At 38.8% G+C, this 288358-nt stretch overlaps 2 protein-coding genes across 4 annotated transcripts; both read left to right on the top strand.

Annotated features, from left to right (window-relative positions):
* The first annotated feature begins 68531 nt into the window (after nucleotides 1–68531).
* On the top strand, nucleotides 68532–277344 carry EXOC6 (exocyst complex component 6). 3 transcript variants are annotated; one of them, XM_065894606.1, is made up of 22 exons: nucleotides 68532–68617; nucleotides 117068–117239; nucleotides 118512–118559; nucleotides 118650–118740; nucleotides 121414–121459; nucleotides 125935–126139; nucleotides 138404–138556; nucleotides 140619–140687; nucleotides 146091–146174; nucleotides 156773–156819; nucleotides 156943–157063; nucleotides 158457–158528; nucleotides 163743–163840; nucleotides 168184–168289; nucleotides 173771–173880; nucleotides 177656–177767; nucleotides 178303–178437; nucleotides 201274–201453; nucleotides 224351–224492; nucleotides 241661–241734; nucleotides 274881–274993; nucleotides 276063–276195. In XM_065894606.1, exons 1-22 carry the CDS (start codon nucleotides 68532–68534, stop codon nucleotides 276193–276195), a joined length of 2397 nt encoding a protein of 798 aa, XP_065750678.1. The 3 variants fall into 3 exon arrangements, with proteins under 3 accessions (XP_065750678.1, XP_065750677.1, XP_065750679.1); XM_065894605.1 differs by lacking the exon at nucleotides 68532–68617 and adding an exon at nucleotides 80966–81077 and having other exon boundaries at nucleotides 276063–277344; XM_065894607.1 differs by lacking the exons at nucleotides 68532–68617; nucleotides 140619–140687; nucleotides 156773–156819; nucleotides 156943–157063; nucleotides 158457–158528 and adding an exon at nucleotides 80977–81077.
* A 1692-nt stretch (nucleotides 277345–279036) lies between these two features.
* CYP26C1 (cytochrome P450 family 26 subfamily C member 1) lies at nucleotides 279037–286801 on the top strand. The gene is made up of 6 exons (XM_065894860.1): nucleotides 279037–279240; nucleotides 279753–279977; nucleotides 280464–280739; nucleotides 282094–282252; nucleotides 284164–284493; nucleotides 286424–286801. The coding sequence occupies exons 1-6, from the start codon at nucleotides 279037–279039 to the stop codon at nucleotides 286799–286801; spliced, it is 1572 nt and encodes a 523-aa protein (XP_065750932.1).
* The last annotated feature ends 1557 nt before the right edge of the window (nucleotides 286802–288358 follow it).

The raw sequence follows: 288358 nt of genomic DNA, 5'->3' as shown, positions 1-288358 counted from the left end.
ACCGCACCAGCCCAGCCATCAGAATGGCTTCTCTGTTGTCCTCAAGATCTTTTCTCCTTTCCCCCGTCTCCTTCTCTCTTCCCTTTCTACTTGTCCTTCTCCCTTGCCTCCCCCACTTTTTCTCTTCCTCCTCTTACTTCTTCTCTGTCTCTCTCTCATGTTTATCTCCAACTCCATCATCTCTATCTCTCCATCCCCTTTCCTTTTCCTCCTCCCCCTCCCCTCCCCCTCCTTCTTCCCTCTTCTTCTCTCTCATTTTCTCTCTCTCTCTCTCTCTCTCATCTCTCTCACCTCTATCTCTATTTCTCCTTCTATTTCTTCCCTCTCTACTGGCTCATTGTCCTTGTCAAATAGCTGTACCAAATCTATTTAAAAAAATGTGACCCAATGATCTCTCTTTAACTTCCTTTCTGTCTTCTTCTTTCCTTCCCCAGACTTTGAACAAGTCTGTATTTCTTCCTCACTTCTTCACTCCGCTACAATCTGGCTTCCATCTCTTTTACTTCACTGGAACTTCTCTTTCCAAGGTTGCCAATGACCTCTGTGTTATCTTGCCAGGGGCCACCTTTTCTGTCCCCCTGCTTGACTTCTTGGGAACATGTGATTTTGTTGACCATGACATCCCTTTGAAATTCTTTCCTGTTCTTGGCTTGGTGATGCCATACTTTCCTGGATTTCCTCCTTCCTTGGACTTCACTATCTTGGTATCCTTTGTAGGCTTTTCATTCTCTGTTTACCTCTGTATTTATTCTCTAGGGCTGTCGAACAAAGTATCACAAACTAGGTGGCTTAAGCCAGCGGTCCCCGACCTTTCTGGCACCAGGGACTGGTTTCCTGGTAGACAATTTTTCCACGGACTCTGGGGTATGGCTCAGGTGGTAATGTGAGCAATGGGGATGGGCAGATGAAGCTTCACTCACTTCCCTGCTGCTCACTTCCTGCTGTGTGGCCCGGTTCCTAACAGGCGGCGGACCGCTATTGGTCTGTGGCCTGGGGGTTGGGGACCCCTGGCTTAAACAACAGAAAATTATCGTCTCAGGGTTCCGGTGGCTTGCAGTCAGAGATCAATATGTTGGCAAGGTTGGTTCCTTGGTTTGTGAAAACATCACCCTGATCTCTGCCTTCATTGTCTCGTGGCATTCTCCCTATGTGCATGCCATTGTTTTCAAATCTCTCCTTTTTATAAGGACACCAGTCATATTGGGTTAGCCTTCTCCTCCCCAATGACCTCATCTTAACTAATTACATTTATAATGATCCTAGTTCCAAATAAAGTCATATTCTGAGGTACTGGGGGTTAGGACTTCAATATATGAATTTGGGGGTGGTGGACACAGTTCAACCCATAACACCTTCTAAGCATTGTTTTCCCTTGGTCTCATCCTTAGCTCCTCCTTGAAAAGCTTCATCCAAACCCACGGCTTTAACTACTGCACTACCTTTACAGTGAGGATAGATACCCAAAAGCGTTTCTCTTAAATAATCCTCTGCCACTGAGTTCTGGAGGGACAGTGGACATGTTTGGAGGTATACGAGTCTCTTTAAATTTATAATGTCCCAAACTGAATTTATCTTTTTCTCAAAGCTGCTCCTTCTCCTGAGTTTCCTGTCTCAGAGATGGGTTCCATCATCCATCTGACTCCTCCAGCCCACCCTAGGAATTATCCTGTAGGCTAGCTCAAGCTTACAGACTTTCAGTCTCCAAGTCCTGCCAATTCTACTTCTTCAGTAGCTCATTGCATGGCTCATTTTCTCTTTTTTCCCCCTGCTATCACTTCCTTGGTTCAGTGTGCATCTCTTCTAACTTGAATTATTATGATTAATGATGACAATAACAAGCATTTATTGTGCGCTTACTATGTGCCAGGCCCTTTCATAAGATGCCTTCTAGTCTTACCCCTCTTCAGTCTATCCTGATTCCAGAGAGACTGCTATAAACACACATGTAGCAGGTATAAGTGCTTAGTCCCCCAAATTCAGATGATCAAGAAAAATATAACTTTTTTTCCTATAATTCAACTTAATGATTATTTTAAACTTTCATTTTGTCTGATGGCTGAAAACATAATCTCAGATAATTCTACGTAAATAAGTAATTCCTGCACTGTGCTTTTTCATTTACAATTTCTTAATATTATAATTTTTACTATGACTACAACTGCTACTACTACTACTGAGACTGACATCATTTTTTTGGCCACATAGTATTCCAATATACGAATGTACTAAAACTTTTAGCCAGTTCCCTATTTATGAACCTTTAGATCATTTGCAGTCTTTCGCTATTACAAAATCTTTGTGATACATCTTTGCATAAATGTGCCAATATAAGTGCAGGGTAAATTCCTTGAGATGGAAATCCTTGATTGAAGGTTATGTACATGTAAATTTTGATAGCTGTTGCTAGGTTGCCCTCCAAAGAGCTTGTGCCAGTTTATACTTCCACAAATAGCATATGAAAATGCCCCTTTCCCCTCCTCAGCCCCAGTAATGGGTATTACAAAATTTTAAAATATTTGCTGTATCTGTCATAATATATTTCTTTAATTATTTATTTTTTCATTGTAATATAATTTTTCATTAAAATTTTCATTAATTATGATTAATTTTTAAATTATATACTATTTTTAACCTTTCCCCCCCTACTTAATTTAACATGAATATATTTTCATTTAAATAAATATTCATCACTCCAGATGTACTTTTGGGCACTTAGCTTTTAGTTTCAAACCCCTAAGATCACACTAGACAGAATCTTTCTTGGAATAAGAATAAAATGTTGATGACTAAGAATTCTTAGGTGGGCTTCCCTGGTGGCGCAGTGGTTGAGAGTCCACCTGCCGATGCAGGGGATGCGGGTTCGTGCCCCGGTCTGGGAGGATCCCACATGCCGCGGAGCAGCTGGGCCCGTGAGCCATGGCCGCTGGGCCTGCGCGTCCGAAGCCTGTGCTCCGCGGGGGGAGGGGCCACAGCGGTGAGAGGCCCGCGTACCTCAAAAAAAAAAAAAAAAATTCTTAGGTGGACTCTAAGCTTTGGAATAAACAACAAGCCAAGAGTCTAAGCCAGCAGCACTCCAAAGAAATAAAATGTAACCCAAAAATGCATACTCTATACATAACTTTAGATTTTTCTAATAGGCATATTAAAAAGTAAAAAGAAACAGATGAAACTAATTCAATAATCTTTTTCACCCAATGTATGCAAAATAGTATTATTTCAATATGTAATCAATATAAGATTATTGAGATATTTTATATTCTTTTTTTTTGTTTAAGTCTTTTAAATCCAGTGTGTATTTTACACTTACAGCACATCTCAATTGACTAGTCGCATTTTAAGTGTTCACTAGCCACATATGGCTAGTGACTACTGTATCAGACAGTACAGGTAAGTGCTGTAAAGACACTTCCCAGCGTGCGGCATCTACAACTAACACTCAAATAACTTAAAATTGCACGTGACCAACCTGCCTAGTTTTGGGGGGCCAAGTTCAGTGCCTTTTAGAGAGGAGGTACTCAAAGTTTATTTTTCTAATTGAGTTATTTTTATTTTTTCAATTGAATGTTTGCACTTATCTTATGTAGAGATGGTTGAAATACCTCATTGTAGCAGTGAATCATTTTGTTAGTCATGAAACAAAAAAAAATTCATATGTTTTACTTTGTTTCTCAGAAATGAGAGATGTTTTAACAATGTGTTTTCATAATATTTGCCAAAATTTTTCGTCACACAATAGGTTTTTTTTTTCCTTCTTCCTTTTGGACAATTGTTGAGTTGATGAAGCTTTTAAGATAGTTAAGAACAGATGTGTTGACTCAAGGTGGGAAGGCAAAAACAATTTTACTTGAAGAGAAGCCCTCTGGGAAATGACAGTCTCCCAGAGGTGTTGGAATCCAGTTTTAGGAAGTACGAAGTCTTTAGTGAACATTGTGATTGGGTTAAGAGCCAGTAGAGCTTGGGCAAACTGACAGTCCTCCAAATATCACAGTGCAGTATTAGGACCAGTCTCCCTAACTTGACATTTCTTAAGAGGATTTACATTTTAATTATTTGCTCAAAATTTGCTCCCGAAATTGGTCCCTTAGGCAAATGTTAATCCCATTTACTTCTCGAATTTTATTATTTTTTTAATTTATTTTTGGCTGCGTTGGGTCTTTGTTGCTGCGCTTGGGCTTTCTCTAGTTGAGGCGAGCGGGGGCAACTCATCGTTGCAGTGCGTGGGCTTCTCACTGCGGTGGCCTCTCCCATTGCGAAGCGTAGGCCCCAGGCACGCAGGCTTCAGTAGTTGTGGCATGCGGGCTCAGTAGTTGTGGTTTGCGGGTTCTAGAGCACAGGCTCAGTAGTTGTGGCACATGGGCCCAGCCGCTCCGCGGCATGTGGGATCCTCCCGGACCAGGGCTCGAACCCACGTCCCCTGCATTGGCAGGCAGACTCCCAACCACTGCGCCACCAGGGAAGCCCCAACTTCTCGAATTTTAATGCTCCAAAATACCAACTTAAGGAAGGAGAGAGAAGTGTTCTGTGATGTAAGTGCTCTATAATATGATGTGAGAAAGAAGTTCTTTTCATTAAAATGTTATCAATGCTCAGTTCAGACATGGAGGCATTAGAAATGGAATTGGAGAATATCAGGTGCAGAAGCCCGACATACCACTGAATTCAGTCCTATCCATTTGTCTCACAAATTAGAAAACAGACTCGGAGAGGTAGACACACTTCCTTGGACTTTCTGATGTCTGGACCGGTAGTTCTCTTTGGTATGAATTATAGCCAACATTTACTGAGCACTTGCTGTGTGCTAGGCTCTGGGCTAAGTGCTTCTCATAAATGACAACAATTCACAGAATCCTTGCAGGGTAAAGTATTACAAATTTAAAAGAAAAAAATCATCATTCTTCTCTAATGATATTTTTTCTTGAAACTTCATTTCTTTCTTAAACAAAAGTAGTTGATGCACAAACCATTCTCCACTTCTAAAGTCAAAGTCTGCCAGAGACTCCCAGGTATATGCCACTGGGCTATGTTTTGACAGCTATTCACAACTCAAGCCCAATATATTTCTACTAAGGATGCAGAGAGATTTGGAAAGCACAGCTTTTTTTATTTTTTTAAAATTTTAATTTTATTTGAGTATAGTTGATTTCCAATAGTTTCAGGTGTACAGCAAAGTGATTCAGTTATACATATATGTATATTCATTCCTTTTTAGATTCTTTTCTCATATAGGTTATCACAGAAAATTGAGGGGAAAGCACAACTTTTTTCCTCTTTTCCTTCCTTACTTTGTTCACTAATGATTTCTTCCCTCTGATCCTTCCTTTTTTCCTCCTCCCCCTCCCTTCCCTCCCTCTCTTCTCTCCCTCCTCCCCCTCCCTTCCTTCCTTCTTTTCTTCCTTCCATCCTATTATAGAAAGTGAAGTGTTAAGGACATTTTCTGTCAAGATTCCAAACTCTTTTTGATTTATCTTGGACATGCAGAATATTCAAAATACAAGGGCCTTAGGGGTCATCTGAAGGGAAGTAGAGGCCCAGAGAGGTAAAGGATTTTATCTGAGGTCAACTAAGTGAAATTCTACCAAGGTCAGAAAACTACTACATAGCAGGAGTCCAGTCACCCCCAACTTGGAAGGCTGTCAGAAGAGCAAAGGCAATGTCTGCCTGGCTCTGGAGGTGTCATCCTTTTTTAATAACTTAATTCAATCTTAAAATCAGCAAGTTCTTCAGCTTCCTCTGAAGGAGGCTAGGATCCCTCACTAGGAGGCTCAGAATGAAAAGAAAATCTCTAATCATACCCAGCACTTCAAAAGCCCTGGTGCTGAGGGCCAGGTAGCCAGTAGGGCTTAGAGACACAAGGAGTTAGGGCTTGGAAATACAGGAGGAGGAAACAGGAATTTTATTAATCTGTGACTTAAAACTCTTGAAGTAACTTGATTGTGGAATGAAACCAACACATTAAGAAGACTTCAAGAGGGAAAACTTGAAACTGGTTTTACACTTTGGAAGCCCAGGATTCCAGATCCGCCATCCTTAGTGACAGACTGGCGAGGTTCTCAACACGGGACATTCACATTCCCATCCCAATGACTTCAGCAAAGGAATCTCCAAAGTCAGTTTCTAGGCTTTAGCTTCTTCCCTTGTTAAAACAAGAGAATTGGTCCACACGACTGCCAAAGTCCTGTCTGTATGTAAGAGCCATGTGACTCTACAATCATATTAAAATCATAAAAAAATAACACGTGATTCAATAGCTTGTTAATTTTTTTATCGTCCTGATTTTTTTCCCATCCCAGTTCGTTGGCTTGGTGAGCAGCATGAACTTAGGAGAATACCTCTGATGCCCCAGATTACTTGTAAGAATTTTATCTCACAATTTTTTCCCAAAGGATGTTAGGGCTGCTGCATTCTCTTTGACATCCTTGCCTATAAAACAATCTAGAGGGCTTCCCTGGTGGCGCAGTGGTTGAGAGTCCGCCTGCCGATGCAGGGGACACGGGTTCGTGCCCCGGTCCGGGAAGATCCCACATGCCGCGGAGCGGCTGCGCCGCTGAGCCTGCGCGTCCGGAGCCTGTGCTCCGCAACGGGAGAGGCCCGCGTACCGCAAAAAAAAAAAAAAAAAAAAAAAAAAAAAAAAACAATCTAGAAGTGGGTCACTATTAGAGGTCAGCAGTGTTACTGGAATGTTCCCCAATGGGCTCAGAATAAAGCCAAACTTCTTCATGTGACCTACAATGCCCTACCTTATCTGGCTCCTCTTTACTTTCCAACCTTGTTTCACACTCTCTCTCTCCTCATTTGATTTATTCTGGACACACAGGCCTTTCCCTTGTTCCCTGAAGGCACCAACCGCTTTCCCAGCTCAGGAACACCATATAGGCTGTTTTCTCTACCGAGCTCTCTACCTTCACTCTTGGTCTGCTTGGATGATTCAGGACTAAATATCCCATCATCAGGGAAGTCTTTGCTGACCACCTCATCTAAACTAAAATCAGGCTGCCCTATCCTTTTGTCTTTAGAGCATTCAGTATAATTTGTGACTTGTATATATGGCTGTGTGTTTTCTTCATTATCTGCCTCCCTAACTAGACTGGAAAGTCCTTGAGGGCAGGGACTATCTTTTTTTTGTTGTTCACTATTGTATTCCCTAGCACCTAGTAGGCACTCAATAAATATTTGCTAAATTAGTGAATGAATGAATGCATTCACAGAAAATTCCCAGCACCGTCAGCTCTTTATGGTTGTTTATATATCAGACAACACTGTGAGAACACTTCGTGAAGCTGTCACTTTGACCCTGTTTTGGCATTGTGGAACTAGCTATTGGCCTTTCTAAGTTGGCAGCTGTTCCAATGTGTGTCTATTCAAGCTGGATTGGCCTCTTTAATGACCCAGTGGGAGCACCATCAAGCCAGTTAATGCATCCTCAGTTCTCTCAATCTGAGTTCTCGCTAAACTGCATGGAAGTTCTCCTGGCCAAGAAGATACCTGAGATTTCAAGTTTGAACTAATGTATCCTTAAGAGAGAAAATCAAGTGAATCTCAAGTGATTGATTTTTGCCTATGAATAAAAGTCAGAATTAAGTCATATGTGGAATTACTACACAGTCACCTGACTGCAATCAGTTTTGCTTAGATGTTGCTGGGACCACATGAAAAAGGGGTTATTTATTAAGAACGGACTAGTTCCTTTAAAATTCTGTAGCAATCATGTGTCTCTCTCTCTCTCTCTCTCTCTCTCTCTCTTTTTTCTTCTAGTCCATGGAAAGTGTTATCTCAGGCAGCTTTGTGCAGGAAGTTGGGTTTATCACTTCCTCACAGTTGCAGTTTGTCTAGGACTTAACTACATGCTATCAGATTACATCAAAACGTAGGCCTTTGTGTGTTTAACTCATCAAAGGAGTGGACCCTCAGGACTTGATATCACTTCACTGCATATGCAGCCATGTAGCAAAACAAAGCCTATCTAACAGGACAGAACTATTTCTGTTGTGTGGCAGCTCCGCTAGCTCGAGCTTGCAGAAATGGTCGGGTTTCAGGTGTCTGCAGTGTTTCACTTCTTGTTTTTATATTTATCTCTTTTTAGAATTGCAGTCATTTGCCTGGTTGTATGCAAGGAAGGAAAACCCAAAATATTACCTACCAGGGAGGACAAGATTGCTCCAATTTAGTTGGAGGCAGCACTAACCTTATCATCTTGATTTTCACTTAAGTTGCGGCCGCCATAGTCTGGGCTTTGGAGCGGACCACATGGGGAATTTGAATCCTGTGTCCTCCGTTTCCTGGTTGCGCATCTTTGGGCAAGTTATTCGACCTCTCTGAGCCTTGGTTTCCCCATCTGAAAATTGGAGATAATAATAGCACCTGCCTCATAGCCTTCTGGTATGGAATAAATGACGTGGTTTAAATAATATGTGAAAAGTGCTTGTGGAATGTGTCACCATAGGAAGGATGTGCATATTTTAAAGCTGGAGGGGTACGCCATGCCCTGCAGAGTGGCCAGGGCTGGCAGAGCAGTCCCAGGCTGACTGAAGTTTCTCAGGCTGCACTTCCACCTCTGGGGCCTCGTTGCTATTTTCTTATCCGTGGAGTTGCCTCTTCTCTGCGGCGGGCTGGCTGCCAGATGCTGCCTCTATTGGCGGCCACAGGAAGCCAATGCAACAGTGAAGTAATACTTCTGCCCTAGGGCTGGCTCCGCCCTGTTGACCAAGGTTTTTTCGATCTGCTCAGCTGACTCCTTTTAATGCCTTGCCTAAAAAGGACTTCTCACCCAGCTCTGCTGCGCTGGGAAATGGCTTCGGACAAACAGCTTTCGGGGGATAGAAATGGTGACGTGAACTTCTTTTCCCAGTTCAACGCTTTAGAAGTTTAAGGGTACCATTTTGCAGCCACTCTCCAATAAGATGCTCATTTACCACAATCATTTGTCAAAGGAGGAGAGACAGGGCTTGATTCTGTAAAATCTCTCTAAGCCAGTGGAATAGAATGAGGCACTCTTAAAAAAATTATTTGCATCAAGACAGTATGCAAAATTTTAAGGTCAATGACTGGAAAGAAATTAAGTTACACCTAAAAAACTGTATACTTTAAGAAAGTGAGTGTTCTTCTTTTTCTTTTAACAAACCTGAAACCATTTTAAATAGGAAATTGAAACAAGCCTAATGCCTTATTGCTTCTTTACAATCTGTTCTTCACAGATGGCTCCCGATCCTCATAGCTTCTTCCCTTCTGGCTCCTGAGGCATCAAGATGCCCTGTGAGCCACATTTTGCCTCAGTTGTTCAGAGGATCACTTCAGAGCCACCAACCGCCATTCACCTCCACTTAGGGTAGGTGTCAGAGGTTCCCATCCAGTGGATTTTGCCTTTGGGTCTGGCCCCTTGGTGTGAGCTGTTTGGCTGTCTCTTTAGCTCTTGTCCCTGGATGCTGCCTCTCAGAGCTCCCCGTAATGGTCACAGGGCCAGTTCCACTTCATCTTCAAGCCCTATACAGGAGACAGGTTCCCAGGCTGGATCCAGCATCTTGGGCTCCCCTTTATCTGGGAAGAGAGTTGGGACATTTGGCTACAACCCTCTTAGGATGGTTGTGAACGCCAAGTGAAGACCAGCCTCTTCTGTAGATTGATGAGATTAAAAATAAATTTTTTCTAATTGCAAAAGCAATGAATGCACACACACAAACACACACACACCCTAAACACAGAAATGTTTAAAGTTTAAAACTAAAGGGCCTCATATCAACCTCCTAGTAATAATTCTTTGTTACATACTGTTCCATATTTATTTCAGTGCATATCAAAAGTATTTTACTTAAGAAAAGAGAGAATGGAATGCTACCTGCTCTTCAGAAACTTGCATGTTTTCCTTAACAGTATATCTTGGATAGATAGATTCAAATGTCAATATACACAGACTTACCCCCCTATTTTATATGCTCGAGGCTATCCCACAGTAGCGTGTACAATAATTTCTTTACTCAGTTTCTTACTAAGGGACTTTGGACTATTTTGGATTTTTTTGGCGTAACTGCAGTTCAGAACATCTTTGTGCAAACATCTATGTGTTCATGTATATTTCTGTAGAATTGCTGGGTTAAAGGGCATGCACATTTTACATTTTAATAAACATTGCTAAATTGTGTACCAGTGTACTAGTTTGCAATCCACTCAAAACTCCAAGAAGTCTTGTTTCCTCAAACACTTATCAACTCTAGTATTACCAAATTTCATAAATCTGATGGGCAAGAAAAATCTTGTTTTCATTTGTGTTTCCTTTATTAGTAGTAAAGTTGAACATCTTTTAAGATGTTTCTTAGCTACCTTTATTTCCTCTTCTGTGAATTTTCTGTTTGTATTCTTTTTCAAATGTCCTGTTGAGATGTCTTTTTCTTATTAACCTGTGCATCAGTAAGGATATTTTGGGATATAATTACAGAACGCTTACTAAAATGTGGCTGATGTTTATTGTTTACTGTATTCCATCACACAATGTCTGGAGGCAGGGTGTTTCAGGGTTGGACAGTGGCTTAGCAATCTTGGGCACTGATTTTTCCTGCTGTGTTGTACTGAACTTGTCCTTATGTGATTTCAAGATGGCTGCCATAGTTCCAATCATCACGTTCTAGACAGCTATCTCCAAAGCACCAGAAGAGCTCCCTGCCCCAAATTCTCAAGATTCTTTGATCATGGAGGAAAACTCTTCTTAGCAGCTTGCCTGCAGACATCTCCCCGACCCTGCACCTTTGGGCCAGGATGGGGTCACATGTCCCTTTCTGGGATGAGATGCCCATGTGCCTGCCTTTTTTTGTGTGTGTGTGTGTGTGCGGTACGCAGGCCTCTCACTGTTGTGGCCTCTCCCGTTGCGGAGCACAGGCTCTGGACGCGCAGGCTCAGCGGCCATGGCTCATGGGCCCAGCCGCTCCACGGCACGTGGGATCCTCCCGGACCGGGGCACAAACCCGTGTCCCCTGCATCGGCAGGCGGACTCTCAGCCACTGTGCCACCAGGGAAGCCCCGTGCTTGCCATTTTTAATGAGGCTTTTCCCCGTTATTCACCATGTTGTCTCCTGAATTATTTGAAGCAGGCAAATGCAACTTGATTATAATGCAACAATTCAAATTAGGGCAAATATTATACCTGAAATATAAGGTTGTCCTTGACTTTGAAGGATGTATCTTTAAAGGCTAAATGTGTTACTTGAGCACAGGCAGTCTAGCCCCTTAATATCTGGCTACTCTCAGTAGGTCATAATGTCACCAGCTCAGCCCGCGATAATCCCATGACTTTTTCGTCTGGGCAGCCAGAGGTAGTAGGACCGTACCTGGTCTGTGTAGCCACTGTTAGTCCAGTTGGGATCTGCTGGCAGAATTTCTGGACCTCCTCAGATGAGATGAAGGAGGTTGGTTTCTTTGGGTGGCTATAGTAATACCTACCCTTTAATTTTAATTTTTTAATTTTTAAAATTTTCATCGAAATATAGTTGATTTACAATGTTAGTTTCAGGTGTTCCGCAAAGTGATTCAGATATACATATATATGTATTCTTTTTCAGATTCTTTTCCACTACAGGTTATTACAAGATATTGAGTATAGTTCACTGTGCTATATAGTAGGTCCTTGTTGGTTATCTATTTTACAATATATGTAGTAATGTATATATAGTATATGTATATACAATATATTTAGTAATGTGTATATTTTAATCCCAGACTCCTAATTTATCACTCCCCCCCTTTCCCCTTTGGTAATACTAAGTTTGTTTTTTATGTCTGTGAGTCTTTCTGTTTTGTAAATAAGTTCGTGTCATTTTTTTAGATTCCACATATCTGTGACAGTGATATCACATGATATTTGTCTTTCTCTGTCTGACGTACTTCACTTAATATGATAATCTCTAGGTCCATCCATGTTGCTGCAAATGGCGTTATTTCATTCTTTTTTACAGCTAAGTAATATTCCATTGTGTATATATACACTACATCTTCTTTATCCATTCATCTGTCAATGGACATTTAGGTTGAGTCCATGTCTTGGCTATTGTGAATAGTGCTGGGATGCATGCATGCATCTTTTCAAATTATAGGTTTTTCCAGATATGTGCCCAGGATTGGGATTGCTGGATCTTATAATACCTACGCTTTTAAATGGATGTTGATTCCTGGCTGGAGTGATCAGAGAATATAAACGTTTCCCACCCATTTCGGGATGGGAATCTCCCCTCTTCCTACTGGGCATTGAGAGAATAGGAGCTAGCAGTTACAGTTTATTTTTGCTTTACTTATTTGAGTCAGCAATCTCAGAGGAAATAGAAACCTGATCTTTTTTTTTTTTTTAGGGACTGCCCTGGTGGTGCAGTGGTAAAGGATCCACCTGCCAATGCAGGGTACATGGGTTCAAGCCCTGGTCCAGGAAGATCCCACATGCCGCAGAGCAACTAAGCCCATGCGTCACAACTACTGAGCCTGCACTCTAGAACCGGTGAGCCACAACTACTGAGTCCAAGTGCCACAACTACTGAGCCCCTGTGCCACAACTACTGACGCCCGTGAGCCTAGAGCCCGTGCTCCACAACAAGAGAAGCCACTGCAATGGGAAGCCTGCTCACTGCAACGAAGGGTTGCCCTCGCTCGCCACAGCTAGGGAAAGCCTGCACAGCAACGAAGACGCAACGCAGCCAAAAATAAATAAGTAAATATTGCGGTGGAGTGGCCTCTAGGCACAGGCTCAGTAGCTCCACGGCATGTAGGATCTTTCTGGACCAGGGCTCAAACCCGTGTCCCCTGCATTGGCAGTTGGATTCTTAACCACTGAGCCACCAGGGAAGTCCAGAGAGGACTGATCTTAGTTACACCTTTGTAACTAGACAATTATCTTTTTCAGACTAAGAGACCTCCTCAGTTTCACCTTCTCTACTCCCAGAGTCCCAATGGCATCTTCTGGGTACCAAGGCTCTGGATTTTTATAAAACTAAGGCTATGGACATAGAAGGTTGAGTTGCAGAATCATTTAGCTGATCTTCAACCTTTTCCCTTGATCTATTCTAATTTTCTCTAACTTAGCAATCCCCAAATGAAAGTGCAAACAAATGTCCCCCTCTTCTTCCCTCCTTCCCCTATTCCTTACCTCATGACTAACACAGTTACAGTGATATCTAAGTCAAGTGGTTTTTTTGGCTACAGAAAGTACTCAATTTGGTTTTTAACCATAGGGAATCCTGGACAACTATTATGTAAATTTATCCCTAATTACTTTGTTTTTGGATGCTCACACATGGACTTAAACTTTTTCATTTCCAATTTTTTGTTGCTAGTATATAGAAATACTATTGATTTTTTTTTTTTTTTTTTTTGCGATACGCAGGCCTCTCACTGTTGTAGCCTCTCCTGTCGCGGAGCACAGGCTCTGGACGTGCAGGCTCAGCGGCCATGGCTCACAGGGCCCAGCCGCTCCGCGGCATGTGGAATCCTCTTGGACCGGGGCACGAACCCGTGTCCCCTGCATCGGCAGGCGGACTCTCAACCACTGCGCCACCAGGGAAGCCCAATACTATTGATTTTTATATGTTGACTTTGTATCCTGAGACCTTGCATTAGTTTTACTAGCTTTTTTTCTTTTTTGGTAGACTCCTTAGGCTTCCCTACATATATAGTCATGCTCTCTGTGAATAGATAGTTTTGCTTCTTCCGTGGAAAGGCTCCAGGAGGATGTAGTCCCACTGGCAACCAGTTTGATGAGCGGATGCAGATGAGCAGATGGTTTAAATTTTGGATCTGCTCAACCCTTGACTGGGGTTGTGTCAAGCAATGGAAAACCTGTCTGATCACATACAGTGGTCTGATCACATACAGTGGTCTGATCACATACAGTGGTCTGATCACATACAGTGGTCTTTTCTGGCTCTTTGGTTCTATGCATGCTGTTTGATCTTTCTATTCCCCCTATTTGAGCCTGTCTTTCCTTACTTGATGAGTTGGATTTGAAAACTAGTTCATTTAGAGAGAGTTTTTAATGTTTACCTTATTTTTAAAGCATTTTTTTTTCCTGGCTAACAGACAAATCTGCCATTCCTAGGGCATTAATCACTTTCCCTTTTCCATTTCTTTCTTTGGTTTCCTATGAAGCTGTTACAATTATTCCCTCCATACTTACCAGCCAGTTTGTCCACTGGCTCTTCCCTGATTTTTGCCAAGTGACTGTTCACCAGCAAGTGGTCTTGCGTCCCTTCCAAATGAGGGTCTGCGACTTTCTCTGCTCCCACTTCCCAAAGCTTTAAATTCCTTTTATCAAGCAACTTCTTGTGATGGGAAAACCACAGTTGGTTTCTACTGCTTCCTCACAGTCCCAACTTCTTCCAATTACTTGATAGTACCTTTGATTCTTTATCTTAATGACTTATACACTTGCTTTGTCTAAATATTTTATCCTCCAAATCTCACTTGTTTTTTCAACTGATTTTAATGTTTTTCTTTTTTCTTATAAATTTATTTATTTATTTTTGGCTGCATTGGGTCTTTGTTGCTGCGTGCAGGCTTTCTCTAGTTGCCGTGAGCGGGGGCTACTCTTCGTTGCGGTGCACAGGCTTCTCTCACTGCAGTGGCTTCTCTTGTTGAGGAACACGGGCTCTAGGCACGCGGGCTTCGGTAGTTGTGGCTCACGAGCTTAGTTGCTCTGCGGCATGTGAGATCTTCCCGGACTAGGGCTCAAACCCATATCCCCTGCGTTGGCAGGTGGATTCTTAACCACTGCACCACCAGGGAAGTCCTTAATGTTTTTTCTTTATCTCTCCTTTATCTATTTGGAGCTTACTTCTTTTTCTAATTACCTCCTTTCTTTGTTAAAGTATGAAATAATATCCAGTGCAATAATTTTTTAGACTTCCTTCATGGATATATAGGTATAAGATCCTTTAAACTCAGAGGAACTTTATCTTTAGCAAATTACAGTGAAAGAATACAGTTTGGGGCTTCCCTGGTGGCGCAGTGGTTGAGAGTCCGCCTGCCGATGCAGGGGACACGGGTTCGTGCCCCGGTCCGGGAAGATCCCACATGCCGCGGAGCGGCTGGGCCCGTGAGCCATGGTCGCTAGCCTTCGCGTCTGGAGCCTGTGCTCCGCAACGGGAGAGGCCACAACAGTGAGAGGCCCGCGTACCGCAAAAAAAAAAAAAAAAAAAAAAAAAGAATACAGTTTGTCATAGCTATACAGAAGACATACCAGAGGATCGGGATGGAACTTGGCCCAAGGAAGGGTCACTCTTAAGCACAGGGATAATCCTGGATTTTTACTGATTGTTCCCTTTTCCCTTTTCTTTCCAGTCTGCTTTCGCATTTCCTTGCCTCCAGCACCAGGTCATTTTCCTTGCGTCCTTTTTCTTTTGGGAAAACAGCATGAGTAAGTGGAAGGAAAACAGACTTTGGAATATAAATAGACCCGAGTTTCAATACCACACTGCCCGATACTAGTTGTGGGTCTTTGGGCGTGTTATTTACCCTTTCTAGGCTTCAATTTTTTATTTCTAAGGATTGCCTTTGAAAACATAAACAGTATTCATAAGGCATCTCGCATAGTGTCTGACTCATGGAAGATACTCAACACATGTTATCTATGATTATTACCTTTACACCTCTGGCTTTCTTCCTCGCACACTCCTCCTGTAATCCCTTGCTAGCCATGATCAGGCTCGGGTGATCTCTACATTTATGATCTTTGAAAGTAGTGGTTAACCTCTTCATATTAGGTCAACAGTGTGATGTATCTGCCAGAAAAAATAGCTTGTGCAGTCTTAGCCCGAAATACAAGGGAATGCGTATGAGTTGAATGTGTTCAGAATCATAATGTTAGAGCCTAAGTGGATTTTAGAGACCAGCTGTTTCAACTCTTCTTATTTCACAGATAACTAACTGGCATAGCATAAATAAGCTACTTGCCTAAAGTCCATAGTAGAGCATGTGGGAATACTGAGATGTCCTCACTTCAGGAAAAATTTTTTTTTTAAATTGAGGCAAAATTCACGTACCATAAATTAACCATTTAAAAGCTTACAATTCAGTGACAGTTAGTACATTCACAGTGTGCAAAAACGACCATTATCTTGTTCCAAAGCGTTTTCATCACCCCGTATTCATTAAGCAGTTACTCCCCATCCCCCCTCACCCTAGCCTCTGGAAACCACTAATCTGCTCTCTGTCTCTATGGATTTGTCTATTCTGCATATTTCATATAAATGGAATAATACACTACATGGCGGTTTGTGTCTGACTTCTTTTACTTGGCATAATGCTTTCAGTTCACGCTCATTGTTCAAAAATTCAAACACTATAGGAAATTATAATGAAGAAAATAAAAAATATTCTGGAATCCCACCATCATTGATGAGACTGTTAACAGTATGGTGACAGTGGCTGTTCCCAGTTTCCTGCATAAACAGGTTTCCACTATTCACACGTTTTACTTGAATTTGGTTTTCCACTTTACGCTGTATATGAAACAGCTTCCTGCATTGACGCATACAGATCTCTTTGTTCTCTTTTATGGATTGTATGGTGTTTCATTATATGATTTTAGCCCAGGTTGTTTAACAAACCTGCTGATGAACATCCTCTCTTGTCCCCCCTCCCACGTAATTCTTTGTTAAGTAAAACAGTTTATATCCTAACCCGCTGAGTGTGAATTATTTTGAAATCCCAGTATTGGAGAAAAATAAACAGGAAAGGCTTTTGTTTCTCTGGGATCTGCTTGGATACATTGGAAAATGTGTGCATCAGTAAGAGCTTGATAAACTTTGAGGTTGCTTCTAATTTCAGATCCTTTGATTCTTGGGATTAATACCAAAATCATGGTAGTGCTAGAGACATAGAGACTAATGCCTAGAACTGGGAGTTAGGAGGCCTGGGTTTAGCCCTCATTTTACTAAGGCCTAGCTCTGGGACTTTGGAAAGTTCCTTAGCTTTTTGGACTCCAGTTTCCTCATCTGTGAAATGAGGTGAGTGAACTACTTAGTCACTAGTTAGTTCTACTCAGTCACTAGAACTAGTTAATGTGGTGGACTTTAATTGACGTCACTGCCCAGTTTACAGTAATTCCCCTTCTGCAGGAACAGCTCTGCTCCGTGAGGGTGGGCCGCCAGCAGCGAGGTTGTGTTATGAGACCCTCCTCTCTCAGCCATGTCTGTTAGTGGAAGCCATTTGTCATAAGTCAATCCAATCAAAATCTTTCTTTAGGATTTTTGAATCTGAACCACAGAAAATGTGGGCAGTTCCTGTCTTGCGGTGGGGGAATGTGAGAAGTGAAACTTGGTAGCCATTGGTAACCATATATTTTCAGTGTATCAAGGTTCTAATGTGGAGAGTAAAGGAGTGGGACTCCTGTGCTATGAGTCAGTGGGGGAATAATCACATAGAAAAGGAGCTACCTTTAAATGCAATGTGGTTTCTTGGGTTGTAACCTAGAACAGGAAGAGGGCAGTGGAAAAACTGATAATCCAAGTAAATAGCAGTTAACAGTATTGTACCGATGTTAAATTTTTGTTTTTAACAAAGATGTCCTGGCTATGTAAAATGTTAACATTAAGGGGAGCTGGTGAACACTCTAAACTCTCCAACTATTTTTGCATTATCAACATCATATGCTTCCTGATATGATGTGATGAGAAGGGCATGACATCACTTCTGTGTTGTTCTTTTAAAAAATGCATACAGTCATCCCTCGGTATCTGTGTGAGATTGGTTCCAGGATCCCCCATAGTTATAAAAATCCTTGTATGCTTAAGTCCCTTATATAAAATGATTTAATATTTACATATTACCTACACACATCCTCCTCTATTCTTTAAATCATCCCAAGATTATTTATAATACCTAATATAATGTAAATGCTATGTAAATAGTTGCTAGTGTGTGGCAAAGTTGCTTTTCGGAACTTTTTGGAATTTTTTTCGAATATTTTTGATCCATAGTTGGTAGAATCCATGGATGCAGAACCTGAGGATAAGGAGGGCTGACTGCACCTGCATTTAACCAGGGGGAAACATCATTGAGAGATATTCTAAGGATGACTGGAACGCGCCCTTCAAAAATATCAAGGTCATGAAAGACAAAGAAAGACTGAGGAACTCTCCCAGACTGGGGAAACTTAGGAGACATGAAAACTAAATGTAATGCATGATCCTGGAGTCAATCCTGGTCCTGGAAGAGATCCTTAGTGAGGTTATTGGCAACATTTGAATAAGGTCTGTAGATTTGCTAGTGTTGTATCAACATTGATTTCTTGGTTTTGATAATTGCTCTGTGGTCATGAAAGATGTTAACATTTGGGGAAGCTGTGGGAATACTATACAGGAATTCTTTATATTATTTTTGCAACTTTTTTAAAGTCCAAAATTATTTCAAAATTTAAAAGCTTGCTAAAAGATGACAACATCAAAATGGTGTAGACAGCTCTAAACACCCATCCCTCCATAGAAACAAAAAAATTTAGAAACCCTAAAAACTAACTTTCTCAGAACTCTGGAAAATAGTAAATAAAATACAAAAAAACCCCAAAGAGCAACCAAGTAAATGCTGAATCAAGAGAAAGGCAACTTAAAATTGGTAGAAAATCTTTGTGACATTTTTACTTGCCCTTGCCCCACCCCCTCCGTGCTGGGGTGGCAGTCTTGAAGATAGCAACCTGAGTTCCCAGCAGGAACACTGGCCCTGGTTCCAAAGGAAGCAGAGCAGACCTTGCTCACAAATCATTATGTTTGTCTGTTCTAACATGTCTGGAAACTACCTGAAGGACTGACACAAGGTATGTCTCTGTTTCACCTAACTTAGAACTTAGGGCAGAAAAGTGCTAGACATTGCTTGTAACACTGTAAGGTGAACAAAAACCCTGCAGCTGCCCAGGACAAAAGATTATGATTGAGACATACAATAGATTGCCTAAAGCCTGGGAGAAAAAGCTGGGGAGAGACTTCTTGTGGGAAATTAGGACATTCAAAAGAGCCCATATGTACTGAGAAATTTAGAAAGCCACACACATGTACAAGGCAGGACACATCCTCAGAAAAGACCTAGGGAAACCTTAAGCTTTCACCTCTGGATGATCTTTAGGCTCAGTGCAAGTAGCAAGTGAAAGCTAAGGCAAAGTTGTAAGAAGCCTGGCTAAGTGTTAAAATAGTTCCCCAACACAGGCAATCTACAAAGAAGGGGAGAGGTGTTTATTTTTCGTTTATTTAATTTAATTTAATTTTTTAGCTCCTAGAATCAAGGAAATCTCTTTCAAAGCACTAGCTGAACATGGCTAAAGGAACAGAGACTTCAGTAACCATACACAACAAGGAATATGGTCTCTACAACAGTAGTTGGAAAAGTCACTAAAAAAATGGACAACTGCAGCCTTCAACAATCAAGAACAACAAACCCTGGAGAAGAAGGAGAATCTGATTTCCAGATTTATAAAATTTAAATGTACAATTATCAACAAAAATCACAAATCCTACAAAGATACAAGAAAGTATGGCCCATTCAAAGGATAAAAATAAATTGACAGAAACTATCCATGAAGAAGACTAGGCATTGGAGTTCCTAGACAATGACTTTAAATTGACAGCCTTAAGCATGCTCAGAGCTAAAGGAAATCATACACAAAGAACTAAAGGAAACCATGAAAATGATGTACAAACACAATGAAAATATCAATAAAGAGATAGAAATTATAAAAAGGAGCTAACTAGAAATTCTGGAGCTGAAGAGTACAATAACTGAAATGAAAAATTCACTAGAGGGTTCAACAGAAGATTTGAGCAGATAGAAGAAATAATCATGAACTTAAAGACAAGACAGTTAAAATTATCCATACCAAGGATCAGAAAGAAAAAAAGAGAAAAGTGAACAGAGCCTAAGGTATTTGTGGGTACAATCAAGCCAACCAACATATGCATTTTGGGAGTCCCAGAAGGAGAAGAGGGAGAGAAAGGGGCAGAGATATTACTTAAAGGAATAATGACCACAAACTTTCCAAATTTGATGACTCTACACATCCAAGAAGCTCAACAAAGTCCAAGTATGTTAAATTCAGAGAAATCCATACCAAGATACATTATAATGAGACTGTCAAAAGACAAAGGCAGAGAATCTTGGAAGCAATAAGAGAAAATAAACATTATATTCAAGGGATTCTCAATAAGATTAACAGCCAATTTCTCAGACAGAGGCAATGGAAGGAAATATTTAAAGTGCTGGGGGAAAAACTGGTCAACCAAGAATTCTATATCTGGCAAAACTATCCTTCAAGATTGAAGGAGAAATTAAGACATTCCAGAAGACAAAAGCTGAGGGAGGTTGTTAACAGTAGACCTGCCTTACAAGAAATGTTAAAGGGAGTCCTCAGGTCCAACTTGAAGCTCTTCCAAGAAATAAAGATCTTCAGTAAAGGTGACTACACAGGTAGTCAAAATTCAATACTGTTATTTTTTGACTTCTAACTCTACTTTTAATTTCATACTTGATTTTAAAGATAAATGCAAAAAATTATTTATAAATCTATGTTGTTGGCACACAGAGTGAAAAATTCAAGGTATATAATGGTGTGATTGAAAACTATCATTTGGGGGAAAAAAGGTGTGTGTGTGTGTACACATGTGTGTATATACACAGATCATACACACTTACACATGCACGTGCCTGTATGGGCATAGAACATCTCTGAAAGGATATACAAGGAAGCTATTGTTTCCTTTATAATTTTGAGAGCTGGATGGTCATGCTTCCAGCAGCTAATTCTTGTTCTTTGTTTCTAATCTGCTACTTTTTTCAGTTCTCCATTTCCAGAGAAGTACTACCGCTTATCCAGTTGATTATGTCAGAAAGGTAAAAATTAGGTTTGTTTTTTCTCTCTTCCTCACCCCCCCACATTAAATCTACCTTTGAATCCTGCTAATTTTACCTCTAAAACATATCTCAACTTTGTCTACTTTTTTTTTTTTTTTTTTTTTTTGCGGTACGCGGGCCTCTCACTGTTGTGGCCTTTCTCGTTGCGGAGCACAGGCTCCGGACGCGCAGGCTCAGCGGCCATGGCTCACTGGCCCAGCCGCTCCGCGGCATGTGGGATCTTCCCGGACCGGGGCGCGAACCCACGTCCCATGCATCGGCAGGCAGGCTCTCAACCACTGCGCCACCAGGGAAGCCCCTACTTTGTCTACTTTTATTGCAGAAGATGTTGACTGTCCCCCAGTGTTTGTTTTCCCTTTCATCCTTGGTGATAGAACTCTTGATTTTCAGATGGGCTGTAGTCTCTAAAATAACAATTTTATTTTCAGTGCTCCCTGCAACCAGATGGGGCCCCGTGACTAAGTTCTAGATGAGTTGTAACTAAAAGTGTCATGTGTCATTTTTAGGAATGATCTTAAAGGGTAGGGACATACCATTTTTCCTCCCTTTCTCATTTATGTTGGCTGGAATGAAAACAGTTAGCTGCAATTAGAGCAGCCATCTTGGACTAGGAGGTGAAAATCACATGCTGAGAAGCAAGGTAGAAGGAATCTGGTTCTTGGTGATTGTGGAGCCACCAGTCTAATTCTAGGCTAACTATGTGCAGACTTCAATTATGTGAGGGAGAAATATCTATCTGTCCATGCCACTGTAATTTGGAGTTTTCTGTCACAGCTATTCCTAATCCCACTTGATAAAATGTCTCTATTTCAAGCATCAACCCCTTGGTCCAAGCCCAGCCTATCTTACCTGAACTACTACAACATCATCCTAATTGTCCCCACCACATCCAATCTTGACCTCTCTCTCCATTCAATTCTACACACTCCAACCAGAGTATCCTTTTAACCATACATACAAGATCAAATCATTCCCTTGTTTCTAACCCTTTAGTGAAATTCCATTAGTTTTATTTTTTAATTTTTTTAAATTAAAAAAATTTTTCTTTGGAGTATAGTTGATTTACAATGTTGTGTTAGTTTCAGGTGTACAGCAAAGAGAATCAGTTATACATATACATATATCCACTATTTTTTTTTTTTTAGATTCTTTTCCCAAATAGGCCATTACAGAGTGTGGAGTAGAGTTCCCTGTGCTATACAGCAGGTTCTTATTAGATACCTATTTTATATATAGTGGTGTGTATATGTCAATCTCAATCTTCCAATTTATCCCTCCCTCTCCTTATCCCCTGGAAACCATACGTTTGTTTTCTACGTCCCTGACTCTACTTCTGTTTTATAAATAAGTTCATTTGTACCCTTTTGTTTTTAGATTCCACATATAAGCGATCCATTATTTTTAGAATAAGTTCAAAATTCTCAACACAGCCTTTTCAATCTTTCATTATCTGGCCCCTGAAACTTCAGCTCATCTCTTGCTACTTTCCCCCCCTCATTCTCTGGCCTTCAATCACATTGAAGCCTCAAATATCCTATGCCCTCTACTATTGTTCCATTTATCTTAAATCTTTCCCCAGTACTTACTGCTTAACTAACTCCTACCAAACTTTCAGGTCTCTGAGGAACTGTAATTTCCTCAGGAATTGTAGTCAGGGGCCATTACTATGCTTCCTCATGGTATTGTAGATGTTTTTTTAAAATAGTCCACTTCTTAATTATTTGTGTAATTACTTATCTAATGTTTCAAATACTCTATAGACCTAATGTACCTACAGATGCATTCAATGGTCCATGTAGATTTTATTGGCTTTGTTTTTTTTTTTTAATTAAACTTAAAGAACTTTAGTCAGTACACCCTCTTTTTGGTTTGTCACATGTCCTACCAATTCATGCCCTTTCACAAACTTTTGTCCCTTTCCTGTGCTCTCTAAACCTTTGTATCTTTGATCTGTCTCCTCTACTAAACAAGAATCTCCATTGTGGTGAGGACAATGCTTGTCTTCCACATCACTCTATGCTTTCCATCTTAATATGCTTGGGACATATCAAGATGCTCTGGAAACCCTTGTCAAATGAAAGGAGGTGATGAATGAACTGCCCTTGTCATAATTATTAATATTTTTTTTCTTCCTTTGGCTTTATTTTTAACATAAGATACTACATAGAGATAAAAGTGGGGAAGTACCCACTTGATAAATATTTCAAAATAAGTTTTGAACAAACTTAGCACAAGATTCTGAACTTTCAAGCTGACTTTCACCCTGTTTTTACTAATGGACTAATTAGAAAGTAAAATCATATGCTTATATTTTCATAAGTTTCAGAAAGTTTACAAAAGCATTTCATCTGGGTCTTCTATTTCTTGGGGAGGCAACTCTCTACCTTGCAATTTTCTTTTAAATCTAAAATTATCCCCAAAGAAAAAGTTTATTTTAAAAAGAGGGGATATACACTACCAAATGTAAAATAGATAACTGGTGGGAAGCAGCCGCGTAGCACAGGGACATCAGCTCGGTGCTTTGTGGCCAACTAGAGGGGTGGGATAAGGAGGGTGAGAGGGAGATGCAAGAGGGAGGAGATATGGGGATAGATGTATACATATAGCTGATTCACTTTGTTATACAACAGAAACGAACACAACATTGTAAAGCAATTAGACTCCAATAAAGATGTTAAAAAAATAATTAAAAAATAAACAGAGAGGAAGGAGAGGGGAGCCTCCTTCTCTTGGATTTCCAAGTTTAATTATGAATGGTTTCAACTTTATTTTGAACCAAACTGATCCTTGCTTCCCTATTGTTTTTTCATCACATTCTTAACACCATTACATCAACATCTTAGCTAAAGCTTATTGAAAGGCACCACTTTTGGAGAATTGCTCATATGGGTCCATTGTGTACAGCTGTGTAGATTGCACACTGTACACAGGCACCCAGATGGGGGCCAACGAGGACTGAAAAGCAGCCTGTGTTCCCAACTAAGCTACTGTGTACCCTGGTGCAGGGCTTCCTCAGCCCAGAGGAAGAAGGTGCCCTATGTGTCAGCAGCTGTCCTGTGCCCTTGGGGAGCGAGTGCTTCTCTTTGCCACCCCTAGCCTTGATCCTTGCCCCAGAGGAGAAGCTTTAAGAGAGAATGAAACTAACACCAAGAGAGAGAGAGGCCAAAGCTAGTGATGGAGAGAGAGGGATTATGTGTGGAATACAATCCTATGTTTCCTCTTGTCTTAATCAGGAGACTGTATCCTTGCTTCCCTAAGATTTGGTAGTTCCACCCTTTTTTAAAAAATTAAATTCCCCCCTTTTAGCTTTAGCTAGTTTGATTGAGTTTTCCTTTCTTGCAGACTATCTTAGATCTCTTCCAGTTCTGATATACAGTAAAATAACCATAGGATCAGCTGGCACTGATCAGGTAGCTACAGTGGTATTCTATTTCACAACCAGCTATGATGGGGGGACAGTTTTATCTGTCTTCTATTTCTTTTGTTTGTTTGTTTTTTTGTTCACATCGTTGTTTGTTTTAATTTTTTAACTGTTACTAGGACATATTTATTTATTTGTTTGTTAATTTATTTATTTTTGGCTGCATTGGGTCTCTGTTGCTTTGCACAGGCTTTCTCTAGTTGCAGCAAGCAGGGGCTGCTCTTTGTTGTAGTGCGCGGGCTTCTCATTGCAGTGGCTTCTCTTGTTGTGGAGCACAGGCTCTAGGCATGCGGGCTTCAGTAGTTGAGCATGGCCTCAGTAGTTGCAATGTGCAGGCTCTAGGGTGCGCAGGCTTCAGTAGTTGCAGCACGTGGGCTCAGTAGTTGTGGCACACGGGCTTAGTTGCTGCACGGCATGTGAGATCTTCCCGGACCAGGGATCGAACCTGTGTCTTCTGCATTGGCAGGCGATTCTGAACCACTGCACCACCAGGGAAGTCCCTGTCTTCCATTTCTATTATCTTCTCTCTATTTACTTTAATATCTTTGAATTATTACCCACAGTTGTTAAGAAGCAAAACTGAAGCCTATTTATTGCATTAATAATTCAATTTTCAGCAAATGCCTATTATTTTCCCTATGGTTTATATTTACTTAATAGTTCTTCAATAGTATTACTTGGACCCTTGATTTGTTTCCTTAACCTCTATCTCCCTTTTCATCTCATTCTCTTGTTTTATTATTTTGTCACTGAGCTTTTTTCCTCTTTCTTTGTTGCAACATATTTGCATAGCTGCCACACTGTTCTTGAAAATCTTGCTCATACTTAATATGTGGAGCTATTTCTAGATCTTCTGTTTGCTTGAATATAGTTGGGTGAATTCTTCTTTCTGCTTTAATCTATTTTTCTTTTCTAGGTTTTGTGATCTATCTGCTTTTAACTAGCTTGAGGGTGTGAGGGGAAGGGGATGGACTGCTCATCTGAGCTGTGCCGAGGGAAGATCCATCTCTGGGAAAAGCTTCTAGATTTAGAGTCAGACAATCTCATCCAGTAGTACCAACCATGGGTAACCACACCAGCAAGCCCATCAGATGTCACAGGAGTCCCTCACAGTCATGGAATAACTGTAGGGTAAACAATACTTTACTGAGCATTTACTCTGTGCCAGACATTGAAAGAAAAAAATAACTTCCTTTATTATGTATTTATGAGGCCATGTCTGTGCCAAGTGCATTGTATATTATTTGCTCAATACAACATTATGAAATATCTTTATCAGCCCCCATTTTCTGAATGAGGGAGCAGAAGCTTATAGAGAAGTTATATATTGGGTTGGCCAAAAAGTTCGTTTCAGGGTTTTCCAAACTTTTTGGCCAACCCAATAATTTGCCAAAAGTCACATAGCTAATATGAGAGAGTTGAACTTTGAAACTGTGTCTAAATTATAAATGTTTAGTATGGAAAGATTTTTTTATCAGGACATTTGTTGTAATATTGGGGAATACTTGTGCAACTTTAGTCTGCCGTGGTTTGCACATAATTTATTAAAAGCTTAGCAGTTTTTCTCTTCCAGAAATAATTCTGGTTTATAAATGAAATATAATCTAGACTTGCTTCAAAAATAATCTGGGAGAAACTGGGTGAGGGAATAGGTGAAAAAAGATTGGCCATGGGTTGATAATTGAACCTGGGTGACTTGAAGCAGACTTCTAAAACAACTGCCCAGTTAATGATTTTTCACTGTAGTAGCTCTTGAAAAGTTAAGCCACTTTTTGGGCAATGACTCTCTTTCTTTTGGTATAATCACTTGTCATTCTAACATACTCTAAATAAATGTACCATAAGAAGTGCTGTTTCAACATTATGGTTTTAGGCAAAGACACAGTCATCAATTTACTCAGTGACATTTTCTAGTAAAAGAATATCATGTGAAACAAATTTTAATTGCCTGCCATGTTTGGATGAACCAAATCCAAGTAGAATATTATTGATTTCCAATGAACTACTATGATATTATGTGAATAAAAGCTATTCGCAAGAGTGGTATTTAAAATAAGTAACAGCAGGTCAGTGGGGAAGGTCTGTCCCTTTTCTGGGTGGAGGACTGATACCAATGGTGTTGGATGTCTATGAATGATGATCTGAGCTTTGGGTCTTGTCCATCTCCTACACATGCGTCAAGATTACGCCGAGTTTAGAAGATTTGGTTGGTTATGTACCTCATGGCCCATCTGTACAGGTCTACTTCCTATTCAGTGGCTTTGACTTTCAGATAAGGTAATGTGGCAAAATGGTTCAGAGCATTTTTCTGGGAGTTGGACAGACCTGAGTTTGAATGCTGGCTCCATTACTTACTATCTGGGTGATGGATCTTAGATAAAGCACCTTCTCTAAATCCCAGTTTCTTCATCTGTAGATTGGAGTAATGACACCTGTGTTTTAGGATTGTTGGAGGAGTAAATGAGATCATATTCATAATGCATTTAGCATGGTGGCTGGCCATTATTATCATGCTATCTTAAAAAGATGTGACAATTCAGAATGACTAAACCTTTGGCTTATGTCCATTTGATATGACCTAGGCAGAACTGTCATTTGTGTCACTTTCAGTGTGTTACCACTTCTGTTAAGGTGACTAGAGTCAACAGGCAACCTTCCCTTTATTCCACAATTTTTTTTTTTTTTTTTTTTTTTTTTAATGCGTTACGCGGGCCTCTCACTGTTGTGGCCTCTCCCGTTGCGGAGGACAGGCTCCGGACGCGCAGGCTCAGCGGCCATGGCTCACGGGCCCAGCCGCTCCGCGGCATGTGGGATCTTCCCAGACCGGGGCACGAACCCGTGTCCCCTGCATCGGCAGGCGGACTCTCAACCACTGCGCCACCAGGGAAGCCCTATTCCACAATTTTAAGCCTCATGTGAACCTCAGAAAATGAACAGATTTCAACACACTAAGGGAAATAGGAAGGTCAAATAGGGGGAAAGTCTACTTATCATAGAAGCCTATGAGATAAGAGATTCATTCGACTATTCAACAAATATTTATTGAGTGCCCAATATATACCAAGAATTATTCTGCATGCTGGGGATAAAATGGTAGACAAAACTGACAAAAATCTCAACCTGGGAATGAAAGGTATATCATGTGGGGAGTTGATCCTTTGCATCTGGTAGGTGTTATTTATTGAGTGTACATAGTGGTTAGGAAATATGGTAAGTTTCCTGCTGTTAATCAATGATGAAGGGTGTGGTTTCTAGGTGTGAAAGTTCAGGATGCACTGATTCATGGGTACGTGAACCATCTCTTTAACCAGTGCTATATATTTTGCTTTAATACAACTTTTTTCTTTTGAAAAGCAAGTATGGGAGTGAGAAAAACCCCAGTCCTACAAGGTAGAAGCCATTATCCCCATTTTTCATAGGAGGAAACTGAGACCCAGTTAACTATGATTTGCTATAGGTCTCAAAGCTAATAAGTGGCAGCGATAAAATTTGAATGGCAAAGTCCATTCTCTTCTGACTGTTTTGGGTGTAAGCCTCCTGGAAGCATGGTGTTAACATTTTAAAAGAACTTGTTTACTCATATTCGTCTTTATTTGGTAGAATGGATGTTCATCACGCTATCTGTTCTCAGTGAAGAAGGGAAGAAGATTAAATCAGTCTGAGATATCCTTCCATATTCCTTTCTGCATCCTCTTTCTACCTCTTCATGCTCTTTCTATTATTTAGGAAGTGGTATCCTGGTACCTGTTTGAAGCAAGAGTAAAGTCCAGCCTTGGGTTGTCAGTGTCTTAGTATCTCTGACGAAAATTTATTGGTTTTGCCTGTCCAGCATCCATTCCTTATTTTTCTGGTCATAGCACCTGCAGCAGTTAGAACTGTGTTTGGCTACGAGTAACTGGAAACACAACTAACAGTAGCTTAAACAAACAAGGGTTTCTTGTGTCACATAATAAGTCTGGAGGTTGACAGTTAGGGCTAGTGCATGGGCTCACTGGAGCTATCAAGTACCCAGGAAATTTCTACTTTTCTAGTCTACCAGCTTCGGGGGGTGTTTGTATGCATCCTCATATTGTTGCCTCACAGTCACAAGATGGCTGCTGCCCCCCTGGCATCATGTCCTTATTCCAAGTAGCAAGAAGGGTAAAGGGCAAAGGAGCAAAAGAGTCATGCCATATTTTTTTCCAGAAAAGCAAATCTTTCCAAAATGCTCCACCCAGCATACTTCTGCTTATCTCTCATTGGTTAGAACTGGATCACGTGGCCAGTCCTAGACCAATAATAAGGCTAAAGGAATGAGATTTCTAGTCCTAATTAATCCCAGAAGTCAGGATAAGAGCAAACTCTTCCTAAGATCAAAGGATCTCTGTCCTATCTGAATAATTTGAATTCTGTGTGGGCAATGGGGGAAATGTATGTTGAGTGGCAATGGATAGTATCTGCTATGGAACTTCCGTTTTCCTTTGGGAAATCCACTCTCTCCCATATTCAGCCCATGTGGATCAGATAGAGCATCCCCAGTCACAAGCCATGCGTAGGGAGGATGGACAGGACACGCCTAATTCCTGCAAGGACTTCTGCTGCAGTTATTGAGGAAGTGAAGCCTTGTCTGGTAGTACTGGCTGTAAGGAAATGTAAGCCTTGATCTATCTGGAGCCCCCACATGCATGGGGCTTGTCTGAGATGCAGTGGTCAGATGGAGAGAGGGCCTGATAGTATGGGCCGCTGGTCCAGCTGGGTTGACTCCTAGACATTCTAGTTGCTTGGGCTTATGAATTCTCTCTCTGTGCCTAGTCCAGCTGAAGGTGGACGTGGCTTTTGCTGTCAAGAGTCGTAACAAATAGTGTATTCAGAAAGTCACTTCTCTTAGGAGGATCAAACTCCAAATATTGTCAAATTCTCTTTGAAGAGTCAGCCAGGCAACCTGAGGGAGCCAGTGACCGTCCATTATACGGCCCGTGTAGTAAATGGCCTGACAGTGTGCAGGTATAAAAATGGATCATTTCCTCAAGTTGCAATTGATGTGCAGCAGTTTTTGATAAGTTTGTAAATGTCACTATACTATTCTGTATGTTCAAAATCTTGCCCATAATTGTGAAGCTTTCAGTTACATAGGCTCAAATTGCCTAGTTTCATTTCATTTTTTTTTTAAGGATTGTATTACTCATACAATTGGGTTTCAGCTGTACTAACAAATGATAAATAAGAAAATTGCATTGAAAAATGGAAATACCGACTATATAGGTAAGAAGGAATATGACAAAGCAACACTGACTTTGAAACACAGAATCAGAAAATCAAACCAAGAAGGTGTAGCTTTTAAGAAATCTCAGAGTGAATAAGAACTCACATTCCAGCTCTAACAAGTAAAAAGGAGAATGAAAGAGAATGTTATCACCAATAGATAATGTTTTTAAATTAACAAGACAGTAAGGAGAAAGAGAGACCTTTAAATATTTTTGTTCATTTTAAAAACTTCTTTTCTGGGCTTCCCTGGTGGCGCAGTGGTTGGGAATCTGCCTGCCAATGCAGGGGATGCGGGTTCGAGCCCTGGTCTGGGAAGATCCCACATGCCGCGGAGCAACTGGGCCCGTGAGCCACAATTACTGAGCCTGCGCGTCTGGAGCCTGTGCTCCGCAACAAGAGAGGCTGCGATAGTGAGAGGTCCGCGCACCGCGATGAAGAGTGGCCCCCGCTTGCCACAACTAGAGAAAGCCCTCGCACAGAAACAAAAGACCCAACACAGCCATAAATAAATTAATTAATTAAAAAAAAAAAAAAAAAAAACTTCTTTTCTGAAAAGAAAGATACTCTGTAGTCAGAAAACTAGAATAACCTGAAATGGAAAGCTGGCAAACAACAAAGACAGGGAAATGATGGTTTGGCAAATACCTGGGGTCATTGTCCACTGTGAGAATGTAATGAAAGCCAGGTACACTCTTTTCAGCAAAATACACTTATATCCCCCAAATTTTACACACAGTTTTAGGGATTCACAGACAACTTAAGAACCAAATCATGGACACTCTTACCCCTGACGTAGAGATCCATGAATCCTAGATAAAAACCCTTCTTCTCTTTTAGGCATGTCAATCTTTGTTCTAAAATTATTTTGAGCAAGAAAATGAAACTAATCAATTTGTAACATGTGGTCAATAATAATAGCTATCATTTTAGAAACTTTTACAATATGACAAGGCATTGGTCTTAATAGTCTTATATGTATCATCTCATTGAATTCTTATAATTCTTATAATAACCCAGTAAAGCTGACACTTTAGTTGGTCCTTGTTTTGCAGGTTATCGTAAAGGTCACCCAGCAGGGTAGGGATTCAAACCCATGTTTGTCTGATACCAAAACTCACCATCTTCTTCTGCTTGTCATTTCCTGGCCTTCCTTCCCCCAAGTTTTGTTTTCAGTTGGGTACCACATTTTCACTTTTTCAGTGCAATAATATTTGCAGATATAGAACCACAAGAAACATTTCACCATGTTCCTCTTGATGGTATGGCTCAATCTATTGCTATTTCTTTGAGAACACCTTCAGTAAGTCTCTGCCCAAGCTTCACCCCCTCAGAGAAACCTTCCCTCATCTAAAATAGCACCCCAATACCTTATCACTCTCTATGCATTTACCTACCTTATTTTCCTTCATAGCAGCTCTCATATCCTGACATGATATTACATTTCTATTTATTACATAATTACACTTCTAATATTATATAATATTATTGTTTGCCTCTCCTTCCATGAAAGCAAGGACTTTATTTATTGCTGCATTCGCAGCACCTAGCACATAGCCTAGCTCATGGGAGCCACTCTATAAACATAAATTGATGAAGAAAAGATAGAATGAAAGAATACTCAGGGAGGCAAGAGGAAAAGTACATATCCGGTCTTTGTTTCTGCTTCTCCTGACTCTTACTTCCACAAGGTCAGAACACTCAGACCAACGTTTCTCCAGCTAGGTTAAGGTCTCCCAAGGGGAGTTCCCAGGGAGTGGGGATAAGACCTTCAAGGTGCTGGGGTGAGGAGTTATTAGTAAAACCTCTTCCCTCTGACCTCTCCACAGCCTTGGTAGTGCCCTTCTTTCTTCCTGTGTCAAAAACTTCTCCCCAGTGGACCCTTTGAATACCACTGGCCTCGGGACTGACCTCTCAAAGCTCTCCTCAGTTCCTTAATCTAATGAGAATCTTTGCCTTTCCAACCAAGAATAATGTCACTGAACTCCTATTTCCTGACTTTTTAGAAAACTCAAGGATGTGGGACAAAAGTCTCACTATAATTCGTCAGATCGATTCTGCTCTGCTGCTGCTGCTCTGTATCGTCTGTTTCCTTAGCCTGACCAGAGTTTTCTCAATAAAGTCAGTAACATGTACTCTACTCTCTTGTGGGGTTTCAAAGTTGGTTGTATTCGTTTTTTCCTCACAATTTCTTCGAACACTAAAGTTCAGATTATTGGTCTTTTTAGTTTTCCTTTTATAACATGTCATGGGGCGGTGGGGAGGGATAAATTGGAAGATTGGGACTGACACATACACACTACTATATATAAAATAGGTAACTAATTAGGAGCTACTGTATAGCACAGGGAACTCTACTCAATACTCTGTAATGACCTGTATGGGAAAAGAATTTTAAAAAGAGTAGATATATGTATGTTTATAACAGATTCACTTTGTTGTACACCTGAAACTAACACAACATTGTAAATCAATTATACCCCAATTAAAAAAAAATGGTCACCATATGGATCTTTTAAAATCTTCAGTAGGAATTTGAAAGCATTTTAGTAGACCAAGTGCTATGTAATAATTATGACATTTTGTTTATCTAATGTTATTATTATTTTTTAAATAGACTAATTTTTAGAGCAATTTTAGGTTCATAGCAACAGTGAGGGGAAGGTATAGAGATTCCCATATACCCCCTGCCCCCATACAGGCATAGCCTCCCCAGTTGTTCATCTCTTTTTAGGGCTGAATACTATTTCATCATCTACATGTACCACAGTTTATCCATTCACCTAGTGAAGGAAATCCAGTTGCTTCCCTTTTGGCAATTATGAATAAAACTGCTATAAACATTCATGGGCAGGTTTTTGTGTAGACATAAATGTTCCGCTCATTTGGGTAAATACCAAAGAGCACAATTGCTTGATCATATGGTAAAAATATATTTAGTTTTGTTAAGAAACTGCCGACTGTCCTCCAAAGTGGCTGTACCATTTTGCATTCCCACAGGCAAGAATGAGAGTTCTTTTTGCTCCACATCCTCACTAGCATTTGGTGTTGTTACAGTTTTGGATTTTGACCATTCAAATAGGTGTGCAGTAGTATCTCGTTGTTTTATTTATTTTTAAAATTTTATTATTTATTTATTTTGGGCTGCATTGAGTCTTTGTTGCTGCACGTGGGATTTCTCTAGTTGCGAGCGGGGCTACTTCTCATTGCGGTGTGCGGGCTTCTCACTGCGGTAGCTTCTCTTGCTGCAGAGCATGGGCTCTAGGCACGCAGGCTTCAGTAGTTGTGGCTTGTGGGCTTTAGAGTGCAGGCTCAGTAGTTGTGGCACACAGGCTTAGTTGCTCTGTGGCATGTGGGATCTTCCCAGACCAGAGCTCAAACCCGTGTCCCCTGCATTGGCAGGCAGATTCTTAACCACTGCACCACCAGGGAAGCCCTCATTGTTTTAATTTGCAATTCCCAAATGAGATATGATTTTGAGCATCTTTTCATATGCTTATTTACCATCTGTATATCTTCTTTAGTGAGGTATCCAGATCTTTTTGCCCATTTTAAAATCAGGTTCTTCATTTTTTATTGTTGAGTTTTAAGAGGTCTATGTATATTTTGGACAACAGTTCTTTATCACATATTTTTTTCTTAATAAATATTTTCTCCCAGTCTGTGGCTTGTCTTCTCAGTCTCTTGGCATTGTCTTTCACAGAGCAGAATTTTTAATTTAATGAAGTCCAGCTTATAAATTCTCTCTTCCATGGGTTATACCTTTGGTGTTGTATCTAAAAAGTCATCACCATACCCCAGGTCATATAGGTTTTCTCCTACGTTATTTTCTAGAGTTTTATAGTTTTGTGTTTTACATTTAGGTCCATGATCCATTTTGAGTTAATTTGAATAATATAATTACTTGTGTCTAGATTCATTATTTTGCATGTTGATGTCCAGTTGTTCCAGTACCATTTGTTGAAAAGACTATCTTTGCTCCATTGTATTGTCTGGCTCCTTTGTCAAAGATAAATAGTATATTTGTGTAGGTCTATTTATAAGCTCTCTATTCTGCTCCATTGATCTATTTGTCTATTCTTTTGCCAATACCACACAGTCTTGCTTTATAGTAAGACTTAGTTGGGTATTGTCAGTCTTCCAACTTCGTTCTTCTCCTTCAATATTGTGTTAGCTATTCTGGGTCTTTTGCCTCTCCACATAAACTTAAGAATCAGTTTGTCAAAATCCACATAATAACATGCTGGAATTTGATGAGGAATGCCTTGAATCTACAGATCAAGTTGAGAAGAACTGACATCTTGACAATACTAGGTCTTCCTAATCATGAATGAACAAAGAATATCTCTCCATTTATATAGTTCTTTGATTTCTTTCATCAGAGTTTTATAGAGTTCCTCATATAGACCTTGTACATATTTTGTTAGATTTATACCTAGGTATTCCATCTTTTGGGTGATAAAGTAAATGGTACTGTGTTAAAAATTTCAAATCCCATTGTTCATTGCTGGTATATAGGAAAGTAATTTACTACTGTATATTAAACTTGAATCCTGTAACCTTGCTATAATCAGTTATTAATTTCAGGAGGTTTTTTTTGGTCAATCCTTTCAGATTTTCTGTGCAGATGATTGTGTCATCTCTGAACAAAGAAAGTTTTATTTCTTCCTTCCCAATCAGTATCTCTTTCATTTCCTTTTCTTGTCTTATTGCATTATCTAGGACTTCCAGTACAATGTTGAAAACAAGTTGTGAGAGGGGACATTCTTTCTTTGTTCCTGATTAGTGGGAGAGCTTCAAGTTTCTCACCATTAAGTATGATGTTAGCTGTACATTTTTTGTAGATATTCTTTATCAAGTTGAGGAAGTTATCCTCCCCCTACTATCCACTTCCCCTCCCCACTACAGTAGGACATGGTTGGTCAGTCCACAGTTTTGGTTTGATAGTGGATGCCCAGGTAGCCAAGTCCTCCCTCTGACCTCACCACACCTGCACCTCTGTAGTGCTGGAGCCCTCTCTGGGAGAACTCAGGGCAATTGTTCCTTGCACTTTCATACTTCTTATTCCTGTCTTTTCTTGTTTCAACTCATGAGAAAGCTTTCACTTGCTCATCTGCTCTCATTCAATGCGGGAGCAAGCCGAACTTCTTTGCTGCAGGAAGCCACACACACCTGCAGATCTGCCCCTGCAGTCTGCCCTTACTTCTCTAAGCGTGGTCAGAATCCCTGGGAAGCTCATTTAAATGCACATTTCCTGGTCTCACTCTCAGGGATTTTGATTCATAAGAATAGGTAGAACAAGGAATCTGTTTTATTAAGCCCTTCCTTACCCCAGAGTTATAGCTCAAGAACTATTCATGATTGCCCTTGGTTCCTTCTTTGGAGTTCTCACCTCTCTCTACACCAGCTTCATGGGTCTTTGCATAACTGGCTGCTACCACCATGCCTGGCTTTGGGTCTTCCTCAGCCCCTTGGCTTGACCATGGAGAAATACATGTTCCTTTCATCCCAGTGCAGCTGTGATGCTTACCGATTTTTTTTTTCTAGCCATTGGTCTGTTGCTAATAACTAGCTCACACCAAGTTCCGATCCCACTGACTGAGAAAGATCCCAATAACGCACAGTGATTATGTTCTTGTCCACGCAAGCTGGGGGGACCTGAGTTTACTTAAGTCTCAGCTCCACTCAGTGACATGGCTATGTGATTTAGATCAGACAGTGGATCCCTTTGGGGTTCCACTTTCTTATCTGTGAAATGGAATGAGGATATTTGCTGCACCTATGTCAAAGAATTGATGAGTAGGAAGACTGGGCTAATGATGTACGACTGTATCCTAAAGGTAACGTTGTGACAATACTGTTGTGCTATATAGGAAAATATCCAAATTCGTTGGAAAGATCTCTCAGGACACTCTTTTATGTTGAGAGAAACCCCCCGGCGTTCTATAAGTGGTAGGGAGCATGGAGAAGTTTGCCTTTATACGAACATTTTAAAGTGTTGAAACTACAGTGCTCCAATGAAGCTGACCACCTACCATGAAACCATGATCAAAGCTGTTCTCTTTTAAAAGGAAAAGAAACAGTGAGCTTGTTCTGTTTGTCTTTCTTCACATGGGGTGCCTTCCCAGGGCTTGCTACTTTGAGAGTGTGAGCCCAGACAAATGCTTTTAAGGTAAACCCATACCCTGGTAGAAAGGACACTGGTAGGGTGCTTCCCCGAAATTATTTGTTAGTTCGCATCCACTCATTGCCAGGGAGAAAACTGCTCTTGGAGAGCTGGAGGCCTTTGCACCTTCCAGCTCGGGCACTTGAGGCTGCGCTGGCTGCTTCTGAGGAGGCCCTATTTCTCATGCTTGAGCAACTTAGCATCTGGGCGGCTGGGAACCAGAGAGCAGTGCCTAGCAGGGCTCTGTCAGGCCCGGAATCCCCTCCTCGCGGACTGAACTGCTGAGGGTGCCCTCTGGAGGTTTATTCACTTTTGGTGTTGAAGTATCTGGCCGCCTGCTTTTAACAGAATTGAGAGTCATACACAGTTGGAGTTTATTGCATGTGGTGGGTGCAAACCTGAGCCTATAATTCCATGCTTTAATTGTACAAGCGGATTTTGAAGCAGGCCTTTCCCAAGCTGGTGGTGTGCATGGGAAATGCCTTGTAGATATCGCTCACAATAGGGAAATCCTGTCCTGTATACTGTGATTGGGGTAGAAAGCCTCAATAAAGGGCCAAGCTCTGAGGTATTTTAAAAGAGAGATTAACACTTATTGTAGAAGTGCTAATCACTGATTGAATTAATCAGGGGCCAAACTACAAGGTGTTAACAAGAAAGATTAGTGACTTTGGGTGTGAATATTCAAAACCAGGGATTGTGAAACCTGGGACAGAGTTTTTCCTGGGTACACAACAGAAAGAAGAACAAATAGAAGACAAGATAATGAACTAGTACTTTTGCTCAGCAATTTCCTCTTGAGCAGGCTGGGGAATCATTGTTAAAAATATTAAATGTCAAGTGTGTGGAACAGTGCTTGGCTTATAATAAGGACTCAATAAATGTTAGCTATTGTTATTTTGTTAAGGTCTCCTATTGGAAATATCAACTGAGGACTACGGAGAAACTTTTGTTTACTTTAGAGAAAAAAATGTCTGGCTCAATTACTTCAAAAAAAACAATGAAGCTTAATTTGCCTGAAGGGAATTAAACAGATCTTGAGTGTACAGTTTAAGCTCAACTACTTGTATAATAAAGGACTGGGAGAAATACTTCAGTGCTACAACATATGCTAAAATTACTTTCACCACCTTTCTGGAAAAAGTGATCTGTAATTTGAGAACCAAGTAACCAAGGAAATAGAACTGGAAAGGGAAATTAGAACATATAAGGAAATGGTTGATTCAGATAAAAACAGTTATGTCCAAATCACTAAGGCTGGATAAAATGGTTTTCTAGGAAGCCTGTATTTGCAGCGAACACCATGGGTGGGCAGAGGGGAGGAGAAAGGCACCTGGGGGAGGTTTCTTGGAGAATGAGGAGCTTTGAGAAGCTTAAACAAATCCAGAAGGAAAAGTAAAACCTGAAATAGATAATGTATTAAGTGGAGTTAACTTGAAAAAAATCATTTAAAAAATCTGCATGGAGCAATTGATAGTTGAATGGGTGTCTTTTTAGTACTGAATTGAGGAAGGGGGAGAAGGGCACTCACATTTATTAGGCCTTACAAGGGTCATTGAAGAGCTGGGAGGAGTAAAAGGATAATTTGGTTTAGGCCTCCTCCCAAAGATGACTTCACATTTAGACAATTCCAGATGAAGGATCTTAAATAAGGAATCCCTTCTAATTCTCACTATAATCCTACAAAGTGGATTATATTACAGATGGAGAAACAGAAACTCAGTATGAAATCCTGGAGATACCTCCTCAGTGTACTTTTTGAATGTAAACCACTCAAAATGGGTCCAAAGTTCTTGAAGTGTTCATCTAAATTTTCTTTGAAAGGAAAAAAACTTGTTTATGTATAAATTTGTTCATGTAATTGGCAAATTTAAAATTTTCATCACCTAGACCAGCACTGTCCAGTAGAAATGTAACGTTAAGCCATATAATGTAATTTAAAATTTTCTAGTAGTCACATTTTTTAAAGTAAAAGAAACAAAGGAACTTAATTTAAATTATATATTTATTAATATATAATTTCAACAAGTAATCAACATACAAAATTATTAATGAGCTATTTTACTTTTTTTTTCTGTACTAAGTCTGAATTCTGGTGTGTATTTTTAGACTTACAGCCTATTTCAATTTGGACTAGCCACATTTCAAGTGCTCAATAGCTACTATATTGGGCAACAAAGACTTAGGCTCCGTAAAGTGCAAACATGCTGGTTCTAGCCTTTGGAGATAATGACCCAGTAGGCCAAGAATATGAGAGGCCCACCAGAATGTAAATGAGTGACTGGTGAATACTTCCTCTTTTGTTTTTCCAGAGGAAAGGGCATAATTTGATTTTTTTCTTTTGTACCCAGCAACTATACAGATAAGGCCAAAGTCACCTTTGATCCATTTGCCTCTGACTGGTCCTCATCCTCTCTCCAGGAGCAGCTACTGTTAGCAGTGTGTTGCTTCTAGGTCTATCTGTGTGATTTTACAAATATGCATACATCCAGAAATATATTATTCACATATGTGTTTTTTTAAAAATTGGTGAAATAGCATATTTTTTTCCAATTTGCCTTTCTCATTTAACAATATGGCTTTGAGAACTCTTCATGTTGGTAGATTTATCAACCTCATTCTTTTAAACTGTTGCATAGTAGTCTATAATTTATTTAACCATTTCCCCATCAATGGACAGGCTCTTTCTAATTTACTGCAGTTATTATTAGAACAACAATAAATGCAATGGCCTCTTTTTTTTTTTTTTTTTTTGGCTACACCTCGCAGCATGCAGGATCTTAGTTTCCCGACCAGGGATTTAACCCATCCCCCCCTACAGTGGAAGCGAGGAGTCCTAACCACTGGACCGCCAGGGAAGTCCCACAATGGCCTCTTTTTTTTTTTTTTTTTAAAGATGTTGGGGGTAGGAGTTAATTAATTAATTTATTTCTGCTGTGTTGGGTCTTCGTTTCTGTGCGAGGGCTTTCTCTAGTTGTGGCAAGCGGGGGCCACTCTGCATCGTGGTGCACGGGCCTCTCACTATCGCGGTCTCTCTTGTTGCGGAGCACAAGCTCCAGACGCGCAGGCTCAGTAGTTGTGGCTCACGGCCCAGTTGCTCCGCGGCATGTGGGATCCTCCCAGATCAGGGCTCGATCCCGTGTCCCCTGCATTAGCAGGCAGATTCTAAACCACTGCGCCACCAGGGAAGCCCACGGCCTCTTTTTTGATGGTGAAAATAGCATCATTTTCAGAGAGGAAGATGGCAATTCTATCAGAGATTGGGAAATCAAGTAAGTTGTTCATATTGTATGGCTGAGGGCCACTGCTGATGCCTGTGTTTCCCTAGCCCTCTCTTAGAGCTATGCCATCCACCTCCCAGCCTCCACCCCCTACCCCACACCCACCCACTAATATGCTCAAAATAAGTCGTGACAAGCATTTCTTTGCTAGAGGATACCTCGACTTTTCAGGGTCTTGAAACTGAAGTGGAGGATGAACAGAAAGAAAATTATTTCCCTAAAGTTCAAGAGAGATAAAGCCTCCAGCCAGAACAGTGGTGTGATCCCAGTTTGGAAAATTCACTGGGATTCTTCACATCCTCACCCCCATCCTCCAGGTGCACAAAATCCTCACATTGCTTCTGACTACACTTTGATGTGCTGAGCCAGGCCTGCTTTCTCCTCTCTTCTCTGCTCAAATTCTTTGTCACTTTAATTCCACCCAAGGAATTTCATTAATTACACATTAATGACATTAATGACAGTGATCAGTAGTCCTCTAACTTTCATAAGGAGATCTGTACTTTAAAAGATGTGTTAAATCGATGATTCTCTATTCTCTCCATCCATCCATCCATTCATTCAACAAATATTTAATGAATATTGACCATGTGCCAGGCACTGGGTTAAGGCTTGGAGCTGCAAAGATGAAATAAAGGCTTTCAGGTACCGTGGAGGGGGGGGCAGTAATCTTTGGGGTGGTGGGGAGGAGTGTGTTGTAAAGGGAGCCGTTTCAGGGTTCTACCCAACACAGTATTTAAAGATAGCCCTGAGCAGAAACTTAGTAGAAAGGTGTCCATTTAAAGGTGTTCTAAAATGGAACATACACTCTTCCACCCTTGTCCCTGGGGTTTTTTCCTCTCTCCTCCTTTTTGTCCCCTTGTCCTGTCCTAGCTGTGGAAGTTTCCTTTACGTCCTCTCTCTCCACAACACCGTTGCCTCTCATTTCAGGTAAGGAACAAATCTGGGACATCAGAGGCAGACAGTCCAGAGCCCATGGTGTAAAGCATCATGTGATGAAATATTAAATTTCATTTTCGAGACAGATTTACGTGCAAAGCAGATACAGTTTAAGTATGTGATTAGTAATCTCTTCCCTACTGAAGTACTTAGTAAATCATTTGCATAATATGTTTAATGATAAATTATGCATTGGAGAATTACACTAACCTAAAATTTTGTTTTGTCTTTTAAAAAAATTTTTAAAAATATTTTTAATTAAATTAATTTTTATTGAAGTATAGTTAATTTGCAATGTTGTATTAGTTTCAGGTGTACAGCCAAGTGATTCAGATATATATATATATATAAATTCTTCTTCAGATTCTTTTCCCTTATAGGTTATTACAAAATACTGAGTATAGTTCCCAACCTAAGATATTTTTGAAAAAGGTTTCTGCTTTCTTCCCTCCCCATGTTGACCAGACCAGCCTGGCATCTATCCAGAAAGGATTTTAAATTAGTGAGTCATTAGGCTGTGTAAAAAGAGCTTACCTTGTGTAAAGGTACCCTCTTCCACAAAACAAAAAGGCTTCAATGACCACAACTCATTTAAAGTGAAGATTAAACATTTTAACCAGAACAGTGCCCTAATTCAGCAAATTTTATTTATGTCCAAATGCAGCGCTATTGGCAATGAAGAGCAATTCGAGAAGTCATAACCCAAGACAGTTATTATGAGGGCCTTTAGAGTTCCCTATAAATTTCCTCTGTTGACCTCAGAGCCAACGCTCAACCACAGAGTCAAATATTTGTATTAGGTGTTCCTGTGTTTAACAGACTAATTAAAAAGGTAGAATTCTTTGATTCTGTCTCAAATCATTTTACTTCTAATCTCTTTTCTGGAAAAGCCTGCTAGATAAATGGAACTAAGAGTATGTTTTCTAAAAAGAGGCTTTATCATGTTGTAATAAATCCAGGGACAGGGGACATTAATGTACCTGAAGTGCTCTTAATGAGTCTATGGTGGGGATCATCCTCTGGGTCTTGTTTCAGGGACCTTTACCTTGAAGGTTATAAATCCTCTGAGAAATGACTGTAATGGGGGAAAGCTTTACCAAAGGAAACACTGAGTTCAAACATAGCTAAATACACTGGCCAGAGAGGCAGGTTTAAGGACAGGTGAGGAAGCCATGACACATTAAGGCATTAACTCGAAAAACTTGTCTTTGGAGAGGAGACATGACTGGCCTTGAAGTCTACTCAGAGGAAAATAAAATACCATTTGGAAATCTCTCCATTGACCCTGTATTAATGTATTTCTCTTCCCTTCTTTCCTATTTATAGTTTGGGGTATGGGAGACTATAGAGAGCTCCCATCCAAAGTGTAGTCTGAGGACCACATGCATCAGAATCACTCTGAGGGAATTATCAAGAATGAACACTCTTAGGCCCAGACTCATTCCTGCTGAACCAGAAATATTCTTGGTGGTGGTGATGGTGGTAGTAATGGTGGGGTGGGAGGTTTGGAAGGCTTGGATTCTGAATTTTTTTTGTTGTTTTAAAATTTAAAATATTTATTAATCTATTTAAAATAACAATAATAAAGCCATTATACGTTAACATACATATCTCATGAAAAATAAATGTATTTTCCAAAACTACAAATAATTTAGTAAGAAGAGTGGTATTACTTTATAGTTTTGCAATATCTGGCTTTAATTAAGGACAGATGGATTCTCTTTTCTGCTTCTGCATTGAATCTGTTGTGATTTGTTGTTTTGGTTGAAGTCTGGCATTATATAGGTATGGAAAAAAGAAGGATATATTAATAGCATTCTCAGGTAATTGTGAATATATATATTTTTTGATATTTCACCAAAGCTGGACAAGTAACAGTTTCTTAAAGGGTAATTACAATGTGGAATCTGAAATCATATCAGTGAAGTTTTTCATACCGTTACATTAAAATTTATTCATCTGTCTGGAATCTTCCTTTTTTAAACCAGCTGTTTAGTATGACGCTTATACAAACCATAGTTTAGAACCACTTCATTACACAGAGATAAACTGAGGCCCCATAAATGCATCCTCAAGTCACAGGGCCCCAAAGGCTTTCCTTTTGTCATTCTTCTCTGTGACTAATACAGCGCTGGAAGCATAATGGGAGACCTGTACATTCCTTTAAATTCCTCTGTAAATTTCTTTGGGCCTATTCCAAAGGGGAAAATGAGGAGAAATCCTGCTTATCCAAGTGGGCAACTTGTTCAGGGCAGGATTTTTATGGAACCAAACAGGAGGCAGAAACCAAACCAGAAAGCCATTGCCTTCCCTTTTATAAAGAGGCAACTCTAGGTCTTCACAACTGGGTAATAACTTTAGTTTTCAGATTCCTGACACATTAGACCAGAGTGAGACATTGGCATCTTGTGATCAAATGGTGGCCCCTCTTTCAGTGTGTGGAAACATTCATATTTATGTCATATTTGTTCATGTGGTTTTACTGGAGTCTTCTTTCCTCTAGCAAGACCAGGGGAACCAAAGACTTTTAATATTGACTCTCAACTGAAATAAAGGTGCATTCCTCAGAAGGGGAAGGGAGAAGCGTGCTGATGTTATATCCTACTGGGACAGAGACCGTTAGTTGACCCTCAGTATCCATTCTCACGTTCCATCATAACAGAATTTGCAGCTATGCACATAGCCCCCAGAATTAAAATGACATTTTCCAGCATCCCTTGCTACTAAGAAATACTTAGTTCTGGCCAATGAGATATGAGTGGAAGTTCTGGGAGGAAGGTCTGGGAACCTACGTGAAGCGCTAACTGGTGTATGCCCTTTGCCCTTGCATATTTCTTTTCTCCCAGAGAGAGATGACTGGAGCTCCATCATGGGCCATGAGAACAAGCCTTAGGATAGGGTCTTACGTGAGCAGGGAATGGTGAGCAGAAAGCTAGTAAGAGCCTAAGACTCTGAGGACTTCATGGAACAGAATTACCATCTCAGTCTGGGCTTATGAGGTTACCACTTATAAGAGCTTTTACAGTGTGGAGCAGCAATGAGGCAGTAGTGCTTTCTTGGAGAGTCCTTGGGGGCCAGACCTCTTCCAGCTGCTGGAAGGGGCATTCCAAGGGCATGGCATTGTGTTACTATCAAGATGGAGGAGAAAGACCCTGTTCTCTTATTCTGTTGGTTCTGCCCTCACCCTTCAACAGGAACCAGGGAGGGGTGGCTTCATTTAACCCAGAGGATCCCATTAGGATTGAACACTATTTGAAAATTTCCCCCTGTAGATGTGTGTCATTCTTATTAGACATTTATTTTTAACACTTTAGCCTTAAAAATATTTGTATTTTTGTGTTACAATGTGGGTTTTTTTGCTCTGATTTATATTTCTCTTTACTTAATTTTCACTAATTTTACCTATTTTAGCTTTGATATGATTTTATTCTTTTGTGTCTGTTTTTGGTTCTTAATCTGGTCTCTTCTTTGCTATTTTAATTTATTTACACTCATTTTCTATTTTTATTCTTATCGTTTTATTTTCGTTTTTGATTAGATTTTTAGAAATCTATTTCTGTTGTCTTTTTTTTTGTCTTAATGTTACTAACATTTTCTTATCATCCAGTTTTAAGTTGTAGTGTTACTTTAGCTTGTCAGTGATTAATCTTTTTGATTCTTGTGGTATTGGTTAGTTCCATTTTTTAAAATTTAAGTTCTTCCTTAAAATTTTTAATTTAACTCTTTCAGTATTAACTTGTTTTACTCTTTAATAATAAATGTGTCACGATTTTCTGCTTTTGATTTTTGGGCTTCTGGTATTATTTCTTAAGTATTTCCATTTCTATTATGCTTGTTTTTTGTTTCCTATCTGTAACTTCTGAATTGATTTTTTTTTCTGAATTGATTTTTATCCACTGTTCTTAATTTGTTTTTTTTTAACTTATTTATTTATTTTTGGCTGTGTTGGGTCTTTGTTGCTGCAAGCGAGCTTTCTCTAGTTGCAGTGAGTGAGGGCTACTCTTCGCTGAGGTGTGCAGGCTTCTCATTGCAGTGACTTCTCTTGTTGCAGAGCATAGGCTCTAGGTGCGTGGGCTTCAGTAGTTGTGGCTCGTAGGCTCTAGAGCGCAGGCTCAGTAGTTGTGGCGCACAGGCTTAGTTGCTCTGCAGCATGTGAGATCTTCCTGGACCAGGGCTCGAACCAGTGTCCCCTGCATTGGGAGGCAGATTCTTAACCACTGCGCCACCCGGGAAGCCCTCTTTATTTGTTTTAATGGTAAATAAGGTGTATGGGGGCTTCTCTGGTGGCGTAGTGGTTGAGATTCCGCCTGCCGATGCAGGGGACGCAGGTTCGTGCCCCGGTCCGGGAAGATCCCACACGCCGCGGAGCGGCTGGGCCCGTGAGCCATGGCCGCTGAGCCTGCGCGTCCGGAGCCTGTGCTCCACAACGGGAGAGGCCACAACAGTGAGAGGCCTGTGTACCGCAAAAAACAAAAAAAAAGAAGTATGGCCACAGATGAGGGTACACTGACTGGGTGCTGGAGGATGGGGAGAGGGGAGGAGTCTGTGGTTTCTGTAGTGGATCAAAAGGTCCTGGAACTGAAAGAAAAACATGGTGCATTTTCTTGAAGGATCCATTTTACTCAAAGTTCTGAGACGAAAAAAATCCTGGATCCTTAAAGATCTTTGGAGAAAAATTATTAACATATGCACTTGAAATGTGATGTCAACTTTAAAAAATTCACTCCAAGTTTCAAAAATTGATAGACTCAGTGTAGCAAAATCTCAATTGTAAACCAATGAGAGAAGGAGAAGCCTCCCGATAACATTTTTGTCAATTATGTAAACCCAAAGCCTCTGCCTTCTCTTTTCACCTTGAATTCCCCTTTTAAAATTAAAAAGCCCCTCCCTCATTCAGCCTGCCTTTGACATGCCCTTCACTTTCCTCCTGGTTTGCTAATTCTCTATGCATCCATCACCTTTGTCCCCTGAAGACAGAGTTTCTCCTGCTGGGCCCAACTCATAGACAAAAGGGGTCACAGAACATTGAACATCTATTTATGTCATGCTCAATGCAGCAAGGATTGTGTTATATCCATGTGTTTCCTAAAGGTGTAGCGCAGTGCCTAGTGAATTAGAGGTGTTCAACGAATGCTGAATGAAGAAATGAATGGATGAATGAGTGAACAGATTGATAGATGCTCAGCGTTTAAGGTCATCATTGACTTCCTGACTGCCAAACCTCATTATTGCAAATTTTTCTACAACACAACCTTCTCAATTTTCTCCCCTCTACCTCTTATGCCTTCCTCAAATATATTTTCTCCTTTGGCTCTCAAAACTAAATGCTATTCTGGTGTAGCCACAACGCTTCCAAATACTTAGTTCTATACCCTATACTGCTTCTTCTTCCTTTTCCTGGTGATAATTGTGGACATCTCAAGGGTCAGACACTAGACTCATTTCTTTATTTTCTGCCTGGTTCTACCTGAGTAGTTGTCACAGCTTCAAAACTCACCACCATACTGATAACCCCCAAATCTGTAGCCCTGACCTCTCACCTGAGGTCCTTTCCTTTATCTTTGTCTGCCTACCACTGGAGACTCCTGCCTAGATTTCTCACTACTAAATATCCCAAACCAACCTCCTCAGATTCCTCTCTATGAAGGAAGTGTGTTTGTGTGTGTGTGTGTGTGTGTGTGTGTGTGTGTGTGTGGTGTGTATTTTACTTGCTTTTGGCATCATTGCAAAGAGTAATGATAATGATAATAGCTACCATATTTTGATTACCTACTATATGTCAGGCACTTTATATTTGTCAGCTCATCTAATCCTCACAACAACCCTGCAAGGTAGGAATTTTCTGCATTTTTAGAGGTAAGGAAACTGAGGCTCAGAGAATTTAAACAATCTGCCCCAGATCACAAAGCTGGTATGTGGGATTCAAAATCAAGGTTTCTAGCTCCCAAACTCATGTTCTTTCTGCTATTTCACCCAACGATCACATTTTATTTTATTTTATTTTTTATTTTAATTTTTTATTTTTGGCCGTGCCATGTGGCTTGTGGGATCTTAGTACCCTGACCAGGGATTGAACCTGGGTCCTCAGCAGTGAGAACGTGGAGTCCTAACCACTGGACTGCCAGGGAATTTCCTTTTTTTTTTTTCACATTTTAAAATTTATAGCTAGATTCCTTGAAAGAGGGGGAACATTAATGATCTCTATGAGTCTCTGGAATTTGGTGTGGTTTGCATGCCTCCATTGACGATGTCTGCCACATAACAGGTGGTGATTGAGCATAGAGGCTTTGGACTCAGGCAGACCCAGTTCAATCTCAGTGCCTTTATTTACATGAAGGGGCAAAGTAGTTGATCTCTCTGAGCCTCAGTTTACTCATCTGTGAAATGAGGACATTAATACCTACCTCCCAGGAGTACTGGGAAGAATAAATGAAAGAAAGTGTGTTAAGAATCAACCGAAATACCCATCAACTGATGAATAGATAAACAAAATGTCATAAATCCACACAATGGATTACTATTCGGCAATTAAAAGCAATGAAGTTCTGATATACTCTACAACATGGATGAACCTTGAAAACATTAGGCTAGTGAAAGAAGTCAGTCATAAAAGACCATATGTAGGGCTTGCCTGGTGGCGCAGTGGTTGAGAGTCCGTCTGCCAATGCAGGGGACACAGGTTCGTGCCCCGGTCTGGGAGGATCCCACGTGCCGCGGAGCGGCTGGGCCCGTGAGCCATGGCCGCTGAGCCTGCGCGTCCGGAGCCTGTGCTCCGCAACAGGAGAGGCCACAACAGTGAGACGCTCACGTACCGCAAAATAAATAAATAAAAATGAATAAAAGACCATGTGTAGTATGATCCATATACATGCAATGTCCAGAATAGGCAAATCTATAGAAATAGAATGTAGATTAGTGGTTGCTGAGGGCTGGAGGTGGGCTGGGAGGGTGACAGTATAAGGGAAATGGGGAGTGACCGCTAATAGGAACAGCGTTTCCTTTTGGGGTGATGAGAATTTTCTAAAATTGATTTTGCTGTTTGTTGCACAACTCTGTGGATATACTAAAACCCATTTAAAGTGTGAATTGTACACTTTAAATGGGTGGGTTATATGCTATGCGAAGTATATATCAATAAAGATTTTTTTAAAAAAAAGAACGTATGTCAGATGCTTAGCACATAATTGGTGCTCAACGAGTTCTCACTGTTCTGACGTTCCCCTCCTTGCCGGGTTTGTCTCCAGCAACTGATGATGAGCATTTGTTCCTACTTGCAGTGCCCTGGCTTTTGCATTAGCTTCAGTGCATACCTGCCCTCCTGTAGTAACTGCCCTGCCCCTTGTTAAGGACTCGGTAGATTTTCTTTGTCTCCTTTTGAGGTGCTGCTCCTTATGCTTGACCTCTGTCTTGGCCTGGGTTGTCCTGTATACGCCCCTCCTTCACTGCACCTCTGAACATAACCTTCCTGGGCTACCTTTCAGACCTTCCCTGTCTCCTCCTTATTCAACACTAAGTAGGAAGCAACTCTAAGCAGAGTACCACTAGGCACTGTGGATAACGCAAAGCGGTTAAAGACTTGTGAAGAGCTCTTTTGATTGTGGTTGGGGAAATGGCACATAGATATAAAAACACAACTAAGCTGAGGACACAAGTCTGTTAAGTGTCAATTGTGTAATTCTCACCTAGGTGCTTTGAGAGTTTAAAGAAGTGGGAGATCATTGGTCGGGGGACTCTTCAAAAAGCACTTGGTTTTTGACTGATGGGTGAGCTTCATACTGGAGAAGAGAATGGGGCGGGTGCATAAGCAAAGACCTAGATATGTGTCTTCTTTCTTCCTTCCTTACATGTCTATTAAGCACATATTATATGCTAAACTCTGGGGTTGTAAAAAGAAAGAGTAAGATTGAATCCTGCCCTCTCAGAGCTTACAGATGTGGGAAAGCTGGGCACACAAAGAAATGACGAGAAATCCGTGAATACAGTGGAGCAAGTGAGGTATGTGTCCGAGGGAGTTTGTAAAGGCGTCGCAGGAGAGCTGACATTTGGATGTTCAGAGTGAAGAGGTGAGGAAGGAAAGGCTGGGGGGCATGAAGGCTGGGATCAAAGGCCGGGAGCTGAGGCTGCTGAGATGTGTTGCAGTTTCATTATGGGGGTTTTGTGTCCTGCGTTCAGTAATTGATGTTTCATTCTGAGGCAATCAAAAGCGGTGATGGGGACTCCACTTCTCTCAGGCAAACCTGTCTAATCCCAATTGTCTTTCTGCTTTCTTTTTGAACTTTAGCCCCCTGCCAATGCTTCCTGAAGCCGGGCTCCTTCTCGCTTTCATTAAACTCCAAATGTTGTAGAAGTCATCTTTTCTTGAAGTCTTGCCATAGAGGTCCCCAGGGAGGCCCTACTTCCCTTACCCTCTCCCATCTTTCACGTACCTTACTGGAGGGCAGGGAGGGAAGCTTGAATAGCAACTCCACCCTCCCCCATCAGAGATCACCAGATTCAGAATCAAAATAATGTTGATTCCATGGATTTTTACCTGTGGTCAAATGCAACATATGCCTGACTTTTCGAATTTTATTTTGATTAAAGCATTTTAAAAAGCAGGTCCAAACCATCCCAACAAATAAGTCCTTATAATGTTCCCGAACTAAATTAGTACACCATCCGTGGAATTCTTCTACGTACTGGATGATTTGAGGCATCTTTCTAAAAAACATAAATCCCTTTGTTGATCATTGAAGGATTAGTGGAAATGCATATAATACATTCAAATGTACTTAAGTAGTTTTAAACAGAGCACTGTACAGATAATTATTTCTATAATCTACAAGTAAAATGAGATTTTAGTTTCCAAATAAAATAAAAGGGCAAATTTGTTGACTGAATTCATACTCATTTATCACACTCTTCTGTACTGTATTAATATCTTTAACTGGCCAGTAAATCATAAAAAAATTAAATCCTCAGTAAATCTTATCGGGACCACAAAAATAATGGGATTTCTGTTTACAAGGTGTCGATTGTGTTCAGAGTCTTTGATAATGACTGCAGACAGTCAATAAACACTGAGACATTTACATGGTCAGTAGGAGCCTAACTAAACTATCTAATCTTTCAAAAGACAGTCAACACAATGAACTCTAAACCTAATCCCCTCAAATACTGGAGAGACTTGTTTAGTGCTTTAAATACTACTCAACCCCAAACCCCACACTAAAAAGAACCATTAAGGCTTTTTCTTAGACTCTCAGAAGCAGGACATGCTGATTTTAGTCCCATTCTCTGATGGCAAATCTTTACCTTATAATCTAAGTTCAACCTTTTATAGGATCTGGGATTTGTGAAGGGTGGCAAATATTGTAAGTATTGTAGGACTTGACTTAAAAGGGAAAAAGGAGTAACATTTGATGTTTATTTTAAACTTTTTCAATGACTAAAAAAAAGTTTCAAGAAAGAAAAGCACATTACTTTCTGGGTTTTTTTGTTAAAATCAAGTAAACTCACATTTACTTAGAACTCCTGTATCGTTGATCCTATGTTTATTGCAGGGAGATTTTTTAAAAGAAGCTGAAAGAAAAAAAAGAAAAGGCTATTAATTGAGCATTGCCTCTCTTCCAGGCCTGTGTCACTCAATGAAGATAAAGGTTTAAAAATTCTAAAATCCTCACAAGAGACTTGTATAAGGGAAATTGAAGATGCCTGACTATGGAGTCATCAATTTAGATACTAAAAGAAGCCTTGGATTTTCAGTGGCCAGCAAGGAAAGAGCACGAGGAATTTCAGCAGGACTTGTGTAAATGCTCTTTTGATTCTCTGATGTTTTTGTGAAGTTAGTCAATGGTATGAGGATGTTTGGGGGTGCATTTGTCAAATACTGGCTGGGAAAAGTGGACCCTGGTACCCCACTCGGAAATAATGGTTTTCTTGAGATGTTTGATTTGGGGCTTTTTTTTTTTTTTTCATTTCTTGTACCGTCCAAAATACTAGGTTCTTCATTGTTCTTGTTTAAAGAGCCTGGCCAGAGAGGTTCTGACAGATCATTCCATTCCACCCGAGGTAAGAGTGGGACTCAAGAAAGAGCAGCCTTGCTGCTTGTGGGACAGCTTTAATGAGACGTTTTCCAAAAACACATGGCTTAGCCTTGAAAACTGATGAACGCAAGAGACTGCCTGAGAGCTGATGTTCAGTTCTCTCCAGGCTATAGAAAGGAGACATTCTTTGGTTGACCTGGCATTCTGCCATGTCGGAGAGCCCACTAGAGTCTCTACTTTGCCATTTGCAGGAAACAGCTGGAAGTGTATGGAAGTCTGGAATCTAGGACCAGGATTTAATCACGCCACATTATGAGGTCACTCTCTGTATCAGGTCAGTGATAGATAGGGAAGAAGGCTGGTTGGTTTATTTGGGGTGGGTGAATGGGGAAGCTCACTGGCAAGCCCCTAAGTTCTAGCATCTTTGGACATCAATGAGGCTTAGATTTGAGGATTTCAGGCTTTTTCTGTTAGCAGACATACAAACACTCTGTGAAACTCCAACAATCCTTCAACTCCAATGGAACCTAAAATCCATTGATTCAACTATATTTTCATGGCCCCTCATTCCTTTCATGTCCTCACTTTCCCCCTTACTCAGCTTAAATTTGTGGTCAGATGTTTTAATCAGTCCCTTGAATATACTCTCAACTCCCTTGTCCTTCTCTTTGTTGAACTAACTTGGCTAATCTACAACCTTTGTTAAATTTAACCTTCCCTACTCCATTCGCACAGTTGAATGAAGCCAGAGAAAAACACACAACCAAGCTGACTGGTCTCATTTTAAATTTCTGATCACTTATCTCTTGTGGACCCTTCAAGCTGCCCAGCAATCATACTATATTTCCCGAGGCCATTCATTCGGTCACTCTACTGGAAGGGGATTGTTTTATACCTTTTCTTCTTTTCTCAACTCTTCAACCACTCATTTCACATCCTGACTGTCATGGTAACCTGCTCCCTATATACTGTGAAAATGGAAGCCACCAGAAGAGAACTTTCACAAGCTCCCACAACCACATGTACCCACCTACCAGCATCTGGGCTCATAGACTCTGCCTTCCCTCCTGTTCTTGTTGATGAACTCTCCACACTCTTTGCAAAGGAAACATCTCTACTTACAAACTAGATTCCACACCCCTTGCCTAGTCAGTCACAGTGCTTGCTGCAAGACATCCTCCCCTCTCCTGCATCATCAATTTCCCGCTCTCTGTTCCAGTATCATATAAGCATTCTCTCATCAAAGACTAAACCAAACCAAAAACACCCTCTCTTGATCCCCTTTCTCCTTCCCTTTACAGCAAAATTCCTCAAAAAAGTTGTACTTGTTGTCTCTAATTCTTCTCCTCCTTTCTTCTTCTCTTATACCCACTAGCCACTGAAACTACTCTTATAAGGCAACCCCAGCAAATGAAGTGGTTGATTTTCAGTCCTCATCTTACTTGACCTATCCGCAGCATCTAAAACAGTCACTCCCTTCTCAAATAAATATTACCTTCACACGGTTTCCACCACACTCCTGGTTTCCCATTTACCACATTGCTTCTAATTCTTTTTGTCTGGTTCTTTTCATTTCCTAGATATCTTTATCTTGGAGATCTCTCGATCTCCAGCGTTGATCTTTCTATGTTGGAGTGCCCCAGGACTCTGTCCTAGAATCTCTTCTGTTTTCCATCTACACTTACTACTTTGATGATCTCACCCAATCTCGGGGCTTTAAATATTATCTATATGTTGATTACTTCTAAATTTATATCTCCAGTCTGTACTACTTCCCTGTGCTCCAGACCATATGTCCAACCTGCAACTTAACATCTCTACTAGGATGTCCAATAAACATCTGAGCATCTGATCTCCTTCCACTGCCTTCCTGAACCTGCTCCTCCCACAGTGTTCCCCTTCTCGGTAAGTGCCAACTCCATTCTCCCAGCTGCTTAAACAAAAATCATCTTGGCGTCACCCTTAACTCCTCTTTATCTAATACCTCTCATTTTAATCCGTTAACAAATCCTGCGTGTTCTACCTTCAAATATATTCAAAATCTGACCACTTCTTATTATCTCCATTCTACCACCCTGGTCCAAAGCACCTTTTAGCTGATACCACTGCTTCTGGTAAGTAGCAGAGCTGAGATTTAATCCCAATTGTTCTTTCACTTTGAAGACCTTGATCTTTTTGTCTGGGCTCGACTGTCCTTCTGTTTCTTCACCTTTGGAGGTTGCAAATGTAGGTACCTTCTCTCTATCCATTTCCATTCTTTCCATCCTTTCTAATGGAATCCTAACTACATTCAAAATGGCACTGTGACCAAATATCTTTTGGTCTGTCTTTCCCAGCCTTATGCAGATAAGTGCACACACCAGCCCTGGACCAGTCCTAGTCCGATCTGGACTCTTTTTTTTTTTTTTTTTTTATGCGTTACGCGGGCCTCTCACCGCTGTGGCCTCTCCCGTTGCGGAGGACAGGCTCCGGACGCGCAGGCTCAGCGGCCATGGCTCACGGGCCCAGCCGCTCCGCGGCATGTGGGATCCTCCCAGACCGGGGCACGAACCCGCGTCCCCTGCATCGGCAGGCGGACTCTCAACCACTGCGCCACCAGGGAAGCCCCCCGATCTGGACTCTTTTAAACAAGAGAACAAAGGCCACTTGTAGTCTCTTCTCTGTGACTTGAAGCTTAGCATAATTTCTACCAATTCACCTTATCATAAAAGGCAACCACATATTTCTTCTGGATCTTTTACAGAACCTAGCATAGAGCTAAGCACGTAACTGGTCCTTAGTAAATGTCAGTGGTTGGTTGCTTATGATAAAGCAAATGAATCTGAATGAGTCTGACACATTCATTTCTACCACTATCAGTAATGACATGACTAAAGCTTTGGAATAGAGTTTGTATATAACTCTGGCACTTCTAAGGGAATTTCTTTATTTTTATTTATTTTTGGCTGTGTTGCTTCTTCATTGCTGCCCACAGGCTTCCTCTAGCTGCGGTGAGCAGGGGCTACTCTTCGTTGAGGTGCATGGGCTTCTCACTGCGGTGGCGCCTCTTGTTGCAGAGCACGGGCTCTAGGCGTGCGGGCTTCAGTAGTTGTGGCGCGTGGCCTCGGTAGTTGTGGCTCGCGGGCTTAGTTGCTCCACCGCATGTGGGATCTTCCCGGACCAGGGCTCGAACCCATGTCCCCTACAGTGGCAGGCAGATTCTTAACCACTGCGCCAGGTACGGCTTATAAAGTAATGAGACTGTGTCCATAAGTTTTCCCTAACATAAGCTCCATTACTTTAAGATTCTAAATAAAGATTAAAATACTGTTACCATTCTCAATGCCTTCTTCTGAAACATCATTACAAGACAAATTTCTGTATAACACAAACGGTGGATCTTTACAAAGATTTTGACCTAACAACATCTACTATAAGAAGAAAACAGTAGAATTGTCCATTGTGTCAGAATGTTACTGATGAGATGTTGATGGCTTATAAATGACTTAAAAGAAACAATTTATGGTCTTGCTCTTTCCTGTTAGTGAGAGGTCTTAAACCTCCAAATCACAATCCACCTCCAAGGCTATGAATTGCAGATCGAGTTAAGCAGAGAAAGAAACAGTTGAATATTACTTCCAAGTGTGGAAAGTTGATTGGGAGGCGGTTTATTTTGTGCTGAGTCCCTCTTAGGATTCAGGCCATGGGATGTGGGCAGCATTCATCTCTAAGATGAATTCTGATTGGTCATCTCTAAGATGAATTCTGATTGGCGGAAAGAGCATTCTTCTTCAAGTGCTGTCTCTCACTTACTTGTCTCTGGGCAAGACATTCAACCTCTCAGAGTCTACTTTTTTTTTTCTTTTTTTTAATCTGCAGATGGAAATAATACCCAAAATAGGGCTGTTGAGATGATAAAATGAGGGAATGTTGTGAAAGGGCCTAGTTCATAGTAATCACTCAATAAATATTTGTACATTTTTCTTGATAATATATTACACTTCATAAATTCTTTAGAATTTTTGAAATGATTTCACATACTGTACAGGTTATTGTCAAAATACCAAGTATAAAATGGATAACTAATGAGAACCTACTGTATAGCATAGGGAACTCTACTCAGTGCTCTGTGGTGACCTAAATGGGTAGGAAATCCAAAAAAGAGGGGACATATGTATACGTATAGCTGATTCACTTTGCTGTACAGTAGAAACTAACACAACATTGTAAACCAACTATACTCCAGTAGAAAAAAAATACCAAGAACCGATTAACACTTCCTCTAAGAGCATTTGGGTGGTTGTACTTTAATTATTTTAGGATGTGACCAACTTTTGTGGAGTTGAGTTAGTTGCCTTCATTATTCCCCTGCAACATTTCCTCTGCAGTCGTTGATTTCCATGGCTACATGATGATTACTTCCTGAGAAACAAAGGAACACATGTGTTTGGAAGTAAAAAGGAAGCATACAGATCACCTATTGAACCACAACCCTGCAAAACCTGGTATAAATGGAAACTTTTCTTTTTATCATAGTGTGTTTGAAGTGAAGGAATTCACATTAGTCATTCACTCGGTTTTTACTGTACAATAGGTGTCCTTGTAAGGGGCCAGATTGTGTCAGGTCTTATAAACCAAATATGCTCCAAAATGTTCTGTGAGTTAGACTGTTTACAACATTAAAAATTTCTGAGTGGTGACCAGTCCAGAAAAGTGAGAGTAAGTAATGGGAAATTTGAAGACAAAGAATGAGTGGAGAAGGAAGTAAGTCACCACTCTAAAATACAATGATTCCTTTTCACTGCATTAAAAAAATTTATTTTATTTTATTTATTTTTGGCTGTGTTGGGTCTTCGTTGCTGCGCCCGGGCTTTCTCTAGTTGCAGCGAGCGGGGGCTACTCTGCGTTGCAGTGTGCAGGCTTCCCATTATCGTAGCTTCTCTTGTTTCGGAGCACAGGCTCTACGCACGCAGAGTCAGTAGTTGTGACTTGTGGGCTCTAGAGCGCGGGCTCAGTAGTTGTGGCGCACGGGCTTAGTTGTTCCGCGGCATGTGGGATCTTCCCGGACTGGGGCACGAACCCATGTCCCCTGCATTGACAGGCGGATTCTTAACCACTGCGCCAACAGCGAAGTCCCTTTACTGCATTAATTGATTGATTATTCTACCACACATTTGTTGAGGATTCTATGTGTGAGGTCCTGTAACTAAGTGCTCTGAGAACCACAGACGTGAATAGGGCCAAGGCCCAGAAGTGGTCTTCAAAGAATTTTAGTTGAATTTATAGTTTATATTGGAAATAAAATATATATGTCCCCTGTCCAAATTATGTCTCACGTGGAGTACAATCCAAGACCCAGGGTGGCTTTGAGGAGGGGGCTGTCTATGTTGAGTCTTTTTTATAAATTTATTTATTTTTGGCTGCACTGGGTCTTTGTTGCGCGCAGGCTGTCTCTAGTTGCGGTGAGCGGGGGCTACTCTTCATTGCGGTGCGCAGGCTTCTCATTGCAGTGGCTTCTCTTGTTGCAGGGAACAGGCTCTAGGCCTGCAGGCTTCAGTAGTTTTGGCATGCGGGCTCGGTAGTTATGGCTTGCAGGCTGTAGAGCACAGTCTCAGTAGTTGTGGCACAGGGGCTTAGTTGCTCTGCGGCATGTGGGATCTTTCCAGACCAGGGCTCGAACCTGTGTCCCCTGCATTGGCAGGTGGATTCTTAACCACTGTGCAACCAGGGAAGTCCCCTATGTTGAGTCTTGAAGAATACATAGAAATTTTTTCACCAGGTAAACAGATGGAAAGGCCTTCCAGACAGAAGAAACAGCATCTACAAAGGCACTGAGGTGACCAGGCTCAGAGCTAATGGATCAGAGATAGGCAGAGATTGATTTGGAGAGCAAGGGCGGGTTGAGAATATCTGTGTTGGGAATATCATCCTTATTAGTAGATGGGTGTTTGGCGTATGGAAATTGGCTTACAGTGGGAGGAGAGTGCTGTAGACTAAATGTTTGTGTTCCCTCAGAATTCATATGTTGAAACCTAATTCCCAGTGTGATGGTTTGGGGAGGTGATGAGGTCATGAAAGCAGAGCCCACGTGAATGGGATTAGTATCCTTATAAAAGAGACTCCAGAGAGCTCTATTGCCCCTTCCACCGTGTGAGGACACAGTGAGAAGATGGCCATAATGGACCAGGAAATAGGCTCTCACCAGACACGAAATATGCTGGTGCCTTCATTTTGGACTTCTCAGCCTTTTAGAACCATGAGAAATAAATGTTTGTTGTTTAAACCACCCCACTCTATGATATCCTGTTATAACAGCCCAAACAGACTAAGATGGAGAAGAAATTTAATGTGTTCAGCTTGGGACATGCTGAATGTCAGGTGCTGATGAGACAGGATATTCTGGTGGAGATGTTATGTAGGTTGTTAGAAATGAAGTCTGGAGCTTAGGAGAGACGTGCAATTGAAGATCTGGATTTAGGACTCATCAATATACAAGTGGAAGACGAACTCATAGAGTCTAGTGTAAAAAGAAAAGGTAGTTGAGGACAGATTCCTGGGAAACAGCTACATTTAAAGGACAGACTGGGACTTCTCTGGTAGTGCAGTGGTTAAGAATCCGCCTGCCACTGCAGGGGACACAGGTTCGAGCCCTGGCCCAGGAAGATCCCACATGCCACGGAGCATCTAGGCCCGTGAGCCACAACTACTGAGCCTGCGCTCTAGAGCCTGCGTGCCACAAATACTGAAGCCCACACACATAGAGCGTGTGGTCTGCAACAAGAGAAGCCACTGCAATGAGAAGCCCACTCGCCGCAACCAGAGAAAGCCTGCACGCAACAACGAAGACCCAATGCAACCATAAATAAATAAATAAATAAAGTTATATATATATAAAATAATAGTAAAGGACAGACTGATGAAAAGAAGCCTAAGAAGAAGGCTGGGAAGGAGAAGCCAGGGAGATGTGAAGGAAAACCACAAGAAAACGGCAGCTTTCCCCTTTCTCTGCAGTACAGTCCTTTAGTTATCATTGGGGAATGTCAAAGCAGAAAATGAAACACTAAAATTGCATTTAGTCAGATCCTTTTATTTTTGAGGCTCCTTCCTGGGATTTGGGGTTCTTTTTCTAATCTTTTTTTTGACTGCACCCTGCGGCTTGCAGGATCTTAGTTTCCCGACCGGGGATTGAACCCGGGCCTTTGGCAGTGAAAGCTCAGAGTCCTAACCACTGGACTGCCAGGGAATTCCCTCTTTAGATTAGAATCTTGATTCATCTCTTTACCCCTATAAAATAAACTCCAGGAGCCTAGGGTAGAGCAAATAGGTGATTAATGCTGGGGTTGCACATGGAATGGAAGGTTCTAGGATTCAGGTAAAAGGGACTGTCCTGGGTTGTGAAGCTTCAGTGAGCCAGGGTGACATAGTGGTTATCAGCTCTGGAAGTAGACAGATCTGCATTCAAAGCCTGACACTGAGGCCCAGAGGGTAATTCTCTCAGCAGGTGTGCATGCCATCCTGGGTGTAGACTGTAGGTGTCTCACTCCCAGACCCCTACTCTCAGGCTGGCTGGAATAAAGGAGAAATTTCTCCACTGACCTGTGGATTTCTCAAGGGTTTAGTACATAGAAGGTACTTAAATGTGTAGCTTCTTTTCTCAACGATGAGTAAACGAACAGAAGTTAAAGATTGGTACATAGGAAATAACTTTATAATAAGCCTGTGAGTATTGTAGTCTCCTAACATTTTTATGGGTCACTGACATTTTCAAAACATTTCAAAACATTGAGCATCAGAGAAACATCTGCCTATGTCCATTTTAAAGGATATAGGAGAACAATACTACTTAATATAACAAAATTATAAAGCAGTTGATTTAAAAAAAACAAAAAATTATCCTCAATGGTTCATAATGTGGCTCCTTATTAAGCAATGATGTCATCCTAACCCTTCCACAGTGCTTTTTTTTTACTTTCCCGGCACTGTTCTGAAGAACTTCTTTGCATTAATTAATTTAATTTCCCCAACAAATCTATGAGTAGGAGCTTGCCTATTATGTACATAAGGAAACTCCAGACACAGAAGTGTTCCCAAGGTCACATAGCTAATAATTAGCAGAGATAGGATTTGAACCCAGGAAGTCCAATTCTGGAGTCTATGCATGTAACTGCTACACAGAACCTACTTTGATTCTGCTACTTGCCTGCATAGCTGGACCACTTTGTTTATCACCTAGCATGGAAGGAAAGCTACACTGTGCATGGGAAATGAGGATTTCTCAGCAGGGCTTCTGTAGGGACAGGTGGAGCAGGGGCACTTTGTGGGAGATATATTTGTGTTAAATCAGGACCACAGGCATGATAATTACCTATACTAACAGAAATCATAATCACACAATAATCTTATTTTGCAATTGACTATCCCCAATTCCATAGGCAGATGGTCTCAGTCCCTTGTCACAGACGAAGAGAGAAAGAGGCTCAGTGCTTGTGGACAGGACCAAAAAGTGTGTCTACTTGGGAGTCTCTGGGGAACTCACTGACCCTGTCTGTCCTCTACGCTCTTACTGGAGAGTTTTCTGAGGGTACTTTGTATGAATGGCCTAATCTTTTAGTTGGTGTCCAGGAGCCTACACTGATTGTCACTTATCTGAGGAGGGTAACTGAGAGAAATCTCAGAAAGAGTTGGGCAGAAGAGGCTCCAAACCAAGTGGAAACATTGCCGCTGCCTTGAAATGAATTTGAATCCAAAATGATTACTTGGAATCACTCTAAGAAACATGTCCAGTATATACTATAGCACATATTTTAAAAAAAAGATTCAGAGCAAACTATTTCCTGATATTATGCTCAGGAATGAGGATGTTTTATAACTCTTACTTAAATATATTTAGTATCACTTACAGAAGAAAAGAACCTCAAACATATAAAAATAAATCAGATTAGGCTTTGTCTTTTGATTAATTTTTTTTTCACTGAACAGGAAAGTACTCATTAACAAAAGTTTTGAGAACAATAAAGTAACTGGAGGTTATTAATACGAAAATGTTGTCAATTGTTCCTCCTGTAGAAATCTCCCTGGACAGCCCACTTCCTGAAAAATGACTCAGCAAAAGCTCCCAAGAAGAGTTGTTCGTGCTTAACACAATTGTTCAGGCCAGCACCGATTTCTTATCTATAAAGTCCCCTTGTGATTGATGATTCATGTTTCTTTTCAATTATGGGCTTTGAATGCAAACTGTTTCTTAATGTAAACAAATGGCTTCAGTATTTAAAGCAAAACATTTCCGTTTGTTTAGTACTATTTCCTATTTTATGCCTGAAACCATATTTTTGAAGGAATTGTTTGGTTTCAAAAGAGGGAAAAGAGATGATTGTTTAGAAGAATGTGTGCAAAGAAGGATGTACTTGCCAAGGGCTGCCTGCCAGACGTACGTAGACTCAGATGGGGCACAAGGTAACCTATCCTCTCATGTCGTGGCCCAAAGAAGTTAGTGTCCTGAATTCTGACAGTAAAGATCCAGGTTTTCCTGTGGGAGAAAAGGGTAGTTTGGTTTTTTTTTTTTGGCAGCTTGGTAATAGGCTTTGCATAATGTCTTCTCAGTTCTGCTGAAGAGATCTGAACTAGATGAATGGAGGATAAAAGACACATAGAACAGTTGCCAGAAATACTAGAAAAAAGAGAGCAAGATATTTAGTGATTTCTGATGACGTTTTACAATTGCCAATGTAAAAAATAAAATTAAAACCTAGAAGGGCCTGAGCCAGTTTCAATGAACCCCGTGACCAAAGTTGACCACTAGGTAGCGCCATAATCTAGCTCTGTGACAATAGGACTGACGCTGTTGATTATCGCCAGGATGAACATGTTTAAGATTTATACTTGGAAAAAGATCAACAAGGGCGCCCTAAAAATTTTCCATCAGAACACCCTAGCATAGCAAACGTAAGAGGTATAAGTTTCAAGTATTTACTTGGGGAAGCTATTTCTACCAGAGCAATTATGTTTATTGAGAACTCAGAAAAACAGTGAGTGGAAGAGATTTTACCTTCCCCTTCTCTTAATGAAACCCCAGATTTGCACGAAGATAAGGAAAAGCAATAATCACAATTAATTAAAACAATTAATTCAGAATTTCCTCGGCAAAATAGAAAAATGTCAATTTAATTAAGCAGTAAACACTACTCACGGTTGTTTTGGAGTCGTATTGTCTTCATCATTCCCACTGAAGTCTTCCATTCATTCAGAACATGCCCACCATGCATCACGCTAGATGCTTGCGATATAAAGAAGCATAAGGCACATTCCTTGCTTTTGTGTAGCTCACAGTCCAGTAAGGTAGATGAATATCTAAACAGAAAAACAGTAATACAAAGGGGTAAGAGCTTTGATAGACATGTTTGAGAGGTAGGGGGGATAGTAGCAAATCATTCTACACAGCCAGGCATTTGAACAAGGCCTTGAAAAATAAGTAAGAGTAACAGTCGACACTGATGTCCATGTGCCAAACACTGTCCAGAGTGCTCTACCTAATAAATGTTCAAAAGTCATGTAATCTTCACAGTGACCATATGAGGTAGGTGATACTGTTATTATCTCCATGTTCCATACAAGAAAACAAGTTTTGGGAGGGTACTCTAGATAAAGGAAGTAGCATGTATAAAGTTTCCAAGGTGTACAGAACCATGGCATGTTCCTGGGAGCAGAAGCTCAGATAACAGTAATGATATTCAGGGAAACACCATGTCCTCTATGAGTTTATAAACAGAAAAATGTGGTGAGTTGTATCAGAAGTTAGAACAGGGGCTTCTCTGGTGGTCCAGTGGTTAAGACGCTGCGCTTCCACTGCAGGGGGGCAGATTCAATCCCTGGTGGGGGAACCAAGATCCCACATGCTGTGCAGTGTGGCCAATAAAAAAGAAGGAAAGAAATTTAGAACAGATTTAAAAAAAATTTTTTTTAATTACCTAAAAATTTTATTCTTAGGAATTCTCTGGTGGTCTAGTGGTTAGGACTCCACGCTCTCACTGCTGAGGGCTCAGGTTCAATCCCTGGTCAGGGAACTAAAATCCCACAAGCCCCGCAGCACAGCCAGAAAAAAAAAAAAAAGTATTCTTTAAAGAACAGTAGGAAAAAACAAAAAAAAAGAACGGTAGGAATATAGTTTATTGAGAAAACACTGATTCATTAAAAGACCAAAATGCTTTCTGTAATGAAATTTTACATCCTGAATTTTGAAGATGATAGGAAAAATATATAGAATGGCCCTCTGGAAGCACAATTTTGGATACCAGAGATTCTTTTGAAAAAACTAACTTTCAAATAACTAACCATATTACTGAGAGTCTCCTGAAAATAAAAATGCTAAAGTTTTAAAATTAATTGAGTGTCTTGAAAGATTTCCTAATGTTGAAATAATAATGCTAATATAACTAAAACAACTTTTAACTATTTTATTTTAGATAGCCTTTGTAAGACAAACTGTGATATCACAATTAAATATTTATTGGTTGCCTATTACTTACAAAGCACTGTGCTGCTGCCTCAAGGTTATTTATTGAAAAAATATTTATTGAACACCTCACTAGTGCCAGCCATCCTGTTAGTTGCTGTGGGTATAGTAACAGTAGCAGCAAACAACAACAAGGGAACAATCTTTGTTTACTTCTCCATCTCCACACCTGTCTCCAGCAAGCAACCCTTGTTTACCACCCTGGCCTCACTCAATTCCCTGGCCATGCCCTCTCTCTACATCAGAAGTCCGTGTTCCCACCAACTGCTTTGCATATGAATGGGCTGTGAGTCCCCTCACCGCCCTAGAATATCCAAATAGTACCCATTCTTCAATTTTCAGTACCAATGTCCCTCCTACATGGCTATTTTTGTTCTCTCCTGAGCTTTCCCTTTCTTTTTTTTAAAAACCATCTTAACCATTTTAAAGTGTTCGGTTCAGTAGTGTTAAGTATATTCCCATTGTTGTGTATCAAGATCTCCAGAAATCTTTCATCTTGCAAAATTGAAATTCTATACCCACTAAACAACAACTCCCCGTTTCCCACTCCTCCCATCGCCTGGCAACCACCATTCTATTTTCTGTTGCTATGAATTTTGACTATTTTAGACACCTCATATAAGTGGAATCATATAGTATTTGTCTTTTTGTGATTGGCTTATTTCACTTAGTATAATGTCCTCCAGATTCACCCATGTTGGAGCATGTGACAGGATATCCTTCCTTTTTAAGACTGAATAATATTCCACTGTATGTTTGTGCTATATTTTGTTTATCCATTCATCTTTCAGTGGACACTTGGGTTGCCCTTCCTGGCATTTTTATTCCTTCTTCTTTTCTAGTACTCATCTCTTGCCTTCATATAATATAATTATTCAGGTATTTGTTTTTCTCCTTTCTCATCTGTACGTTTTCTCATTTATTCATTCATCATTCATTCAACAAACACTACTGAGTTTTCCCTCTTTGCCAGGCACAGTTCTAGGCTCTGGAGATACCTCAGTGAACAAAACAGAAAAAAATTCCCTGTCTTCATTAATCTTCCTTTTTAAGAGGAGGGACAGGTAATAAAACAGGTGAAGTGTATGGTATGTTCAAAGATGATAAATATTGAGAGATAAAAATAAAGCAGAGGGGGACTTCCTTGGTGGTCCAGTGGTTAAGACTCCGTGCTTCCACTGCAGGGGGCACGGGTTGGATCCCTGAGTTGGGGAACTAAGATCCCACATACCATGGGGCGTGGCCAGAAAATAACAACAACAACAAAAATAAATAAATAAATACATTGGAGGAAGTAGTGGGGATAGAGAGTTCTGGATCAAAGTTAAAATGTTGGATTTTGTTTCCAGTGAAGGCCTCACTGGGGTGGTGACTTTTGAATAAAGGTCTGAAGGAAGTGAAGGAGTGAGCCAAGTGAATATCAGAAGGAGAGCACAGAATACAATTGAATTTTAGCCTTCTTTGCACTGAACTCTGTACTGTTATTAGCACAGCCTAAAATTGCACTAGACTTTTAGCAGTTGGATTACATGATTGACTTATACGTTTATGAAGATAATAATAATCAGCCTCATAGGAAGTTGTGTGGATTAAATGAATTAATATTTGTAAAATGCTTAGAACAATGTCTGGCATATGTTAATTGCTATGTAGATGTTTGTTAAAAAATATGTTTATTATTTCTGATTGAGATAAATTTCTTTGCTTACCAAAGATGCTAGTCATGGTGGGGTAGAGTTAGAGGAAAAAAAAGTCAGAATAGCACAGCGGAGGAACACTGGACTATATGTCAGGAGGTTTACAGTCTTTTCTGTGTTCTGTTACCAACACATAAAAATCTTAGGCAATTAAAAAAAAAATCTCCTTGACCTTCAATTTTAGAGCTTGAAGGTGATCCTTCCATTTAAAAATACTATGGTTTTAGAGAAGTTGTGTGTGTATGTACATGCTTGAATGTGTGTGCATGTGTAACAAAGTGATTTTTTGGGTGAGAATGACAAGGGGGTTAGGAACGACAAGTACCTGATGTCTCTGAAGATTAAAACAGAAGACAGAGAGGAAGAAAGGAAGAGGTGGAGAGATGCTGAAAAAGATGGTTCCCTGTGCCAGCTACCAGAGACAAGTCTGGCCTAGGAGAGCTCAGTTGCTGGCCAGAGAAGATACCAGGTAGGGGAAGGTAGGCCAGAGAAACACAAGTCACCATTGTGGGGGTTAGAAGCTCACACGTTGAGTCCTATGGGGGAGGAAGTGGAAAACTCCTGTGCACATATATTATACCTGGGCAGTGTTATACTGGGTTTGTAATCTTCATTCTGCCTTTCTGAAATCTTGGACCTTGTCATTCCTTAACGTTTTAAAATTTTGTTAGCACTTTCAGTTGTGGCCCAATAGACCCTCAAGTACTAGTTAGTCAGCACGTCAACTTCCTAGATACTTATTATATTTATTTAATACAATCATGTATTCTGCAAATGTCAGTTTTTCTTCCTTCTTACCAACCTTTATATCTTTTATTTCTTTATCTTGCCTCATTGCATTGGCTAGGACTTCCAGGTCAATTTCAAATAGAGTTAAGGTTTGTTTTTTCCCTGAACTGAGGAGGCCAACGTTTAACATTTTGTCACCAAGTAAGATGTTAACGAGGTTTCTTTTGTGTTGTTTTGTTTTATTTGTTTGTTTGGATAGACTCCTTTTATTATACTAAGAAATTCTCTTTTATTCCTAGGTAACAGTTTTTTAAATTTCCTGGACCCATCAAAAGATATATAGGTGTGAGAATTACCTATAAAGTTGAGGAAACTACCTCTACAGGAAGGTATGCTGTAGGTGTGGAAGGGTGGAACCAAGCCTCTTAACAGAACTAAACACCAGGTGAGAATTGTCAGGCTAGTCCACCTCTTTTGGTATCCTTCTACCTTCTAGCCACCCCTGCCTTGCCCCCAGGCTCCCAGTTGTTTCCTAGAGACTGCAAATTGCAGAAGGGGCACCTGTGCCAATGAAACCCATGAGCATAATGTTTCCCATTGGTGGTTCCAGTATAGAGTAAGGAGGCTGGGATTCCAGTTTTGGTGAGGGAGGAATGCAAAAACCCAACCAGGTTTTATTTGAATAATAAACTTACTTTTTCTAAAGGGTCAGTTTCTAGTTCTAGAGGGTTCCTAGCAGATTAATAGAACAAAGGCTTAGTTACAGAGCAGGAAAATAATGCCTAGAAAGGGACCCAGGACCAGGGCCATAACAACACCACACATAGCCTGATGATGTGTCCCAGAGATCTGCTTAGGGCAGGATTTCCCAATCTCAGCACCACTGGCATTTGGGGCTAGTTAATTCTTTGTTGTGGGGGATTGTGCTGTGCATTCTGCATCATTTAGCAGCACCTCTGGCCTCTGCCCACTGGATGTCAGTAGCACCCACCTCCAGCTGAGACAATCAAAAATGTCTCCAGGCATTGCCCTAGGGGTGGGAGGAGACAAGATCACCCATTGGGAACCACTGGCCTAGAGCTGCTTAATCATCCCCTGTCAGTGGTCAGGCTTGATCCCAGAAAGTAGTACACTATAAAAGAGTTTGAGCTGCAGCTGGGAGGCGAGGTTAAGGGTTGAGACTGGGAACATTCCAGTCTTACTCCCCATTCTCTTTTATGGGCATCTTGGAATATGGCTGTTTAAAATTTTTCCATTACCTCCTTTTCTTTTCCTTATTTGGTGAATTTGTTGTCAGCGCTATGGGATAGGGGAGGTTGTTTTTCTGTTACTTTTGGGAGGAGAGCCTCTCCTGTTCATTCAATCTGTGCTGACTTCCGGCAGGAAATGGCACTCAAGGAAAGTTTTTTTTTTTTTTTTCTTTTTTTGCGGTACGCGGGCCTCTCACTGTTGTGGCCTCTGCCGTTGCGGAGCACAGGCTCTGGACGCGCAGGCTCAGCGGCCATGGCTCACGGGCCCAGCCGCTCCGCGGCATGTGGGATCTTCCCGGACCGGGGCACGAACCCGTGTCCCTTGCATCGGCAGGCGGACTCTCAACCACTGCACCACCAGGGAAACCCTCAAGGAAAGTTTTGCATAAAAGGAAGATGCTGGTTTAGTCAGTGGAAACAGGAAGTTGTAGCCTGTCTTACACGGCTTAGAAGAAAGTAAGAAGCAGAGAGAAAATTCACTTAACAGAAGTGGGAGGAGACGGGGTGGGAGTAGAGGAGGTATGGGGAGAGCTAAGGGGTGGAGGGAGGCAATCAAGCAACAGGATGGAAAACTTTGAGTCTCCTGGTGGAGCTGGCTGTACAGGAAGAGGATAACAGCGCTGTGTAGTAGGAACAGGTTAGGGCAGAACTATGAGTCAAAGCTATTGTGGTTCATTAATTATACTACTTTATAGCATTATACTGTTCTAAAAATACTCTATTTAAATGAACACAGTTTTATCACTCTATGTATTAAAAGCATATGCCTACATTATAAAATCCCCTTGAATAAAGAGAGAAAGAGAAAGCAAATGTAACAAAATGTTAACAATTGATGAATCAGATGAAGGTTATGTGACTGTTCTTGTAATTCTTCTGTAAGTATGAAATTTTTTTTTTTTTTTTTTTTTTTTTTGGCGGTACGCGGGCCTCTCACTGTTGTGGCCTCTCCCGTTGCAGAGCACAGGCTCCGGACGCGCAGGCTCAGCGGCCATGGCTCAAGGGCCCAGCCGCTCCACGACATGTGGGATCTCCCCCGACCGGGGCACGAACCCGTGATCCCTGCATCAGCAGGCGGACTCTCAACCACTGTGCCACCAGGGAAGCCCAGTATGAAAATTTTAAAAATAAAAATTTGGGGTATGTGGGGAGAAAAATCAATTTTTAAACTATGTTATATTTAAGGCTCGGTGGGTCATCACAGATATATGTTCATGTGTATGTGGCATTACCTATGAAGTTGTTCTCTACTATATAATAAAGTGATGACCAATACTCTCTTATGACCAGACTGATTTCCCATCATGAATTTATGTATTCTCATAGTCTGATAAATTCAATCTGGAAGTCTCATATTTTTGCATCATTTGGACCAACACTTGGGCATAAGGCAGAAGTAACTCTTAGCTTGTAGCTTTGCTGTCAATCATTTATTCATTCAATAAGCATTTCTTGAGCACCTACTGTTACACAGGACCGTGTGTTGTGTTACAGGGAATACAAATACAAATCAAATAGACATTCTGCTCTTAAATAATCTGATAATTTGGTATAAATTTAAAACCCTGCACATAAATGACTTTAATACAAGATAGAAAATTACTGTTTTGTGTCAGGTCTTGGAGAAGGGGAAATGGTGTTAGACATATTCCTAATGCATTTCTTCCATTCTGCCATGGAGGAAAACTAGGGCTAAGAGTTGAGCCTATTGGTGGAATTGATGTGAAGAATGCTGCATTGGTTTGCTATTGCTGCGTATAATCCATTACTCAGTGGCTGCGAAGCACCATCATTCATTATTGCTCCTGTGTCTGTGGGTATTTGGGGCATGGCTGATCTGGCTGGGGCTAGGGTGAGCAGCTCTGCATCAGAATGCTGCAGCTGGTTGGGAAAATAAGCTTCTCCCTGCAGTTTTGTGGATCAGTCGGGATGACTCTGCTTCATACATCTCTCATCCTCCTTGGACCAGCAAGCTAGCCAGGGCATGTTTTTCTCAGGTGATGGCAGAGGTGCAGGAGGGCAAAGAGAAGTATGTGAGGCCTTACAAAGCCCAGGCTTGGAGCTCACATACTGTCACTTCAGCTCACATATCATTGGCCAGCAGAACTCATGGGCTAAGCCCAAAGTCCTGGGGCATGGAGGGACAATCGGTGAGGTACTGGCAAGGGTATGGATGCAGGGAAAAGTGAAAAGTGGATGCAATTTATGACATATGCCTTGTGGTTACATGAATAGTACATTTTGAGGAGAAAGAACTTCAACTTCTTTTTGGAGCATTATTAACAAATCTGATAAAAACTTTAAAAAAGTAGATTCATATGGAAGAATGTCACTGCTCATCCCTTTATTTTTTATTTTCTTTGGCTGCGAGGCATGTGAGATGCGGGATCTTAGTTCCCCGACCAGGGATGGATCCCATGCCCCCTGCAGTGGAAGCATGGAGTCCTAACCACTAGATCACCAGGGAAGTCCCTACTTATCCCTTAAATAACCACTTTCTTGTACTGGGCAAGAAAGCATGAGAATTGAGGAAGATCTAGTACAAATGGTAATGGGAAATATGTACCCATTTAATTTTTTAGGCCTGCTTGGGGCTGGCTGTCGGCCACCTTTTTCCTTGATATTTTAGGCCTCTAGTTCTTGCACACTTTCTTCCTCTCAGTGGCAACCAGGCCCCTTAACGTCCTGGCACCTTCATGCTTTCGCCCTCCCCATCAAAATCTATCCTGCAGAAAGGGTCTAGCAAACTCACTCACAGTAAGGCATAAATGACTGATAAGGATTGAAATTTACTTCCAGGAGCATTTGTATTTGAACAGGAGACAAAAAAAGGAATGGCTCTATAATGGTGGAACTTCAGACAGCAGTGAGTAGTGTGGAGAAGTGAAACAGATGGGGAACCAAGGTGCTCGCCCAGTGACCTCAAAATTATATCCTATAGGATTGTTATGTTTTTCTCTGATTGTTATATATTTTAGGGCTGTGGGCAAGGGTATAGTTGCAGGAATAACTAGGAGCATAGCTTCAATGGTGTAATTAGCATAAATAACATTATAATATGTGCCCTAACAAGTCGATTGTACTTAATAACTTTTTATAGTATAATTCTTCTAATTCCTACCAAAGTTTGCAGCTTACTGTCTTTGAGAAACAAGTAAATAAATACAGCAGGCATCAGGCAGGAACTTTCTGAACTGTGTCAAGGTTAATAATAAATAAAATGTTATAAGTAGAGACAGGACAGCAACAGCTGTGCAACATTCTTGGAAGCAAGGATTTTGATAGCATGAAGTCAGACAGTGAGCTCAGTTTTTGCTGCTACTCTGGGTGAACACAGAATCCTTGTCATAATTATAAGGAAAACTGCATTTCTCTTATAAATTACAACTGTTTGGCACTTAAAATCTGATGTCTGCGGCTGGAAAATCAGGAGCAATGTTGGTGGAAGACCCAGATCAAACCTATGAGAATGTCCTGGCTGAGATTCAATCTTTTGAGCTGCCCATTGAAGCTACTTTAAGGTAGGGCTCCTTTATATTTTGTTGTTTCTTCTTTAGTGGTCATAAGGTAGTCTTATTCACTTCTTTTTATCCTTTTCTCTAAAACAGAATAAAAACTAAATTTTGAAAAATGGTTACAACTCTGTACATACCTAATCTCAAAATTTTATCCTTAGAGGAATGACAGTAAATAAATAATCCACTTTTTTTTGCATTGTATTTGTTTCATGATTCATCACCACAAGGTTAAAAAATAGAACTGACTTTCAAGTGATCAAAAAGGACCTCATGCCAACTCCAAATAGATTGAGACTCATTTATATGTGAGTGGATGTGAGTTGTAGGAAAAAAACGTAGAATGCTTACTTGTATTGTTGCTGCCCTTGGGTATATAGTGACCTTTCGGATATGTATTTTTTATTTCTATATAAGATTTAAAAATAGCTTCTTTGCTAAGATGGGGATTAATTTGCATATTTCAAGGACAGGATTAAAATGAAAGACCATGTATCTCTGTGTTAAACAGGCAGTTTTAAAATTTTAAGTCTTTTTGACTGTCTGCCTGTACCTGACACTTATCAGTGTGGGAACAGGATGGCAATCACTGAATGTGACAGTGATAGACAATAAATATTTGTTGACTAATATTTGTAGATTCAGTGAAAGGATTTTTTTTTTTTTGCTCTTGTCTTTTCAGTCTCAGAAAGATCCAGGACAAAATGCTTTGAAATCCTACAGTTTAAATCTGAATAAATTTCTCCCAGATGTTTAAATTTGATTTTGCATTAAATAAATTCTGAATCTTTTCAAACGGCCCGGGTAGTGTTGGGGGTATGGGAAGATACTGATATTTATTGGTTGATTCTTGGGCTGTCAATATGTAGGTGCAGTTGAAAAATAATTACAGCTCCATTATAACTGTTCCTCACACCTTCATTTTATCTGAGCATCAAGAACATCCTTGAAGGAGGGCAGGTGACTTTTACCCTATTCAATAGGTAGAAGAAACTAGAGCTTTTCACTGATAGGAAACTTGGTAATTTTTTCCAAATGGAACATACTTTATACCGTACTAGCACCTTCTCAAACTTGTGCATCTCCCTGGTGGCTAGGTCAGAAGTCTAAAGGGAAACATGAGAGGGGGATAAAGGGAGCCTGGATGTGTGTTAAATACTGTGGCCTCTGCTGCTACTGCTGCTTTAGAGCCCTTGGTCTTCACCCCTGGCCCCCTCTACTTCTCTCCTGGTCTCACAACCCTGGCCAACATCTACAGGTTTCACCCATCCTTGGAACTATCAGCTAGTCTTGCTCTGGTACCGGACCTGACTTCCTGCTTTGGTTCTTGTCCTACTCTCCGTTCTGAGGGCAAATATCCCCAGTCTTCCTAAAGAAAAGAATTGGTTTAGATCTGACAGTCAGATCTAAACCAATTTGGTCTTCCTAAAGAAAAGAATTGGTTTAGATCTGACAGTCACAGCACTCTCCCAGCATCACGAGAGTAGACACAGCACAAATATTTTCTCTAGGTGCTGCCTGTCATCACCACCAGTGGACCTGGAATAACCACCGTTAGCTTTGTATTTAGGTTATTTTTTTTTTTGCGGTACACGGGCCTCTCACTATTGTGGCCTCTCCTGTTGCGGAGCACAGGCTCCGGACGTGCAGGCTCAGCGGCCGTGGCTCACGGGCCTAGCTGCTCCGCGGCATGTGGGATCCTCCCGGACTGGGGCACGAACCCGTGTCCCCTGCATCGGCAGGCGGACTCTCAACCACTGTGCCCCCAGGGAAGCCCTGTATTTAGGTTATTGAATGAGGAGTAAGAGCAGTCTTTTCCAGAGGCTACTGTTAAAACACCTCGATGTTATTTTGGAAGATAGACACAGAGCTCCTAACAAGCCTTTAATTGGGACAATATTCACCAAAATTAGTTTTCCTAAACTGTTGCTGTAATCATTGATTAGATGAAGACCTCTTAGGCTAGCATTCGACGCCTTTCTACACATCCCTGTGCATGTCATTGATATTCCAATGTAACCTATTCTGGTTCACTGCTCTTATGGAACCTAATCAGCTCATGTGGCCAAATATGAGGGTTGGAAAATAAAGACAGGACTTCCATTTTGGCCAGACTGGAGTGTTTACTATTTGATAATATGCCCTGAGATTTTCTTCCTTCTCGTGCTCATGGTTCCTTTCCTTTATTATCCTTCACTCTTATTTCTGCCTGCCCAAATCCAGCCCATCTTGCAAGGCACAGCTCAAATGTTCTGATCCATCAACCACAGGTGAGCGTTTCGTCCTTTGAAGCCCCAAAGAATCCAGGGCATTTATTCCGACTCACTTGGATGTGTGTGTGTGTGTGTGTGTGTGTGTGTGTGTGTGTATTTTATACTATAACCATTCTCAGGCTAAAGACTCCTGAGGGCACAACCTGTGTCTTACTTATATCTTAGCGTCCTCTGCAGAAGCTTCTACCATGCCTGGCACACAGTAGCTAGATAAGTATTCGTTGAACTGACTTGTATGAGCTTCTGAACTAATGATGACCTTGCGAGGCAAAAGAAAGAAGGTAGTCCAGAGAGAAAGTCATCATTTCAGGGAAGAAGAGAAGGCTAAAGTATTTGAATAGTTACAAGTTCTAAAGGCAGAGAGGGTGGAAAAGAAGTTTGGCTGGAGGGAGATTGGCCCAAGGGCTGGAATGGACAGTGAGGGGAGGGTCAGGACATTGAGAGGATGGGGCTGGGAATACAGCGGAGAAACATTCTCAGGGAAAGCCCTGCACCTGGGAATTGAGGTAGAGAAAATATCCAAGAATTCTCCTAGTTGTCCTTCCCTGTCACAGAAGAAAGGCATTACTCCTACAGACGTTTTCTGTTGTAAAATCCTAAACTGTTAGCTTCCTCTCCCCGCCCACCTTGTTTTTGAGGTGCCCTGCTCAAGGTCAGTGTTCAGATCAGGGTCAGGTGGGGTTTGTTTCTCTAGCAAGGTGAGCTCAGAGAGCTCAGGAACTCAAAACCCAGAGATGATTTCTGCTAGTGTCCTTTAAGGATGGCTCAACGGCCCTTCTTTAACAGGGTGTGCAAGGCTTCCTGGCACACTTAGCCCCACCATCATCTGAGAGAATGGGTCTCCTCCACCTAGGAGTCATGAGGAGGTTGCTGGGACCGGGACTCATGTTGTCGATGGCCATAGTCTCATTCACCTGCCCGGGCTGCCTTCCGCCTACCTCCTGACTTCATACAAGGCTGCTCCCATCCTGTCTCCTGCCTGACTCTCCCAGTGGGCCCCTTGAGTCAACTCCTTTGGTCTTCTTTCTGTTTTGCTGGAAAAGTGGACAAGAATCAGATGATTCTGAGGTCCTGTGTTTGTTGTCATCTATGTGTGAAATGGGACCACTGCCCAAAGTATTAATTTTAAAGGAGAGATAGTTTTAGGGGAGAGTTGAGACATTATGGTTTTTCCATGGTTTATTTGTGTTGCCAATGAAATACCCAATAAAGACATCTCAGGCAGCTCTAACAATTGAATTGGGGAATAAATTTCCAGGGTGGCAAATTGGAATTTGATGTTAGCCATGCAGACAGTGACTGAATTTCAAAGAAAAGGGAGAAATGTGAAGAAAGGCCTACCGCTAGTGCCTGTGTTGTCCTAGCATGGCTTTGCTTTGGGCGTTCAAAATCACCTGGCTGGCAGATGCTTGGTAGGCTAAAACTCATGAGCAGGTGGGGTCTGGAATTAGTTTTGCTACCCTAATCCTTTTGCCCTGGGCATCACTGTTTTTTTTTTTTTTTTTTTTAATTTATTTTTATTATTTTTTTTTTTTGCGGTACGTGGGCCTCTCACTGTTGTGGCCTCTCCCGTTGCGGAGCACAGGCTCCAGACGCGCAGGCTCAGCGGCCATGGCTCACGGGCCCAGCCGCTCCGCGGCATGTGGGATCTTCCCGGACCGGGGCACGATCCTGTGTCCCCTGCATCGGCAGGTGGACTCTCAACCACTGCGCCACCAGGGAAGCCCGGCATCACTGTTTTTATCATGTCACCACCATATGGTAATTTCCAGTAGATTTTCTCATCCTTACTAGGTTTTCTTATTTTTACTCCAGTTCCTCCAGTTGGCCTAGATATGCCCGACTCCTTGCCAGCTGCTGCCTCTAGGGGGCGTGCCTCTCCCTGGTAGGCTTACCGGCTGTCTGGAGCCATGCTTAAAGAAACTACAGGGACTTCCCTGGCGGTCCAGTGGTGAAGATTCCATGCTTCCACTGCAGGGGGCACGGGTTTGATCCCTGGTCAGGGAACTATGGTCCCACATGCCCCATGGTGCAGCCAAAAAAAGAAAAGAAAAGAAAAGAAACTACAACACTCGTTCCTTATTCAGCCTTATTCAGCATTACCAACTTCCTTGAACAAGGATAGTTAATAGCTTTCAACTAGTAGTATATCAATCCCAGTGCATTGGTAGTGGGTTTCTGAATCCTCATGTTGGGAGTGGTTCTGATAAAATAGCAATGGTAGCTATGGTCTTAGGATTACACAGTAGAGCAGCATCCTTACATTGGTCATACGCACACGAGAACGTCCTGCTGCCGGGCCTCGCTCGTTAGACCTGGGCCCCAATGGATACCCTCTCAGACCTGGATATAGCCTGGGCTCATTACGCCTCTTAGGTTCCTGCAGGTGTGTTGTTAGCCTCTTAGAACAGGTCTTGAAATCATAACATGTCTGAACCAATTTGAATTCAGAAATTACAGTGTGTCTTATTGCTAGAGCTGAGACTGAGATAAAGAGATTGAAGGGCAGTGCAGTGTTAGTGGGAGGAAGAAAAAGAGGACATATCCAAAGAAAGCCCTGCCGAGGGCTGGGAAAAATAGGAGGAAAAGGGAATTGTACGTGATGACGTACCAGAAGAAATTTTTGTAATTGTTTTATGATAACATAATTGTTTTACACTTGTACTCACAGACTCTCTCGGGCTCTTTTCCAAAAGCTGACCATGAAGTTTTAACAGTTTAAGAGCAAACAGGATATTATTATTTCTTTGACTTTAATGTTTTTAAGAATGAAGATAACGTGCTTTTAGGAAAGAACAGAAAACATTAAAACAACAACAACAAAAAACAACCACCTGAACTGTAAACACAGTAAAATCTTAGAACGACATGCTAAGAGATATAACTAGTTAAATTCCGCTGCAGACATTCTAGGACGCTCTTGCTCAGAAATGTAAGGTTTCTATTAAATCTTACTGCATTAAGTATGTTAAGATCAAAGCTCTAGCATTTATTATTTGATTTTGGCCATACTTTCTGAAACTATAAAATGGGAATTATAATAAAACCTACCTCAAATGTATGTGAAGTGTTTAGCACAATGCTGGCCTAGCACATGGTAGATGTTCACTATGTTAGCTAGTTATTATGATGTCTGATTTACATCCAGGATATATCTTCCAGCATAATACAATATACACTTTAGAGTGTTGAAGTAAACAAGCACTCACAACATCTTGAAATTCTGAGCAGGGGGAAAATATTGAGTAATGTAAATTTTATTTTGGTTGCCTAATATTCAGGGGAGAGAGGTATCCCTTTTCCAAATCCTATTTACTAATTCTTATATTTGATGCTAATGTAATATCGTGACCTCATTTAATCTCCAATGGGAGTGGTGTAGTGCGCAGCATGCTGTGGATATAAAATAGAATCCAGGAATAACTGTGGGCCTAATTAGGACTGAGGCCTGCCACGTCTGCAGCACCTCAGGAAAGCCTGGGGTCCCTGATGACAGTGGGCTGTGTAGTTGCCACGTTTGCACTGAACACTTAAATAATACCATTAGCTGCTCGATCTTCAGTGGAACACTAGAGAGAAGTTAAAAAAAACATTTTTTTTTTATGTTGGGAACTAAGTATTCCAAGCAGGGAGACAGTTCTATTTATTTAGTGGTTAAATGAATGGGCTCTGGAGCCAGAAGGACATGTGTTCAAATTTTGCCCCTATACAACTTACTGAAAGAACTACTGAAAGGTTTATATGAATTAGGCATTATGTGTATTTAATGTAGTGGCTCATACATAGCAAATGCTCATTCATTCATTAAGTAAATATTTATGGAGCATCTCCAATGTGGCAGGCAGTGGTGGAGGATGGGCAATGGTCTTGTTGATACAGCAAGATCAAGAGACCTGGAAACTCCCTGCTCACAGGCAGCTGGCATTTTAGTGAAGAGCTAAAAATAAATTAAAAAGTGGTAATAAGTGCTATGAAGGATAACAAATCAGGGTGAAGGATAGGGAGGTCCAGGGACCCTATCTTACAAAAGGGAGGGCCAGGGAGTAAATGTCAGCTATTATTATCCTTATTAACATTTCATTACATTACATTAGTTACATTTCTAAATCCTTTTTTGCTGAGAGAAGAAAAAAAAATAGGACGAGTGAGAAGAGAGGGAGAGAGGGTGAAAGGCAATAAAGAAAAGCTAAGTGGGGAAAGAGTGAGGAATGAAAAGCCAACAATGAGGAGGAAAGAAAGAGGAAAGAGAAGAGAAAATGGTGTCATAAGCTGGCGCTGGGGTGCCATGGGGAGAGGAAGGAGAGAATGGAATTCAGAGAAAATACTGTTGCTCTTTAATTGCTCAGTGGACTTTAAAATGTTTAGCTTTGGGATGAGCAATGTGATGGTGCTTTCAGGACATCGTTCTGAGGGCAGGACTAGTGATACAATTTACAGGACCAATGCAAAATGAAAATGCAGGCCTCCTTGTTCAAAAAATTATTAAGAATTACAAGATGGTGATGGCAGAGCATTAAGCCAAGAGCAGCTTCTTAGGCCCCACATGGATGAGCCAGCTCTGAGAGCTTAGCACAGAACCTGGCACACAGCAGGCGTTCAATAAAAGCAGTTGTTGAATGAAGAGAACCTGGGGCTAATTACTTTTGAACTTCTTTGAGGACTGGCCCATATTTCAGAAAAACTGATTTTATTTGGCTTCAATTTCAGATTTCCTTCTATTGTTCTCCCCTGTGGGATATGGAACAGATTCCTGGACACAGTTTTGCAGCAGGAATCCTCCCAGGCCTGGCTGGGCTTTGTTCACATTCTCTTGCACTTACAGACTATGGCCACCTGGGGTCACTGCACCAACAAGGTAGAAGCTGGAGGAAAGCCGCTGACAAGACAGCCCCAAAGAGTGGCTAAAAGGCACAGGGAAGGGTTAGTTGATAAGAGCCAATATATAAAGGCTGCCTGTACTCTACATTTTGATAAAGTTCTGCAATTATATAACAAAGGCTCTTAAACTCTTTAAGAAACATCTGAATGATATTAGCAAAGTCTTGAGAGGATAAAGATCCGGAAGTCTGCTATAGGGTTCCTAGGAGTAAGAAAGGGAATCTTTCTGTAGAGCTGTACCCTACCTCATGAAACATGCTTTTACAACATTAAGCTTAACATGAGAAGTATTTGCATGTGGATTATTTATTAAACAAATAGTAACTGGGCTGGTAGTAAACCATACAGACATTGTCCCATGCCTAGAAATGGAGACAGACTCGCTGATTGTTTGGCACCATGCTGTGTGTGCCTCCAAGGACAATGAAGAGACCCTTGACTTAAAGCAAGATCCGGAGGGCTCACTAAAGTGGATCCAGAACCAAGGGTCTAACCCAAAGACAGGGCCCTGGTTCCCCAGCCACAACAGGAACAACTTTCAGGCAGTTTCCTTCCATCGAGCATTCAGAAAAAAAAAATGAGGTTCAGGTTCAGAGAACTCTGATACAGAATTAGGCTATTTTGTTAATGGTTAGAAAAAAAGAACAATATTGTGTCCGGTTTTTATTTTTATTTTGCCAAAGAGGAAGCTAAATTCTGGGCTTCCTGATTTAATAACAAATGTTGGATAATCCTCGTCTCCAATGCTCATGCAACATTATACATATATTATCTCCTTTAATCTCCACACCACTTGGTGAGCTAGGGACTATTATTGCTCCCAATTCACACTTGAAGAAACTGAGGCTTAGACAAGTTAAGTCACTCTACCGAGGCCCCACATCTAGTAAGAGATGAATTGGAATTTGAACCCAAACATTTAAATGCCAGACCTGGGCAGCTGCATTCTACAGCCTCCTTCTGACGGAGGGGCTTTCCCAAGATTGTTTATTAGTCTGTAGACAAGCGGCTCAAGGTATAAGTCGTTAATGATTAAGATTTTATCTACAGGTTAAACCCTTACTTTTCTGGTTAGTTTCCTGCCAGACACAGAGCGCGTCTCTTGCTCTGCCAGTCTCCTGCTCTGTCAGTCTTCCTGATATATCTTTTCCCTCCCCGGAGTCCTGATGAGAGATTTTGGGTGGATCTCTGGAAGTCAATATCCACTGCCCCCAAAAGAACTCAACATGCATGTGTAGTCTTCCAGTGTCCTCTACTGCCCCCAACCTCTTCAGACCAGATTGAGTCATTTATTCCTTGGGTCAAATAACATCGGAATAGTCTTCTTATCTGATTTTTTTTATTAACAGGAAAAACAGGAACGGCTTACTAGCTCCATCTTCTCCAACTCACTAGCTGTGTGGCTTTGGACAAGTGACCTAATCTCTCTAAGTCTCAGTTTCTTCAAATTAAATTGGAGATAGCAAAAGTACCCTAGAGGGTGAAATAAGATTTTAGTAAAATTAGTATTAATTTAATTACCAAAAAAAAATGAATTAAATTATTAAAGATTAAATTAGATAATATAAAGGGCTTAGCAAATAGTGCTCAGTAAATAGCTATTATGGTTTTTATTTCGGCCTATAGCTGAAATTCTTCGTTTTGGAGCCTTTTAGAAATGTAGCACTTTAGGCCTTTTTTCACATAAATGTGTTTGTTATAGCTACGTCCGTAATTAAAATTTACATAGTTAGCTATTGAGGACATTTAGCTTTAAATTCTTAGCCAAAACTTCAGGTACTAACGGAACTGTCAGAAGCCACAGAGGGAACCAGCAACAGCTGTTTCAGAAGGAGAAGTGGTATATGGACTTCCTTCCATCTTGACTTGAGGGGAAGATACTGCCACTTAGCGTTGAGGTAATCTCTATGGGCAGGTGTTGAAACAGGCCAGGAGTGAGGAGTATGTAAGCAGGGCTGGCTTCCCAGGGCACGGGTATTTGGAGCTGGGTTTAGATAGATGGCACCAGGGTTGGAGAAGAGAAGGGGAAAGGTCTGGGTAATGAACACTCCAGAAAGGAATGCCCCCCAAGTATGGGGCATTGCCAAATAAGAAGCTGGCTTGTGCCATATGTCTCCTCACCTTGCTTTACTCTTCAGAACAGTGAATTCTGGTCCTGCTCATCGTCTGAGCTAAGATAGCCTGCCATTTCCTGCAGAGAGAACTGGCTTTCTGTTCACTTTGTAGGACAGGAAAAATTTGTTCTCGGATCTTATGCTTTGGTTTCAGGTTCAGTTTTCAAAAGACTTATTTTCCCCTCTCAAGAGCTGAACCTGCATTTCAGATGTGCTAACACCAGGTGGTGGTGCCTCAGCCATTGAGGACACAGTCTGCTAAGAAAAAAATTCAGTTTTTTACTACTCAGTGAAAAACAGTGGTATGAAGGGCCAAAACACTAGGGTCTAGGTACAGGTATTTGGCTCCATCCAAGGATAAAATTTTAAATAACCAGAGGAATGGATGAAGTTTATATCCTCTGACAAAAGTCCATAAATATCATTTCTTGCATTGAAGCTCCTGATAAAAGTGAACATCAGGGAGTTTGAGGTAACGTTTTATTTGTGCTGCAGATTTCTATTAAGGCAACTGAATACACAATATTATAAGATGTTATATTTAATGTCAACATATAAAGAGCAAGTTTGAAGAAACTTTTTACAATTTGATATTGTTTTAATTCCTAATTGTTACCAATAATGGATTAATTAAACTCCTACCTACTCAGACCTGTTTGGAATGCTCCTTTCTAACTCATCCTGAACTCTTTCCAATGGCTTCAGAACTTCAGCATTGTCTGGTTTGAAGACCTTCCAACTTTCTCTCAGCCATGTGGAGGACTCTATGAGGAACTATAAAAAATTGCAAAAAAAAAAAGTCATCTCTGAACTTAAGGACCTTAACATGGTATGAAAATGCTGGTGGACTTGGGAAGGGATTTCTTTTTTTTTTTCTGTATATTTTCACAGCTTGTGGAAGTGAGATTACCCAGAGAAGATCTGGATTCTCTTGTACCATCAAGACAGTGGAAACAAGCTTGTGATAGGGTTTCTTGGTAGAATAAATATTTGGATGTAGCAGAGCTTCCTTAGTCTTCCAAGCCAGTGTGCACTGAGGTCAGCTGTGTTTCGGTTCCCTGGGGGTCAACTGTACAGAACAAACAAAATTCAAATTATAAAAAGGAACTAATCAAAACAAGTGCAAACTCTTAAAACAGTTGTTGGTGGAATGGATATATGTGCTACACTGAATCTAGTGTCAGTGGAGAATGTTGTGATTCATTAGGGAAATCTTTATGAAGGAGGTAAATCTGAGTTGAAGTTTCCAAGGAGGGCAGAAATTTCACATTAATAGGAAGGAGGACATTTATATATGTTAGTAATGTTTATCGGGCCCTTACTAAGTGTGGCAGACAGAATAATGGTTCCCCCACAATGTTCATGTCCTAATCCCTGGGATCTGCAAATATATTACCTCACATGACAAAGGGGATATTGCAGATGTGATTAACGTTAAGACCTTGAGATAGAAGATTATCCAGAATTACGGGGTTGCGTCAAACCTAATGTCATGGGTCCTTAAAAGCAGAGAATCTTTTCTGGCCTAGGTCAGAGTCAAAGGGAGATGTGACTACAGAAGAATGGTCAGTCAGAGAGATGCAATATTGCTGGCTTGAAAGACTGAGGAAGGGGGCCATGGGCCAAGGAATGTGGAAGGCCTCTAGAAGCTGAAATAGGTAAGGAAATGAATTCTACCCTAGAGCCTCTGGAAAGGGCACAGTTGTGCTGACACCTTGATTTTAGCCCAGTGAGACCCGTATTAGACATCTAGCCTACAGAACTATAACATAATAAATTTGAGTTGTTTTAAGCTAAGTTTGTGATAATTTGTTCCAGCAATAATAGAAAGCTAACACAACATGGGACAGCAAAATGAAGTAGACAGTACTATTATGGTCATTTACAGATGGGGAAACTGAATTATAAAGGGACTAGGTTCTTGCACAATGTCACCCAGCTGTGGAGTGAAGGACCAGGGAATTAACTTGAAGACACCAGTCTTCAGAGCTCATGCTCTTAATTATTATGCAGTATCATCTCCCAGGATTTTTGTGTGAGGAGGATGGAAGTAGTAAAAGCTTCTAGAAAAAGCTCACTGAAGGAGTGAGTTACACAGCTGTATAGTAAAGAGCTTGGTTGACTCAAAGGGACATTCAGAGCCCTGGATTAATGGAGACCAGAAAATATTTGTCCCTCAGGGGTAGGTATGTACGCTCTTCCTGATTAACCTTCTCAGTTGGTGCTTTGACCATGACAAACTGCTTTACTCAGCGTCCCACAAACACTTCACTAAACAGAACTCTTCTACACTAGTACCTTTGCCCAAGCCACCTGCCTTTCTTTCTCATCTCGCTGATGCCCACTGCTCTCAAGAGCTTCCACGCCTTATCCCAGCCACAGCAACTTGGGGGCACTTGGGTTCTAGGACTTTGGCATGAAATCACACATTGCACTTTTATCTTTGCCATAAGGTGTCAAAGTTTTACGTCATTTACTTTTTCTGGCGCTTATAATTTATTTCCAAGTTGACTGGCCTCTGTGGACTTCCCGCGGGCAGGGACAGGAATCCATTCTGAGCAGTCGCCAGCTGGGATCTTCCTGGCTCATTCCTAAAATAAATCTTACTCCCACACACCATTTTGCTTTTCTTGAGTACACGGTTTCCTTTCTCTGACTCTCCACCACCCAGAGTAGTACATCAGGCCTCCCTGTTAAACGTTCCCGTAGCTTTTATTACAGATTGTCGACCTCCCTCATTACTAAAGTATCCCCAGCGCGTAGCAGAGGGTCGGGCACACAGAATACAGGGATCTATGTTAAAACCCAGCCAGTTAATAGACAGCAACTAGGGACAAGTGCCGAGCGAGAGCCGGAGGTGATGCGTCTCCACTCCCCGCCGCCCCCGGCAGTACCTTGGCCTCCCCCCAGGTGTGGAGACCCGACACCTGGTCGCGGGCCCGCGCGCTGCCTCCCACGCCACCCGCGCGCCCCTGTGCTGCCCGCCCCACCCCGCCCGCCCCCGCCCCTTTCCCCGCCCCCTCGCGCTCGCGCCACAGTCTGCTCGCCCCCGCGGTTCTCGCGGCGCCGCGCCTCGCTGGCTTCTCAGCTTCCAGCCAAGATGGCGGAGAGCGGCGAAGGTCTGGGCACCGTTCCGGAGCACGAGCGGATCTTGCAGGAGATCCAGAGCACCGACACCGCCTGCGTGGGGCCCACCCTCCGGTAAAGCTCTCATCCTCCCGGGGTGTCGGGCTGCCCCCTCCGGCCGCTCGTCGGGAGCCGGGCGGGTCGTCCGCCGCCGGTGGCGCGCGGAGCGGCCAGACAGGTGGTGCGCGAGGGGGCGGGCGGGCAGGTGGGGGCGCTTCAGGGTGGCTGGCCGGGACCTGAGCCGGGACCGGGGCGGGACGGCACGGGAGGCTACACCTGTCGGCGCGGCCCGCCTCAGCCGCGGGAGCTGTCACAGCGCAGCTGGAGGGTGTGGCTGCCAAGGCGCCTCTGACCCCGGGAGCCGCGGCGCCGCCCCGCCTTCGCAGTCCAGTCCCGGCCCTGGCCTGGGGTCTCGAGGACGCGCCTGGGGCTTCCTGGCTCTCGGATCGTGCAGGGGCCGAGGGCGGCTTGGCTGCGGACGTGGCGGAGGCGCAGGTTAAGTGCCGACAGCCGGCGTGACCGAGGTACCGACGGTCGCGCAGGTGGAAACCCTGGCGAGCTGGGCTGCCGAGGGCGTGGGAGAATTGAAATTGAGCGGGAGACGCCGGCACCATTATCGCCCCTCCCGCGCGGCCAGAGTGGGCGAGGAGGGAGCGTGGGCTGGAGGGGAGGAGCTGACGCTCGGGAACGCGCTGATGTGACCGTGCGCTCGCTCGGCAAGCCTGGGGAGCTTTTACTTATTTACGAACGTTTCATTAATTTTGCATGCATTTCGCAGTTTATTTTAAAAAGAATCTCCACCCTTTAAAAATAGTACAAGAACAATGAATATTCCAGACTGAATACCTGCTGCCCTAATAGAATGTTAGCCGGGTACTGTAGTGATCCATTAGAGCGTTAGGCACTTTCTTCAAGGATGAGTGCCTTTTAAACATAAGGTTTCATTTTTCGCTGTGATGATAATGAAATTATTATTCACTTAGGGAACTTGGGACTCATTGGCCTTTAATCATTATTATTTCTTCAGGATACATTCCTAGAAATGGAGCGCTGGATATTTTGTGGACTGAGGATGTAGTATAAAGTGAAGCCAGTTCAAGTTATGATGTGAATCCACCTTGCTCTGATAATCCGGAGACCTGGGTTCTTGGTTTACCCTAGTCTAACCACTGATGAAGTGTGAGGTCATGGGCAACAATCGTTTAACTTCTCTGGACCTTGATTCTTTATTTGTAGACAGGGGAGGGGTAGGTGTTTAGATGCCCAGGAAGCTCAGGACCTTAGGGACCTTGCCTATTCGTTTACTGCTGTATGCCTAACACGGAGCATGTGGTAGGCATCTGATATATTTTTGTCAAATGAAGTTCCATTTATGATATAAGAATAATTAGTGCATTTTCTTAATTTTTCAATGTAATTCTTTTCATAAAACTCTGCATTTGGTAATGAAAGTAGAAATCATAGACTAAAAGGAAGCTTTGTTTTCCTCACTGCGTGGTGAAACTGAAAGAGTACAGTATGTGGTATAGTTATCAGAACAGTCCATTTTTGAAAATAGTATCGGTTATGAAGGAGATGCTTCTTCTTGAGAAAATGTGCTAGGCAGTATCCTTGATAGCAGATGAAATTGACTTAGAAGAAAAATTTGAAATACAGTTGGCTCTTGAACAATATGGATTTAAACTGTCGATCCACTTATACCTGGAATTTTTTAAATAGCAAATACCGTGGTACTACACGATCCACAGTTGGTTGAATCCGAGGATGTGGAACCTGGGATATGGAGGAAACCAGTGTATGGACAGCTGACTATAGGTTATATGTGGATTTTTCACTGCATGAAGGGTCCGAGGCCCTAACCCCTCATTGTTCAACAGTCAACTGTATATTGAGAGATTCTCGTGACACAAATAGAATATATGTATTCATGGTGTTATCATTCTGTTCTGTTTTGCTGGACATTTTTGTAACCTGCTCACTTTGTTGAAACCCACAGTCTTCTTTTTAGCGAACTACGTTGACTCATACTTATCCTATATATACACTTGTCATCTCTCATTTATAAGCAGACTCTTTGCACACACATGTAGAAGGCACTATTAGTAGTCTTTTCACTTGAACAATTTAAGCTACTGTTATCTTTTCCCAAGGTTTCACTGAGTGACATGCTAATACTAAATTAAAAAAAAACTTTCATTATGGGAAAATTTAAGTGTTTTAAAAAGTAGAAAAGTCTAATGGACCACATGAATTTATCGTCTAGCTTCATTTCAACCCCTGGCCAGTCTCATTTGATCTCTTCCCATTTCCACTCTTCCTCACCCTGGGTTATTTTGAAGCTAATCCCAGACAGCAGTTCATCCATAAATATTTCAGCATTAAGATTAATTTTTGTTGTTATTTCTCAATTAAGTTTTAGCTGGCATGTAGGCTTATGTTGTTATAGTTATTATTAATATTATTTTTCTTAGTGGCAGACTTTTTTTCAGCCTGACCTTTTCCTGACTCCCTTTTTTTTTTTTAATTTTTAAAATTTATTATTTATTTTATTTATTTATTTTTGGCTGCATTGCGGGCTTAGTTGCTCTGTGGCATGTGGGATCTTCCCGGACCAGGGCTTGAACCCGTGTCCCCTGCATTGGCAGGCGGATTCCCAACCACTGCGCCACCAGGGAAGCCCCCTGACTCACTTTTTATCAGATCAGTCTTCTTGGCGGAAGCCAGATGATTAAATGAGAAGCATATTATACACTTTTCACAGGGCCTGGCGTATGATGTGGTTCTTTGGCCACAATGGAATTAAATTAGAAGTCAGTAGAAAAGTATCTGGAAAATTCCCAAATATTTGAACACTGAAAAACGCACATCTAGATAACCCATGGATGAAAGAAGAAATGGAAAGAGAAATTAGAAAGTATTTTGAACGAATAAAATGAAAACACAACATATCAAAATTTGTGGGCTACAGCTAAATCTATAATTAGAGAGAAATACACTAAACACCTCTACTGGAAAAGAATGGTTTAAAATAATGGCCTCATCTTCTAAGTTAAGAAACTAGAAAAAAAAGAGCAAATGAAATCCAAAAGAGCCAAAGAAAGATGATAATGATCAGAGTGGACATCAGTGAAATAGGAAATAGAAAAACAGTTGAGAAAATCAGTGAAACTGAAACCTGGTTCTTTGAGATCACTAAAATTGATAAACTTCAATTTTTGAGGTCAACATTAACCTGATACCAAAACTAAACAAAGACATTTCTAGAAAAGGAAACTATACACCAGTATTATTAATACACACACTAAAACACTTTAAACAGAATTTTAGCAAATTAAATCCACAATATATAAAAATAATAAATGGGATTTATTTCAAGAATGCATGCTGGTTAACACTTGAAAAACCAACTGACGTAATTCATATTAAACTAAAAAAAATTATATGATCATCTTAATAGATGCAGAGAAAGCATTGACAAATCTAACATTCATTCCTGATAAAAACCCTCAGAAACTAGGAATGGAAATTCCTCAGCCTGAAAAAAGGCATCTATGAAAAACCTGTAGCTAACATTAAACTTAATGGTGAAAGACTGAATGCTTTTCTCCTAAAATGAGGAATAAAGCAAGGATGTTCATTCTCACAACTTCTATTCAACACTGTACTAGAGGTCCTAGCCAGTATAATAAGATAAGGAAAAAAAATCTTGATTGGAAAATCATCTTTATTTACAGACAATGTAATTATCTATAGAGAAAATCCTATGGAATGCATAGAAAAGCTACTAGAACTGTTAAGTGGGTTTAGCAAGGGTATAGGACACCAAATCAGTATGCAAAAATCAATTGTATATCTATGTGCTAGCAATGAACAATCAAAAATTGAAATAAAAAATTAATAGCATCAAAAAATATGAAATTCATAGGGATAAATATGGCAAACAATGTGAAAGATTTTTACCTGAAAACTATAAAACATTGCTAATAGAAATTAAAGAGGACCTAAATAAATGTACACATATGCTGTGTCCATGAACCAGAAGATTCAATAATGTTAAGATGTCATTTCCCCCAAACTGGTCTTTAGATTTAAGGCAATCCCAATAAAAATCCAGCAATTTTTTTGGTAGAAATTGACAAACTGATTCTAAAGTTCATATGGAAATGCAAAAGACCTAGAATAGCCAAACTAACTAAGAAAAACATGAAAAGTTGGAGAATTTACATTACCTGGTTTTAAGATTTATTATAAAGCTACAGTAATCAAGACAGTGTGGTACTAGCATCAAGCTAGACAAATAGATCAGTGAAACTGAGAAGACTCCATAAATAGGTTTACACACACGGTCAGTTAATTTTTGGCAAAGATGTAAAGAATTCATTGGAAAAGATAGTCTTTTTAAATAACAGTAGTGGAACGTCAGATATCTATATGGAAAATAATGAACTTTTAAATGTATTTTGCATCATATTTAAAAGTTAACTCAAAATGGATCGTAAACCTAAACGTTAAATGCGAAACTATAAAACTCCTAAAAACCACAGGGGAAAATTTTTGTGACTTTGGGTTAGGCAAAGATTTCTTAGATACTATTACAAAAGCATAATACATAAAAGAAAAAATTGATAAATTGGACTTTATCAAAATTGAGAACATCTGGTCTTCAAGCACACTGTTAATGAAAAGACAGGCCACAGACATGGAGAAAATATTTGCAAGTCACATCTCTGATAAAAAAAAAAAAATTGCATCCAGAATGTATAAAAGAAGTCTTTGAGACTGACTGATAAGAAAGCAAACAACTCATTTAAAAAATGGGTAAATCCAAATGTAAAATAGATAGCTAGTGGGAAGCAGCCGCATAGCACAGGGAGATCAGCTCAGTGCTTTGTGACCACCTAGAGTGGTGAGATAGGGAGGGTGGGAGGGAGATGCAAGAGGGAGGAGATATGGGGATATATGTATATGTTTAGCTGATTCACTTTGTTATAAAGCAGAAACTAACACCATTGTAAAGTAATTATAGTCCAATAAATATGTTAAAAAAATGGGTAAATGATTTGAATGGATACCTCACAAAAGGAGGTATGTAGAGAGCAAATAAGCACATGGAAAGAGTAACATCATTAGTTGTTAGAAAAATGCAAATGAAAACTATGGGGTAAACCACCACACTATTGGCATGTCTAAATAAAAGACTGACCATACCATGTATTGGTGAAGTTGTAGAACAACTGGCACTCTCATATATTGCTATGGGAATTTCATAGATGCTGTTTTTCAGGTTGAGGAAGTTCCCTTCTAGTCCTAGTTTGTTGAGTGTTTTTATTATGAAGGAACATTGAATTTTTCGGTTGCTTTTTCTGCCTCTGTTGAGATGATCATGTAGATTTTGTCCCTTATTGTATCAAAGTGGTGTTTTACATTAATTAATTTTCAGATGTAAACCAACCTTGGGTTTGCAGAATAAATCCCACTTGGTCATAGTGTATAATCATTTTTATATGTTGCTGGATTCCATCTGTTAGTATTTTGTATAGGATTTTTGCATGTATGTTCACGAGATATTGGTCTTTTATTTTCTGGTGATGTCTTTGGTGATGTCATTCTACCTCATAGAATGAGTTGGTTAGTGTTCCTCAATTGAGATGAATGTGTTTTTATTTCTCCCTTTGTTTTATTTTTGTGGTGTATCACATTTATTTTTTTAATGTTGAATAACTCTTAGATTCCTGGGATAAATTCCATTTGGCCTTTTAACACGTTGGATTCAGTTTGCTAATATTTTACTGAGCATTTTTACATATATATTCATAGGGGATATTGGTGTGTAGTTTTCTTTTTTATGATGTCTTTATCTGGATTTGGTATCAGTAATGCTGGCCTCATAGAATGAATTAGGAAGTGTCCCTCCTCTTCCACTTTTTGGAAGAGTTTGTGAAGGAATCGTGTTAATTTTTCTTTAAATAGATGGTAGAATTTGTCACCAAAGCTTTTCTTTCTTGGAAGGTTTTTGATTATTGATTCAATCTCTTGTTATAGGTCTGTTCTGATTTTCTATTCTTATTGTACCAGTTTTGGTAGTTTGTGTTGTTCTAGAAATTTGTCCATTTCTTCTAGGTTACCAGGTTGTTGGTATAAAATTGTTCATAGCATTCCATTGTAACCTTGTTTATTCCCGTATGATTGGTAATACTGACTTTTCTTTTATTCTTGACTTTTAGTAATTTGAGTTTTTTTCTTGGTCAATTTAGCTAAATGTCAATTTTATTGATCTTTTCAAAGAACCATCTTTTCGCTTCATTGATATTTCTATTGTTTTTCTATCATCTATTTCCTTTGTAGCTAATCTTTATTTCTTTTCTTTGCTTGTTTTAGGTTAATTTGCTCTCCTTTTTATTAGTGTTTTGGGATGGAAGGGTAGGCTATTGATTTGAGATCTTTCTTATTTTTAAATATAGGTTTTTGCAGCTATAAATAATCCTCTAAGCACTGCTTTAGCATCATCCCGTAAGTTTTGGTATTGTGTTTTTTCATTTTCATTCATCTCAAAGTATTTTTAAAATTTCCTTTGTGAGGGCTTCCCTGGTGGCGCAGTGGTTGAGAGTCCACCTGCCGATGCAGGGGACACGGGTTTGTGCCCTGGTCCGGGAAGATCCCACGTGCCGCGGAGCGGCTGGGCCCGTGAGCCATGGCGGCTGAGCCTGCGCGTCTGGAGCCTGTGCTCCGCAACGGGAGAGGCCACAACAGTGAGAGGCCCCCATACCGCAAAAAAAAAAAAATTCCTTTGTGATTTCTTCTTTGAGTCATTGGTTATTTAGACGTATGTTGTTTAATTTCTGTGTATTTGTGAATTTCTCAAACGGCCTTCCATGGTTAATTTCTAATTTCATTGCATTTGGTCAGAGATCGTACTTTGTATGACTTCAGTCCTTTTAATTCATTGAGGCTTGTTTTATGGCCTCACATGTGGTCTATCCTGGAGAATGTTCCATGTGCAATTGAGAAGAATATGTATCCTGATGTTGGGTGGAAGATTCTATAGATGTCTGTTAGATCTCATTAGTTAATAGTTGTTCAAAGTCTTCTACTTCCTTTTTGATATAATGCTTAGTTCTATCCATTATTGGGTATTGAATAGTTTTTGCTTCATGTGTTTTGGGCTCTGTTGTTAGGTGTATAAATGTGTATACTTGTTACATATTCTTGATTGATTGACTCTTTTTCTATCCTTTTATTTTCAACCCTTTTTTTTTTTTTTTTTTTTTTTTGTGGTACGTGGGCCTCTCACTGTTGTGGCCTCTCCTGCTGCGGAGCACAGGCTCCGGACGCACAGGCCCAGCGGCCATGGCCCACGGGCCCAGCTGCTCCGCGGCACGTGGGATCCTCCTGGACCGGGGCACGAACCCGTGTCCCCTGCATCGGCAAGCGGACCCTAAACCACTGCACCACCAGGGAAGCCCCAACCTATTTTTATCCTTGAATCTAAAGTGTGATGTATCTGTTTTTTATCCAGTTTGATAATCTCTGACTTTTGACTGGACTGTTTAATCCATTCATATTGAATGTTAATATTTATATAGTTGGATTTATAGCTGTCATTTTACTTTTTGTTTTCTGTATGTCTCATTTCTTTTTGCTCCTCTGTCCCCCCAGACTTTTTTTTTTTTTTACTATTTTTTGTTAAGTGAATATTTTCTAGTGTAACATTTTAATTACTTTAATGATTTTTTCCCAGTGTTTAAAAGAAATTTATTTCTTAGTGGTTGCTCTCAGAATCAGCTTCAGATTAATTCTAAATTAATTCCAGTGAAGTACCGAAACATTACTTCTATCTAACTCTGTTTCCTCTTTCCCTTTTTTGTGCTGTTATTGTAATATCTTACATCTGTATATGTTACAAACACAACAATATGGTGTTACATTTGTTGCTATATATAACTTTTTATTTTTCAAAGAAGCTGAGAGAAAGAGAGCAAGTATTTATAGAGTTTGTTACATTAGCCTTATTTACCATTTCTAATTCTCTTTATTTGTTGCTGAGTTTTTAGTTGTGTCATTTTCTTATTCCATTACAGCTTTGTTCCCACATACTTAATTTGTGCTGTTATTTTCAAATATGTTTCTATATGTTGTCAATACAGTTATGTACATATTGTCCTATGCAATTGCTTTTTAAATTAGTTAAGAGAAGAAAGATGCATTTATACTGTCTTTTAGAATTACATAGTTACCTTTGCTGGTGTTCTTGTGTGTGTGTGTGTGTGTGCATGTGTTCATATTGCCATCTGGGTTCACTCTTTTAATTATGAAGAACTTCTCTTAGTATTTCTTGTAAGGCTGGTCTGCTGGTAACTAATTCCCTCAGTCTTTGTTTATCTGCAAGTGTCTTTATTTTGCCTTCATTATTTGAAAGATAGTTTTGTTGATTATAAGATTCTTAGTTGACAGTTTTTTCCTTTAACACTTTGAATATATTATCCCACTGCCTTTTGGCCTCCATTTCTTCTGATGATAAGTCAGCTGTTAATCTCAGTGGGATTCCCTTATATGTGTTTTTTTCCCCCTTATTTTCAAGATTTTTCCTTTGTCTTTCGTTATTTTTACTGTGATGTGTCTGGGTATGGAGTTCTTTGTATTTATTCTTCTTGTAGTTTGTCGATCATCTTAGATGTTTAGTTTAATGTTTTTCATCAAATTTGGGAAATTTCAGCCATTATTTCTTCAGATACTCTTTTTGCTCCATTTTCTTCCTTACTTTGGTACTCCCATCATGTGTATGTTGGTGTGCTTAACGCTGTTCACATTTCTCTGAAGCTCTGCATTTTCTTCATTCTTTTTTCTCTGTTTGGATTACATGTTCTGTATTAGTCTGTGTTTAAGTAGTCTTTCTTCTGCTAATTTATGTCTACTGTTGAGATCTTCTAATGAGTGTTTCCTTTCTGTTTTTTACTTTTCAACTACAGGATTTTAACTTGGTTCTTTTTTATGATTTCTCTTTCTTTGTCAATAGTCTCTTATTTTATTAGACATTGTCATCATACCTTCTTTCACTTCTTTAAGCATGTTTTGTTTTTAGTACTATGAACCTAGTACTTTGAAGTCTTTGTTAACTCCACCATCAAGGCCTTTTAACAGGGCCTGTTTCTTTTCCTGTGTGTGGGTCATAGTCTCCTATTTCTTTGCCTATCTCATAATTCGTTGTTGTGGTTGAAAACTAAAATGTTTAGACAGTATATTTTATCAACTCTTGATACTGATTCCCACCCCCACCCCCCCAACCACCTTCTGGGGCTTTTTTTTCCCCCCTAATATTTAATTAATTAATTAATTTATTTATTTTGGCTGTGCCAGGTCTTAGCTGTGGCATGCGGGATCTTTGTTGTGGCATGCAGACTTCTTACTTGCAGCATGCATGTGGGATCTAGTTCCCTGACCAGGGATTGACCCTGGGCCCCCTGTATTGGGAGCACTGAGTCTTAGCCACTGGACCACCAGGGAAGTCCCTGGAGCTTGTTTTTGTTTGTGTTTGTTTGTTTAGTGGCTAGGCTGGACTATTTCAGTCAAGTGTATTTCCCTCACAGTGTGAAGCCTCTGCTGCGGCTCCTCAGAGGGCACAATCTTGGCATGTACACAGTCACTCTGGAATGACAGTGGTTTTAGCAGAATTCTCTTTATGTCTTTCCCTGATCTCTCTGTTAAGCTGTCTGCTTATCTTTTGTTTTTTTAAATCTTTTGGTCACGCCCCATGGCATGTGGGATCTTAGTTCCCTGACCAGGGATCGAACCCATGCCCTCTGCATTGACAGCATGGAGCCTTAACCACTGGACCACCAGGGAAGTCCCTGCCTGCTTATCTTGATATCACACTGAGATGTTAGAGTCCAGTAATTGCTGGCTGGTTGCTTTATTGTTTTCAACAGTATTCAGGGGCGTAAGTTGTTTCACAGTCTAATCCAATTAAATCTGGTCCCCTTTGCAGTGGTAGTTTTTTTTCCGCCCTTATGCAAGTAATTTGTTGAGGCAGTACTTTCAGATGAAACCTGTAGGAGTGAGGGAAATAGGATAGGGTAGAGGAGATCTAAAACTGTGGGTTCATCTTAAGTCTAGCCTCAGCCTGATTCCAGGAGGAGCTCTGGAGTTAGAGTGTTATCACAGGGACTTCTCTGGTGGCACAGTGGTTGAGATTCCCGCCTGCCAATGCAGGGGACACAGGTTCAATCCCTGGTCTGGGAAGATCCCACGTGCTGCAGAGCAACTAAGCCCGTGTGCCACAACTACTGAGCCTGTGCCCCTAGAGCCCATGCTCTGCAACAAGAGAAGCCACCACAATGAGAAGCCTGTGCACTGCAACAAAGAGTAGCCCCCGTTCGCCGCAACTAGAGAAAGCCCGTGTGTAGCAATGAAGACCCAGTGCAGCCAAAAATTAAAAAAAATAAAAGAATGATATCACAGAGTTGTTCCACTTTGAGGCAATGGGGCTGAACTTTTTCTCCCACCTCCAACAACCTCTCCTTGGCTATAGGCTACCCCCCAGAGTGTGTGACTGTTGGGGGGGTGCATACCTTCCCAGGCATTACTGGGCAGAGTGCCTCCTACTCGCTGGTCTCCAGAGAAGGGTGCAGCTCTGGGTCCTTAGTAGCTGGGAGGAGAATGCACCACCAGGTAACAAGGATCTACTACACACCCCAGCAGCTAGAACACATCCAACTAGATCACGCTTAGTAAGTTTGAAGGAATAAATGATAGACTTTTTCATTTATTTCTCTACTTTATATTTATTCCTGGCTTAATGATTTTTCTAGTGGATTAAGTCCCCTAATCTTCCCAATCTTGATTTTTAAATATTACTTAGAGAATTGTGATAAAATACATGTAACATAAAGCTTACCATTTTAAATGTGCAGTTCGTTTCATTAAGTACATTAACATTGCTCTGCAGCCATAACCACCATCCATCTCCAGAACTTTTTCATCTTTCCAAACTGAAACTGTACTCATTAAATGGTAACTCCCCATTGTCCCAGCAGCCCCCGGTAACTACTATCATACTTTCTGTTTCTATGAATATGATTACTTTAGAGACCTCATATAAGTGGAATCATATACTTGTTCTTTTGTGACTGGCTTATCTCACTTAACATTATGTCACCAAGGTTTATCCTGTTGTAGCACGTGTCAGAATTTCCTTCCTTTTTGAGGCTGGATAATATACTGTTGTACGTATATACTACTTTCTGTTTATCCATTATTTGTTGATGGACGCTCAGATTGCTTCCATCTTTTGGCTGTTGTGAATGCTGCTGTGAACATGATGTACAAATACATGTTTGAGTGCAGGATTAGTTTTTCAGGCCAATCTCTGAGGTTTGTTCTGATCATAGGAGGGCTCTTCACATTTTCTTTCTCTGGTTCTTTTTGGTAAACTGGCTGACCTGTGATTTAACTTGTTGATCACATGGAGGTACCAGCCTCCTCTCAATTGCTTACTACCAAAATCTCCATTGTTTTCAAGAGTACCATAATGTTTGGACTTCCTTACATTCTGTTTTTTGGGGGAGAACTTTGCAATTTTCTCCTGCTTCTTCCAGTGGGGATAATCTCTGCGCCACTGCACCAGAGCTTGGGGCAGGAACAGTGGCCTGTTTCAAGTGATACTATTCTTAAAGAGCAGCAGTCTGGATGGGGCAGAGGAGTAGGACTCTGTGTGGGGCAGTAATCTCTGTTCTTCTTGGCCTGCCCTTTAAAGTGTACAGCCTCTGTCCTATGAGCTTGTTACAGACCAGGGTTCTTGGCCTTCCTTAATCAATAGAAATTGATGAGACCAGACAAGAAATTCAGGCAAGGCTTTATTGGGGCCCCTGCTACAGCAGGGCGGGGAGCGAAAACAGGTAACAGTTTCCTTTGCTCGCTCCTCAAGGTGGGGGCCAGCTGGTTCCTTAAATGGGGTGAAGGTAGGGGTGTGTCCAGGGGTCAGGCTGGAGGGGTGGCTTAGGTGGTTTGCCCACCCCTTTGGTGGTGTTGAGTGCAGGGGGCATGCACAGTACCCTGCTTTTGCTCTTGACACCCTATTTTTGCTCCTGGCTCTTCAGAAGTGGCAGTTGGGGTTTTTTTTTGGTCTTTTTGTGTCTTGTCCATAATTTGCCCCATCTGCACATGCAGGCAATTATTTTTAGTTCCTTATAGTTTCTTTGTATTTTGTTGCTGGAGGAGACACTTGGGCAGGTTCAGACACTGCAGCAAAGGGTCCCAGGTCCCAGGTCCCAGCCTGTCTCAAGCTGAGGTGGGGCAGTTGGGATCCCAGTATTCCTGGCTACTCCATCTTTGGGAAAGCCTCTGTCCTATGGCATCCTTCATGGGGCTGGATGGAGGAAGGAGGGCTGGGTGGAAGAAGGAGGCCCCCAACCTTTCAGCCACACTCACCTGGAATTTAGCTTCTGTAACACAGAACTGTGGGGGAGGGAGGATGAGAAATGCTGTATACCTGCCCTTTTTCTGACCCTTAACTGAAACCTGGGGGGAGAGGAAGCCCTGACTACTTAGTCACACCCAGCCAGGATGGAGCTTCTATCATGCTAAGCTGGAGGAAGAGTGTTAGTTGTGGTTCAGGGGCCATAAGCTCTTACTGTTCTTAGTAGATTTTCTTGAATAAATGTCTCTTCATTTGCTGTATGCTCTTGGGACAATTTTCAGAGATTTCAAATGGTGTTTTTTGTTTTTAAGTAATTTTCATTGGTTATGGTTGTTTCACTAGGAAGTAGTTTCATGAATTCTGGGAAGCTTCATCTTGTTTTTCATTTAAATAGAAGTAGAATTCACAAAACATAAAATATGCCATTTTAAAGGTACAATTCAGTGACATTTAGTACATTCACAATGTTGTATAACCATTACCTCTATCTAGCTGCAAAACATTTTCATCATTACGAAAGGAAACCCTGTACTCGTTAGTAGCTACTCTCCATTCCCCCTCTTCTCCCAGCTGCTGGCAACTACTACTCTGTTTTCTGTCTCTATGGATTTACCTTTTTTTGATTTTTCATTAAAATATTGATAGAAGCATACAGTATATGACTTTTTGTGTCTTTTTTCATTTCAGCATAATGTTTTTTTTTTTTTTTGCGGTACGCAGGCCTCTCACTGTTGTGGCCTCTCCCGTTGCGGAGCACAGTCTCCGGACGCGCAGGCTCAGCGGCCATGGCTCACGGGCCCAGCCGCTGTGCCGCATGTGGGATCTTCCCGGACTGGGGCACGAACCCGTGTCCCCTGCATCGGCAGGCAGACCCTCAATCACTGAGCCACCAGGGAAGCCCAGCATAATGTTTTGAGATTCATCTATATTGTAGCAATGTATCAGTACTTCTTTCTTTTTTATGGCTGAATAATATTCCACTGTGTGGATATTCCACGTTTTATTCATCCATCGGTGAACATTTGGGTTGTTTCTACCTTTTGGTTGTTGTGAATGTGCTGCTATGAACATTCATGTATTAGCTTTTGTTTGAATGTCTATTTTCAGTTTTTTTAGGTATATATCTAAGAGTGGAATTGCTGAGTCATATGGCTATTCTATGTTTAACTTTAAAAAGAGTCTATTTTGTGAAGTGTCAATAGTTTGAAGTGCCGCAGGGCTCTGAAACTGTCCATTGTTGAAGCCATAAACTCAGACTTACAGCTTATAGCAGAGCTTTCGGGCAAGCGTAAGAGTGAAACAAAGACTATCTGTAGATGACAGAGGCTTAACGGCTATGGTTAATTTATTCCTGTAACTAATATTAGAATGGAGAAGAGTAAAATTTTCTGTCAGGTACAATACATTACTACTTAAAAGTTTTGATTAGTGAAAACATAGTTATAGCTAGCAATTTTTGTCCCAGAAATTGACATTCAAGGGCTTCCCATGAAGAGTACAGTTTCAAAAATGTTTGTATTATAACATTTTTTACTTACACATTTAACCTAGGAAGGGTGAGCATCTCTCTAATTTGACAGCTCTTCCCGTGCAACATTTACTATAGTAATATATCAAACAAACCTAATTATTTATAGTCTTTCTATAAGATGAAAATAAATAACTGTGCTCTTTCTGGGTTCTTCTGGGAAATCTCCAAGACAGTTTTGGTGTGAAAGATATCTTGAAAGTTTTATTTTATTTTTTCTATAGTTAGGATCCAAATTTGGAAAGGCAAAATCAAAACAGTTGTCAGAGGTTGCCTGAGAAGCAAAACTTGGTTAATTAAAGTGAAAGTAAAGCATTTAAAAAATAAACATAGATAACTTGATTGTAAAGAAACTTAGTTCTTTCATAAGTGAGAGGAAACCTTTTCTGTTTTTTATTGAATAATCAAGAATATAATAAAGTCCACATGAAGTACAGACATTATTCTGGCAAAACAGTCATCTAGGCAGATTACATAGAAGGTAAAGAGTAACCTTTCATATTTTAGGCAGGTCATTAACCAGTAAACCAAGGAAGCAAGCCCAACAAAACTGAACAAATGTTGCTGAATTTTAAACATATATCATAGCGTATTTTCAGTCTTATATTGTAAATGAAGGCAAATAAAATTCATTTTCCATGTTTTGTCCTTCATTGTGCTCTTTCATGTTCTTAAACAGTTTGCTTTAGAGCACTTGTTCTTTTTTTGGCATCTGTGAGGTCAAAACTATTTTCAAATAATGCTAAGAGGTTATTTACATTAAAATGCAGTGCATTCATCATTGCTACTTTCAAATGAATCAGTCAATTTAAAAAAAAATTCTCAGTTTTGGGAATTCCCTGGCAATCCAGTTGATAGGACTTGGCGCTTCCACTGCTGGGGGCCTGGGTTCCATCCCTGGTCAGGGTACTAAGATCCTGCAAGCCGTGCAATGCAGCACCCCCCATACACACACACACAAAATCTGAGTTTTAGTTTTTAATGCGGTAAATATCAATAGTTAGAATCCACATAAACAAAAGCTTTTTCGATTTCTCAGTAAGTTTTGAGAGTTATGTAAAAGAGACCCCCAAATTTGAAAACTACTGCTGTAGGAGAAAGCTGCTCTTTTTCCTTGATAAAACAGAAGTACATACACAGTTGTATTTCTCTGTCACTGTTCCTAGTATCTTAACTACTGCTAATGGTTCTAACTTTTAACCAAAGTAACTAATTTATATTTCACATTGAAACACGGAAGTGGAACATTGAGAATTGTCTGAATAAGAGCAAATCTCTGAATACAACTTCTTACAGATACAAACGTCACTTTTATACCTTAAAGTGGCAGAAATGAACACTTTCATGGACGCATCCGGAAACGATAGCTTTTCAATAGCCTATAAAAATAAGAAGCAAAAGTATATAAACTTAGTTATGCTTAGTAATCAGTCTGCTAGGATTCCATTATACTTAAAAATTAACTGCTCTACAGTGATTGTCTCTTAATTAACTTAATATTAAGGTTTTAAGTTACCTAAAGATCTTAGAAATTAATCTTTAATATGTGTTGAAATAAAAAGTTTGTCAGAGTAATGATTCTGCTTAGTTGAGCACAAATTTACATTTTTAATCATCTTGAATATTTTTGTAGGGTAATGTTAGCTTGTTTGATTAGTAAACCTGTGTGCATTCAGGGAAAAACAAACCCAAGTGGAATAAAATGATTAATCATAAAAAATAAATAGCTATTTTTATAAACCAAAATGATCCAACTAGGCTTGTTTGCTGAAGTTGTACAGTTAACTCTTGAACAACAGGGGTTTGAACTGCGCAGTTATACACAGATTTTTTTTCAGTAGTAAATACAGCAGTACTACAGGGTCCGAGGTTTGTTGAATCGGCGGATGCAGAATGCCAATACAGAGGAACCTTGGTTATGGAGGACTAACTATAAAGTTATATGTGGATTTTCAACAGTGTGGAGGGTGGGTGCCCCTAACTCTTGAGGTGTTCAAGGGTCAACTGTACGTGAATTATGTGAACTTAGATTTTTTTTTTTTTTTTTTTTTGCGGTACGCGGGCCTCTCACTGTTGTGGCCTCTCCCGTTGTGGAGCACAGGCTCCGGACGCGCAGGCTCAGCGGCCATGGCTCACGGGCCCAGCTGCTCCGCGGCATATGGGATCCTCCCGGACCGGGGCCCGAACCCGTGTCCCCTGCATCAGCAGGCGGACTCTCAACCACTGCGCCCCCAGGGAAGCCCTGAACTTGGATTTTTTAAATGTTTCTAAGTTAATTCATGTAGGAAGAAATTTTTAAAGAAGTCTAGCACATTTAAAGTGTTAGAAATTCAATTTCTTTTGTTTTCTGGGAATTTTACAAATATTCCATTTGTATAAGTCCTTGTTTTTTTTTTTGTTTTGTTTTGTTTTTATTAATAAGCCAGTCAAAACAGAGTTCCTTTAACTTAAGAGACTTTAAAATCTAAATACTGAATAACCTCTGGAGATAAATTGTTTGATTTATCACACACAATGAGAGGTAAAAACCTTTCTGAATTACAGATACAGAGCTTTATAGCTTTGATTCTATAATTTCACCCCCAGGTCAAGAGACATGAGTTGTAGAGAGAAAACCTCCCTGGTCTAGTTATCAAGGAACTGAAAATGAAATTCTTAAAAAATTTGAGCTCAAAATAGACAAATAGACAAACCAGAGTGTCTTTCATCTTGTACCCAAGAGATTTGTCATCCTTGTATAGGGATCACCAAATAAATGTCAAACTATGAAACCAAATTCTCAGTCATTGCTACCACTTAGGGGTAATAACTTATTGGCCATGTAGTAACTGGAAACCAGATGAAAATATACAATCTGTAGAGAGGGAAAAGAAACAAAACAAAATTTACAGAAACAGAGAGTCAGCAAAGTTAAATGTATGTTGCCACTTGAGTTTTCCTCCTAGAAGCCCTTGAAAAGCTAAAGCAGCCCATGAGGTGCAGTTCTCTGGTAATGCAGTTTCCTGGTTCTGCTGGGTGAATCCACTGGGCATCCTGGTGAAACCTCCAAAACTATTAAAAGATAATTTTCAAAAATGATAAAATTATACAGATATAAAATTAGGGAATCCCCGGCCGTCCAGCGGTTAGGACTCCGTGCTTTTACTGCCAAGGGCGGGGTGGGGGATGTTCAATCCCTGGTCAGGGAACTAAGATCCCACAAGCTGAGCGGAATGGCGGGAAAAAAAAAACCAACCAAGAACCGCCCCCCCCAAAAAAAAACCCTAAAAACAGAGCTGTGATGACTGAGTGAGAAAGTCACAGCTATCATTAAATAAAAATTAATGCGTGCCAGGGAATTTTATTTAACTTAATAATTAATGAGAGAACCAGTGAGATGTTACAATTGTTTTAAAGGCAATGGCAAAAAAAATGATATAGGCATTTGGGAATGCTGAAATAGATTTTTCGGTAGACAAATAACTGGTCAGTATCTGCAGGGCAATAATCAGTTGCATTCCACTGGTAAAAGTGTTTTGCATTTCTATGGGCAAGAGTAACTTGCATTACTATCAGCTTTCAGCAATTTACAGAAATGTAAAATAGCCCAAGACAGTGAAAGCCACAGATAATCTAGAAGGGTGAGCTAGATGGGACATTCAGTAATTGTTTTTGTCCATTTCAAAATCTTTCACAATTTTTCTTGCCATTAGTTGGAAACATTTTTTTTTTCATTTTGTCTTTTACTATGCTTATCCCTTTTTTGCCATGCAGAAGTTTTTATGAAAATAAAATTCAGGGAATTCCCTGGCAGTCCAGTGATTAGGACTCCACGCTGTCACTGCCAAGGGCCCAGGTTTGATCCCTTGTCGGGGAACTAAGGTCCCACAAGCCGTGCAGCATGGACAAAAAAAAAAAGAAAAGGAAATTCTTCAATCTTTGGCCTTTTTGCTTGATTTTTGAATTATAGGAAAGTGTTCCATGCTACTAGGTTATAGGGAAATCGACTCATGTTTTCTTTTGGTACTTGTATGGTTTTATTTTTTACGTTCACATTTCTGATCCTCTTGAATTTGCCTGGGGTATGATGTGATTTTATCTTTGTTTTTGGCTGGCCCCCTGCCCCTGCAGTGGAAGCACGGAGTCATAACCACTGGATCACCAGGGAATTCCCTGATTTTATCTTTTTTTATATGGCAAGCCAGCTATCTTAACACTTCTTATTAAAAAGTATATCTTTTTCACATTGATTTGAGATGCTGCCATTATCATTTACTGAATTTTCTTATGTGGTGGGTCTATCTCTGGTTTTTATCCTGTTCATTGTCTACATGTCTGTTCATGTGCTATATACCATCATACAATTATAGAGACTCTATTGTTATAATATCTGGTAGGGCTTCCCTCACCTTATTGCTCATCTTTTTCAGGGGTTTCCTAGTGACTCTTCCTTGTTTATTCTTCCAAATGAACTTAATAATAAACTTGTCTCATTCTAGAAAAATCCTCAAAGTATTGTATTGAGAATGAGTTAAACTTATAAATTAAATAGTGAGAACAGACATCTTGATGATGTTTAGTCTTCATATCTACGAACATGTTATGTCTTTCAGGAGAGTTAGAAGTTTTGCACAAATAAATTTTAGAATTCTTTAAGGTTACATGTAGTTATTTTAGTTGGGTCTTTTCTTACATTCTCATTTTTGTTTATATATGTGAATGCTGGTAATCTTTGTATGTTAATTTTTAACCTCTTAACTTTATTAAATTTTCTTACTGTTTGTAGTAATTTTTTCCCCATTGATTCCTTCTGGGTTTTCTAGGAATGTAATTATATAATTTGTATATAGAAATAATCTTACTTCTTCCATTCCAGGTCTTAAACCTTAGATTGCTATGTAGTCAAACTTCAGAGCCTAATAATTGCAACACAGTAGAGATAGTGGGCATCTTTATCTTGACTTTAGCAGGGAAGCCTTCAGTATTTCCTCATTAAGGAGAACTCTGGCTTTTGAGCCGAGGTATTTATATTTTATTATGCTGAGGAAAAATACCCATTTTATTTAGTGCTTTTAACATGAAACACTGCTGAATTTTGTCTTTCCTGTGTCTATGGAGATGGTCATATGATGTTTTCCTTTTGCTCCATTAATATGATTGAATTTATTAATGTATTTCCTATTTTGAAATAGTCCTGTCTTCATAGAATAAATCCCATTTGTGTCATGATGAATTGCTCTTTTAGTGTGCCATTGGATTCTGTTTGTGCATATGCTTTTCGAAATTCTTTTGCATTGATACTCATAAATGAGATGGTCTGTAGTTTTCTTCTTCCGTGCAGTCTTTCTCAGGTCTTTGAATCAATGTTGTGCTTATTTCATTAAATAAAATTGGAAGTTTTCTTTGGAATAATATAATTAGCATTGATTATTATCTAATCTTTAAAGTTTTGTTAGAATTACCGATGAGATCAGCTGGGTCTGGTGCCTTTCTTTTTTTCTTGTAGGAGAGTCTTGATTCCTTTCTTTATCTCTTCTGTGACAGTTGGTCTGTGTTACACTTTCTGTCTATACAGGGTCAGTAAGTTTTATTCTTTTGAAAAATTATCCATTTCTTCAAATTTATTTGAGTAGGGTTGTGCAAATGTAGTCTTATGCTAAAATTTCTTCAGTTTTGATGGCTTGTTTTATCCCCCTTGTCAGTTCTAATGTAGATATTTGTGATTTCACTCACTTTTTCCTTGATTAGGTTTGCTGGTGGTTGGTCTGTTTTGTTGATTTTTTTTAAAAATCTGTCTTGGAATTTATTCATTCTAGTAATTTCTGTTTTCTAACTCATTCCTTTCTGCTTTTATATTTAACAATTTATTTCTTCTGTTTCTTTTGATTTATTTTTTATAGCTTTTTGTATTTTGCATTTGCTTTATTTTATTTTATTGAGGTAATTATTTAATGCTATTAATTTTTCTCTGATGACTGATCTAGCTGTATCTCACATATTCTGATGTTTTCCTTATTGCTATCTTTTTTTTTTTTTTTGCGGTACGCGGGCCTCTCACTGTTGTGGCCTCTCCCGTTGCGGAGCACAGGCTCCGGACGCGCAGGCTCAGCGGCCATGGCTCATGGGCCCAGCCGCTCTGCGGCATGTGGGATCTTCCCACACCGGGGCACGAACCCGCGTCGCCTGCATCGGCAGGCAGACTCTCAACCACTGTGCCACCAGGGAAGCCCTCCTTATTGCTATCTTAAAGAAATTCTTTTGTTTTATTTTTGTATTTTCCCTTTGATCCAACAGTTTTTTAAATAGTTATGTCTTAAAACTTTTTCTAGATGTGTAAGTTTTTTATTTTTAAAAATTTGCTTTTAATCTTTAGTTTTATTACACTACAGTTAGATAAATCTGTTTGCACTAATTCTATTCTTTGGAATTCACTGAGGTTTTTATTTGTGGTTTAATATATGGTTAGTTTTCATGAGTGTTTCATGTACTCTTGAAAAGAAAGCATATTTTTTACTTGGGTTCTCAATTTTACACACAGACTCCTTATTAAATAAGTTGGTTATATCTTCTAAGGTCTCATATTGTTTTTCATCTGATCTTTCTTGAACTGAGAGAGGTGTGTTACTGTTCCATTTTATTAATTTGTTACTGTCTCTTCTCACATCTCTTATAGTTTCTGTTTTATGAAAGTTTGTTGCTAAAGTTTTGGGTATGTAAATATTAATGTTATATTTATATTTTGAACTGTATTTTTTAGCATAAAGTGCACAGATTATAAGTGTAAAGCTCAAATAATTTTCTCTTTTCCATGGTGAATGGTGGTTTTTGTTGTTGTTGTTTTTGGTTGTTTTGCTGAGAAGTCAATCTTAAGAGAATTTCTCCTTAATTATAGATTAATACTCCTGTAAAGGACTTTGGTAGCATATATAGATCATCTCTTAAGTTATTAGGCAAACTGCACATTAGATCTGCTGTAGACAATTTGATATTTTTGTTGAATTTTCTAAATTCTTCTAGGGAAGCAGTCTATGTCTGCATTCATTAATTTGCTTAATTGTTTAAGGTTTTTGAATTAAAATTTATTTAGCAATTCAATTTGTTATCCTAGAGGAGAAATTAAATTTCTGTGTATTAGGTGTTTCCATTCCTCATCTTTAGCTTTTTACCAAGTAGCACAAAAGTCAACAGGAAGAGACATCTCCTTGGTCAGGAGTGTAAAAACAGGAAGGAGGAAGTCTATTGCAAATCTGTTAGCTGATTATCAATTCACATTTCACCATAGAGGATGTCCATTAACGGTCATCTTTGTGCTGTGTTGTTAACCAGAATTTCAGTGAGTGTTAATGTTGGTATTACAGAATGTCAATCCTAGTTATAGGAAGTAATGTTAACTAACAGACTGCACTAGGCTCTTTCCTATGCATGGAAATAGGATACTATTCTTGAGAACAAGGCTGAGAAATTGTACATAGAGGAAAACAAGGCAAGTAAAATATAACATCAGAAATGTGGAGAAAATCATCCTTTGCTTTTTTGCCTTTGCTTGATCTTGATGCTTTGATAGGTTGTATGATCCTTTAAGATATGATCATATCCACTTTTTAAAAAATTAGGGCATGTCAACTCTATCATTGAAATATTGTTTGACAGAATATCTTCAATTGAATTAGAGGAAACACCTGGGCATTATTTACTAAAGCATTCTAAGAATGCATGTGGCAAACTAGATGAAATATTTCATGGGAAAAGAGTGACTATTTTGTTAACAAGAAATGTTTTTCAGCGTTTTGTAATGAAAGAAATTAAATGTTGTGTTTATACATTTCTGTGTTTATACATTCCTAGAGTTGCTAGAAACTCTCAGTTACTCTGCAGCTACAAGATACCTACTTGGTTTAGATACCCAACGCTGGTATTTTAGGACACTTAACTTATCCTGAGTTCTTTACTTGGCTGTACAATATTGTGGATGTTTTGAAGAAGTTAAAAGTGTTGTGTAAAAGCTAGATGGCATTATATTATTACTGTTTATTATTAGTATTCTAGAGACCTGTTTTACATTTTCTTTTCCTCAAGCATCTGTTTAAACTATGCCTTTATTTCTGGATTATTTTGTGGTAATTCTTCCCAGCATTTTTTATATCATGGCACAAACAGAAAGTTAGAATGAGGGTTGAGCTGATCATTATTGTGGTATGCCTATAACTTATTCATTTGGGAAGACGTACTCTAATGTATTGATCAGATAAGGGAGTTTGTCAACTCCTTATAATTGTAAAATTGTGTGTGTGTGTGTTGTGTGCGTGCGTGCATGTATGTCGTAGTTAAGAATTTTTTGTTCGTTTGTTTTAGTTGTAAGTACCAAACCAACTTGAATTAACTTAAAGAAAAAAATGAAAGTTACTGGGTATCTCACAAAAATCATATTTCTCAAAAGACTGGAACAAAGAAGTAGAAGACCATATTTCTTTCTGTTTCTTCATGCTCCATTCTGTCTTCATTTTCTGAGGTCTGGCTTTCTCTGCTTCTCTCTGCACTTGAGGATGACTACCTACAGCATCTATATGTCAGTTAGGCACATAGAGCTGGCTATTTCTGAATTCCACTTCAAAATTCCTGAAAGCATGTGTCTAATTGAACCAGCTCGGATCAGTTGTACACCTCTGGTGCAACGTACTGTGATTGGAAGGGGCTGTACTACTCGTTCAGCCTTGTGAACAGTTTTCAGAGACAAAGAATATATTACCGTTGTGTTTGTGCACTTTTCTGGGGAGAAGATCTATAACTTTTATTAAAATCGCAGAGAAGAGTCTTGCCGCTCCCTGGCCACTGCCCAGATAAAGGTTAAGAATAACTACTCTAAGAGTTATGATAGAATTCTCTCTACTTACAACAGGTATCCTTCATGTCAGTTAGACAGTTTAATTGTCTTTTTCACAATACTATGTTCCTTCCTGGCTGTGTTTACCATGATTGAATTCCCTCCTCCTTATTTCTCCACCTACTCAAGTATTACCTGTCACTGAATTCCTTTCTTAGGTCCTATTTCCTCTATGAAATCTTGGTATCTTAGAAGACTGCATTCTATGTGGATAAATAAACAAATAAATAAATATATGCACACATATACATATATGTGTATTTTCTGTGTCTGAAATCTTATAGCATGGATTTTAAAAAATGCTACACAGTGTTATTTAGTTGTATGACTTAGGATATATATTTTCTTTTCTTTTCTTTCTTTTTTTTTTTTTTTTGGTTGTACTGTGTGGCTTGCAGGATCTTAGTTCTTCAACCAGGGATTGAACCTGGGCCATGCAGTGAAAGTGCTGAGTCCTAACCACTGGAGCACCAGGGAATTCCCTGTATATTTTAAATAAATATCTTAAATGCAGGCCTAATGTAATAGTCCATGAAGCTTATTATTGTCATGCATCTCTGATTAGTTCCAACTGTGTTACGTAGCATAATGCCATGGGTACAACAGACTCATATTAAATACTTTTTGAACTGAATTAATGAAAAACAAGAACCTTCATTATAGAAAACTTGAAGAATATATAGAATAGAGAGGAGGGAAAAAATCACTTTTTTCCCTACTGCTTACGGATAATCAAAATTCTAGTCATTTTTTATGTTAGAAACAACAAATATTTATTTATTGAAGTTATGATATTCAGCATTTTAAATGTTGAACTTTGTTAAATATTTGTTAAATGAAGTTAAATTACATTATATATGATTTTCAACCTATTTTCTCTATTTGATTATTTCCTGTTGTTGCACATTTAGGTGGTTCTTATTTTTTGTGAAATTCTGTGAATGGTGATATTAACTCTAAAATAATTTCTTAGAATCTTGGTTCCTGGAAGTGAAAATAATCATGTAGGAAATAATAGGTAATAGCTAACATCTGTTGAATATTTACTATATGCCACTGTTTTAAACACTTATATGTGTTATTTTATTTAATCTTCATAAGAAGCAAATGAGGTACTCATTTTGCAGATGAAGAAACTGAGGTAGAGATAGATTAGGTCATTTGCCCTAGGCAGTCAGTAAGTGGTGAGCTAGATATGAACATAGGCCATTTGGCTTCTGAGCCTGTACTCTTAGTCATGATGCTTTGCCTTCTGATTTAGAGTATCAGATAATGAAAGCTGCAATATAAAAACATTATTAAATTTTAACTTAAAAAGGTGGGAAGGTTTACATTAAGATTGGAAACAGTGAGGAATGTGACCAGAATTATACTCAGGGAGGGAGGGTCCTGTATCTTGAACTTGTACTAGGTCAGATATAGGTCCCTTATTCCTCTGCAGCTCTGCAGTTACAAGATACAGGCCTCCAGTAGTTTTAGTAAGGCCAGTCTCTGGTTTATTCTCTCCAGGACTGGGGGTTGCTTGATGCAAGAAAAATCACTGACCTTTGTACCCTCTTCAGGCCCTTTTTCTATTCTAAATGATGGAAAAAACAAGATACCATCTTTCCCTGCCTTCTCTTTTTCATCATTCCTATCCTCATTCATTCATTCCTGTGTTAAAAAGAACATAAATCAGATTTGCTTTTAGCCTTTCTTACTAGAAGGGCTAGTTCTTTTCAATTTGGTAGACCGGGCCTAATAGAATCCATGTACAGTGGTTTGTTTGTTGTCTTGTTTTCTGTTTTTGTCATGCCTGAATGTGAAGGCAGGCAACTATTCTTTGTGTGGTTTGTGAGAGAGTGTGTGTGTGTTGTTGATGTTTGAGTATTGCCAACTTCATTTTAAAGGAGCTTAATTTTGAGAGAATTCATTAATGGAGGCATTGCCATAATAATAAGAAAGATGCTCTGGAATTGAGTAATGAACATGTTACTGATATATTTAAGGTAAAGAATTTCAACAACTGAGTGGTGATTTTTTGCAGTGAGCTCCTTTTACCTTTTTTCATGCAATATTCTCTAACACTCCATGTGAATTCAAGACTTGGATTGTAGACCTGGCTCTGGCCTTTTGTAGACACGTGCTGTTGAGCGAATCCTTTAACTTCTCTGAGCCTCATTTCCTTCATCTGTGAGGCAGAGATAAAACCAGTTGCCCTGTCCACTTCCCTAGGGTTCTTGGTATCAGATGCAATGGTGTATGCAGAATTGCTTTGTGGATTGCAAAGCACCAATACAAATGTAAAAGATTAGTTTTATTTTTTATTTTGTTAATTATATTCTGTTTTTGAATGGACACAGAATTGCTCTTCTCAACTTCTTGTTTTTTGTCCGTTTTTTCTGCTGAGCTGTGAAATGACCAGCAGAAGTGGACTGTGTGGTCAGGATGAATAGTGGGAGTTAGGATCAGCCTTGTATCAGGGTAACCATCTTTCGTTTTTCTTCCACACTGTTTCTGAATTACACTTATTTGGCAAAGTGTCTTTTGAAAAACACATTATAAAAATTAAATTAATATGTATTAATGTATATTTATTTTAAAAATGAATAATTTTGGAATCCTTTCTTTCAGAGTTAGAATGAAATGCATTTACAGCTGACTTTCATTTTTTTTTTTTTTTTTGCGGTACACGGGCCTCTCACTGTTGTGGCCTCTCCCGTTGCGGAGCACAGCCTCCAGACGCGCAGGCTCAGCGGCCATGGCTCACGGGCCCAGCCGCTCCACGGCATGTGGGATCTTCCTGGACCGGGGCACGAACCCGTGTCCCCTGCATCAACCACTGCGCCGCCAGGGAAGCCCTGTCTTTTCATTTTGTTAATGGTTTCCTTGGCTGTGCAGAAGCTTTTAAGTTTGATTAGGTCCCACTTGTTTATATTTACTCTTATTTCTTTTGACTTGAGAGATGGATCCAAGAAAGTATTGCTGCGTTTTAAGTCTGAGAATGTTTTGCCTATGTTCTCTTCTAGGAGATTTATGATATCATGTCTTATAGTTAGATCTTTAAACCATTTGGAGTTTATTTTTATATATGGTGTGAGGGAGTGTTTTAATTTCATTGATTTACATGCAGCTGTCCAGCTTTCCCAACACTACTTGCTTGTCTTTTCTCCATTGTATATTCTTGCCTCCTTTATCGTAGATTAATTGACTGTAGGTGTGTGGGTTTATTTTTTGCCTCTCTATTTTGTTCTATTGATTTGTATGTCTGTTTTTGTTGTTCTGCTGTTTTTAACCATTATATTAAAGCAGTAGATAACAGCATAAAGCAGATTTTAAAAAGGAGCAAATATTTTGATTTTGATTTCACAGTACTTAGTTGTTAATTAGGTTGAGTATGAGATAGATGCACACCGTATTTTGATACAATCGTAAAAGAAAAATATTTGGATTTCTAGAGATTACTTTTTGGTGAAGAGTGCCCTCTAGTGAACCTTTTCTCTTTATTAAGATTTACAGTTCTTTGCATCCTCACAGCATTTGTGGACTGAAGACACCTTCAGTTCTCAAGGAATTTAGAAGATAAAACATACACTAAGTAATTGGAGAATAAATTTGATGTGTTATACAAATAAATAAAAGATAGTGTATTATTGGGCTTCCCTGGTGGCGCAGTGGTTGAGAGTCCTCCTGCCGATGCAGGGGACACGGGTTCGTGCCCTGGTCCAGGAAGATCCCACATGCTGCGGAGCGGCTAGGCCCATGAGCCATGGCCGTTGAGCCTGTGCGTCCGGAGCCTGTGCTCCACAACGGGAGAGGCCACAACAGTGAGAGGCCCACATACCGCAAAAAAAAAAAAAAAAAAAAGATAGTGTATTATAGACTGTATGTAAAAGAGCTGGGAAAATTCTAGGTAATGGGGAATTCATTATTCAATATAGCTATTCATGAAAGTATCCCAAAGGAACTATCTTGAGGTGAATTCTGAAGGAAGTTTAAGATTGAGGCATATTGTGGGGAAGAGCATCCTGGGGTCAAAAAAGAAGTTAAGGACAGTGCCAAAAAGGATTAGTGCCAAAAGGGAAAAAGAAATAGTGAAAAAATGAATTATTCTGGAAAAGATTTAAATTTAATTCGATTTAAAATATTTTAAGCAAATGTCCAAACAATTTGTTCATGTACTTAGAAACCTTTTTCAGAGGTTTGGGAAGGATTCTGCTGGACAGTTGTGGCTTGGGGTCTTTCATGCGGCTGCAGTCAGATATTGGTTGCTGCTTGGGCTAAACTCAGCTGAGGCTCAACTGGACTAGACAGCCACGGTGGCTCACTCACATTGCTGGCAGATGATGTGCTGTCATTTGGGAGTGCCCACATGTGGCCTCTTCAGCATGTCATTTTTAGGATTGTTAGATTTCTTACGTGATGGATGGTTTTCCCCAGAATGAGTATCTAAAGACCTCTGTGTGGAAGCTGCATGGCTTTTTTTTCTAGCTTCTGAAGTCACATACTATTACTTAAGTTATATTCCATTGGTTGAAACAGTCATAAGCCTGTCCAAATTCAAAGGAAAGGGAAGGTGTGTCAGAGAATTTTGAACCTGTGTTATAAAACTTCATTTACTTTTCTGCCTCCTTGAAGAGTTAGGCTCAGCACAGATAAATTTTAATGATTTAGGGAGCAGCCATCCTCTGTATTAAAGTTACCTGTGCATATGCCTGTCTTTTGTGCTTAATTTTCAGTTTCTGTTGTACATGGTTGGTACTTAATGAATATTGTTGGAAAGAATTCTCCTTTCTCTTTATCCTGCTGTTAATGCTTTGGAGCTATTTCACTTCTTATTTGCACCTGGATTACAGAGAATCAGGGAAAGTTATGGGAATTTGTTATTCATGTTTGATGTATTTGATGAAATGGAAAATGTTAGGAATACTAACATTTAACATGACACCTTATATTGACTATTTTCTTTCTTGCTGTTCTAAATGACTGTAATATAAATTAATTTTTTTCCCCAAGATGGAGTGGTACTTTGAGCAGTCCTTTTGTGTATTTAAGGAAGGGAAATGGTGTCTTTGCTATTCATTGTTTAAAAAAAAAAAAAGAATTCCAAATCATGTGACCTTATGTAAAAGGGGCTTTTCTCCCCAATGAGAACTCATTTGCTGTCTTTGAATATTTTAGCTTATTGTTTCTCATATGGATGTTACTGGAATTTGGGGCACCTTAAATGTATCTAAAGGCTGCTGAAGAGAGTTGCAACGTTTCAAGTCCCATTTCTGACTCTAGCTGCAGGTTTTCAAGTGGGTTATAAACTGGTATTAAAGACACTGCTCCACTGAAAAATTAGATTACATTTCCAAGTTACATAGCCTAGGATACAAAAACCAAGTGGTCACTTAGGATAGGAGCAGTTAGAGTATCTCAGTGTAGCTTCTCCTAGTTTCCAGGATCCATACAGTAGGCACAGAGAACTGCTGATGAGACAAAGTAGCGTCTCACTGGTGTGTAACTGCCCTTTTATACTTGGGGCTTACATATATCCTGTTCTGAAAGAACTTAAACTAGCAATTCATGTGCTTCTATTTAAGGAAATATTTTCAAATCTTGGCCTTAAATTACTTGCCTAATGACTGGTTTGTTGCATGACCAGTTTGCTGAATTTACCAAATTTATTGATATAACGAAAACCTGTTTTAAAAACTATTTTTGAGATTGATAGCAAGTAATTTGTATTGGTTTGTATTGCACATGGTTTATTTATGAAATAAATAAACATTGCACATACAATGTATTGCACATACAAGTAACATTGCACATACTTGTATTGCACATACAAGTAATTTGTATAAGATGGTTTTCATAGCTTTTCATAGCTTTTTGAAAACTTCTGATCACTTTTTCTGTGTTACGTTTAACATTGTTTTCATAGCAGCATTTTTAGGAATGTTAAATTTGTCAAAAGCTGATAATCCTAGGGTGGTTAATTGTCATAAATATGTTTAATATTAGAAAAGTATATTTTTATAGTTAGTAACCAAAATTTCAGTACTAATCAGTATGATTGTACTTAGAACATGAAAAGCATTCAATACAAATATGAAATTGCTGAAAAAGTATCATAAATAATCTCATTAATATGAAATACCAAATCTTGAATACTAATTATTGGAAATATAAAATTAATATTTTAGAAATTAAGTTTGATAAGCCATTTGAAACTTTGGTGAGAGAATAGAAAAATGCCTATGGACTGGAAGAATATAGAATGCTCAAATGGATGCAAACACAATTTTTTATTACTAGAAGTACAGAATTAAGGCAAATGTGTCATTTGAGGAACTGGTGAAAAAAATGTGGTTAATGTTTGAAAAAGTAGAAAATGACATTAAAAAGCATACAGTGGAAGTCAGAAGTAGCTGATACAATTATTTTAGTAAAAGAAAATTTAAAAAATAATTTCTCAGGAAACAGATTTTATTTTCTTTAGAGTTATTATGATGGAATTTTCTTTTACAATGAAGATACAATGAAAGAAAAAGGTACTGAAAATAGTGTACGGGTATTATATGCTTTTTGACAAAAAAATCCTAATGTTGCCAGTAATAAGAAGAGAGTTCTTTTTCACATAGTATCTTGTGAATGTTTGTTTTCTTCAGAAAGATGTTTTCCTAAAAAAAATTGGAATATGATTAGTAAATTATTAATATTATTACCAGAACGTAGCATCTGTCTAAAATATCGAAGTAGCCTGAGTGCCTCCATTAAGACATTTGGTTTGATGATAAAAGCATTAATTTTCAAAGAACCAATTTTAACATTTAAATGACATCTTAGTTTTCTTATATTTACTTTATTACCACTAGGTGGAGCCCTGTGCATACAATTCAAGAGGCATTTCAGAAAGCACATTTACTTGTTTACATCCTATAAGCCTGATATATCAGATGATCATATACTGTGAGATAACTCATATTTCTGTACTTTGCATTGCTGTGGAAGATTAGATATAATGAAGATAGAAAGTGTGTACCTAAAATTTTTTTTCTATGCTTTTAAGACATAAACATTTTTTAAGACAAGTACAGGAATGCTTTTATGCATTCCTAGTTGCTAAAGTTAAAATATGTAAATAAAATCATAGTGTAGCGTAGTCCATCTTTGTTTTTCTTCACGAAGTTTTAAAGTCATCTCTTCTTTTAAAATTGATTTGCATCTGAGTTTTGTCTGATTAGCATTAAATTTTGCCGGAAGTAAGGTTTTATTGTGCTAAGCTTTTGGAAGTGCTGACTGGACTCTTATATTGAAGTCATTATCTATATATGGAGCACTAAGTTGCACCCATAGTGGATGTGGGTAGTGGAAAATTTACCGACTTTCTAATGTTCACTCTTTCTGGTTTTGTCGTATCCGTGTGTATTTATTTATAGAAACTTGATTAGGCTTGCCAATAGACATTATAAAATCCTGGGGACATTTTGAAAGAAGAAAAAATTATTTTCATTAACATTGTATATTGCTTGAACATTTAGAACAGCAGTATATCTGGCACACTAATTAGATGAATACAACTGTTAACCAACTTAGGATTCAAGGAATGAATAGTGCTGAATGGTATTTCCTTTCTTGCCCTGCAAGTCAGAATTTCAAAGAATAATGATTATCATTCAAAGACATAAAAAGGAAAAAGAAAAATAGATTTTTCAGAGTCCCTTCAGCTGAGGGTAGCTGAGTACCGGGCCCTCAGTTTTCTCTGCTTCATACTTTGTTCCTCCTTATTTTCTTGCGTTTGTAATTTAATACTGCCTAACAATTAGCTATGCCTCAGTTCTCATCCCCTTTTTCTGTTCGTTGGATGATTTCACCTGATGGGTGCAACAGTGCACATCAGGGATTCCCTACTGAGTCATTCTCAATTGTTGATCTTCAAAGGTGATCTGGTTAGTTGCTATGCTGGTAACTAACTTCTCTGCATTCTCATGCTGCTTATCACCGTTTCTGATTGGAGAGGCTGTCTAAAATAATGGTTAAGAGCACTGGCTTTGGAGCTAGGTAGACCTTGTGTTAAATCTTGGTCCCACTACTCTGTGACTTTGGACTTAAAGTCTTAATCTTCCCAAACTACATTTGTAAATTGGGATGCTAACAGTATCTACATCATTAAGCTGTAGTGAATACGAATGAGATAATGCATGTAAATCACCTAATAGTGAGTACTTGGTCGTGTGTTACTGTTTTTTTTTGTAGTCTTTATTACATTAAGCCAGAAGCAGCAGAATATGACTCCTCTTTAGTCCACTAAGTCTCTGGGGAATTGTTGACAGGGAGTGCACATCTTCTCTGCTTCTCTCCATAAACGTCTCCCTCCACCTTGTCACCAGATCATCTCTATAATTAAGCATAGATCCCTTCAGAGAGAAGATTGATAATTCTTGCTATGCAAAAATTCTTGGTATAAGAATTGCTCTTCTTTTCTTCCTTTTTCCAGTGTTCTATACATACCCACCTTTTCTCCCTTCCTGCCTCTCTCTATTCACTTAACTATTTGTTATTGGCTTTATTGGCAAATTTTTAGAGTAATTATTTTTTACTTTACTTTTCATAAGAGTGGGTAGAGGGTTAAATCAACTACATGTCGTGATTAATGCCTTTTTTGAGTACTTGGATTTGGCTTTTAGATTTGTGTTGCATCTATTAAATTAAGAAAGGCAGAACTATGTACTTTCTAGGGTTCTTTTCAGGACCCTAGAATATTCTATCATTTGGTGAATTTTGGATTCTGGCACTTGCCAGGTCATCCTTCAATACTTTGTTTAAATGTAATTCATTTCTGTGATTTAGAACATTTCTTTATCTCAACTTCATTTCTGTGTACTCTGCTCAGAATGATCTCATTGATATGGATTGTGGTTGACAAGTGGTTGTATCAGCTTGGAGTGCAACTTGTACTCGGGACTGGAATGGCAGATGGTTACCAAGGGTCAGGAGAGACTTATCAGTAGGCAGATCAAGACCTACTCTTCCTTCTCATTCACAGTACTAATTCTTTAATGTTATTTTTATTTCCTATATTGGGACTTACCTTTCTATTTTAATAGCAGAAGGCATGGAATGTAAGTAGTTCACCCATTTCAGGCTTTGGTTTTCTGTTAATGGATGGTGGGAAATACGTATATCATGATATTGTTTTTCTCCATACTAATAACATCAATAGGAAAAAAGGTGTTCACCTGCTATAATAGTTACACTGCTATTATATGTTTTAATATATATGCTGTAAATATGTATTATATCCCTATATATGTGTGTATATATATAAATAGATGCTATGATAGCTGCACTGGCAGTGTTCTGAAGCGCTATAAAGCAGGAGTAGTTTTTAAAGCTCTAGAGAATAAATTGGAAAGGCACACTAAGGTTTGGACTTTAAGAACTTTCTAAAATAAAATAGACTTCTGGGAAATAACTATTGTTTCTCTTCTTTCTTTTTATTTATATGTCAGTGTTATTTTTTAAAGAGATAACAGTATTGCCTTTGCACTCACAAAAGGAGTCAAACTTTCCTTTGGAGTGACACTGTAGTAGGGCAGTCCTGAAATACCTCTTGCTAGTTTTTTGCTACAATGCTACAAGAGTAATAGAAAAAAAAAAAAAAGAGCCGGTTCTTTTGGTATTTTCTGTTTACTACCTGGTATTTTAAGAGCCAGATAAATATCAAACTTCTATTAAAATATGTAAAAAATGATCTTAGAAATGCATATATATACATTACTTAAAGAAATATAACACTTGTTCACAATTATTAAATAAAAATTTGTTTATAGCACACCAGGGTCAGTTAAATAAATTTCCTCTTGCACACAAATTTTCCTTTGGTATAATGTTTGTTTAACTAAGAGTTCTTGTTAGCTATATGTTTTAATTATAGGAAAAGCATGAGATGGGAATTCTGGTACTGCCTCAGTCACTCACTAACTAGGCGACACTGGGCAACTCATTTACCATTTCTATGCCTGTTTCCTCATTTGTAAAAAGGAGGCAATGATATTTTCTCTGGTGTGGTATAAGAAATAAATGAAACATCAGATGTAAAAATTATAAAAGTCCCTATACAATTGTCAGGTATTAGGGGTAGTCAACTCCTACAGCATGGGTAATTGAGTGTTAGCTACTTGATATTTGCAGCCAGTACTTAATTATTCAGCAGATGGTTCACTTATTTAACAAGGATTTGGATGTCTCTTATGTACATACTATGATAGTAGCCAGTGTATATTGAGCACTTACTATGTGTCAGTTACTGTGCTAAGAGTTTTTCATATGTTTACTAACTTAATCCTTATAACACTCTGATGTAGATACTTTTTTAAATCCCTATTTTATTGTTGAGAGAATTTGGTTTTAGAGAAGTTGGATGGCTTATCTGAGGTTGAACAGCTAGTAAGTGTCCTTTTTGATTCCATCCATCCATCTGTCCATCTATCAATTATTTATTGACCACCTGCTACATGGTAGGCTGTATTCTAGGGCTGGGTGTACAACAGGGAACAAAACTGACAAAAACTCTCTGCCCTCCTGCAACTTACATTCCAGTGAGCAAAGACAGAAAATAAAAGTGTGAAATAGAGTATATTCAATAGTGGTACGAGTGATGCAGTGACAAAGTAAATTCCTTTATTTTAGAAAAAAAGCAGGAAAGGGAAGTGTGTGTGTGTGTGTGTGTGTGTGTGTGTGTGTGTGTGTTTATAATGTGGATATTGTGGCCAGAAAGGGCTTCATCAAGAAGGAGACCCAAAAACCTGAAGGAGGAGAGGGAGACAGCCATGTGTGAGAAATGTGATCCAGCTAGAGGAAACAGCATGTGCAAAGCGTAGGACAGGAATGTGCTTGGTGGGTTTCAGGAACCACAAGGAGTCCAGTGTTGCTGGCGTGGAATAAGTAAAGTATTAGGAAGTGAGGTAATTGTGATAATATGGGGCAGAATTATGTAGGGCTTTATAGGCTACTGAAAGAAAAATAGGGTTTTGAGCAGAAGAGAGACATGGGGTCTGACTTATATTTTAGTGGGATTATTTTGTCTACTTTGTTGAGAACAGACTGAAGGGAAACAAGGGTGGAATCAAGGAGACTGGTTAGGGAGCTGTTGGCAATAATCTAGGCAAGACACGTTGTTGGCTTAGTGCAGGGTGATACCAGTGGAGGTAGTGAGATGTGGCTGGATTGTTTAGGTGGGGAGGTGAGAGAAGAGAATAGTCAGGGATGATTTCAAGGTTTTTTTGCCTGAACAACTAGAATAATGGAGTTTACTAAGATGAGGGAAGGCTGTGGGAGGACCAGGGTTTGGGGAAGAAGATAGGAATTCATTTTGGACATATTTGAGATGCTTATCAGATATCCAGTTGGAGTGATGCATGAGTTCGAAGTTCAAGGGAGAGGTCAGGCCTAGAAATATAAATTTGGGAGGTGTCACAGTGTCTATGGAATTTAAAACTCCAAGTCTAGGTGAGATCTAGAGACAGTATAGGTAGAAAAGAGAAGATATCCAAGATCAGAGCCTAGTTCTAGCTTAGCTCTTGAAGGCCCAAGTTCTTAATGATCGCAACCTTATATTGCTGTGTCTAGTGTTATAACAGGTGCTCACTAAAAATCTGCCCCATGGAGGCTGCCCTCAAGAAGCTTATGGTCTTTGTGGAGAAACACAATATATGACATATACTTGAAACATTTAAGTTACAATGTAAAGAAATATTTGTATATAACGTGTCAGAGTGAGCAGACTGACTTTTTGTCTGTCCTACAGATGAAAAGATTACTTGGCATGGAAATGATTGAAAAAGGCCTGCTGGAGGAAATGGGACTTGAACTGAACCTCAAACCATGGGCAACAGATGGGGGCACACACTTTTGGGAGGTCCCCAAGACTGCTTTCAGGTTCAGTATGGTCCAGTGGTTCACACTCCGTGCTCCCAACTCAGGGGGCCCAGGGTTTGATCCCTGGTTGGGGAGCTAAGATCCCACATACTGCAACTAAGCCTGTGTGCCACAACTAGAGAAGCCCGCGCGCTGCAACAAAAGCCCAGTGCAGCCTAAATAAATAAATAAAATACTAATTTTTAAAAAGATACAGTTTAAAATTAACAACAGGAGAAGGCAGGATCTAGGAGAGTTCCAGCAGGGAGCTTCCAATTGTCCTTTCCTACTGGAGTCATGTGGACAGCACTTATTTCCCCCAGCAATGATGCATGGTAACAGTCATGGAGTATTACTAACCAGGGAAGCTCTCCCAAGCCATGGTGTCTTTTACTGGGGGTTGGTCCCATAGGCACAGCTGACTGCCTGAGTTGCTGACCTTAATCTTCAGCCCCTCTAGAGCTCATACCATGTGGTCCCATGCCCCCATCAACTGTAAATCACATTGTAAGTCACATTGTTAGCTTAGACTATTTGGCATTGCCCAAGGCGCCCAAGTAAACAAAGGCATCTATCAGGCATGACATTCCAAAGGCTAACCGCCCAGGAGTTGGGAGCAAGGGCCAAACCTTTTTTTGGTTAATCCTGTATATATACAGACCTGTATAGGAAAGGTTAATCCTTTCCTTCATGGTGGATGGGGAAGTCCCTCAATGTGGAGACAGCAGGAGCTAAGATACAGTAGGAGTGCAAACGTCATGTTCAGAGAACATTGGGGTGATTGCAGTATGGCCTTGTACTTGGGAATATGAACTCTGGAGCCAGATTACCAGGATTCATATCCCATATACATGTTCATTCCACAACTAGCAACTAGCTGTCACTTGCTAGTTGTGGAATTTATGACAGTTACATAATCTGTAACTTATCTGTAAATTAGCAAGGGTAATAACAATAGTACGTTACAGGCTTGTTATGAGGATTAAAGAGTTAATATATAAAGCACTCAGAATATGTCCTGACACATAGTAAATGCTGTAGAAATCAGGAGTTTGTTCATTCATTCCTTCATCATTCACTTAGTGATTGTTTTTTGAGCACTAGTATGTTTGAAGACTCATCTCCTGAATCTCAGACTTTTATTTCCAGATGCCTAGTGATATATCTAGAGGGCTGTGTGGCTCTTTAAATATTAACATGTTTAAAAAGAAATTAAGTATTTTCCACCCAAATTATTTCTATTAATGTCAGTACTATCAACCTAGTTTCTTCAGAGATTTTATTTTAAGATATCAGCTCTTGCAGAGATTGGGCTTAATAAAGAGTAAATTTTGGTGAACTGGGAAGTTAATGTTAGCTTTCTTTTTGTATATATACAGGTCTGTGTATGATGACCAACCGAATGCACACAAGAAGTTTATGGAAAAGTTAGATGCTTGTATCCGTAATCATGACAAGGAAATTGAAAAGATGTGTAATTTTCATCATCAGGGTTTTGTAGATGCTATTACAGAACTCCTTAAAGTAAGGACTGATGCAGAAAAACTGAAGGTAAGAAATAGTTAAAATTCTATTTACCTTTGCTCTCAAATTACTCAAGTATTAGTTTATAGTGCATATTTACAAATCATTATTAAATGCACTATTTTTAAGAAGTGGATTAGTGTACATATTTGGGAATGCTCTATTAATACAGTTGTCATGCTAATGACAGGAGTAATCTCTCTTTTCTTTTTTTTTTGTAAACCAAGTAATGCATTGACTTAACAGGATATCTTTCCATGCAGGGAATTGAACTCAAAAAATTCACACAATGAAAGTCCTCATTTGGAGTTTTAGAGTTCTAAAGTGACGATTAGTACAATATTGATAAAAAGCTATCTTCTGAAAACTTCTAAAAACTTACTATAAATGATTGTGTTCTCAAAGTTATTTAATAATAGTGAAACTGTTTTTTCTTAGTTTAATAGCAATGTGTAGTTTTCTTAAGGAAAGTTGGTCTACATTTTCTGCCACACAGCAAAAACATTATTTATTAAATGAGACCTGGATTTGTTCTGTCAGAATACAAAATATTTAGTTATAAGAATTGTCCTATTTATCTTTCTTTACATTTGGAGAGCTTAGCAGACAGAATGACCCTGGTTCACCAGAGGTTATGATTAGAAAACCATTATATAAAGGATATTCAGATAACAAGAGACCAAATACAGCATCAATGAGGTCACTGAGCATCTTTGTTCAGAAATTAATGAGATTTTTAATAAACCAGAATGTGCTTCCTTACTATGATGACCTAATGAGTCACTTAATATGTGGGAAAATTTGAGGTTGAGCTTTGCCTGCACCTGCAGCATTAAAATGTTGCTGTGGATTGAGATTTCCGTGTTTGATGTTAATCAACCACCCAGTGTTTGCATTCAGCAAAGTATGAATGTTTAATTACCATAAAATGCAATCACCATTTCCTACAGACAATGAATGGCACATAGACCTCATTGAAGTTATCAAAAAGGGACCAGTGGTCAACTGGGTCAGTGATTTGAATTGTTTTACAGACTTAGAGAAGCAAGTAAAGTTCAAAAATCTGGATTAAATTTGAGAAGTTTGCCACAGAATCTGTTAAAAAGAACTGTCATAAGTAATTGAAGTTAACAAAAGCCCTTTTCAATCAAAAGTTCAAGTTCAAGCTGTAGAGTTAATTTGAATTTGCATTTCTTTGTTCTAAGTTTCTCATGAAGCATGATCTGATTACAAGGGTGAGCAGTTACATCAGGGCAGTTTTATGCGTATTTGTCTAACTAAGGTGAAATTATTTTTAAGGTGCAAGTTACTGATACCAACCGAAGATTTCAAGATGCTGGAAAGGAGGTGAGAAAATGATACATTTTTTGTGTGTATTCAATATGTGGATGCAATTTAACTGTTCATTTTAAAATATGGACATTTCTTCTTTTTAAGGTGATAGTCCAAACAGAAGATATTATTCGATGTAGAATTCAGCAGAGGAATATTACAACTGTAATAGAAAAATTGCAGTTATGCCTTCCAGGTAAGTTAAACTTGTCTATAATGTAATGTTCAACTTGGTGAAATTGTAATTTAATGGTAGTGTATAGTCATTATTCATTATAGGTATTACAGATTACTTGGTGATTGTCCCCCCCCCAAGAGCCCATGGTATTCTTTCTTATCTACTTTATTCCCTGAATTTTCATGGTTTTCCTTATTATAAGGCCCCTATTTGATGATCTGTCACATCAGTCTCCTAGAACAACCTCTACCTTTCCATTTCCTTTCAAACTAGTTTGCCCTTTGTCCCTCCCCAACCCACCCCCTGCCTTTTTTCCCCTCAGAATACTTTCCCATGGAGAGAGTGTCTTTTGATTACATTTTCTTTCATTTTCCTAATTTGCCTAATTTTTTTACCTTTAGTTTTCCATTGTTTTCTTTTTGTCACTTAAGTAGGTTTGCCTTTGGTCACAATTTCATTTTGCTAATAAGAAAACATCCAAAAGTGCTAGATCTTTTCCCTTTTTCGGTCTTGCCTTTCCTCTTATATTTTGGGAAGACTGACTTTTTAGGTTTCTGAGTTTCTGGTGTCTCTGTTAGGGCTCACATATTCCTGGGACATCAAATAAATTCTGAAGAAACTAACCAATACTTTCTTTACCTGGATATACCCTGTTCAAACAAAAGGAAACAGGTATATGACATCCTTTTTTAATATAGTAAGCTAAATCTCAGTGTCCCATTTCTAACTTATTTTTTTTTTGGAAGGAACCTGAACCTCCATATCCAGGGCAATAGAATAAGGTGCTTTGTATAATATTTATATAATGTAAATTTAGCTTAGACTACAAATTACATAAACTGTTAGCATATTTTATTAGCTAAAAAAATTGTTTTCTGACTTGTGAGAATAAAGCTTTTCTTTTTTGTTTTAGAATCACTGAAATTCTGCTCATCTTAATTTCTAATGGACCAGGGATATGTGCACATTAACTTTGAGTAAATAAAATGTCTGCTTATTATGTTAGGTTTTAGGGTTGAGAAACCTATTTCCTTTATAGTAATGCTTAATAATACTTCTTTGTCACCATCAGATACACTGAAATAGTCATGAACACACTCTAGGTTTGAATGCTTTGTCCCTGAATGGTAATAAGCCTAAAAAATTGGGTACTGATGGAATAAGAAAGAGTAAATTCAGCTTATTCAACCCTAGTGGGCTATTTGAAATAGAGAAATAAAGGGAAGTAGAAGCTAGATTTTTTTTTTTACTGCTACTGTCAAGGCTGGACAGGAAATCTGAGTTCATGTCAACATTGTGTTCTTAACAGCTACATCCAGAACCACTACCTCCTTTCCTCCATGTATCCTTCTATCTAATTATACACTCATACCTACTTTTTTGTGTCAGGCATTATGGTAGATATTGGAAATATAAAGTTGAAAATGATATAGTCCCAGCTCTGAAGGGTCCCACCATCTAATGTGAATAAAGACAAGAAAGCCATTACTGTACAACTGCCTAACTCCTCCTTAGGTTAAGAGGAGTATGAGAGGATATAAGAAGTCACAGGGTAAACAATGCATTTTCCTGGTGTATTAGTTAATTATTTTTGAGGAAAGCATTATTTTTATATGAAAACAATATGGAAATAATATAAGGCAGTTGTGAAATTTACACGAATTGTTGAGATAAAACAGGAGACTTCAAAGAAAGTTTATACTTGTAGCAGCAGTTTTTTAGGCTCTTTCCTAGGTTATGTGTTCACTGTAATGCTTTGATTGGAAAATGTGAGATATATTGCATTGCAATAAAGGGACTTTGATAGAGATATATATAGAGTCTGCAGAGTTAGGACTGGTTCATTATAGCCACCATTGCAGTTTTTATGGTTTTTCAGGCAGTTAAACAATATCTTTTGTGAACCTGAAGACCCCTAGGGAGTAGCCATAAGACTGTAAAAAATCTGAAAAAAAAATGTGTCTATCTCTCTTGTCTAGGAAAATGTGAGCTGACTTGATGATCTAACAGTAATTTACCTACTTTATACTTTGAAATTTTACTAAGGATGAGTGGTATTCTACATTGTTGCATTAAAACCTTTTTGGTGGCAGTGTGTCTTCTTGCTGAAGCTTATAACAATTTTATTGAATAATTGTATTTCTGAGCCTTCGAGGGAAATGATAAAACAAGTATAGATACTTTGTTATGTTTATTTATGCCTTTATTATAATTTACTCTCCGCTGTAAACTTTTGAGTTTTTTGTTTCTCTGTGCGTTTGGTGTAAAATTTTGTTTAATGAGCTGTAACACAGTTGCATTATTTTATTTGGTATATTGACTCAAAATCAATTAATCTCACTGTTGCTCAACTTTCTCTCTCAAATAACTAAAATCCAAACTTCCACTGCAGGAAGAGATAGTAAGTTTCTGATTAGGATAATTGTTACTAGGTTGATGTCTCAGTTATAGGTGTCAGCATGTACAAGTGTTCCCAGTTCAATATAATGTATTAATTTATATAATGTTCAATATATGTAGAAATTAAAATGTTTTAATTTAATTGAAGTATAAAATTTTATTTGAAAATATAAGCCTAAATCAAGGTATGGAGAAAATTACTGAATTTATATGTTCTTCCCTGCTTTATTTTCATCTCTCAAAAATTTTTTTTATTTTGAAAGCTAAAATAAGTTATATTTTTTAATGCAGTGCTGGAAATGTACAGTAAGCTGAAAGAACAGATGAGTGCAAAAAGGTGAGTTGTTTTCTTTCCTAATTATTTTTAATAAGAGTTTTTTTTCCTATTACTGAGAGCATAGATAAAATTACTGTAAATTATAGTGACTCATCTGAAGTTTTGCTTTTCTGTGTTTAACTATTCTTTGTTAATGCAATTTGCCCATCAGGATCATTCAGTAAAGCAGTCCTTAGCCATTTATTTGTGGATCCTTGTCCTTTGTAATTGATATCAGAGATTGATAATATTGATGAAGAACAAATAGACAACTGAACAGGAATGAAAAAATATTGATTAACTTAACAACACGTTAACGTTGCACACAATCAAAGGCTAAGTGTGTACTTTGTGAAAGCAAAGCGTGGGTAGTTACATTTTGACAATCTGGACTAGTGTAGTTCATGTTCTCTTTTATAATACATATGAATACATGACAGATGAAAGATAAAGTGATTTAAAGTAGTTTATGAATTGCTGTAGGAGCATTAGATGTAATTATGTTTAAAATGTTTTAAAGATGAACAATTTTAAATTACATAGAAAAATCAGAACGAGATGTGTTTGAAATAGGGAAATAATCATTTCTTCTCGTTTATTAATAACTGCTTAATTATCACATCGCAGTATATGCAAATTTATACTCAGATTTGTGTATGTCCTGCTTCATAGTGCTTTACATTGAATTTTATTGGTCTTTACCAATTGGTACTAATTAGTAGAATGATTTTGTTCCTAACTAATACATGAGCCATAATCTATTCTGAAGGCGTCTTTTATTTTATGTGTATATTATTAATTTATTGTATTTTATCTATCAAAGTTGTACATCCTCATATTTTAAGTACAATAATAGTTAATAGTTCTGTGTGTTTGTTGCAAAAAAAAAAACAGACATCACCTTCCCTTTTTGCCATTCACCATTCCTCCTTCCTAGGGGCAAAAACCTTTACCTCTTTTAAGAAATTATTTTGGTATTTACATTTATGTCATTAAATAACTAACTTTTACTATTACTTCTCTATTTTTAAGCTTGGAGCATTATATATTTCTTCAGATATTTCATAATCTAATATTTATATCTAAATTTACCCAGTTGTCCCCCAAATGTCTTATATCTTCTTTTCCTTCCTGAAATATTGGTTAGTATGTATTTTTTTGTCCCTGTAATCTAGAATAGTCTTCCCACTTTTCTTTGTTTTTCATGAAAAACAAAGAAAAGGTTAGTTGTCTTGTACACCAGGGCATTTTGGATTTGTTTGATCATTCTCTCATGATTAGATGCAGATTACATGTTTTTGGCATGAGTACAACATAAGTGGTATTGTGTATGACATCAGAAGGTATATGCTATCAGATTATCTCTAGGTTATCCTAAATTTGATCATTTGCTTAAGGGGATGGCTATCAGATCTCTTAAGAAAAGGTATATTTTTCTCTTTGCAATTAATATGTAATCTGTGGGGGGTGATATTTTTTTTTTGTTTTTTTTTTTTTTTTTTGCGGTACACAGGCCTCTCACTGTTGTGGCCTCTCCCACTTACGGAGCACAGGCTCCGGACGCGCAGGCTCAGCGGCCATGGCTCACGGGCCCAGCCGCTCCGCGGCACGTGGGATCCTCCCAGACCGGGGCACGAACCCGAGTCCCCTGCATCGGCAGGCGGACTCTCAACCACTGCGCCACCAGGGAAGCCCGGGGGTGATATTTTGAGTCCTGTTTCTTGACAATCTTTCACCCAGTGGTTTTAGGGTTTTTATTTTAGTCACTTATCACATTGGGGTTACAAAATGGTGATTTTTATACTTCTATCATTCCTTTAACATTTATTAGCTGACTTCTTTTATGTAAAGAACTTTTCCTCTTTTTAGCTCTTTGTTTTTCTGATTATCACTATGGACTCACAGATTTTTAAAAAATAAATGAGTTATAATCTGTAATTCTCTTTATTCTTTTTGATGCACAAATTGTCCCCAGCTTGGCTAGGGGAACCCCTTAAGCCAGTTCCTGTGTCCTCATTTGTCTTTGAGTGCTTTCTTGCTTATCATACAATGAGTGAGATGTTCCAGACTCATGTTGTACTTTTCTTGCCCTAGATCTGGAGCCGTCCTCCAAAGTACAGCTCCTTTTAGTGAGTAATGGTATTTAGAAACTAAGATCTGCATCTGCATGCTAGGTAGGCTTATTATATAACACACACACACACACACACACACACACCCTATCTTTCATGCCCTCCACCTTCCACGTTTGCCATTGACAAGTTTGAAGTCATTCTGATTTCTCATCCATAGTTTGTGACCCACATTTTCTCTCTTTTAGCATCTTCTCTTTGTCATCTGTGGTCTGTAATTTACTGGTGTGAGCTTTGATGTGGGTGGGTCTGTTTACTTCCATTGTGCTGGGTACTACGTGAACCTACTTTTGTTTTTTAGTGAGTTTATTTTTAAAACTTTTTTTTAGTTTTATAAATTTATTTATTTTTGGCTGCATTGGGTCTTCGTTGCTGTGCGCGGTCTTTCTCTAGTTGCAGCGAGCGGGGGCTACCCTTTGTTGCGGTGCACGGGCTTCTCATTGTGGTGGCTTCTCTTGTGGAGCACGGGCTCTAGGCACTCGGGCTTCAGCAGTTGTGGCATGTGGGCTCTACAGCGCAGGCTCAGTAGTCGTGGCACATGGGCTCAGTTACTCCCTGGCATGTGGGATCTTCCTGGATCAGGGATCGAACCCGTGTCCCCTGCATTGGCAGGCGGACTCTTAACCACTGCACCACCAGGGAAGTCCCTCTTTTTCTTCTTTAAAAAAATTATTTTTTTCACACAGATATCAGTGTTTTAAGTCAGGTTGGATGTACCAAGGTCTCTGTTAGTCCAGTGGTTGGGACTCGGAGCTCCCACTGCAGGAGCTTCTTCCCAACCCTGGGCTCGTGAACCAAGATCCTGCAAGCCCCGTGGGGTGACAAAAAAAAAAGAACAATAACAAAGTAAAAAATAAAATAAGACTAGGAAACTAACAGATATGTTAGAAAGAATGTAAAAATAAAAATATAGATGAATCAACAACCGGAAGGTACATCAGTACCACAATAGTAAAAAAGAGGAGGGAAAAGGAAAAAAAAAAGGGGGGGAGTGAGGCCTGGGATGTGGAGGGTGGGGCCTAAGCAAGGGCGATGGGCGGTGGGTGGGGCCAATGCTCTGGACCCACAGGTCTGGAAAAGGCCCTGGGGACTGTGGGGGGTGGGGCTTAGGCTCAAGGAACAGAAGGTTACCAGGCGTGCCCCCCACCCCTGGTCTCAGAGGGCAGGGGACCTCACCTGGGAGCCCAGCAGGCTTCCTGGGCTCCAGTGGTCGGCGCAAACACCCTCCTCTCCTCTCCTGCTCCTCCGTCTTGGAGGGCCCCTCCCAGCTGCCTCTCCTGATCTCCCCAGCCTCCCTCCTATGCCCCCAGGACCGGCGTGGCCTGGATGGGGTTTTGGAGGTGGGGGGACAGGCTTGGGAGCTCAGCAGGCTCCCCGGGCCCAGTGGGCAGGCGATCGCCCTCTGCCCCTCTCCCACTCCTTCCGGAGAGTCCCTCCCACCTGCCTCTCCAGATCTCCCTGGCCTCAGGGGCACCGATCCTGTCTGGCCTCCACTTCTCCTCCCCGCTCAGTCCCCCTACCTCCAACTGGTTCACTCCCATGTCCTTGGGCGTCACAGCCCCGCACCAGTGGCTGGCAGGCACCCTAGTTGTGGGGAGATGCTAACTCCACGTCTTCTCACACCGCCATCTTAACCAATGCTTTTTTTTTTTTTTTTTTTTTTTTGCGGTACGCGGGCCTCTCACCGCTGTGGCCTCTCCCGCTGCGGAGCACAGGCTCCGGACGCGCAGACTCAACGGCCATGGCCCACGGGCCCAGCCGCTCCGCGGCATGTGGGATCCTCCCGGACCGGGGGACGAACCTGTGTACCCTGCAGGTGGACTCTCAACCACTGCGCCACCAGGGAAGCCCTATTAATGGCTTTTTAAATGGTTTTTGTGACACAATATTATTTCTAATTGCCTTAAAGAGTGTAACATTTTCCAAAATATTTTTCTTAAAATATATTTTACTTTGATTTGATTTAAACCTGTGCTGTGTACTTTTTTGAAGGTAGGGGATGTGGATGGGAGAGATATCATGAAATCATATATCAAATAACTAAATATTCTGATTAAAAATTTCGGAACTATTATACATATATACATTTAAGGTATTGTGATGACTGTGATAATGCTTGTGATGTTATAGATTTCGATGAAATGAAGTAAAGAAGTTGTTTGTTAGTGAATTTTCATCCTGCAACTTTTTCATATGGTTTATAGTTTGTGCTTAGTAAATAGAAATAAATGTTAATTTTATTTATTTTATTTTTACTATAACAATATCCTTTTTGTTGGGAGTGTTGGACTGATTATTTGGACTTACTTGTAAAATAAATGTAATAAGAACTTTTTATAGAGTGTTCTTTTTAACTTCTCACAGGTATTATTCTGCTCTAAAAACTATGGAACAATTAGAGAATGTGTATTTTCCCCGGGTTAGTCAATACCGGTTTTGTCAGCTAATGATAGAAAATCTTCCTAAGCTCCGTGAAGATATTAAAGAAATCTCCATGTCTGATCTCAAAGACTTTTTGGAAAGCATTCGCAAACATTCTGACAAAATAGGTGAAACAGCAATGAAACAGGTGAGACTAAAAAGTAGAATTTTATTTATTTATTGAAGTATAATTGATTTACAGTGTTGTGCCAATCTCTGCTGTACAGCAGAGTGACTCAGTTTTACACATACATTCTTAAAAAGGAGACTTATAATTTAATGTTAGTTAATAATCTAGGTTATAGAATATACCCAAAGTTTACTTTTTCTACTTACATAAAATACTTGTTTTTGTTTAGTTTTAGCCTTTTCTTAGCTTTCCTTATTCTTGTTTAGAATGGATTTCATCAGCATTTCTTCTTTTGTTTGCAGTTTTTCCTTATTTAATTAATTATTTAATTAAGTAAAGTTGGTCTAACTTGATTCACCAACTGATCTCTCAGCAATCTTCCCCATGTATGTAGTATCACCTTAACTTTTCAGCAAATTTGGTATAAAATTAGCTAAAAAGAGGCAGCCACAGAGGCAAGTGGGAGCCCTTTTATGCTAAGGTTATAAATTGTTCTCTTTTTGAAGCAACTTGAAAGTATTATCTTTGAATTAACTCCTACAGCTCAGTAACAAAAAGGCAAACAATGGGAGAATATTTGGCAGTTATAAAATTAATGTACCTACCTTTTGAGTCGGCAGTTACTCTCCTAGGTATTTACCAGTGAGAAATGAAAGCGCATCCTCACGATGCTCCATGCTCAGCAGCTTTGTTCACAACTAGCCAGAAACTGGAAACAAACCAAATGGACATCAAAAGGAGAATGGATACACAAATTGTGCTATACTCATGCAATAGACTATTACTTAGCAATAAGAAGGAATGAATTTCTCCCAGACATTATGCTGAGCTACAGAAGCTGGACACAGAAAAGCACACACTTATATCTATTTGCATGCAATTCTAAAGCAGGCAAAACTAATTTAAGGATAAAAAAAAAAATCAACAGAGTAGCTGCCTCTGGGTGGGGAGATTGCCTGGGAAGGGACACAAGGGAACTTTCTGGGGAGATGGAAGTGTTCTATACCGTGACAAAGTATATCTGCTTGTCAAAATTGTATAGTTAAGATCTGTATATTTTAATGTATGTAAGTCTTATCTGAAAACAAATTGTAAACAATGCATGGGGTGTTTGTGGAGTGAGTAGGTAAAGACATAGATGAAACAAGGATGTATAAACATTAACTGTTGAAGACAGGTGATGTGAACTTGAGTTCATTATCTGTTTACTTTGTATTTGAAATTTTCAGTAATAAAAAGTTGTTTGTTTGTTTGTTTTTGCGGTACGCGGGCCTCTCACTGCCGTGGCCTCTCCCGCTGCGGAGCACAAACTCCGGACGCGCAGGCTCAGCGGCTATGGCTCATGGGCCCAGCCGCTCCGTGGCATGTGGGATCCTCCCAGACTGGGACACGAACCTGCGTCCCCTGCACCGGCAGGTGGACTCCCAACCACTGTGCCACCAGGAAAGCCCAATAGAAAGTTTTAAAATTATTTAAATGAATTAAAACTTATAAGAGTTTGCTTTTAAAACCCCCCAGTAATCACAATGTCATAGAAATAAAGCTGTGTTCATCATGCTTTCTAACTCCTGATTTTTTCTCAAGTATTACAGACTACTTTAGAGAAGCTTTTATTTTCTTTTTAAAAAAAATTTAAATTAATTATTTATTTATTTGGTTGTGCCGGGTCTTAGTTGTGGTAGGTGGGCTCCTTAGCTGCGGCTCCAGGGCTCCTTAGTTGCGGCAGGTGGGCTCCTTAGTTGTGGCATGCGAACTCTGAGTTGCGGCATGCATGTGGGATCTAGTTCCCTGACTAGGGATTGAACCTGGGCCCCCTGCATTGGGAGAGTGGAGTCTTATGCACTGTGCCACCTGGGAAGTCCCTCTGTTTTCTTTTTTTTAAATTGAAGCGTCGTTGGTTTACAGTGTTGTGTTTCTGGGAAGTCCCTCTGTTTTCTTTTTTTTTAAATTGCCACCTGGGAAGTCCCTCTGTTTTCTTTTTTTTAAATTGAAGTGTCGTTGGTTTACAGTGTTGTGTTTCTGGTTTACAGCAAAGTGATTTAGTTACACGTATATATATTCTTTTTCGTGTTTTTTTTCCATTATGGTTTATTACAGGATATTGAATACAGTTCCCTGTGCTAAACAGTAGGACCTTGTTGTTTATCTATGTTATATATAGTAGTTTGTATCTGCTAATTCCAAGCTCCTAATTTATCTCTCCCCCACCCCCTTTCCCCTTTGGTAACTCTAAGTTTGTTTTCTGTGTTTATGGGTCTGTTTCTGTTTTGTAAATAAATTCATTTGTATCATATTTTATATTCCACTTATAAGTGATGTTGTATGGTATTTGTCTCTTTCTTACTTTCTTCACTTAGTATGATAATCTCTAGGTCCATCCATGTTGCTGCAAATAGAATTAATTCATTCTTTTTATGGCTGAGTAGTATTCCATTATATATATACACCACATGTTCTTTATCCCTTCATCTGTTGATGTAAATTTAGATTGCTTCCATGTCTTTGCTATCATAAACAGTGCTGCTGTGAACATTGGGGTGCATGTATCTTTTCGAATTAAGAGTTTTCTGTGGATATGGCCCAGGTATGGGATTGCTGGATGTTATGGCAACTCTATTTTTAGTTTTTTAAGGAACCTCCATACTTTTTTTTCCATAGTGGCTGTATCAATTTATGTTCCCACCAACGGTGTAGGAGGGTTCCCTTTTCTCTACACCCTCTCCAGCATTTATCATTTGTAGACTTTTTAATGATGGCCATTCTGACTGGCGTGAGGTGATACCTCATTGTAGTTTTGATTTGCATTTCTCTAATAATTAGCAGTGTTGAGCATCTTTTCATGTGCCTATTGGCCATCTGTATGTCTTCTTTGGAGAAATGTCTGTTTAGGTCTTCTGGCCATTTTTTGATTAGGTTGTCTGTTCATTTTTCTAATTAAAGAAATATGTCTGTATCAGATTATTGCCACAGCAGAGGAAATTAAAATTCAGTATATGAAGTTTCTTCCTATTTTAACTTTTAAAGGATTGCCTATAAATCAGATAATCTCCATTATATTTCTATTAATTGTTTCAGCTTTACACAGTATTATATTCTATGTTAATTTGCCTTGTTAATAGATTGTTTTACTTTGAAGATGCATTGAGTTTGAAAATTCTTTACCAGGATGAATTTACTTTAAAAAATGAAAACAATGTACAATAATGTAGGACTTGTGAGGATATACGATAATGTTTTTTAAAAGTCGTCTCATTTTTTAAAAAATTTGTAGTTAAGTGTTTCTTACCTGTAGATGGACTATAGCAGATTTTCTTTTCTTTCTTTTCTTTTTTTTACTTTTCTCATTGTTTTATTATTATTTTTTAAATTTTAAGTTTTTTATTGAAGTATAGTTGATGTACAATGTTATATAAGTTACAGGTTTACAATATAGTGATTCACAATTTTTAAAGGTTATACTTCATTTATAGTTACTTTAAAGTATTGGCTCTATTCCACATGTTGTACAATATGTCCTTGTAGCTTATTTTATACCTAATAGTTTGTACCTCTTAATCCCATACCCCTATATTGCCCCTCCCTCTTCCCTCTCCCCACTGGTAACCACTAGTTTGTTCTCTGTATCTGTGAATCTGCTTCTTTTTTGTTATATTCATTAGTTAGTTGTATTTTTTAGATCCTATGTGTAAGTGGTATCATACAGGATTTGTCTTTCTCTGAATTCTTTCACTTAGCATAATGCCCTCCAAGTCCATTCATGTTGCTGCAAATGGCAAAATTTCATTCTTTTTTATGGTTGAGTAGTATTGCATTGTGTGTGTGTGTGTGTGTGTGTGTGTGTGCATCTATATCTCACATCTTCTTTATCCATTCATCTGTGTATTGGACACTTAGGTTACTTTCATATCTTGGGAATTGTAAATAATGCTGCTATGAACATTGGGGTTTATGTATCATTTCTAATTAGTGTTTTTGTTTTTGCTTTTGGATGTATACCCAGGAGTGGAATTGCTGGGTCATAGGGTAGCTCTATTTTTTAGTTTTTTGGGAAACCTCCATACTATTTTCCACAGCGGATGCATCCGTTTACATTCCCATCAACAGTTAATGAGGGTTTCCTTTTCTCCATATAGCAGATTTGATTTTCAAATTATTTTGATAGTTATCTCTTGTTAAGATTAGTTAAATACTTGGTTGACAAAAATTCTTTTTGTTGTTGTTGTTTTTTGTTTTTTGGCCACGCTGAGTAGCTTGTGGGATCTTAGTTCCCTGACCAGGGATCAAACCCAGGCCCTGGTAGTGAGAGTACTGAGTATTAACCACTGGACCTCCAGGAAATTCCCCAAAATATCTTTATTTGCTGTAAATAAGAAGCAGCTACTAAGCAGAATTTAAACCACACTTTTTGCCTCTCTTTTCTATGAAAGCTAGGCCTGGGGCTATTTTCCCTACCATTGGGATGGGGGGAGTATGGTTAGTTGTGGGTGGTGTTATAGGAACAGAAATAGTAGAAATGTACAGCGAGTTAGAGTTTGAACATCACATTAGTAGCCTGGAAAAAATAAATATTAAGAAAGTGTAAGAGGGTAATATTTGAAGCCAAGTTCAGGAAAAGAATCCAGAGATTTTGAATCTAGGTAATATGATTATTCCAGAGAACTATATAGGTTAAGAAAGCCCCGGTAGAACCAAAAGATTGGATATTAACTCACTGTTAAGGTAGAATAAAGTGTGGGATTTCATAGTTTTCCTCTGAAGAGATCATCCTTCTCCTCCACTGCTGACACTTCAACAATTCAAGATGCTCACAGGACTGCTGGTACAATTTATGCTAAAATGGGAGTCAGAGAAGCAATTGATTCTTCCATAGCACCTCCCATTATTCTCAGGATCTTAAGTCTTCCTGAGTGATTGCCTCTGATCAGTGAATGTTCTTCGCCACTGGTGAGCTCTTCAACTTTATGTTCTTGCCTTCAGTATCTTGCCTTCTTGTTTTCAGTACTTTTTTTCCTACATCTGGACAAGGAATTATGTGTATGCCATGGGGATAAAAAACATAATCACATGGAAGATTTTTCAGTGTGAACAGTAGTTTAAAGTTCATGTTCCATTATACATTTTAATTAAGAGTTTCATTATTAAATTTATTCTCTCTGACCTGTTTTTTGTAGACTGGTTTTGGACTTTTTCTACCTAGGCAGTCCACCAAATCATGGGCTCTAGGACTTAAGGTTTATGATAATTTCTTGCTGGGCAGGAATAGACTCTTCCTGGTTCACCACTATTTTTTTTTTTTGTATAAACAATCACACTCCCTACCTCTGCAACCAAAAGACAGATGTTTTATACAGAAACCTTTCTTAATCATCTGTCTATAGGGATTTTTTCCTTACAATATTTCCTTTAGAAGGTGTCTCCCACAAAACTGAGAGGTTAGAGAGTTTTCTTCTGGTGGAACAACTAGAGTCCTTAAGATCTGATAAGAAAATTTGTGCTTTGTTCAATTTTGGTTTCCCTTCTTGCACCCATTTAATATCTTGTGGGTTTTTTTGAGCATTGGAAGCCTTCTGGAGTTTCTCATAAAGTGTCATCACTTTGTCAGAATCACAGTTTGGTTCTGGAATCTCCTTAGGTGACATAAATGGAAACCTTGTACTTTGCTAAGTAGCTCCCTCCCTTGGAGGTTCTCTGTATCTTGTGTTTAATTCTATGATCTCATGTCCCATTTATGGATTTGCTTGTTATATATTCACTCGAATGTCCTATAGGAACTTCAAACTTAGCATTTCTGAAAGTAACCTCATTATCTTCTCACTAAATCTGTGTTTTCTGTATTTCCTATCTCAGATAGCAGTATCTCCTATTTTCACAAGCCAGAAACTGGGGAGTACTTTAGACTTTTCACGAGTATTTATACTCTATGTAGTTTGTTACAAAGTCCTACTTAGTAACTATCTGTAGATTCTGTATCCTCTGCTGTACATACCCGGACTGTTGTTATATCAAATTAATTATTCTTCTTATCTCTAGTATTTTCTCCTTTTGCTTATTATCCTAAAATTCAACTTTAACCACATCAGTCACTCTTCAGTGATTCCCAGTTACTCTTTACCTAAGCTCAGATTCCTCAGCATGAAACAAAAGCGTCATCTCTGGATACTCCCTCTTCCTGTGTGCTACAGAAGTACACATCTCATAAACTTTTGACTACACTGGTTGTTTCCTCTACCTAGAATGCCTTCCATTCTTCTAAATTTTCCAGTCTGATGAATTACTGCTTTTTTCCCCCCGCAAAAGCTGACTTAAGTATCACTTCATCTGTAAAATCTACCTTCCTCTGTCTCACTACTACTAGCAAGAGATGGTCTCTTCCTCCTCAGTGCATATGTCTGTTGTACTTTTCACACTACATTATAATTGCATATTTTGTGTTTTTAACTGGACAGTGAGTTTTTAAAGTGAGGGGATATATCCTATTTATTTTTACCTTCCTGAGATCTAGCACTGTGCCTAGCATGAGATGTACAAAAAGTTTTTTTTTTGAAGGAATTTAGAGCTGAGCTTTAGCTTCTCTAGGGAGAATTTTTTAAAGTAAAAGGCAGACTTGCATTTGTATTGGGTTTTTTTTTCCTCATTCTAATGTGATAGATGAATCCACTATGAGTAGTGTGATGCTTAATTAGTCATTAAATACCTAAAGTTCATAGTCTCAGTTAACATTTTCATATTATATCCCCTGGCACACATTTTAATAGTGTTCTTTAGGGGAAAATGGGACTAAATGGTCAAATAAGTTTTGGAAACCTGGGTTAAATAAAGTTAAGCATATTTCTTATGAATTGTAAATCCCCTGGAAGGGAGGTAAAGTATGTAATATTTATCTTACTTATTTAAGCATAGAACCCTTTTTTCAAGGAGTATCTATTGATAATGTGTGAAATGTTAGTTTTGTACATAACACTGTTTGGAAGCAGTGTTCTAAATAAATAATTTTTTACTCTGAAAACCAAAAATCATAGACAAAATAAGTTTGGGCACAGAGGGAGAAAGGGAATTCTGATTTTTTTTTCAGTGAGTAGGTTAATAATGGTAATGGAGGAGAAGGGATAATGATTTTCTTAAGCACAAGCCTCTGGAGCCAGCCTTTAGGTCTAGGTGAGGGCAGAGCTAGATTTCTGTGGTTTGCGTTGTCTGATTACTTGGGATTAGAAAGGTCTGATTAGCAGTAGTGTATTCTTCAGAGAAAATTCACCCTAAAGAGGCAGTGGGTAAACTTTCTACATGCTAACAGAACAGAGTAGCTACAATCTGACCTATCACAACAGAGGGAATGTTCCACTAGTATGCATTATGTAAGGACATTAAAATCCTGGAATTAAGCCTATGTTTTTTTCAATCTCTGATAATGAAGTTCTGATAGTGAAGTATCACTAAAATGCGTAAAAAAAAATATAAGGCTTCTCAACTTATTAATCTGTATAAATGTTCATTTTTGTCAATAATTAAGTCAGTTGTGGGATAACAGCTTCTGCATTCCTAGTCTTCACAAGCTGTGGTCATTTTCTGTGGAAAGTAAAATAAGCTTGCAACTTGATACCATAGTTCCTTCTGTGAGGTTAGTAGACATTTTTCTCTACAAATAATCCATTGGAGTTAAGGCAGCATATTTTATGTATGTTCCTGTATGTATCATATCTTTTAAATTTTTCTAGTGTTTTTAAATTAATGTATTTGGTTTTCCTCTTAAAAAACAACTAGTGGTAACTGTTTTGTAAAACCTTGACAGTGCTCCAAACCAAAGGTCATTAAAATAATTGAATCATTATTTGACCTGAATCACTCAAAGGAAGAGGAGTATACTCATTGGTAATTGATATAAAGCTTAACTCTAGGATGCAAAACAAAGTCTAAATAATGGAACTATTAGACATAGACTTTAATATTAATTAATTAATATTGGCGTGGCCAGAAAGTTCATTCGGGTTTTTCCATAAGATGTTATGGAAAAACCCAAATGAACTTTTTGACCAACCCAGTGTATTCAAGGAATTATAAGGCAAGATTGAGAATTTGGAGATCATTGGAAACCATAAAACGAATCATCTGGAGATTCTAAAACTGAAAATATATTAACAAATTAAGAACTCATCGTATAGGAGGCAGAACATATTAGACACAGCTGAAGAAAGAATTAATGAACCAGAAGATGGGTCAGAGGAAAATATCCAAATTGAAGCTCAGAAAGACAAAAGAATGGAAAGTACAGGAAAGAGTTTAGACACATGGGGTAAGGTGAAAAGGTTTAATGTATATGTAATTATAGTCCCAGAAGGAGAAAAGAGAGAATAGGGCATAAAAAATATGGACAGACCTTGAAGCCACAAAAGTGCTATGAATTCTAAGCAGAAGAAATACAAACCCATATTTAGGCATATAATAGTAAAATACTGAAAACTAACAAAGAAAAAATTTAAAACAGCCAGAGGAAAAAATGTATTATCTTCAAAAGGACAATAATAACATCAGTCAATAGCTGACTTCTCAGCAGAATCATTGGAAGCCAAAACACAGTGAAAAGTATATCTGAAGTGCTGATAAGCCTTATGTGTCAACCTAGAATTCTGTACCTAGCTAAAATCTTTTAGAAATGAAGGTGAAAGGAAGGTATTTTTCAGATAAATAAAAACCTAGAGAATTTTTTTTAGCAGACCTGCACTAAAGGAAATATTAGTGTTTTCAGACATAAAATCATCCCAGTTAGAAGGCCAGAGATGCAGAAGTAAATAGAAAGGGCAACTATTTGGGATAAAACTACATATCTATTGGCTGTATGAAACAAAATCATCTTATAAGGTTTATGTATGTATAGAATTAACAGTGTGAAACAACAACCATACTTAAGTTGGGAGGGGAATTGATATGAGTTTTAAAAACTGTTAAATTATGCTGCTTTCAGAAGACATATCTTACATATAAACATATAGAGAGGTTGAAAGCAAAAGGATGGAAGAGTTGTATCATGAAAAGATTAACCAAGAGAAAGCTGATGTATGTACATTAATATTAAAGTAGGCTTTAAGACAAAAAACTTAAGAGTAACATTTCATAGTGATAAAAGGTTCAGTTCATCAGGAAAATAAACAATTCTAAATTTATTTCTATCTAATAACATAGTCTCAAAATATATAAAGGCAAAAATTGTCAGAATTAAAAGGAGAAATAGACATCTTGACAATCATAATAGATTTCAACACTCCTCTCAGTAACTACTAGAGCCAATAGATATAGTAAGGATTTAGTCCTTTAAAATAATGATTAGCAACCTTGACCTAATTGACACATGTAACACTGTATCTCTTGATTTCAGAATATACATTTTTTTTTTTTTCGGTACGCGGGCCTCTCACTGTTGTGGCCTCTCCCGTTGCGGAGCACAGGCTCCAGATGTGCAGGCTCAGCGGCCATGGCTCACGGGCCCAGCCGCCCTGCAGCATGTGGGATCTTCCCGGACTGGGGCACGAACCCGTGTCCCCTGCATTGGCAGGCAGACTCTCAACCACTGCACCACCAGGGAAGCCCCAGAATATACATTTTTAAAGAACATTTATCAAAATTGATTATGTTTTGGTCCATAGAGGAAATGTCAATACATTTCAAAGGATTGAAATAATACAGAACATATTATCTGGCCACATTGGAATTATTCCTGAAACTGGTAATAAATAGATAAGTAGAAAATCCCTATATATTTGGAAATTAAGAAATAAAATTCTAAATAACCCATGGGTCAAAGAAGAAACTCATTTGAAACCAGAAAATATTTTGAATTATAATGAAAATGTGATATATGAAAAACTTGTAGGATATGATAAAAGTCAAATTTAAGGGAAATTTGTAGGCTTAAATTTATAAATTAGGAAAGAAAGGCAGAAATCAATGATCCTAAGTATCCATTTCAAGAAATTAGAGAAACAGTAGCAAGTTAAACTCAATGAAAGTAGAAGTATTGATGTGACACAAAAAGCACAGGCAACATAAACAAAAATAAGTGGAATTACATCTAACTCAAAAGCTTCTGCATAGCAAAGGAAACAGAGTGAAAAGACAACCTATGGAATGGAAGAAAATACTTGCAAACTGTATATCTGATTAGGGGTTAGTCTCCCAAATATGTAAGGAAATCATACAACTTAATAGCAAAAAACAAAACAAAACTAATCACCTGATTAAAAAGTGAGCTAGGGATTTGAAAAGACATTTCTCCAAAGGAGACATAAAAGTGGCCAACATATATATGAAAAGATGCTAAACTTTATTAACCATTAGGGAAATGCAAATCAAAATCACAATGGGATGTCACTTTACACCTATCAAGATGGCTATTATCAAAAAAACAAAAGATAGCAAGTGTTGGTAAGGATGTAGAGAAATTAGAACTCTTGCAAAATGTTGGCGGGAATGCATTATGGTGTAGCTGCTATGGAAAACAGTATGGAGGTTCCTCAAAAAGTTAACAATGGGGACTTCCCTGGTGGCGCAGTGGTTAAGAATCTGCCTGCCAATGCAGGGGACATGGGTTTGAGCCCTGGTCCAGGAAGATCCCACATGCCACAAAGCAACTAAGCCCGTGTGCCACAACTGCTAATCCTGCGCTCTAGAGCTCACGAACCACAACTACTGAGCCTGCATGCCACAACTACTGAAGCCCACGTGCCTAGAGCCTGCGCTCCGCAACAAGAGAGGCCACCACAGTGAGAAGCCCGAGCACCGCATCCAAGAGCACTGCTCACCACAACTAGAGCAAGTCCACGCGCAGCAATGAAGACCCAACGCAACCAAAAAAAATTAAAAATAAATCAACTAATTAAAAAAAAAGTTAACAATGGAGCTATCATATGTTCTACTATGGGTATTTATCCAAAAAACCTGAAATCGGGGTCTTGACGAATATTAGCACTCCCGTGCTCTTTGCAGCATTATTCACAATATCTAAGATGTGGAAACAATGTAAATATCCATTGACAAATGAATGGATTAAGAAAATGTGGTATGTACCTGTAATGGAATACTATCCAGTCTTTAAAAAGGAAATTATCAGCTATCTAAGTTAGTCAAATTCATAGAATCAAAGAGTGGGATGGTGGTTACCAGGGGGAAGTGAGGAGTTACTAATCAACAGACATAAAGTTTCAGTATAGATGAACAAGCTCTAGGGAATTCCTTGGCAGTCCAGTGGTTAGTGATACCTACCAGGGTTCTTGGCCTTCCCTAATCAGTAGAAATTGACTAGAGGCCAGACAAGAAATTCAGCCAAGGCTTTATTGGGGCCCCTGCTGCAGCAGGGGGGGAGTGAGAACAGACAACAGGTTCCCTTGCTTGCTTACTCCCTGAGGAGGGGTGAGCTTGTTCCTTATATGGGGTGAGGGTAGGGGTGTGTCCATGGGTCAGGCTGGAGGGGTGACTTAGGTGTTTTGCCCACCCTTTAGGTGGCCTAATGTGTAGAGGGCATGCACAGTACCCTGCTTTTGCTCTGGGCTCTTAAAAAGTGGCAGTGGGGTTTTTAGGTCCCTTTGTATCTTTTGTCCACAGTTTGCCCCAACTGTGCATGCATGCAGTTATTTTTAGTCCCTTACAGTTTCTTTGTATTTTGTTGCTGGAGGAGAGGTTCATCCAGGTGCAAGTTTTGCAGCATTGAAGCAAAGGGTCCCAGGTCCTAGGGCTGTCTCAGTTAGAACTCTGAGCTTTCACTGCCGTGGGCCCAGTTCTGTCCCTGGTCGGGGAACTAAGATCACACAAGCTGCACAGTGCGGCCAAAAAAAAAAAATGATGAACAAACTCTAGAGGTCTTCTATAAATATCAGTATTATACCTATCAACAATAATGTATTAAATTATTGATATACATATTAATAATGTAATATGTATGTACACTTAAAAATTTGAGGGTAGATCTCATGTTAGTGCTTACCACAATAAAATAAAATTGAAAAAAAGAAACTGGAAGCAGATAATCAAGAGTAGAAATCAATATACTAGAAAACAAAATACAAAAGGGAGTATCAACAAAGACAAAAGTTGGTTCTTAGTCTTTTCAGATAAAATTGATAACCCCTGCAAGACTGTTGAAAAAAGGAGGGTGCAAATCATGAACAAAAATGGGACATCATTCCAGATCCTATACCTACAGACATTAAAAAGATGAGAAAATATGAATAATTTCTTGAACCAATTTTGACTACAATAATTTTTCAAATAAACTTAATTTTTCTTTTTCCCAAATAGGCACAGCAGCAGAAACTCTTCAGTGTTATTCTGCAGAAGCAAAATAATGTAAAATTTGGGAAGACTATATATATAAATGATAGAATTCCAGAAGAAAGGAATGAAATTGTATTGAAACCTGTATTTGAGGAAGAGGATGAGAATGAAGAGGAGGTGATGGGAATTTGTTTCTTTCTCTTTCTTTGTATCTTTTTTTGTTTCTATCTTTGTTTCTTCCTTCCTTCCTTTCTTTTCTTCCTTTTTTCCTTTCTTTCCTTCCTCCCTCCCTCATCTATTATTGGATATCTTTTATCTCTTGAGTTGTAATGTTGTCTGTGTGACACTCAGTCTTGCCATGTGGAAACTGAATTTACGTAGATCAGTTTGTAATGAGCTATTAGGGCAAAGGAGTTGTCTGAAATGTTAGACTGAATAATTGACAGATAAGCAAGATATATTGTAGATTATATTTGTAAGCTGCAGATAGTTGAACCTAGGTTTTCTGCCATAATTAGCAGTAAAAGTGTAAATTTAATGCTATTTTTGTAGTGATCACTGATAATTTAATTACCTGTGGCAGACATTTAATTGCATGATGGCTTAACCTTGCCATTTAGACTAATTCTGGATAGCCTACCTTTTTTTCCTTCGGCTGGTGCTGAGATACTACAAAATAATTTTAATATGATTAAAGTTAAGTTTTCAATTTCTTAAAAAAGTTTTACTAGTCTAGAAACCTTGAAATTGTCCTAAATATTTGCTTTCTTTTATCCTCTTCATTCAAATTCATTCCTAGTCCTAGTGCTTCTTTTGTTCCCTCCACGAAGTCTTCTGTTGAGCCTACTTTTTATCTTTTCCGTTGAATTCCTTTTGAATTTAGTTAATACCATAAGGAGTCTAGTATTCCCAATTGTTTATAAGTTTTGCCTTGTCAGTGAGAGGTTAAATTCTTTTTCTAAGGACACTGTTGGGGTGTAGTAAGAACTTTTAATTGATTGATTAAAAAGGAACCATATAAATATGTGTCCATGGCTTCTCTGTGTTTGGGGGAACCACTGAGTGTTCAGTATGTACATTTGCATTATATGCCTGAGGATGAGTGAGTCTGTATGTATTTGTGAGTGTGTGTGTGTATATATATGTGTGTGTACGTATATGTATGTTAATATGTATATATGTATGTATACACATTTATGTTTGCATATATAGTAGATGTCTGATATACAGATAAATAAACAGCCTTAAATAGTTTAATGTCTTTCTAATGTGGAATTAATGTGGCCTGATTAGTCCCTTGAAATGAAATTAATGTTTTTGAAATCTACTTTTTTGCTCTTTCTTAATCAATATTCAGAGAATCTCTGAAAGTCTTTTCTCCCTTGAGATTCAGAATGGTAAAAATGGACCATCTAGTCTTCGTGTCTCAATTTTCCGTAGTCTGTTTTGTATATCTTTAATTGCTGGGAACATTGCCGTAAGGCCCGACACCCAAATCCATACTCTAAGAGAAACTTGGTTGTTTCCCTGTTCTTTACGATCTATTTAATTATTACTACATTTTGTTTCTATCATTTTCCCAAATAAGTAACTCTATAATAAAAATAATTTAAGTTCACTCAGAGGATTCATGAGAATAGAAATGTGTTCCTTTAAAAAGAGTTTATTTCTCAAGTTTGGGGAACTTTATATTACTGTTTCTTTAATTGTAAGGTGTACTTTAAAAAAATATTATTAACATCTCAGAATCAGGAAACATCTTAAAATTGATGATGCTACAGTTTCAAGTGGTAGTGTTTTTTTTCTTTGTTAGTGTTCCATAAAATAATAATGATGATTTCTTCAATTTGATGAAATAATTATAAGTCATGCATAAGAGAAGGAACTTCATCTATAGGTAAATCATACATTTGTGCACCATCTTTACCAGAAGCAATAATGATGTATCTAGTTATCCATAGCAATTTTCTGGTAATCTATCAAGCATGATAAAGATATACAGTCTCTCCCCTTTATTACCTTATAATCTAAAATAGTCAACAATGATGATAAATATATGCAGAATGAATTACTAAACAAATGCCAAAACAAAATAGGCATTGTGTTTATAGTGTGTGCTTTTTATAGTTGATAAATGTTATAATATGAAGTCCATGAATCTCCTTGTCTAACTTTATATTATTCAACAGTAGACTAGTAGTTTGACCTATAATTTTTAAAAAATGGTTTTATTTTTCAGGTCTTAACTGTTCAGGATCTTGTTGATTTTTCCCCTGTTTACCGATGTTTGCACATTTATTCTGTTCTGGTAAGTATCTTTTGTATATGTGCATGTATATATATATATATATATATGTCTGTGTGTGTATACATATGTGTGTATACACATTTGTGTGTGTATATTTGTATTATTAAAAAGACAGGTATGCATTTTAGGCCTGCTTTTCTAAAGGCTGACCACAAACTCATTGAGCTCTAAACCTTCATGCAATATTTACTTGTGAAATATCCACTGTGTGTAAGGCATTTATTTTTTTCTTTAACTTAATCGCGGTACACTTTCAAGTATACTTTTCATGTATGTTAAAAGAACCTTACATTTCTCCCTTCTTGCCTTTATACTGTTGTATCACAGTTACTTTTAAGTATGTTTCTTCTACATTTGTTTACCCCACACTACATTGTTTTTAGTTTTGGTTAAACAATTATCTTTTTAAAAAACATAATCGCACTATTCTGATATAATTCATATACCCAAAATTTTACCCTTTTAAAGTATACAGTTCAGTGGTTTTAGTATAATTCACAAGGATGTGCAACCATTACAACTAATTCCAGAACATTTTATTGCTATAAAAAGAAACCTCTTACCTGTTAGCAGTCACTCCTTATTCTCCCCTCCCACCAGTCCCTGACAACCATTAATTTACTTTCTGTCTCTATGGATTTGCCTATTCCGGATATTTCATATAAACGGAATCATACTATATGTGGCCTTTTGTGTCCAACTTCTTTCATATAGGTAGAAGTTTAAGTTATTGATTGAGATCTGTCTTCTTTTTTATTTATTTTATTTTTAGCAATGTTGAATCTTTGTTGCTGCTCACGAGCTTTCTCTAGTTGTGACAGGTGGGGGCTACTCTTTGTTGTGGTGTGTGGGCTTCTCATTGCGGTGGCTTCTCTTGTTGTGGAGCACGGGCTCTAGGTGTGTGGGCTTTGGTATTTGTGGCACGCAGGCTCAGTAGTTGCAGCACACGGGTTTAGTTGCTCTGTGGCATGTGGGGTCTTCCTGGATCAGGGATTTAACCCATGTCCCCTGCATTACCAGGTGGAGTCTTTTTTTTTTTTTTTTTAAATTTTATTTATTTATTTATTTTTGGCTGCATTGGGTCTTCATTGCTGCACGCGGGCTTTCTCTAGTTGCGGCGAGCGGGGGCTACTCTTCGTTGCGGTGTGCGGGCTTCTTGCAGTGGCTTCTCTTGTTGCGGAGCACGGGCTCTAGGTGCACGGGCTCAGTAGTTGTGGCTCATGGGCTCTAAAGTGCAGGCTCAGTTGTGGCACATGGGCTTAGTTGCTCCGTGTCATGTGGGATCTTCCTGGACCAGGGCTCGAACCCATGTCCCCTGCATTGGCAGGCAGATTCTTAATCACTGAGCCACCAGGGAAGTCCTGGCAGATATATTCTTAACCACTATGCCACCAGGCAAGTCCCTTTCTTCTTTTTCTTTTTGTGGTACGCGGGCCTCTCACTGTTGTGGCCTCTGCTCCGGACGCGCAGGCTCAGCGGCTATAGCTCACGGGCCCAGCCGCTCCATGGCATGTGGGATCTTCCCAGACCGGGGCACGAACCTGTGTCCCCTGCATCGGTAGGTGGACTCCCAACCACTGGGCCACCAGGGAAGCCCCCTTTCTTCTTTTTTAATACAGACATTTAAAGCTATAAATTTCCTTCTAACCACTGCTTTAGCTGCATTCCATGAGTTTTGGTGTGTTGTGTTTTTGTTTCCATTTATCTCAAAGTATTTTCTAATTTCCTGTGATTTCTTCTTTAACCCATTAGTTATTTAGAAATGTGTTTAATCTCCATGTTTGTGAATTTCTGTTCACAAACAAAAGTTCTTCTGTCATTGATTCCTAATTTAATCCCACTGTAGTCACAGATCATACTTTGTATGATTCCAGTCCTTTTAACTTTATTGAGGCTTGTTTTATGGCATAACATATGCTTTATCCTGGAGAATGTTTCATGTATACTTGAGAATAATGTGTATCTGGCTGTTGTTGGGTGGTGTTTTCTATAGCCATCAGTTAGGTTTAGTTGATTATAGTGTTCAAATCTTCTTTATCCTTGTTGATCTTTTGCTTGTTTTGTCTGTTATTAAAAATGGGATTATTGAAGCCTCCAGCTATAACTGTTGAATTGTCTGTTCTTCCTTAGTTCTGCCATGTTTTGCTTCATATATTTTTGAGGCTTTGTTGTTATGTGTGTATATGTTTATAATTGTTATGTCTCTGTAGTAAGACCTTTTTTCACTATAAAATGTCTTTCTTTGTAATATTTTTTGTCTTAAATTCTATTTTGGCTGATATTAGTATAGGCACTCAGGCTCTTTTGGTTACTCTTGGCATGGTATATATATAATTTTTTTTTTTGGTATTTTTTTTATTATGTTATTTTTGACCTTTTTGTGTCTTTGAATCTAAAGTGTGTCTCTTGTAGGATAGCATATAGATGGATCTGTTTTCTTTTCAGTTCAGTCTGCTGATCTCTTCCTATTGATTGGATTGTTTAGTTCATTTATATTTAATGTAATTACTGATAAGGTAGGATTTACATCTACTGGTTGTTTTAATGTCTGATGTCTTTTTTTTGTTCCTCTCTTTCTCCATTATTGCCTTCTTTTGCATCAAATAGATATTTTCTCATGTACCATTTTAATTCCCTTGTCATTTATTTATATGCGCACACACACACACACACACACATATTTATATATTTAGTATTTTCTTAGTGTTTGCCCTGGGAATTACACGTAACATCTTTATTTCAAAACAGTATAATTAGTTCTCATTAATCCCTCTCCTTTGTGTTATTGTTCTCATACTAATTATATATTTACACATTAGCCATTGACACAGTTTTATAATTCTTTATGCAGTTGTTTTTTTAAATTAGAAGAAAAGAGTTACAAACAAAAATACACATATACTGTCTTTATATTTTCCTCTGTATTTACTTTTACTGGTACTTTTTATTTCTTCATGTGAATTAGAGTTACTGTCTAGTGTCCTTGCGTTTCTGCCTGAAGTACTCCTGTTAGTGTTTCTTTTAGGGAAGGTTCTGGTAGTGTCAAATTCTCTCAATTTTGTTTATCTGGGAGTGTCTTAATTTCTCTTTTCCTTTTATTTTTTTTTGGCCACACTGTGTAGCTTGTGGGATCTTAGTTCCGCAACCAGGGATTGAACCTGGGCCCTCGGCAGTGAAAGCACAGAGTCCTAACCACTAGACCACCAGGGAATTCCCTCTCCTTTGCTTTTTAAGAGTAGTTTTGTTGGATATAGAATTCTTGGTTTTTCTTTCAGCGCTTTGAATATGTCATCCCACTGCCTTCTTAAGCCATTTACTTTTAAGGAGTTTTGAGGTTTGGATTATTTATGTAGTTGAAAAAAGAATGGTAATTATGTTAATTAGAGCAAATAGAACTATCTTTATTTGTTAACTTTTTTCTTTTAGTCCTCTATTAAAAGACAGGACTAGTTCTGCACTTCCTAGCTGAGATGAAAGTGATCTAACAGCACAATATCAATGTAAACTTGCTGTTTTACAGATAAGTAAGTGACGTTTCAAGTGTGTTGAACTTTATTGAATAGACCTTTAAGAAGAATTTCTCTTTTTAAAGCTATAATAAATCATAGTGTAGTATCAAAACAATAATACTTTTAGTCTAGTCTCTGATAAAATAGTTTTTTCAATGTGTGTGATTATAAGCTACCTTAACTTCATAGATTCTTTTCAATGTGAGGTGGTAGTATATACATTTAACTGCATTCATACCTGAGGCAAACAGAGGGTAGGTTCCATCACGATTACACTGCTATCTGTAGTAACATTGAAAACTAGGCTTCCTTTTGTCTACTCACATGAAGTTGTTTTTTTGTTTTGTTTTGTTTTTATAAATTTATTTTATTTATTTATTTTTGGCTGTGTTGGGTCTTCGCTGCTGTGTGCGGGCTTTCTCTAGTTGCGGCGAGTTGGGGCTACTCTTAGTTGCGGTGCGCGGGCTTCTCATTGTGGTGGCTTCTCTTGTTGCGGAGCACGGGCTCTAGGCACACGGGCTTCAGTAGTTGTGGCGCATGGGCTTAGTTGCTCCGCGTCACGTGGGATCTTCCCGGACGAGGGCTCGAACCTGTGTCCCCTGCATTGGCAGGTGGATTCTTAACCACTGTGCCACCAGGGAAGCCCCACATGAAGTCTTATTCTTTCACAACTCCTTTAAATTGGATGTTCTCCTATAAGTTTTGAGTTTGGTGTAGAAGAATGATTTTTTGCTTTGATAGTGCTCAATTTTTCTGTCTTTTATGGCACCGTGCTACAGTGAGTTCCAGTAGGCACTTCTGTTACTTTGTATTATTCCTGTTCTATATGTGTATGATCTGCAAGAGACCATGAGTGTTGTTTGTTGTTCTTTCCCCAGTGCCTTCCATTTTACCTGATATTTCATAAAGATTTGCTGCATTTAGTAATTGACTCTTTAACACAACACTCAGTTTTTAATACAGACACATTATATACTTTATCTGGGAGTTTATGTCAACAGGCACTAAGTCCTCTGGGAAAGACTGTATCTTTATACCTGTGTAACAAATGTGGCTGTTGTCAGGTCTCAGTTTCTTGCCGCATGGGCTGTCTGCAAGTCTGCCTGATAGTCTTCGTGACGTGGCAACTGGCTTTCCCCAGAAGTGAGTGATCTGAGAGAGGCCAAATGAAAACCATGATGCCTTTTATAACTTAATCTCAGAAGTAACATACTTTTACTTCTCCTGCATTCTATTGGTCACGTAGACCAACCTTGGTACAATGTGGGAGGAGACAAGGGATCTTTGGGGGGTGTCTTGGAGGCTACCACACTTACTTTATAAAAGAAAGACATATCCTTCACTGATACCTGGTGGTACCATTGTGCATTGTCTTGATGTGTAAAAACTTCCAAGGTGCCAAATAAAGGAGAAGTCTTCTTTAATGATTAATCAAGGGAAAGTATTCACAAAGGGTTCCTCCCTTTCTCTTCCTGTGCAGATTAATAGTAAACCATGTTAGAAATAGTATATTTTGTCCTGTGGTCAGATTTTCTTAGTTCTTGTACAACATGTTCAGAAGTTGAGGCTTGCCAACTAATTTTCTTAATTTCCCTCACTGACAGCGATATTTTCTTTCGTCAGTCAAAAATGTATAAAGGCTAAGTGACAAGTTGGGCAACAGTCAAATTATTTGAACTTACCTTTAGTCTTCTTAATCGTCATGATACCAAACAAGGTTACTATCTATGAACCATAATGCCAGAACTTGTTCTTGGTATTCAATATGAAATACCATTCCGCATTTAAATCCAGTTGTTAAAAACTGAAAATTGACTCTTACGGGGTAAAGTTTTCTGTTTAGCAGTGTGTTTGTGTATGTGTGTTTTTCATTACTCTTCTGATTTTATTTTAGGGTGATGAGGAAACATTTGAAAATTATTACCGAAAACAAAGAAAGAAACAGGCAAGACTGGTATTGCAACCCCAGTCAAATATGGTAAGTATGTGAAAATTTTGAATTGGTTATGTTGAAGTTTTTATCCTCTTTAATTTCTTCAAGGCATGCATTCAACTACAAATATTTATTGAATACCTACCATTTCCAATCATTGGTTTAGGTGTGAAGGTTACAGCAGTGAACAAAATGGCTATGGCTAAGTCCCTTCTCTCATGAACTTACATTCTATTAGGGAAGATAGACTGTAAGTGAATAAATAAGACAATGAATACATAAAAAGATAAATAAGTAAATATATAAAATGTCAGGGAGTGATAATTAGTTTCTGACGATGTGGTAGACTGTGTATCTTGATTAATTGTTCTACTGCAAAAACAACTAAAGGTGCTGGATAAAACATTTTTTAAAATCTTAAATTCTTTTTAAATGTACTGAGGATCAGGTAGGAAAGTATAGTCCTGACAAAGACGAAATAAGTAATCTGAAAGGGCTTTGTTTGTGGGATTTTTATTAGTCATTCTCAAGAATATATGTATTTTTTTGATTATAAAATTGTGATGTATTCACTGTAGAAAAATAAGGAAAAATTGAAATAAAATAATCCATAATGTAAAAAAAAAAGCAAACTAAGTCAATATGGAACTGTTCTATATGTTGGTTACGGTGATAGGTATGTGACTAGATGTATTTGTGAAAACACATAGAAACAGCACATGAAAAAGAGTTTTGTTCATGTAACTTATACCTCAGTACAACTAAATATAAGAAAAACAAAACAGGAAAACCTAAATGAGGAAAGAAATTCAGACAGGCATAATGAAGAACTGAATGTAGCTTTTATCCTAGGGGCATGGGCTGAATGGGAAAGCATAAGTTTTGAGGACATAGGGGTACAGGGGGCTAAGCATAGAGTCACCCAAAGTGGGTGATAAGAGACTGTCTCCTTTGTAAGGCTGAGACTCCAAAGAATTACAGCCCATTATTAGTATGACCTAGAGATAAAACCATCTAGCAAAAACTCTGGTCCTCTGCCAAATACACTAAAGAAAATTGCCTATCCCAAATCCTAGTGCTGAGTGAACAAAGAGAAAAAAATCTCTGAGAATTCATAACAAGCAGTTCCTCAAATGTGTTTGCAATCCAAATTCATTCTACTTGGATAATGAAAAAAATCTCAAGCTGAAAATTTAAAGTGGTTCCATTTTGATATTGTCTCCAGGTGCCTAGTAGAAGCAAATGCAGTTCTTCTCCGAACCTTCATACCAAATTAAAGGATATCCATAGTTGAGGTTTCAAGGAAAATTAGCAACTCATACTCAGAATTAGCTATCAAACAAGTGAGAATCATTAGAAATATTGACAACAGAAATTAATTGTAAAAGACTTTCAATGTTTGAGTTATTAGGCATAGAATATAAAATAACACTATTATATTTAAAGAAATAAAAGGCAAGCTTGCTGATATCATTAGGCAACAAGAAACTCTAAAGGAATTACCAAAAAAATGTGGAAAAAAAATCAAGTAGAATACCTAGTAATTAAAGATATATTAGCCAGGGCTTCCCTGGTAGCGCAGTGGTTGAGAGTCCGCCTGCCAATGCAGGGGACACGGGTTTGTGCCCCGGTCCAGGAAGATCCCACATGCCACGGAGTGGCTGGGCCTGTGAGCCATGGCTGCTGAGTCTGCGCGTCCGGAGCCTGTTCTCCTCAATGGGAGAGGCCACAGCAGTGAGAGGCCCGCGTACCACAAAAAAATAAAAAAAAAGATATACTAGCCAACATGAAAAATTTTGTGAACAGGTTGATGAATTCTCTTAGTTGATCTGAAGAACTTGCTAGACTACATCATAGAGTGACAAAAGAATAAAAATATAGAAGAAAGATAGAGGAGATACAGAGAGGTCTAACATATTTAGTTGCAGTTTTAGAAAGAAAGGATAGAACAAGAGGGACAGAGGAATATTTGAGGTAATACCTGAGAACTTACTAAGACAGATGAGAAACAGAAACCTACAGTCAAGTCCAAGGAATCCAAGTAGGTTAAATAAAAAGAAGTACACTTTTAGAGAACTTAAAATGAAAATGTAGAACACCAAAGATAAAGAGAAAATAGAAGACCTGAAAAACATTATGAGCTAAGTGAACTAATTGACATTTATCAAATAATTCACCCAAAGCAGCAGAATACACGTGCTTTTCCAAGTGTACCTGGAAGTTTCACCAAGATAGATCATATTCTGGGTAATAAAATAAATCTCAATAAATATTAAAAAACTTGAAATTGTACAGTGTGTCTTTTTACTACAAGAGAATGAAATTATCCATGTGCAAAAAAATGAATGTTGATGCTTACCTCATTCAACATTTCAAGAAATGGATCATGGACCCAAATATAAGAGCTAAAATTGTAAAACTTTTAGAAAAAACAAAGGTTAAAATCTTTGTGACTTTGGGTTAGGCAGTATTTTCTTGGGTGACATACATAAAGCATGAACTATAAAAGAAAGAAATTGATAGATTGAACATCAAAATGGAAAACTTCTACCCTTCAAAAGGCAGTATAAAGAAAATGAAAAGACAAGACATAGATGGAGAGAACATTTGCAAAACTCATGTCTAATAAAAGGCTTGTATCCAGAATATATAAAGAACTTGTATAACTAACTAAAGACAGACTAAAAAGATTCAAATAGACATTTTACCAAAGATACACAGATGGCAAGTAAGCACATGAAAAGATGTTAAATATCATTTTTCATCAGGGAAATGCAAATTAAAACCACAATGAGACACTTTTACATACCTACTAGAATGGCTAAAATTAAAAAGATCGATAATAGCAAGTGCTGGTGAGGATTTGGAGCAGGTAGAACTCTCATAAACTTCTGATAGGTATAAATATTGTACTGCCACTTTGGAAAATAGTTTGACAGTTTGTTATAATGTTAAGCATACACTTGCCATATGACCCAGCACTTCTAGGTTTTTACCTGTGAGAGATCAAAATTTATCCACATAGTGGCTCATATGTGAATGTTTATAGTAGCTTTATTCATAAATGGCAGAAACTGGAAACATCTCAAATGTCTGTGAGCTAGTGAATAGACAAACAGATTGTTGTATCTCGGGCTTCCCTGGTGGCGCAGTGGTTGAGAGTCCGCCTGCCAATGCAGGGGACACGGGTTCGTGACCTGGTCCGGGAAGATCCCACATGCCATGGAGCAGCTAGGCCCGTGAGCCATGGCCACTGAGCCTGCACGTCTGGAGCCTGTGCTCCGCAACGGGAGAGGCTACAACAGTGAGAGGCCTGCATACCAAAAAAAAAAAAAAAAAAGTTGTACCTCAACATAATGGAATACTACTCAGCAGTAGAAAAGGAACTGATACATGCAGTGACATGGATAAATCTTAAAAACACTATTCTAGGTGAAAAAATTCAGATACAGCAAAGTTATGTATAGTACGATTTGTGTTACATGACATTTTTGAAAAGGCAAAACTATGGGATAGAATGGGATCTGTGACAAAGGGCCAGGGTTGGGCAGAGTGATTCACTATAGAGGGGCATAAAGGGAACTTTTTATGAGATGGAAATATTCTATATCTTGATTTTGGTTGTGGTGACACAAATGTCTACGTTCATCAAAACTCATCGGACTCTGTATGTAAAAAGCGTTTTAATTTTGCTTTATGTAAATTATGCCTCAGTAAATTTGACTTTAAAAGCAAAGATAAAGAGAAGACCTCAGAAATACCCAGAGAGAAGAGATTATTTTCAAATAAACAAGACAGTGGAATATTTTCAGTGCTGAAGGAAAATAACTGTCTTCCTGGGATTCTATATTCAGCGGAACAAGGGCAAAGATAGACATTTTCAGGCAAAGAAGAGGAGAGTTTGTTACCAAGACACACCCTTACTAAAGAAAGGATATACTGCAGTCAAAAGGAAAGTGATGCCAAATGGAAGATATGAGATGCTAGAATGAATGAATAGCAAGGAAAGTATAAATATGTGGACAAATCTGTGTTGACTGTAGAAAATAATATTAATAAAATATTATGGACATTAAAACAAGATAGAGTTGAAACGCACAGTAACAATAACATAAACATTAGAGTGAGATGGAAGTTAATGAAGTGAAACTGTTCTACACTTTTGGAATTGTCCAGAAAAGAGTAAAATTATTGATTAATTTTAGAGTTTGATTACTTAAGTATGCATAATGTAATTTCTGTAACCACTAAAAGAATAGAAACAATATATACTTAAATATAATTTTTATTTTTTCTCTACATCTGTGTCTCAATTTCTGCTCTGCAAACCAGTTCATCTGTACCATTTTTCTAGGTTCCACATATATGTGTTAATATACGATATTTGTTTTTCTGACTTACTTCACTCTGTATGACAGTCTCTAGATCCATCCACGTCTCTACAAATGACCCAATTTCATTCCTTTTTATGTCTGAGTAATATTCCATTGTATATATGTACCACATCTTCTTTACCCATTTGTCTGTCGATGGGCATTTAGGTTGCTTCCATGAACTGGCTACTGTAAGTAGTGCAGCAATGAACATTGGGGTGCATGTGTCTTTTTCAATTACAGTTTTCTCTAGGTATATGCCCAGTAGTGGGATTGCTGCGTCATATGGTAATTCTATTTTTAGTTTTTTAAGGAACCTCCATACTGTTCTCCATAGTGGCTGTATCAATTTACCTTCCCACCAACAGTGCAAGAGGGTTCCCTTTCCTCCACACCCTCTCCAGCATTTGTTGTTTGTAGAATTTCTGATGATGCCTATTCTAACTGGTGTGAGGTGATACCTAATTGTGCTTTTGATTTGCATTTCTCTAATAATTAGTGATATTGAGCAGCTTTTCATGTGCTTCTTGACCATCTGTATGTCTTCTTTGGAGAAATGTCTGTTTAGGTCTTCTGCCCATTTTTGGATTGAGTTGTTTGTTTTTTTAATTGAGCTGCATGAGCTGCTTATATATTTTGGAGATTAATCCTCTGTCCATTGATTCGTTTGCGAATATTCTCTCCCATTCTGAGGGTTGTATTTTCATCTTGTTTATGGTTTCCTTTGCTGTGCAAAAGCTTTGAAGTTTCATTAGGTCCCATTTGTTTATTTTTGTTTTTATTTCCATTACTCTAGGAGGTGGATCAAAAGAGATCTTGCTGTGATTTATGTCAAAGAGTGTTCTTCCTATGTTTTCCTCTAAGAGTTTTACAGTGTCTGGACTTACATTTAGGTCTCTAATCCATTTTGAGTTTATTTTTCTGTATGGTGTTAGGAAGTGTTCTAATTTCATTCTTTTACATGTAGCTGTCAGGTTTTCCCAGCACCACTTATGGAAGAGACTGTCTTTTCTCCATTGTATATCCTTGCCTCCTTGGTCATAGATTAGTTGACCATAGGTCCGTGGGTTTATCTCTGGGCTTTCTATCTTGTTCCATTGATTTATATTTCTGTTTTTGTGCCAGTACCATATTGTCTTGATTATTGTAGCTTTGTAGTATAGTCTGAAGTCAGGGCGTCTGATTCCTCCAGCTCCGTTTTTTTCCCTCAACACTGCTTTGGCTATTTGGGGTCTTTTGTGTCTCTATACAAATTTTAAGAATTTTTTGTTCTAGTTCTATAAAAACTGCCATTGGTAATTTGATAGGGATTGCATTGAATCTGTAGATTGCTTTGGGTAGTATAGTCATTTTCACAATATTGATTCTTCCAATCCAAGAACATGGTGTATCTCTTCATCTGTTGGTATCATCTTTAATTTCTTTCATCAGTGTCTTATAGTTTTCTGCATACAGGTCTTTTGTCTCCCTAGGTAGGTTTATTCCCTGGTATTTTATTCTTTTTGTTGCAATGGTAAATGGGAGAGTTTCCTTAATTTCTCTTTCGGATTTTTCTTCATTAGTGTATAGGAAAGCAAGAAATTTCTGTGCATTAATTTTGTATCCTGCAACTTTACCAAGTTCATTGATTAGCTCTAGTAGTTTTCTGGTGGCATTTTAAGGATTCTCTATGTATAGTATCATGTCCTCTGCAAACAGTGACAGTTTTACTTCTTCTTTTCCAATTTGTATTCCTCTTATTTCTTTTTCTTCTCTGATTGCTGTGGCTAGGACTTCCAAAACTATGTTGAATAATAGTGGTGAGAGTGGACATCCTTGTCTTGTTCCTGATCTTAGAGGAAATGCTTTCAGTTTTTCACCATTGAGAATGATGTTTGCTGTGGGTTTGTTGTATATGGCCTTTATTATGTTGAGGTAGGTTCCCTCTATGCCCACTTTCTGGAGAGTTTTTATCATAAATAGGTGTTGAATTTTGTCAAAAGCTTTTTCTGCATCTATTGAGATGATAGTATGGTTTTTATTCTTCAGTTTGTTAATATGGTGTATCACACTGATTGATTTGCATATATGGAAGAATCCTTGCATCCCTGGGATAAATCCCACTTGGTCATGGTATATGATCCTTTTAATGTGTTGTTGGATTCTGTTTGCTAGTATTTTGTTGAGGATTTTTGCATGTGTATTCATCAGTGATATTGGTCTATAGTTTTCTTTTTTTGTAGTATCTTTGTCTAGTTTTGGTATCAGGGTGATGGGGGCCTCATGGAATGAATTTGGGAGTGTTCCTTCATCTGCAATTTTTGGAAGAGTTTGAGAAGGATGGGTGTTAGCTCTTCTCTAAATGTTTGATAGAATTCACCTGTGAAGCCATCTGGTCCTGGACTTTTGTTTGTTAGAAGATTTTTTTTTTGTGGTACGCAGGCCTCTCACTGTCGTGGCCTCTCCTGTTGTGGAGCACAGGCGCCAGACGCGCAGGCTCAGCGGCCATGGCTTACGGGCCCAGCCACTCCACGGCACGTGGGATCCCCCTGGACCAGGGCACGAACCCGTGTCCCGTGCATCGGCAGGCAAACTCTCAACCCCTGCGCCACCAGGGAAGCCCAGTTGGAAGATTTTTAATCACAGTTTCAATTTCATTACTTGTGATTGGTCTGTTCATATTTTCTATTTCTTCCTGGTTCAGTCTTGGAAAGTTATACCTTTCTAGGAATTTGTCCATTTCTTCCAGGTTGTCCATTTTATTGGCATAGAGTTGCCTGTTGTAGTCTCTTAGGATGCTTTGTATTTCTGTGGTGTCTGTTGTAACTTCTCTTTCATTTCTAATTTTATTGATTTGAGTCCTCTCCCTCTTTTTCTTGATGAGTCTGGCTGATGGTTTATCAGTTTGGTTTATCTTCTCAAAGAACCAGCTTTTAGTTTTATTGATCTTTACTATTGTTTTCTTTGTTTCTATTGCATTTATTTCTGCTCTGCTCTTTATGATTTCTTTCCTTCTGCTAACTTTGGGTTTTGTTTGTTCTTCTTTCTCTAGTTCCTTTAGGTGTAAGTTTAGATTGTTTATTTGAGCTTTTTCTTGTTTCTTGAGGTAGGCTTGTATAGCTATAAACTTCCCTCTTAGAACTGCTTTTGCTGCATCCCATAGGTTTTGGATCGTCGTGTTTTCATTGTCATTTGTCTTTAGGTATTTTTTCATTTCCTTTTTGATTTCTTCAGTGATCTCTTGGTTATTTAGTAACGTATTGTTTAGCCTCCATGTGTTTGTGTTTTTTACGTTTTTTTTCCCCCTGTAATTGATTTCTAATCTCATAGCGTTGTGGTCAGAAAAGATGCTTGGTATGATTTCAATTTTCTTAAATTTACTGAGGCTTGATTTGTGACCCAAGATGTGACCTATCCTGGAGAATATTCTGTGTGTACTTGAGAAGAAAGTATAATCTGCTGTTTTTGGATGGAATGTCCTATATAAATATCAATTAAATCTATCTGGTCTATTGTGTCATTTAAAGCTTCTGTTTCCTTATTTATTTTCATTTTGGATGAGCTGTCCATTGGTGTAAGTGAGGTGTTAAAGTCCCCCACTATTATTGTGTTACTGTCAATTTCCTCTTTTATAGCTGTTAGCAGTTGCCTTATGTATTGAGGTGCTCCTGTGTTGGGTGCATATATATTTATAATTGTTATCTCTTCTTCTTGGATTGATCCCTTGATCATTATGTACTGTCCTTCCTTGTCTCTTGTAACATTCTTTATTTTAAAGTCTATTTTATCTGATATGAGTATTGCTACTCCAGCTTTCTTTTGATTTCCATTTGCATGGAATATCTTTTTCCATCCCCTCACTTTCAGTCTGTATGTGTCCCTAGGTCTGAAGTGGGTCTCTTGTAGACACCCTATATATGGGTCTTGTTTTTGTATCCATTCACCAAGCCTGTGTCTTTTGGTTGGAGCATTTAATCCATTCATGTTTAGGGTAATTATTGATATGTATGTTCCTAGTACCATTTTCTTAATTGTTTTGGGTTTGTTTTTGTAGGTCCTTTTCTTCTCTTGTGTTTCCCACTTAGAGAATTCCTTTAGCATTTGTTATAGAGCTGGTTTGGTGGTGCTGAATTCTCTTAGCTTTTGCTTGTCTGTAAAGCTTTTGATTTCTCCATCGAATCTGAATGAGATCCTTGCCAGGTAGAGTAATCTTGGTTGTAGGTTCTTCCCTTTCATCACTTTGAGTATATCATGCCACTCCCTTCTGGCTTGTAGAGTTTCTGCTGAGAAATCAGCTGTTAACCGTATGGGAGTTCCCTTGTATGTTATTTGTTGTTTTTCTCTTGATGCTTTCAATAATTTTTCTTTGTCTTTAATTTTTGCCAGTTTGATTACTATGTGTCTCGGTGTGTTTCTCCTTGGGTTTATTCTGTATGGGACTGTGCGCTTCCTGGACTTGGGTGGCTATTTCCTTTCCCATGTTAGGGAAGTTTTCGACTATAATCTCTTCAAATATTTTTTCAGGTTCTTTCTCTCTTTTCCTTCTGGGACCCCTATAATGTGAATGTTGTTGCATTTAATGTTGTCCCAGAGGTCTCTTAGGCTGTCTTCATTTCTTTTCATTCATTTTTCTTTATTCTGTTCCACAGCAGCAAATTCCACCATTCTGTCTTCCAGGTCACTTATCCGTTCTTCTGCCTCAGTTATTCTGCTATTGATTCCTTCTAGTGTATTTTTCATTTCAGTTATTGTATTGTTCATCTCTGTTTGTTTGTCCTTTAATTCTTCTGGGTCTTTGTTAAACATTTTTTGCATCTTCTCGATCTTTGCCTCCATTCTTTTTCCAAGGTCCTGGATCATCTTAACTATCATTATTCTGAATTCTTTTTCTGGAAGGTTGCCTATCTCCACTTCATTTAGTTGTTTTTCTGGGGTTTTATCTTGTTCCTTCATCTGGTACATAGCCCTCTGCCTTTTCATCTTGTCTTTCTGCGAATGTGGTTTTTGTTCCACAGGCTGCAGGATTGTAATTCTTCTTGCTTCTGCTGTCTCCTTGCTTCTGTCCTTCTTGCTTCTGTTCTTCTTGCTTCTCTACTTAAATATAATTTTAAAAAGCTAGAATAATAAAAAAAATTTATGTCTTAGAGTTGATAAAAATGGTGATTTAAATCTACAAGTACTTGATAACATTGACTCAAAATATTTAAAGCAAAATTGCCACAGCTTAACGGATAAATAAAAACATCCATAAGCATAGTGGATGCTTCAGTATCTTATCAGCCAGTAGACAGAATATTAGTAAGAATACAGAACATGCTTAATAGGCTTATCTAATAAACTGTATAGAATTCTGTTTGGGAATTCCTTGAGGGTCCAGTGGTTAAGACTCAGCGCTTTCACTGCCATGGGCCCAGGTTCAGTCCCTGGTCGGGGAACTGAGATCCCAAAAGCCACACAGTGCAGCCAAAAAAAAAAAAAAGGAATTCTGTTTCAACACCTGTAGAAACATTTTTTTAAGTACACATGGAACATAAAATGTGACTACATACTGTGTTATAAAGCAGGTATCAAGAAATATCAAACATTTGTGTCATGGAGACTGTATTCTCTGATCATAGTATTTTTAAGCCAAAAAGTAATAACAGTCCCCTCCTGAAAAAATCCAGATGTTTGAAATTTTTGATCACTTTTATGAAATATATAAAATATAATATTTGAACTTAATTGTTATATTTCATGTAGTACACTTTTATGAAATTCAAATGATCAAATATTTTCCTGTATACCTATTGTTAAAATTATAAACAGTGGGAAATCGTAGACCATTTTAAAGGAATTTGACTTTTATTGTGAATCACAGGAAAAGTCATTGGAGGGTTTTTAGCAAATGATATAATTATTTGATTACTGTTTGAAAAACTATCATTCTGGCAGCTGTCTGGAGAATAGACTGTAGGGATCAAGCCTGAAAGCTTGGAAGACTAGGTAGGAGAATGATGTAATTGTCCAAGTGAGAGATGATGGTAGCTTGAACTAGCCTGCTGAGAAGGAGGTTCTGAAATCATACTGACTTTTTAATTTGTTTATTGTTCATTTCCTTTTGAATGCAAGTTCCATGAGGGGTAAGGACTTTTTGTTATTTACCAGTGTATCCTTGGTGCCTTATAAATGTATGCAGCATATAGTAGACTCTCAATAAATATTTGTTAATAAATGTTGCACTGATTTGGAACTTACTTTTATGTTACTGATATTTATTGTTTTAAATTGATTTTTATTTTTCATTTAAAGCATGAAACAGTTGATGGCTATAGAAGATATTTCACTCAAATTGTAGGGTATGTATCTAATATGGCAATAAGTATTATTTTGATATTGTGTTATGTGTCAGAACTAATGACCTCCTATTTAGGTTTTAATTTTTTTTTAACTCATGTTATTTTGGTAATTACTGTTCTTAGGTTCTTTGTGGTGGAAGATCACATTTTACATGTGACCCAAGGATTAGTAACCAGGGCATACACTGATGAACTTTGGAACATGGCCCTCTCAAAGATAATTGCTGTCCTTAGAGCTCATTCAGTAAGTCAGACAATTTATGTTACTAAATTTTTAATTCAGTTACTTCTAGAACTTCTGAAATGCATAATGTCAGAAGGAAACTATACCTCCATCAGTTCTGCATTTTTTTTTGGTAATTGCTCAGATTTGGAAGTAGTAATGACAGGCCTTTGTTTGTCTGGTAATATTGCAACTGAGTGGGGCTTCTGAAGACACTTTTAGTCCAGCATTATAGAAGATGAAGAATTAAGCTGGTCTCATTAGTCTCAACTGACCTCTTCATTAGATCACTGAAAAGCACCATGAAGAAAGGGTTTTTAATTATCAGTCCAGATTCTTTGTTTCCAAAGTAAACTCCACCATTAAAACTCAGTAGAACTTGTTCTTCGATGTTTATAATTTGTTTGCAGTAATACAGTTATAAATTTCTTAAAAATATGCAGTTCTCAGAATTTGAACTCATTTAGGTGTGTTATAAAGACTATTGAAATTAATAATTTTTTAGTGTGGACTTTTTCTTAAGACAATTTTGGGAGTTTACCTTCAGTGAAATTTCCCCAAACTTAAAGTTTTATAATCTGTTATTTAAAATTTTATTATTGAGAATAGAGATTGAAAGTATTTTGCAGGAAGATTATTAGTTTAAGTGATATTTAGATTATAAGTATATTTTTATTTATCAGGGACATAGATTCTGGATACAGTGTTTGTCCAATGAACTACAACTTTTTCTAACATATTATAATAAAGAACAATACATTTTATCATGGTTTATATTCAGGCCAGCTATGAATATGTAATATGATAGTGTGCTTCCTATTAATTCCATGGCATCACGTATGAGATCATAATATATTAAATGCAACATATCACATTTAAAATCTTATGACATGCTATTAAGGGAACAAGAATGAATTTCACTATCTCTTTGAAATTAATTATTTTTCTTTGGTGCATTACTAAGAAAATACTTAAATTGTCATTTCTTATATTGGAGAAATATATTGATTGTATCTCTTTTATAATAGAATAAATAATTGAAAAGTAGAAATATATGGTCTATATATAAACCATTTTTTCAATTTGAAATAACTAGTTCCTTAAAATTTAAAGACTTTTAGAAATATAAGCATCATTGCTTTGACCAAAGTTTAGTGTGTACAAATTTCAGAAAAATTTCTTTTCATATAATACAAATACTTTAGTTATGTCATGTTATGATCTTTCCCTACGAAATTTTTCATGAATAGAGGAAGCCAGCTGTGGATCTAATAACCAAGACTTCAAATTTATTGTAAATCAGGCAAATTAAGGGAGAAATTTTTAAGTTTTATTTCTTAGTTTTTAACCAAATGACTCTGGTGTGTGTTTGTTTGTTTGTGTTTCCACCCCCACTTACCCTTCATTCTCACAGTCTTATTGCACTGATCCTGATCTTGTTCTGGAACTGAAGAATCTCATTGTAATATTTGCAGATACTTTGCAGGTGGGTGATAATCTAATATTCAGTTAATGGCTGTTTGAGCACTTAAAGCTATTCAAAACATAGACCACATTCATTTATTTTATTGTGGCTTAATGGTAGTAAATTAGTAGTAATCAAATGTTTACTTATGTATTGATATTCTCCTATTACTCAGGACTTTTAATACCACCTCCTTCCTGATTATGAAGCTTGGACAGAGCTCAGGGAATATTACCATCTTTTAAAATATTGGTCATTCTGTAGAGTAGATACAATATTTTTGCAGTTAAAAAAAAAATACACGGTGTAGTGGAAAGAACCCTGAACTAGAAATTAGAAGATTAAAGTTCTGCCTGAGGATAATGAACATGAGCTGTGGAATCACAAAGACCCGGAGTTTATATTCAACCTTTGCTATTGACTAATTGTATGTCTACAACTTTTCTAAACTTTAGATCCTCATTTGTGAAAATGAGTTTGTTAATTATTAGTTTTCAGAATTGTTTTGAGTTTTAAATGTGATACTGTATATGAAAACACATACTAGTTTGAAAGCTGTGTGTACTTATTTTCTTCCTAATTTCAGGTGTACTGTGACTGTGAGCAAATCACTTTACTTCTTTGCATTTTGGGTTTTGTTTTTCTTTTTAAAATAAGGTTAAAACTGAATTATCTTAAAACTCAATGTCTTTGTGGTTTTCAGTATCAAAGTTTTAAACTTGTTCCTCCTCCTTGATCACAGATAATAAAGAATTGATTGCATTTGTTTTTCATGCTTATATTTATGGGATTTTTATGATTGGAATAACTTTTTTGTGAAATATAGACCAGCATTTTCCGAAGTGTGATAATAGATGTTACTTAAAAAGTTCTGTGGTCAAAAATGTTTAGAAAATGCTGAGTGAAGCAAAACAGATTTTTCCACTAAAAGCCTATCTCAGAGCAAATTTACACCATACGTTTCCAAAAAGAAGGTGATTATGCAGCATTTTCCCAACATATTTGACATGTAAATCTTTTTTCCCCTTAGAGAATCTTTTAGATCTATAGCTTCATAAAAAATGCTTTGGCAAATGCTAAATTGTTGGCTTTAATCACAGGAGTCTTTCCATCCTAGAATAATAGTTATCTATTTTATTCTTAAACCTAAGGAGAAGCTATCACAAGCTCCTTAGTAAATTATTTTATTACCTTACATCTTTATTAGCTTGTATGGCTTATACTGTAATACCAAAATAATTTGGGGTTTTTTTGCTTTCATAAATTTTGTGACTAATGTACCTGTAATACTGATCTCTCTGTAAGAAAACTTAGGAAGTTTTATTAAAGACTGCCTTAATATCTGGGGCCTATGTCTAAGTAACTTGAGGGACCTTTGCTATCCTTAATGACTTAAAGCATTGCTACTCAAAATATGGTCCAGAGATCACAGGTCTACAAATCGTTTGTTATGGATCCATAATGAAAAGAAACTTTTGTCAGAATGTAAATCAACTATGTCACTAAGTACAAAATTTAGCTCAGTTGGCTTTTTTTTTTTTTTTTTTTTTTTTTTTTGGTAACAAGACTTTCTTGATATCAGTATCAGCATTGATTTATATTCTGGTGCAAGCTCCTTACCTCTTTTTTAAAAACCATACAAACTGTTCTTGAGTTGGCACTTTGAGTACAACTGTAGATTCAGTTGTAGACTGAGTATTTGATGTGTTTCCAAGGAACTCTGCAGAGAATCAAGGAGTAATAGACAACATTCAAATAATAGAAGCATTAAAAAAGCAACAGTGGGGGCTTCCCTGGTGGCGCAGTGGTTGAGAATCCGCCTGCCAATGCAGGGGACACGGGTTCGAGCCCTGGTCTGGGAAGATCCCACATGCCGCTGAGCCCGTGAGCCACAACTACTGAGCCTGCGCGTCTGGAGCTTGTGCTCTGCAACAAGAGAGGTCTCAACAGTGAGAGGCCCGCGCACCGCGATGAAGAGTGGCCCCTGCTCGCCGCAACTAGAGAAAGCCCACGCACAGAAACGAAGACCCAAAACAGCCAAAAATAAATAAATAATTAATTAAAAAAAAAAAAAAAAAAAAAAAAAAGCAACAGTGATGGGTGCATAAACCCTTGTAAATATACCTTTCTCATCCTACTACTTTGAAATAAAGTTAAGGAAAACGAACCAGTTCTTCTTATTTATTCAGAAATCCTGCAGTATTTTCATTTCACTGAATACTGACAGGCTGATTATTAGGTAAATCTCACACTGAATTAATAAATACTGGCCTTTCAAGTTACACTTAATAATTGAAGAATTGAGGAAGGTCTTCTCTTTTTAAAAAAATTATTTATTTATTTATTTATTTGGCTGTGTCTGGCCTTAGTTGCGGCACACGGGATCTTTGTTGTGGCGTGCAGGCTTCTGTCTAGTTGTGGCACGCAGGCTCAGTAGTTGCAGCACGAGGGCTCTCTAGTTGTGTACGGGCTCCAGAGCATGTGGGCTCAGTAGTTGCAGCACGTGGGCTCTCTAGTTGTGGCATGCGGTCTCAGTAGTTGCTGCATGCGGGCTCTCTAGTTGTGGCACGCAGGCTTGAGAACGTGCCGGCTTAGTTGCCCTGTGGCATGTGGGATCTTAGTTCCCCAATCAGGGATCGAACCCACATCCCCTGCATTGGAAGGCAGATTCTTACCACTGGACCACCAGGGGAATCCTGCGGAGGGTCTTTTCTAATTAACCTTTAACTAATTAAAGAATATTGCACAATATTTAGCTTTTAAAATTGGCACTTTGCCAACTTAAGGAATTTTTTTTTTCTTTTAAAAATGTAATTATTTCACCATTTAAAACAAAGCTGACTAAACAATAAATTAAAAATAAAAAACACCAGCATGTTCATAGTTCTGCTTACTGCCTATTAAGCAAATAAAAAGCAAGCATTTATTGATTCGTTCATTAACATTTTTTTGAGCACCCACTATGTGCCAGCAGCTAGATGATATATACAATGATAGATATAAAAATCAGTAGAACAGTAGGGACATAAATGTTCTTGGCTTCAAGAAATTCACACTTTAGTTGTAAACAAATAAGATGTATAATAAGACATACTAATTTAGTAATATGTTAAAGAGCTTTGGGCTCATAGAAGATAGAATGATAACTTTGATTCCAGGAGTTGGGAAAGGCTACACAGAAAGTTGAAATGTGCGCTGGATTTTGAAGGAAATATGAGTTCAGCAAGTAGATATGAAGGAAGAGGCATTAATGGCAGACAAAATAGCATGTGTTAATTACAGGTAGAGGTATGCTATGGTGAGCCTGAGACTGGCTGAGCAGCTTAATGGTGTTAGAAACTGTAGTGTTTGAGTGTAAGCAAAGAAGGGCAGAGAGTGGTAATGAAGCTGATAAGGTAGTTTGAGCCGGATTGTGGCATGTCTTGTGAGGCTTTAGTAAGCTTCCTATAGGGAAGTGGCGCGATCAGATGTGCACTTTCAGATGATAATTTTAAGAGTTGGGTAATAGATTGAGTTGAAAGAGACAGGATGGTTGGAATTTCAGTTTAGGAAGCTCTTACAGTGGTCTAGGCAAGAGATGTTAAGGACCTGAAGTAAAACAGTGATACTGGGAAGATTTCTGGAAGAAATAAAGGTAGTAAATGATAGAGAAGAATGATAGGTTTGAATGAGATTTGTAAAGGAGGTAAAATCAAAAGAATTTGATGACTGATTAGATGTGTTTGTTTTGAGGGCATTTAGATGACTTTCAGGTTTCTTTCTTGATAAATTGGATTGATGATAGAACTATTAACAGGGATAGGAAATAGGAAGAACACGTGGTTTAGTCTGAAAGGGAAGAGATAAGTTAATGTTCCTGTTGGCAGACTGACTAGAGCTGTCTAATTGCTGTTGGAATTAAATATTTAGAATTTATAGAGGTCTAGCTAGAGATACAGATTGAGAATAATAAGAGTAAGTAGTGTTTGAAGTCAATCAACTTGAAATTGCCCTAGAGAGCTAGAAGAAAAGATTGAAGGATAGAGATAGAAGAAAAAAGGAATCCAGAAGGATTACTCATAGATAAAAGGAGAACAAGGAGAGAGAGTGGTGTTACAGAATTCAAAACAGAAGAGTTTCAAGAAACAGAGGTAAGATGGAGTGAGAGATCATGGAATTTTATATTCAGGAGATTCTCTGTGACATTGCTAAGAGCAGTTTCAATAAAGGAATAGGAGTGAGAGAGTTAGATTGTAGTAGGTTTGGCTATGGAAGGAGTGACACAGGAAACTGAGGGAAGGCTTTTTTGTTTTCTTTAGTTGTTCTTGGTTTAAAGATGGGAGGCAATTTAGCATGTTTATTTAGTGAAGAGAAAGGAGCTAGTGGAAGTTAAAGACACAGCAGAGTAGATAATCCATGGAGCAGTTCCTGCAGGAGGAGATAGGATCAAGACCAAAGATGAAGACGTAAACCTTGAAGGGGAATAGGGACAACTTTGAGGCGAGCAGAAATGTTAGGTCCTGATATGGGTAGCATTTCAAATGGATTTGGAGTTGCAAAGGAATAAAGTTTTGGAGTGTTACGTTTGATAACTTTTCCCTGTACAACAAAGTCAGTGTTAAATTGAAGGTACAAAAGGAAACCATCATGTTTCGGACAGAATGTATTCTCTTTTCTTCTTGTATCTTATTTAGAGGCAACTTCCCAAGACACAGATGTATAGATCACTAATCTTGAACTTTTTCTCCAATTCTGACTTCTAATACTTTTTTTTTTTTTTTTTTTTTTTTGCGGTACACGGGCCCCTCACTGTTGTGGCCTCTTCCGTTGCGGAGCACAGGCTCCGGACGCGCAGGCCCAGCGGCCGTGGCTCACGGGCCCAGCCGCTCCGCGGCATGTGGGATCCTCCCGGACCGGGGCACGAACCCGTGTCTCCTGCATCGGCAGGCGGACTCTCAACCACTGCGCCACCAGGGAAGCCCCTCTAATACTTTTTAAGGTTAACAATGTAATCCAGACAATAAAGAGAGAGAAGAAATAGAAAAATTATTCCAGTTCATAAAACTCTTTCTAGACTCTTTTTTACCTAGTACAACTTAGTAGAAAGTCAAAAGGATATCTTTTTTTCGTACTGTTAGGATGGCATACAATGTGATACAGTGATCACTTCAAACAGTTCTCTAGTATTCTGAACTTTAAAAAATGATTATCTTTATTTATTTTATTTGTTTATCTGCTTTTTTGTGTGTGTTTTAGGGTTATGGTTTTCCAGTGAACCGACTTTTTGACCTTTTATTTGAAATAAGAGATCAATACAATGAAACACTGCTTAAAAAATGGGCTGGAGTTTTCAGGTTAGTCTAAGCCATGGTGCCTTAATGTAATGAAAAAGTTTGTCAGATGCTAAAGTAATTGGTTTTTGCATTTAGCAATAAAAAATGCTTATAATATTTTTTATTGTGGTAAAATATATATAACATAAAACTTACAATTTTAACCTTTTATGAATGTACAGTTCAGTGGCATTAAGTATATTCACATTGTTGCAACCATCACCACTATCCATCTCCAGAACTTTTTTATCTTCCTAAGCTGAAACTCTGTACCAGTTAAACAGTAACCCCCATTCTCTTCTTCTAGACCCTGGCAATCACCATTCTGCTTTGTCTCTATGAATTCGACTACTCTAGGTACTTCATATAAGTAGAATCATACAATGTTTGGTTTTTGTGTCTGGATTTGTCTGTTTTTTGTGTATCTGGATTATTTCACTTAGCATAATGTCTTCAAGCTTCATCCATATTGTATGTGTCAAAATTTCATTCCTTTTTAAGGCTAAATAATATTTCATTATGTATATCACATTTTATTTATCCATTCATCCACTTAAGGATATTTGGGTTGTTTTCACCTTTTAGCAATTGTGGATGGTGCCACTATGAACCTTGGTGAACAGTTATCTGTTTGGGTCCCTATTTTCAATTCTTTTGCGCATATACCCAGAAGTGGAATTGCTGGATTGTATGGTTAATATATGTTAAATATTTTGAAGACCTCCATACTGCTTTCCACAGTGACTATACCACTTATAATCAATTTTTAATTGTTCTACTTTTAGTCCTAATCTCTGTAGTTTTTTTCCCCAGTAAATGATTAGATATGAGGCTGTAAATATTCAGTGGTATTTAGTACTAGAGACAAAAATTTATGGCTTATAAATTTTGTTTGGGGAAAGTGCTATTTTTACAAACAACATAATTGTTAAATTAAAAATCTTAAAGTATCTAATTAGGACAATTATTTTCACTTTAACCACTTGCCTTCAGGGCACAAAGTTTTTTTGTTTTTTTTTTTTTTAAAGAAGATGTTGTAGGTAGGAGTTTATTAATGAATTAATTTATTTTTGCTGTGGTGCGTCTTCATTTCTGTGCGAGGGCTTTCTCTAGTTGTGGCAAGCGGGGGCCAGTCTTCATCGCGGTGCGCGGGCCTCTCACTATCGCGGCCTCTCTTGTTGTGGAGCACAGGCTCCAGACGCGCAGGCTCAGTAGTTGTGGCTCACGGGCCTAGTCGCTCCGCGGCATGTGGAATCTTCCCAGACCAGGGCTCGAACCCGTGTCCCCTGCATTAGCAGGCGGATTCTCAACCACTGCGCCACCAGGGAAGCCCACAAAGTATTTTAATAACTATATAATTTTGTATTGCCATGAAAAGAAATATCAACTCCCTCCTTTTTAAATTCTAAAAACTTTTCTCTCTCCCTTTCTGCCTTTCTCCCTTCCTTTCTTTTTTTCTTTGTTTCAAAAAAAGTCAATCTTGAGAGCTTACATCTAGGTTAGCCAAAATATGATAGAAACAATGTGGCAATAATAGTTGATGTTATTAAAATAGAAAATATGTTAAATGATTTAACACTAGCTTGGCATTTACCCCATCAGTTTTCAAAACCTATGGAGGGCTGACCTTCTGAATACTGTGATAGAAATCTTTTAAAATACCGAAGTGGTTTACAAGGTTATACACTTCTATTAAGATGAACTAAATCAATCCTTATTTAAGCTTTTTGTATTAACATTCCATAGGAGTGATCTTGTCAGGATGTTGTCCCAAATGAATAATTGACAGTCTTAGATGAGTCATGTATAAATATTAACAATTTTTGATATTTAGTATTTTAGAAATAGAGGTAGTGCTTATTGATAGGGATGGTAATATATAATACATATGCCATGATCTAATGTGATATAATATATCTTTATTTATATATATTTGTATATAAAAATCTTTACTTATAGGATTTCTGTTATTAACTTACCCTTTTCAGAAGAGTGTTTAAGTTTTTACAGTTGCTGATAGATTTGTATTGAACCAGCTATTCTCTCTTATCTATCTTAAGATTTCTAGTAGTGAGATTGTTCCTCAAGATTGGGGAAACTGTGAGGTATTGTTTTCTCTCTGAAAAGCTAGTGGGTTCCTTCAAAAAGAGATAGGATTAACATTATCCTCCATTATCATCATGGATGAGAGCAAATGATAGCATGTCAATTGTAATTACGAAATATATTTTGACTTCTGCTTTCAGTACTGTTCTAGATCATGCTTTATGCTTAGATTTTTAAGAAGTAGCAGATTTTAAGCATTTTTTGTCCTTGATCTGTATCTTCAAAGACTGTACAAGTAGTGAATTGACAACCTAACAATTAAATGGGGAAAAAGTAAGTTATCAGTACTGAATAATTAAAACTTGATGACATCCATGATAGAATTTATGATCTGACTACTGTCATACTTTGTTTATCCATGTGTGGTTCTCTCCACCTATATTGAGAGCACTAGTGTTTTATTTATATTCTTGATTGCCTAGCTCCAAACAGAGTTGTATTTTAACTACCTTGTGCACCTCAGTGATTTACAAGCATATGACTTTATTTCCAGCCTCTCATTAAGATGCCAGAGCCATTTATCAATTAGGTATTCATCATCCACTGCCCAAACCGTATCCTTCTCTTATGTTCCTTACCTCAGCAAATGTCTCTGATGAGGTAAGGTATACATCATTTGTCCATTTGCCCTGTCTAGAAACCACGGATTCATCAGGATTATATAATACTTTCCCTCATAATCCTCATTGAGTTTCTAAATCCCATGTATTTTACTTCTTAAAAACTCTTGTTTCTGCCACTTCCTCTCTTCCTACACAAATACAGCTTTAATTCAAATTCTCGTCACTTTTTATTTGGATTATTCAGTCTTTCTAACTGGCCTTTCTCTGTTCATTATTGTCCTTTTCCTAGTTTTTCCTCCACTCTGTGAAAGTCTTCCTATGACATTCCTCTGCCTAAAACCTACTATGGTATTCCACTGCCTACAGGATAAAATCTGGGTGCCTCAGTTTGTCTATCTGCCCAGGCTCATTTTAAACCATGTCCCTTGAATACTTTATACTCCAGTAGTACTGCACTACTTGTGGTTTTACTCAACCCCTCCCCACACTCATACTTTTTTCTCCCCTTGTGTTTTTGCATGTTATGTTCCATCTTTCTGAAATGCTGTTCTCCCATAATCTCATTAGAAGTGTTTCTTTTCATCTTTGAAGACCGTACAGAGCCCGTAGCTTCTCTGTAAAACTTTTCATGAGATGTCCCCCACCTACTCTGATAAAGTTAATCACTTCCTCCTTTGTCCTATTTCTGAAACTTGTGCCTCTTTTATTGTACGTATAACACATCATTATAAACATTATAATTTGTTTGCATATCTATCTCTCCTGTTAGGCTTGAGAACAGTGATCTTGCTTTTATTTTCATGAGGGTAGGGAGTTTTCATCAGAGTTAGCCCAGACTAGCACATAATAGGTGCTCAGTACATAAAAATCAAACTGAATTATTGATTAAAAGGAAGTTGATTGGACAGCAGGTATATTAGGACAGGCTGAGTTATGCTACGGTAACAAAAATGCCCAAAATCTCATTGGATGAACACTGGCATTTTATTTCTCACTTGCACAGAAGTCCATAGTGGGTCTAGTAGTCCAAGATTTGAGCTTTTGACATCTGTAATTCTACTTTCTCAACATGGTGGTCTCCCCTATCACTGTGGGACTAAGGGTCGCACAGTTAGTTCATAAATGCTTTAGACTTAAAGCAACACATGTAACTTGTATTCACAGTCCAATGGCTAAAACTAGTCATATGACTTTGCCTATTTGGTGAGTAGTAAATGTGTCTGACTTACTAAGTACAACATTATGAGAGACAAACAAATGGAAGACATTGTTTTTATCTTCAAGGAGCTTATGGTCTAGTTGGAAAGAGAAGACAAAAAACATACAACTTGAGAGTTATTCCTATCAAGAAGTGTGACTGGGATACTCTTCACCTCATTTTTAGTTGTAATGAGTTCATTCAGACTATATCATGTTGAGAATTGTTCTAGACTAGAAAATAAAAATTAAAGTGCTGAGAGGATGTAAAATAAACAAGTGGAAAGAAGAGATTGCACATTAATTTTGAGGGACAGACTTATTTGCTATTGAATTTCAGAATTCTGAGTGATTAGGCACTGTTTTCCTGTTTAGAACTTTAACTGACACACAAAAAATGATTTTGTAATAGTTGGGTTTTTTAAAAGTATTGTCCTATAGCACTCTATTGATATGTTTTCTAATATTAAATTTCAATTCTGTCTTCTTTCTTAACAGGGACATTTTTGAAGAAGATAATTATAGTCCCATCCCTATTGTTAATGAAGAAGAATATAAAACAGTCATCAGTAAATTTCCCTTTCAAGATCCAGACGTTGAAAAGGTACAAGCTAGTATTTAATTCAAGAATTTTCTTAAAAATAAATTAATCATTTTTATTGCTACATTATATTAATCTGATATTGTAAGTGAGAATAGCTTCTTTTGAGGCCTTTGTTGTTATTGTTGTGTTATTTGAGAAAATTAATTATGTTTTGTTAACTTGTAAAGATTATGTTACTACTACTACTACTGTTTTGGTGAGGTTAAGAAAGGACTTTCTTGGGGCTACTAGGAGCCCTTGTCCCAAATATTAGGTGGATTCCCAGGGCAGGTGTTACTATCATTGGGTGGATTCCAAATTAGATATACTAAATGTTGAGTAGATTATAGGAAGAAGAGAATATTGTCAGGAAAGAGAGAATTTCTTTGAAATTTCCATCACTGTGGAAGATCTTATTTTGTGGCTTTTTTTCTAGAAATATATTTGTATAAAAAGTTTATCTTGGGGACTTCCCTGGTGGCGCAGTGGTTAAGAATCCGCTTGCCAATGCAGGGGACACGGGTTTGATCCCTGGTCTGGGAAGGTCCCACATGCCGTGGAGCAACTAAGCCCATGCACCACAACTACTGAGCCTGCGCTCTAGAGCCCACGATCCACAACTACTGAGCCCATGCGCCGCAACTACTGAAGCCCACGCACTGGGAGCCTGTGCTCTGTAACAAGAGAAGCCACCGCAATAAGAAGCCCACGCACCGCAACTAAGAGTAACAACCCCTGCTCACTGCAAGTAGAGAAAGCCTACACGCAGCAACGAAGACTGAACGCAGCCAAAAATAAAATAAATAAATTTATTTAAAAAAAAAAAAGTTTATCTTGGTTAAGTAAGAGGTGTATGAAGGCAATAGCCACCTGTAGATTTTTTCCTGAAGTAAGAATGTCTATTTTTGGAGTCAAGATGTCTGAACAAAAGACAGGCTAGAGAAAGGAAATAGACCAGCACGTAGAGTATTCTGGAAATACACCTGATTGCCCATATGCGTGCATGCACACAGAAACACACACACTTGTACCAATCCAGTATCCCTGGGTAGAATTAGATCTTATGAGAAAAGGATATCATATTTCCTGTTATTATCACCTTTTTCATTCTCTTCATTTTTGATTTTTTTCCCTTAATCTTTTTTATTATTTTTTCAACACTTTATAATTTAGTCCTTTTCTACATTTTTATCCCTTTATAATGAACAAGAGTGAATTCTGAATGAGTTGTGTGAATTGTGACTGTAAATTTTTATGTTACATTTGTATATACATAAACTAAGCATATTACATGTAATAGTCACTAAATACAGGACCAAGTAATTTAATGCATAGCTTTTAGATTATAGCTAACACTGCCATTGCATATACCTAATTGTATTCTAATACACACAAAAAACCAGAATAATTATTCTAGTTCTGGTTTTTTTGTGTGTGTGTGGTACGCGGGCCTCTCAGTGTTGTGGCCTCTCCCGTTGTGGAGCACAGGCTCCGGATGCGCAGGATCAGCGGCCATGGCTCACAGGCCCAGCCGCTCCGCGGCATGTGGGATCTTCCCGGACTGGGGCACGAACCTGTGTCCCCTGCATCGGCAGGCAGACTCTCAACCACTGCGCCACCAGGGAAGCACTCTAGTTCTGTATTTTTGAAACCCCAATCAAAGTTTCCCTGTCAAGAAATATTACGAGGGACTTACCTCGTGGCGCAGTGGTTAAGAATCTGCCTGCCAGGACTTCCCTGGTGGTCCAGTGGTAAAGAATCCGCCTTATAATGCAGGGGATGAGGGTTCGATCCCTGGTCAGGGAACTAAGATCCCACATGCCACGGGACAACTAAGCCTGCATGCCACAACTACTGAGCTTGTGCGCCTCAACTAGAGCTGCGTGCTCTGGAACACACGCGCCACAGCTACAGAGCCCATGCACCCTGGAGCCTGTGCACTACAACTAGAGAGGAGAAAACCTGCACACCACAACTAGAGAGAAGCCCACACGCTGCAATGAAGAGCCTGCATTGCCCTAGCGAAGATCCTACATGCCACATCTAAGACCCAATGCAGCTAAAAATTAAATAAATAAATACTTAAAAAAAAAAAAAAAAAGGAATCCGCCTGCCAATGCAGGGGACACGGGTTCGATCCCTGGTCCGCGAAGATACCACATGCCGCAGAGCACCTAAGCCCGCAGGCCACAACTACTGAAGCCCGCATGCCTAGAGCACATGCTCCACAACAAGGGAAGCCACGGCAATGAGAAACATGCGCACTGCAACGAAGAGTAGCCCCCGCTCACCGCAACTAGAGAAAGCCCGCATGCAGCAACAAAGACCCAATGCAGCCAAGAATAAATACATAGACAAACAAACAAATAAATAAATGTTGTGGGGGTTTTTTGCAGTACGCGGGTCTCTCACTGTTGTGGCCTCTCCCGTTGCGGAGCACAGGCTCCGGACACGCAGGCTCAGCGACCATGACTCACGGGCCCAGCCGCTCCAGGGCATGTAGGATCTTCCCGGACCGGGGCACGAACCCGTGTCCCCTGCATCGGCAGGCAGACTCTCAACCACTGTGCCACCAGGGAAGCCCAATAAATGTATTTTTTAAAAAAGAAATATTATGAGAATATTCTCTGTCTCACAGCTTGGCTTTGTTTTGTTTTAGTAATAAATGTGTTCAGGATATAGCATCTGCAAAAAGAGCGCTGGATTTGGTCTGGATTCATGTGCCAGCTCTGTCTGTGGCTTATTATGGGCAAGTGACTTACCCTATTTGGGCATTTTGACTCATCTGTCAAATAAGGAAGTTGAACTAAATAATCTCTAATGTCCCTTCTAATTACACTAAACTATTCTAAATAGATTTATAGTTAAAAGGATATTTGACTTTGCTTGTAGGGTACTTCCAAAATATACAGCATCTGAGGATTAAGCTTGTTAGGAATTGTATTCATTGGCTTGTGTATTATTCATCATTAAAAAGAACTATCATTAAGGCAAAAGGCACATGGAAAATTTAAATGTGATAACTTAGAAATCCCATAAGTTATTTAGTAATAGTCTCTTGGTTGTGTGTTTATATATTTAATTTTTTCCTATTTTAAGTATAATTTTCAATTAAAACGATTGAAAAAGATGTGAAATTGTCTTTCAAATACCATGAGTTATTTTCAGCAGAAATTACAAGTGAGAAAGGAATAAGACTGAACATATATGCTAAAATCTGTCTTTTTGCAGATAGCTTTGCTAATTTAACTAGGATCCTTTGACTAAAATAAGAACATGTTCATATTGTCTTTAATGTCATTAAAATCAATTCTTAAAGTTGAAATATCTTTCAAATAGTTAATATTGGTTTCATTATTCTGTAAAACATAACTTGGAGGTGAGTTAGCTCTTACATTATTATAAGGTGATTTTAAAGAACAGCAACTCTTTAGTTGATTTTTGTAGTACTCCTAATTCAGTTCCTAAATTTGGAAAGGTTGAACCTACCAGTTTTGGAGAGAGACTGCTCTCTGCAAATGTTTTCACTACCAGCTTATTGTAAGTTTCTTTCTGCTGGAGATACCTTAGAGCACATATGTTAATTCATAGATTTATCATCCACCTGCTATCTAGTAGACACTGTGCTATGTGCTAGTTTTTCAGTCTCTGCTGTCAAGGAGCTTGTAGTCAAGTGAGGGATAGATTAAATAAACAGGAAATTACAATTCACAGAAGTTGGCCCTGCTCAAGACAGAAGAAGCAGCATGGAGAAAGGCTGTAATTCTGCAGTATAAAGTACAAGGTTGATGAAGTGCAGGAGACGAAGATCAAAAAATGAAGATGAAGTAGAAAGTGGCAGACTATAATAGGCCTTGTAAACAATGTTAGGGAGCTTAGCCTGATGGCTCGAATAAGTCACCACCAGATTTCAAGCAGTAAAAACATAATCAGATTTGTGCTTTAGAAAGATCTCTCTGGCTAGTGTGTGGGGAATGGATTGGAGAAGAGTAAGGCTGGGATACTAGCTTGGGGATTGTTGCAGTTATTTTGGCAAGAGAGATTGGTGACCTGAATGGGAGTTATGGCTGTGGAATATGATTTGAGGTTTTTAGGAAGTAGGAATGACAGGAGTTGATTATCACTTGCATATGAGGGATGATGAAGATAGAGGCACAAGTGTGATAGCCACATTTCTGCCTTGGCTGGTGGTAGCATTCACTAAGATAGGAAACGCAAGAGGAGCAGATTTAGAAAGAAGGGATGATCATTTCACTTTGGGTTCTGTTGAGAATGTCTCAAATGTTACAGCTAAATGGAGGTGTTCAAATGTTAGTTAGATATACAGATTTGGACTTCAGGAGAAAGATTTGGCCTAGAGTTTTAGATTTGGGAGATATTGGCACTTGCATGGTGAGAGTAGGTGAGATTCTCTAAGGACAGTATGTGTGGTAAGAAGGGAAGAAAGTGTAGGATAGAACCCTAAGGAGTAGCAATTAAGGGATGGCTAGAGGAGGAGATATAGAGAAGGTAGAGAAACAAAGGAAAACCAGTGTGGGTCATGGATTCCAAGGAAGGAGAGATCCTTTAAGAAGCAGGAGGCGAGACTTCCCTGGTGGTCCAGTGGTTAAGACACTGTTTTTTCAGTGCAGGGGGCACGGGTTTGATCACTGGTCGGGAAACTAAGATCCCACATGCCCCGTGGAGTGGCCAAAAGTAAATAAATAAAATGGGGGTTTATTTAGGGGGGAAGAAAAAGCAGGAGGCCCATTGTGTCAGATTGTTCAGGTGAATCAGGTAACATGAAAAGTTACTGGATTTAACACCTGTGAGGTCATTGGTGACCTTCGTGAGGTCAATGATGTAAACTAAGTTGCAATGAATGTGAAGATTGAAGTAGATTAGGCTTCATGAAGCGTAAAGAGGGGGCTTTTGGTAACAATCTTCGGGAGAGTTTACCTTTCGGAGACTGAGAATTTGCTAATGGATGTTGGCTGGTAAAGCATTTTAGCCAAGGAGCATACTGCAAACCATTAGCTTCATATTAGCTCAGAAAGCTGCTGTAAGGTATTCTAGGAGTTTTGGAATGAAGTGGATACTTTCTTAAATTGGCATTCAAGCAAGTGAAGGGAGTCTTAGAATTATTTGATGACACTGAGCCAGGAAGCTGGCCCATAACTTTCATGCCAACCTGACTCTGTATTACGGCTGTAAGGAAGCAAAGAGTTAAGCATCTTCTGCAGGATACTTGTCATCAGGACACACACTTATATACTTTCTCTGCTTGTTAGAAGTCTGGTAACATGATTTAAGAAACAGGTAAATTGCCACATTATTTTCTTCAGAAATATTTTAATTCTTTTTAAAATCTTAAAAATAATGGGATAACAGTAGACTTTAAAATGCAAGTATTAACTACTAATTCAAATGTGAAATCAATTTAATTTTTACATTTTTGAGGTGATTAGAATATCTTTTTCTAAAATTTCAGCAACAGTTTCAACTTTGTTTTTCTTTCAACAGCAATCTTTCCCAAAGAAACTGCCCATGTCTCAATCAGTGCCTCATATTTATATTCAAGTTAAAGAATTTATTTATGCCAGCCTTAAATTTTCAGAGTCATTACACCGGAGGTAAGTTTATTAATAAGAAATGTATCTTTATCATAGCTATTTTTGTGAAACATTAACACTTGATTTTTAGGCCATGACTCTTCAGTGGACTATTATCTCGTTGGAAGGCTTACATATCTTGGTGGCATTTGGGATTAACTAGAAATGCAACCTCAGACCTACTGAATTAGAAACTGAGGGTGGAGCCCTTGGCTTTACCAAGTACTCTGGGTGATTCTGATACACTCCAAGTTTAAGAACCACTGCCTTAAGCTTCATCATACTCTACTAGTCTCTTATACCAAAGTTTCTAAACATGTATTTTAAAGACATTAGCTTATAACATAACACACAATATCATTCCACATTGGAAAAACAGTGAATACAAATGAGTGTTCATTGAAAAGGAATGACAGACTATTACAGTGGTAGTTTTCATTAGCAGAGCTCTAATGGTCCAAGAGCTACCAATAATTTATGCCTATCTTTTTTTTCATTGAACATTCTAAAGTTCTGATCTAAAACAGAGCAGTATAATGCAGTAGTTAAGAACATAAGCTTCAGACTTACACCTGAGCTTGATTCTTGATGTTGACACTCACTAGCTGCAGTAGGACTTTGGGCAAGTCACTTAATCTATTTAAATTGCAGTTCCCTCATCTGTAAAATGAGAGAAATAACTCATAGGGTGGTTTTAAGAATTAAATGAGGTAGTGAGTGTGTATAAAGCACTCCGTGTAGCCTGGCACATGGTAGGCACATAAGACGTAGGAGCAGATGAGATACTACAATATAAGATGTGAGACTAGAGCTTGGAGTTTTTATATTTATTTGCAGGCATTGGGGATCTGTTGAAGAATTTTTAACTAAGAAACGACATGACTGGAGTAATATTTTAGAAAGTTTACTCTGGCCACAATGTGGATGGTAGATTGGAAGTAAACTGTAGAAAGTATAGAAATTTAGCAGTTTGGAATTAACTTTTATTTTGTTTATTTACAGAGAAGAGACAGTGGATCTCTAATTGTTATTTGATTTTTTAAAATAAGTAAATTTATTTATTTATTTATTTTTGGCTGCATTGGGTCTTCGTTGCTATGTGCAGGCTTTCTCTAGTTGTGGCAAGCAGGGGCTGCTCTCTGTTGCGGTGCACGGGCTTCTCATAGTGGTGGCTTGTCTTTGTTGTGGAACACAGGCTCTAGGCACGCAGGCTTCAGTAGTTGTGGCATGTGGGGGCTCAGTAGTTGTGGTTTGCGAGCTCTAGAGCGCAGGCCCAGTAGTTGCGGCGCACGGGCTTAGTTGCTGTGCAGCATGTGGGATCTTCACGGACCAGGGCTCGAACCTGTGTCGCCTGCACTGGCAGGTGGATTCTTAACCACTGTGCCACCAGGGAAGTCCTGTTATTTGATTTTTTACCACATTTATAACACCAAAGGTAAAAGCCCTTAGTCATAATATTATGTGTAATTATCCCTAAAGCTTCCCTACTGACTGACTAGAACTAGAATTGCCCCCTCAGTTCTAGCTCTTTTTGTGCATGAACTCCTAGCATTCTAAAAGGTAAATGTTGTATACTAATGCTACAGCAGAAAAGATTATCTATTTTTTCCTTCTTTCTTTGATAAAAATATTTGTCATCTTTGTTAGTTCAAAATCCAGTCATTCTATTTAACTATGATACTGTTTTTCATTTAGCAAGGCTTTTTATACTTACATTTTTAAAATTTAGCTTTGCTAAATAACATTGGCTATTTTCATTTTGTAGTTCAGAATACAGAAAGCATAGTTAGTATTAAAATATGTAAATTTAAATTTATTCTAGATTATCAGCTTTCTGACATATTTTTGTTTTAAAAATTTACATCTGTGGCCTAAAATTGAGCTGAGTCATTTTTTTTTTAATTTGTCATTAAAGAATTATGGAAAAATAACTTTCTGGGTTTAAAGCTCTTTTATTATGTTTAAACGTATTTTGCAGTTAGGTTTTTAGACCAAAAAGATGCTTTGGAGCTCTTATAGTAAAAATGTTTGGGGTTCTTTTTATATGTGAATAAGAGCAGGGCCAGAGAATTAAGTGACTTCATGATGAGACTCTGAAGTCTCAGTTATTTGGTTGCAGAGAAAACATCTGGATCTAATATGATCTTTAAGAAATTTTCAGTTTTCATAAGAGGCTAAGCTCTCAAATAATTTAGGAGATTTATTGTATATTGAGATTTAATTACTGTGTTATTTGTTATTTAAAAATTGGGAAGAGTACAGGTTATAAGCTCAAAAGAGAAGGAGTTAAGGGAAAAAAATTGCTCAGTTAGGATAAAAACCTCTTAGAGAAAATCCTGGTCACTGTTGGGTAAATCTTGCTGGCAGGAATAGGACATAGGTGCTGATAGGTTTTCTTTCTCTGCTTTTACTTATGCATTGATTCAGCATTCAAGGAAGTTCAGGGGAATTAAACAAAAGACATTATCTGTCATGCATAACTTTTCATCTGAAAAGGATGCTATACAGGGTGTCTTTAAGCATAATTTGAGTGTGTCAGAAAGGAAACCAGAGGAGTTGGCAACCACCTCCTTTATATCGGTGTGAGTACGTTGCTTGTTCTAGGGACACGACTGATTTCTGTCAGAGAGTTTGCTACTGTGTAACCCTGAAACCCTACTGGTATATATATGCTATTCCCTGGGAAGTCTTGACTTCAGATATGAAATCAGTGAGGCATATTCTCCTCAGGTCTGCCAGAATTAGGGTTAGCAGAAATTGAAGAGCACCTACATTAAAATGGAGAACACTGGAATAGTAGTGAAAATTACCTGTGTTTTGTCAAGTCTTGTTCTATTTGCATATTTAAAATAAATGTAAACTAGTAAATATTTGTACCTCATAGATTTTTAAGAGTAATGTTTTAATAAAGTAAAGAGTGAAAGGGTTCTAAAATTAAAATGTTAGACTGTGTTTAAGGCAGTGAGTCTCATCTGGGGCAGTTTTGCCCCCCAGGGTATATTTGACACTGCCTAGAGACATTTTGGGTTGTCACAACTAGGGGGAAGAGTGCTACTTGCATCAGGCGGGTGGAGGACAGGGATGCTGCTAAACATCTTTCAATGGTACAAGACAGCTCCACAACAAAGAATTATCTAGCCTAAATGTCAGTAGTGCTGAGACTGAGAAAACTTGGTCTAAGGACAGCTTAACCGTTTTGATAATGAGGCTATATACAAAAAATCATGACTTACTTAAATTGAAGGCCTAGTGGTTAGAAGAAAATAATAAGCTTTTTAGTGCTAGGCTAGTAATTTTTAGGATGTTAAGAAACATCATAGGGTTAGTTCCTCTCCCAAATTAAAACTAGTGTAAGGCAATTAATTTCTTTGAATCTTTTTAAAAAAAATTCTCAATGGAAATGGATAGCTTAGTTGTATTAAAATCAAATCTAGCAATTTGTATTTTAAAAGTAATTTTAGTTATAGTTGTATATAAAGTGTCTTTGAAAGTGGCTGTACCATAATGGAGTCATAATTTAAGAATAGTTTTACTTCCTTATACTAAGTACTCCATGGTTTTACTGTAATGGTGAATTGAATACATTTAAATTATTCTATAAATGAACATTCTACTTTATGGAAAGTATCCCTTTTGTGAAACTAAATTGAATTGAAATATGTGATTTAATAGATATGAATGATTGTAATTTATTTAGAGATATAAAGGAATTAGAGTAAATTGCATTAAATTATTTAGGAAGCTAACTAATTGTAACCCTTGTGGAAACCTTAATAATATCAACCTTTGTTTTTAGCTCAACAGAAGTAGATGATATGCTTAGAAAATCAACAAATCTGCTGCTGACCAGAACTTTGAGTAGCTGTTTACTGAATCTTATTAAAAAACCTCACATAGGTTTGACAGAGGTAGGTTAAAAAGATATTTATAGCTAAATGTTTCATTATATGAAACAATTATTATAAATTAATTTATTGCTGAACATCATCCTATAAAACTAGCTTTCCATTTTAAATTTATTAATAGAAGTGGGTTTGTTTTAAAATAAAAGCGTCATTGTAAATTCCAGTGATGTGAGGGAAAAGGGTTTACATGGGGAATAGTGGATCGCTGATGATGTTAGAAGATATATGGAGATTCATGTTTGCCAGACTTTACATGAAAAGTGAAAATACTAAATTTTTTTACTTGGTGAATGTATAAAATTTGAAAAAATGCTTTGAAAAGTTGCTAGTTAGACTCTTGGTTATTTTTTTTAGATGATAGCATTCATAAGCAGTATTTACAGCAGGCTTTTGAAATCAGATAATCAGTTGTATCCTATAATGCTATAATTATGCAGAAGTGGTACACTTGCTGGAAGTAATAATCCTAATTTTAAAAATCAAATGGCTTTGTATACATGTAACCTGCATTTCACTGGAGGCATTTTCTATTTTCTAGCTAGTGCAAATCATTATAAACACCACACACCTGGAACAAGCTTGCAAATACCTTGAGGACTTTATAACTAATATTACAAATATTTCTCAAGAAACTGTTCATACCACAAGACTTTATGGGCTCTCTACTTTTAAGGTATGTAAAAATCTGACTGAAAGTTGTTATTTCAGTTACTGTAAGCAAACTTTTAAAAAGTAAAGACAATTTTTGTAATACACATGATTCCATTATATTTCTAACAATTGAAAATTAGTGGTAATCAATGTCAACAATGAGCAAATAAATGTCAGTTCCTTTTTGGCATTAAACATCTTGTTAAAATGAAGAAAAGTATATTGATTTTCTATAGCTATATTACATTTTCTTCATGTTTTGAAGACTTAGAGTAGTGCTGAATCAGTCTAACTTGATTTTCTTTCATGTCTCACAGTTTAATAGTTAATTGTATATGTAATATATATAAGTGTGTGTATGTTTGGAAATTAAAATTGTAAGAAGAATTAGACAAGTGTAAGATTTGCTTTACATCCTTTATTGCCTCTGATAATATTGCCTTATTACATGTTATTCAAGTCCTACTCTTTTCTGAATGGACAGATTTTTGTTTTTATAATACCATGGGATATAACAAAACATTAATTAATGGTTGTTTTAAGCATTATGAATTAAATAATTTCATAAATTTGTTATATAAACTTTTATTATTTTATTGATTTGGGAATCATGTAAATGAGACACTGGCATAGTCTAGCAATATAAATCCTTTTGCATTGAATAATTTGTTAAACTAATATAAACCATTTGCTGATCCCTTATCTATAAAATAGGCTTGCTAGTTTAACCTCATAGCCCTTTCTAAGTTTTCTATTAAAAAGAATTATCATCTTCCCTACTCTTGCTATATTATAAATTGCCCAATTTATCTCCTAAAATTATAGTATAATCATTTACAGTTAAAAAATTCAGTATACTTGTATTTAGATATAACGAATTTAATGTTAACAGTAACCAGACTTTGCAGTCTAGTGGTTAAGACTCCGCACTTCCAATGCAGGGGATGCAGGTTTGATCCCTGGTTGGAGAACTCATAAGATCCCACGTGCCACGTGGTGCAACCAGAAAACCCCCAAAAACAAAAACAAAAAAGAGTAACCAGACTTTGAAAGTGTGAAGTCCAGAAAAGACCCTTGGTTCCTAAAGTTATCTGCCTGGCCCCCAAATCTTATGCTCCTCTGATGATTCTTGAGCCCATGTTGTCATCCTAATCCATAAGACACAAATGCAGATGATATCTGAGTGAATGAATTAATAAAATTATTTATTAAAACTGAGACAGAACCTGGACAAAACAGGCGTTCATTTATTCAGATAGTATAGTACAGTAATTAAGCGCATATACTCTGGAGTTAGACTGCTGTGTGACTTTGGCCACATTCTTTCATTTTAATGATTCCTGGTTTTATTATCTACAAAATTAGAATAGCAATATATTATCTACCTCATACAATTATTCTAAGGATTAAAGGGGATACTTAGCACAGTGCCATTTGTTGTACATGATCTGTGCTCTGAGCGCTCTGTTAGATGCCGAAAATATAGAAATGTATCCCTGCCCTCAAGGAGCTCACGGGAGAAAAAACTATAAAAAGACAATTGACAATATGATATAATAAGTACCATAATACAGGAGGAGACTCCACAAATTTGTAGACATTTATTTATCCACAGATTGATTCTTTGCTTCAATATTAGATTTTACACAATCCTTCTTTTTCTTTCTTGCTCTCTGTCCTTATGTCCATGTGTTACTCATACGCTGTCAAGAAGGGATTTACTAGGGAATGGAGTTGTAAGCATATTTAACTATTAACATTATATTTAATAGGCTTGCTCTGTACTTTGATTAAAACATGAAATGCGTTGACATCTGGTGTATCTAGGGATCTTCAAGCAATTTTTCTTATCAATTGTAAGTCAAAGAACCACAGATACTGGAACATGATGCCTCAGATTAAGGAATCTTGGAACTACACTTCTCAAAATCTGCCTGTTGAGAGGAAATGTTTAGAAATGTTAGCTCTGGTCCATCGTTCCAGTGGTACTTAAGTTGTAGATATTTAGTTGAAGCTACAACTGCCATAGGATACCCCTTGGGTTTTCTAGGAAATCAAGTTCAGCCTGTACAAATAGTAGAACATCCTTATTTCTTGTTGTTTATTTTTTGTTTTATTTTTGCACAGAACTCAGGAAACCCTTTCTCTTTTATGATATACAAACAAGAGTTATTTCAAGCTCAATATTTGAAGGTTAAGTGTTCTTCAACTCTTCCTTTGATCTGTTTCAAGAGGAATTTGTCTTAAACTGTACTATGAGAAAGCAATTCAACAGGGAGAATCATTAAATCAACATTAAAGTGAATTACTGAGGGAGATTGGGGGAATTTCCATTCACAGTGAATCGTCAATCTGTAGATGATTAAAGTACAGTCTTGATTACAGACATTAGCAAGGATTGCTTAGTTAACCTCTTAGCCTAATTCTTTTCAGTCCAGTGACCTGATCAAATATATTTCTATTTAGTTGCTTAATGATTATAGAAATAAGCACTTACATGATCCTTTTACCCATACCTCCATTTGCTTCCCCTCCAAAATCCCACATATGCATATACAAAGTGGTAGATTTTATATATTTGTTTACTTTATGAAATATTATATAGACTGCCTTGTTAGCTTGCCTTTCATTGTACTAAATCTGTGAGTGGTACAAAAGAGGTAAAGTAAGTAGTTCCTGCCCTCAAGCAGTACCACAGCTTTTTGAAATTAACCTGGACCCACACTGAGAGCTACTTGAAGCTAATATAAGACTTCTAACTGAAAAGATTTGCATCAGAATAGAGGGGAAAATGGGAATACCATTCCCTTTTTAATCTGTGTAGAGAAATGGCCCAGTTCTTTTTCTTTGGCATCAGAGCTTTTTAACTTTGCTCCCTGGAGCTTTTCCAACCTGCCACCCCGAAGAGTCCTTTCCTTTTGAGTCCGGGCAGTGATTGCAACTGTAAGTGCCTAGAAAGAATATGCTTGCGATTCTTTTTCAGTTTGCCTTTTTTAATCTATTGATGAGTATGTAACAAAGTGTTTTTAGGATTATGGCTAAAGTGACAGTGGTAAATTATCTTTGATTAAGGGCTTGAAATTCTCTTCCTGTGGAGCAAGGACATGGTACGTGGACTCTATAAAAACTTCCTTTTTTAAATGTAACATTCATATATAAGCACACACAATTTATAAATGCAATAATTATAAATAGATATAGCTCAATTAATTATTAAAAAGTGAACACAGACTTCCAGTTTCTAGTCTGGCATGTAAAGAGCTGGGAAATTATCACTCTGTCCCAACAAGTAAAAAGCTGAGAAAACTGAAAAAATCAATTCTTCCTTGATCTTTCAGAGAAGTGAGATCACAGGACACACTGCTGCCCCCAAAATTGGAGAAGTAGGCAAATACAGAGAATCACAACTTAATGGAGTAGAAACCCATAGGAATCATTACTGGGGTAGGAAAACGTGAAGTATAATTAATGAATATTAGAAAATCAGTATGGACAAGTTTGAGAGTAAAAACTCCAGGAGAACCCAGTCTTAGAGGGGGCACCAGGTTCTCCCAGTGAAGATTTGAGGAAAATCCTCTTACATTTCCAGCAGGGGCCAGAGCATTCTGTTCTTTAAGCATTCTGTTTTTCTCAACAAGACCTAACCTCAAAATAAACTATTTACCAGTGCCTAAACTAATGGGAGAAGGGAAACACCCAATTCCAGCCTGCTCTGGCCATCCTGTCCAACTTGAGGGGTGGAAATGAAAAGCACTTGTGCACAGCTAAGGGGCAAAGGCTTACTTAAAGTTGAAGACCTAATCGTAGGACTAAAGAACACTTACCCTCTCCCACTGTCTTACTGCCACATTACTAAAGGCCTAATTACTGCAATTCTTTTCACCCAGTACACCATGTCCAGCTATCAGGAAAAAATTACAAGGTAGACTAAAAGACAAAAAATACAGTTTGAAGAGATAGATACAGTATTAGAACCATATTCAGGTATGTCAGGACTGTTGGAATTATCAGACCAGGAATTTTTTTTTTAAAAAAACATATGATTAGTATGCTAAGTACTTTAATGGATAAAGCAGACAGCATGCAGGAACAGATGGGTAATTTAAGCAGAGAGATGGAGAATTTAAGAAAGAATCAAAAAGAAATGCTAGAGATCACAAAACACTGCAACAGAGATGAATAATGCCTTTGATGGACCTATCAGTAGATTGGGCGTGGCTGAAAAAAGACTCTCTGAGCTTGGGGATCTGTCAATAGAAACTTCCAAAACAGAAAAGCAAAGAAAAAAACACTGAACAAGAATATCCAAGAACTGTGGGACGACTACAAAAGGTGTAGCATACATGCAATGGGAATATTAGAAGGAGAAAAAAGAGAGAAAGGAACAGAAGCAATATTTGATCCAGTAATGACAAAGATTTCTCCCAAATTTATGTCACACAACAAACCATGGATTTAAAAAGCTTAGAGAACACCAAGCAGGATAAATACCGAAATAATTACACCGTAGGCATATCATGTTCAAAATTGCCCAAAATTAAAGATAAAAAATCCTTCAAGAATCTAGAGGAAAAAGCTTACCTAGACTAACAAAGATAAGAATTACATCTTACTTCTCTTCATAAACCATGTAAGCAAGAAGAGAATGGAGGAAAATATTTGAAGTGTTGAGAGAAAAACACCAACATAAAATTTTATATGCTATGAAATTATCCTTCAAAAGTGAAGGAAAAATACTTTCTCAGACAAACAAAAATTGAGGAAATTTGTTGCCAGTAGACCTGCCTTGCAAGAAATGTTAAAGTAACTTCTTTAGAGGTAAAGAAAATGATATAGGTTAGAAACTTGGATCTATATAAAGAAAGGAAGAGCATCAGAGAAAGTACAAGTGAAGGTAAAATTCTTAATTGATCTAACAGATAACAGTTTGTTCAAAAGAATAATAGCAACGTGTTCAATTATGTATGCTTTTATATATATATATATATATAGTTGTGTGTATATATGTGTACTTATGTATGTTTACATGAATGACAGCAATGACACAGGGTAGGAAGGGAGAAATTAGGATTATTTTGTAATTATAAGGTACTCACACTACCTATGAAATGGTGTAGTGTTAGTGTTATTTGAAAGTGGACTTGGAATAATTGTGAATGTATTTTGGAAACTCTAGGGCAACCACTAAAAAAAGCTAAAAAAAAAAAAGTACAACCAATATGCTAGGAAAGAAGAGAAAATGGAATCATACAAATGCTCAATTAATACACAAAAGACAGAAAAAGAGGAGCACAGAAGTAGAAACAAAGAACAAGCACAACAGATAGAAAACAGTAACAAATATGGTAGATATTAATCCAGCCATCAATAGTCACTTTAAACATCTCCTGTCTAAAAACACCAACTAAAAGACAGAGATTGTCAGAGTGGATCAATAAAACAAGACCCAATTATATGTTGTTTATAAAACCCACTTTAAATACAAAGACACACATAGATTAAAAATAAGTGGATGGAGAGACTTCCCTGGTGGTCCAGTGGCTAAGACTCCGTGCTCCCAATGCAGGGGGCCTGGGTTCAATCCCTGGTCGGAGAAGTAGATCCCACATGCCACAACTAAAGATCCTGCAATGCAGCAACGAAGATCCTGTGTGCCGCAACTAAAACCCGGTGCAGCCAAATAAATAAATAAATAAGAAAATTATTCAAAAAAAATTAGTGGATGGAGAAAGATATACCATGTTAACACTAATCAAAAAGTGGGAGTGGCTATATTAATTTCAAACAGAGCAAACTTCAGAGCAAAGAAAGTTATTATCAGGGATAAAGTGGGCCATTACATAATGACAAAGGGGTCACTTCTCCAAGATGACATAACAATTCTTAATGTGCGTGTGTCTGACAATGGATGGTCAAAATATGTGAAGCCAAAACTGATAGAATTTCAAGCAGAAATGGATGGATCCACTGTTACAGTTAGAGACTTCAACACGACTCTTACCAGAAATGGTCAGATCCAGCAGACAGAAGATCGGTAAGAACATAGTTGAACTCAACAACACCATCAACCAACTGGATATGATCAACATTTATAGACTACTTATCCAGCAACAGCAGAACATGCATTCTTCTCAAGCTCACATGCAACCTTCACCAAGATAAACCACATTTTGGGGCATGAAACCCATCTTAACACATTTTAAAGAATAGAAATCATACAGTGTCTGCTGTAAGACCACAATGGAGTTAAACAAGATATCAATAACAGAAAGGTAACTGGAAAATTCCAAATACTTGGAGATTAAACAACATACTTCTAAATAACACGTGGGTCCAGAAAGAAAAGCATAAAAACGAATATTATGAACAACTCTGTGCTCGCAAATTTCACAAACTAGATGAAATGAACAAACTCCTTGAAAGACACAATCTGCCAAAACTCACACAAGAAGAAATAGACAACCTGAATAGGCCTGTATCAATTAAAGAAATGGAATCAATAATTAATAACCTTCTGAAACAAAGCACCAGGCCCAGATGGGTTTACTGATGAATTCTACCAAATATTTAAGGAAGAAATTACACCAATTATCTACAGTATCTTTCGTATAGAAGCAGAGAGAATACTTCTCAATTCATTCTCTGAGGCCAGTATTACCCTAACACCAAAACCAAACAAAGACATTATAAGAAAAGAAAACTACAGACCAATATCCGACATGAACATAGATGCAAAACTCCTTAGCAAAATATTATCAGATTGAATCTAACAATTCATAAAAGGAATTCTACATCATAACCAAGTGGGATTTATCCTACTATGTGAAGCTTGTTCATCATTCAAAAATCAGTTAATATATTCCATCACATCAGCAAGCTGAAGAAGAAAAATCACATGGTTATATCAATAAATACAGAAAAAACATTTGATAAAATACAACCCCCATTCTTGATAAAAACTATCAGTAAACTTGTAATAGAGGAGAACTTCCTCAACTTGATAAAGAATATCTACAAAAAACCTACAGTTAGCATCATACTTAATGGTGAGAAACTTGAAGCTTTCCCACTAACGTTAGGAACTAGGCAAGAATGTTCCCTTTCACCACTCCTTTTCAACATCATACAGGAAGTTCTAGCTAATGTAGTAAGAAAAAGAAATAAAAGATATACCGATTGGGAAGGGAGAAGTAAAACCATTTTTCTTTGCAAATGATATGACTGTTTATGTAGAAACTGAAAGGATTTTTTTAAAAACCTTCTGAAACTAATTAGCAACTATAACAAAGTTTCAAGGCACAAGGTTAAAGTATGAAAGTTAATAGCTTTCCTATTTATCAGTGCATTAAGTGGCTCAAGCTGCCATAAAAAACAAGCAAACAAACAAAAAGCCATAGACTATGTGACTTAAACAAGAAAAATTTATTTTCTCACAGTTCTAGAGGCTGGAAGTCAGAGATTAAGGTACCAGCATGGTAGGTACTGGCTTATGGATGGCCACCTTATCACTGTGTCCTCATATATGGTAGACAGCAAAAGTGCTCTGATGGCTCCTCCTTTTCTTATAAGGGTGCTAATCCCATCACCAGGGGCCCGTTCCTCATGACCTCCTCTAAACCTAATTATCCAAAGTCCCCATCTCCAAATAGCATCACACTGGGGGTTAGGGCTTCAACATATGAATTTTGGAGGCACATAATTCAGTCCATAACATTCTGCCCTGATCCCCAAAATTCATGTCCTTGCATCCAAAATACACTCATTTCATCCCAAGAGCCCCCAAAGTCTTAACTTGTTCCAGCATTAACTCTAAGTTCTTATGTCCAAAATCTTATCTAAATGTCATTTAAATCATATATGGGTAAAACTCCAGATATGATTCATTCTAAGGCAAAATTCCTCTCCAGTTGCGAACCTGTGAAACCAGACAAGTCATGTGTTTCTAAGATATAACTGTGGGACAGGCATAGGATAGAAGTTCCATTCCAATAGGGAGAAAGAGAAAATAAGGAAAGGGGTGACAGGTCCCAAGCAAGTCCAAAACTTAGTACGGTGAATTTCATTAGATCATAAGGCTCAAGACTAATCCTCTTTGGTTTAGTATTCTGCTTTCTAGCCTTGCTGAGGTGGGGGTTGTGCCTCTGCAGCTCTGCCTGGAGGGAGCCCACCCACAAGGCTCTGGGTGGCTGCCTTCTGACCTGTTGAATCTGAGGCAGTGGCCCCCCTTTTTGAACCAAGGAGGCAGCTCTGATGATCTCTGAATTACCTTAGGGGTTATTATTCACTTGTCTTGAAGAATAGCACATTGTTGTTGCTATTAGCTCTGTGGTCCTGTCCTGTAACATCTAAGAAGTCCAATAGCCTCCCTTCATTTAAATTGGCAGTTTCTGCTCACGTAGTCCCATAATTTCTTATTTATGTATGTATGTATTTATTTATTTATTTTTGTCTGTGTTGGGTCTTCGTTGCTGTGCGTGGGCTTTCTCTAGATGCCGCAAGCGGGGGCTACTCTTCGTTGCGGTGCGCGGGCTTCTCATTGCGGTGGCTTCTCTTGTTGCGGAGCACAGGCTCTAGGCGCGCAGGCTCCAGTAATTGTGGCACGCGGGCTCAGTAGTTGTGGCTCATGGGCCCTAGAACGCAGACTCAGTAGTTGCAGCACATGGGTTTAGTTGCTTTGCAGCATGTGGGGTCTTCCCAGACCAGAGATCAAACCCCTGTCCCCTGCATTGGCAGGTGGATTCTTAACCACTGCACCACCAGGGAAGTCCCCCATAATCTCTTTACCAAGTGATAGTTTAGCTTTACCCTTGGAGTTCTCTTGCTAACCTGCTTTCTCAATTTTTGCAATATGGACAAGTTGAGAACTTCCCACATCTTTAAGTTCTAATTCCTTTTTGCTTAACAATTTTTTGTTCAATTCATTTCTCTCTTTTCTCATTTTACTATAAACAGTCAGTATGAACCAAGCTGCTCTTTCAATACTTTGCTTAGAAATCTCCTCAGCTAAATATCCAATTTCATTGCTCACAAATCTGTCTTCCACGAAACACTAAAACATGCACATAATTTAGACACTCTGTATGATACTGTAATGGTCGATATATGTCTTGATACATTTGTCCAAACCCATAGAATATACAGCACCAAGAGTGAACCTTAATTTAAACGATGGCCTTTGAATAATAATGATATTTCAATGTAGGTTCATTTATGGTAACAAATATACCTCACTGGGGGGCATTTGACAGTGGCAGTGTGGGGTCAGGAGGTATATGGGAAATCACTGTACCTTTCTCTCAATTTTGCTATGCACCTAAAACTGCTCTAAAAACTAAATTATATTTAAATTGAAAAAAGTGAACTCACCCATGTAATTATGAAATCAAGAAATAAAACATTAGATAAGTAGTATTGTAGAAGCCTTCCTCATCCCTCTTCCCAGTTATCATCTCTGCCTTTCAGTACTGACTCTTAATAGTACTGATTAGTTTTGTCTGTTTGGGGCACTATTTATATGGAATCATATATAGTGCATCTTTTTGTATATCTCACGTCTTTCACTCAATGTGATATTTTGGAATATTTCATTTGTGTTGCTGCATGTGGCTGTAGTTTATTTTCAATTCAGTGTAGTATTCCATTATAAAATTTACTACAATTTATTTTCAGCTTGTTTTTGCTTTCTTCTTGATTATTGACTGCAAATGTGACCTCTGAATAACTGAGGTGTTATTGTATGAATAAAATAAAATTCTTATTTATTTAATTTTTAGTGGTAAAGATATAAATTCATAAACTGATATAATCATACTTTGAAAACTAGTAAGGTACTAGGAAGTTTAAAAATTTCTCATTTAAGTTATAACTGTTACATTATTTTACATATAAAGTTGATTTATTTCTGCTTTGCTATAACACTTGCAATATTATTTCTTGACTGATTAATTACATTTCAACTTCTGATTACTCATGTGCTTTGTACATAGTCTTGTGTTACTGGTGGAGTGTTCCTTTGTACAACTTTGTGTTTTATTTATGCAACTTGGTTGTCATTTTTAAAAGGTATGTGACATTTATTTTTTGTCACTCATTACCACCAGCTTCTCCTTATCTTCCCCCCATTAGAGAGGGCTGCATAAAGCAGTTTCATGCTTGCAGCTGATTTAATACATTTGAATGACATAAAGTCCTAAAAGATCAGAAAAAAGCAAAAAGCCAAAGCTTAAATATTTATTGAAAAAATAATTAAATTATACAGAAAAGTAAAAAATGGGGATGCTACTTCGCCAAAAATATAAAAGCTAACAGAAAAAAAAAGTATTTTTCAGCTCTATAAGCAAAAGAAGAAGATCACAAAATTTATGGACCCCATTGATACGTGAATGTGCTCAGCTTTCTGTTTTTCTGTAATTTATCATCAGTAGTCAGTTGCTTACAGCAAATGCCTCTTATAAAGGTGTGGAAAGCAGAAACAGAATAGGGAAGGAAATGGTTGAGGATACTTTAAAAAGCTGTTTATATCAGATGATGTGCAAACCTGATCACAAACAGCCTAGATTACCTAAGAAGTGGCAGATGCTACTCCAAAGCCCCTAGACATTCTTAAAAACTTTTGAGATACAGAAGTCCCTGAAAACTGGAAAGGTAAATATGTAGCACTTGCCTTTTTAAAAGAAAAAGGAGGTAATTTGAGAATTAGAAAATGATTCAATTTATAATGATTTACAACAGTCCCAGATAATCCAGAAGCTGGATTTTTAATTAGTGTAGACTCTGATTCTAGTTCAAAACATATATTGCCCTTTTTGGCCTATTGTTAGAAGTGGAGTAGCTTAGTAAGTGGCTCTGTGGTAGACTTAGGTTTTTCTAGGACCTACTTTGGTAAGGAGCAAGAAATGAAATACTTTGTCCTGGGACTTCCCTGGTGGCACAGTGGTTAAGAATCCACCTGCCAATGCAGGGAACATGAGTTCGATCCCTGCTCCGGGAAGATCCCACATGCCGCGGAGCAACTAAGTCCGTGCACCACAACTAAGCCTGCGTTCTAGAGCCCATGAGCCACAACTACTGAGGCCATGTGCTACAACTACAGAGTCCACATGCCGCAACTACTGAAGCCCGCGTACCTAGAGCCCGTGCTCCGCATCAAGAGAAGCCACCGCGATGAGAAGCCCACTCACCGCAACAAAGAGTAGCCCCTACTCACCACAGCTAGAGAAAGCCCATGCATAGCAATGAAGACCCAACGCAGCCAAAAAAAAAAAAAAACTTTGTCCTATCTAAAGTGAGGCTTTGATTGTGTCCCAAAGGACATTTTAAAAAATATATTTATTTATTTAGTTTCGGCTTCAGGAGTTGTGCATTGGCAGGCGGATTCTTAACCACTGCCACCAGGGAAGTCCCCCAAAGGACATTTTTCTGGGACAAATCAATAATTGCTTGGAACTTTTCATCTAAACTGATAGTTTTGGACTGGGAGGATATATTAAATCATATTTATAGAGCAAAAATCTATTTCCGTTGTACTGTGCTAGTTGCTGAGGAAGGGTTGTGGAATGGTTCTTAACCACTAGGATTTTTTAATCTAAAAGGGCAGATAACTACAAAGAAATAACCACAGTGTATAACAAATAGAAAAATGTGGTCCTGTAGACATGTTTGATTTGGTTTTATAGCATTTGGAATCTCACCTTTAGATTCGATTTATGCTCCATAGTCATCCTGCCTGCCACAGTCACCTTGCCAGTCATACTCATTTATGTTTCCCTGCCTGGACCCTGAAGGCATTTGGGTATTGCATCAATTTGGAGCATGGGTAGGGTTGCAATCAGGAGAGATGAGGGAAGGGAAGAACTGGTATAAACCCGTTCTTAGAAGCTAGAAAGCTCAAGATCAGAAAGTTCAGAGATCCTGAACCTAAAATGCAATGACCCAGCAGAAGGGATATAAAATCATATTTATTTATTTTGTGTTAATAAGCATGCATATTTTGTTTAAAAATCATGTTTGGTTTACATGTGTTTTGAATGTTTCTTCTGGGGGAAAATATAATTCTTTCTCGACAGTTGGTATCAGTTTCCTGAAATTCTGTCTTCAGCTTCTTTTTCTCTCATCTGAGCCGTAGCTTTCTGTGTGCTACTTTAGCTTTTATTATCTTTGTTTTAAATATATATTTATTTATTTGGCTGCTTCGGGTCTTAATTGTGGTACTCGGGATCTTCAGTCTTCGTTACAGCATGTGGAATCTTTTTAGTTGCGGCATGCAGGATCTAATTCCCTGACCAGGGGTCAAGCTCGGGCCCCCTGCATAGGGAGCACAGAGTCTTAGCCACTGGACACCAGGGAAGTCCCAGCTTTTATTATCTAACTCTAGTTATCTTAAGAAGAGTTTTGGATTTGCCCCATGGAAATTGTTTAGGTGTAATTAACTGTAACTCCTACAGTAATCTGTATCTCTAATGGAACAGTTAGTATACTATTTGTGACCTGTTGACTTTAGAGCTATGAGATTATGCATCCCTGATTTATACTACGTGTTGACTATGTTCTTTTATGAAGAAATATCTTTTAGGGACTTCCCTTTCAGTCCAGTGGTTAAGACTCCATACTTCCACTGCAGGGGGCATGGGTTTGATTCCCGGTGTGGAACTAAGATCCCTCATGCCCCGTGGCGTGGCCAAAAAAAAAAAAAGAGTTTTCTAGAACTTAATGAAAACTTCAGTTCTTATAATTAATATAAACTTTCTTTCACTTTTTACATTTGACCTCTTAGTTCATTGTGGAGCAGATCTCGAGCTTTGTTTAATCCAGAGTGTTATTGGTCAAGAGGTAATATATGATTTGCATGTATATAAGGCAACCAAGCATATCCTAAAACCTACAACTTTTATTTTTGAATCACAGTAATATTGTATAATGAAAAACCTAGTGATAAGTAGCCATTTCATTAAATTAAGTTGAAGCATGAGGAAGCAAATCATTTTTCTTTTTTAATTGATTTAGGTGCCAAATACAAGGCTACAACAACTTTCCTTAATTGTCACACTGATATCTAAAATATGTAAATAAAAAATCGTAATTTTTAAAATTGGCTCCTCTTTCTGCCTGTCTGATTTTTTATGGTGGTACCACCATTTTTCTTGCTTCCTTTCCTGGAAAATCTGGAGTTATCTTAGATGTATTTCTTTTTAACTGCTCCTGTCATATCCCTTACTGCATCAAAATGATTACGAGGTTTCTATGTTTAGTCTTACCTACTTTTTTTCCCTCTGTCTATAGTATCACTAGTGACGTTGACTAACGAGTTGGATGCTATGTGCTACTAACATTTAGAAATTTCCAGATCAATAGCATAGGTTATCAAAGCATCACTTCTTGAATTAAGAGCAGGAAGAAATTAGCTAGGGAGGACACCTTCATTTTGACAATTCCAACTTCATCTCCTGCTTAGATTTTTAAGGCTCAGAAAAATGTCATAGAAGTGTTCCCCTTGCTCCAAATGAGTAATATTAAATGTAACCTTTCTTCTTCTAGAATGTTCAATAAAATGTTTTAAGCCACTTGTATTAATCAAGGAAACTAAAAGAAAATTGACAAGAAATGATAGAAAACCCAACTCGAACCATCTTAAACAATAGAGGGAAATTATTAGCCACTATGACTGGAAGGTCCAAGAATAGGTCAGATTCCATGTAAGGCAGAGCCAACTGCTCAGGAAATGTCACCAAGGACCCAGAGTCCTTTTATCTTTGAACTCCACTTTATGCAGTTTTGGCCTCATCTTCAGACTGTACATGGTGGGGCAGCAGCTATAGGCTTTCTCCTCTGGTAGTAAAATGGCTGCGAGGTCACAGTTCCAAACCTTATATCCTCATGCACTATCATCTAAAAGAGTGTGTCCCTCTACTAGCTGCTAAGGAACTACCTGTGGGTAAGAGGATGACCATGGTTAGTTGACTTAAACTCATCAGGATCCATCCTTGGCACTAGATCAGTCCTATCCAGACCAAATAGAGCTGTGAATGGGAGCAGAGTGATTTTTCCAAAATGCATCTGGGGACTTTTCCAAGAAGGAGGAATGGCTGATAGACAGTAAATCATAGATGTTTACTAAAATACTCAGTGATATTACTACTTATCTTTTATTCAGAACACACATGCTTATTGGCCTGTGAGGTCTAGCATGGAGTTTGTGCATATGTCTGTTTTAAAAAGTTCTTAGGGTGATTCTGTTGCACACCTGTGGTTAAGAACCACTGATAGGGCTTCCCTGGTGGCGCAGTGGTTGAGAGTCCGCCTGCCAATGCAGAGGACATGGGTCCGGTCTGGGAGGATCCCACATGCCACAGAGCGGCTGGGCCCGTGAGCCATGGCCGCTGAGCCTGTGCATCCGGAGCCTGTGCTCCGCAACGGGAGAGGTCACAACAGTGAGAGGCCCGCATACTGGAAAAAAAAGAAAAAAAAAGAACCACTGATAACATGGTATCACTTCTTGTACATTGAAATAAAAAATAGTTCTCAAGTTATGTGGCGTACATTTATGTCTCCAGAGGGCACTGTTTCTTTAACAAGCAAAGGAGGAATTTAATTGCTTTGTTTATAAGCTGAATCTTTTAAAATTTAAGTTAGGAGTTAGTTGATATGTTCTTGACTTTCTGGTCAGGTCATAAGGATTGAAGAGTATTTCAGTTTCACCTGTAGTATAACTACCCAGGAAGTCCAAACTAATTTTCTTAACAGCCTCTGAATAACAATTAATGATCTCTTTTAGAAATATCTTACCAAATAATTCAGTGTATCCTTGTGTATAAATACAGGAAAAGTTACAATGAAATCTTTTTCTGTGTTTCTTTCCTTGCTCCTATTTCTTTAAAAATAAAATGTAGTGAGTCAGGTCATGCACCTGTTTTGTAATGATTATATTTGTCTGGTTTATAAAATAAGCGGAATCCTTAGTCCTTAGCAAAGTCCTTTCAAGTGTTAACTTTAAAACGTGTTTCTGGACTTCCCTGGTGGCGCAGTGGTTAAGAGTCTGCCTGCCGGGCTTCCCTGGTGGCACAGTGGTTGAGAATCCGCCTGCCGATGCAGGAGACGCGGGTTCGTGCCCCGGTCCGGGAAGATCCTGCATGCCGTGGAGTGGCTGGGCCCGTGGGCCATGGCCGCTGAGCCTGCGGGTCTGGAGCCTGTGCTCCGCAGCGGGAGAGGCCACGGCAGTGAGAGGCCCGCATACCACAAAAAAAAAAAAAAAAAAAAAGAGTCTGCCTGCCAATGCAGAGGACACAGGTTTGATCCCTGGTCTGGGAAGATCTCACATGCAACTAACCCCATGCGCCACAACTACTGAAGCCCATGCTCTTTAGGGCCCGCATGCCACAACTACTGAAGCCCGCGAGGCTAGAGCCCGTACTATGCAACAAGAGAAGCCACTGCAATGAAGTGGCTACTGAAGCCTGTGCACCGCAACTAGAGTAGCCCCCGCTCACCACAACTAGAGAAAGCCTGCACAGAGCAACGAAGACCCAATGCAGCCAAAAAAAAAGAAAAGAAACACGTTTCTGCCTAGAACTGCTGTCCGAAATTTTTCTTTCACACAGCACAGCCACTGACTGCCTTAGATTTCTTTGTTATTATAGCCTGTTGAAAGTACTAATAAGCTTCTAAAAATAAAAAACACTTCTCTCCCAAACTTCATTTAAATTTATCTTAATCTGGATAGTATATGGGAAAAGTGGAACCTGTTCTTGATGTCACCTCAGAAAAGTAGATCAATCAGCAAATTTCTAAATAGTAACAGCAAAACGTAATAAATAAATTTTGAGTTTTTTCCGTTTATTTTTGCTTAGTTCTTTTTTTAGAAAATTAGTGGGTTTTGAATCACTTTATCCAGAAAGCATATAATGACTTTATTTGACTATAATGTGAATAGTTTCATCATCATCACTTTTATAATTTTTCTTCCTTCAGATAAATACAGCATTTGTTTTCTTTCATGACTTCAAATTTTCTAGATTTTTGGACCCTCTCTCCATCTCAAATTTTAGTTAATATTTTAATTGTCCCATATTGCTTTTTAAAAAATCTAGGAAAATGCGAAATAACATCTTCTTTATTTTAATGAAATTCTGTAGAGTAAAAAGGGAAATTAAGTATACCATTGATTTTAAAGGTAGATTTAAATTAGGATTTTAAAAGAATAGCCATTTAAAAAAAAATCTAGAATTTCACGAAGTTGTTTAGCTCTGTGAGTTTGGAAGAAAGGGGTCCCTTGATACTGGTTTTTAAAATTTTGTTAGGTATCTTGTTCCCTTTTTGCCTATGTTAGAGGCATCCCAGAAAAGCAAGAGAAATCATATGTAGCAGTCTGAGTGCAGCAGATAGGGAATGTAGTAGAAGATGGGAGCAGTGAGACTCCAAATTTTCTTTGCCTGGTGATAGAAGGGAAGTGGGTTGAGCATTATGGGATGCTTATACAGTTCTGAGCTTTAAGCCTCCTTTATCCAGCTGCCTTCTAGAATTGCAGAGATTCAGTAAAGGTAATGAGACATGAAACAGAGGGGGCTGATGATGAACACTGGGGCAAAATGCAAAGTGGTAATAATAAACACTTTTATATTGCTTTGAGAAATTGACATATAAGTGGTATCATTAATGTGTGTAATGGTTTAGTTCTGTAGGCCATAAGCATTTGCCGTCTTGGGTACCTGCCCCTAATGCTGTTCAGCAGGCTAAAGAGAGAGATATATTATTGCCATGACTAATTGCTGCACATTAAATATGGCCCCCTTTCCATCTCGCCACTGTTTCATGTTTTAAAAAATTATTCTGTGAATGTTTAATACCCAATTGTTTTCTCCCTTACATGCAAATAACTACAATTAAGTTAAGCTAATTGGGCAATTTGAAAGGCTTGAGATTATACTAATTGTCTCAATACAGTTCATTTAAGAACTGTAAACATTTATTGAGCATTACTAAGTACCCAACACTAGTAGGTGCAAGGAAACTAACTTTTTCTGAGCACCTACTAGGTACCAAGTACTGTTAGGTATTTTACATTAATGGTAGAAACTTGTGTAATGCTCAGAACTGCTCTCTGAGTGATGATGATGCTCTTTTCATAGATGAAAAACTAGGATTTCCAAATTTAAGTAATTTGCTCAAGATGTAAAGATAAGTGAAATAGTGGCCATCGAACCTCTTCTTATTTTCTCAAACCCCTGGCCCGTATTTTTTTTTTTTTTATTGTAGTATGGTTGATTTACAATGTTGTGTTAGTTTCAGGTGTACAGCAAAGTGATTCATTTCTATACACACACACGTATCCATATGTATATATGTTCTAAGTGTGTTTTTTTTTTTTTTTTAATAAATTTATTTATTTTTGGCAGTGTTGGTTCATCGTTTCTGTGCGAGGGCTTTCTCTAGTTGTGGCGAGCGGGGTCCACTCTTCATCGCGGTGCGCGGTGCGCAGGCCTTTCACTGTCTCGGCCTCTCTTGTTGCGGAGCACAGGCTCTAGACGCGCAGGCTCAGTAGTTGTGGCTCACGGGCCCAGTTGCTCCGCGGCATGTGGGATCTTCCCAGACCAGGGCTCGAACCCGTGTTCCCTGCATTGGCAGGCAGGTTCTCAACCACGAGCGCCACCAGGGAAGCCCTGGCCCATATTTTTTATAGATAATTTTTCCATTATTCATTATTAGCAAGATGGTGATTTCTTTTTTTTTTTTTTTTTTTTTTTGGTGATTTCTTTTAATGACTACAAATTTCTTGACACTTCTGTCCTTAAGAAGTGGAGATCTATGTCCCCTCCCCTGGAATCTGGGCAGGCTTGTGACTGCTTTAACCAGTAGATGACAGGGAAAACAATGTTGTGAGACTCTGAGGCTAGGACATAAAAGGCAATGTTTCCACCTTAATGCATGGAAAACACATGCTTGGAGGCCTGAGCTGCCATGTAAAAAGTCCAGGTACCCTGTAGCCACCATGCTGTGGGGAAGCCAAGCCATATGGGGAGTCTGCCTATCCAGACATGTGAGTGAAGAAACCTCCAGGTGATTCTAATTCCCCGCTGTTGAGTCTCATTCTCAGCCTTCAAGTCATCCCAGTTGAGGTCCTGGATAGAGTGGAATGAAGTCATCCTTACTGTTCCTTGTCTGCATTCCTAACCCATGGAATCTGTGAGCATAATAAAATGCTTGTTATGTTAAGTCACTAAGATTTGGGAGGTAGTTTGTTACTCAACAATAGTAACTGGAACAGCAAGTGACATAAACCTTTCCAGCCCACATGATCTCTCCTTTTTCACTACACTTTTACTACACATGTAGTCATTACTAATTTGTTAATATTTATTCATCCTGTGATTATTTCATTTGAGGTACTTTTCTATCCCAACTAGGTTATAAACTTCTTTGAGGCAGGAGTGATTAAAAAAATTTTTTTAACAAGTACTCATCAACTGTCTACTCTGTTGCAAGCACTGTTCTAGGTGCTGAGGATTAATCAGTGAACAGAAACAGATGCAAACTTTCTGCCTTAATGGGGCTTACATTTTAGTGGGTGTTTTGTACCTACATTACCTAAGAGTATCAAATTTATAGTGGCTGATACAGTGTTATTGATAAACTCTAATGTTAAACTCCTCAATCTTAAGATTTTTCTGAGTAGAGTTGCATTGCATTAGAAATTTTAACAGAGCTTAAGTTGCTGTAGTTAATTTTATTTTGAGTCAGAACTCATTTAGCTACTGTCATATTTAATAATTATTAAAATTTCAGTTAATATCATTACCTTATCTTAAATTTCTGTTTATTTAAAATAATGTTTGTTTTCCTTTATAGTTGAGAAGAGACACTGTTGAAAGTTTTTTTTATCGTGTCAAATTTGTGTTAGACCTCTGAGTAGGAAGAACAGAAAAATCTTTCTTGGAATTCCTGTTTCAATCCTACTGCGTAGGCAAGCATGCAAATGGAAAGATGCCTACCAGTAGTTAGTTTTCTTCAACCCAACGTGAGTAGTAAGTGGTTAGACATTGTGAAAATTAGAGAGGGAGCCAAAAAAGCATTGAAATGCGAAAATGGTACGTTTTGATTGTCCATGTTTACCTTCTCTTACACTGTTCTTTTTTTGAAAATTTCTTAAGGCACACAAACCAAGATACCAAAGTAAGAGTTCCTGATTATATTATTAAAAGTTACAACTCAAATGACATCCCTTCTACAAAGCTTTTTATCAAATAAGAAGTAATTATTTCCTCCTTTGTTTACTCAGCATGCTTTGTTTTAAACCTCTGATGTAGCACTAATCATGTTTTGTAATATTGTATCTCTTCCTGGATTGTGAGATCCTTGAGGGTGGGAGATATCTGTGTCTTTGTACTGCTGTTATTCATAGACATGATATAAATGATATATTAGGTTAAGCTGTATGCAAATATATTATGGGACTGATAATGGTGAGTGATACTTAGGTCTCTTCTTAGTCAAGATATGAATCTAAATAAATATTAGTTGTTGTTTTTTTCTTTTTGGCTGTGATGTGTGGCTTGCGGGATCTTAGTTCCCCGACCAGGGATTGAACCTGTGCCCTCGGCAGTGAAAGCTCAGAGTCCCAACCACTCGACTGCCAGGGAATTCCCAATAAGTATTAGTTTTGCCAGAAATATCACAAACCACCACCACCACTGCCCCCAGCCACCATCAAATTAAATCTCGCTCTCAGCTCTACTAGCCAGAGTGGCAAGTTGTCCACCCTCCTTAAGGTGATAAAAGGAATTCCAGGGCCTTTTACAGTCTAAAAAAAAACTGAGAGAAAGGCAGAGATTGTTCTAGTTTTAACTTTCAAAATGCTTTTTGTCCAAGTCTGTGTGATCCTTTAAAAGAGAAGCATAGGCGTGAAGATCTTTTGCCTTGGTTCCAAAAGACACAATGCCTAATCTTCAGTCCCCCAACATCCCTCATGCTGTTCTGTCAGAGTGCCGCTGTCTAAGTGAGAACCCACAACTCTTATTTCTTCTTCGAGCTTCTTAAGTTGGAAGTTTAGGTTATTGATGTGAGATCTTTCTTCATTTATAATATAGGCATGTATAGCTATAAATTTCTCTCTAAGCACGTCTTTCATTGCATCCTGTACATTTTGATAGTGTGCTTTTATTTTTGTTTATCGCAGTATTTTTTGTTTTTTGTTTGTTTGTTTTCTTGGCCTCACTGTGTGGCATGTGGAACTTCCCCGACCACATCGAATCTGCGCGCACTGCGGTGGAAGCGCTGAGTCTTAACCACTGGACCACCAGGGAAGTCTCTCAAAGTAGTTTTTGATTTTGATCATGATTTCTTCTTTGACCCATTAGTTATTTATTGGAGTCTCTTGTTTAACTTCCATGTATTTGTGAATTTTCCAGCGCCTTCTATTATTAATTTCTAATTCCATTCCGTTGTGGTCAGAGAGCATACTTTGTATGATTTCAGTACTTTAAAGGTTTGTTTTATGACCTAACGTATGCTCTGTTCTGGATAGTGTCCTACGTTCACTTGAGAATAATGCATGGTCTGCTAATGTTGAGTTGAATGTTCAGTAGATGTCTGTTAGGTCTAGCTGGTTGATATTGTTGATCTAATCTTCTTTGTCTTCTGCCTACTCAGATTTGCTGTTGAACCCCTGTAATGACTTTTTTATTTCATTTATTGTATTTTTCAACTGCAGAAATTTTATTAGGTTCTTCTTTTTTAAAAGTAATTTCTGTCTCTTAATTTATAGTCAATTTTGTGAGGTATTGTTCTCATATTTTCCTTTAGTTCTTTGGTTATTTTAAATAGCTGATTTTAAACCTTTGTCTTATAAACCAGTGTCTCATAGTTTCTTGTTTCTTTGTGTAACTTGTAAATTTTGTTGAAAACTGGACATTTAAAATAATGTAACATGGATGGACCTAGAGATTGACAGACTAAGTGAAGTAAGTCAGACAGAGAAAGACAAATATATGATTTCGCTTATATGTGGAATCTAAAAAAAAAGGTATAAAAAAAAAGGTACAAATGAACTTATTTGCAAAACAGAAGTAGAGTCACAGATGTAGAAAACAAACATATGATTACCAGGGGATAAGGGGGCGCAGGGATAAATTGGGAGATTGGGATTGAGATATACACACTACTAATAGTAAAATAGATAACTAATAAGAACCTACTGTATAGCACAGGAGACTCTATTTAATACTCTGTAATAGCCTATATGGGAAAAGAATCTTAAAAAAGAGTGAATATATGTATATGTATAACTGATTCACTTTGCTCTACACCTGAAACTAACACAACGTTGTAAATCAACTATACTCCAATAATATTTTTTAAATAAATTAATTAATTAAATAATGTAATGTGGCAATTCTGGAAGTCAGATTCTCTTCTCTCCTCAAAGTTTGTTGTTTCTTCTTGGTGGTTGGTTGGTTGTTTCATGACTTCTCTGAATTAATTCTGTAAAGTCTGTATTTTTTGTTGTGTGTGGCCACTTAAGTCTCTGCTTGGTTAGCTTAGTGGCCAGCTAATGATTGGACATAGATTTCCTTAAAAACCTGGAACCAATCAGTCTCCCAGTCTTTGCTAAGGAACTCTCTGTGTGTATTGGGGCATGCCTTCAGCAATCAGGCATTTGATAACTCTGCATTAGCCTTCACTTCCTGCTTGCACAGAGCTTCAGGGTCAGCTGTAAATGAGAGCTTAGAGCTTTCTCAGGTCTTTCCTGAGCAGGTGAACAGCCCTACGCATGTACATAGTCTTCTAGGTTCCCAGGAATATGTCAGAGCTTTTCAAAGCCATCTATGGACATCTCATTCCCCAGTTTTTCCTTTTAAGCTTTTTGGTTAGCTTATTGTATACCCTAGCTGTTATCTACCACCTGAGGTATCTGTAATGTTAAACAATTGCCTATAATTGTTTTTAACAAATGCCCCCAAGAAAAAGGCTTTCTGCTCTGGACAATCACCAGTTTAGGTCATATAAAGACATCTCTTCAAGTGATGTCGTCCAGGGAACCACCAGATAGGTCAAATAATTTTCTGGGAATGTGGCTTTGAAGGAGCTCCAGTCCATTCTGCCCCACTTTGTTCACTGACAGGCTGCTGGTTTGCACCACAGTTGTGGGATGTTGATTTTCAAGGATACTGTGGAACTGGACCCGGGCAAGGAGAGTGGAAATGGGGCACATCAAAACATCACAAAGCTTGTTTCCTTACCAAGATTCAGAAATTTTTCATGAATAATGCTGCTTGAATTGCTACAAGTTTTGAATTAATTTCCAGACTTCTAGAAAAATTGATTTTTGACAACTTTTGCTAGTTTTCTTGATGCTTTTATGGATCAGAAAATGTTTGTATATCCTTACTCGGCTATTTTTGCATCACTCCCTTTGTTTCTTTTCTCCTCCTTTGAGAAGTTAACTATTTTGCAGGCAGCAGTGGGGGTGGGGGGGCTATTTGACTCAAAACACCAGTAAGTTTCATTTCTTCTGTGATGGTCCAACTTAATTTCCCTCAGTGAGTCAACAGATGGGAGTGGTCTTCTGCATTCTGGACAACTTCCGTTTTCCATTTCTTAGAGCTGTGAGAACAATTCAGAATTGATAACTAATAAGTTCTACTACCAGATAAAGACAAAAAAGGTGATAGTAAGGTTGGAAAAAAGTGATATCTACTCAAATAAATAGAGTACTTCCAGCCAAAAATCCAACAGTTTTCTTGGACTTTGAATAAATATTTAAAATGTTAGACCAAAGAAAAATAAAAAACAAAATTTAGAATTTTAAGAAAACTTGTTTTATTAACTGCTTCTATAACTGTTTCTTACTTTTTATGTTGTCTCCTGTCAGGATGCCCGACATGCAGCAGAAGGAGAAATATATACCAAACTTAATCAGAAAATTGATGAATTTGTTCAGCTTGCTGATTATGACTGGACAATGTCTGAGCCAGATGGAAGAGCTAGTGGTTACTTAATGGATCTTATTAATTTTTTGAGAAGCATCTTTCAAGTGTTTACTCATTTGCCTGTAAGTATAAAAAAATTTCAAAAAATTGTTATAATTTTGCTTTCTGAAGTATATTTTAGAATTCAATTTTAGTTGGAGGCTTACTTGTTTAAACCAACTTCCTAGCTTGAATATTTCTTTTCTATTTTTATAAATCAATTTGTGAAGAATCTTAGCCATTTTTTATTGAGTAAAAATTGGTATATAACATTTATATAAATTTCAGATGTATAACATTATAAATCAATATTTTATACACTACAGTGACCACCACCATAAGTCTAGTTACCATCCCCTTCACCCACTTCACCCTTCCCCCGACCCCTACCCCTCTGGTAACCACCAATCTATTCTCTGTATCTTTGAGTTTGTCTTTATTTTGTTTGATTCCACATACAAATGCAATATACAGTATTTGTCTTTCTCCATCTGACTTATTTCACTTAGCATAATACTCTCAAGGTCCATCCATATTGTCACAAATGGCAAAATTTCTTTCTTTTTTATAGCTGTATAGCATTCTGTTGTATACATGTGCTACATTTTCTTTATCTGTTCATCCATTGATGGACCCTTAGGTTGTTCTCATATCTTGGCTATTATTAATTATGCTTCAGTGATCATAGGGGTGCATATACTTTCAAATCTGTGTCTTCCTGTTTCTCCAAATAAATATGCAGAACTAGAACAGCTGGATCATATGGCAGTGCTACTTTTAATTTTTTGAGGACTCTCCCTACTGTTTTCCATAGGGGCTGCACCAGTTTACATTGTCACCAACAGCATATGAGGGTTCCCTTTTCTCCACATTTTCTCCAATACTTATTATTTCTGGTTGTTTTGATAATAGCCATTCTAATAAATGTGAGGTGATATCTCATTGAAGTTTTGATTTGCATTTTCCTGATGATTAGTGATGTTGAACATCTTTTCTTGTGCCTGTTGGCCATCTGTATGTCGTCTTTAGAAAAATATCTATTCAGATCTTCTGTCCAGTTTTTCAGCTATTTGTTTTTTTGTTGTTGAGTTGTGTGAGTTCTTTATATATCTTGGATATTAACCCCTTATTGGGTATATGATTTGCAAATATCTTCTCCCATTGCCTTTTCATTTTGTTGATGGTTTCCTTCACTGTGCAGAAGCTTTTTAGTTTCATGTGGCACATTTATTTTTGCTTTTGTTTCTCTTACCTTTGGAGTCAGATCTAAAAAACATGGCTAAGACCAATGTCAAGGAGGTTACCTCCTATGTTTTCTTACAGAAATTTTATAGTTTCAAGTCTTTAATCCATTTTGAGTTAATTTTTGTATATGGTATAAGATAGTGGTCTAGTTTCATTTTTTTGCATGTGGCTGCCCAGTTTTCCCAACACCATTTATTGAAAAGATTCTCCTTTCCCCACTATATGTTCTTGGCCTCTTTGTTGTAAATTAGTTGTCCATGTATGTGTGGGTTTATTCCTGGACTCTCTATTATGTTCCACTGAACAGTGTGTCTGTTTTTGTACCAATACCATGTTTTGATTACTGTGGCTTTGTAGTATAGTTTGAAATCAGGGATCATGATACCTCTTTAGTCAGTTATTTGAAATTTTAATTTGTTTTACTTTTTAACCCAAATAACTACAACTCTCTTTCTACCAAACCCAAAACAAAACCCTGAAGTTGACAGCACAGGCTTAAATAGAAATAAACTCTAATAGGAGTAGTTTTTATGAAAGTCAATATAATCAATGCCTTTTCTTATCAGAAGAGGCCAAGAAATTCTTGGATATTTTTAGGCTAGAGGTTAAAAGTAAAATAGGAACATTGTTCTATACTAATATATAGTCATAGTGCATCTATATCTTGAATAATCTGTTGATGAAACATTAAAAAAAACGATGCAACAGGGATATTTGAGCGTGAATAGGCTGAAACACTGGATTCTTCAGAAGAGGGATGCAAAGGGAATTCCCTAGCAGTCTGGTGGTTAGGACTCCATGCTTTCACTGCTGAGGGCCCAGGTTCAGTCCCTGGTTGGGGAGCTAAGATCCCACAAGCCACACGGTGCGACCAAAGGGAAAAAAAAAAAAGGAAGGCAAAGATCAAAGAGATGATGGTAGGGTGCACATTCTCTCATTAGGTATATTTAACAAAAGAACTACTGTTAAAATGTGAATGGAATAGTTTTGTACAAATAAAATAGGGAGAAATTTTGACCTTTTTATAATCTCATGATAAGATGTAGCTAGACACAAAAAAGTTTAATATGGAGCCTACCCAACTGCTTCCAACCATCTCCCTTGTTTAAAATGAAAAAAAAAAAAATGTTATTCTCCTCACCCTTCATTCTTTCCCCATCAAAGGGCCACTTAGAATAGTTGAAGGAAGGTGTTGCTAAAAAATAAATAGAAGAATTTCTTAAAGAGATTTTAACAGTGGATTTGTGCCAAAGAACTTTTAGAAGCTTACCCAGGGATGATACTATATTCCTCACTGTTGTCCTTGAGTTGAAAAAGGGAACCTGTATGGGTGTGTGTGTGTGTGTGTGTGTGTGTGTGTGTGTGTATATAATTCTTATATCAATTAATTTCAAAAAAGTATGCATTAAATAATTGTTGAATTAATTTGAATTCACCTTGTCAATGTAAATCTCCGTGCTTCTAGCCAAAACCAATCCTCAAGAATAAACACATGCACATGTGTGCACACATACACAAGATACACACACATCATGTTTCTATCGTTGCAGTATCTGCTTCACAGGTTGACATGAGATGATGGGTAGGGATTTTGTGCATAACTAGGGTAAGATTAAGAGAGGTTATATGTTAGAAATGTTTTGGGTTAATGGCTCACCTCAGGAGACTGACATCTAGAGGGAAATCCTGCTTTTTCATAGGACATACTCTGGTGACATTGAGAATGACAGATTCCTGTCACTCATCTGATCTATTATGATATTTTATATAGTTTTAGGTGAATCTTTGTGTGCCATTTTGGATGTTTATGTCATCTAACATGGGTTTTTCTGCAAAGAAAATACACTTTTATACAATGTAGACCAACAATAAATGTAGTATATGACCAAATAAGAAAATTATAGTTTACAGCTAGGAAAAGAAAAAAATGGTACTAACAACAGTATATTCTTATTCAAGGGATGAACTAAAAGTATAATTCCCAAGCAAAAATATTAAATTATTGCCTATGGTAAATTTTAGCAAGATTGATAATTATATTATGGCTTAGTGTATTAATTCTCTGAAATCCTGAAATTGTATAAAATATCCAGTTAGTTTGTGTTCTTTCAAGCAAAGAACAGAGGCAATGTTATTAAATGTATTATTTTTCTAAGCAACATATGGCATTATATAAGCTACCATTTTTATTTAAATGTTTTAAGCTGAAAATAAATCCTTGTCTTCAGGTTACCTTTGTACCCAAATAGAAAGAGGGGCCAGTTTTGGACTCTTTCAAACTAAAAGAATCTTCAGAAGATATTTATTTATCACAGTCAGTCCCAAGTCGATCAGCTTGTCCATGTATAGACATGAGGAATTACATGGGGGAGCTAGTTTTGGCTCCATGATTGTTGGTTTTGGCAGTGTTAATAAACAATTCCATGATTTTGAGTCAATGGGAGCTATGAAACCAAGGGTCACTCTTTCAAATAGTGCAAATAGTGCCAGTACTGCAAATAATTGGACAGAGAAGTAGGTTCTGTGAGATAAAGATGACTCTCTTGCCCCCGACCCTAAAAAGTACCTAAGACTTTTAGTTTAAAAGCTCCATTCTTAGCTTCATTGCATATTTATTTTTTGTCAGTCCCTACCATTGTTACAAAAGAATATTTTCTCCATTAAAGGTAGTCATGATATGTAGTTGCTGACCACATTGCGTAGTAAAAGTTCCATTGGTTCTAGAAAAGTTATAATCCACCTAATAGAATTTTGTTCTCTGCTCACAGGGTATGAGAACAATAGAAGTTAATGGATAATAATGGTTTTGATGGAGCCCAGAGAAAGAACTTTATTGTTTTCTCTTTTCTACTACACTGTGGTTGTGGTAGAAAGCTGCAGGATTTGGAAGATCACCAGTAATGTCTCCTTTAAATACCTCCTATCTCTGGGGTTGGATGCATGAGCGTATTGGTATATTACTTCCCTCACCTGTTTCTCTTAAGAGTCAGCCAGTGCAAGCCTATGCAGAGGATGGAAAAGTAAAGAGCTTCCTTGCTTCCATGTTAAATTATCTCCTCATCTGCATTTCCCTGTGCTCTAGCAGAGAAGCCAGGCTCTCTACTGGCCATAGGAATTAACAGCAAGCTAAAAGGCAGTATTTATAATAATGATGTTAAGCTGCCCTGCTAAATATATTATCTGCCTCAAGGGAACTTGCCATTTTATGACTCAGAGCTAGACCCATTTATCTGTTACTGTTCTTAGGGACCAGGTGATGAAGGAAGGAGAGCACAGGGTGGTCTTTAGAGTTAGAAGGACTTATGTTTGAGCCTTAGCTTTTTAATTTCTTGGCTCTGGAATCCTGAAGCTGCTTAACCTCTCTGAGCCCCTTTCCTTCTGCAAAATGGGCAGAATCCATTTTTCCCATAGGACTATCAGGATGAATTAAAACCGTGTGTAAAATAGTTGACTGGCAGGGTGCTTGACATAAAGGTACTGTTAATAAATGTTAGTTTTATCTTTCCTTCTCATTTCTTCCTCTGTGGGATTTTGGTTTTTTTTTTTGGTGGTACGTGGGCCTCTCACTGTTGTGGCCTCTCCCGTTGCGGAGCACAAGCTCTGGACGCGCAGGCTCAGCGGCCATGGCTCACGGGCCCAGCCGCTCCGCGGCATGTGGGATCTTCCCGCACCGGGGCACGAACCCGTGTCCCCTGCATCGGCAGGCGGACTCTCAACCACTGCGCCACCAGGGAAGCCCTCCTCTGTTGTTTTAAGGCCCTTATAGTATTAGTTTTAATATCTTTTCGCCTTTTTTCCTTGTATTTATGCCTACATTTTTAGCTTGATATTATTTAGCTTTGAGTTCTATACTTTTGCATTATATAGACATTTTAAAAACTTCATTAATTGTGAAAGATACTCACGATAAAGCATGTTTATTTGAATAATTATTATAGCTTGACGGCAGTGCTTACAGTGGCTAATGGTCAGATGCTAGCTAATGCCAGTGAAGTATGATTAGTATATGGAATAAATATTATTTTATCCCCAAATCAGTACTCTTGGAATCATCAATTTTTACTACTTCAAATGTGTAAGTGACCCTTCTTGTTTCTAATAATTTTTGCCCTGACAACTAGAAAGTATTGCTAAGTATAGAAGAAAATAAAAATTACCTGCTGTTATCTTGTAAAAAGATAACCACTGTTAACATTTTGGCATGTATTCTACAAGTCATCTTTTTCTATGCATTTATGACACTTATTTTTAAGCCTAATTTGTAAGCTTTGTGTTTTTTTAAATAAGATTTTATATTAGCTAGAAAATTTAAAACCAGAAGAATTTTTAAAAGCATTCAACATTCATTCACCCCTTACAAGTCTATAAATAGAAGAAATTGTTGAGCAAGTTGAAGTTATCTAGTAATTCATGACTGCCAAATGGAACTCAGTAACCTTTTACTGTGAATACAGTACCACCTAAAGACCCAGCACTGATCTGCTGCTGGAAAGAACACTCAGCATTTCTTTCTTTCATAAATGCTAGTTATGTATTTGTTTCAGTAAAGATGTTTTATTGATTTACAACCACTAAGGGATATATGTAAATGATGAATCTGGTGCCACTGAATTTTTAATTTGCATTTTTTATTTCCATAAGTAGTTAAAAAAATATGCTTTCTGTAAGTGAGAAACAAATATATATATCCAATAAATGAAGATGCATGATTTAGCCAGAAATGGATAGTGTCTAACTTTTAAAACCATTCTCCTTAAGAATTTTTTTCTGAAGATGCAGCACTATAGAAGATAGTTCTGAGATTTGGGGTCTAGGCCAGATTCTTCCAATTAACCAGCATTATGGAAGTAGACAAATCATTCAGTCTCTGGATTAATTTGCTAATGTCTGTTTTATTTCATAGAACTGAAAATAAAGGTTGTTTTGTTTTAATATACTTTTATTTCAGTTAATTTGTGTACATGATAATAAATCAAGTAGTCCAGAAGGGTCTGAGATGGAAAATAACCTCCTCCCCCTGTACCCCCCAAGCCCCAGGCTACCATTTCACCATATGTTTTCATTTCTTCTGATGGTTGTCTTAAAAAGAGAATGTCTGTGAAAGATAAGGCACATATAGCAAACTCTTGCTTACCCCTTTTTCTTCCATTCATTGTTACATTTTATTTTATTTCTTCTGTTTATCATTTCTTTATATAAAATGGTTATACTCTGATTTTTTGTTCCTTTTCTTTAGTCAGTATCTTAATTCTCTTCTATGTAAGGTAAAGGCATTAGCCTCCCTACCCTTCACTCTATCAGTTCTTCATCTGCTATTTTCTGACAGCTACAGAGACCTCTGTCTCTACTTTGTACCAGTTGCTCTCTAGAATTTCTGTGTAGCTGTAAACCTAGGACTTTCCTTCTCTGCTGTCCGGAGTTGGGAACTGTTTCCTGGATTCTGCATGGCTTTTTTTGCTTCACTGGTTGGTTTTGCTAAACTGCTTGCTAAACAGTAATTTCCTCCTATTTAAGTCCTTGCATATCATGAAATACCTTCTTCTGTCCTCATGTTTGATTGATAGTTTAGCTGGTTATAATAATTCTAGGTTGAATGGTTTTTCTCTGACAATTTTTATTGCATTCCTCCATTGTCTTCTGGCATCCAGGTTTCAGGATCTGTTTTTTATTCCTTAATATTCTAAAATGTCACGGGATGTGTGGAGATGTAAGCTTTTATTTCATTCACTTAGCTCTTTACTCAGTGGTCCTTTTCTATCAAAGCAGAAATTCAGCACAGGAAAATTCTCTTTTATTATTTTTTAGATAATTTTCTTCCCCCTACTTTTCTATTCTCTTTCTTGGACTCTCATTAACTAGATTGGTCTTCTATATCTATTATCCTTTCCTTCATTTTCTATCTCTTTATCTTTTTTTGTTCCCTGTTTTGGGAGAATTTCTAAATTTTATTTTCAGTACTTCTAGAGAATATTTTATTAGTTGTATTTTTTAATTTTTAAGGAATCACTTCTGTTTTAAAAGTGTTCCTTTTTCCTAGAATACTGTTCTCTCTCTTTTTTTTTAATGGATATATCTTTCAAACCTCCCTGAGGTATTAGAGGGTTTTTTAAAGAAGGTATTTTCTGTTTCTTGAATTATCTCTATTACTCTCGAATAGGCTTTTTGTTTCTTTGTTTTTCTCATTCTCTTTTAACAAAGAGGACCTGGAACGCTGATAAAGGTTTACTCTGCTACTGTATAAATACCCTATTTTTTTATAGTTTTTTTTCCCCTTAGTAGGAATCTGATTGGAATTTTTTTTTAATTTGGGAGGCATTTTGCCTAGAATTCTTCACCTTAGAGTGAGCAGGTATGGAGCTATCCATGAGATTGTGGTTTCCTCTCTTCAGGGCTGACTTCATGGATGTGTAACCTGTGCTGTTGCACAGGGTCTCGAGTTTAGAAGGGTCCTGCATGTGGGTCGGTCCTCTGCTGGCGTCTTGAAATTCTTAATAATTTTTGAACAAGAGACCCCACATTTCCATTTTGCACTGAGCTCCACAAATTGTGTAGCCTTTTCTGCCTCTCTTTCCACTGTCATGACACTGTGCCAGAATGAGGAGGGCTTTTTCCCCCCTCCCTCCTTCCTGCTCTCTCTCTTTCCACCTATACCCAGAGCCTCAGCTCTCCCCTTAAAAGTTCTGTCATTATGGAAAATGCTTGTGCTCTGTAGTTAGGGGATCACTGGCACAGTTGTTTCAGAAATCTTCAGTTACTCTCCCTGTTTTCCATCCCATTTCTTATTTCTGTCCTCTCTCGTATGCACAGCTGGACCTCTCTCTAATGCACAGCTGACTCCCAGCTCCGCTGTAGTTCCCTGGTAGCATATAATGGGCAGTTGCTTTCTCTTCTCTATTTAATCAGCTTTCTGTCTTCTAGAAAATATCCCTTGATGAATTCCTCCATACACCTTCATTTTCTCTGTTGTTAAATATTTTATTCCTTTTGTAATTCTGTGCTTTTTGTATCACTTATATCTCAGGATCAATGGGAAGCAAACACATAAGCTTAGTCTACCATCTAGATTTTGAACAACTTGTTTCCTTCTCTTTGAAGTAAAGTGATTGGATGAGTCCATCTCTGAGGTCCCCATATCTAAAATTTGTTATTAAGTGTTATACAGCTGTAAAATCCCAACCTAAACTCCGATTTATTCATTCTGGTACCTTACTTTCTCATTTAACTCTTCCTTTTTATGTTCTTTGGTTCATACTTTTTTCCTGAGTTAAGTATATAAATGTACATGTCCTTTGACTTCACTGAAAACTGCTAAGGAGAACTTTAATAGTCAAAGTACAATCATAGGCTTTAATCACCCTTTTATGTGACACAAGAAAGAATTGTATTAAAAATACAAAAAAGGGGCTTTCCTGGTGGCGCAGTGGTTGAGAGTCCGCCTGCCGATGCAGGGGACACGGGTTTGTGCCCTGGTCCGGGAGGATCCCACATGCTGCGGAGCGGCTGGTCCCGTGAGCCATGGCCACTGAGCCTGTGCGTCCAGAGCCTGTGCTCCGCAACAGGAGAGGCCACAACAGTGAGAGGCCCGTGTACCACAAAAAAATAAACAAACAAACAAACAAATACAAAAAAGGTTGTATTTTTTTAATTGTGACATAGGTAGCGTTGAATACATTTTAGTGCTTTCCTTATCAAATGAAAACATAACCACATATTTATTGTATATATATATGCTTACAAATTGTCTTTTCTTATTGGTGTATTAATTTTTAAATAATAATGATAACGTATAATATTGATCTGATGATTTATTGACTATAACATACAAAAATTGTATAATGTGAGCAATGATGAAAACATCACAAGTCTTATGACTTACATGGTGTTCATGTGTTAAATGTTGTTGACTGACTTTTATTGACTGAGTTACTAAATCTTAGCTAAATTTCATCTTGACTCTATGACTTTTATATCTCACATACAATTTTATACCTTTACATACAATTTGAAAGATTTTGGGGAAAATAGTTGAATAAAATAACTGTGGTGATGGGATAATTTTACTATTCCAAAGAAAATTTATTGGAAGTTAAATCTAGAAAGGACTTAGAGATTATCTAGAGTCTAGTCCAGTCTTCTAGAAGAATGGTCTGGCTAACACAGCTGCCAGCCCACTGCTTACTGGGGTTAATTGCAATAATCTGCCTGGCTAGTTCTTCCTCCATTTCTGCTTGTGGTTTCTCCTTTACTCATTGTATGTTTGGCGAAGAGGACAACTTCCCATATGGAGGGCCACCTTTGGTGTAGGCTATACCAGATGTTCAACTGCCACTAATAAATAGATTTTGAGTTTCATTGACCTAATATAATAAGGTTAAATCCATGTTTCTGGGTAAATATCTTTTTCTAAAAAAAAAAAAGTAGTGCTTAAATATTACATAGTTTATTACTGGAATTTGAAAAGTAAATTAGATCATTTAAAAAACAGTATTTTAAGGCTCCTTAAACTTAATTTTATTAATCATTATTATTTTAAGGAATTAATATTTAACTAATTTAGTTCTTAATATCTTAAAAGAATAAGCCAGTACCATGTATTTAGTACAAAACTTCAGCAGGGGCTGATATGTATTTAAATTAAGACCAATGATTTGGTTTTTGCTTTGACTTGTCACTTCTTAGGGGAGAAAATATATTTAAATGCTTAATTGTAAGATGATTTAGTGTGCCATCTTTCCTTGAGTAATTTATTTTAAGCTGCATTAGAGTATGTGGAAGCATAGTGGCTTATCCTTTCTAAGCATCTTCAGAGTCATTTATTCAGTACAATTTTCTATGTGTAAAGAAATAGACATTTTATTTCTTTTTGTATTAAAATCACTTGGGAGAGATACTTGTTAAAAATTCAGATTCCAGTGCTTGCCTCTAGACCTAACTGAACTAAAATTTCTGGAGCTTAGAAATCTACCTATTTTTGCTTAAAATTTGAGAATAACTGTTCTCCAGGAAAGAACCCTTTCAATGGGCTGGTGTTTTCTGTATTTGCTGGTTCAGCAGACATTTAGTAACTGCTAAAGTTCTCAGTATTTTAATGCTGACTAGACAACTTAATTAGGTAGACAAAAGTTTGGAGGAGGATTTATCTGATTAGTGTGGGTGTAAAAACTCACCTGTAAATCTTCAAAATAAAATGATAGTCACATTTATGTGATTGATTAATGCCTTTAAATTATAGCAGCACACAGTCAGCTTGCTTGTCTTATAGTGTATTTTGCTTTGCTACTTTAAACACCGCTTCTGTCGTTATTGGAATACATTTTCCTTTTTTATTTGATTGCCTGTCTGACTTCCTTCTCAGACTAACAGCAATGATCACGCAGCCATGTCGGTAAGTAGATACAAGCTAAAGCTAGCATGCGAATTAGAAAATAATGAACTTTCTGCAGGCTTATTTTTCTCTGCATAGGTGTTTATGGTAAATTCTAATTGTTTTGGCAGTGTTCCTGTTACATTTGTAGTTTTACGGAAACCAAAGTTTGAAGATAATACTAGTAGTTTTGGTGAAGCAGTCAAGATTCTCTGGGACTTGATTGTGAAAGTTAATATCATGATGTGTCTGTGGTGAGGGCAGTGCTTTGGGAAAGCTCTTTGTGGTCACCTCATGCATGACAGGCCACACTTTGGAGATATTTTCCTTATCTGCAAATGAGTTCAATAAGAGTGTATAGCCTGTAGATTTTTGTGAGGGTTAAATGAGGTAGTATAACATGAAATGTTTAGAAAAGTGCCTGGCATAAAATAAACACTCAAAAACAATTAGCTGTTATTATTACTTGTTTGTAAGACTATTTATGCTTTTCCTGAATGCTTTTTCTCTACAACACTTAGCCAAACTCTACTTCTAAAAATCCAACTCAGTGCATAACACAGTGTGGTTCATGACCCAATGCAAATGTTTCTTTTTCACTCTGAGCCTAGTATTGTTCTCCTGAATTGCCTTAGCTTCTACCCTTTTTTAATGGCTTCATCACATTTTGCTTTTTATTGTATTTGTTCATCCTTTCCACCTCCAATTATAAGCTCTTGACGGCCAAAATAAGAACTCAAATGTTGTTTAAGTATAGATATCGAAAATTATTCTTATTTTTTAAAAAATCTCATCTAGCATTTGAAATTTAAATGTTCCTAACCTATATTTTGTCCGTTCTGTTCTTATTTCTATTATCGAAGTTCAAATTTTGATTATTGTAATTGTCTTCTAATTAGTCTCTGCCAATAGTCTCTCTTTATTGCAGTTCATTCTACATATCAAAGCCAGATAATCCTTTCCAAAGCACAGTTTAATCTTATTTTCTGTATTCAAAAACTTCAGGGTCTCTCACTTATCTACTGAATTAAGTAAAAATTCCACAGGCTAACAAATAAATGATCTCAGCCTCTTTCTGATACATTTCTGTCCATGATTCAACAAGGGCATTTAAAGTGGAAAGTTCACTGTGTCCTGGATCTAGCTTCAATTTTCTATCTTGTCTTCATTTATAACTGTAAAAATCATGGATCTCTTCCAAAAGACATCTTTAATGTTACCTCTTTCATGAAGCTTTTGCTAATTCTATTTAACCATATGTTGATACTTCGTGCCACTTTCATGGTACTATTTATATTTTGTCTTGTACTATGGTTGTAGACTTGCCTTCTTTCTGCTATTGGAATTTAATCTGTTTATGTTAGGAACTGTATCTACTCATCATTGTATCTTCTGTAGCACCTAAGCAGTGTGTTACATAGAGTAAGTGCTTGATAAGTATTTTTAAAGGTTAATATGAGAGAAATAGTGAAGAAATGGACTGCTATAAAAGTCATTTTCTTTTTTTTTTTTTAATTTATTTATTTTTGACTGTTGGGTCTTCGTTGCTGTGTGCGGGCTTTTCTCTAGTTGTGGTGAACGGGGGCTACTCTTTGTTGTGGTGTGTGGACTTCTCATTGTGGTGACTTCTCTTGTTGTGGAGCACGGGCTCTAGGTGCGTGGGCTTCAATAATTGTGGCGCACGGGCTTCAGTAGTTGTGGCTCTTGGGCTCTGGAGCGCAGGCTCAGTAGTTGTGGCGCACGGGCTTAGTTGCTTCGCCGCATGTGGGATCTTCCTGGACCAGGGCTCAAACCCGTGTCCCCTGCATTGGCAGGCGGATTCTTAACCACTGCGCTACCAGGGAAGCCCCAAAATCATTTTCTTACATGTTTAAAAAGTGTGAAAAATATACTGCAGGGAGTTCCCTGGTGGCCCAGTGGTTAAGATTCTGGGCTTTCACTGCCGGGGCCTGGGTTCAGTCCCTGGTCGGGGAACTGAGATCCTGCAAGCTGCGCAGCGCAGACAAGAAAAAAAAGGTACACTGCAAAAATCAGAATGTTTGAATCAAGAAATTTATTTGTCAAATATAGAATACTTTCTAGTTTTGAAGAGAAAGTTTGCAGTCTGTTATTTACAGACAGTAATTTAGAAAATGTTAATATGAGTGTGATTTAGTAAAGATGTTATCAGTACTGATTAGAAATATTTGAAAGAATAATATAATTCATATCACAACTCTCTAGATGCAACTATAAATTTTGAAGAGTGATTAAAATAGAAGAATGTACGGCACCAAAATAACTTGCAAATTGCCAACACTGAGGACAAACACTTTGACTCATGGAAGAGACAGACCCTCATGCTTTCACTTGACCTTTTTGCTTATTAAATGAATGTAGTAGTTGTAAGTACTTATTAAGCATGCTAACAGGTTTCCTGCAGATAGACCATATGCATATTCAAAATGCAGAAGCGAAACTAACCCTGCCATCCAGAAAAAACCTTCAAATTGTTTCTTGTCCTGTATTTAAGAAGGAGGAATAGATTTTGGGATCAGTTTTAGATAAATATTCATAAGAAATTTAGAAAGATTTGGCACTTGAATTTCCATACATTTATAATAAATTACTTCCAAGTACACAGAAATCAACGAGAAAATGTAAATGAAAATGTTGAAAACATTTTCATGTAAATGAAAAAATGTAAATGAAAAAGTTGAAAACAGTCAAAGCCCACTATTAGAAATAGAATTTATATTTTTTCTTAAGCTTTTTCATAATGTAATAAAACAGTTAAGTTATTTTCACTGCTGGAAGTTAATTGTAAAAAAAAAAGAATCTTGCTTTTTAGTTGAAAATGAACATACTTGAATTTTATAACTTTAATCCTTTTAGGTATTAAGTTGCTGTCTCTATTAGCTAAATGCTGACTAATCTTGGTGAGAAATTTAATTTCATAAGTTTGTAAGTCTTATGTGTGTATATAGCATAGCATACTTAAATATTTCCCTGCTGTCAAAGGTCGTAGAAAACGGTATTTTGAATTGCTCTTAATCAGGGCATAGTTGGAAGAAGTAGTAGTAATAGAAGGCTTTTAGAAGGAAACAGCATGGGAGTTTTAGTAGGAAGCCAGTGGACTAGGAGAGAATTACAAGAACGACCTGTAACAGAACAGGGACATATAAACGGAAATAAGTAAAGTGGACTCTGGGACTTCCCAGGTGGTCCAGTGGGTAAGACTCTGCACTTCCAGTTCAGGGGGCCTGGGTTTGATTCCTGGTCAGGGAACTAGATTCTGCATGCTGCAACTAAGACCCTGTGCAGCCAAAATAAATAAATAAATAATTTAAAATAATAATAATAAAAAATAAAGTGGACTCTTCCCAGCCTATACAAATACACACAGTATTAGTACATACATGCGTGTGCACACTTACAAATACCCTATAACTTTACTCTTTAACGGCTGTAGATGAAATAAACTACACCATTGATGCATGCTTTATGAGCAAAGGATCATTTTGAACAGGAAGATTCAGTATTAAAAACAAATGAAAATGTACCACTATCAGTTTCACTACCAGATGGCAGCAGAGAATTCATGTTTAGAAAGTTACTTGAATTTTTGCAGATAGGAATAAGTTCTAGGAATGCAAATGTTATCTTTCCCTTTAACCTGTATTACACAATAGAAAGAAAAAAATAGAAGATAGTTCTCTCCCCCCACACCCCCCCCCCCCGAGTTAAATAGGCAAAAGTCGAGATGGGGGAGGAAAAGAGGCTAAAATATGTGGATAAGAGATTGTTTGAGTTGGAATTTATGTTTTATTGTAAGCAGATGAAGATAGCGAAAAGGAGGTCAGATCCCCTGGAGAAAAAGAAAGGAGATGGTAGGGAAGATGTTGGAGTCAGAAGTTTCCTGTGCAAGCCAGGGTCTGGTGAGGCTAGAGAGCCCCTACTTTTTTTTTTTCTTCCCTGTACGGAACAGACAGGAATGGATAAGGGTGAGGATAGAGCTGATGGGAGAGGTAGAACTGCTTTGGTGAATTCATATTTACAGAATGTTTGCAGGTCAGGTAGAGAAGACAAAATGCAACAGGCCAAGATGCTGATACATACTCATAAAAAGCTTATGCAAGATACTGTAATACAAAAAGTAAAGAGATTAGACTTTGCAGAGTAAAGTCCCACCAAAAGTGCACGTTTAGATGAATATTGCACATAGGGGAGGAATTCAGAAGATAAGCAACAACATTTTAATCACTTCATTTTCTTTCATTCAGGAGACTTTAAGCTTGGTAGGGAAGCTGTCATGTTTTAATTCTTTCTACCTCTTATGGAAATTGGTGTGGTAGATGGTAGCATTGAGATTTAAAGCCTTTGTCTGTTTGGAAACAAGAGGGGGGCAGTTGACCTACTTATTTTTCTCTCTCAGGGTATTGTTGAATGTCATTTGCAAGATTGTCTTTAGAAAAAAAAAGGTAAGTAGATAACTTACCTTGTTTGCTCCCTCCTCCTGAAACTGAGCGGGGCCCTGTGAGGCTCCCGGGCATGCAGGCCTCTTTTTTTGTCCCCCATTTCTTGTAGGCAAGACTCCAGCCTCCATAACCCTGCTGGAGTTCCAAAGGGCAGACTTGAACAGTTGCTAATCAAGGGAGGAGCAGCCAAGAAACCACCTGAGGCCAGATTAAAGGGACCACAGATGCTCTTCAGGATTAGGAGACCACCTGAGACCCTACACACACCCTAGTCTTGTCAGCAACCCCACCCTTCGGAAGCATTGTTGTAAAACTCCTTATCAAATCCTCCTGGGTTGGGACACATAGTTTTTCAAGGCTGGAGACTGCTGTGTCCCCCTTTGCCTGGCAAAATATTCATATAAAGCTATCCTTTTCTCCTTCACCCAAAACTCTGTCTTCGAGATTTGGTTCAGCACCGGTGTACAGAGAAGCTGAGCTTTCGGCATCACTCCTTTGTATGAGTTTTGTTTTGTTTTAATATGTATCCTCCCCTCACATGATACATTTCCCTGAGTCTTTTTAAACTCCTATCCCAGGTACCCCCTCAACTGGAAGTGACTCTAACAGTATTTACCCCAGCCACATTCCCACAATCTAGGATTTAGCCCAGTGAAGTTACGTGTTCAAAAAGCCCTTAACATTCTGGATGAGTATACCCAAAACCTTTGAAAATTCCCAAATATGAGAATACTGCTGTGCCATGTAATTTCTTTCAGAAATGGTATAAAACATAATTGAAAACTGTAGACTTTAGCGAGAGTTACTGTATCCATGTCAGCTAACAGAAGACAGCAAAGCCACATTGACTTGGGGAGGTTGGGACTTTGACTGCATTCAGTCTGAGTGGTTCCTCCCTGCCCAATACCTGCTTCACAGAGCAAGTACTTCAAATGTGTGCCTCAGCAAATGAAGCCCTACTTGTACTGGATTCTCAGAGTCATTCTTAAAAGGTTGAAACCTAAACATAAATCCTTGAATGACAAAGACCTGTTCTGTGCTGTTTATATATACATGGCTATGTTTATAATATATCAGCCACCTCTTGGCTTGGGTGACATTTGTCCATTTTACTAATGATCATGTGGAAATGAAACTGTAACTTCAGGTTGGGACTTGAACCCACGGGCCAGGACTCGAACCTGGCCAAAACCCAGATTGGGACTTGAAGCCAAGGTCTTTTAACTGAGATCACATGCCTGGTCTTAGGACTTAATGAGGCTCAGGCTCTTGATGTCTCATCACAGAAAGAATTCAGTGAGCGACAAAGTGATAGGTAGGAAGTGATTTATTAGAGAGAAACACACTCCACAGACAGAGTGTGGGCCATCTCAGAAGGTAAGAAAGGTACCAGGATATGGGGGTTGTCAGTTTTTATAGAGATGGGTAATTTCATAGGCTAATGAGTGGGAAGAATATTCCAGCTATTTTGGGGAAGAGGTGGGGATTTCTAGGAATTGGGCTACCACCCACTTTTTGACCCTTATGGTAGGCCTTGGAACTGTCATGGCGCCTGTGGGTGTGTCATTTAGCTTGCTTATGTGTTACAATGAGCTATACTGAGGCTCAAGGTCTAGTAGAAGTCGACTGGTCCACCATCTTGGACCTAGTTGGTTCTAATCAGTTTATGTTGTGTCCTTGGGCTCTGTCATTCTTTTAAAGGTTGTGCCCTGCCCCCTTCCCTCCTGTTTCAGAAATAATCTATGTTGTCTAACCTGTTAGTGATTCTGACAACTTCTTTGTAAATTTTAAGTCATACTGGGGTTGTGAAATAGTACATTTTAATGATTATATTAGCCCTAATACTCTAAGCTGGGTTCTTATGTAAAAAAATGAGGCTAGGGCTTCCCTGGTGGTGCAGTGGTTGAGAGTCCACCTGCCAATGCAGGGGACACGGGTTCGTGCCCTGGTCCGGGAAGATCCCACATGCCGTGGAGCGGCTAGGCCTGTGAGCCATGGCCACTGAGCCTGCACGTCTGGAGCCTGTGCTCTGCAACGGGAGAGGCCACAACAGTGAGAGGCCCGCCTACTGCAAAAAAAAAAAAAAAAAAAAAAAAAAAAATGAGGCTATGACTCTGCTATCACAGAGATGTTGCTTTGATAACAGTTCCTGGGATACTTCGACTTTTCAGTCAATTCTTGTGGCTTGACCATAGTATTCAGTCACCATGTGGAAACTTCTCTTGTATTTCTTACATTTGCCAAGTGAGAAAGTTATACGGTCTTGATATTTTATTGCTTCCCTACTTAAACATGTACCTAATTGCCCAATTTGCTGTTATCAAGTAGATTTAAGAGGTAGGAAAAATCTGTCAGTTCCTACATAGTACACACTAGCTCCCTCTTTGTGCTATTTCGGACAAGAGTGCATGCAGCTTTTACCGTTTTATCCAGATTTCTGGTATAATCAGTAGCTTCAAAACCTTGACCTCTTCTAGACTTTCACTGCTCTACTTGTCCTTGCATTCTCTTTCTGCCTTTTAAAGTTAGGAGGAGTTTGAAGATGTCATGGGACTGCCATGACAGCAACAATGATACTTGCAGAAAGCTAAAAATCTGGGTGTTACATGTCATCAAAGGCCACATTCAAAAGATTGTTTAAAAAAAAGAAAAAGGCCACCAAAGTTTGATGAGACCTATGGTTGGGATAAGGAAGCTGGGATAAGGCATGAAATAGAAATGTGCCATATATTACAAGTGACCTGAAGTTTTCCAAGTTTGGGGGATTTTTTTTCCAACCTTGCGATACTTCTATTTTATTTAATCCGTGTGTGTGTGTGTGTATGTGTGTGTGTGTGTGTGTGTGTCCCAAGAGCAAGCCTTTATGTTATGTCTTGTATCCTTATGATTGAGAATTGTTTAGAGGAGAAAAGCCTCAGACGAGAAAAAGGGAATTCATAATTGACTATGGGAATTGTGGTTAACTGATGTGATACCCAATTCTCTGGGAGCTAGAGCTACTTAGATGAGGACAGAGAGAGTATGAGAGGAATAGAGAGGTGTAAAGGAGGTACTTTAGAGAATGTTAGGGGTGTTAGAATAAGTATATTTTGATAGACCTATGAATTTTGGGGGCATAATCTCAAAACTGTGTCTTCAAGATAGTGTTAAAGTTATTATTAAAACTCACTAAAGGAATTCATCTTGATATTTAAACCTTTATAACTCATCTATTCTGTAGTATTGGGAATCGGAGGAATTTCAGTTTTATATAGAGTGTTCAGCCAGAAAATAGTTTAAAACGTAACTTACTAGGTAAAGGAATCTTTGTGCCTTTGTGAAATCACCTTGGAGAAATTTTCATGTTTTAGGAATTTTTTTCCTGATTTAATAACATTCTTTACATTTGAGTAAATGTAGTTTCATATAGTAAAATTTAAATTTGTGATTTTTATGTAAAAGAGAAAGAAGAAGAATAGATTTCTTAAATTAAAATGTCTACTTTTCAACTAGGCATCATTTTTCAATTAAGAATTTATTTCTAATTTTAATGTTTACTCCACATTTGATGAAAGAATTCACTCTTTTGGACTGTGTGTTTTAAAAGGCTAAAAATTGTAGCTCTTTAGGAGACTGACCAATTCATCAAAATACTTCCTTTCGTCTTTTGTCTTCCCTTTGAAAAGGCTATTTCATGGTCTCATAACTGAAATTCATGAAGCAAACTGAGAGGCAGTAAGTTTGAATAATATAGCAGTATTTTACTATTTTTATTTAAATAACTTTAAAAATTAATAACAACTTTAAAAAGCCACATAGAATCAGAATTAATAAATTTTCATATCAATGTTAGATTTAATATTCAAATTGACCATGATTTTATTTTCCAGTTTTTCCTGACAAGAGTTACATAACCTTTTAAAACAAAACCTGTTATCAATTTAAAGATTAATAAATACAGCACATAATATTTCTGAGTCTTTATTTTTTTAACTTAAATAAAAAGTAGGTTTTTGTGCCAAGTTGATCTTTTGTGGGGGTATAAATAAAGGAAAGTAGACCAACGCAGAAAGAATGGTTGTGATTTCAAGAGTACATTTTTATGTTAAATGTATTTGAGAGAATGAAAGCAGCATCGAAAAATGCTTTCAAATAAGTACTATTGAAATCAAACCTTCCTTCTTTATTAGGCCTTTGAAATAAGAGAATGGTGAGACAGAAATGAAAACTTCAAATGAAAATTTAAATGTGTCAAATTAGTTTTTAAGTATTCTACATTTCTCCTACTATTATATGAGAGTAGATCTATCAAAACATTACTTTGAAACCAAAACAGTTTTGAGCTATAATCTAATAAAATGTGTTGTATTTTTGTTACCATGTCATTTTACGACGTTTCAAAGGAAGCAGAGTATCTTTAGCCTAATCTATAATAGTAAATTATTTGGAAAATTTGGCTTGACATACAAACAGATGTGTTTTCTTGATTCCTTTTAAACTGAGGGTTGGTGGTTTGTGGTTTATTGTTCCTGTGATTGGCATTAAAAGCTTTATTTCACAGCTTGCAGTGAGGGACTATTGGGTAAAGAGTGTCTGTGTTCCACAAACTAAATTCAGAAAGTGTCAATCAAGGTCTCACATAGGTTACTTAGAGAATGAGTTTTCTTACTGATTTCACCAAATGTCACCTCATGCTGTCTTTGATTGGCACAGCCTGGCAGGGAGGATGGATGAATCTGTCACCGACCGGTTAATTGTGTTGCTGGTCTCAGTCTGACATTAGGTCTTTGACTCTTAAGTGGCTCAATACAAAACAAATTAGCAGATTGTAGTCATATTTCTCATTCTATATGCTTTGACCTTGTTGAATGCAGTCCATAAATCATATTGACTGACACACAAGTAAATGATGAAAGCTGCTTTTGAGACATGGATCTAGAAAGCAGCACTGTGAAGGTGCCATGGAAGGATGCATATGGTTGACCCTTTGGGAATTTCCTAGGAGCCAAATGTCTCTTTACCACAATTGTTCTTAGAAGAAAAGCTTTTGAGTAATGCAAAAAGGATCTAATATGTCAGCAGATTCTCTTTTACAAGTTCCTTTGAAATATAAGAAGTTTGTCCAAGGGTTTTCTCTCTTTACAAGTTGTTTTTCAGCAAAATGTTAGATCAGGGTAAAAAAGTAGTTACCTTTAAAAGTTTGGCAGGTGTTTTTACTTATTTACTGAAATTTATGTTGTTAAAGAGGAGAATGTTAATAATAGTTGCAATTAATTTTTCAGATGAGGACAGCAGAAATTTCTAGGTGCTTGATATTAAATGTGCTGTGTTTTCTCAGTCACTTCACTTAATTATTTTGGCTTTGTTGTAATGTTAAAAACCAGAGCATCTCTAATGAAAAAGGCTAGTTTTTAAAGATAGTTGTAAAAGTACTTAGATTATTTTTGTTCTAGAAAGTGATGCAGTATTAAAATGAATTGCCAGAGAGGTTTTTGGAATGTGCGAGTTTCTGGAACATTAAAATTTTCTGTCTCAAAATAAGTAATAGATAAAATTTAAGAATATTTGTTCACATTTTATAATCAGGAAGTAGACATTTTAAAAAGTATAATCTTATAGAATATAACTTTAAATATTTGAAGGATTTGAACCTTTGATATTAATTTTGAGCTATAAAAAAGGAAGAATTTTTCATTTGAATATTTTACAAATATTTTAAACTTCTATCTTTGAGAACAATAAGCCTGTATTTAATATGCATAATCAAAGGAAATTTTATATTAAGATTTTATTATTACATGTATTATTTAAACAAAAAGCTAAACGCATGTGTGTGTGCGTGTGTGTGTGCGTGAGCATGCGCACACACATATGTTTTCATTACCTATATCCACCAAATTTATGGAATAGCCTGAATTTTTGTACTAGTACCATCATTTTGGCTCCAGTACTATTGCTACAGTCATTTGTAGCATCTGAACCTGTGTTAAAATTTAAAGATCACCTTAAAATAATACTACTAACATTATGCAATATGTTTATGAAATGAATGTAATAATAATTGTTTTGGCAATTTATTAATCTGCTTTTGCAGTTAGTACATTATAGTGGCAACGTAAGTAGGACATGGAGCTGATTTGATGGAGAAGTACATTAAACTAAAATGCACTAGTTGTTCCATTTGGTCAAAATGACATTTCCATTAACTATTCTCAAGCCTATTACATTGTAATTAAATTACATGCCATTGATTTCTTCTTTTTCTGTCTCCCTCCTGCCCCTCATTCATATTGATATCATTCTGCTTGGGGAATGGAGCTGCATGTCTCCTAGACTAATTCCTCTTGGGTTTGGGGGGTCTTGAAGCATGCTGGGTTTTGCATTGTTTGTTACATTCCTTTTTGGCAGTTCATCAGTATCTGTCAAATACATTGTTTGCATCAGCTTTTATCTCTAAAGTTTTTGATATAGATATTGGCATTCCATTTCAGATGCACAGTTTTTCCACTGCGCATAGTGTCTACATGCTGAAGACTCATAAAAGATTCATAAAAGTTGCTTGTTTCTAGTCTGACTTTAAATGTGTAACTTAATGAACAGCTGTTCTAGTAAACTTGAAAATGTATTTATGTTTTTTCTTACTTTTCTAACAGATCAACCCTATGTAAACATTTTTGTATCTATTATAGCATTTATGTTTGGAAGATTTTCATGATTTTATAGATTTATTGGCCTTTGTGATAAGTAGGAAAAATATATAATTATCAAATATCTCTGGGTAAATATTTGTTAATGAGAACGAGGCAGAACACGGCACATCTTCCAAATGTCGTTATTTCTAACCCTGTTCCTAGATCTTTGAATCCTATCATGGGAGTCAATCCATCACCAAATCCCATACTTGTGGTTTGGAGATAACCATACTAGGAGCAGCATTACACTAGAAAACTTTACCTAAAATAGTTTTTGTAATATTTTCTTTTAAACTTTTAGTTGAAATAAAAATCCTGCTTAGAAGAACAATTTATACTAAAAGCAATATTGTATTGTGATCCCAGTAATCTGGAGGCTAAACATTTAAAATTATTTTTTATCATTTTAAAGAAGATACAGCCTGAATCAAGGCTGTCAGTCAAAATTCATGTAGAGTTTTAGGAGCTTATTATAGTAGAAAATATAATGATATATATACTAAAAGACAACCACAAGTATTTATAGCTCAATTAACTGCATATTTCTAAATTATCAGATGATTCTAAAACTTAATTTCTAAAACTAAATGAAGATCTGTAAATGACTGTGAAATCATATTGGTATGCAAACTTCTCTTTTTCCCTCCTAATTGAAGCTGTGCTACAAACTAATGTTCCTATTAGAAGTAAGGACTTAATGACTCAAAGTATATTTTATAAAGTATATTTTATATATTACATATGAAAGTATATATTTTAAAGCATATTAGGTATAGTTTCAATTCTAATAAATTACACTATTAACTTCTTTAATTCTTGTCTTGGTTAACTGTTTAAAGGAAAGCTTAAAGAGCATTATATGAATAAAATGTTCTGTCAACATGACAGTTACTTTATGTCACAAATGTCATATTTTAATGTGCATTTTTAAAAATACTTGAGGCATTTCAGGAGATCTGAAATAATAAATAATGGGTTTTAAACTTGTACTTTAATTTTTCTGCATGCAGTTAGAGCTTAAATGATATTTATATCCTGAGAAGGACAAGTCAACAGAATATTACTTTCAATTCCTATGCTAAAAGACAGCCACTCAGAATACAGAAAGAGAAAGGCCAATAATTACTATTCTACCAAAAAAAAACACAAAAAAATGCCATGTATATAACTTTTGTGATACACGATGATATATTTATATGTTTGTTTGTTTGTTTATTTTTTGGTTTGGATATTTGTATAACAGGGGAAAGTTGCCCAGACTGCTTGCATGTCAGCCTGCCAGCATCTGTCAACATCATTAATGCAGATGCTCCTGGACAGTGAGTTAAAACAGATAAGCATGGGAGCCGTTCAGCAGTTTAACTTAGATGTCATACAGTGTGAATGTAAGTACGTTATTGGTTAAATCTGATGCATTTCTAAGAATCTATATTTAAATTATATGAAAAAATGGTATATAGTAGGATAGTTCATAAAGGAGGGAAGCGGCCTGATTCAGTTAAACTTTCGGCAGCCTTAGAAGCAACTTCTTTTCAACAAGAGAAAAATATCTCACTTTCACATTTAGGGCCTGTAGAGCAGGGATCCCCAACCCCTGGGCCGCGGACCGCTACTGGTCCACAGCCTGTTCAGAACCGGGCCGCACAGCATGAGGTGAGCGGTGGGCGGACGAGCGAGCGAAGCTTCATCTGCCGCCCCCCATCGCTCCCATTACCGCCTGAGCCATCCACCCCCCTCACCCCCACCCCCCAGCCCATGTTAAAGTTGTCTTCCAAGAAACCGGTCCCTGGTGCCAGGAAGGTTGGGGACCTCTGCTCTAGAGAGGCACTGAAGTGACAATCCAGACTGGATAATTAAAAAGGTGATACATTTATGATTCATTATTTTTCCTTTATTCCTTCTTTTGGTCATTCTTGTCTTCTTGCCAGGACTCTCCTGAGGTTTGTAGTAAGTGAATGAAATGATTCCAAGTTTGTCATTCTTACTTTCCTGTAAATAACTTTTCAGATACCTGCTAAAGAATAATCTTAGGACCCTGCATTCCAAGTGAAGCTTCTTTTATATTCTGAAATTTTGATTCTCTTTCCCAAAGAATTTCTCAAGTCTTTACCTTTACCATTGTTTTTCACTTTATTTTCTTTAGGTGACAAGTTAGCAGATTCCATAATCTAATGTTGACATTAGCCAGTCATCTTCAAAATTGAATGTGCTATTTAGTTATTCGCCTTGTTATATATACTTCTAGATGTAGGTTACCCTTATACAGAACATGAGTTTATGGAACAATTTTTTGCATTACTTTCAAATGAATGGTACACTGATTAAATGATAAAAATCCCTGGTTGACAGTTTAGTCAGGCACCACTGTTGATAAATTGAAAATCAGTGGGACACAAGAAGGATTATAAAATATTTATTTGGGCAGATTTTGCAATAATATATTCTCTGTGAAAGACGTTAAAAAATTAAATGTCAGTGGCTTGCACCTGAAGCAGGAGTGACAGATTTTTTTTTCAACAAATAAAAAATATTTGTCTGCTTCTATATATATCAAGATCAATTGTTTATTACACAAAAAAAGAAATGCAAAGTTTTAAAAAACCCACCTATTTCCAAAGCAAAAGAAAGATAGTTTTTCCCTAGGGAAGAGAATTCATTTTCTTTTCCTAGAAAGCATTTCTAATTTTCTCTAATTAGAAAACCTTTATATATTTCTTTCTCAAAATAAACCTATCGTTTACAAAATGATATTTATCTTGTATTTACAAAAATACTTACCAAAAAGCACTTTTTTTTTTTTTTTTTTTTTTTTTTTTTTTGCGGTACGCGGGCCTCTCACTGTTGTGGCCTCTCCCGTTGCAGAGCACTGGCTCTGGACGCGCAGGCTCAGCGGCCATGGCTCACAGGCCCAGACTCTCCGCGGCACGTGGGATCTTCCCGGACCGGGGCACAAACCCATGTACCCTGCATTGGCAGGCGGACTCTCAACCACTGCGCCACCAGGGAAACCCCAAAAAGCACTTTTAAAAATGTTTCTAACTCAAAGTAATTGTTAATTCATTCTACAAATAATTTGAAACTGATTTCTTAAAGTTCTTTAAAAGTTATCTTACGAGGGAATTCCCTGGCGGTCCAGTGGTTAGGATTCCGCGATTTCATTACAAGGGCCTGGGTTCGATCCCTGGTAGGGACCTAAGATCCCACAAGCTGTGCCGCACGCCAAAAGAAAAAAAAAAGTTGTCTTATGAGATCATTTCAGTATGATAATGTTTATGTAAACATTTTACATAAATATTGCTTGAGGGTGGTTGAGCCCTTTATTGGTATTTGGTTGTGTCTTCTCAATTAGATATTTTTGTTAAAAAATGGAAATTACTGTTTGGTTAGGCAGCTTCAGGTACCTAGAGATTTTCTCTGTCCTCTTACCTCTCCATGAATAGTAAGCCTAACTAAGAGAAAGGCACAAAAAACACAAAACTTTGCCTCTCTGTTACATCATAGGACAGTTTCTCCCTTTAGTTACTTATTTGGGTGGAGTTAATGAAGGCTGCTTTTAAGATGTTGATGTTTTCTTAAAAGACTAATCTCTTGGAAGAGATTATTCCTAAGTATAAGGTATAACTCAGTTAAAGATGTCTGGGGTCAAGTGCAAGAGGAATAAACCCTAGCCTGATGGGGGCCAAGGTTCTGGTACTATAGATATGGAAAGGGAGAAACCAGGACTCAAAGACAAACCACAAAAGATAACTCAGCTTCCTATAAGATTATGGCTGTGGTTGGCTCTGCTCCTTAATTTTTATCAAATATTACTTAATCATTACTTAATACAGTATCATGCATTCAGTACTCACTGAACAAATAAAAATTGACATTACATTTTTTTTTCCCCATTGGCCACACCACGAGGCTTGTGGGATCTTAGTTACCCAACCAAGGATCAAACCTGGGCCCCCGGCATTGGAAGCTCAGAGTCCTAACCACTGGACCACCAGGGAATTCCCTGACATTACATTTTTCATGTCTATTCCACTCTCTTTCTGGTGCAAAAGAATTATCTACTCCCCAACTCATGACTTTTAGTGATTGATATATAAATCACTTAAAAATGAAACTTAGCTTTCTCTAATAATATGTTCAGAGAATTTTAGTTTTCATCCCCTTTTTTTTTGGCCACGCCACGCAGCTTGCAGGGTCTTAGTTCCCTGACCAGGGATTGAACCTGTGCCCCCTGTAAAGGAAGCATGCAGTCCTAACCTCTGGACTGCCAGGGAATTCCCTTCATCCCTATTTTAAATAGTGTTTTTGTTTTTTTGTTTTTTAATCTGGAAGAAAGCAATTTTTTAAAATACAAGGTTTATTTTCAGTATTAATGCTGTGTGTATGCTTTCTATACATTGGGGCAGAGAAAGGAGAAGAAAGGGAGACAGGAAGAGGAATTTGGCTAGGTAAGAGGAAGGCTAGAATGTATGGTAAATTTGTGAAGAGAAGGAATCTGGATGCCTTAAGAATCAACTGGGATATGGAGAAAACAGGCAGATAGTTCAGATGTAGAATCCTAGAAACTAAACAACCATTGAGTTTCACCACCCGCCTAGTAAGACATACTCACATACTCCTCTACCTTGAAACACACTCTAAAATAACCCCATCAAGTAGTTGTCCAGCTATTCCTTGAACATTTAATTTGGGAGATTAACTACTCTTCACAAAATGAGTTTGCATTTAATATATTACTCTGTCAATTTCTCACATTGAGTTGCAGTTGTTTTTCTAAACTTCTCCTAATGTACCTAGTTCTGCGTTAGGGCTAGAGTCACCACTAGTCCATATTGTGCCTTTGTGCAAATTAGAAAAGATATTCCCACTGAAGGGAAAAAGTCCTCCAGTGTTGTCCCCTTTCTATGAATTAGAAAAAAGTTTACCCTTTTTCCAGCTGGACACCCCCACCAAGGCACATGACTTATCAAGTGAAATGTGAGCTAGATTTCAGCCCCTGTTCCCTCCCCACTCCTCTCCTCAGCTGGGCACCTGTGTATAGTAAGCAGTCTGATAACTACAGGTGGCAGTTCCTCTTAGGGTCATATAGAGAAAACCTAGTCTTCATCCACAAGCCAATTATATGAAAACTGCTCTCATATCTTTCTGAATCTTCTGAAGACCAGAGATAAACAATTCCTCTTACTGTTCTCATGTGATAATGATTTTAAGTCCAAAGCTCTTCTTTGAACAAACTGGTTTGACTGCCTTCTGTTTAATGTCTGACACCCAAAATTGAATACAGAGATACCCAGGTGTGGTGGAACCAGTATAATATGTAGTTGGACTATCAAATACATTGTTCCATATTTTGTACTTTATTAGTAAAATCCAAACTGTTATTACCTTTTTTGGTTACCAGAGTATACTCTCGAATCATTGAAGCTGTAGCATTCTAAAATCTCTTTATCTTTCTCTTTTTTTGTGTGTGATTGTCAAGCTTTGTTTTTCTTATACTTGTATGATTAGTTTTTGTTTTAGGATTTTAAGATTATCCCTATTAAATCTTATTTTAAGATTTGTCCCACAGCTAGCCTATTGAGATCTTTTTATATCAAAATTTAATATCATCTGCAGATTTGTAATCATGCTTTTATTTAACAAGGTCATTAGCAAAATGTTGAACAAAACCTGATATCTGTATCCTGATATATAGTACATCAGTGATTCTCAAAACATGGTTCCCAGATGAGCAGCAACAGTATCATCTGGGAACTTATTAGCAGTGTGAATTCTTGTTTTATTTTATTTGTTTATTTTCTTTATTTTTTTTAGCTGCATTGGGTCTTAGTTGCAGCATGCGGGATCTTTTGTTTGTGGCGCATGGGCTTCTCTCTAGTTGTGGCATGCGGGTTTTCTCTTCTCTAGTTGTGGCACGCGGGCTCCAGTACACATGGGCTCTGTAGTTGTGGCGCACGGGCTCCAGAGCACGTGGGCTCTGTAGTTTGCGGCACTCAGGCTCCCTCATTGATGTGCGCAAGTTCAGTAGTCGTGGTGCTCGTGCGCGGGCTTAATTGCCCTGTGGCGCGTGGGATCTTAGTTCCCCGGCCAGGGATCAAACCCACGTCCCTTGCACTGGAAGGTGGATTCTTTACCACTGTACCACCAGGGAAGTCCCAGCACTGTAAATTCTTGAACCCCACCTGCTGAATTGTGAATTCTGGGCATAGGACACAGCAGTTTCTTTTTGAGTAGGCCTTTCAGGTGATACTGATGCACCGTAAAGTTTGAGAACCACAACATTACATGGGTCTATCTATTCATATTGACTTAGCTCCATTATTCAAAATCTTGGGTATCTTTAGATTTCTTCAGCCAGTTGCTAATTCCCTAGTTGAATCTAATTCATAGTTTTGAATCTAAATCATAGCTCAAAGTTATGAGCAACTTTGCCAGATGCCTTGCTGGTATATAGGGATAATAATGGCCATTGAATTTTCCTCATCTACCAGTCTAATTAGTTTTTCAAAGAAGAAAATGTTACTACTCTGATTCTTCATAAACCCATATTGATTCATAGTAATTACTTTCCCTTCAAGAGGCTCAGAAACTATTACTTAAAAGTCTGTGACCAGGGACTTCCCTGGTGGCACTTATACTTGTAACCCAGTGGTTAAGAATCCGCCTGCCAATGCAGGGGACACAGGTTTGAGCCCTGGTCCGGGAAGATCCCACATGCCGCAGAGCAAGTAAGCCCGTGTGCCACAACTACTGAGCCTGTGCTCTAAATCCCGCAAGCCACAACTACTGAGCCCACGTGCCGCAACTACTGAAGCCTGCACACCTAGAGCCCATACTCCGCAAAAAGAGAGGCCACTGCAATGAGAAGCACGCGCACTGCAGCGAAGAGGAGCCCCTGTTCTCCTCAACTAGAGAAAGCCCTCGTGCAGCAACAAAGATCCAACGCAGCCAAAAAAAAAAAAAAAGTCTGTGACTGGTTTGTGGGATTAACATAAAATCCTACTAGTCTGTTTTACACTAGTAAGAAATCCAGAGTCCAAGGAAGTTAGATAGCAGAGATCAGGAACTAGATACCAAAAACGACCAAAGATCTTGGGTAACTCAAGAAAGGCTTAAGTCAAAGAATTTAAGCAATAAGAGGTTAACATCAAATATAAGCATCAAGAATGGCCTTAATTCTGAATTAAATTTTATAATTTGGTTTGATGATTTTTCCATCCTCATTACTTTGTAAAAACATTATGCATATATTTCCTAGGCCTTAAAATGTCAGTCTGCAGGTAGAAACAAATAGCACAACCAGCTGAAGTTGGGGAGGTAGAAAGTTAAGAATAGTTCAGTTCCTCATATCATTCAGCCATGTGCTTTTAGTTTTTGTTTTTTTCTGGTAGTGAAAGAATTAGCACTGATCCATCTATGTAGTCACTTTTTCTTTTTTTTTTTTGCGGTACACGGGCCTCTCACTGCCGTGGCCTCTGCCACGGACCGGGGATTGAACCTGTTGCGGAGCACAGGCTCCGGACGCGCAGGCTCAGCGGCCATGGCTCACGGGCCTAGCCACTGCGTGGCATGTGGGATCCTCCTGGACCGGGGCATGAACCTGTGTCCCCTGCATTGGCAGGCGGACTCTCAACCACTGCGCCACCAGGGAAGCCCCTGTACCCACTTATTTTTTCAAACAGTGTGTGCCCTTTTCCCTGGTATTCCTTGTGACACACATACTTATGAGTTAAATTGGCTTGAGCTCAAATTTCAGTCTGTACCTGAATTTTTTCCATGTAGAGTCAACTGATTTGTAGGGAAGATTCATTTATTCAGATGTTTAATGGGAACCTACTACCTGTTATTACTGGGAAATCAAAGATGAATCAGGTTTCAAAGATCTCACATACTAGATGGGGAGGAAACAAACATGTAAATGACTGTAGTAGAACATAAATTCTTTATAGAAGTATGTATCACTTGTAGAGAAGGAGCAATTAATCCTACATGGGGTTGAAAAGATTGACTATCAGAAGTGAAATTTGAGTCTTAAAGGATGAGTCAGGTTTCATCAAAAGCAAGGAAGGGCATTCTGAGCAGAGGGAATGGCATAGGCAAAAGTGCTGTGATGAGAGAATGCTTAGGGAATCTTCATACGGTCTTGTATAGCTAGACTACAAGATGCATGATTGAAAGTGTTGAAAGATATGGCTGAGAAAAGTCAGACTTCTGAATGCTTGGACTTTATTTAATAAGCAATAGAGATCCATTGAAGCTTTTTAATCAGGACCATGACATTATGAAGTCTGTATTATAGAAAGTGAACTCTGTGTCATGTGGAAATTGAACTGAAATGAGAGAGGTACTACAAGTAGGAAGACCTGTTAAAAGACTATTGAACTTTTTCCTGTGAAGGATAGAAAGAGCTTGACTTTGGGCAGTGGGAATGAAGAGAAGAAGATGGATTTCAGACATTTTGAAAGGAGGAGGAGGGAATGCATAAAATTAGTGAATGAGTAAATTTGATATGATTTAGGTGGTTAGAGTCAGAGACTCACATAGTAGAAGACACCCAAGAATACATCCCATGGTTGGGGTGGGTGGTATGAAGAGGGAAAAAAAGAAAGAGAAAAGGAGAGGAAGGTGAAGAGGAGAGAGGAAAGAGAAGAGATTTAATCATCTAGGATAGATAGTTAAATTCAACATAGAATTTATAATTGTCAGCACCCAATGCAGAATGCTATGCTCAGAGTGTTTGTTGCATAAATGAACAAATTAACAAATCAGGAAGTCTCTATAATCTACATTTGCTTTTCTAGAGTTCTCCTAACTTTGTTATCAAAAAGTTAAGGCCAGGAACTTTCCTGGCAGGTCCAGTGGTTAAGACTCCACACTTCCACTGCAGGGGGCATGGGTTCGATCCTTGGTCAGGGGGAACTAAGCTCCTGCATGCTTCGTGGCGCAGCCATACATACATACATACATACATACATGCAGCCATACATACATACATACATAAAATGCTGCCTCTTTAAAAAAAAGGTTAAGGCCAATTGATGCTGCTGTAATTTTCTTCAAGACCATTCAACTTCTTGATATAGATATAACTGATCATTTATAAAAATTCTTCACATATTTGATGACTATGTTTATAAATTTATTTTATTTACTTTTGGCTCTGTTGGGTCTTCATTGCTGCGCGTGGGCTTTCTGTAGTTGCAGTGAGCGGGGCCTACTCTTCATTGTGGTGCGTGGGCTTCTCATTGCGGTGGCTTCTCTTGTTGTGGAGCATGGGCTCTAGGCGTGCGGGCATCAGTAGTTGTGGCATGTCAGCTTAGTAGTTGTGGTGCACGGGCTTAGTTGCTCCGTGGCGTGTGGGATCTTCCTGGACCGGGGATCGAACCTGTGTCCTGCATTGGCAGGCACATTCTTAACCACTGCGCCACCAGGGAAGTCCCAGAAGTAGTAAAGTTTAAGGCGAAGAAGAGTATGGTACTTTAAAGTCATGCATTAATTCCTTCATATCTACCAAGTACTTGGCATTTAGGGGATACAGTGGTAAACAAAACAGAAAAAGCCCCTAACCCTCTTTGGGTTTAGGCCCAGTGGGGAGGCATTCGTTATATGACTGCACTAATACATATGATTATAAGTTGTTAAATTCTAGAAAAGTAGATGGTACTGTGACAGAGTATAAGAAGCAGACCTAATTTAGATAAAAAGTTGTACTGATTGAGAATATTAGGTAGGGCTTATGCATGAATGAAGTAGACATTTTTGGTTAGCTTGACCATAACCAATAATACTACTATAACTGTGTGGTTGGAGAAGTCAGGAAGGCATTCCATTCGGAATTGCAAACGTAGCCCCCGCCCCCCCACAAAGCTACATTGAACCTTTAATCCTGTTACAGATTTTGTATAAGTTTAAGAGAAATCACTTCTTGGAGGAGCATTTGCCAAGCTTGGCATAAAGCTGATGTTCTAAATCTGTGTATGTGCTTTTGTTTTATTAAGCACCTCATATATTGGGTCGCATCAGAAGGCACCTTACAAAGGCAACAGTATAGAGGAAAAAATAAAAGTGTCTTCTTAAGTTCCTATAAAGGTATCTCAGAAATCCTTCACATCCCTAACAAAATAACATTTCCAAAGCATCAGGCAATCAGAAGGATTTGAGATACCCAGAATAGGTCTAGAATGTACTTTTTCATATATTCGACACAAATACCTAATTGAGGTTATTGACTCCTAAGAGTCTAACATCCTAAATTCATAAGCACTAGAAAAGCTCCAGGTTGAAGAGCACTGGTACCTTTTTCAGTGATGATTTATTGAGAAATAGGTGAATCTCTAGGTTTGAAGGCCTTGGTCTTTTTGCAATTGGATAAAGGCTTAGCCCACCTCAAAAAAAAAAAAAAGAAAGAAAGTAAGTCTCCATAGATTTTTTTGTATGTATATGGCTATGACCCCAGGGCCTCTAATTCTAGCCTTGAAAAAGGTCCATACCCCAAAATAAAAGGGTTCAAGCAAAATCATGTCGATGGTATGAGAGGATATTTGTCTTTTATTTTTTTTTTAAGGAAGCTGGATGCTCTTTTATTTTTTGCCTACTTGAATTTGTTCTGGTTTTAATGGCATTTACGGTATCAAATTTAGGCTGCTTTGCTCCTTTTCCAAGAAAGGGAGAGGAATAGATACTATCTTATATAAGAGTGGGGTGATGAATGTAGAGGGGCAGTTGGTTCTAGAGGCTTGCATTCCACTGCTACCAACCACATGTAACAGAATTTAACAGTCAAGAATTCTAACAGACCCCTGACTCCCAGGCATGAGTTCTTCACCACCAGAAAAACCACTAGATGGTGCTCTTCGTCATCGCTTCTGATGACACATCTGGTCCACATAGAATACGTTGCCGAGCCAAAATTTGGGTTCTAACTAGCCAATTTAAATCTTCAGATCTAGTAAGAAATGGAATTATGAGAAATCTTTTCAATATGCAGACTGTTTTTATTTACAGTCATTCATTTATTTAGTTATGAAGTTATTCCATTTTATGTGTCCTTGCCTTGTCATCCACAAGCAGTCTTGAGAGTTTATTTAGCCTAGCCTCCTCACCCTCTTTTTCAATCTTTTGATCTATTTACTTTTCTTATTCCATGGGCATTTTTTCTTCCACTTCCCAATTCTTCCTACCCTGTGTAAATGTTTTCCAAATAATCCACCTTACAGTAAAAATAACTGTCTGCCTAGGACAGGATTGTTCAAGGACTTATTCCCTCTGCATTTAATTTCAGAGGTTTATATTTTCATGCCAGGATAAATACTTATAGCCTGACTTCTTAGCCATCTTTGTTCCCCCCATACAAATCCTGTACATCTGTGCATAGATCCTGAGGGCAGGAAGGGCATATTTTCCTGCTTAAAGTTTTGTTAGATTTACAAATAATTCATGTTTTTGCCTGTAGATACTCTGTTCTCTTAAAACGTCATAGATTGCCAATTTGGAAGGGGTTTCTTTTGTCATTATAATCACAGCTTCTACAGTATGTATTAATTTTAACTTTCAGTTTTATCTAAATTAATTCAATCTTATCTTCTTCTCAGTTAAACTGATACAGCAAAAATTTACCTTCCCAATAAGGTGATGCCTTTCCCTCTACCTCCCTCTCTAATGTTATTTTATTTATTTTTAATTTTTAAATTTTTAAAATTTAAAATCTAATTAATTAATTATTTTTTTGGCTGTGTTGGGTCTGTTGCTGCACGTGGGCTTTCTCTAGTTGCAGTGAGTGGGGGCTACTCTTCGTTGCGGTTCACAGGCTTCTTATTGTGGTGGCTTCTCGTCGCACAGCACAGGCTCTAGGTGTGCAGGCTTCAGTAGTTGCAGCACATGGGCTCAGTAGGTGTGGCTCGTGGGCTCTTGAGCACAGGCTCAGTAGTTGAGGCACAAAGCCCTAGTTGTTCTGCAGCATGTGGGATCTTCCTGGACCAGGGCTCGAACCCATGTCCCCTGCATTGGCAGGCGGATTCTTGACCACTGTGCCATCAGGGAAGTCCCTCTAATGTTACTTTAGAGTATTTTTAAACTTAGAATCATTATTATTAAGTTCTATATTCTAGCAAGAAATAAGAGGAAATGAATATGTCATGAAGCTATTTTATTTTAAAAAAGAAATGGTCAGGGCTTCCCTGGTGGCTCAGTGGTTAAAAATCCGCCTGCCAATTCAGTGGACATGGGTTCAATCCCTGGTCTGGGAAGATCCCACATGCCGCGGGGCAACTAAACCTGTGCGCCACAACTACTGAGCCTGCACCCTAGAGCCCGTGAGCCACAACCACTGAGCCTGCATGCTACAACTACGGAAACCTGCACACCTAGGGCCCATGCTCTGCAACAAAGAGAAGCCACTGCAATGAGAAGCCCGTGCACCACAACGAAGAGTAGCCCCTGCTCACCGCAACTAGAGAAAGCCTGTGCACAGCAATGAAGACCCAACGCAGCCAAAAATAAATAAAATAAAATAATTTATTTTAAAAAAAAGAGTATTTTTAAACTTGGAATCATTATTATTAAGTTCCATATTCTAGCAAAAAATAAGAGGAAATGAATATTTCATGAAGCTACTTTATTTTAAAAAAGAAATGGTCAGGGCTTCCCTGGTGGCGCAGTGGTTAAGAATCCGCCTGCCAATGCAGGGGACACGGGTTTGAGCCCTGGTCCAGGAAGATCCCACATGCCGCGGAGCAACTAAGCCCATGTGCCATAACTACTGAGCCTACGCTGTAGAGTCCCCCTGCCACAACTACTGAAGCTTGCTTGCCTAGAGCCCGTGCTCCACAAGAGAAGCCACCACAATGAGAAACTTGCGCACCACAACAAAGAGTAGCCCCCGCTCACTGCAACTAGAGAAAGCCCGCACACAGCAACGAAGACACAATCCAGACAAAAATAAATTTATGAAAAAAAAAAACAGTCAAATAGGAGGCACTAAGAGAAAAAAACCCTAAGATTTTGACTTTCTTTAAGAAAAAAAGAAAAAAACTTTAGAAAGCCTGGAAACTATTTTAATTTTTTAAAATTTATTTATTTTTAACACTATTTTTTAAAAAACTTTATTTATTTTTGGCTGTGCTGGGTCTTCATTGTTACATGCAGGCTTTCTTTTTAGCTGCAGCGAGCTGGGTCTATTCTTCGTTCCGGTGTGCAGGCCTCTCATTGAGGTGGCTTCTCTTTTTGTGGAATGTGGGCCCTAGGGGCACAGGCTTCAGTAGTTGCAGCACACGGGCTCAGTAGTTGTGGCTCGCGGGCTCTAGAGCACAGACTCAGTAGTTGTGGACATGGGCCCAGCTGCTCTGCGGCACATGAGATCTTCCCAGACCAGGGCTCGAACCTGTGTCCCCTGCACTGGCAGGCGGACTCTTAACCACTGCGCCACCAGGGAAGCCCTGGAAACTATTTTTAAATATCTTATTGAAAGACCAAGATCAATGTGTGTTTTTAAAAACTATCCTTGGGCTTCCCTGGTGGTGCAGTGGTTGAGAGTCCGCCGGCCGATGCAGGGGACACAGGTTCGTGCCCCGGTCCGGGAAGATCCCACATGCCGCAGAGTGGCTAGGCCTGTGAGCCATGGCCGCTGAGCCTGCGCGTCCGGAGCCTGTGCTCCGCAATGGGAGAGGCCACAACAGTGAAAGGCCCGTGTACCGCAAAAAAAAAAAAAAAAAAACCAAAAAAACTATCCTTAATGGCATGACTGAATGACAAAGATATCATATTAGGAAGTAGGTATTATTAAATAAAAATAATAAAAAGTTGGCCCAAGGGAGGAGAACAAAGAAACCCCAAAATATGACAAATCATATAAAATTGAGAATCTGCTTGAGCCAAGAAGGAATCTGAAGACAAACTTAAAGCTATTCCAAAAATCAGTCATCAATTCTTTAAAAAGTTCAGATTGAAATCTACCTCTAGAATTATTGGGACCATATTAGTATAAATGAATTATTTGTATTATTATTTATTCATTCAACGCATTTACTGAATATCTCTTGTACACCAGCCACAGAGTATGTAAAGGTTAAAAAAAAAAAATCTCTATTTCCTGTGAGCTTCGTGTTTAGTGGAAGAACTCAAATTTAGTTTCGGCTGAAGGAAACATTTGGAGTATTCTTACCCATACTCAGTTATTTTGAAATAAATACACTAAATATGCACAGAATGTTCTAGATTTACACTGTCTAGTAGTCATATGCGACTATTCAATTAAAATTAAATAAAACTAAGAATTCAGTTCAGCTCAGATATAGAACATTTCTATTACTGGAGAAAGTTCTGTTGGACAACATCATTCTAGATCTAATCAATAAGCTAGAGAACGTATCAATTACCAGGATTGGATGGCATCCCCTTAGAATTTATTTGTTCATTTGTTCAATTTTCCTTCATTCACTTAAGAAACTTTTATTGCCTACTCATTATGTATCAGGCATTATACTAGGTGATCGGGATATAAAAATGGAAGTATATTTCCTACCCTCAGGGAGTTCATGGTCTGGTGGGAAAACCCAGACAGATAAACAATTATAAGATAGCAAAATGGGTAGTATAGTTAGGCTGTGTACAGAAGTTGCAGGGAGATCACAGAGGAGGGACCTAACCCAGGCTGCAGGGTAATGGAATTCTTCCACAAAAGATGTAGATTGAATGGAAGGATAAGTAAGAGTTACCCAGTGGAAAAGAAGAGGAAGGATGCTCCAGGCAGAAGGATCAAAGGTACTCGGTAAGAGACTGTGGCATATACAAGGAAGTGCAGGTGGTTTGGAATGGAAGGAGTTTAAGGTGCCCCTAGGAAGGTGGTAAGAGATGAGGCTAGAGAGATAGACAAAGGCCAGGTTATAAAGGATCTTACTTGTCCTGCTTTATTGTGAAGGTGATGGGGAACCATTGAAAGGTGTTAAACTGTGAAGTGGCATAAATCACATTTACATCTTACTCGGAGAAGTAGATGGAAAGGTGGCACACAAGAAGCAGAGAGACCAGATAGAAATGTATTTTAGTAATGTAAGCAAGAAATGATGATAGCTTGAACTGAGGTAGAGACCGATTCAGACTGAAGATATTGTAGAGGATAAAACCAACAGGATTGACTACATTTGAGTTTTAAAGAAGTAAAGGAAAAAATATGAAGCCTCCTATCCCTAAAAAATATTTGAGAAAAAACCTGAGAGCTATAAACTAGTGAATTTCACTTCCATATTGGTTAGGTTCTTAGAAGAGATGGCATAAAAGATGAGAGGTTGAATACTTAATCAGATTCTGGATCAATGAATTGAATGTCAGGAAATCTAAATAAGCTATGTGATCTGGGCAAATCACTTCAATTTTAATTTTTCTGCCCTATAAAATGAAGAACTTGGTGAGTTTTAAACAGAGCCTTCAGAGCACTGTTGGAGATATTTCAAAGGGGGGTGTCTCTTCTAGCTGCAAGATTTTGTGATCCATCATCTGCATGCCTGTTTACTAAGATAAATTATTATGATGATTAAAGAAGATGGCATGTGAGAAAGTGCTTTGTAAGCTATAAAGTGCTATATAAATTTATGGTACTATTATAATTTTGACTCTAAGCTCTTTGGATTAATGCCAAGCAATGGGGCTTATTAAACTATAGTATCTTAAATAGGAACTGAGAGAGAAGAAAAATGACAGATTATTTTCAGTGTAGAAAAATTCTGGAAGATTAAGTGCATAATAATCGAAGTATAATTGAAATTGAGCTGATTTTTATGCCTGATATATAAAGTAAGTCTCTCTGTATTATAGGAAGTCTTTATGTGTGTATGTATATGTGGTGATGGTAGAAGCTGAGCTAACATATACAGCCTTGATTAGAGACCATTAAGGAATTCATAGTTAATTGTTACTTGGAAACAGTAGCCTGAGACTTGCCACGAAAGCCAATGATATGCTGGATGGTCTTAAGAAAAGTACTTTTTAGATTAAAAAAAAAAATCTTTACTTTTAATAAGCTATTAGAATTTTGCTTGTTATTTTTCAATTAAGATCTCATGTTACTAAAAAGAGGCAATTCAATTATCTGGGCAATGGTAGGGGGTGATGGAGTTGCCACAGTATGAAAGTATTCTACTTTTCATTGTATGAAAAGACAGTGATGTGAGTAAATTATAGTAAACAATGAAAAATATGGTTAGATTTGCTGAATGAATCTTAGTTTTCTGGAAATAGGGGGCCTGAGAAAGGTGAATGTAGTCACCTATCTAATGGCCATAGCTACTTAGTACCCAGCAGAGAACCAAGAAGTAAGGAGGAAAATGGTGTAACTGAGTAACTGAAAGGTACATTTACTCAAAGGCATATATAAACTCATTCACCTACTTGTGGGAGAGGCCCATGCTCAGGCTGTATTTGCTCTTACTTTAGATACTATTCTAGTAATTGATTAGCTTACCTACCTGCTCAAGAAGATTAAAGATAACATAATAAGAGATGAATGAGAGAGGAGGGAGTAAGGATTTATGTTAAAACTGTAAGAGAGAAGGCAGAAAAATTATTAAAGATAGACACAAGAACTCAAACAACACAGCATTCTGAGCTATTTAATGTAATAGAAAACAGCTGTTAATACCGTAGCAGCCCTGGGAATTTATTGTATAGAATAAAAGTTCTTAATGGTTATCAATGAAGAGAATTAAGAAACGTTTATATAGTGTTTAGTATTCTAAAAAAAAAAGATAGGGAGGGCTTCCCTGGTGGCACAGTGGTTGAGAGTCCGCCTGCCGATGCAGGGGACACGGGTTCGTGCCTCGGTCTGGGAAGATCCCACATGCCGCATAGCAGCTAGGCCCGTGAGCCATGGCTGCTGAGCCTGCGCGTCCGGAGCCTGTGCTCCTCAACGGGAGAGGCCACAACAGTGAGAGGCCCGCGTACTGCAAAAAAAAAAAGATAGGGAAAGTATTATGATGCAGTTTAAAATTTTATCAAAAAATGCTTACGATGAAAAAAAGTTTTGATGCTTAAAGCAAAAATTATAATTAACTTAAAAACAGCATCAACAAAAAAAAATTAATTTGAATTCTTCATTTTCCAAAAATGCCAAATAAATTAAGCTGTGCTAGACTTTCATATATTTATTGTTTTTAGATGTTGATTTTTTTTTTTTTTTTTTTTTTTTTTGCGGTACGCGGGCCTCTCACCGCTGTGGCCTCTCCCGCTGCGGAGCAACAGGCTCCGGACGCGCAGGCTCAGCGGCCATGGCCCACGGGCCCAGCCGCTCCGCGGCATGTGGGATCCTCCCACACCGGGGCACGAACCCGTGTCCCCTGCATCGGCAGGCGGACTCTCAACCACTGCGCCACCAGGGAAGCCCTAGATGTTGATTTTGAGCCTTTCTAAACTATATTTCACGCAGAATATACTAAAGTTAAGAATTACATTTGTTATTCCAAGATCTATATAGGCTAACAATGTAAGTGGTTTCTAAAATACTGGCTCAGATAAATTCACAAATGGAAAATCCATAATACTCTCTAAGAAAACTCATATATTAATGGGGAGGGAGAGTGGTGGCAGGCGTTCATATTCTTACGAGAGAAGCATGTGTGTAAAATGATAGGGTTTTTTTTAAGAGCCACAAGGCTTTTGTTTTCAAAGTAACTAGTATTGAGATTGTCTTCAACTAACTAAACAAAGCTATGTTACTAGTATTAACTTTTTTTAAGTACAAAAAAGTTGTTGAAAGGGATTCCCTGGTGGTCCATTGGTTAGGATAGGCGCTTTCACTGTGGTGGCCCTGCTTTAAATCCCTGGTTGGGGAACTAAGATCCTGCAAGCCATGCGGTGTGGCCAAAAAAAAAAGTTGTTGAAAAATATCTTTCAAAATATTTTTCATCTAAAGATATTAAGAAATCAGTCTTAAGAAATCTATTTTGTCTTAAGATGTCTCTTAGTTTTTAAAGAGGTGGGATTCCATTATGGAAAAAAATTATTTTAAAAAAATGAACAGGCATTCCTACATCATCCTCATTTTGCTACTTTGAACATTTTACTTGTAAAATGTAAAACTGCATGTAAAACTGACTTCTTACATGGCTGCCTATTATCGCTGTTAGCTAGAGTAGGATTTGTGTAGAGCATATTCTGTAACAAAGCAGATGTTTTGAAATATGTTGACAACCGTGCAATTGGTATAGTTTCAAAATGCTTCTATAATCATTCACTTAAGGCCAAAAAAAGTCAGAAAACTTTTCTTGATTGAAGTATATTACTACCCTTGAACTTTTACAAAAGTTAAATGGATAACCATTTAAAATTTATTGTAATTAAGGATTAGAGTAATTAAATGGCAGATTGGAAGTTTAAAATTATTAAAATATTTGTGGTAATGGGTGTGGAGAACATTCTCAGTGGTGAAAATTGAAGGTTATAAATAGTCTTCATTTGAAATGATTACCTGTAAATATTATAATACATTTGTAATGAGTAGAAATTAATTTAGTGGTTAAACCCTTGTATATTTTGCAATCTTGTTTTTATTCTTTTTTTTTTTAAATAGTGTTTGCCAGCTCTGAGCCCGTTCCAGGATTCCAAGGGGATACTCTGCAGCTAGCATTCATTGACCTCAGACAAGTAAGATGTAATAATGTGCTTCTCATTTATTGGTTTCTACCTCTCACCTTTTTTTTTTAATGCTACAGGAATGCTTGTTTGCCTTGAAAAAACTTTTCTTTAGAAAAGTGCTTCTTTTTTTTTTTTTTTTTTTTTTTGCGCGGTACGCAGGCCTCTCACTGTTGTGGCCTCTCCCGTTGCGGAGCACAGGCTCTGGACGCGCAGGCTCAGCGGCCATGGCTCATGGGCCTAGCCGCTCCACGGCATATGGGATCTTCCTGGACTGGGGCACGAAGCCATGTCCCCTGCATCGGCAGGCGGACTCTCAACCACTGCGCCACCAGAGAAGCCCTAGAAAAGTGCTTCTTTGATAACTGTATTTGGTCCTTCTTTTGAACCTATACCCATTCAGTGTCTCAACTTCATGGGGCATTCTTATTGGTGAATATTTAACTTAGTTATTACTTGCAAAGCACATGAATAAATAAAAACTTTATACTTTGGTTTAATAACACTTGAAGCTTAAGTTATTTCTTAATGATTTCATGGTCGTATATGAAAATTGGTAGTGTAACATTAGTTTTAGGACCCAAGTTAAATGTAAATTATTACAACCTAGAAAGGAACCCCTTGCTTAAAATGTTGTCAGTGTAAAGAATGTTATTTTTATAGTTTTTCTGTATGCTTCCAGAAAGAAGGATAAAACTAATTTTTAAAGGTAATTAATTATACATTTATGTAATTCTTTTCTAGTCACATAACTCTAAGTATAATAACAAATATGATTTTTAAATTTCTTCTATTCAGTTTACTCTTTAACTTCTCTATTGTCATTTTCTTTATTTTCTTCATATTACCTTTTTCCATCTCCCTCATAATTTTGCTTCTTATTTGTTTCTTCCTCTTTCCTCCTCCTCCTTTTTCTTTTTTTTCTTAATCATAGGATTAAGGAGCTTAATAAAGCTGAGAGGCACAAGAGTGTGGAGGAGGGGTAGATCCAAGTTAGAGGGCTTAGGAGTGCTAGGATCGACAACAGGTGTGACTGCTGCCCTTGGCAAGAAGAACCAAATGGAGATGGAATTAAAAGAAAGTCACTGTGATATCAGTCTATTAATGGTCCCATCCCCTTTGAGGGATGGAGATAACTGGAGATGGGGCTCCACCATTGGTATGAATAGAACTCTTCCACAGTGATGTTTGGAACAGGACCATTGTGAGCACTTAAAGAGCTCTTATTTTAATAAATGTTTGAACACAGAGCTGCTTTTTCTAATTCCAAGCCAGTGTTCAATAAATATTTATGAAATGCTAAGTATTGATTATTTGGAGAGAGGATATATGGTTGAAATAGACACAAAAATAATATAAGAGACAGTTTCATCCTTATGGAGCTTAACAATCCTTTAGAGAAGCACAATACCCACAAACTGGCTAGGAATACTTATAAGACAGTGAGTTGTATGGAAATAACTGGTATTTCAAGTCAAGTTTAGAAGAAAATTGAAAAAGCCGTTCTGTCTCCCAATTATAATCTGTAAAGCACTGAACAACGTATTTATGAAATATTTTCATAACATAAATATGAAATAACCTAAATATTTTTATAACCTAAATACATATGAAAATATATTCATATTTATTCTGTTTACAATTGGTGCTCATGTATTATGCCAAACAAGAAACACTATTATGAGTGACCTAGATCTACAGATGGTTAGCTTTACTAAGTTAAGGGGAAGATAGTAGAAAATGAAGAAAGTGGATTCTGAACTTCCATTTCAGTTTATTAGAAGATATTCTTACTATTGAAGTTAGATCCATTTTCTTTACAAGGAGTTATCTCTGTTGCTGTCCTGTTGCCCCTAATAAGATGATATAGAAAACTGAGTCCTTTACGAAGGTGGAAACAGGTTTGGTGGTATATTCATTTCCAAATTAGGTTATGACCACTTACATGAATATGATCTCCAGTCCAAAGAATATGTGATTCAAGGATAGCTCCCATTATATACAAATAATCTGTTCACAGAAAATTTGAAATTTATTGTTTGCTGTTTTCTCAGTTTTGTATGAATTTTTATGCTGTTAACTAGCTTGTAATCTCATTGTAGGATTGTAGATGGGATCACATAATTTAAAAAAATTTTTTATTAGAGTATAGTTGATTTACAATGTTGTATTAGTTTCAGGTGTACAGCAAAGTGATTCAGTTATACATACAAATATATTTATTCTTTTTCAGATTCTTTTCTCATATAGATTATCACAGAATATTGAGTAGAGTTCCCTGTGCTATACAGTAGCTCCTTGTTGGTTATCTGTCTTGTATATAGTAGTGTGTGTATGTTTATCTCAAGCTCCTGATTTATCCCTTCCCCCAACGTTTCCCTTTTGGTAACCATAAGTTTGTTTTTGATATCTGTAAGTCTGTTTCTGTTTTGTAAATAAGTTCATTTGTATCATTTTTTGAAAATTAGATTCCACATATGAGTGATATCATATGATATTTGTCTTTCTCTGACTTACTTCACTTCATATGATATTCTCTAGATCCATCCATGTTGCTGTAGGATCACATAATTTATAAAGCTGTTGGCAAAGATTCTGTTCCTTGATTTGTCCAAGTAGGTAGGTAGTTCAAAGCAGACAACTCTGATCCTAGGTACTTTCTTCCTTCAAACACAATCATCATTTCACAGCAAAGAAATCCTCTTTACAAGCATATAGCTCACTAGGAAATTGTTATGAAGGCAGACTTATAAATATTAATAAACATCTCAAACCTTTTTGGTTGATTTACTTATCAAGTAGTGCACTTAGAGGCATTAAGTCCTGATTGACATTTCCTCATCAAGGTAATTTCTTTTCTTTTTTAAAATGTTTATTTATTTATTTATTTATGGCTGTATTGGGTCTTCATTGCTGCGCGCGGGCTTTCTCTAGTTGCGGTGAGCGGGGGCTACTCTTTGTTGCAGCGCATGGGCTTATTATTGCAGTGGCTTCTCTTGTTGTGAAGCATGGACTCTAGGCACATGGGCTTCAGTAGTTGTGGCATGCAGGCTCAGTAGTTGTGGCTCGCAGGCTCTGGAGCAGAGGCTCAGTAGTTGTGGTGCACGGGCTTAGTGGCTCCGTGGCATGTGGGATCTTCCCGGACCAGGGCTCGAACCCATGTCCTCTGCATTGGCAGACGGATACTTAACAACTGCAAGGTAATTTCTTTAAGAGACTTAAGTGAATAAAAAAGTCTATTATGAAACATTTAGAATTCTGAAATCTATTATGACAAGTATATAGAACTGTTAAAAGATTTATATAGAAATAACTAGTTAATATAAAACACAGTTTTAAAGTATGGTAGTTAGTATGCAGTGGAAGTGAGTAGTGGATAGAAAATTTTGTTGAGCTAATTTTTGACATATTAATTTTTCTAGTCTTAAAAGAGGCTTAAATTATTTTCTCTGATTATTAATGTTAAAATTTAATTATGCTATCTTCTTGTACTTTTGTATTCTAAAACAAGAAGAGGGACTTACCTGGTGGCGCAGTGGTTAAGAACCTGCCTGCCAGTGCAGGGGACACGGGTTCAAGCCCTGGTTCAGGAAGATCCCACATGCCACAGAGCAACTAAGCCCATGTGCCACAACTACCGAGCCTGTGCTCTAGAGCCCACGAGCCACGACTACTGAAGCCCGCGTGCAGCAGTGAAGACCCAACACAGCCAAAAATAATAAATAAATAAATAAACAAGAAGATGCAACTAATTCTTTTTTTTTTAAATTAATTTATTTATTTTGGGCTGCGTTGGGTCTTTGTTGCTGTGCGTGGGCTTTCTGTAGTTGCAGTGAGCAGGGGCTACTCTTTGTTGCAGTGCATGGGCTTCTCATTGCAGTGGCTTCTCTTGCTGTGGAGCATGGTCTCTAGGTGCACAGGTTTCAGTAGTTGTGGCACGTGGGCTCAGTAGTTGTGGCTCGTGGACTCTAGCGCACAGGCTCAGTAGTTGTGGCATATGGGCTTAGTTGCTCTGCGGCATGTGGGATCTTCCCGGACCAGGGCTCAAACCTGTGTCCCCTGCATTGGCAGGTGGATTCTTAGCCACTGCGCCACCAGGGAAGTCCCGATGCAACTAATTCTTGTCTTCAGCTACTGGACCGCTGTGATATAACTTGAATTTTATGATTTGAGAGGCCTGGATTTAATAATTTGATAATGATAGTTATTTTTCACCTATATTTGTTTTTCAAATTAACTTACAAACAGTTTAGTGGTGAAATGCCAAGTATGGGAATTGGCCAAAAATAAAATTCATTTTGAAAACTTTAATCTCATATGAGGTGATGTAATGTTTTTTATCAGTATCAGTGATTATTTAAATAAGGATACCTTAAGTTTCAGTAGTGTTTTTATGTTCCTGACTTCATAAAGATATTTCATAGCAGCATATTATTTTAACACTTTTATGTGAAGTAGTATATCACCAAACATAAAGAGGGTGCTAACACTTTTATTTACATTTCAGTTGAATTTCTGCACTTTTCCTTTTTTTTTTTTCCTGGTCTGTGATCCATTTCTGTCTTAATAGGGCAGCTGACAGTTCTTTTCAAGTATACTTAGAAAGGCAAAAAAGCCCTTTTCATAGTACTTATAAGGGGTCATGCTTCTGTTTTTTAGTTTGAATTTGATACTGCTTCATGAATTGCTGGGTATGAAAGATTAGGAAGTAGGTCTAGTGGTCAAATTTTACCTGCCCACCCGGATTTTGCCCTGAGGTCAAACTGCTGATATTTGCTGTTCTGAGTAGAGGAGTTGATGACAAGTATGAGCTGATACAAGAGGAAAGTTAGAACCATATCAAAGCTTAAGGCAAGAGAATTGGGACTCAATGAGAGACTGTAGCTAAAAGATGGATCATCAGAATTGCCCTCTTCTAAAGAAAAGGAAATAGCTGACCTGTGAGTGAAAAGACTTTATCATCCTGCCAATCACATGCTTGCTAATGGAAGCCAGTTATCTCAACAACATTTTAAGACCTACTGCCCCAATAGACAATGTGGAGGATTAGCAGTACTGGTACTGCATTATGTGAGTATACTACTTCACTCGATTTTAAACGTGCCGTTTGAACGTGATTTGTCTGTGTATACATGTTTTATAAGTAAAGCCTACCATCCTTCTACCCCAGTTCTGAAATGAAGTCGCTAATTGGTGAAGGACTTTGGTATACTTACTTGCATCTGTTTTCTTTTACAAAGACCATCTCTTTTGTTAAATGTAATCTTTCAAATGGATTTCAAAAGAATTTCAAAATATGTAAAATTCTTTTGACAATGTATGAAAACCTTAAAATTTTTAAACTGTTTTTATTATAAGACTCTTTGTATAATGTATAGTATTCAGTGATACTTTTTAAAATAACTCGTTCTTAATACATAGCAAGATTTCAGTAAATATCACTAGAAAGTGAGGTGTCCCATATAACTGAATTTCCCAGGAAACTAAAGATTAGGGTTTTTTGTCTTTGTTTTTAAAATTTTATTTATTTTTGGCTGCGTTGGGTCTTCACTGCTGTGTGCTGGCCTTCTCTAGCTGCAGTGAACAGAGGCTACTCTTTGTTGCAGTGCTCAGGCTTCTCACCGTGGTAGCTTCTTCCGCTGCGGAGCAGGGGCTCCAGGGCACGCAGGCTTCAGTAGTTGTGGCTCTCGGGCTCTAGAGCACAGGCTCAGTGGTTGTGGTACACAGGCTCAGCTGCTCCACAGCATGTGGGATCTTCCCGGACCAGGGATGAAACGCGTGTCCTCCCCATTGGCAGGCGGATTCTTAACCACTGCACCACCAGGAAAGCCCACTGAAGATTAGTTTTTAATCACCAAAACTCTAAAAATGTAGCCAATTTAGCGGGAAACTTTAAAAATGTATCTCTCACTTTCATAGCTTCTTATTGAACATAATTCTCACAGTAGACTGAGCATCCATGGCTCACTAATAATCCTAATACTAAATCCTCTTTGCCTGGTCCTATTTCACTTTGTGATAAGTTAGACTGGCAAGATATTATTGCAGCATTTGACAATATCTTGATAATCCTTCAGACAATATGGAGAGGTTGAGGTAGATTGGATGATAATGCAATTAAGTAGGTTTGAAGCTAATAAAACAGTTTCTTCCCTAAAGAATGTTGGCTGATGTATCTTTTCACCGTATATTTTCCTGAAGTGTCTTTCCAGGAACACTGATTTCTCAAGATGAGAAAAGATTTCTTTAAAAAAGATTCCAAGTCAGCTAAGTTTGGGAAACACTTTGTACTCTAATCCCCTCTTAGAGACTTACCATGTGCATTAGAATTGTAAGGACTGAGAAATGGTGCGGTAAACCTAAACTCATCACAGAACACATCCCTTACTAATTTTGGCTTGTATTACATGAAATATACTTTGGGAAATGCTGCTTTAAGTCAAGATTCTGGCAGCACCCTCTAGATGTCTGTCTTTGACAGTTTGGGATCAACATATTTTTTAAATGATGACTTGGATAAATACATAGAAGAAATATGAATTATTTGTATAGATTACACAAAGCTAGAAGAGTTACCTAAGATGATAGAAGACGAAATCAAAGTGCTCTCAGTAGTTTTGAGTGATAAGCCAAAGCCAAAAAAGTTAAATTTAGCAAGAAAAATATTAAGTGCTGTATTTAATTTTTTTAATTAAATTTTTAAAAATACAGGATGTAGGAAATCTGACTTATATTATGAAAAAGACCTGGTCATTTTGGTTAACTCCAAATGAACCAACAGCGTGCTGGGAATTCTTAGACTACGCTAATCAAAGTGTGGTATTTGGGTTATTAGACCACTGTGCTTTGGGGCTGTTAAGACTGTGCATGATGGTATGGACGCTCACAAATTGGAGAGCACATAAGAGAGAACTACAAAGGTAGTGAGTGATCGGATACCTTGTCATATGAAGAGCCTTTTAAAAATCTGGGAATAGGGAACCTCCGTGGCGGACCAGTGGTTAAGAGTCCTCACTTCCACTGCAGGGGTTGCAGGTTCGATCCCTGGTTGGGGAACTAAGATCCCATATGCTGCACGGCTAAAAAAAAAAAAAAAAAAATCTGGGAATATATAGTCTAAAGCCTTAGAGAGGTATGCCTTTGTAGTGCAAATCACATATGTGGTTCTTATTAGCTTACATATGAGCCATTTTCTTTTTCTATACCATTTTCTTCTGCCTGTTATAACCCTGTGCCATAAAAATTACAATTTTTCTTTCTCTATCTATGATTAGATTCCATTTTCAAATATTTTATTTCAGGCAAAATAGGGAAAAGAGGAGTGATCATTCCTCTGAACTACATTTAGAGAATTTGAGAGAGAATTCGAATTGTGCAAAATATATATGGATCTCATAGCACTTTTCAAATAAATGTTTTATTGAAATATAACATACATTCAGGCAAATCATACTATTGCTGATTTTTGACAAAGTAAATACATCTCTGTAACACACAGATCAAGAAAAAGAACTTGACCAGTAAGTACCTCAAAAGAGACCCCTACCCCTTACTGCACTTCTCCCTCTCAAAGGATAGCAACTATTGTTACTTCTAACACCACAGATAAATTTTGTCTGATTTTGAACTTTGTATACATGGACTCATGCAGTATTAACTTTCTTTTTTTAATTTAATTTTATTTATTTTTTATATAGCATGTTATTATTAGTTATCTATTTTATACATATTACTGTATATATGTCAATCCCAATCTCCCGGTTCAACCTACCACCACCACCCCTGACCCCAATATTAACTTTTTGGTTCTGCCTTCTTTTGCTCAATATTATGTTTGTGAAATGTATCTATGTTGTTACATGTAGCTATGGTTCATTCATTCCCTTTGCTGTGTAGTCTACATTATATAAATATACCATAATTTATACATTCTACTATTGATGGACATATGTGATTCCAGTTGTATTGTTACAGATTAAACTAACATGACATTCTTTTGCATGTCTTTTGGTGAACAGACCCATTTTTGTTGAGGTATTTACCTAGGAGTGGAATTGCTGAGTCAGGGGGGTAGGTATATGATCAGTTTGAATAGACACTGTGAAGCACTTTTCCAAAGCAAGAATATTAGTTCGTACTTCAGCCAGCAGTGTAGAAGAGTTCTTGTTGCTCTGCATCCTTGGTATCACTTGATATTAGTTGCCTCTTCCTTTTCAGCCATTCCAGGGAGTATACAATAGTTTTACATTGTGGTTTTAATCTGCGTTTCCTTGATGACTTATAAAATTGAACTCCTTTTCATTTATTTATCGTCTATTTGAATATCCTCCTTTGTGAGTAAACTTTTCAGGTTTTTTGTCATTTTCTTCTATTGGATTGTCTACTTAATGATTTCCAGAAGTTCTTTGTATATTCTGAATATGAGTCCTTCCTTTGTCAAATATGTTTATTGCAAGTATCTTCTCCTGCTCTGTGGCTGGTCTGTTCACTCTTAGTGGTGGCTTTTGATGAATAAAAGCTCATAATTTTAATGAAATCCAATTTATCATTTTTTCCTTCATGATTAATTCTTTTTAATGTCCAGTTTAAGAAGTCTTGGCCTTCCCCTGAAATTGGAAATGTTTTTTTCTAAAAGTTTTATTGTTTGACCGTTCATATTTAGGTTTACAATCCATCTGGAATTGATTTTTGTGCATGGTATGGGGTATAAGGTTCAAGATTGATTTTGTTCCACATGGTTACGCAATTGACCCAGCACCATTTTTTGAAAAGAATTGGCTCTCATAGCATTTTTAAAAATAAATTTATTTATTTTTATTTTTGGCCGCATTGGGTCTTTGTTGGAGCACGTGGGCTTTCTCTAGTTGTGGGGGGCTACTCTTCGTTGCGGTGTGCGGGTTTCTCATTGCGGTGGCTTCTCTGGCTGCAGAGCACGGGCTCTAGACGTGTGGGCTTCAGTAGTTTTGGCACACGGGCTCAACAGTTGTGCTCGCAGGCTCTAGAGCACAGGCTCAGTAGTTGTGGCGCATGGGCTTAGTTGCTCTGCAGCATGTGGGATCTTCCTGGACCAGGGCTTGAACCCGTCTCGCCTGCATTGGGAGGCGGATTCTTAACCACTGCACCACCAGGGAAGTCCGTCTCGTAGCATTTTAATGTAAAATATTTATAAAACACAAGACTTTGAAATATAAATGATATGTGCTTCTAATATACAAGTAAAATGGTTTCTGTTGTCCCCCAGCTAACTGTATGTTTATATTTCATGATTCATGCCATTCCCTATTAGCAAATTAGTTATCAAGTTGAGGTTTTAAAATAGCAGCCTAACTATACCCCCACCACATCAAAGGTATTTTTAAAAATAAAGCAATTCTAGAGCAAGTATTCATAACAATTCAGGTAACATAAAAGAAAAAAGCTAAGCTACAAGCCCATGAAGACAAGAATCATGCCTTTTTTGTTCACTACCATACATGTATTACTTAACCCTATTCCTGGCACATAGTAAACAATCAATAAATGTTGAATAAGTGAATGCAAATTATTCAGCTATATTCAAACATATTTTTGGTGTACAGAAACACCTTATTTGGAATTGGGATATTACATGTAAGTTAATGTTCCATGTAAAGAAATATACTTTAAAAGCAGTAAAAAAATTTTTATTTCCGTTATTTTTGATGGGAGTATTTCTAAAAATACATGACACATTTCTTTGCCTTCTCAAGTAAACGTGTAAGCATTACAAACATTTCTTGATTTACCTTGGTCATCATTAGGGATACTAAAATAATAATGTTATTTCTAAGAGATGTTGTCATTGCTCCAAACCCAACTGTTCTTCTATATTTTGAACAGGGGAATTATAGGAATTTAGACAAAGGCAGTATATGCCTTAATTGAGTGATCAGCAATGACTAAATATAGAGCAGAACTTAAATAAAGCACCATGTCCTAAACTTCTGTTATTTGGAACAGTGAGTCATGAAGAAAGTAAATTATAGACAAATAATTTTAGGAAATCCTGAATATTGTGTTCCTCTCTTGTAAATTCACAATTTCATTGGCACATTGAAGGCTTTGAGAAGTCCTGTAATAGAGGTGTATCCCCTTTTTCCCCCCAAACCTGTTTGAGTACTAAATACTTTTCAAAAAAGAATCTCTTACTATCCTGCAAATCAGTGTTCTATGGCACACAGTTTGAAAACACTGAATTATGTGGACCACTATTGCACTGCGTTACTCTATGGATTCCTAGAACTATGTTCTGGTTAAAACATAGGGCTCTGAAAGCAAAAAGATAAGCCTTTCAGTAGATAGATGAAATTTAAATATTAAAATACAAATAATACAAAAATGATGAAAATAGAAAGTTTTCAAAAATGATTTGTTGAACTTCCTCTTTTTTAAAACATTCAGACGATTTTATGAAGGATGGTAATTACTAGAGGATTAATGCTGCTTAGATTCAGTAAACCAGTCAGTCAGTCATACAGAATAACTTGTTTTTAAGAAGCATGAGACAGTAACACAGGATTGCTTGTGAAGAATGAAGAGATTAAAGGGGGAAATTAAAATACCAGCTCATATGGAGTTCAGATCCTAACAGTTGTCAGATTCCTTAGTGAATCATCAAGGCTATTGTTATTGAGCCACAGTATGCATACTTGGAGAGAAATAAAGAATATATTTGCTACTTCCCCCCCTCCCCCTTACTAATACACTGTAAATGAGATGGGAAAATTTTGAAAGAGATATTTTGATAAAATAATCAAAGTACGTTCTATATTTTGTTTGTTATAAAGAGCATCTCCTAGTATTAAATACATTTGAAGTGACTTTTTTCGAGATAACTGTACCTTTCCTTAAGACAGAAAACGTAATACCTTCCAAAATAAGAATGTTAAAACAAAGCCAAAACGTCACAAAGAAGATAGTATTACTACTTAGTGGTACTAAAAACATGATGAAAAAACTTCAAAGTCCTTTAGAACTTACAGAAATTTTTTGCCTAGATGGTTTACTTTACACATTAACTTAGCTGTAAGCACCTTCAGATACAAAAAGAGAAGGGGTAGGGGAACAAAAGCTGCTTTGTTCAGTTTGCCTCTTTTACCTGTCACCAAGTCCTCCCTAGCAGGCAAAGGAGGAGCTGTACACCTAAAAAACTTCTTTTACCTTCCATCACTTCTTTATCTGACATAATTTAAGGAATGTATTTTTTTAAGTCATTTTGTGACCCAATACATGCATCTTTTTATTAATGGTACCCAGGGAAGATTCTCTGTGTCCCAGAAGAGTCAATGGACCATTCTGAATATTAAGCCAATTCTTTTTAGTTTTTTTTTTTTTTAACTTTATCAATTTTTGGAACTTGACTATCCATATCCTGATCCAATATGATCTCATATAGTTGGAACAGGAGTATAGTATATGCCATTTTTTAAAAAGGCAACCCATAAAACTACTTCAGATCTGTTTTCTTATTTATATATGTCATCAACATACATGTCATTTTCTTTCATGATAAATCCCAAATCTGGGCTTCTCAGTACCATATGCTACATGAGGAGACTAAGCAGCCATTAGCTGTGACTTGCTCATTTGACTTCTCCGATATTCTACCACTTCGTAGAGAAATCTGTTAGGAATGATTTGTAGCTTTTTACTGGTTTTTTTTTCCTTCAGCGTTCAACTCCACGAGCAGGAATCGGTTATAACATAGATTGCATTGCATAAAGGTCCTTATGTGCCTTTAGATCAGGGGTTCTAACCTGGGGATCACAGGTTGGTTTTAGGAGGCTTATGCAAAATTTTGTCTATATGTGCATATTTCCGAGAAGAAGGTCCAATGTTTTAATATATTCACAAAGGCATCATATATGACCTAACAACAGTTATCTCACCATCACTGCTCTAGAGAAATGGAAGGCTGTCCAGATGAAGCCAGATCGCAAAGAGCTGTCCCATTTCCAGAGATGTCTTTATTTATTAAACAAATATTTGAGCACCTGCTCTGGGCACTCTTTTAAGTGCTGGTGATACAGTGGTAAAAAAGATAGGCAAGATCCCTGCTCTTAAAACTTGTTTTGTTGGAGGGAGATCCATAACAAACAATGATAATTTCAAATAGCTTTATATAGAATTTCAAATACATTTAGATTCTGTGAGAAAAATAAAACTGGTTAACGTGAATAGTGACTGGGAGTTAGTGGACCACTTCAGATTGGGTTGTCAAGGGTAAACCTCTTTAAGGAGTAGGTATCCGAATGAAATTAGGAGATATGGGGAAATAGTATTCCTGGCAGAGGAAGGAGCAAATGAAAAGTCGTAACGTGCTGTCAGGGAAGAGAAAGTATGGCTATAGTGTAGTGAGCAAGGGGAAGAGAGGTGCAAATGAAATTGGGAAGGTTATCAGAGCCAAGTCATGTAGGACCTTGAGGGCCTTGTTAAGGAGTTTGGGATGTTATGTATGATGGGAAACCATTCAAGGATTTTAGGCAGGTTAGTATCATTCTCTGATTTGCATTTGAAAAAGATTTTGCTGGCTATTCTAAGGAGAATAGATTGAAAAGGGACAAAATTAGAATCAGGAAGAACAGTTAGATGATTGTTTTGGTAGTCTAGGGTATAGATGATTGATTGCTATTACTTAATTACTGATGCTGTGGTTCACTATATTTCCCAGTAGCTTCTTCATTTAGACCCAGAGGTTTCTGTTTTCAATATGAAAAATGGTTGAATTTATCCACAGCAACTAGTTTGTTTTTATCTCAAAATACTGTGAGTTATCCAACTAATTATATTTTCTTCTTCATTACGGAGGTAGAATGCTCAAATATATAGGATAGCATCACGTGCATTTTGTATACTAACCTTATCTTCTCTCCTGTCTTCACTTTCTCTTGGCCCTGACTTTTCTCAGTTATTAAGCTGTATTTATCTTTTGTTTGTTTGCGGTACACGGGCCTCTCACTGCTGTGGCCTCTCCCGTTGCGGAGCACAGGCTCTGGACGCGCAGGCTCAGTGGCCATGGCTCACGGGCCCAGCCTCTCCGCGGCATGTGGGATCTTCCTGGACCGGGGCACGACCCCGCGTCCCCTGCATCGGCAGGCAGACTCTCAACAACTGCGCCACCAGGGAAGCCCAAGCTGTATTTATCTTGCATGTATTTTTGTAAGTTGCTTTAAGATGCCTTTGGAACAAGACAGTGTTTAAGTAAATTAAACATTTGTTAGCGGAATCCTAGAACTGTTTGTAGTAAAAGGCATTATGTATGGATGGATTTTCATTTATTGCTTCATTTACTAATTCATTTATTCAAGAAATGTTTATTGAGTGCCTTATGTAGCCAGCCACTGGGGAAACAGAATTGAACAGTAGACAATAAAATAAGAGCTAGACAATAAAATAAGAGCTAGAGAGATGAGTTAGTTGGTATCAAAGAAGATAAAGTTGAAGATAAACATGACTATTAGATTCAGACAGATATCTTGGCTGAAAGGATGGAAATTAAGGAGTGTAGCGAGAAAGCCACTGAAGAATCCAAATGGTGTGTTGAGGAGGACATTATCGTGTAGGAAATCAGGAAATAGGATGGATTCCTGCTTCTCCTAATAACTACCGTGTGCTGTTGGGAAACTATTTCCTGAACTATTTCAACCATATATTTTAATGATTTAATGAAATCTGTGGGGGAAAATGGTGTATAATTTACTTTGGGGAGAGATCTTTTTCATTGCATGCTTAATCTTTGTTGTTAAAATCAGTGAATTGTGTGAAATTTGCATTGCAGGTGTCATTAGTTGATTGAGTCAGAAGTTACCATCTCTTTGTGTATACCATACTTCATCTGGGTGATGGCAGGGCTTGTGTGCCAGACCCATATCATGTTAAACTATGAGGAGCATAGTTCCTTCTAACAATATTGCTGAATAAGGGAAGTACCCTGGGAACCCACTTCCTTGTTCTCTTTATCCTCCTCACCTAATTTCTTCTACCCTTTTATATACATAGTCAGACAGTCTCTCTCTAACATGCCCCCAAATGGTTATAAAATTTAGGAAAGAAGTTCAGATGCACTTCACCAGAGAAAGATAGTAGAAACCTGATAAATATATACTTGTATTTGACTCAAACTGAACAACTTTGATTCTACCTAAAGGGACATGAACGAGCCTTATAAGTTATGAAGGAATTGTTAGGCCATAATTCTTGCCTTGGAGACTGGGTGTCTGCCAAGACTTTACTTTGAAATTTCTGTCTTCTGTTACTAATCTTAAGGCATCATAACATACAATTCTTTTGCCACTAGTCCAGTTTATTCTTTTATGATGAGGAAGAAGGCACTTTTAAATAACAATTATTTCCACTATAATTAAACAAATCTTCTTTTGTTTGCATTGTATTTGTTACTATATTGTATACACACTCTGCTTGCTCAAACATGTCCCTGTGACTACTTCACAGGAACTTTCTTTAGAAGTTTTAAAGTCTTTGACTTCTTAAAGTATTAATGAGATTTGCCAAAGTTGTAGTATCCAAATGTTTGACTAGATATGGTAGCAGGACAACAGCCTGTTCACACAGCTCCTCCAGCAAGCAATTTTTCCTTAGACAATCCTAAATTCATTTGAAGTGCCAAAGAATTAAAGGAAGACGTTTTTGGGTTTACTCCTGAATATAACAAGATCAGACATCTCACAAAGTTTACCTTTAAGGTCCAGATATGAGAAAAGTATGCTGCCCTTTGGGAGAGCTTAGATTAGGAAGGATTAGGCTGTACCTAAATGATTTTTGCCTTTCAGTGTCATAATTCTGGTGCCTTACAGTTTATGTGCTTAACTAGGTATGTAATTTATGCTTATACCTTCTTCAGTTATTGATACAAATTTTGAACTTAGATTTTTGTGATTATTTTAAGGGTAAAGGTTTAGAGCTGTTTTGTAGTTTAGAAAATTACCCTCTAAATGATTTTTTGAAAACAGGGGAAAAAAATCAAACCAACACCATAATAATTACAAAACTGATACATGCTCACAGTTCTTTTTGTTTTTTTTTTAAGTAATTACTCTCAAGAAGTTACAAATATAGCTAAGAGACATCCTTTGTATACTTCACCCAGTTTCCCCCAATCGTAATTTTTTGTACAGCGACCTACAATTATAAAAATCAGGAAGTTGACATTGCATGCTTCCTGTTTAAAACACACAGAAAAATCTAACATGAAAAAGTGTATAAAAGGAAAGCTCTCATTTTTTCCTGCTCTTCAACCTCTCAGAATCATTGGTGTGTTTCCCAATAGACTTTTTTTTGTTTTGTTTTTGCGGTACGCAGGCCTCTCGCTGCCGTGGCCTCTCCCGTTGCGGAGCACAGGCTCCGGACACGCAGGCTCAGTGGCCATGGCTCAGGGGCCCAGCCGCTCCGCAGCACGCGGGATCCCCCCGGACCGGGGCACGAACCCGCGTCCCCTGCATCGGCAGGCGGACTCTCAACCACTGCACCACCAGGGAAGCCCCCAATGGACTTTTTTAAATGTACATTTAAACACACACACATGCACCCACTTGTGTGCACACATGTAGAATTCTTTGCTTGAGGGGGGAAGTGGATCATATACACTAAAATTTACATTTTTCATGCAACGCTACATGATTTCATATTGGTAAATATGGCTCTACTTTACTCTTTTTCACTTCCTCATAACATTCTATCATATGAATATACCATAGTTTATTAAACAAGTTCTCTTTTGTTGGACATTAAGGAGTCTCCAGTTTTTCTTTCTTTTTTCTTTTTTTCTTTTTAATATTTATTTATTTGGCTGGATCGGATCTTGGTTGCGGCATGCGAGATCTTTCCTTGCGGCACGTAGGCTTCTCTCTAGTTGTGGGGCATGGGCTCTAGAGCGCGGGCTCAGGTTGTGACAAGTGAGCCTAGTTGCACCGTGGCATGTGGGATCTTAGTTTCCCAGCCAGGGATCAAACCCATGTCCCCTGCATTGGAAGGCAGATTCTTAACCACTGGACCACCAGGGAAGTCCCTCCAGTTTCTCTACATATAAGTAATGCTGCAGTTAATATCCCTAGGCATCTATATTGAGCAATAGTGTAAGTATTTTTACAGCCCTTTAGAAGTGGAATTACTGGGTACTGCCAAAATAATGCTCAAAAAAAATTATACCAATCAGAGTTTTTGTTTTTTGTTTTTTTTAATTTATTTATATATTTATGGTTGTGTTGGCTCTTCGTTTCTGTACGAGGGCTTTCTCTAGTTGCGGCAAGTGGGGGCCACTCCTCATCGCCGTGTGCGGGCCTCTCACTATCGCGGCCTCTCTTGTTGCGGAGCACAGGCTCCAGACGCGCAGGCTCAGTAATTATGGCTCACGGGGCTAGTTGCTCCGTGGCATGTGGGATCTTCCCAGACCAGGGCTCGAACCCGTGTCCCCTGCATTGGCAGGCAGATTCTCAACCACTGTGCCACCAGGGAAGCCCCAATCAGAATTAATTTTAAGAGAAATGCTTAAGTTAGTAAATATGACAATAAACAAAATTAACAGATTTATGGGGAAAAATTATTTGTGTAATTGTGCATTTGGACAAATAGGGAATATTCCTTATCTATAAGTATTATAGTATGATTAATTTTGAGGTAAATTTTCAATGTGTTACAAAAGGAGTGAGTCTTTGTCTCCATAGACTGGGAATTATAAGCCAGTGCATAATGTACATAGAGGTAGTCTCAAATCTAAATGTTTTTAATCATTGATATTCTTGCTATTTTTTTCACAGATAGGGATAGGTTAAAATTTTTAGAATAGTCTGCCAGCAATAAAGAATAGTGATATTCTGGCTTTTAATAAATATTATACAGCCATTAATTATTAGATATAAAATCAGTATTTGACACTTTCCAAAAGGGAACTTTATCCTTCCTCTCAAAATTAATTCACATTTTTGCCAAAATTCCAATTATTCATTTATAAGAAATAATATTTTTCTCTAATATTTTTTCTTTTATTAAATAGAAATGTTTCTTTTTAATATAAATTTATTTTATTTATTTAGTTTTGGCTGTGTTGGGTCTTCATTACTGCGTGTGGGCTTTCTCTAGTTGCGGCGAGCGGGGGCTACCCTTCGTTGCGGCGCGCAGGCTTCTCATCACAGTGGCTTCTCTTGTTGAGGAGCACGGGCTCTAGGCACACAGGCTTCAGTAGTTGTGGCTCGCAGACTCAGTAGTTGTGGCTCATGGGCTCTAGAGTGCAGGCTCAGTAGTTGTGGCGCATGGGCTTAGTTGCTCTGCGGCACGTGGGATCTTTCCTGACCAGGGCTCAAATGCGTGTCCCCTGCATTGGCAGGCAGGTTCTTAATCACTGTGCCACCAGGGAAGCCAGAAATGTTTCTCTTTTTAATTATAGATTTCTTTGAGTTGTGAGGATAATTTATGAGAAGTTTAAATATTTAAATGCTTTGTCAGAAAGATAGCAATAGTGTAGTTTGTTTCACATACTAATGAATATTATAACCAGAAACACCATATTCACTGTTATGATTTTTTTGCTGCATATAACAAAATTACCTGGATTGCCCATACTATATTTGGTATATCTAATGTGAAATCTTACAGCAGTGTTCTAAAAAACCTTACCAAGCATTCTTTTTGAAAGCAGATGGGTTATACATACAAATAAAAAGAAATCCTGTGTAAATTAAGCCATCCCAAATAAGTTGTTTAAGCACTTAATTTATAAATTGAGGAAATTAGTTTTTAATCCTACTTCACATATAAATTTGAACAAGACAATCTCTCTGAAACTTGGTTTCTCCTTTTATAAAGTATAGAAAAGCCTCCACTTCACTGGAATGAGATGTTCAAGTGAAAAGTTATACACAAATATGATTAATGGTCTGAAATAGAGGTAAAGAAAAATTAACAGTTAGGTCATTTGTGAACTTTGTGTAAAGACTATCAGGATCCACTCAGTAATCTACGTGTGAAAGAGTCCCAGAGTCAGGCTATATTTGTGCAAAGCTTTTCTAGTAGTTTAAATTAGAAGCTTTTACATGTGCGTTAATTTCTCTGCTTTTCCTTTATGGCTGTGTTTTGTCACAGAAAAGACACAGTCCTTAAACTTTTGCATCTCAAAGTGTTCTATGAAATGTAATTTAGTTCAGTTCAACAAACTTTTATTGAGTATCCTAAAGGAGAAGTAAGACAGATTACCATGCCCTTGAAGGACTCATAATTTGGTTGGAAAGTGAGAACAGACATAACCCCGAAATTAGGTATATGTACATATTCCAAACTTTAGGAAGTTCTCAGTTGTCTATAGAGCCACCCATCCTCAAATTTAGATGGCTCGGGGAACTCAACACCGCCAACATTCAGCTAGCACTTGGAAGGGATGCATTCCGCTCTTATATGTTTATAAAAACATGTATTAAAATAAATTTAGATTAGTGTACTTTAGGTCAATAGCGCCTTCTTAAGAGCCAAGTGGATAATATAGTCATGATGAAAATTTTTGCTAATATATATTGAAAGGATGAGATTGCTGAAGGGATTATTTGGCTTGAGGATTAATCATTATAGTATTTTTGCCTGAACTTCCTTCTTAGGTATACATTACAGTGCTTATTACTTAATGTTAAGTGACAGTTTAGTCCCTAAAATGTGTTACAATTTGTAGTTCTTTATCTTTGACTCTTGTGTTTTCTTAAATGTCAGATCATCTTCCAATTACCTTCGGTCTGTGACTCAGTGGTTTTCATGGTCATGAAATCCTAATGCTTGAGAATTAGAAGGGATTTCAGAAAATCTAACCAGAGCTCCTAGAAGTTCTCCCCTTAACCAGGACCCTTGCTGCTGCTCCAGATATCTTGAGGTAGCCCACATTCAAACAGAGGCCTCTCTGCTCTTTTGAAAACTTCATGGCAGCTTTCACCATTTCTTCCTAAGTCTTGGTCAGACATTGTCATTTCTGACACTTCCCAACCATGCATCCCTCCTTCTAGATGATTAAATATTTGATTGCTCAATAAAGTTAAGTACTTTCTCCCTTCTCTTTCCACTTACTTTCTCCATTCCTTCCCACCTCCCAACCTTTTTGCTGTCTCATTCCCTCATTGTTCTGTTTACTCTGTACCTTTTCACTTCTCGCCCTCTTACACCTTCATTCCAATGTAAATGGCCCTACAGGCTTTACTGTGGGGCAGAATGTTTTCTCTGCCTCCTTGTTGTAGAATTCTGAGAGTACTGCTAAGCCCATAGCCCTCTCTAGTGGTAGCCATGCATTCTTCCACGGGCTGCACTGTGTGAATGAGAGATTGTTGTTCTCCTAGTTCCCCATTTCTATTTATAGAGCCATGTTTTTCCACTCTTGAGTGAAAGCTCCAGCCCCTTTCAGCCTCCTTCATGCCTCTCTATCACCGTCAATCTCTCGCTGTTGCTTTTACAATCAAACAGTTTATCTGTATTCACGCTCACCCTCACTTTCCCTCCTTCAGACTCAGATGATAGGTAGCCGTTTTATTCAAGGCGCTCTCATCTTCCTATGCCCTTGATGCCATCTTTTTTTATGGGACTTTGTTTCATTACTCCTCTACCTTTCCTCTGCTTTATCCTTTTCCTAACTACCTTAGCCTAAAAACATGTTCAGATCTTTCCTATCTGAGAGAAGGAAAGAGAGAATAGAGTATTTTCTTCTTCTTTTTTTTTTTTTTTGGCCGCACTGTGCTGCCGTCAGGATCTTAGTTCCCCAGATCCGTGACCAGCGATCGAACCTGTGCCCCCTGCATTGAGAGCGTGGAGTCTTAACCACTGGACTGCCAGGGAAGTTCGAGAGTATCTTCTCTAGTCTCCTTCTAGCTCTTTCCAATCTCTTTTTTCTCTCCTTTGCACCCAGTTTCCTTAAGAGGATGATTTAGAAGGGATTCTGTCCGTCCTTCCTCATTTCTCAGTTCATTCCTCAACCCAACCTGCTTTGCTGCAAAGCTAACTGAAATCGTATTCACTTAAGTCACCAGGGAAGGCCAGTGGACGCTTTCAGCCCTTATCTTACTGGTTCTTCCTACTGCGTTTGGTAATGTTGATCACATCCTCTCTCAAATTCTCTCTTCTTCAAAGGCTGTCCTCTCTTAATGTTCTTTGTCTGTCTCTTTTGTGGCTTTCTTTTCCTACTGCCTAAATGTTGGTGTCCCTGAGGTTTCTGTTCTTAGGACACTGTTCTCTATCCACTTTACCCGGGTGAACTCATCCGTTCTCATCGGATCTCTGGCACAAATGCTGTATGCCTTAGATACATATCTAGTTGTTTGGTAGACATTTCCAATGGGATGTGTGTCTTGTATCCTGTGTGGCCAAAGCTGTCAACTCATCATCTTCCCTCAATCTCAAATCAGATCTTCTTTCCATGTTCTCTGTTCTGGTTGATGGCACCACTCTGCTGTGTCCCACACCTAGTCATTCATCATGTCCTAGGGATTTTTCCTCCTAAATATTTCTGTTTTTTTTGTTGTTGTTGGGGGTAGGAGTTTATTATTTATTTTTGCTGTGTTGGGTCTTCGTTTCTGTGCGAGGGCTTTCTCTAGTTGTGGCAAGCGGGGGCCACTCTTCATCGTGGTGCGCGGGCCTCTCACTATCGCGGCCTCTCTTGTGGAACATAGGCTCCAGATGCGCAGGCTCCGTAGTTGTGGCTCACGGGCCCAGTTGCTCCGCGGCATGTGGGATCTTCCCAGACCTTCCCAGACACAGGCTCGAACCCGTGTCCCCTGCATTAGCAGGCAGATTCTCAGCCACTGCACCACCAGGGAAGCCCCCTCCTAAATATTTCTTAAACCCAACTACTTACTTATCTGTTCTGGTGTATTCCAGTCCTTAACCACTGGACTGCCAGGGAAGTCCTGAAACAGCACTTCTTATCCAAGTGAAATATAATCAGATAAACAAGTCATATCTGTAGAGTATTGATCATGTGACACACTGGAGGAACTTGATTTTTCCCAACCAAATGGGATTTGGTTTCTAACATCCTGAAACACTAATCATTGAATATCTCTTAATTAACCCAGATTCTTCTTAAGAATTAAATTCCTTTTAAAAAATATTAATTTATTTTCAACTTCTTTGTAAATACTTAAAGACTGCTTCCAACTTTCTTACCTGTTTGTTATCCCTCTTTCCCCTTCTTTGTCTTCCTAATTATCAACAGACTTTGCCTCCTCAGCTATGTTGAGGGCAGTGGACCAGGCACCCGTTTTATGTATTACAATGAAGAGACTCTATGTCTTGAATTTTTTCTGACAGCCTAGTGTAAGATGTTTATGCAGAGTGTCAAAGGAAACAATTATTTTAACAGGATGACACAGCCTATTTTGCTTAGAAATGTCCTAGTTTCCTGTTTAGGCTATCCAGAGGTCAGGTAGGGATTTCATTTTGCACTCCCATAGTGTAGATTCACATCATTGCAAGCATTGTAGGACTTAGATCACAAGCCATTTAATTCCATTGGCTGCATTTATCTTCCCAAGAAAATAAGTCCTTCTCCTGTTGTTTTTATTTAGTTTCTCTTTTTGTATTTTACTGCTATAACCTGTAGTGAAAGAGGGATGGATGCCAATAGCTATTTACCAACAGCTGCTTCTTAACTAAGGTGCATCTTAAAGTTTGCCTGTTGCCCTTTTGAAGTTCACATCACAGTGTTGTTACTGTTACCCTGTCCCAGAAATTACCTGTAACTAACTAAGCACTCAGGCAAGCGTCAGGTCCCAAAGTAAGCCATGGCTCCTCCTACGTATTGGGCTGGCCAAAAAGTTCGTTCGGGTTTTCCGTAACGAACTTTTTGGCCAACCCAATATGCACTTCCTTCATGAATCAGCTTTTGTGTAGTTTGATAACTGCCCCCTTTTTGCATATTTAATTATGCCTCGGGGCTATGGAAAAACCAAATTTATCTGTTAAAACAGACAAAGCAGCAAGTGTTCTGACATGTTTATATACCTGACAAAAGGTAATTACATACAATCAGGTCTGGATAATTAGGGGTTAATAAATTAACATAAGAGAAGTAAGTGCCTTTTAGATTTAGAAAAGCAAAAAAGACGTATCTTTTTAAGTTATTTGAGTAAAAATTATAAAATCTATTATAAGATTTGAAAGAAAAAAATGAGTGAGGATGCAAGCCCCGTTAAATACAAATACTCACCAAGATATTGTAGTAGATATTGTAGTATTCTTTGTCTTTAATATAGACCATAAAGATCCTTATTTTCTTTATGTCCATCATGCTAAGTATGGTAGACTAGCTAACTGCATTCTTTGGGAATCTAAGGCAAAATAGTAAAGAGTCTGTATTTATATTCTAGGACATAAAACTGAAACCTTATCTCTAGAAAGCTGAACAAATGACATATGTATCTGAAATTCAGTTCCCCATTTCACTAAAAGTTTCTTGCAAGGCCTAGAACCGGGGTGTCTGCCTTAGTTTCTATGGTAATACCTTAGCAGACAGTGACAATCTCCCTTTTCCTTCTGAGGCAATTGGGATTTAATGGTCATGGTATGTTTCATTTGTCTCAAATGGTCTGAGTTCCATGCTAAAGAATAGAATGATAATATGTCTTGGGGCCTGAAGTATTTAGTTTTAGTTTTAGTTTAGCTTTTTTTTTTTTCAAAAGCCAAAAGTCTATGTTTATAACTAATGACAAATTATAAATAATATATATTACTTGCTAAAATTTTAGAGTGAAACATATGTGACTTATTTTTTTGAAGACTAAATTAATCCAGCTATTAGAGTCTCCAAGTTGTCATTTGCATTATTTTAAAACACAACCATGGGGAGGAGGGGAGAAGAATATCCACTTAGACTCTTACACATTTTAAAAAATGGTTAGTCCCTTCCTCTTTTTCTTAACAACTGCAGTCTGAAGGAGAACTTAAAGAAACCCCAGCCCAGTCTAGCTTCCCTCATTTGAACAACTGCTATATCCTGGAGTAAAGACACATTGGCATACAATTTTTCTTCATTGGCTAATCCATATTGTTTTCCTTTGTTGTTTGATTTCTTCCAAAGTCAATTCATATAAGCAGACCTTATTTCTTCAGAGCTTCAATGAAGCAAAGTGACTCATCAGAGAGAACTGAAAGTCTAGTGAACACCTCACATCGTGAATTCAAGGTTTGATTTCTTTAGTATTAGAAGTCTGAGCTTCATTGGTGAAGTCATTATATAACTACCTGTTATATAAGTGTGGCAGATGATATAATGAATTGGACAGAAAATTAAATGTATGACCTGGGAATGTTTATTTAACATGCTTGACGGTGGCATCACTGGTTTGCAAAAGGTAATCTGAGGAGCAGAGCTTTGGTTATGAAATATTTTAGTACATTCTATAACATAAATTAAATCAAAGAGACTAGTCTGGCCTTCAGAATAATTATAAGACATTACTAAAAATTCAGAGTTGTCTTGATTGTAAATAGTTGACATGTAAAGTAAATGATAACATAGCCATCTTATTAATAGATATGATGTGGGCTCTGTGTAGACATAAAAGGTAACATTTGCAGTTCATCTCAACGTACATTTACTTGATTCCTACTTTATACCAGGTACTGGGCCAAATGTGAAGATACAGAGAGTAAGCAAAACAAGTCACCAGCTTTGAGGCACTTACAAAGTACATTATTAGGAAGAAGAAAAGGCACTTCAACTATTGGCGTATTAGAAAGAGACAGCGCTGAGGCAGCCATGAACTGTCCAGACTACAAAAGGAATTATTGATATTTGATTCTTTAGTGGGTAGACAGAATAACTGTGATATCAGCATACTGTGAAAAATACTATGATAGAGATTTGTGGAGGGAGCTCTGAGGACACACGAAAGAGGAACAGCTAACACATAGTGGTCTGGGGAGACTTCCTGAGAGAGGTGAATCCAGATTTAAATTTTATGGAATAAATAAAGAGTTACCTGAGTGAAGAAGGGAGGGCAAGGAGACTCAGAGAAGAAAATGACAATGTCCTGGGGCATCATCACGGTCTGTAAGAGAACTATGAGTAGTTCCTAGTTTAGGAGCTTAAATTCCAAGGCAGGAGAGGAAGCCAAAAAGTCACTTTGCATGTCATGTTAAGGAGCTTGAACTTTATCTTGTAGGAGCTGGGAAGCCACTGAAAGTTTTAAGCAAGTGAATGGTATGATAAGATTTGTATTTGAGCTGCATCTCTCTGGCAGCAGTGTGGAGGTTGATGGATCCTGGCGTATTAGAAGGAGAAGCAGAGGGGATAGGCAAGACCAAAGGCCCCATGGGAGAGAGTATGATATCTAACCTAGGACAGTAGTAGTAGTAGTGGTGGTGGAAGGTAGGTAGCAAGTGAATTCAAGAAATATTTAGGAAAAAAACATTTAGGAAGTTAAATTGACACAATTTGGCAATAAGTAAGATGCAGGAGTTGTGAGAGAGAAGAGTCAAAGCAACCTGAATTCAGGTTTCTAGTTTTGGTAATTAGGTAAGTGCTAGCACTCAGTGTGTGACTTGCCTTAGAGTATGAGGCAGCTGAATTAGGTACTCATGACTGAAGAAAAACAAGCCACATATACATGTAAAGGTATCATAAAAACCAAAATCACACTCAGCTTTTTGAGGTAAATCTACTTGAGCAAAATACCTGAAGTGTTCTCTTCTGTTTGGATAGTTACAAGGTTTTTCGTGTTTTAGAAATAGAAGATGAAAAAATTCTTTCTTCGGTGGCTCTGGTTGGGGTCGGGGGGCGCTGAGCCGCATGGCACGCGGGATCTTAGTTCCCCAATCAGCAATAGAGAACCCGCGCCCCCTGCAGTGGAAGCGCGGAGTCTTAACCACTGGACCGCCAGGGCAGTCCCCCCAAATTATTGATAATAATTTATTAATATATTCTGCATTCATAAATAACTTTTAGAAAACTTCAGTTACACATCTTTTGTTATTTGGGTTTAAATACATAATATAAATATTTTAAACCCCAATTGCCAGAAGAATTATTTAAAATTCAACTATATAAGGTGCTAATATTCTTACACTACTAAATGGAGAGTCAAAAGATCCTCTTAAAAGTTTCTGTAACAAATTCTACTCCTAGATATATACCCGAGAGAAATAAAAACATGTGTCCACACAAAACTTGTTCATAGCAGTTGTTATTCATAATAGCCGCCAAATGGGAATAACCCGAATGTCCACTAACTTTATATTAAATGAAAGAAGCCAGACACAAAAAACCACATGTTATATGACTCCAGTTTGGAAAGTGAGTGCTAATGGGTATGGGTATTCTTCTGGGGGATAAAAATGTTCTCAAATTGATTGAGATAGTTGCAGAATTCTGTGAATGTACTCAAGACCATTGATTTGTATACTTTAAATGGATAAATTGAATGGTATGTGAAATATATCTCAGAACTTAAAAAAAATTTTTAAGGTGATATAACAAAAAATAGGAGTTTAATTATATTAAATTATAAAAGCAAAAATAGAGAAAAATTGTTATAACTACCAAAAACAGGAAGGTAGTATAAGTAAGGTAAATCCTCATATATGATAACTACAAGATGATAAATAAAAACTAGAAAAATAAGCATATTTAGAGATATCAAGGTAATTACCAGTATTAAAACAGAAAGAGTTAACATGATTGCTTCTGAGAATGGAAAGGGTAGGGTAATGGACTGTTGGTTTTCATGACATGCCCCATTTGATTATTAACCATGTATTACTTGATAAAATTAATTTTAATAAAGAGGAACTTCCCTAGTGGCTTAGTGGTTAAGAATCCGCCTGCCAACGCAGGGGACACGGGTTCGAGCCCTGGTCCGGGAAGATCCCACGTGCTGCGGAGCAACTAAGCCTGTGTGCCACAACTACTGAGGCTGCGCGCTAGAGCCCACAAGCCACAGCTACTGAAGCCAGTGTGCCTATAGCCTGTGCGTCACAACAAGAGAAGCTACTGCAATGAGAAGCTCACGCACCACAACGAAGAGTAGCCCCCACTCGCTGCAACTAGAAAAAGCCTGCACGCAGTAACGAAGACCCAACGCAGCCAAAAGTAAATAAACAAATACCTCTTTCCTTTAAAAAAATTTTTTTTAATAAAGAATAAATTTCCACGTAAAATTGTACACGTATATGTATCTGCATGGTCTTTTAGCCATGGTAGTGACCAAGAAATTCAAGGTAAAGCAAATATAGATGTGTATAAATCTGATGATATAAATTCTTTTTGCCTCTTTTTTTCCCCCCAAATTCCAAACCTACCTAGTAGTTATTTAGGACTATTACATGGCTTACCATCAAAAATACTTTACGAACATTCTACTTCTGCTGTGTGCAGGTCACTTGAATTAAGTGACTCGAAGAGATGAATGCCTTTAAGCCACAATGTGCTCAGAGCTTGCTTCTGATCCTCACATAGGTAGGAGTGGAAAGGCTGGCTGAGAGCGGGTTTGGCAGATGGGACGTTTAAAGAGGGCAGGCACCGGTTAGGGGTCAGGTGTACCAGAGAGCCAAAAGTCAGCATGAGGGCAATTAACACCTGAGGGCAAAAAGTGAGGTGGGTGGAAGCACAATACTGCTTCTTTACAGGTTTTGCCCAAGCCCTTTCTAACTGCTGCTGAAAATTCTCCTCCACACTCATGTGGAATTTTCCAAATATGTTTTCAAATAGCTGGAGAAGGGTAAAGCCAAGTGCTTTAAAAAGTAGATGGAGGGGGGCTTCCCTGGTGGCGCAGTGGTTGAGAATCCGCATGCCAATGAAGGGGACACGGGTTCGAGCCCTGGTTCGAGAAGATCCCACATGCCGCGGGGCATCTAAGCCCGTGCGCCACAACTACTGAGCCTGCACTCTAGAGCCCGTGAGCCACAACTACTGAGCCCGCGTGCCACATCTACTGAAGCCCCCGTGCCTAGAGCCCGTGGTCTGCAACAAGAGAAGCCACTGAAAGGAGAAGCCCACGCACCGCAACGAAGAGCAGCCCCTGCTCGCCGCAACTAGAGAAAGCCCAGGCAGAGCAACAAAGACCCAATGCAACCAAAAATAAATTAAATTTTAAAAAAATAAATTAAAAAAAAAAAAAGAGTAGATGGAGGGACTTCCCTGGTGGCGCAATGGTTAAGAATCCGCCTGCCAGTGCGGGGACACAGGGTCAAGCCCTGGTCCGGGAAGATCCCACATGCCACGGAGCAACTAAGCCTGTGTGCCACAACTGCTGAGCCTGTGCTCTAGAGACCATGAGCCACAACTACTGAAGCCCGCACGCCTAGAGCCCATGCTCCACAACGAGAGAAGCCACCGCAGTGAGAAGCCCGTGCACTGCAACGAAGACCCCCACTCACTGCAACTAGAGAAAGCCCACGCACAGCAACAAAGACCCAACGCAGCTAAAAATAAGTAAATACATTTATTTTTTTAAAAAAGCATATAGAGCTCGTCATTTGATTTCAACATCTATTTAGAAAACAGACTTGTATTTCCCCCCATTGTGGCCAATTTAATAAGACCCATTTTTCTTGAATCCCCAGTGCCTAATTACTCATATTTCTTCCTTAAAGCTACATTCTGGTTTAGGATTTTTGTTGTTTAAATCTCTGAAGCACTTTAAGAACACTTGCTTTGGCTTTGTTTTTTGGCAGCAAAGGAAAAATGATCTCCTGGTTTACTTTTGGAATCTGCAAAGCAACTTTGAGGTCCCCCAGGTGGATTTAGTGTTTGGAAAGGGGAATTTGGGGGACTAAGGTTGACCCTGAGCCCCCAGGTCACTGTTCACATTTACAAAAGCAAACCTGGTATCCCCAATTGCTTTTCTCTTGAGGTTGGCTTAACTTTATTTATCTTCTGCCTTGGGTCACTGCCCCTGAGGTGCTTCAAAAGCAAAACCCAAAAGACCCAAAACAAAGAAAGCTAAACCAGATTCAAGGAAAAAATGACCTGGCACTCTGGGTTCACTTTTACAAAAGCAAAAAGTCACTTCAAGAGTTTCATAGAATGGTTTAAAGTTGGCCTAGATTCATTGTGTCATTTGTGCAAAGTGATCTCAACAGGTCTGAGACCCCAAGTTTCTTGGGTGTAGATTTGGAGTGCGACTTAGGATGAGAAGCTGTCAGCAAGCTAAATGCCTTGACACAGACTAATTCAGTGATTCTTCCGTGATTCAACTATTTTGAGGATATAAATGGACCACCCATGCAACCATTTCTTTCCTTAAGCTGAATCTTTTTGTTTGCTGGACACACACAGGGGTGGCTGAGGAAGTGAAACATACAACACACTTTAAAAAGTTGGCATAAATCCCACCTTATGTTATCAGATTAGTTATGAAGGGTGTTTTTGAATCCTTGGTGCAAAAATAAGTTAGTTTGCTAATTTTAAGTAATCTTATAAATCATGATGAAATAGAACTGAGGCACATTATTTTGCTATTCATTTTTATATGATCCATACTTTGCTTACTTCCCTAAAGGATTTAAGGTGGAATTACTTTACTTGACTATTGGAACAAACGCATTTTTAGAACTTAATACCAATTTTCATTTTAATATGGCTGACTTTATCCTTTAATAAGTAATTGTAAAATTGCTTTTGGATAATCTAGGGGAGATTTTATTTTTGTTCGTGTTTGGTCTACATCTTTGGATTTCAGGTATATGTGTTAACTAATAAATTCACCTGTTGAGACCATGTCTTACAGTTTATTTCCAAGACTGAGGGAGATTTTGTATGATTTATAACAAATGTATTATTTGTTTACTGCCATCTGAAGAAAGTAAAACTTGAGATAGAGAAGTAAGGTTTTCCATAATTTAGATTTTAATATTAAGGACATAGTACATCCTGTAAAACCTCACCGAATGTGAGAGGCAGTCCCCAAGGCAATGACTGTGTGGAGTGAAGAGGAGTGTCAGTGATTGTACCTGGTGCCACTCCAGTTTCCGCATCCCTTCCCGTCACACTCTGGCTCCAGAGCAGTCTCGTTCTTTTTAAACAATCCCAGAGACCTGGGATCATGCTTCTTGGTCAAAATAGGCATAGGTAGCAGCCTATAGAAATGGACTCAGTCCGTAAATCTGGCCAGGCATAGTGTTAGGTAGGACCCAGGAATAACATCCTAGTCTTGTGTTACATCTTTCATGTCAGTATAACTGTACTTTAAAAAGTGAAAAGGATCTTATAATTGTTATGGATGGAGGGACACTGGTAGACCATTCAGAAATATTAGTGCTTCTTTCTCTAAGAAGATCATTTACCTCAATTAACATTAGACCCAATGCCTTATCATAAGGGTATCTATCCTCTTTATCAAGCCCCAGGGAAAGCCTGGGAAAGGTGGAAGTCAGTTGACTACATTCACTTGCCCTAGTTTGCCTGCTGGCCAACTTTGGCATTTTTCTAGAGCTGTCTTCATAAACCGAAATTGTCTGTAGGGTGCTTATATTTTGTACTCATGAAGCCTAAGAAAAAAAGCTTAAGTAACTTGGAATAGTGGTCTGGCATCGTCAGCCAGAGAGTGATACTTCTTGAATATCTACTGAGAGGTTACGCTCTGCTGGACATACTTTATGAGTTTGCCTGCACAGCTCCGTGAAGTTTGTTTCTATTTACTTATTAAATGTGGTATTATGCATTTGAAAAATCCTTATGATGCCGAAAGCTCCGCTTCTCTGCACTGGTGTCAAATCTCAGAGACAGAGTTTTGGGTGAAGTAGAAAAGGATAGCTTTATTGCTTTGCCAGGCAAAGGGGGGGGGGCGGACACAGCAGGCTTCTGCCTCAAAAAACTATGTGTCCCAACCCCAGAGAATTTGATGAAGGGTTTTATAACAGTGGTTCAAGGGTGGGGTCTCTGACAAAATTAAGGTATGTGCAGAGCCTGCCCTCCTTTCATCTGTCTCAGGTGGTCTCAGGTGGTCTCCTAATCTCAGGAGAGTCTCTGCTCCCTTTAATCAGGTGGTTTCTTGGCTGCTCCTCCCTTGATTAGCAACTGTTCACATCCGCCCTTTGGAACTCAGAGAAGGTCTTGGAGGCTGGAGTCTTTCCTACAAGAATTGGGGGACAAAAAAAGACTCTTGTGCCTGGAAGCCCCACAGGGCCCTGCCACACACGTGGAAATGAGAAATCAGAATATGAGATCAGCATGCTTGCTAGGCCTTATCATTCCTCTCCACCCACATCCATGTATCCTTTGGGGCATAGACACTGAAATGGTGCTCAAGTCTATAGTCACTGGATTCATGGCCTGAGAATACAGAGCAAGCAGTGTTAGCTCCTATGTAAATCAGTTTCTAGCTTACTTAATATTAAATTGACAGTAGCTTCCTCATATGTTACTCTAGTTTAAGTTACTAAAATTGTGTGTGAATAGTTTTTTCTTTATAAATTCTTCATGTTAACATAAAATATTACTTGTTTCCTTATGAACTCTGCCTCCGCACTTTCCCCACTTACAGTGTAAACTCTTTGAGGACAGGGACTTTGTCTCATTCAATACTGTATCTCTGGTGCCTAGCACAGTAGTTCGCACGTTGTAGGTGGGCAGTCGATATTTGTTGAATGAATAAGTGAATGTTATCTAGATCCTTAGCCCTTTTATCCACCTTGGCAATGCATTCCTTAACCATTAGTGTGCAAATTTATGCAGATTTCCATTGATATCTACAAGTTAACTATGCACTGTATGTATTGCTATAAAGTATTAGTGTAAACTTGAAAGCATGTGGATTAGACTTGTCTACGGATGGGCAGTTAGGTTAAATTTTGTGGTTCCTGTAATTTCTAGCAATAAGAAATTTGCATATGAGTGTCTGACCATACGTGAAAAAAGTAAGCATAATATTTCTTTATCTAGGAAAGTCTGTTTTTGTGCTGTAAAAGAACCATTTCTATACTCACAGCTGGAGTTGGTGTAGGTTTTAAATTCACTAAATGGGCTCCTCCTTTCCCACCTGGGGGTAGATCAGCCCTTATTTTAAGGCCTCTTCTTCTTCCAGGTCCCAAAGGTCATGTTGCTGTTGCCTTTGGAAAGAAAGGGAATTTGCAGCCAGTACATTATTAAGTGGTTGCTGACTGTGCGCATGCCCACACACACTTGAGCTAACACCTACGTATACCTGGGAGAGGACTCCTTCGAACTGAGGCTTTTATTTTGAATGAGGAGAATTCATTATTGAAATTTATTGGAAAAAAAAATATGTATGTATGTAAATCTTATTTCTAACTCTAAAGTTAATACATGCCCATTGTAGAATATTATGAAAATAAAGAAGATAATAAGTTACCCATAATCCCACCACACAAATTACAACTCTTCTTAACATTTTCTCAAAATTTTTTCCACTCTCTTTTGATGGGTTTTTATGTAATTTTAGTAGTAATATTTATCATAAACTTCCCAAGCTATTTAAAATTCTATGTAAGCATCAGTTTGAATAACCACATGATACGTCTTATAGACAGATATACCTCACTACTTAACCATTGTCTTAATACTGAGATTTAAGCTGTTTTCAGTGGGGTTTTTTCCTTCAATTTTTGATAACACAAGTAACATTTTTGAGATTAATATATTTGTTCATAAGTTTTTATCTACCTTTATTATTGTCTACTGAAGTTAGATTCCTCGAAGTAGGATTACTGAATCAAAGGGAATGGCCATTTTTATAAGGTTCTTAAATACATACTGCAAATTCACATTCCAGAGAAGTTATACTAATTTACATTTTCACTGCAGAGTGTAGAAAGTAACTTTTCCTCCTTGTGAAAGAAGGGGAAAATGTACTTGTTGCTAAGCAAGAGTCAAAAATTACACAGAACTTGAAATATGTTCCCTTTTCTTTTTAAGACTGTGTTCTTTTAACATTGTCTCAGTGTAGTTTCTGTACCAGTGTTTTAACTTTTGGTATGGCTGGTATGGCCTAGAATGTTGCCCGAAAGAAAATAGTGTGGCTTTTAATATTAGTAGTAAATATTTTCATTATAGAATTTTCTGCTTTGTACAAGAAAGTCTCTATTAGTAGCTGTATATTGGATGGGAAGAGTCAAGCAAGTCCATTATCTTCCTAAGGAAGAGCTGGTTTCTTGTAACTTTCTGTAGGTTTTAACCACCCCAGAAATTTTATCCCTCTCAGAGCCAGTGGGTTGGCTCACATATCCTATGAGTAAATACAAATACTTGCTTCATTTGAAAGCAAAACCAATACACCCCTTACTTATAAAGTGAGCTAAAACAAAAAGAAAAAGTAATATAAAAACCGAAGGAAGGTAGTAAGTAAAACATTTATCTTTCTGAAACAATTCAAATGGGGATAGGAAGTTGGTTTTAAGTGGCTTAAAGGGGATTAGGGTTTTAAAGTTGGATAAGGAGTTTGGTGCTTTGGTTTAGGCACTGCATTGCTTTTAAAAGATTACTTCCATATTTGACAACAATTCTAACTGGAGATTATAAAGCAAATAGTCAATTTTAAAACACTACGGAAAACAAGAAGGTTTCCTTTTTGTTGTTGTTTGTTTATACAAAATGATTGCCTAGAGTTAACAGGCTGAGTCCTGAAGGCCTCATTTCATAACACTACTGAGGATCTATCACCAGGGAGAATCCAGAATAGGTTGTTTAATGCACTTCATTGAGATTATCTGAGCTTTTCGGTTTAAATTACTTTGGGAAAAGTCTAGGTGCAAATGACTTCTTTGAAAGGTAAACATACTTAACCTCTTTTTAGAAAAAAAGGTTCAATTTAAGTTCTTTAAAATTCTTCAGTTAGTAACAGCAACCCTCATTAATTAAATTTGAGTATGAACTGAATAATGTGTAAAGATTAAATCTCTATACCTCAGTACGTGTTCATATAATTATATAACTGTTTTCATTATTTTACAATTATTTGAAAATGCAATTAAGTATTTTATTAGAAAGGCAAGGCCTGACAATTTTAGTAATTTGAAAAGTGAAAAGATATTATACACTGTGTTGGTTATCAAATATAGTTAATGAAGTTTTAAAAATGAGATTCCTTATTCCGTTGCATCTGAGAAGCAGGTCATATTAAAATGGATCAAGAGTAGCATATCCTTTATGTATTAGCTGTGGATAAATAGTCAAAAGTTGCTTTAACATTTTTCCCCATCTTCCTCAGCTCCTTGATCTGTTTATGGTTTGGGATTGGTCTACTTATCTAGCTGATTATGGTCAGCCAGCTTCTAAGTACCTTCGGGTGAATCCAAACACAGCCCTTACTCTTTTGGAGAAGTGAGTATATTCTGCAGACGTTTTTGCATACCATTTTAGCATTTTGTGATTCAGTGATAATTGAAGAACTAGAAATTTTTATCAAAAGAGAAATGTCTATATGGAACTTAAAAGTTCAGTTCATTTTAATGATCCAAACATAAGCCTCTTTCTTTCTCGCCTTCAGTGTTGTGTACTTTTATATGAGATTTGTTTATGTTGATACAGACAAAACATTTTTCCTATTGTATCCTCAATATCTGACCTAATTGGCTTTAGAAATATGTTTACTGCAGATAAGTGAGAATTGGAACTTTTTTGTTTTAATACTGTAACACAGGAAAGAAAGTATTTTGTAAAACGTAGTTAGGGATTGGAATGTTTGCCACCAGTGCTGTCTAGATCCTACCATGATGGGCTTGGATTCTTTACAGGTAGAGAGGTATGCGTTTCAAAAAATTGATATTTTAAAAACTGGAGTAACAGAACACTTACTGGTGCGTCTCGTCCAATTAAAAGTAAAACAAGTGTAGGTGTTACTTTTCCTTCTTTTATGTGGCAGGTTTTCTTTTCACTCTACCATATTTCATTATAAGCATCACTATTAAAATTTTCAATTTTTGAATTAAAAGTGTATATTATTTCCCCACATTTCAAAATATCTGTGGTGTATTTGATTTGAGAGGACATAGGAACTATTTTAAATAAATGTAAGCTTGTTTTACAATGCCATGAAACACCACTGAGGCAAACAAATTACTGCTTTAAATTTTCTAATATTATTTTTCCTTTCACCTTGTCTTGCTATGAGTGTGATTTGCAGAGTCCATAGAGGGTATGTATTTTAGCATACTTTATGGAACGATGTTAGAAAATAGTATCACGTAAGGAAACTTGCTTTAGATTTACATACTAGTATTTTGTGTGGTTGCTTTCTCTGTAATTCTATTAGTACCTATTTTCTTTGAAGTATATTTTTCAAGCATAGGATTAGTGTGAGATAATCCAGAGCATGCCAAGATACTTCACTTGTGACAGTATAGCTTTTAATTTCCTTTTACTAATCTTCTTCATTCACGTATATTCCTAGGATGAAGGATACTAGCAAAAAGAACAATATATTTGCTCAATTCAGGAAGAATGATCGAGACAAACAGAAGTTGATAGAGACAGTTGTGAAACAGCTGAGAAGTTTGGTGAATGGTATGTCCCAGCACACATAAACTTCACATTGCTTGCACTCAGTGACACCAAATCCATGGTGTCTCAACATTGATCTCTAACAGGCACTGGTCATGATACAGAAAGTTGTTTGCAGAATTCAAAAATACAGTAGAGAAAAGACACTGATGAGAGAGCTTAAACAAGAAAGAATTATAAATATCATTTGTATGGATTTTTAGATAGCTGAATAATATTTTATATATGGAAAACCTGGCATTAATTTTTTTTTCACTTCTAGGGAAAAAAGGCAAAACTAATATATAAATCAGGTCAAAAATTGTCTATGAAACTGATTGTGTAAATACATTAGAAGAACTTATGCCTCTATGTATTGGTGTTTTTTCTACTTAGACTTGAATGATTTTTCTGTTTTGTTTTTTGTTTGTTTTCCAGTATCTGGTTTTGGAATGAAGTTATGTCTGATCTTTCACTGTCATTTTCTGACTTTTAGCTTTAATTTTCACCTCAATATTATTTAAATAGACTAAAATTTCTAATTCTGCTGATTTCGAGGGAGGAAATATAAATCTTTAAAGGTCCCTGAAGTCAAACTTAATTTAACCCAATAAGAATTTGAATTATTTGTTCTACTTGGGTGGTTTAATTTAATCTGAATATGAAGAAAAGGAATTTGATTTTCTAAAGATGCAAGGTGTTTCTGTTCAGCAGGGTTAATATTTCTAACTATAGTGTTTGTAGCTGGCCCCATTTATTTGGTTTGGTTTGGTTTGGTTCAAGTTAGAAGGACAGAAACTAAGTGGGGCTAACCACTTCAGGTGCCGCTTGTGCTAGGAGAGATGTGTTCCTACACACAGAAGTTACCACAGGGGTCAGGTTACTTTCTTCAAAGAGCAGACCTCAGTACCGTGTCCTCACTGTGGAAACAAGCCAAACCAAATGAACTCTGGAAAACCTAAAATGAATGTACATTTTACTGTGTAAAGTACTGTGGTCCAGATGGTAATAACAATCTGATCCTTACTTTCTCTTCATTGTATTTATGCTGAATAATCCTTTTGCATTTTCAGGATTTATGCCTGTAAGAAACTTTTATTTGACTCTGTAAAATAAGTGCAAAGAATTATATGTACATTTCTTGACTTTGTGATTAAATATTAAAAAGGTTGAGCAAGTTGTTGGAAATTCAATGATACTGCATCTATTTAGAGCTTCCTGACTTAAAACAACTGCTTTCTTCAGAAGGGCTATTATTCCCTTGTTATTGGAATGGGAGTGTCACCAAAACAAAGAAAATAAGCACTTATTCCCTTGACCGTCTCTTATCCTAAAGTATTTAACGTTATAAAAAATATTACATGGAAAATATGGTAATTCCAGGGACAATACAATCTGGAAGTTACCAGAGAAGCCGTGAGCTGCTAGTTCTCTTTGAGGACTGGAATGTAGTGGCCCTCCAGTGCCTTACCCAGCTCTCCAGGTCACCAGGGACGTCTCCCGGCTTGGGATGAGGCGTCCCCAGATTCGGAGAGACGCCTCCTTTGTACTGCTTGGAGCAGACCACTGTGGGTCCTCAGCGGTGATGGTCTTGAGGAGTTCTCTTTACTGTTCGCAGGAAAACAAGCACCCTGCACACACACACACCCCGCACCCCTCGGGTTGCGCTGTAGGGACTGGGACGCCCGAGTCCTGGGGCATTTCGGGTCCCACAGAAAGCCCCAAGAAGCAATCATGTAGACTGATGGGGTGGGAAGGATACGAAGCGGGAGGGGACAGTGAATTTGGTCCTCGAGTCCCGAAAGGCGCCGGGAGATATCTGCTCCTCGTGGGATTAGGGGGTCTCTGTGAAGCTTTGAGAAGCAGTGACACTACCATCTTTTGAAGGATTCTGGAAGTGGTAGATCAGAGACCTCGGAGGGGTGGGGATGTCGAGATTCTCAACCCCGGCCATCAGGGCTTGCGATGCCAAGGTAGGCATCGAAGACCGCAGTTTCCCTGAAACAGAAGCAGAGCAAGGGGGAGAACCCCCAGCCCTTTAGGCTTGGAGTGCCGGGAGGGGACGGGGCACCTGGAAGTTCGAGGGTGGGGATCCCAGAGAGAGCCCGCATTAACTCCGTGCGCATGGTCAGTCCACCCTCCGAGCTCCTGCTGGGAGCCGCGAGGTTCTTGGCGCGAAACTGCAGGCCCCGCCCGAGGATCTGCGCGGGGCACGGCCCCCGGCTTAGCCGTAGCGCCGCAGCGGCTGCCACTCCCCACTCCAACCCCTCGGAGAACGCGCCGCTGCCCACCGCCTCCAATCATTACTCTGCGTGGAGCGCTTTAAATATGCAGAGGCGGGTCACGTCGTGTGAATCGGTATCAATCCGTAGGGAGGGAGCCAATATCTATATAAATGTGGCCTGGGTGGGCCGAAAAGGGTTAAAAGGCTGGAGAAGAGAGAGGTGGGCGGGGGTCTACAGTCCGAGTGCGCGCAGCCCTGGTTGGCAACACCGGTGAGTTGCTCCTTTCTTTGCCCTCCTTCGCTGCTTCTATCGAAGGAGTGCTGAGCAGGGGAGGTGGGAGGTGGGAGGTTCGAGCGGTCCCCAGGCAGCCGGCGCCCGCGCAAGGGGGTTGCGTTTTGGCCCGGGAGCCGTCGGACTCCGGGAAAAGTCCTGAGCGCGCGGGTCTCGATGAAGGCACGTTCTCTAAGGGCGCGTGGTCACTGCTGCCCTCCGCTGCCCGTCTGCTTTTAGAGCGAAGTCCTTGTCCGAGGTTGTAAATCTCGGTTTTGGTCCCCAAGCCCCAGGCCCTTTCCGGACAGAACAGGTGAACACTGCGCGCTGCCGGCGCCGCAGTTCCTGCGCCTCCTGCGCTCGGAGTGGCCTGGTCCCGGCAGGCTCGCCATGCTCCCCTGGGGGCTGAGCTGCCTGTCGGTGCTGGGGGCGGCGGGCACCGCTCTCCTGTGCGCGGGCCTGCTGCTCAGCCTGGCCCAGCACCTCTGGACCCTCCGCTGGACGCTGAGCCGGGACCGAGCCTCTGCCCTGCCCCTGCCCAAAGGTTCCATGGGCTGGCCCTTCTTCGGGGAAACGCTGCATTGGTTAGTTCAGGTGAGCAGTTCGTCGTTTCCGCACCCCAATATGGCCCCTTCTTCCCTACCCCCCACTGGTTCTCAATGTTCCCAGGGTTCGTAGCCAGCCTCTTCCTGTCGCCCAGGGCTCCAGGGAGCATACACGGCCCTGACCTTTGCCCAGCTGCTCCCTCGAAGGGACCGGACCGTATGTCACTGGCGTACTCTGCAACGCAACTTAAGTACCGACAAAACGCGGGGGTGCACAGAGGGGTTCCAGGACCCTATGTCCTGCCACCATAGAATCAGGAGTCAGGAGCAAGTCTCAGCAGTGAGCTCTATGGCGCTCGTGTCCCCATTCTGAGTCTCAGTTCCTCATCTCACCAGTGGGAACAGGAGCAGATACATTACCGTAGGGTAGTCACGAGGCCCATTTGAGACTAAGGCGCCAGCCTAGAGCAGGAGGTTTTTATCAAGCGGCAGTTGGGAGGCCTGGGCTAGATCCTCAGCTGAGGCCCAGCGGCCCCATCCCTCTTCGCTCCTGGCTCGCAGGGCTCGCGCTTCCACAGCTCCCGCCGGGAGCGCTACGGGACAGTGTTCAAGACGCACCTGCTGGGCAGGCCGGTGATCCGCGTGAGCGGCGCCGAGAACGTGCGCACAATCTTGCTGGGCGAGCACCGCCTTGTGCGCAGCCAGTGGCCGCAGAGCGCGCACATCCTACTGGGCTCGCACACACTGCTCGGCGCGGTTGGCGAGCCGCACCGGCAGCGGCGCAAGGTGAGCCTAAAACAGAAGGTGCTGTCGGGACGTCAGACCCGCGGTTTCAGAGAACCTACTGTGGGCCAGGCCGGGGCGAGGTGTTAGGGGTACACTGTGAACCTGGCCAGGGCCCCTAACAAGTGGGTGCCACTGGGCCAGTCCCTTACCTTCCCCGGCTTTGGTTTATAAGGCCAGGACTCGGAATTAAAGGTCCTTTCACCTTCGATCTTATGCGATTCTGATACCAGAAGCGCTGGAAATTCAAACTTAGAGAGGGTTAGCGACGACTTCCTGGAGGAGGTGGCCCCTGTATCCTGGATGGATGGGAGGGACTGTGCACATCAGAAAAGAACTAGAGGGAATGGCGAGAGCAAAACCCAACACATTTGGGTCCGGGTCTCTTAGAAGAGGAGACAGGCCGAAATTGGCCTTTTGGCTCCTACGGAGTCGTGGAGCGGAGGGAGCCGGACGGCTGCCAGGGCTGACCCCGCGCACTCCCCACAGATCCTGGCGCGAGTGTTTAACCGCGCGGCGCTGGAGCGCTACGTGCCTCGCCTGCAGGGGGCGCTGCGGCGTGAGGTGCGCTCCTGGTGCGCGACCCGCGGGCCGGTCGCTGTCTATGACGCCGCCAAAGCGCTCACCTTTCGCATGGCTGCGCGCATCCTACTGGGTCTGCGGCTAGACGAGGCGCAGTGCTCGGAGCTGGCCCGGACCTTCGAGCAGTTCGTGGAGAACCTCTTCTCGCTGCCCCTAGATGTGCCCTTCAGTGGCCTGCGCAAGGTACTGCCGCCCCTCCCCAAACCTTCCCTTTGGGGCTCCCTCGGTGTGCCACAGGCGTCACCTCTGCTGGGAGATGGAGGCTCTGCACAGTGTGGGGAGGCGGCGTGGTGTGGCGTTGGGCGTCGGGGCTGGCCTCTGACCTGACTCGCTGTGTGACCCGCGGCGGGCCACCCACCCTCTCTGGGTCACGCCTGAGGAATGGGCTCCAGCCCCAGCAGCCGCCGGCTTCCCCGACGTTGGGTCTTGGTGGCGGGCGCCCAGCCAGTCGTCTCAGTCCCTCCCCAGAGCGGCGCCTCCTGCCCTGGCCTCCAGTGCCTCTTTGGAAGCCCCGTGGCTGCGGAATGGATGGGAGCACTAGGGCCGCAGACACGCCCCCCGCCCCGACCCAGCCCGGCGCCAGCTGGAGAGGGGTGGGTACCGGCTCCCCGCCTGCGGCCCCAGGCCCGCTAGTTTCCGGATCAGAGAACCATGGCCTCTTCAGACTTCAGAGCGATGGGCTGGGCCCAGAGAGCAACCGAACTGGGGCTTTTTATTGTGCTGGTGCCCTGGTTTTCAGTCACCTGAATAAAATTAATAGTTATGTATAAACGTATATGCTATACGCGCTGATTGCCTTGGGTATATTTTCTGATTTAATCCTCTCAGTCTGCAAAATATTCTTATTCTTATTTTATTGATGAAGAAACTGAAGCTCAGAGACGTTAAATGACTTACCCAAGATCACACAGCTAGTAGGGAGGGGGGCAGGATTTGAACCCCATCTCCCCTGACTAAAAAGCCCAAGTGCTCAAAATGCTTCTCCAGGCAGACGCTTTCGCTGTGCTTGCTCCCTGAACTCTGGAGGGCCACCCCAGCCCTCTTGCCTACCCCTTGCAAAGGTTAAATGTTTAGACTTCCAATAGTGTCCTTTAAGCCAGAGCTTTTCTGAGTGCATCAAGGTGTCCCTTCCTCTCTCCACTGGTGCCCACTGCCCCTGCCTGAGCCTTGTGCAGGGAAAGGACAATGGACTGACTCCCTGGCAGGGTTCTGTGCCAGACATGGACACTTGACAGCTGTGTGACTCTGGATAATGGCTTGACCTCTCTGAGCCTCAGCATCCTCCCATCAGGAGGACAGTAACTGTTTGCCTTGCCCCAAGGGGGGCTTGTGATCAAGAGAGAATGGTGTGTGGGGACAAATTCCTAAGCATTTATTGAGCCCCTTCTATGTGCCAGGCATGGAACTAAGCTGGGAAACTTTTAACACCAGGATCTCAGCAGAGCCAGACCAGCACTGGGAAGATTTTGGGGGTAGGTGTCCAGGGCTGGTCCCCTCAGCCTTCCTGCCCCACCTCCCTTCTCTCCCTGCACAACAGGGCATCCGGGCACGGGACCAGCTGCATCGGCACCTGGAGGAGGCCATTGCAGAGAAGCTTCATGAAGACAAGGCTGCTGTGGAGCCAGGCGATGCCCTCGACGGGATCATACACAGCACTAGGGAGCTGGGCCATGAGCTCTCAGTGCAGGAGCTGAAGGTGGGTGGCGGGAGATTTCTCCTCCCCTCTTTTGCATTTCTAGCAGGTCTCTACACACATGCTGCATCCCTGGAGCAATGGAGCTACATGCTGTTTGGGCCCACTTTGAGCCACAGACACTCCTCAGGGCGAGGGGAAAGAGGAGACCTGGGTTCCACTTACGGCTCAGCTGTACCCACCATCTCTGTGGCCCTGGGCCAGTCACCATCCCTTTCAGAGGAGAGTCCATGGCATGAATCCTAGGCCCTCCCTTACCGATTCTGGCAGCAAACAGCTCTCCCCCTCCCCCACTTCTCTGTCACTCCATGCCTTTGCCTCTGCTGTCCCCCTGCCTATGAAGCGCTCTTCACCCCTTTTCTCTACAAACCCTAAGAGTTCAGGGCTAAATTCCACAGTCTCCTTGAAGCTCCCCTCTTCCTTCCCAAATCTACACTTCCATGAGCCACCTTGGCACCTGGCACCTCTCTACCTGTCTGTTTTGCCACTGCAGAATCTCCTGGAGAATTAGAACCCCTCCCCATGTATGCATAGTGCACATACAGTGGAGGTAAGGAGGGAAGCTTTGGAGTGGTCCCTGGACCCACCTGCTTGAGAACCCAAAAAGGAGTGGAGAGGTTGGGGGGCAGGGAAGTTAGAAATGGGAACACCTCAAGCCTTCCATAAGCAACTCCCATCCTTTCTCGGGGCCTCAATTTCCCACTTTCCACTAGCCAGCCACTGAAGGGTGGGGCTCACTCAGCCTGAGTTTCTTCTCCAAGAATGGGACCAATAACCTCTTTCCTGACTCCTGGGTGGTTGTGAAGTCTGGAAGAGTCAAAGGAGTTAGAAACAGATGACCAGGGGGCTCTTGAGTCATGGGGGAGCCAGTGGATAGGAGCAGTTCTGGGCTGGGAAGGGGAGTAGTATGGAAAGAAGTGGATGGTCCCTCAGCGTTGGCAGGGCTGGGGAGCTGGTGACAACACCCTCCAGGTTCTCAGGAAGGGACCCACTGGCCAGAAATCTTCAGTTCTGGCTGGCCAGGGAGGACCTTGGAGCCCCAAGGTCTCTGTCCCAGCTCCCCATCTTGTGCAGGGCAGGCAGTTAGCCTTGGATCAGGTCATTCATTCCACATATATTATTATCTACCTATTCAGGGCCAGGCTCCATGCTGGGCCTGGGGATACAGCAGTGAGCAAACTATAGCCCTTGCCCTCGAGGTGCGAGACGGGAGGGGTACATATTCATCCTATAATAACATCAATCAGTGTGTAAACACAAACTGGGTGCTGCAAGGAAGGAAGACAGCACACGGGGAGTTGGGAGGGCAGAGGCAGGCAGTGCACACCAGGAAGAGGTTTAGTCACTGGGACCACCGCTAAGCAGGAGGAGCACGATGCTTGCGTTGGTGGGAGGCTGGCGCTGCTGCTACGGGTGCCTTGGTCAGTTCCACTGCCGTTACTGTCAGGGCGCCCAGCTGGGGTTGTCGGCAGCAATGTAGGCAGCACTGCATGGTTAAGAGCGCTGGACTCCCAGCTCGGCTACTGGGACTGGTGACGGCAGGGACCTCGAGCACCTCTCAGAGCCTCAGTAAAACGGGCATTGTGCCGCACAGGATCGGGGTGAGTATCGAATGAGTTAACACACGCAAAGCGCTAAGAACAGTACACAAAAAAAGTTCCTGGCATTATCTTTGGGAACCTCCCACGGCAAGTGGATAGATCCTCCTCTTGCTCGTTGCTATCTGTGACTTCCCCAAGTGTCGGACTTGGGATTCAATCGACTCCAGGACCTGCACAGGTAGCCGCGCCACGGGAGCACCCGGCGCTCTGGCCTGTGCGCAACGGCAAATATGGGGCCCCTGCGCCTCAGTTAGGGGGTCACGAGGCCGAGGCCCGGCTAATGGAGACTCAGCGCTCCCGGGCTGTCTTGCAGGAGTCAGCTGTGGAGCTCCTCTTCGCCGCCTTCTTCACCACGGCCAGTGCCAGCACGTCCCTCGTCCTGCTACTCCTGCAGCACCCGGCGGCCATCGCCAAGATCCGGCAGGAGCTGGCGGCGCAGGGGCTGGGGCGCGCGTGCGGCTGCGTGCCGGCGGCCTCAGGGGGCGGCGCTGGGCCCCCGGCCAACTGCGGCTGCGAGCCCGACCTCAGCCTGGCGGCGCTCGGCCGCCTGCGCTACGTCGGCTGCGTGGTCAAGGAGGTGCTGCGCCTCCTGCCGCCCGTGTCCGGGGGCTACCGGACAGCCCTGCGCACCTTCGAGCTCGACGTAAGTGCGCCGCGCCGCCCGCCCCGCCCCTGCCGCCGGCCGCGGGAAGGTGGGGTAGGGGTTAGGACCGAGCTGTCTACTCTTCCCCTCTCCGGCCCTCCGCTTTCCCTCCTGGAAAATGGGCTGAATCCTCTTCCATTTCCCGGGAACCACGGTTGAGGGAGCAAAGCAAGGTTAGGGACCCCGTACACTTCGGCTTTTGGCAGTGGTCCGGGTGAATCAGTTAGAGCCGAGTTTTAGAATAAAAACATCCTTTTCTCCGCCCAGCACCCGCTTTTCAGCCAGTGAGGCTGGGTGGGGGCACAAAGAGAGACCCCCACTATGTCCCGTACCCCATTTATCTGGCTCCCTCACAAGAAAAAGGGATTAATCATTGTTACCAGTCCAGGCCTCCGGCTGAGGCCGGATTCCAGGGAAGCGGGCTAATTAAAGTATGGGGTATGATCAGGTTGGCATGAGCTGGACAATGAAAGTTAAGGTCTAGGACTGGCTCCATCTCTTAATGACCCTGGGCAGTTTCCTTCTCACTCTGGGCCTCAGTTTACTCTCTGGAAGGAAGCTGTCTTGGTCCCTTCCAGCTTTGACTCCAGGTGGGGCCCGGCTGTGCTTCGCAGTGGCAGCATCGGGGGAGGGGAGCCCTAGCGCCGCTAAACTGAAAGTGTTTGCCTGAGTGGCTGCCCCTGCATCCCCCCTACCACCAGCCCAGTCTCTGGGCAGCTCCAGGCAGAGTGGGCACCTCCTTCCCTGACCCTTACTTTAAGCTAAACAGCAAATGTCCCTAGTGCATTGCATACCAGGATTTGAGAACCCCTAAGGGAATGGGATTGTGCCCCTGAGTTGCTGTCATGGAAAGAAAGGGGTTCAGAGCCAGCAACTTCATCACAAACTGGTGTGAAGAAGAGACTGATCTCTAGCTGAATGAAACCAAAACATTTTGGGAGCTGGCATTTGAACTGGAACAGTGACGGGTTAGGATGGGGACAGCACATCACTGGGAGGGGATGGCCCAGACAAAGGTAGGTGGATTCGTGAGGGGTTTAGAAGTGTCGTGGATGCTGAATCTTGGAATTCAGACGTCATGCAGGCACTGGGGTGTAAGACCTTAGAGAAACCGCAGGAGAAGGGCACTGGACCACCAGGGTGAACAGAGGCAGGGGTCTTAGCCATCCTCCAGGTTCCAGATGGGAAAACAGGCCTAGAGAGGAGAGGGGGAGCGCCTTGGTGATTCCAAGATCTGTTTGCCTGTGAGAGCCTCCTGAAGCTGTTCAGGCAAGGGAAGCAGGATGCTCGGGGCTGGAAGACATCTCAAAAGTGGATTCGCTGAAAAAGTTGGAGGTGAGCAAAGGGAACATGAAAGCTGCCTTCCAACAATTTAATTGTCATGTGCACCTTTTTAGAGTGTGGCTGCCTGATCTGAACATTACTGTACAGCTGATGGGTGGCGAGGACAGAGAGGCAGTTTTCAGTTGAGTCCCAAGAAGAGCTGTAAAATTGAGATGACCATAAAGGAGCTGTCGTTGGCATTGTTCTGACCCAGGCAACTGGTGGGTGCAGGACTAGAATTTAGGTCTCCCGATCTAACGTGAGAACAAAAAAGACAAAAAAAACAGTGAAACAAATAATAGAGCACATTTACTGGCCACTAATATATATGGCCAGACCCGTTATTTGAATCCTCACAACAAGATGGGCATTTTGTTCTCACTTTATCAGTTAAGAAACTGAGGCTCAGAGATTGAGCATTTAGTCCATCGTCACACAGCTCACCAGGGAAGGAGCTGTTATGGGTATGCAGAGCGGTAGCTTCCGGGTTAGACGCGCCTCCCTGCTTGTTTTCGGAAGCCTGTTTGATATACCCCAGGTGGAGGATCGGTTCGGGCTGGGTTTCCGGGTGCCTCGTGGTCAGGCGGGTCTCCTCACCTCCCCGCAGGGCTACCAAATCCCCAAGGGCTGGAACGTGATGTACAGCATCCGGGACACGCACGAGACGGCCGCGGTGTACCGCAGCCCGCCTGAGGGCTTCGACCCAGAGCGCTTCTGCACTGAGGGCGAGGATGCGCGGGGCGCCGCCGGCCGCTTCCATTATATTCCGTTCGGCGGCGGTGCGCGCAGCTGTCTCGGCCAGGAGCTGGCGCAGACTGTGCTCCAGCTGCTCGCGGTGGAGCTGGTGCGCACGGCGCGCTGGGAGCTGGCCACGCCTGCCTTCCCCGCCATGCAGACCGTGCCCATCGTGCACCCGGTGGACGGTCTTCGGCTCTTTTTCCACCCGCTTGCGCCTTCGGCTGCGCAGGATGGGCGACGCCTCTGACCCGCTTCGCCGCGGAACCTGACTTGGCCAGTGGCAGCGGAGCACTTGCGGAGCCGCCCATCTGCCTTTCCCCAGTACCGGGTCGGGCGCACTCTCTAGTTCACCAAACGGTTACTGAATGCGGCTCTGTGCCGGACTCTGCGGGAGGAGACGCGTGAGCCACCGCCACCGCACTGGAGAAGTGCCCTGGCCAGTGGGAAGGTGCCTCCTGCCCTCCGCATACACCCTGAGGAAGGAAAGGTGGTGGGCCAAGTCTTTTAAGCCATTCCCAGGATTTCGAAGCAGGGATGGAGGGAACATCTCCACTAGAAGCCAAGCCCGGGAGGAGGCATAGGATTGCAGGGCCGTGGGGAGGCTTGCTAGGGGAGGATTGGGCCGTAGAACAATGCGGGACCTGCAACGGTCGCGAGGAAGAAGGGACGCCGGGAGCGCATCTCTGGCCTGGCTTTGGGCCATAGGAAGACACCGAGAAGGCGCCCTTCAGGCAGCTGGCCTCCGCCAGGTGCGCCCTAGCCACTCTGCAGGTCTCGGCAGAAACCCAGAACGGTGGGCGCTTCCAGGGCTCTAAACAGGCTCAACACTGCCGGATTCTGCTGGCGACTTCTTAAAAGAAAAACTCCTAGTTCAAGAACACGGTTAATCTTTCCATTTATACAAGGGAGAATAGGCAAACGAGAGGACTCTTTAAGGCTGGATTATTTTCATGGGAGATTGAGACATAAAGACGTTCGAGGTATTTGTACCCAAAACAGAAAGGCCAAGAAATAGTTTCCTGGCAATAGTTGGGTGAGGGGGCTACAGCTTAGCTGGGCAGCTGCTCCCTGGTGGGAAAGTGGGATGAGGGCGGAGGGAGACTCAGGAAAGACCCCCTCCCCTTCCCCCAGAAGGACCTACCCTGCATATATCCAGAGAGAGACTAGGAACTGGGGCAGCCTGGGGTCCAGGCTGCTGGAACTTCTCTCTTGAGCATAGCTCCAGGGAGCTGGGCTGTGAATTATCTCCAGGGTAGTTGGCTGCAGGGACATCCTGGTTTACCGCTTCAACCACCTTTATTACAGGGGAGAAACTGAGGCGAGAGACTGGACCACTCAGCCAGTGCTCTCCTCCACCCCCATCACTTACTCCCTGCTCCAGCTCCCAGGCCTGTGGCTGCTGCGAAGCTCTTGGCCTTTTACCCTTTCAACGCGATCCCTAGATTGGCCTAAGGACTCTCTGGACCTTTCCAACACAGAAGTTCCCAACGGTGTTTAAATCTAAACCAAGAGCCTCCGGCGTCATTATTCCTAACAGCTCACTGTAACCTGCCACCCACCTTCGGACAGGCTGGGGGCAGTTGGACATGATGGGTGAGTCAGGAAAGTTGCCGCCAAGGCCTGAGCTGACCCCTTAATGAACCAGAAGAAAGCTGGTGCCCTCCTGACCTTACGCTTAAGGTGGATCCTGGGGCCAGAAGGAAAGGGGGAAGCAGCAGACACAGGCAGGGTCGGTAGCTCAGTGCAGCGGGCCCTTCCGAGCTCGGCTGACACCGCCATAACCCCCTCCAGGGCAATTCATCAC

This window comes from Phocoena phocoena, chromosome 16 (genome assembly GCF_963924675.1).
Source record: "Phocoena phocoena chromosome 16, mPhoPho1.1, whole genome shotgun sequence".
Taxonomy (NCBI): Eukaryota; Metazoa; Chordata; class Mammalia; order Artiodactyla; family Phocoenidae; genus Phocoena; species Phocoena phocoena.
Note: the sequence above shows the minus strand (reverse complement) of the source record. Positions and strands in the feature narration are given on the sequence as shown.

Bases quoted from the DNA above. Each gene is read 5' to 3' on its own strand.
- EXOC6 (XM_065894605.1), top strand. From the start codon at position 80,977: ATGGCGGAGAGCGGCGAAGGTCTGGGCACCGTTCCGGAGCACGAGCGG. The intron at 157,064-158,456 runs GTAAGTCAGACA...TCATTCTCACAG, and splicing joins CTGTCCTTAGAGCTCATTCA to TCTTATTGCACTGATCCTGA. The intron at 163,841-168,183 runs GTTAGTCTAAGC...CTTTCTTAACAG, and splicing joins AAATGGGCTGGAGTTTTCAG to GGACATTTTTGAAGAAGATA.
- CYP26C1 (XM_065894860.1), top strand. From the start codon at position 279,037: ATGCTCCCCTGGGGGCTGAGCTGCCTGTCGGTGCTGGGGGCGGCGGGC. The intron at 279,241-279,752 runs GTGAGCAGTTCG...CCTGGCTCGCAG, and splicing joins CGCTGCATTGGTTAGTTCAG to GGCTCGCGCTTCCACAGCTC. The intron at 282,253-284,163 runs GTGGGTGGCGGG...GCTGTCTTGCAG, and splicing joins TCTCAGTGCAGGAGCTGAAG to GAGTCAGCTGTGGAGCTCCT.